The following is a 223,005-nucleotide window of genomic DNA, read 5'->3' on the forward strand; positions in this document are numbered from 1 at the left end:
AATCTTGGTTCCCTTGTGACCTGGAAGCTCGGGTAATATTTTCTTTCCAAAAGTTTCTCTCAAATATAACCCCGGGTCGCTTATGATATTGATCAGGGAACCAGATTAGGTTCCCTTTATTACCCTTATATTGCTATTTGCAGTTTACTGAAATTCTTAGAATCGATGCGAGGTTCGAACCCCTTCTCTTCTCTAATATCTATGGCAACACCGAGTGCACTAAGTCCAACGCTCTAGACCACTCGTCCAACTAGTCCATATAAAAATATAGCTTTCGTTAACCAAGTAATGCTTCCTCGTCAGTAAAGCGAGAGCGCGAACATAAGCACAGCCATGATTGACTGTTTAGGACAACTTCTGATGCTCTCGGATAAGACAATAGAGGATCTGCAACAGAATACAAATACAGCCACATCAAGTATAAGAATTTAAGTCTGATGAAATATAATTATGTTTTAACCGAAGATAGAATATTTGGGTTTTGTTTACGTTAACAAAGTATTTTAGCTATACAATTAATGAGTAATTGAATTTTCAAACTCTGATTTTTTTTTTTGTTTATTTTCTGCGAATTCGTTGGGTTTCTTTATTTAACTACAGTTAGAACATCTGCATCCACGCATTGTGGCTAAAGAATTGTGACAAATTGTATGATTTTATTAAATCGTTCTTTATTCAAAATGATATTGATTGAAAAATTTAGTTTCTCGATCGATCGATCGGTCGAATTCACTAGTTCACTAATAATCTACAAAAAGACTTGCATCTTTGGTAATAATGCACGAATCACGTTAACTTTCTTAAATGAAAAATTCAACCACACAGAGAAATAATAAGTAAAACTGAATTTTGAGATAGGTTTTTCTAGCTCGCGGACGGTTCTGGTGTTCATGTAAGTGATAACAGCTTCGAAGATGTCGGGGAAGCGTGCTCGCCTCGGGTCGGGAGGTCGTGGGATCCCGACTGAGTCGCACTAAAGAATTTAAAATTTGTTGTCATTGCTTTCTGCCGAACACGCGCTATTTAATGCAGTAGACCTAGGGTTAGGGACACAACTCTTACAAATCATTGGAACATTTGTATTCAGCAATTGATATCAATCTCGTGTAAGCATCAAAGAATAATCAAGGGGACCAAGGTTATAGCGGTAATCAAAAGAATGTAATACAGGGACAAAAACCAGACATGAAAAACAAAAAATACCCAAGAAAGATCATAAAGTAACTAAAATCATACATACAAAGTAACAAAAGTAAATGAGCAACTCGGACTCCACTAAAAACTGGGAGCATGGACCAGGTGCACCGGTAGGGTAAGCGTCCTCTACTTTTCTAGAAACACCCGCCGAGTAGTTTGCTCATAAAAAGTCAATTCCGGGGTAGACGAAAGTTTGATAGGCTTTGGTGAAATTGAAGATGATACAAAAATATCACTGTTTTCAAGAGTTACGTCCCTAGGTCTATTTCCTTAAAGGGATAGAAAGAGTAATCAAGGGAACCAAGATTCTAACTGAAATCAAAAGAACAAAGACCAGGCATGGAGAATAAACACACAACTAAGTACATAAAATAACCAAAATAATACATATAAAGTAACAAGAGTAAATGAACCAGACTGCACTAAAAACTGGGAGCATGGAACAGGTACAATGGTAGGGGAAGCGTCCTAAGCTTTTCTAGAGTGACGACTGGTTTACTCAGAGTCCGTACAATGTATTCTTTCTACAGAAGAAAGGGGAAACCGGTAGTTGTTAAATAGAAGACACAAACAAATGTTGCACCAGTCTAATCGTGCGCTTGTTGAAATACACATCGGCTCTAAAGATCCCAATACTAATTAAAAAAGACGCTCAATATAAAAATAACTGACTCTTAACGTGACACTTCCGACATGTAAAATATCAAATACCTGTCTTGAAATACTAAAAGAGTTCCAGACCTGACACGATTTGTAACATTATATAGCAAAAGAGAAAAATTTGACCTCAATGTCAATGTTTATCAACCCTGGAACACGATGCATTGCCTTGATGTTATCTTTCCACATGTCAAATAAAAAAAACTATCTTGAACAGCAATAAAGTTACAGCCCGGACACGACTTGTTACGGACGGACAGACTCATCAGTATGATGCCTGTGCCTTTTTTTGTAATTCAAAGGAGGTACGGCCTAATAATTTATTTCACTGATAACTTCAGTACAACAAACCATGTACAATTTCATCACTACTAGCAGCTGAGAATCCATAGGTGGGACATATTCTTGGCTATCGTAAGGGAGAAAGTAGAAAAAAATATGTGTACCAAAATAGAAAAACGCAGTAAACTTTCCATAGGACGAGGGAGAAAAACAGAAAAAAAAACGTACACATAAAACGACCACGTGGCGAGAACCAGACAAATACTTAGAATGCAGTATATCAGTACAAGGCCAAGGAAATCTTAGGATGATTTGAACCTCTCAGCGTTTGATTGATTGTTGGGGTTTAATGCTCGAGCAGAAATTATATTTCAGCCATATTCAGGCGACAACCTCTCAGTATTTTTACAATTTTGGCTTTGAGTACTTCTTGTATTGTATACAATGTTCTATTTGGATTGTGATCTTCCTGTATATTTGATTATAATGCTGCTGATGAGAGGTTACTCCTTGAAATATGTATACAGCATATCACAATATATATGATTTGTACTTTTTTGTATTCAGAGCTACATGAACTCAACACAGAAGAGTAGAGAGAAGATAACTGAGTTGTCTATCAACCTCAATGATGACAAAAAATGATAGAGAATAGGCCAGTATACTAGCAGAATATTTCTTAAGTGTATAAATTAGAAGCATAATGGAGGAACTGAGAATCGAACACGATACTGTCAGTAAACATCTTGACGACCCTCCCATCCTCACCCCCCCCCAAAAAAAAAGATATGAAAAGTCATCAGGTCTATGCGGTCTCCCATCAACAGATACATATGACAATCAATGCAAGGAAAAAACTAAATAACCAATACAACGTGAGAAAATAGAAAGTCTATGATAAAAAAATATTGAGGTCATCGTTGATTGAGTTACCATTTGCCAAATATTTGGGATAAAATAAACAATTTGACTATGCAAGTACTCTATAGGCTCCTGCTTGATAGAAAAAAAGTCTAACGTAGAGCTACAAAACAAATAATAACTTACGCAGAATCACTGCTGGAAGTTAGAATTGCCAACGCCAAACTTTATAATGAGATGAGGGGGACATAATTAAAATTGCCAATAATAGATATAATAAAGAAGCTTGTTCATACCTTCTTCTCGTCATGGGCAGCCAACGGGGTCGGTGAAAAAAAGAACACCGAGAAAAAAACACACCAATGAGCAAAAAGGGTGATCCGTAAAAACATTTTGAATCCATCCAGGTGAAAGAGTTCTTTTTCTTAATACAAGTGGCATTATAAGGAAACAAAGATAGTCCACTTTACTATTACAAGATAAGAGTTTCTAACCTTTTTTTTTTAAAAAAGAAGAAAAATTCAAAATTTTGCCACCCCTCCCCTTTATTTCCGTTAAAAAATATTTGTAACCTGAAAAAAGGCAATTTTCAGATTTTTAAATTTTGCAATGAAACAGTTATGTTTCTATGTTATGTCATCAAATGTGTTGATTTTTTTCTAACAATGATTATTAAATACAAAATACACTAAAAGCATAGATTTTTGCATATGTTATAACTGCATTGTTTTGTGAATGTTATCTGCTCCCAGCACGTATGACAATCCCTGCCCTCTCGATATACGATATAAGATATACTGGCGTAACTTCCGCACATCTATCTATCCTGTTTATCTACGATGTCACCGTCGATTTAACTTAACGTTGTCATTTCGGATCCTCCAGTTTTTATGATTTTTATCTTTTTAAAAGAAAAAAATGGTAAATAATTCATTACTGGTATAAAAAAATATATCTGATAAAACTGCTAAGGGGAGTTTTAACGTCCTCGACTACTCTTACGAGTCTCGCACATACGGATAAAAGGATTAATTTCACCTTATATGAGAATCCTAGATTCTGATTGGTTGATATAGCCAGTGTACTTTAACATACTTTATACCAGTGATTTCTGTCATATTTACAGCAACCGGGAATGTGCCTAAAATCGCAAATGTGCTCTTTTTCCCCGTAGACATTGTATACGCCTTTTTTACCCCCGCAAGCCCGATCCCGTCAGAGTTCCTTTGTTTCGTCGCTCAAAATAACGTAACGTAATTTATCAATTGTGAAAATATGGAAGTGTTCCGAGTATCAGTCAAATAGTAAAAAAATCACACGACAACGCGGCTGTGGTGCAAAACAAGAAAGATGTGTAAGGGAACGCTGATGAAAAAAGACGTTGAAAGCATGAAAAATGTGCACGGTGAAAAGCTCATGAGAATTTGGTATGGTCTAAAATGTGTAACCCGTACCCGTACCAACTTTTCCCCGTACCCAAATAATGTTTTGCTAAAATATTCATTCTTACGGTATGTTAAGAACTGAAAATTGCATGAGACGTGAAGAAATCCTTTTCAATTAATTTCTCATCAAGAAAATGATATATATTTTTCTGGAATTTCTTGTTTGATCCGTTTTCTGAAGTCAGAAGGTCTAAAATGTGTACCCGGAAGTTACCATATCCAACTATTTATTGAATATTTCTAACTATTCTGTCCGATTTTTACGTTTCTCTACGATCATTAAGAGGTTAAAACTTCACTTCAAGACTTTGGATAAAGTTTTGAAAGATATGATATCGCTTTAAAAAAGAAGTGATTGAGTTTGATTTCCGCACCGTACCTAGCGTCAATCCCCGTACCAGCAAAGCATGGATACGATCTTACCCAGAATGAAAAACAAAGTCTCATAAACAGAGTCTGATGCAATTTTGATTTATCGTAAACGAAAATTTTGATAATTTTGTAATGTTCTAATGTCAAATACGCATTGAATGAGCAAAAATAACAAAAATACCAGACTTTCATTTTTGGGTACGGGAATTTCGGGTTACACACTTTAGACCTTTTAAATACAGAAATTCGAATAAAATCAATTTGGTCGACCAACATTTTACAAATCATTATGCCTAACCTTACCATCATGTCATTTTGTAAATTTGTACCAACTTTCAGCTGGAAATATCAAGTAATATTGGAGAAATTGGCAAAATAGTATTTGGGTACGGGGAAAAGTTGGTACGGATACGGGTTACACATTTTAGACCATGCCTGAGAGTTTGTGTGTTAAATAATCATGCCGAATCAAAATAATGTTTTCTTTATGTGACGTCTATGTGCACTTCAGAACGCCATTCAATCCATCGTAACATTTAAAATATATTCAACTAAGTAAAAACTCTTAAAACGCATCATTATCGTTATTTAAATGATTTTAAATAACGATAAATGATGTATGATTTTAGTTACCGTTTGTTCTTTGTTGTGTATGTCTTTTTTCCATGTCTGGTCTTTGTCCCTGGATTACATTCTTTTGATTACTGCTATAACCTTGGTTCCCTTGATTACTCTTAAATTAAGCTATTTTTTATTTTCAAAATACTTTGATGAAAACAATAGATTGAACCACCAGGACCCAAGGCATGAAATACCAGGGCCAAATGCAAACTTTAACGGATTACCCTGTGGTCCTTTTGACAAAAAATCGTAAGTGTAAAATTAGTCGTAAGTTATGACGTCATAGTAAATAAAAGTATTGTGACGTCATAACTTACGACTAATTTTACTCTTACGATTTTTCGTGAAAAGGGCCACTGATTTTTAATTAAATTACCAAGGATGTAGTTGTGCGGGCTGCCAGCTTGACTCTAGAGAGACACCAACCTGGACAATTAAACATTTTAGCCCGTGATAATGCTTTGATGTGTAAAATCAAAATCGGTAATTGTCTATACCAAGGTTAAAGCCAGGAAGTAAATCAAATATCGAAAGTACAACTTGAGATAAAGGAAATCCTGAAAAGCCCAAGCTGAAAACACATCTTTGAGATAAAGCAGATCATCATTGTAAAAAGAAAGTGGCTATTTTTAGAATGACGAAGGTACTTCTTGTCTGAAAGATCAAAGGTGTACGTTTTGTTGCCTGTGGCTGTGGTGCAGTGGCTAAAATTTACATTCAGATTGCAGTGGGGGTATTTTAGAATATTTATACTCTTCAGCAATAAGTTGGCCAGTCTATCACCTATTATGAAGCAATAACAATACTTTTAAACAAAAGAAAAGCATTCGAGGCTAAGTAGTGGTGTGCCAGCCTCAAATGACTAAGGTTGTGGATATGAATTCCTTCTGAGCCATACAGTTCTGAAACAACAAAGTTAATGCCTCCTCTCCCAAGCAATAGACTTACAAAATGTACACTTGGGGACATCTCTAGCAATATCCATTTCAGTTTTGGCCTATCAGATCTTTGTGTACAGATACCAAAAATATTACAGTTCTCCACAGATGGTGGGAATATTTTACACATATCATGTGAGGTAAACAAAATGCAGACGACATCTGCAAATTCCAATCAAGAAAATGATTGCCTTTCTTATCTTAGAAAAGGTATGCTTCGATTTTGATAATACAATCGGTTATATTTTTTCCAAGGCGGGTTAGGTTCTTGACAACAGCAACAGTGGAACAGCAGATACACTGTAACACGTACGTAGTCTCATCCACGTGTTTCACGAAGTTTTTAAAAACATAACATTTTCTTCTTTAAATAAGTAAAAAAAATATAAAAAGTCTTGAAAACTATCAGAAAAGATGAATTTATTTTTCCTGAAACGTAACCTTAACCTATATTTTTTTATTTGTTTGATTGAAGGAAATGATGAATTTTCTCCATAAGGACAGTCACTTTTTGTTACTTCCGGGATATGACTTTTTTTTTTCGTTAGTATATTGGGGAAGCTTAAGGGAAATTTAGAAAGTACACGTGATAACCGTAGAGCTCACAGCGCTTCTTGGTGCTCGCTAATATATTTTCCTGTTTAAAATTACATTGTTCATTGTTTCATTGATGTTTTTTTAAAAGTTATTTGGAGACAAATCTGGGGTCATTCAAAGCAAAATGACAATTGGGAATTCATGCATAAGAGTTAAGAATGTCAATGGTTGACTCATAATCAGGACAATGTGTCCAATCAGGGGTGGTACATGTATGTCTACCTGCATGCTGTTGCTACTGTGATCTAGCACATAAAAAAATTGAGCTCACCATGTTCGACTTGTACAATGTTGAGTCTGTTCAACTAATCAAACATTCTTGTCTTGCATGAAATACATTGTATCTGCCCTTCAAAGTATAACCACAAATTACTCAATCTGACAATGTAATATCTGTACTTAACTACAGAATTAATTATATTTTTTCAGTAAGACATTTGTATGAATCTACTACAGAAGATGTGAGGACTATATTTCACAATGCTGGGAAAACTCCAAGGGGCTTTCGACAGAATATCAAAGATAACTCAACAAGACGAGGATTTGGAAGGCACTGTTGCTACTCCATCTAAACCACGAAAGTATACTTATGGCCGACCTGAGTTCTTACAACTGAATGAGGATGAAATTCAAGTATGCCAGGATATATACATCAGACCTATCATTATACCAAGAGATGAGATGCTTCTTCCCAGGCAATCTGGTTATGCTGAGTAGGTTTTCATTTGTAATACATGTGTTCTAATGTAGAGTGGACAGTATAAACACATCCTCATCAAGCACATACACGTACATGTATGTTTTTTTTTAAGGCCAGGGAAAAAATTGTTTAAGGTTACCATTCCTTAACCCTACCTTTTGTCATATTATTAAAATCCTTATAAAAAATTTGGCTTAATATTATTTTAATTCGGAGTTGTATAATTTCCTGATGTTGTTCTTTTTCCTTGTCATTCTTTGTTAAAATTGAATATAAAATGTTACATGTATGTGCAATGGAAAAAAGTTTTTTTTAAATGTGCATAGTTATTAACGAAGACAAAACAGAGATTACAGTTACTTAAACCACATATGAAAAAAAAGGAAATAAATACCAGTACTCATTACGTAAATGAATTTTTACTGATTTTTCTTTCATGATGGACCAATTCAGAAATTGTGTGACGTTCTTGCTCTTGTTCATGACATTTCTGTTTGGTCCAGTCTTGAAGATGTATTTTATATGTTAAAAGAGACAACAGCAGATAAATTTCTTAATTGGCCCATTGTCTATAAATATACATTTACATGTAAAGCAATGTGAATGTTCTGCAAATAATTTTCAGAGTTATAAATGGGGGTAAAAGCAAAACCAATGAAGATCAAGCAACGTCAAAGCAGTTCTTTATAAAGAAAAAGTCTGCCAAGAATGGTATGGTACTTAAAGACATTCCATTATCTGATTTAGGAGATGATGAACAGGTAAACAGACACTTAATTTCCACTGAGGTTCTATTAAGGAAGTAATAGGACATAACTCCTAAAATCTGTGATATGTTTGTATCATAATGAATTTCCCCAAAGCGTATCACACTTACGTTTGAAACAGAATGAAATCAGTCCAAATTACTTTGATGCTTACATGAGATTGTTGTAAAATGGTGAATATGAACGTACATGTACCTATGTTTTTAAGAGTTGTGTCCCTTAACCTAGGTATTGTGTACAGCTAAGGCCATAATAAAAAAAAAACAAGATCTCACCCCTGCCGGACCTGATTTTTCACACCTGCCTCAATTTTAGCTCACCTGGCCGTAGACCAAGTGAACTATTGCCATCACTTGGCGTCCGTCGTTGTCATCTTCGTCGTCATTGTCGTTATTAATTTCTTCAAACATCTTCTCTGAAACTACTAAATAGATTTGCATGAAACTTATAATGACTGTTCCTTGGAGTATCCTGCACAACATAGGTGTTTGGATTTTTGATCGGTTAAAATTTTTTAACCTGGCCACTGTTACTAAAAAATAGAACATAGGGGTCAGACATCAGTTTTTTGCATATATCTCCAAAACCGTTAGGTTAAGCCAAATTTTGACTGGTTGAAAGTATTGAGCATGATGAGATCTATCTATGGTCAAATTTTGGTGAAAATCTGTTGACCCATGTTAGAGTTATTGCCCTTTTTGGACATTTTTTGCTGTTTTTGATGTTATTACTTTCAAAAATCTTCTTCTCAAAAACTACTATACAGAATTCAATGAAAGTTGTTGTTTTTTTTAATTTTTAGGTTAACAAAATGACCGTTTGGATTTTTGATCGGTTAAAACTACTATGAGTTGTGGCCCCTGAAACAGTATTTTTTGCATGTACAACTTTGAAAATCTTCTTCTCAAAATCCATTGCACAGAATTGAAGGAAATTTGGCATATATGTTCCTTAGGGTATCCCACACAAAATGACTATTGGGATTTTTGATCTGTGAAAAAACATGGCTGCCATTACTAAAAATAGAACATAGGGGTCAGATGGCAGTTTTTTTCAAAGAACTCAAAAACTGTTGCCTTTAGCAAATTTCTGGCATAGGGTAATATTGTTCAGCATCATGAGACGGACCTCTTCAGGAATTTTCAAAATGATTCGTCCACTGATGTAGGAGTTACAGCCCCTGTAACAGTTTTTTTTCGCATTTTTCGCATGTGCAACTTTGAAAATCTTCTACTCAAAATCCATTGCACAGAATTCAATGAAAGTTGGCATATATTTTCCTTAGGGTATCCCACACAAAACGATTTTTGGAATTTTTGATTCATGAAAAAACATGGCCACCGTTACCAAAAATAGAACATAGGGGTCAGATGGCAGTTTTTTGCAAATTACTCAACAACTGTTGCCTTTAGCAAATTGGTTGGGTAATATTGTTCAGCATCATGAGGCGGACCTATGCCGAAATTTTCAAAACGATTCGTCAACTAATGTAGGAGTTACGGCTCTTGAAACAGGTTTTTTTTTGCATTTTTCACATGTGCAACTTTGAAAATCTTCTTCTCAAAATCCATTGTGCAGAATTCAATGAAAGTTGGCATATATGTTCCTAGGGTATCCAACACAAAATGTCCATTGGGATTTTTGATTCATGAAAAAACATGGCTGCCTTTATTAAAAATAGAACGTAGGGGTCTGGAGGTCGTTTTTTTTGCAAATAACTCAAAAAGTGTTGCCTTTAGCAAATTTCTGTTTGGGTAAAATTGTTAAGCATCATGAGAAGGACCTTTGCCAAAATTTTAAAAACCATTGATTGACTGATGTAGGAGTTATGGCCCCTGAAAGAGTTTTTTGTTGTTGTTTTTTTTTTTTTTCACATGTACAACTTGGAAAATCTTCCTCTTTAAAACAATTTAAGGTCATTGAATGAAAATTAGCATAATAGTTCTTTAGTGTATTGTGCTCAAAATGACTGTTGTGATTTTTAATCCGTGAATAGATATGGCTGCCTATACTAAAAATGGAACTTGGAAGACAGGTTTTTGAAAATTATTTAAGAATTGTTGCAAAATTCTGGTTCAGGTCATGAAAATGCTATTTAAAGCATTTCCTGCATTTCACAATTTAGTTGATTTTAACTTAACCCGTCTCATTCATCAAGTTTTTCAAATAAGCAAATGGTTAACCAGGTGAGCGATTCAGGCTCTCTGGAGCCTCTAGTTTTTGATATTTTGTTTAAAATATTTTACCAAACAGAAATTAACATGAGATTTTTCATAGGACCCCTGTTAATAAGAGATATATATTATATAGAATGTACTGTAGAAATTCAAAATAAAGGGAGATAACTCTGAAAATGACACTAAAATACCGTAGAAGCCGTTTGATTTTCATTGTGAATTATTTTAAGAGCAGGCAGATTGGAATGAATACATGTCATCATATAGATCTGTAAAGCAACTTAATAACAAAAATAAATGGACTTGCAGCCTCTTTTTGGGGTATATCACATATTACAGGATTTACATGATTCTCACACAGACTGCTACTTAATATGATATGTTCACTTTGTCTTATTTAAGGTATAAGTATGATGTCCTAGTTACCTACTTTGGACTGTTTGATGTGTTGAGCCTAATTTTAGAACTCCGTGCAGGTCCGGGTGTGAAAAGAATAGGCCTGCAGTAGTGCTAAGCTTGTCGTAAAAGGCGACTAAATAGTGCTCAGAAACCTAGCCGGGGGCTAGGCACTCTGCCCACAGAGCAACTGGGATGTGTGCCCCAGGTGGTGGAATGGGGTACCCCTGGCATGTTACATGCTGGGGTTGTCAGGCTATAATACAGAAAACCTGACCGCAAACCATAGTGGTGCACCGTGTTGGGAAAGATGCCACGTTTCTCGCACGTTAAAGAACCCTGCTGTGGTATTGGATAGGAGTAGGAACCTTTGCGCTCCGCCACAGGAGGCTAAATTGCTCGACCTTACCCATCCCCCCTTTTTCTAGTGGCAATCAAAATTTGTCGACCCTATTATCCTTGTGACCCATCCTTTTTTTTATCATTTCATGTTCATTTTATCATCCATTTCATGTTCATTGTCTGAATATAGCTGAAATATTGCTGCTCGGACGTTAAACCCCAACAAACAAACTAACTAATTTTAGATGTCAGAGGATTGACCTACTCTTGATTGTTGTTTTTATGTCAAGTATGTCTGTATCTAATTTTTTATGTCAGAAATCTCAGTGACCTACGGTACTTTGAAATGTTAGATATGTTTAGATATTTGTCTAATTTTGGATAACTTAGAACTAGGTGACCCACCTTTAATTTTTTTTTATGTTAAATATGTATACTAATTTTAGATTTCAGAAATCCCAGTGACCTACTTTGGACTGTTTGATGGACATGCAGGCCCTGATGCTGCTGTTATGACATCAAAGTTGTTACATAAACATATTGAGGTTATTATATAAACATGATGCGATTGTACATATTTGTTTAAAAACTTGATAACTTCGAATTACTGCAACCATACACATGCTATTTCACATCTAAATTATATGACATTAACACTGAAAATACATTTTGTATGACAACGTTTCAACTTATTGTTGATATAATTTCTTTCTTTTGATATATTTAAGAGAAAAGTTCATTTGCTTGAATACACAATACAAACTTTTGAAAAATTTTAATTGCCTTAATGCAGGTCAAAATTAGAGTATAAACATACCCAAAAAATCCATGAACTGAAAAGTAATATTAATGTAACTGTGACGGTCAAATTGAAGTACCTGTATACTAGTATTTAAAACAAGTAAAGGTTTGTTATGTTTTAGGAGAAGCTGAATGGTGTAAAGGATTTTATATTTGAGATAGCAGGTCAGAGTAAGGAACTTGGAGCATCTAATAGTGACTCTAAATCTATATCTATCCACAGTCTTGTTATTGGTGCTTTGGAGCAGGCTTTTATTTCAATGGTTTGTGTACTGAGAAATCTGCAAATATTGTATTGATAGTTAGAAGGCAGTTACATTAATACCTGTCAATACCAAACAGATTTTAAAATCATTTTTTATCATTATATGACCACTAAAAAATTTTTAGCTTGTATAACGGTATCACCTTATCGTCATAGTTGTTTGAGGTCCTTTAACTTTAGTTTCGTTACAATAACTTGTAAATCTTTTTTTTTGATGGAAGTGTAATGCATAAAATTTTTACTGCAAACTACACTCTACAGATTATGATTCTCTCCATGGTATCTATGTTCAAATAATCAGGATTTTACTGATCGTTTTCATGAAATATGACCAAAAAGTATGGATTGTCACAAAGTGTTTTCATCTGGTCTGATTATGGTTTACCTCTGATCATTGAAACGTTTCACAATAACTCAAAAAGTTGTTTGAGGGGTTTTAATAAAATATTGATACAATTTTTGTCTTGTTGAAGAAAATGCCCTTTGTGATATATTGTTTCTAATTTACCATATCACAGTTATCAACTGTAAACACAAAAATAGAAGGACAGGCCTATCATATGCTCAAGCCCCTGGTGTTTACCATATCATATGCTGCTCCTATGCACACTTTTCTGTGCACTCTAATTTGGGTGTCTGGAAAAATCAACATTAATGAAAAAATAACAAATTAAGAAGTTAAATGTTATTATTTGTTAGCATATGCCATTTCCAGTAATAATTAGCATTACATAATTTTTCAGGACAGTGAAATAGAAAAAGAAAAAAGAAGTTATACAATAAAGGGAGGTTGTGCAGTAATAGTTGCCTTGTTTTTACTTGGAAAGTTATACATTGCTAATGCTGGAGATTGTCGGTAAATACATGTGTATAATACTGCATACAAAATTCTAGAATTTCAATTGGAGAATCAGCATGTGTTCTGTTGGTTCATTCCATACTGGTTCTGTCCCCTACACATTGATTTGATGAACAATATATTGCTCAGCTGGGTCATTCTGATATATCTCCCTCCAGGCTGGAAAAGATTTTCCCAATTCACATGCCCAATGGTGTTCAGTATATTATAACCATATAGTGCTTGTAGTAATGAGTATTAATACTGGAAAGTATATCACCCTCGACTGCGTCTCAAGTTGTATATTTCTTTGTGAGATATTTTCTTGTTACACCCTTGCACAATAAGTATGATAATCAGGAATACAGAGTCGTATTTGACCACAACAATTTTATTTAAGGTTTAATTAACTTACAATTTTGCTTATTCCTGCCTTCCAGATGTTCCTCATACATCATCCCTGAATAATCTGTCTGATTCTATGAAAGTTAAGCCTCCCAGAATGAATGATGTTTTGATCTTTTAGTTATACATGTATACCGATTGTTTAACAGACATAATATGGGATTCTGCTGTCAGACCATCCACCTGTTGACAATAACTCAAATATGCTTTGATGGATTTTTTTGTACAATGTTTGTTTTAATGCACATGAACTTTCATTGTTTTTCAATTTGAAATGATTTCGGAATTTGATTACAATGAAAACTGTCTTAACTGAACCCTTTGTTTCATTTAGAATCAACTTTGTTTTTATAAATGTTAATCAAAATTAAAAATAGGTTTAAAATATATTTATGTTGACAAAAAGGGACTCTAAAAATTGTCTTGTTCAGTTGGTTTTTTTGATTATTCATAGTAGGAGTGCAATGATATACCGTACCAAAATATATCACTGTATTTTGCCCAACAATAAGATGCACAATATGAGTGAGGCCACTAAAAACACTGACGATATTGATATTTTAAAAATAAATATTGAATTTGGAAAAAAATAACCTCAGATTTTATGCTGTGTATGAAACTCATGTTTCGTCTGCATGAGTTTCATCTGCAAAACTTACAAAATAAATCAGGGAAACTCCATTTTATATTTGTTTTACCAAGAGCTGGCCATTTATGACGCATTGTTTTACCCTGAGTGATAGTGAGGAGTTAAATAACAACAGCTTGTGGTAAAACAATGATAAAATGAAGTTTCTGTGATTTATTTTGATTCTAATAGGACTAGTTTCTTCATATTTTTGAAAAGACACACCTTATGTATTGCACAAAATGTTGGTCATGTGCTTATCACTGTTTTACCATGGTGCTTTGAAGCATGTCATATTAAAATATCAGATTATACACCTATTTAACTTTTTTCATTGGAGTGATCTTTTATTTGTACTGGTATTGTTGTTTTGCAGAGCGATTTACTGTAACAAGAAAGTGACTGTACAACTGTCTAATGACATGACACCGCATCACGAGAGGCAAAGGATTATGATACAGGTACACATACAAAGAAAAATAAATCTGATTTTTTTGTTGTCTGTTTTAAGTTAATATATTGTACAGGACAGCAGAATTGATTTAACAAACTTAAGCTATTAAAGTTTAGCATTTTGGCTCATAAAAATTTTGACTAAGGTCAAATACATTTATATTGAATTGAAGACTGAGGGTAAAATCTATGTTTTCAAACCATGTGTATTGTATGACTGCTTAAACATCTGATGATTATTTTGATAAATTTTGTGAAGGCTCCAGTTTTGCAATTGTAATCTGAATTATCATTTGCCAGTTTTTAAAAGTCCTGGTTTACCAGCACAGTAGGCAATCACCATATTTTTAATAATGGACTGAAAAATTCTCAACACTTAAGTTCATTGTCTCCTGTCTGACAATAAAATTCATGAGCTTGTGCCCAGTATACACCCATTCCCTTTAAATAATTATGCAAATGCAATGTGTTCAATATGGTAAGAACATTATATAAATCTTTATACTTTAGTCTCTATTTACTGTACAATGTATTTCTAGGCTATGACACGTCCAGGGCTGATGGGTGAGGATTTTACCTGTAATGAATACACTAGACGTATAACAAAAAATGATATTGGCAAGAGGATATTATACAGAGGACCAATGATGACTGGATGGTAACTTGTTTTATCATGTATTTATCATATATAAAGGCAAAATTTTACCTCTTGATAAATCTTGGAATGAAAATGGTTTCCTAATGAAAATCCACAGCAGGGAGATAAAGGCCAACTTCCGGAATTTATTGCATGCCCCTTCATCATTGTCTGGAAGCTTTATCACATCCTTTTGCAGTCATGTCTGTGTATGTACAACTACATGTGTCACTTGTAAACAGGTGTACACAATATGATACACATAGTTGCACATACACATAATGTATATGTTTATGATTATTCATGAGATATTTTCAACAGAAAAGTAGTGAGCTTTAAAAAGACATCTTGATTGTTAGGTACAGTCAGGAATTGGATTTTTGGGGGTGGGGTTTGGAGGATGGAAACAGGAGTCTTTAGTTTTTATTAATTTTCTACTAAAGTACTGTAAACATACTTTTTTAGTGTTATACAAGTACTAGTTTTGCTATTTTCCTGGGGGTCAAATAAGCCTGTAAAAAGTACCCGTAGAATGAAATTTTTTTAACACTATACTGTGCTAAAAATTTTGAACCAATGGAAATTAAAGGTGTTGAAACGTTCATTTCACCAAAGCTGCCAAAATAAACATGTGCATTTACACATTTACCTTCATCGATATTGCATTATAATTCTGTAGTTGGTCCGATTTGTATTGATATTTGTCACAGTTGGATGTTTCCTACAATTATTATATCATAGTATGTTGAAACCTTAAGATTGAAGGTTGAAACCAATTGATATTGGACATTTTTTAATTTTTTCGGTTGTAGGTCATACAAAGTTGCAGAGGAGAATGATTTAAAAGTGCCATTAATATTTAAACTTGGTGGAAAGGTATTTATTTAATTTGTTTTCCAATTATATTTTTGTAAAATTTAAAAGAATTTTTTTGATAAGAACAAAACCATAAAATTATACATAGAAAAGTAAAACTTGGTGTGTATACATATGTCATAGATGAACAGTTCATTTTCAATTTATGAATTTTGTGTTCAGTTAAACTTCTGCAAAGCAGAGCCTCAGAAAACTGGTCTTCCCTTCAAACAGCCATTTTCAAAAGTCCCTGCCGATACATCCCCCCAGAACTGTACAATGGCCGTTTTTTTGTATATTTAGTTACATAATTCAAGTAAAAATGTTCTTTTAATCCGGCTGGCTGTTAAATAAATGTATCAACAAAACAGTACACGATTACATAATTAATAATTCATCCTTCAACCAGCTAGCATGTCATCAGTGGGGTAAACTATTTTACCTTTGTCCATCATTCTATCATTCTGCAAGACACTTTTTTCCAGCTTCTATAAATCACAGGTTGTTGATAATTATACAAAGCTTCACATGGTTATATTGAATCGTGAGTTGCCCTTTTGTACTCATATTACATCTTTTTCCTGTTTGCTGAGAAGCGGGGGTATCACTAGTGAGCCATGGCCCACAGATTTCTTGTTTATACTGGAGAACATATGAAACTCAAACTAAAAAGCACATTTTATTTTGATTGTAAGAATTAAATTTTTAATAACCCCAAGTTTAAGGATTAAAGTATTATTCTTGTCCAGAAACTAAGATTTGAAATTAAATTGGACCAATTAGAACCTGTCTAGTCCATTGAGTTTTAGTACCTTTGCCAAAGCAGTTGAATTGAGGATATTGTAATTTTACTATCAGTCTAAATGCAAAAACCTTGTGAACGAGTTTTTGGCATTTTTGCATGTTGATACATATCAGTTTTCGGCTTCCACGGTGAAAGATTAATATCACAGGTTCAAATTTTACATGGTGAGTGATATTGCTATTCACCTTTTGTACTGCCCTTGAGTTATAACTTGAAGACAATTCAGTTGTATTGAAAAACAATGTGTAAGTTTTAACTCACAAATTAAAAAAGACCACTCTGTAAATGTCATCATGGACCATAAAATTTCATCATTACACATAATTATAAATATTAAAAATGTTAAATAAATTTTCTCTTGCAGTCAAGACTTATGCAGACCATTGGTGTGTCAAGAGGTTTTGGGGACCATGATTTAAAAGTTTTTGATTCCAAGATATACCTTAAACCATTTTTATGCTCTGTTCCGGAGGTGAGTCATGCTGCTTTGTCATTTATTGCTCAAATACTTTCAGTATAAGGTTCAAGTGACATTCTTACAAAAATGGTTTTGCAGTTGAACAAAAAGATTATATTACCTTATATAATTGTTAATATCAGTATATTATTGGTTTGCTTCCTAATGATTTAAATTTTAAAAATTGCAGTTACATATGCTCTTACATGATAGTTTCTGAATTGGCAGTTCAAAATGAATACTTTTTTCTGTATTTGTAGTGTTTAGTATTAAATTTTATGCTTCATTTTTACCAGGTGAAAGTATTTGATCTTAAATCCAGTGTTGAAGATGCTGTGTTAGTGATGGGTACTGATGGATTATGGGATGTCATCTCTGGGGAGGAAGTCAAATCTACAGTGTTCAGCGTACTGAATCAGTGTCGGAAAGATGACCCGAAACGGTTTGCATTTATATACTTTGTCCCTATCAAAAACAATTTTCAGTCAATGCATTTCATTATACACTAAAGTTCGGGAGTTGTATAGCAATCACCCCGACTATTTTTCTCCCCATCCATAAGTGTAGCTCAAGGGATTTTGATGAAATTTTATTGGAAGGTTGGGCATCATATGTAGATGTACAACAGGGAATATCAATATTTTATTTGAACCCTAAAGAGAAACAATCCTACATCAGGTTTTTGAATGTTAAAACCTGGTATGTGTAACTCCTCCTAACTGTTTAAGGAATTTTGAAGAATCTTTATAAGGAGTTTGGCTCACGTGTAGATGTGCATGAAGGAATATCATTACTGTTGGATGACATCAAAGAGAGATAACTGAATTTAAGGATTTTACTTTTATTCCTTTTGAAGTGGGGATGTTCTTTATATGTGCTTACTCAAAGTACTTTTAGTTTATTTTGGTCTGAGTTGATGTGTTTTTCTTGGTATGACATCACCATGAAACCTAGTACACATGTTGCTCATGAGTTACAAACTTAAAAAAAAACTTGTTAAAAATATTTATGCTTTTGATGGGAAGCTGCCTATTGCAATGTGACAATCACGTCAACAATATTCATACATTGTAAATATTTGGTTAAATCATCATGAAAATTCATTTTCATGTACATAATTGTTTGACAATACATGTAGAACGATATGATGTATTTCTTCTGACTCAGATGTAAATTTTGAACTTATCTTTTCATAGGTTTAACACTGTTGCTTAAGAATATTCATGTACATAATTATTTAACAGTACATGTAAAACTACATGATGTATTTCTTCTCAGATGCAATTTTTGAACATATCTTTTCATAGGTTTAACACTGTTGCTCAAGAACTAGTCATGTTGGCTAGAGGGACCCCTGCTCAGGCATTAAATGGATGGACCAAAAGGGATGGGAAGCCAGGATCATTTGATGATATAACAGTGTTTGTAATACCCCTTGGGAACAGCATATAAATATGGGTACTTTTGTCATACCAGTGCAATTTAGAGCAATTTTTGCGGCCAATTTTATTTATTTATATGTGCAATCTTGTCTGCTGTAGATAGTCAGCCATCTTTGTTTTGTTTCTATATTTTTTTCTGTTTGATTCTGCTGCTGATTAATTCATCTGTATTTTATATAGTAATATGTCTCAGACCAAAATAAATATATTCCTGTTTACATGGTAAAAAAATTCCAGGTTGGTAGTTTGGGACTTAATTTAAAATATTTTTATTTTATTACGGTCTAATTTAACAAGTTTATTCACATGGATTAGTTCCCAGTGATGACTACATTCTTTTAGAGATACACCTGTAGATATCTAGTTCTCATACCTGTGCTGCCACCTAAGGAAGCAGCCATTCTGTTGATGAAGCTAACCAAGATTGGAAGTAGTTACAAGCTATTTCTGACATTTAGAACTAAGTCAGTAGTGCAAATAATTTTTTTTCTGAAATTTTGATAAGAATATTACCTGGTTGGTGGTTTTAGTTCCATGTCAGTTGGATAACAGGAAACCTTATATTTGTTGGTATCATTTTACCATTATTCCAATAGGGATATGCCCTTCAAGATGAACTGTTCACAGCATTTATCATTTTATGATTGTTCATTTATGGATTTTACAATAATTGTGTTTTTTTATTTATTTAGTGGTTATTAATTAAACATTGAATTTTGGGGATGAACAGATGTGTCGCTTTATTTTCATATCCGTTATACAAGTTAAGCAAAACAGTATTAACTTCATTTTTCCAATAAATAGGAATTTTTATTTTTTTTGTAATTGTCTTTAAAAAGTTATTCAGTTTGTGATTGTTTTCTAGCATTTAAAAATGTTTAATTTTTTGGGCATGTATTTATACTCATCTTTCATATTTTCTTGTAATCTATTCTAACTATAACAATTGTAAAATTACTTAAAGTACGAATGAATATCTGTGCACATAAAATTTTCACAATGTATCTTTATGTTACTGTGAAAGTATGAAAGTATTATTCTTCATGGGGTACCAATTTTTGTGGTTTTCATGGGTTAGGTAAGCAATGAAATATGGTTCCCAACAAAAAGGAAATTTCCCATTCGCTTGTGTGATAGAGTTATCAAATCCACAAATTCAAGAATCTTCGAATGAATAATTTTTCCCTTAACCACAAAAATTGGTACCCATGAATAAAAGTACTTTCACAGTAATAAAGAAAAAAACAATCACTACTACTTGGATTGTACATATTGCATATGATTGTTGTAAAACATTTGTTTACTAAAAATAGTCACCTAAAAGCAGATTAATCAAAATATGACTAATAACTTCGTTGGCAAAGGGCCTATATAAGTCCTACGCATGGTTATACTGTTAGGCGGAAAGTGCTTTTCGTCAATTTAGAAAGATTTTTGATTTTTACCACTGTGCCAATGATAAAAATATTCTTTACAAACAGGTTCTGGTGGTATGGGCACTTAGAAAGCTTGCACAAAACTATTCATTATTTTATATTGTCTTGGTCTAATTAATGCAGATATTCCATACATATGTTGATAAAACCCAGTCCTTTTTTGAACACAATATTTATAGCTGCTTGATTTGTTTTCTTTCTTTTTTGTTTGTTTGTTCAGCTATCAATAAGAGGATTACTATTTGTACTATACTAGTGAAACCTGTCTAAACTGAACCTCTTCTATGGTCGCCATCATGAACTCGTGGATCATTATAATGTATCCATCTGCACTCTGAAAACTGATTTATTGATCGTGTCATGGTTTTCCTTTCCTCTTTTGTCTACCCTTGACTTGACTTTTTATGAGCAAACTACTCGGCGGGTGTTTCTAGAAAAGTAGTTTTTAGTGAAGTCCGAGTTGCTCATTCACTTTTGTTACTTTGTATGTATTATTTTAGTTACTTAAATGTTCTTTGGTTGTGTATGTCTGTTTTCCATATTCGGTCTTTGTCCCTGGATTGCTTTCTTTTGATTCCACTAGAATATTGGTTTCATTGATTACTCTTGAACTTTAAAAGTGTCTGGTTCAGACATTGATTTTTCAGTGTTCAGTTTAGGCAGTTTTCACTCTACTTAACACTATTAAAATAGAAACCCAGCAATGAAGAAGAGAATATAAGAATTAATACTTTAAACCTATTCAATTTGGCAGAGTTTTTATTTCCATTACTTTAGCAGTGCACAAAAGAGTGCACAAATTAGATCCACAAAGTTGATTAAGGCTTATTACTTTTTTTTTTACTGTGAAAATTAAGTATCAGTCCCTGTAAGAATCAGGCAGTAGGTGAAACATGATATAAAAAACCATCATTTTGATAGTGTAATTTGATTATTTGCACCAATCAAAGAAAACAGACAAGATTTTCCATATATTGCTAGACCATTTAGTTACAATTTCATTAAAATGAATTGGAAATGAACATTTCAAGGACAGATAACTCTTTCAAAGACCTAATCTTTCTAAGATTCTATTGAAAAATTTCTGAGTAAATCCAATGATCCAGAGGTCAAATAATGGTCTTTTCAAATAGAGGAAGCATCATTGAGTGATATTTTATTGTCAGATTGATGGTATATGGACATGCATGTTTCTGATTTTTCCCATTTTGCCTGATTCTTAGAAATACTTATGCTTAATACATTTACAGTATTATTACCATTTGTGTATTTTTTTTCCTGCAAAAAAAACTGTTTGTCTGTATGTATATGGTTGTGAATGTGTGAATGTAGGTTTATGATATGTATTAATAACCTCTTGTCATGTCCATTATCTTCATGTTGCTATCCAATTAACAAATAATAATGCACGACTTATATTTTTAAGGGTACCGGTATATGTGTGTGACTTCAGTTTTTATTTCTGCAAGTTAATACTTTACTGTTTTTATCGGTAATCACATTGGTAGACAAAATTTTCATCTTATCATGAGTGTGTTCAAAACAGTTTATAGTTTGCAGTATCATGTGATTAATGTTTTATTATGTAATGGCAGTAAACTTTATTTTTTATTTTTTTGACTAAATTTTAGCAGAAGCATATAGAATATTTGCACAAAATTGAAATATGTATAGGATTTAACATGAAAGTGCCAATGAAGAATGTGTTCCTTTCAATTGCATTACCAGTAGTTAAATTTTGTTAAAATTTACACATGCATACATTATGTGTGGGTAATTTACATTTGTGCATGTAGGTAAAATCCATGCATGATCCAGTTCATTAGAAACACTTTTGGGGATAAACCTTATTACTAAAATTGTCAATTTTTTTAAATGCTGAATACAATCTGATGGTTAGGCGTTTCATTGATGACAATTTATTGCGCTATAGTCAACTGTTATTTCCGACTTTGCCAAAGACGATAATCATGCCATATGTGCCAAATACATGTATATTTATTGGTGGGGTCACTTCCTGCAGAATACTGTAAACCAACAATTGCGAAGCAATATTTTTGCCTATTTTGCAAGCAAGAAAAAATGTGAAAAATAATTGGTGCTAACATGTCTCTTTATAACACAATAGATCAATGAGAGAGTGTTAGTTGCAAAAATGAATGGCTGCACAGAAAGATTGATAACTTAAATCGCGAAAACTAGTATCTGCGAAAATAAATTGGTTTATGGTACATTATCTGTAAAAAATAATTATTGCGTTGTTTCACAGTCTGATTTTTTTTTGCTGCTACATTATTGAATGTTTTTGACCTTTTATTTTATTGATAAAGCCAACAAGTTTTGGATTTTGTTATATATAGAAGAATAATCTAGTCTTCCATGTGACTATCATCTTTTTACTATTCAATTTTTTGTTGCAATTATTCATCAGGGTTTGACACTAATCGGTTTGTGGTCCAAAGAAATAAATAGAAGAAAAAATAGACTAGTACTGTTGGTTATGTAATAGTCCCAAAGTGATATCTAGAATGGTTTAGCCCAACCTAAAGTAACTTGCAAAATTCTATAGTGAGAGAGTTCGTGACATGGATTGTTATGTCTTAGATGCCTCAGTTTCATTTATTTAGTAGAATTTCAACTATACCACAGGATTAAAGACATGTTTACCAGTGCATTGGATATTTTACTAGCCAACAGTTGCAGTATTTGTGATATTGTCAAACCCTGTTCACCAACATTCACTGTAAAAATCATGCATTGATTTTAAGACAGTATTTTTAGTTCTAAATGATTATTTCTTCAAACACTTGAAATATTTTACATCTTTCTTTTATATCAAATATGCCTTTTATTTTCTCTTGCTTTCAAGTCAAATATGTATATTAATGTGTTTATTCTAAAGTAGCTTTAAAAGAAGTATTAACATTAATATGTGTAGTGTAGCTAACTTCCGGGAGTAGAGTAGTTTTCCTTTGATTACTACAAAAGTACTTTAATTCTTGGATACCATTTTTTGCGGATTAGGGAAGAAACACAAATTTGTGGATTCTTGAATTAGATGTTTTTAAGTTTTGAGCATGCACATAAAAAAAAATCCCCTTTTCATTGGGAACCAAATTTTGTGGACTGGCCCACCCAAGAAATCTACAAAAATTGGCACCCCATGAATAATAGTACTTTCACAGTAAATGACAATCACCAGAAGAACTTCCGTAGGTAATTATCTGTACAGAGATTTAAACTTTCTATTTAAGGAATGAGAGTTATTTTTTTTCGGTCGATGAAGAAATAACCTCTTGTCATGTGGTGTACACTAAATAATCTGCGTAGCATGGTTATTTTAAAGTGTGCACCACTGGCATTGAGGTTATTCCAAATAGACCAAAAAAATATAACACTCATTCCTTATAATTTAATTTTAGTACCAAAATTCAAGGAGTAAATCATTAAAAAAATTTGACGAGGTCACAGTTACAAAATTTGGTCTATGAGATGATAAACGAAATTTTTGATCCAATCAGAAACCATGTTTCTTCTGAAATTAAATTATTAAAAAGTAGATTAAATTTGTTATGAAATGATGCTAAATGTAAATCTTCCATTTCAAGGGCAGATAACTCTGTCAAAATCCTTGTTATTCTAACATTCTGTTGAAAATCTATTCAGAATAGATCAAATAATGTTTTTTTCAAAATAGAGAAAGTATCTTTTAGTGATATTACATTGTCAGATCGGTGGGGTTTTGACATGCATGTTTCTGATATTTCCCATTTTGCTACATTCTTATACTTAATTATCTAAGACGTTTCATCAGGTAATGGTTAATCAAAGTGACGACCACTCTTTACCCTTATTTTTTATTGCTTCAAAGTTAATTATGGTTTCCTGCTCCAGAATATTAGATCTTTTTTATTCAATTAAATGAAGAGGGTTTATTGTAAATAGTTTCCAATGATAGTGATAATGTGTATTTCTAATGCTCAACGAAGAAAGAGATTATCTGCATTTACCATGTTGAATCAGAATCTTGTTAATAATTTTCTTGTTATTTCTATATTGTTAATTTATTTAAATTCAAAGATATTGATGAATAAATTTATTAAATCATTAAATCATTCTTTCTGAAATCCAATGTACTGCAGCCTCAGCCACAGTGATGATCTGTTTCTCAAGGTCTAAGGGTATGAATCAATGCTGCCATGGGTTATTTGCAGTTTGAAGGTGACAAAGAGATTGGCAGTCCATATTTAAGTTAGTAGGTTACAAAAAGTTCCATTTACAATATTAGTCTACATTTCATTGTAATTCCTCAGCAGCAAGGAACTTGAATTGGATCATAGGACTTAGATTTCATCTTTTTAATTAGACCCCTTCCATAGTCTTTGAGGTAGCATGCTCACCTCAAGTACAGAAGGCCTTTAATAGGTTAGTCTCCTTCAGATACCAAAGACTGTAAATTGTCAGTCACTGCTTCTCCACCAAGATCACAATGTGCAGAATGTATGAAGATGACTGATTGACTCAGTTGGAATGTGTCTTGAGATGTGATACACTTACATGTGAGCTGTTGCATCTGTTAGTATATTTTGAGATTTGAATTGGATTGCAAAAAGATTTATCAAGCCTATATAAACAACTAAATATATTATGGTCACTTGATTTCAACCAAGTTTTGATTATAAAATATTTGTGCGACCCTGTCCAAAATGAACCTGTTGAACTATTTTTGATAGATCAAATGTTCTTGTAAAAAAAAAATGCATGCAATATCTGTCATAGGATGCAACACTACAATCAATCAATTAAACAAGATTGTGATAACTAGCCATATAAGATATGCCACTATCACACTGATGAAATCCACATATTTTGAGATAAGTTCACTGCTCAAGGATAACATATTTGAACTCTGTACACACAGATGGTCCAATATTGCAATATTTTAAGATATGTAAGAGACTGATTTGAAGCTTCTGCAGATTCCATAAATATTTTTAAAACATCTTATGAAAATACCCAAGTGTGACAAATGACAAGGTTTCTGAAAACTTCTAAAATTAATTAAACAAAAATAAAATAGATCTTCCATTTTTATTCTGTAAAACTCTCTACTCTTTCATCATGTATAAAAAAAATAATGCACATATATATCAACAAAATTTGCTAAATATAACAAGCATACATTTTACAACGTAGGAAGTGTTTTATACCAGTGCTCTTCATTCATATGAACTAAAAATAAACTAATAAATAAGAATGATGTATTCTCTAAAAAAAACTATGAAAATAACTAGGACATTATTTAGTTTGATAAATGCTGCACCAAATTCAGAGTTATTCAAGATAATGATATTTTTTGTAAAATTATGAAAAATGAACAAAACTTTATTGTCACACTACCAAAGACACCAAAAACATTCATTATAATACACATGATGCATAATCATACATTCATGGAATTTGAGATTGCACATTTTTGTAAACAGAAAATGTATAAATGCACTTTAATTGTTCTGATCTATCACACACAATTTTACACAGATGAATTGCTGCCTCCATTGTTTGTGGTAAATAAAATGTTGTAGATCCACTTCAATCATCTATGTATGGTAACCAAAATCCCTGCAAAATAATAAATACATTTAGCATTTACTGAAATTGTGAATTATATGAAGTTCATCTCAATCAACATTTAAAGGAAAAATAGGTTTTCAATCAATTTTTTTTCTGCCAACTATCTCCCCGTAAAATGGATCTTTTTAAAAATAATTTTTGTAAGCAAATTATGTCTTTCTGTCAAAGTTCTTTTGAAAACATTTTAAAATAATGTTGGTGCAGCACTATTCACCTTTGAAAACTTATATATTTCTATTCAAACTTACAAAGATGCCATATAAAGATATTTAGTGCCTTAAAATAAGTGACCTTAAATCACTCCCATTCCAAAGGCCATAATAATACATGTCAAAAAAGTACAAAATCTATTTGTCTAGACTATGAAAAAATCATATGGTGCTAACATGTTGCTTTCTGTTTTGATTTTATTTTATTGCAGATGTGTTTGTCTCTAGGGATCAGATTTAGTATTAATTACCATGTTTTTCTGACTATAAGTCGATGTGGTGTATAAGTCAAATTGCCTAATTTTGACCAAAACTTTCTGTTAAAAGCTTGTCTTACATTGCAAGTGCTACTCTGACACGGATGGCCTCTTGTAATTTCATAAGAACTTAAATGAGTGATTGTCTCATTGTTACTTTACTCCTATCTAGACTAAACTCCATTTGATCCAGTAAATACATGTAATTTTCTAATCAAATGAAGATTGTCCTACCATATTTGTGCATGCTGTAGCTAACATCATGAGTTTGGGATTAAATTGAACACATTGTACAGGCCCAGGGTGATCACAGTTAAATACAGCTACTCTCACACCAGTGTCTGTGTTCCAACAATTAATCTTTCCATCTGTTGATCCTGAAGTATAACAAAAGTTATTAAAATAACTGTGATATAATAATAGTCAAATTATAATAACCAGATGCTATGGGGCTGTAAACACATCCTTTATTTCAGTTACTTATTAAAAGGTTTTTTTTTTCAAATAGAAAAAATTATTGCTATAAAATTATACGGTTTTCAAAATGGTACAAAAAATTATTATGGTTAAAATTTTACATCTTGAATTTCAACCATTAAGAAAGATACACAGAGGAACCTGTCTTAACCAACCAATAAGCAGTGTCCCAGCTACCTGAGTATAGCAGTTTGAAATAATTTTGGTCTTTTTTATCTGAAGATATCAACTTTTATCACATTGAAATGCATACTTTTACCAACCTATAGTCTAATTACAATAGCCATTAAATATACTTTACCAAATGTGTCAAGTGTAAGCATATGATATTGGTTTAGAGTGGTGAAGTGGCCTCTCCTTTATCACGATTATGTGCCATCCCAATTTTCTAGCCAGATCAATGCATAATGCATGCAAGAATCACAGATGAAACAGTTTTCCTGTTTTTTTTTAATCTGCTATTATTCCTTTATTCCAACACGACAGGTTCTATAGTACTATTGACTATAGAAACAGAAATGATTAGTGTTCTTAAAATTATGTATAAATTGTAAAGTGATATTTCATGGTGCTGTAAAATATTTTTTCAAGTATGAAATGATTATTTCTTACCAACAAATGCAAACTGTGAATCTGGACTGAATGATGCCTCCAAACTGATACCTTTATTGTTCTGGAAACCCTGTTGATAAAATAAATAATCCTAAAATTATCAATCTTTATCTTAGTTTTTTATCTCAGTTATTGAAATTAACAATTAAGTGTAAGTGGTCGGAAGAATCAGGAACATGCATGTCAAAAACCCAATGATCTGACAATGTAATTTCACTCAGGATAGTTTCTCTATTTGAAAAGACCATTATTTTACCTCTGCATCACTGGCTTTGCACATAAATTTTGCAAAAGAATCTCAGAAAAATGAGGTTTTTGACAGAGTTGTCTGCCCTTGAATGTTCATTTTCAGTACATTTCAATGAAATTGTAACTCAATGGTCCAGCATGATATGGGAAATCTTGTCTGTTTTCTTTGATTCAAATGGTGAAAATAGTCCAGTTACACTATCACAATGATGGGTTTTTTTTATACCATATTTCACCCTTTGCCTGATTCTTACAAGGACTGACACGTAAAAGTTTTACAATGGATGAAGTATAAATGAGTTTCTTTATTATTTTGTAAGTTAAGCAACTGATATAGTTTATACAAAAATATATAATGTATTAGTCATACCATGAATGTCTGTAGTGGAGTGCCCTGGAAGGCATCAATTAACCTCACTACTTGACCGTTAGTGGATATCAGTATCATTTTACCATCAGGACTGAACTTCATTCCTGTCCAGTCACAATCTTTATCCTGGGCAAGTTTAAATGTGGCAAATGGTCCCTATTAAATAAAGTTTCATTTGTAGAATTAACATTTTGATGTAAGATCAGATATATTTATGGAAAAAATAATAAAATGGCAATCAACACACATTGTCTTTTTAACAACATAGTTTTTGTTTTAATCAGATAATAGTTTTTAAAATCCCAAGTTCAGAATCATCATAGTAATAACTTTAAACAATTGTTTAATTCAGACAGTTAACAGTAATGTACACAGTGACTCAATGCAAACCAACAATATCTTACAGCGATACTCTATATTAGTACACAAAACAAAACTAAAGAACTGTATGAAAAATCATTTCTGAATATTTACATCTTTTTAACCTTGTATGTGGTTAGGAACATGATATTGATTTTGCCAGGATATCAATGTAGACACAGATACAGAGTAAGAAAATGGCTACTGTAAACATATAAATTGCAGAGTACTAATTTTCGCTATTTTTGCTTTGAACAGAAAAATGTGATAAATAGTTCCCATGAAACTGATATTCAAAACTATAAAAGGCTAATCATTTTTTCAAACCATGAAAATTTATGTCACCGAATATGTTCATATCACAACATACCTGAATTAATATGTTTACAGTATATAATTGTAACAAAATGTAGCAGTTAAAAATGAAAACTGACTTCAGTTTCTGCTAAGGAAATTATATGGTCAGAAACATTACACTTACTGGTGGTACAAATAGTTATATAAGATAATCCAGATAATCCAAAATACAAGAAAAGGTTGAAAGTTCATTCTACTGAGATAGGAAAAAGGCCTTTGTCATATTACATCCAAGTATTTTGTATTGTAATAATGTTGTAACACAATGGTTAAGTATGAATTAATAGTAAAAACTTACTCTATCAAAAGATCTCAAATCATACAACTTAACACACTCTGAGTTGATACCAGCAGCAAAAATCAAACCCTCAGGATCAAATGCTGCAACTGGTCTACCAGATAAATGCATTAATCCCTGAAAATAAAAATAAATTAATAGTATGATAACAATGACTGAGGGTGAAAAAATGATAATGTAATTTTTTTTACCTATGTGATATCAACAAAGCCAAGTAAACTTGAACATTTTATCTACAACCAATCATAGAGCGTCATGTTTACTTTTGTACAAAATTATATTAAGCAAGAAAAGATTTTTAGCATAGGATTGTTTATAAATTACACCTACCTGACAATTTTGTGACCTCAAATCCCATAGCCTCAGTGTTTTATCTAGTGATCCTGATAGAAATGAGTCATTAATTGGAGACATACTAAGGGCAACAACTCTGGAAAATACAAAGGTAAATTAAGCAAAAGTTCACAAAGAACAAATCAAAGACTGAAGTCTTCAAAATCACTAATTGTCAAATATTCTCTGCCACTGATTTTCATTTACTTTCAACATCAGAAATGGCACGAATGCAATATGCTCTAAAATCAGACGACTTCCGCTAGAATCTTGGTTCCCATGATATGATTGTGTACTCTTTTGTAACCATGATGACCCGAATGTTCTCAATCAAAACAACTTGTTACCCAGAACCAGATTAAACAACTTGCAATGGCTATACATAGATATTGGGGTCCTGATAATTTATATGACCTATATAGTCAATTGTAACAAGCCCCTGTGTTTGAATCGGAAACTAGGTAATATTACATAAATTCAATGCACCTGATCATTTCTTATTTTAATGTAAACTTCCCGTTCTCATACAACCAAATATAAAAAACACAAACAGACATGTGTATGATATTTTTTTTAAAAGAGGTACATCAATGCTGATCGATCATTTCATGTAAACTTCCCATTCTCATACAGCAAGAAACACACATGTAGTAAAAATATATAACTATGCAAATCATATGCGTAAATAAAGTACTGAAAACAATGTTAGCAACTTAAAAATATTCAGTATCACTAAAAATCATTTAACAAAAAAAAAAAAGAAAGAAGCAGACATTTTAAGAATTTACTTTTCTTGATAAAGTTCAAATAATTTTCGATTAAGTTAGTAGCAAATGTAGCAAAAAGCTTATTGACAAATTGTACAAAATACATGTAAGTGAAGGAATATAAAATAGATACTTCCTTTCAAGAAAGGTTCAACTTCAAAAGTACATGTATGTACTTCATCATTAATCTATAATAGATGTTGATGCTTCCTACATGTATGTCATAGCTGCTTTTGTCCTCTCAATGTACATTTCAGCCTTCTCTCTTATCATAACTTGAAAGTCATTTAAGAACATTCAATGTAAGTACATGCAGTTCCTCATATAGCAGTTAAATATTGTGTAATTTTTAAGTAACATTACAGAGAAGTTTCTTATTATAACTGAAACATCAAACTTACTTTTTTGTGTGACCTGGAAAATATCTGATGTATTTGTTGTCATGAAGAGATAAATATCTGATAGTATCTGAAAAGTTAAACAAATACTCAAGTTTATGCTGGATTGAACAATTATATGAAAACAAGTTTTATAAGGAAAATTAACTGACCAATTTTCCATGGTTTTCAATTTCCAAATTATTCATGTACTAAACCAGTTGAACATATACAGTATATATTGTATGACAGTGATTTTCCAACCCTTATTTTGGGTCCATATATTGGCCCCATTCCCAAATATGCTCCACACTTCCAAAATAACAACTGTGAAAATCCCAATCGTGACTTGAAACACTGTCTCAAGATTTGTTAGTTTTGTAATGTAGTAGGTATCTACTAATTTCTAGACATTTGGGGTATATCTGCAGTTATTCATACTCTTCCCATACATTTTTTGTACTAAGATCATTACATCACAATTTATCTTATTCTATGTGAATGATGCACTTAAAACAATTGTTGGGAAAGCTTAATGAACGACCAAGCAAGGTCACACTATTCAAAGTATTTCGCAAAAATAATGTGTGTCTTGTGTGGTAGCTACAAGTATTAAGAAAAAATGTCATTTCTCTTCATTTCAATTAATAGCGCTACTTTGCCAGCTACACCTTCATGTACATCTGGTTCACGATCAACATTAAGACTGAGAGTACTAAATGTAGGATTCATGACAGTGGAGTTAACCACGACAATCAAACAATTTCAACAAATTGTCAAGAAAACAAATAAGTGTAAATAATTAAAAAGGAAATTTGTAAGATGTACAAAATCTTTTCTGCACTCTGTTGTATAAAAAAAAATCAAAATTGTGGTCAAAGTGTCGCCCCATGGATTCCAATACACTGGGAATTTTTGTGGAACTCATTTGGTTTTTGATAGAAAGAATATGAAAAAACCTTGTCCTTATGTATGTATATTACATTTCCCGAAGTTTCAGTTACTGTGCTCTTTTACCCAAATACATGGAACCCAAGTCCCTTCACCAAAACAGTAGAAAATCACTGTATGATCTACGCCTCATGAAAATATATCTGAATTGCAAAACTGATCGTTTTAAAACATGACATTGTCTAAGTACAAACCATCTACTTTAGTTGAACTGTGTAATGCTGTGTTTACAGCATGAGTATAACATATCAAATCTACTCCATACTTTTTGCTGTTTAAAGTTTTCTTTGGTCTGAAAATAAAATTGTATTTTTATCAATTTTTTGGCTTATAATTAGGGTAAATAAGAAAGTGTCATATTGTTTTATCACTCTCCATGTTGGAGATATTATGAGTGGAGTTACAATGTCTCCACTCTCCTAAGTGGAGTCACCATTTCAAAAATTGTCTGTAGTTTACTACTCCTGTCTTTATACCAAGGTATACATGTATTTAATGGTTCTAGCAGTTTAACAACATTATCAGTTATGGACAGAAAAAATTCTGAAAAGTAATGAAATGGAGCAACTTTATCCTAGTTTTGACTTTGGAGTCACAGTAGAAGACATGAGTGACTCCACTGTGAAGAGTGGAGATACATGTACAATGTTTCAAAATTTTGGTTGACAGTAGTGTAGGTCTAATTTAAAGTTGCCATCTTTATAATTACAAATATAGTAAAACTGACCCTCAAAAATCAATAATCGATCTCTTAAAATAATATTTAAATATGTTTACTCTTGTACAATGTATGAATCTAAATAACTTGTGTGGCAAAATTACATAAAAAATCTGACCCAATATCTTTTTGAAAGCTATTAAGTCTGGAAAAAGGTTTAATTTACTGTTTTTTTTTGCATGTATTTGGATTGGCAACGGAGGCATGACCTAATTAAATAAATAAAACAAATACAAATTCCACCTCATTCAATTCTGAAGCACACCACCTGTAATTAAATTAAAGGGAAATTCTTGCTAGTTGAAATTGATATACCCCTGCCCTGGATTAGACCTGATTCCAGGACTTGATCAAAACCAACTTAAAAAATAGCTAACATAGCTAATCTAAGTAAGAACAATGTATGAATGTCCACCCCACAATCTATTGGATATATTTAGATCTTGAAATTAGAGAAAACCCTTTTGCCTTGCCCTTGGATTTTTTGGGGGGATCTGATGGCATACACTACTTTTGGACCTGCAGAGCCAGACGACTGAGGTAGAGAGATTATTATATCCATGTTTTATAATTCAGTGGACAGTTCTTCCTTTACAGGCGGGACATATGGGTTTTACTTATTATGGCCATCTTTGTTTATATTTGAAAATACAGAAATTATGATGCTAACGTTCCATTCTGGCAATCATAAATAACTATTGAATCATCATCACTGCTTGAAATGAGTGTTTCGCCATTGGCCGAAAAATCTAAATTGTTAATGCGTTCAGTATTTTCTCTAAAAACTTTTGCTACTCGAAAATTTCGCACAACATTGTCGGTAAGCTTCATTTTCGGCTTTCAATAGAGGGCGCTGCGAATTTTACTGCGGAATATATTTAAAGACCGAAGAAAAACTAAAAAATAACATACACAATAAAGAACCATTAAGATGCATTATTTATTTTATTGTCTGAGTATGTGTCATGAATTTCATGCAGGTCGAATATAATTTTGTAAAATGAAATAATAAGCTGTACAGAAACTATTATAAACAATAGATTGACATGATTGTAAATCGTTTTTGTGCTTTCCTTTGTTAATATTTTTATGGTGATTAGATTACTCTTATCGCATATACCGAATAAAACATTTATTTACCTATATGCGTATATAAATAATATATACTCTTTCACATTATCTGATATAAATAAAAATACATATTTCATCTTGTCACAAAATATATTTTTTATTCACTGTTATTTATTTTTATTCTACTTCCGGAGAAGCCAACACTTTCTTCTGCTAGCAGACGAAATAATCTGTTATCAGGGCTTTTGCCCCATTGCAAGAATGTCAGGGTGAATAATTAAGAAATACGATAACAATTTAAAATTCGACATGTAATCTCATTCAGATAAAACTTGTTTATGATAAATTACAGGTGAATTTGATGTTTGTGTATCCTATTCCTAGTATTATTTCTCTTAAATTCTGCAGTATAGTTTTATTTTTATAGTGCATGGCACCTCTTGGGAAAACGTTGCACACAGGTGTAAGACATAGTGTTGGGAATCGATTAAAATTTCCAGATCGATGATTATTGTACCAACATTGACCAATGATCGATAATCAGTGTCTGGGAATTTTTATTAGGATGACCCTTCAGCCTTCAATACTGTATTGCCAGAATGCCCCCATTACCTAGTTAGGATATTTGTGAAATCATCATGAAAAAGCGATGTATTGACTTGAGGCCTGTTCACTCCTGGACAACAGACAACAAATCAAATTGTCAAATATTATGGTTAATCTTCAATCTATCATTATTGACAGGATAACTCTCGTGTACTTAGAATTCTGGTCTCACTAACCACTACCGGGTCAAATGGCCTCCCCCTATGTAGTACCAAAAACACTCTGAACCTAGACATATGCATTGTAAGTGCATTATTTGTGTGTATTATGATTAAAAGTAGTCAAAATAAAGCTGAAAATGTGTACTTTAAAATCATATATATAATTAACTACAAAAGTGTATGAATATTGTTTACATGTGTGAGTAATTTGCCTCCAGAACAGGTAGAAATGAGGATTTTCAGTATTATTTATTCAAGTAAATATTGTGAAGAATTTCTACCATCATCGTACCATTAGCACAATGATTTTGGAAGCCTTATTTTCCAAGCTTTGCAACAGTATGCAACTTTAAGATGTCATTTGTCCTGGGAATTCACAGTGAAACTTTGAAAATTACTTTTTTTACATGTAACGGAAATGTTAGAAGTGGTTAGTGAGACCATAATTCTCTAATGTTTAGTATATTGTCTCCCTTGTAGATCCTCACTTGTATTTGTAGGTGGCGCTAAAAGATTAAAAGATAGAATACAACAAAAATTACAAAAAATAAAGTCCATATAAAATCAAGATAAAAAAATTAAAAACTTTCGATCTTAAAAACGAAGGGTGTGACCTCAGTGTAATTCAACACAGCCAATAAAATGACTTCTTGATGTGTTGATTCTACTTGAAGAAGCGTGTCTAAATCCATGAATAAGTTTCCAGTGATGAAGTAGATTTCTTGCAGTAATTTTTCCCTTCAATGTATTTCTGGCTATGAAGAAAGAAATGCTCTGTTTTATGGTTAAAATTAGAACAAATTGTCTGTCAACAGAAAGATAAATGGTCCTGTCAGATAAGGGAAAAGATGACTTCCAAAAGAAGGATAAAGACAAAATCTTTATATTTGAACAAATTAATCATATCTTGAAATCGATCATCGAATCGAAGCTCCCCAAACAACTGATTAATTGATCTTCCTGATGATTGGTGCACTGCAAGTAGGATATGTAGGTGATGATTGCTGTGCATTTATTTAAATGGAAGGTATGTACTTTTGGTATTGCTACCTCAGGCTCTGCTATGCAGAACACTTCTGCAGACAACAGTGTAGGGGTGACAAGCTTTCAAGATGCAAATGCTTGAAATTCTGTTAGTTTGAAAGATCAAAGGAGAAAAACAATAGATTAAAGGAAAATGCTGCCAAATTAGCTTCAAAGTGTATGAGAGTTGGCACTTTTACTCCAGGAGATTATTTTTAAGGATGGGGAGCTGCTTTAGTGACAATCTTGTTGAATCTTTGTCTGGTTTATATATTCACTCATTATGTCATGATATCATGATATTGTGCCAAATGGAAAAAAAACATATGCAGCAGAAACCCCAGACCCTTATCTGTCACCTTGCCGAAATATTTTTGGAGCTAAAGAATGCAAAATTCATTATTTTCATTTTACCAACTTGCACTAGTAATTAAGCCACTGTATTATATTTATTAGTTGTTTAAAGGGCTTTTATCTCTGGTTGATGTCTACTTGGTCATCTAAGGATGTTGACCTCATACAGGAGAAGAATATTTTGCATGATGTATCATTTGGATTCTATGTCTATAATTGTCAGGTTTGATGTTTTATGCCTCAGAAAGCTCAAGCTGGTAATTGGTATGGTAATTCCTGTCTTGACTGGTGCACCTGGTCCATGCTCCCAGTTTTTAGTGGAGTCGGAGTTGCTCATTTACTTTTGTTATTTTGTAAATATTATTTTGGTTATTTTATGTTCTGTGTTGTGTATATCTGTTTTCCTTGTCTGATCTTTGTTCCTGAATTGCGCTATTATGATTTCCACTAGATTCTTGGTTCCCTTGCTTACTCTTTGAGACCTTGATAATTCCCTTTCTTTATAAGTGATATGTTTTGGCCATGAATGTTGTAGATGGTACCATAATAATATGAGTTTCCATGTAACACTGACACTCTCATGCATGTCAATTTTGAAGGTTGAGTGCATACATTAGGAAGACTATATACAAATGTAAATTCTTGTTGTTTTTTAATATTGCAACTTCCACGCTGCTCTATTTAAATAATGAGTTGAATAAGTCTGTTATCTATATACTTACACTTAGTACTACATGTAATTACACCTTGTAATATAAAAAAGTGGCATGATACAGGTAAAACAAATAAATCCTGTTTTATGGCTTTGTGAAATATTTCTAGGCTATTGGATAGCATTGATTTAATGTGTTCTATATCTTCACTGGATCAAAGAGAGCCTTACTGGTACTTTTTTATAAGAAAAATAACCCATATCTTTAGAAAGAAACCATCCTCTCTTACATAACTTTGTGCCTTCAAATTGTGCCTTCAAATTTGTCCAATGGGTCAAAGTTGTATAACCCCCAACTTGTATTATACATGTACATCATTGTTACTCAAAAAAAAAGAAGGAAAACCTGGATCCAAATCATCTTCTTTATACTGAAGAAGATGTTGTGAAAATTCTTGAATTTAATACCAATATAACTCAAATAAGTATGGTGAACAACATATTTGTCCAGTATGGTGAACATGTTATATTTAACAGATGGTCAGGATTCCATTGGGAATAAATTTTGCTCCACTACTCACTGACCTATTCCTTCACTCATATCAGGCTGGCTTTATAGGTGATCTGATCCAAAAGAAGGAACATCATTTAGTCAGATCCTTTGATCTCACTTTTCGCTATATAGATGATGTATTGTAGTAAAACAACTATAGTTTTTGGGATTTTATACATTGCATCTACCTCAGAAAACCTGAGGTACTGCAGACACTATGAATCAGCCTCTTATCTTGCCTTACACTTTAAGATCAGTGGAAAGGGAAACTTATGACCAAACTGAAGAACAAATGTGTGACTTCTCATTCAGTTCTGTCAACTTTCCTTTCATATGTGGCAACATCTCTTCAGCACCTGCATATGGAGATTTCATATCACAGCTCATACATTATGCCAGAGCTTTCCCAATCTATGCAGACTTTTGTACCATATTAGACTTCTTACAATTAGGCTTCTGGAACAAGGTTATGTTGCTACAAGATTTAAATTATCACTACAAAAGTTTTATAGTTGTCATCATGAACTTGTGGATTGTTACGGTGTATATATCCTTCTGCACCATTGTTCACTGTGTCATAGTTTACCTTTTCTCTTTCATCTACCTGGTTGTGACATCTCATCAGGTGTATCTAGAAAAACAGAGGATGCTTACCCTACCAGTGCACCTGGTTGGTGCGTTGCTGGCCTGTTCTCCCAGTTTTTATCAGAGTCTGGGTTGCTCATTTACTTTTGTTTCTTTTGTTCATGTTATTTTAGTTATTTCATATTCATTGTTGTGTCTATTTTCCCTGTCTTGTCTCTGCCATTTGAATATAATCTTTTGATTTTTTTTCTGCTCAAATTTTGGTTCCCTTGATTACTCTTCACAAGTAACTTGCCTTTGAAAGGCCTGAAGTGAGGATTTTTGCTGTTATTGCTTCAAACTTGGAAAGTATAATGGATATGATAGGAAGAAACTTTTATTTAATGAAAAAATGGAAATGACAGAACCTTGTTTAAGTAATGATACACTTCAGTTCAAAGGCTTAAGATATTTTTTGCTTCAATCTTGAAACCAGTACAACAAATACTGTTAAAAATAAACAAGATTCAAATGTATACTAGGGCAATATGAATTTAATGTTAAAATTTCTTTCACAAACTTGATCTACAGAAAATCAACAAAAATGATACAATGCAGGAGAAATAGTCCTTTTTCATATTTACAGAATGCAAGCCATTTTAGCAAGTTTTTCAATGGGACATAACCGTCCTACACATGACAACCTGGTTGCCGGTCTCATTGGGGAAAGGGAAAACAGTAATCATTTTTCCTGGAATCTTAAACTATTTTCACTTCGGTAAATACCTGAATGTTTTGAAATAAATTATTTAAAAGTAACCAAGTACTTACTTTGGCTTAGATAAATTAAAAATATTTGAATTTGAAGTCTACTGCAGTACATTGCTCCAATTTGACAGTAAACCACTTAATTAGATTACTAAAATATAGAAAGTTACTCTCCTTTGCTTAATATTTTAAAAAAGAAGTCAAAGTTAGAAATATGAAAAAGGACTATTCAAGGATTTGAAGAAAAAAAAACATTTCCGTAAAAACTTGTTATACCCTATAGTGGGAAAGTTTAGGGATTTGTGAACATAAAAGCTTGTCCAAATATTTTACATATAATTTTCTTTCTATTAAACCTGAAGTCATGAAGAAAACAGACCTTGAAAATTTAATACATGTACCAATATTTATAGTGCTACTCATACAAAAATACCCTCTATACAGTATTAGGTACAACTTACATGACAGTAATATCATCTGAAGTTATGAAAAAACCTTTATTTATACATATGTATATATATATTTTTTTTTAGGAATTTGAAGCAGTTGGTGCCAGGTTACAGTATTATAACAAGAAAGTATCAAGCTAAATTCTCGACGAGGTTTCTAGGCAGTCATTGCTGCTATTCATCTGCACAAATTAGTTTTGTTGGAAGGAAAGACATGTCTAGCAATAGAAATCAAGAAATAGTTTCAATATTCACATCTGCAGTTAATTCTGTACTCCCTCATCAGATGATAAGGAGCTATGTCCAAATGGACAGTAATGGGAAAACATTGATTGTAAATGGAAGCCGATACAATCTTGAACGCAATGTATATGTTGTTGGTTTTGGAAAAGCTGTTTTGGGAATGGCACGTGCCATAGATGATACATTAACAGATCACATTGTTTCTGGTCTGTTAAGCATCCCAATTGGTTGCCAAGAAAGTTTTAGGCAGGCAGGAAAAATGTAAGGAGAAAATCGGCTATTTGATCAGTGATATAATCAATCTAACAAATTTAGAAGAAATAAACATTTCTATCAAATGCAATAAGAAATACCAGTTAAAAAACTATTAATAATAATATTAATTATTCTAAATGTAAAGATTGTTTTAAACTTGCAAACCTTGTTGACATTCTGTTATCAATATTTTTTTATTAATAAAGAGAGATTATTAATGATACCTTTTTCAGAACTGGTAATGGTGTAAAAAATTTTCTTCTCCTTTTAGGGATATGCTGCTAGGTCCTAACAGTAAGATTGTAGTAACAGAGGGAGCTAAGAACAACATGCCTGATAAATCTGCTTATCAAGCTGCATCAAAGATTCAACAGTTGGTTTCTAAACTGAAAGAAAAAGATCTTTTAATTGTGTTAATTTCAGGTATTCTAAGATAATTATTTACCAGTGTTCTAGGATTTTTTTCTTAGGTCAACTTTGCAAGGGAAAGTCATTATTTAAAATCTACTTTCCCAGTCAATATTGTAACGGTTTAGACGCCTTTCAATCCGAGTGGCTTATTTGTATTGATTAAAAAAAAAAGGCCTAACCGAAACATTCATTTGCATGAATCCCTTTGATTTGGTATTTGGTTGATTCAATACAAAGTCAGGAAAGGTTCATAACCTTTATATGAATAAATAATCTTCTTTTCAATACAACAATAACATGACAAAATCAGTAGCCTATTCCTCTAAAACCCAATTTGGTCCTAGTATCCTATCAGTACCTGATGTTGGTTTTGAAAATAATTTAAGCCTACAGAAGGTTTTATACAACTCATAGAAGGTTATCTGGTAAGTATACATCTACTAGAAGTTTATTTGAAACTTTGAATCAAATTCTCCCTACGGTATATAATTTCAACCAAGTTGACGGCTAACAGGGAAAACCCCAAGGGAGGATGACTCATCCAAGCATATGGCTAATTTGCATATGTGAGTAGGTATCATACCATGCCTATCTCAGATTTTCTCTGGTGGTTATCACTCATAGTGATACTAAGTCAAGATTGGTATGGTTCTGTTTTTGGCTTCGGAAATGACTGCTCAAGCAGCTATTGAGATTCAGAATCTGCTTGAAGCCGAAAGTAGGCCTTTTTTTATATGCTGATGACATCACCACTGACCAATCAGAATACTTCTTACAAACACGTGCAATGTCCCGGTAAAATGTAAACAGGAATGGCGATGGCAAGTTGTGTTTTCTCCAGAAAGGAAAATGCAATATTTGCTAATAAAAATAATACAAATCATACATATAATGATCTCAATATCTGGTAAGGATACTTTCCTAAGGAACCATAATCATAAATAGCGTCAACTAACCGTATCATTTCAACAGGACGTAAAATTAAGCGTTACGACTTGTAAATCTCAATGTAAACAGACCGAAATAGATCGATAAATATTACTAATCAAGTCAAAATTAAGGTAATATCACTTTCCATGACTAATATGACAATCGTAATCGAAATAAATGCATGAGGGGGTTACCAATTTGTAACAATATAGTAACTTTCCCTGAACACTCAAAGTTTATTTGTCTTCTGGTTCATTTCGAATCATTTGAATATTCCCACTAAATATACTTTTATCATAAAATAAGAGTCATTTCCAGTACCAAGACCTTCATATTCTGTCACTGATTCCAGAGTCAAAAAAACTTTCCAGAAAAACATACAAATCAAAGTACTTAAGGTAGAATTGTTCAAGTATTTCCAAAAAGACAGTTATTTGGTTATACTAACCATGTGTGAACTAAATGCATCCTTTTTTTATCGTAAAATATACATGAAAATACAAATCCGAGTTGTTGCATTCCATTTACTATTTCATATTATAGTGATAATGATCACTGTCGTTCAGACACTCTATTACAAGCACCAAAATAATGTTGATGAAAACAGTCATATTATCATATGGTAACATGCGGATTCATAAGTGAAACTTTCTTAAAAAGGAATACAGGATCCATTCGTGATAAATCGGAGCAATTTTAGTCCATAACAAAATAAAACTACAGGCGAATTTTACTTGACCACGAACAGCTAGCATCTCTTTTGAAATTTTCCCGCCCCTAAAAGTACTTTCCATGGGCAACGATAAAAAGTAATCCTAGAACACTGTTTACTGTTACCGGTATCCACATAATTTGGATCTAAGCTTTGTTATTCATGTATTTTCACTTTACACACTTGATATGATGAAACTTTTGTAGAGCCAATGTTTCAATTTTTCATGAAAAATATCTTTTTTTGGAATTTTTTTTACTGTCAAAGTTTTTTTTAAGTATTGTTGTGATTGACTAAAACTATTTAATCCATTGCATTTATAAAGCATTACATTTCTTAATTGCCTGTCAGCCTGATTAATATCTGTAGTATATATAAAAGAAAACTTATCCAGGATGCAACCTTTCACACTAAACCTGTAAGATATGTAAAACCTTCATCATTTTAAGGATAAATAAAACCAAAGTAATTAAGAACTCAATGTCATTAATTGATTATTGAGGTGCAGGACTTTCTAAATTTCTAAATTTGAAAAAAAAAGATTTTCATGAAGTCATTTTATGAATGTATTTTTATACCCCTTTAAAACTTTGTTATAAAGATTGATGTATATTCTAGGAATCAACATGTGTCTCTGTTTGCCCAACTGTTCGTCTGTATACATTTCTTCTAAATGCAACTTCTCTTAAACCACTCATGGAATTTTGATGAAATTTTATGGGATAGTTGGGCATCATATTTAGATATGTAATGTAGCATGAAGGAATATAATTTCTGTTGCAGGACTCCACAAGGGAGATAATCCAATTTAAGTGTTGAAACCTCATAATTGGTACTCCTCCTAAACTGCTCCCGTGCAGGTCCGGGTGTTAAAAGAATAGGCCTGCAGCAGCGCTAAGCTTGTCGTAAAAGGTGACTAAATAGTGCTCAGAACCCTAGTCAGGGGCTAGGGCGCCCTGCCCACAGAGCAACTGGGATGTGTGCCCCAGGTGGTGTAATGGGGTACCCCTGGCATGTTACATGCTGGGGTTGTCAGGCTATAATACGGAAAACCTGACCGCAAACCGTAGTGGTGCACCGTGTTGGGAAAGATGCCACGTTCCTCGCACGTTAAAAAACCCTACTGTGGTATTCTCCCGGAGTAGGAACTATAGGGCTCCGCCACAGGAGGCTAAATTGCCCGACCCTACCCACCTCTCCCTATTTCCAGTGGCAATCAAAATTTGTCGACCCCCCATTGTCCTTGTGTCCCATCCCTTTTTCATTTCATCATCATTTCATGTTCATTTTATCATCAATTTCATGTTCATCGTCTGAATATAGCTGAAATATTGCTGCTTGGACGTTAAACCCCAACAAACAAACCTAAACTGCTCAAGGGATTTTGATGAAATTTTATAGAATGGTTGGGCATCATATGTAGATATGCTTGAAAAAAAATATTATTATTGTAGGAGGGTTTCAAAGGTAGATGATCCAACTTAAGGGTTTTACGCAATTTACATTTAACTTGAATATATGTATGGGACATTCTCATTGAGAACTTGTTCACAGTAGTTTTAGTTTAATTTTAGGTGACTAAGATGAGAGTAGTTTTTCACTTACAATTTTTACTTTATGTATTGTAGGTGGTGGATCTGCTTTACTGCCTCTACCAATGCCTCCTGTAACATTGGATGAACAATTAGAAATGACACAGCTTATGTCAAGAAGGGGTGCTACAATTGATGAAATGAACATTATAAGAAAAAACATTGAAGTTTTAAAAGGAGGAGGCCTTGCAAAGCAGGCTATTCCTGCAAAGGTACATGTACACAAAAACTTGTATCAAAACCATCATGAGATTGCCTATTGGTATATTCTTGTAAATTTGCATTCCCAATAGGAAAAATGTGTTGGCATGGTTACAATACAAAAATTTCAAATTTTCTGCCTCACAGAAGCAAATCAAGTTCTGAATAATTATACCTTTTTTAAATAGTAGTTAAGGAAATATGGGAAATAGTCAGGAATTAAATTTTTTTGTCTTAAGATCCAATCATGGCCTTTTAAAATCCCCCACCCTAGCCCAACCAGTGATATGGCAAGTCCATTTTTTTCAGTTGTTGCTCATTAATGTGTCTTTGTGTCCTTATATTACTTTATAACTTGCTTTTGAAGGATTGTCATCATTCCATGGATTTTATTACTTCTCAAGTTTTTGGGCCTTTCAGAGCTTTCTTGAAGGTGTGTTTACAATTGTTTAAGACCTTTTGGTGATCTCAGATAGTATTTACTATTTCATATTTAGGTTATGGTATACACTGACATATTTGTTGTGTTTCACTTTTTTGTTTCTTTTTTCTGTTTTGAAGGACCTGCAGCTAATATATGATTTATTTCTCAAGCTAAACTAATGTTTTGCATATACATGTAAGAAATGGTCCTGATTTTTTTTAATGCACTTTTGATGCATCTATGTACTAATATTTACCTCCTCTAGTAAGGACATTATTTTTGACAATTTTTAAAATTTTCTTCAGTACTTTCAGGGCATTGGAATTAATTTGTCTCTTCAATAGATTTGCTTTTCCTTATCATATTTGTTATATTTAATCAAATGTTATAAGGATTATAAATTCCCTAATTGTTATATGCTTTCCATCTTTTGGCACCTACTTTTTATATAAAACTAGAATCAAACAATGACATGCTGACTCTTTCTCTTGCAAATGAACGTACAATTGATCAATGTTACTGCAGCACTTGGCATATAAAATTTGAAATCATGTGTAATTACGAAAGCACAAAAGTGACTCAGAAAAAATAATTTGCATATTGATCCCCCTTGGATGTGTATTGCTATTCTGTAAAAAAATATGTTTTTTACTGAGATAATTAAGACCCATAAGTTGAATGCATTAAACAATAGAGTAACGAAAGGAATTTAAAACTTTTTTTTTCAAGAGCAGGCTTTATGCAAGTCCTGTACATTAGACTTTAAAACAGAATTTTCAACTTCTGAATATTCAATAATGTAACAATTATATGTCATAAAAGCTTCTCTTCAGTAGACATTTGCCTTTAATACCTGAAAAATTTTAGCCTATTTTCTCTTTCTAAAGCCTTTATACATGTACATAAATCTATTACAATGTCTTTACATGTAGTTATTATCCATACTTTGTATTTCCAGGTTATTTCATTAATTATGTCAGATGTTATTGGTGATAAGCTAGAGGTAATCAGCAGTGGACCTACGGTAGCTGATAAGTCTACTCCACAACAAAGCTTACTGATTCTGAAGAAATTAGGAATAGAAGATCAAGTACCAGAATCAATTAAGACACTCCTCACGAAAAGGACGAAAGAACAAACAAAAAGTACCACATCAGAGGAATATACAGGTGGTTCACAATGGGCTCATGTCAATAATGCTATTGTTGGAAGCAACAAAACAGCTTTAGCAGTTGCTTCATCAAAAGCTGAAGAACTTGGTTATCTTCCCATAGTTCTGAGTTCAGTTTTAGATGGTGAAGCTAGCAAAGTTGGAAGCATGTTTGGAATGCTGGCCAGATACACTATACTTGCATTTAATAGAAAACCATCAGATTCTAGACACAGTATAAATGTTCAACTAGAACTTGATCTTGTTACTAATGGAGTACCTAAGAAGATTCTGAAAAAAGTTGTGGATTTAGCAGCTCAATCTTACAATGTTGGGAAACCAATATGTATTCTTACAGGAGGTGAAACCACTGTTCATGTTAAAGGAACAGGAATTGGAGGAAGAAACCAAGAAATGGTAGTAGCATGTGCTTTAGAACTGGACAAACAGTGTCATGAAGATACATCCATTCTTGCCAATTACAATATCATGTTTCTCAGTGCCGGGACAGACGGTATTGATGGACCTACCCCAGCAGCTGGTGCTGTAGTTGATCATAGGTTCATACAAAGATGTAAAGATAAAAATGTAGATGCTGAAGCATACTTACAGAATAACGACTCATATAACTTGTTTAAGATGATAGATGAGGATTGTTTGATAAATGTTGGTCATACAGGTACTAACGTCATGGATATTCAAGTTTTGTTAGTGCAGAGCAGATAATTCTTATTTCAGAATTTTCAAGAATTTTATCATAAAGGTCCATGCTTTAGTTCATTCACTCTCAATATGTCATAACGTCAGGTCTTTTAAAGACGGGCACTGATAATGAGGTCTCCCTTTTTACATACAGTAATTCAGGTAGGGAACAACTTCGACTTAGGGCTAATTTCTTATTAGGGGTACTTCCTCTCAAATGGTAAGTGTTTTGTTTATTATAAAATGAAAAATTTTCTAGATATGAAATATTGTTAAAAAGTGGGAATATTTGTGTAATTCTAGTTAACTTTGCAAAAGGAGTATATTTTTATTTCAATATTTCATAGTTACAGACCCAAGTAATACTCAATAATTTAAGGCTCACAACTTTTTAGATATTAAGATATAAAGCAAACTTCCTTCAGAAAATATACTTCAAATACATTAATTATTTCCACTTTAAATAAAAAATTATGATTTCCAAACTTTAATTTTTGGTAGTGTAATGAAAAAAAAAACCTATACAAGGGGTGATACTCCAAATTGAAGGGTAACCATAATTTCAGGTCTTGTTCCCAACCTGTTAATGGTGTAACCAGAAAGTGTAATCTTATAGTACACTAAAATTCATTGATGTATAGTAGGCTATGCCTTTAAAATCAAGCACACTGAATTTCTCCATACTTGAAATTTCATTTTACCCTCATAATAAGCTCTAGCAATAACCGTCTTTTTAGGAAGTTCGGAGCTCATGTTTAGTCATTTTTGTCAGATTTTAGGATGCCTCTGGTTTTATTCATTTCATAGCATAATTATTTTTTTGCCCGATTACCCCCACTTTTCTTTTCATAATTTCATTAAACACATCTTAAAATGTTATTCGAAAGTTTTTATGAAATTCTTGTTATTTCTTCAGGTTTTTAGTAGATGAAACATACACAACTGTATGGAAAATCCAGAGAAATCTTTTTTCGCACCAAAATTTAAATGCTTATATCTCATAATTTTTTCTATTCAAATTGTCCTAGGTCTTAAAAGATATCAACTTTTTGAAATCCTTGTAATTTTCAACAGAGCAGTGAACATACTTTAGTTTCTTAGTAGTAGAGACCTTTGGTTTTCTGCCTTTTTTTTCTTTTATTTAGTATTTTGTAGTGGGGTTTTACTAAGTAAATGAAGTTCTACACATTGACTTTGTCCATTGAATGTATATGTATCTGTTTTATAATTTTGTGATAGTTAGTTGAATTCTATACAAGTGGTTTTGTTACCCTGATTTCACCTCCCAATACAGGCCGATTTCCCTAGCAAAATTATCTTAAAATTATGCAAATTTCCCAAAATGCTAAGTTAGCCCTAGCTTTTTGTTTTCCAATGGATTTATTTTCTTCCCAAATCAAACAGGAAGCGCTTTTGAAAAAAAGGAACGAAATCACTGTAGACAAGAGAAAACTTCATAACCGTAATAATTTTGAAAGTTACTAATCATGAATTAATATGATAAGATTACAAGTGTACAATTATGATTTATCTGTCTTTAGCCTATTTTTTTGTCGCTTTTATATGATGTGAACTTTTTTGTGCAATCATGTTTTATAATCAGTAACTCAGTGGAATGAATTGTGATATTAATACAGTTTAACTGTTCCATATAATAAAAATTATATAGATATCTTGTCTCAGTATTTTGAAAGAAGAAAAGTAATAAGTATTCTTTTACTGCCCATTTAAGAAGTTGTAGATTTTCATGATGTTCACATCATCTGTCATACCTCAATTTTTAATACCTGTCTTATATTATGGTATATTCTTGTCCATCCCCATACCAAATAATTAAGAAACCACTTTGAAGTAAATGAAAGATTGATTGGTAGAATTTTTTTTTCCCTTTTAAGGAGGCTTTTGTAATTCAAAGTTTGTTACATGTTAATAAGAGTATTGGTATGAAAATGCTGTTACTTCAGAATTAAATAATTTTCTTTTTGAAATACTGAATACATTTAGGTTACAGACCACCAATTCAACCAATGAGCATTTGGAAGTACGCAAAAATAGTCCTACGCAGAAATTACCCTGTTCCTCATAGCGCTGTGAAAAAAGTTCTCATTTCTCATTTTATTTTAAAAAATTAAACAGTTTCTGAAAAGAAAAACAATTTTATAGGTGATTTTGCTTCTTGTGATGTGAAGCCTGATCTCCATAATGATTTCTAAATATACCCCTATCTTGTGAAAACACTGGGATTTCCCATTCTATTTATATACCCTCCACTTCCAGTAACCAGTACTGCACTGCAAGTCTGTTAACCCAACATGCCATTCTGAGGATTGTAAGCTGACATATGTAGAATCATGCTGATGTATAGTCCTCTGCAGGTTAAAGTTAAGGTAAAGTCCAGAGAAGCCATTGAATATTGTTAAATTAGCATAAAAGCCTATGGGAAGTGGAATTAGTGGTTTCTAGCCTTTATATGAAGGAGTAAACAAGGGAACCAAGATTCTAACGGAAATCAAAAGAATGTAATCCAGAGACAAAGACCAGACATAGAAAAAAGACAAACACAAGAAAGAACATAAAATAACCAAAATTTTACATACAAAGTAATGAGAAAATGAGAAACTCGAACTCCACTAAAAACTGGGTGCATGGACAAGGTGCATCAGTAGGGTAAGCGTCCTCTGCTTTTCTAGAAACACCCACTGACTTGCTCATAAAGAGTCCAGTCCGAGGCAGACAAAAGAGGAAAGGAAAACTATGACACATTGAATAAATCAAGTTTTCATGGTGCAGATAGATACACTGTAACGATCCACGAGTTCATGATGACAACCATACAACTTCTGTAGTGATGACTTCAATCTTTTAGTAATATAATCCTGTTCCAGAAGACTAATTGTAAGAAGTCTAGCGTGTTACAAATAGCCTGTGTAGTAAGGGCAGGCTCTGGTATAATGTATGAGTTGTGATATGAAAACTTCATACACAGGTGAGGGATGTTGCAACAGATGAAAGGAAAGTTGACAATATGGAATGAAAAGTCATCATATGTGTTGTATCGTTTGGTCAATAGTTTTCCTTTACCATCGATCCCTAAGTGTAAGTCAAGATATGAGACTGACTTAAGTGTCTGTAGTATCCTTTATCCTGTCAAGAAATACAAGTCTCTACAGTTGGTTATGACTGACTTCTTAGGAAAGCCTAATATGTCAGGAGAGAAATTCTTTTGGTCTGGCAGTAGATTTCAGATATTTTGACTATTTATAGTGGCAATGTGACACAGATGCCCCTTCCCTAAAATTATAGTAACAGTAAATGTGAAGTGGACACAGAAAAAAAATTATGAGTTACGAGCAAATGAGTTTTATGTAAATGAAATTTGGAAAACCCTTAAGAAGCAACAAAAATATTACAACTGAAAGGAAAAAATTGACTAAGCCAAACAATTACAGACAGTACAACTCATCAAACTGAATACCAAATTTCAAATATTCACGAAGATTGGTCATGATTAATGGGAGGGAAAAAACAGATATATGTATTTACTGGTAGCAGTAAAAGTTAATACAGAGGCATTAAAACACTCCATACATGTATCATTTACAAGTTACATGCACCCTTCACATAAAGCAAGATCTAAAACCACTTAAAAAGCTACAGAAGTTTAAAAAAGACTGATTAGAATAAAAACTTCAAACTGTTCAAATTAAGTACACTCTGTGCAACACAAAAGGCTGTCATTGTTCATTTTAAGCAGGCACTTGATAAACGTAGGCCAAATATAATTTCAAGATAACTGAGCATATATATAGGCATTTTTTTTACATTTTATATAGATTCTACAGGAAATTTTCAGAGTTTCGCTTATTTAAAATTAAAAAACTGGTAGATAAAATTTCCTAAAAATTTGTACAATGAACAATTATCTGGAAATTTTTTTTATATTTCAAAAAGAATATTGAGGGTCTTTTTCTCGTAATATTGATAAAACTAAAATTCCCATTACGTTTCTAAAAAACATTTCCCCACCAATTATCTCCCCCTTGAAAGAGGGTTTATAAAATTAATGTTTGTAATTTTACGTTGTATGAGTTTATGCCAAAAATCTTTGTAAATAATTTAATGACATTTAAACACTATTGCATACTTGATACTTCTGTATGATTTTGCGAGATGACAGAAAATAATGCTCTGTGTAATGGATTTGAACTACCTCAAATAACATAATGTATACCAGCAATAGACAAGTTCTTTTATAATAAAAGTACAGTGAACAGCTAAGTTTTAGTGAAATAATGCCATTTTTAATAGACAAGTTTAAGTTAATTATTACACTGTGAAATTGACAAGTTCCAGAAATGCTATGTTGAACAGACAAGTTTTAGTAATGTAAATTTGAATAGAAACTTAAATAACAGTAGAGGTGATTTGTGGTTTAGAAAAACAAAAATTATTAACTAGTAGATTTTTCTTTGTATCTACATGTGCTATACTTTTATGTTATGTCAGTCCTTTCTATATTGTATTCAGATCAGTAAATATACTTGTGTACATTTAAATCAACCAAACCAAGAAGGATAACTCTTGCAAAGTGCCAATTTCCTACACAATCTTTATATATTTTTATCTTGAAAGTGCATAAATCAATTGACAAATGAGGAGGGTTTTTGACAATTTTTTTCTGTGGAATGAAGAAGTGGAATATCATTAAACATTTTTATTGTCTTTGAATCCTCAAGTTGGTTAGTAGGTAACAGAAGCAAATAACTAGGTATTCAATTTCTAAAACTCTTGATTACTACATATTATGCACAAAGAAAAAAAGACCAAACTGTCTCTCTGATAGAACATATTTCAACAGAAATCAAAAACTAATAATTTCAGCTTACCGAGCCTTTTAAATTTCAATTAAAAAATAAGATGTTTAGCTAAAGATTCATTATGAATATTATAATGTCACAATTCATATTTTAATTAATATAAAAATTCACAAAAACAGAAAAACAGACAAGACATGAAAAAATTGAATGAAAATGTCCTTAACAAATACACATTTCATATTCTCAGGGAAAATACATTTATACATGCACAATGCAAAATGTTGCTGAAAACAAAGATACATGATCAAAAGGTATTTAGAGCATTTAGTACCTGTACATATAGCCTTAAATCGATCTGAAGAACAAGAGTACATTTGTATTTTATCAGAAACTAAATTTTTTTTTCATGTCATAAGAAATTATGACATGCACATTTAAAGTGACTGAATGTGAGCCATTAACTCTGGTTTAAGTATAGAACTCTGTGCAGCACCACCTTGGGCTCCTTGTACATCTTTCATAACTGACTCGTCCCATATGAAGTGTACGACAACAGCAGGACAGAGCCCTAATTCTACCAAGGATTTCTGCTCATCTTTTAATTTACCACCGCCACCAGTTTGCAGAACAAATGGCATCCAGTCATTGACTAGTGTTGAACGAATAAATTCATACAATGAAGATAACTTTTCATTTGCTTTAAAAGTTCCCTGTACTAGTATACCATCTGGAAGTCGGACTCGAATTAATGTGAAACGATATCTACGTAATTCTTTCATTTCATCTCTTTCTCTCATTGCTTTTGTTCTAAGCATGCCTAATTTTTCCACAGCTTCTTGTCTCCTTTGTTGTTCCTTTTTAAGTTCTTCTGGATTAATGGCATAAAACTCATTTGGAACATCAAACTTAGTAGATGATGCCGATGGATGATATATTCTTATATTTCTATCCAGCTGATACTGAATGGGTTCAGCAGCTAGTAAAATTTCTTTAATGCCATTTAATCTTTCAGTGTTACTAGCATTTTCTTCTGACATCACAAAAAAAGTTTCCTCATGATCTTCAAACGGTAACTGTTTAATTTCAAAACCACAAGCCTGAAGAAATTCCTCGGTGCCTTTTAACTCAGATACTCTTTCTTTGAATGCTTTATTAGAAAGCCTTATTTTTCTATATTTTTCTTCAGTGGGGTTATTAAGGACATTGTCTAAATATTTTACTAATGTCTCAATACAAACTTTAACTTTTTCTTTATCCTTATTCAAAGACTGAATCATGACAGCAGACGACATTTCAGGTTCTTCTGCAAGTTGATTGAGAAGAAACTCATTAATATACCCTTCAATTTCGTCCTTGGGAAGAACAGCAGGACCAATATCAGGGCATGTATATAATATGTGCTCTACAACAGGGGCATGATCATTTTCAATTTCTACTGGCCCTTGTAGTGCTTGGGCTTGAGCTAACATTTTGTCCTGGGCTTTCTTCTCTGCCTCCATTTCACGTCTCATTCTTGCCTTCATGGACATTATATTATCATCTGTAATGAAAGAATATAATTTGTAATATTTCATAATTGTGCATACTTGCTCAAACAGTCATTACAATCATTTCTCTTAAATTTTATAAATAAGATAAATAAAAAGGGCCTTCCGACTATTTAGTATTGGCGGGTGCCCTATATTAATCAGCTTTCCTGTCCTTCTGTCTGTCACAAAACTGTGTCCACTCTCAATGCTTTAATACCATATGAATTTCAGCACTTGGCATGATTATTAATTTTACTACAAGGTGTGTTGCTCATGAGAAAGAATAAAAATGGCCCATTGAAATTTAAATTGCATTAGAAAATGGCCTATTCTATTAATTTTATTCTAAAATCATAGCCCAAAAGTGAAAACTTACACCCAAGAAAATTATAACAATAAGAATGAAGCTAGATGTTTTTTTTTCAAAATCACTGAAGTTAAAATCACATTTCATACAGTACAATAATACCTATTCAGTGACCATGTGCCATTTATCATGAGAAAGGACTTCTGACTTTCTTAATACATTTAAGAAATTTTCTAAAATTTGTAAATGCTAATGGGACATTTTAGTGATTTGTATCACTAAAATGTCTCATTAGCATTCTCAAATTTTTAATCCATATCATTGCCTATTACACAGAGTATCTTTTTTGTCATTTAGGGTTGCAAATTTATTAAGAGCAAACAGCAGATATAATGTAAGAACGTTATCTTTAGGTTTTTGAATGAATGACAAAAAAACTCTTTTAAGTATAATTACAAATGTACAATCATTTATTCTAAAAAAAAAAAAACCTTTATCAAGGGGGAGATAATTGGCAGAAACTGTTCTATAGGAAACTAAAGGTAATTTTAGTTTTTGGAGAATACCAAGAAAAAAAGTTCTGTGACACATAATTTTCTTTTTTTAAAATACAAAAGAATGTCAAATAAGGATTCTCTTCACAAATTTTTAAGACATTCTTATAGAATAGTTTTTTCAAGTGTTCACATGTTTACAAAATTTTGTAAGTATGTCCAAAATAAAGGCTCACTTTTTTTGTAAATATGTCCAAAATAAAGGCTCACTTATCTTGAACTCAAATTCAGTGAGTGACCTATGTTTTAAATAAATTCTTAAGTATAACCATCCAACATAATCTCTGAGAAAAATAGAAAATTCTATAGACAACAAGTATGACAAATGTACATATGATAGATCTACTTATAAGTCAAATATGGCCAAAGCACAAAATAATTCCATAATTGACAGTATCCTTGGTTAAAAAGCCCCAACCTTGTTTACTTTGTCTGTCCTTCTGTTCCATTCTGGACAATGCTGCTTCAGCTGCTCTCCGTTTCTCTTGTGACATTACTGCATCACCCCTAGGAGAGATTGGCGGCTGACTACCACTGCCACTAGACCCTGGGTTTGATGTTGATCTCTGGACAAGATGGGGTTTTTGGGAAGGTTGATCTAACCTATGACCTTCACCAGCTTTCTTAAATTTAAAGTCCATCTTTTTCTTTTGAAAAAATTTCTTTATTGCAGACATTGTGTATGTTTTTTCTTTGCAGATGTAGGTGCTAATGTAAATTTTATTCTCTTTTCAACCTCTGATTTGTTCCTGTTGGGTCTCCTAACAACAGCTCTCCTGAAAAATATAAATAATTTGATACTAAAATGTTACACAATTAACAGGGTTATAAGTTAAAAAAAAAAACAAAGTTGTCCTTGTAAAAGGAAAAAAACCCAAACAAATGTAATTTAAGTACCCAGGTTGATCTGTCCCTAGATGACCTGCCTGACACTCAGTTGATCCAAATCCTATTTTGTTTTCTTAAAAATACAGGTTTTTTTCAACAGATAATTTAAATAAGTTCAAATAAAATTTTACATATAATGTCAATACTGTTTTCTTTGATATCCTTTATTTAGGAAGTTCAATGTTTTGATATGGCCTTACTAGAGGTCAGAATCCTTGGGAAAATGTTTGTTGTTTCAAAAATGTTATTTATCATATATATTTTTTATTAATTCTGCAGTCCAAAAGCCAATGCCATCTTATGACTTATTTCATAAATTTGTTAAACACCAATTTTTAATTCAGGAATAAAAACAATGCAACAAGATTCATAATCATGTATACCAGTATGCCAATCAATGGACATTAAATATTGTATACACTTCTACATTTCAAGTTTTTAGGTTCTAATTGAAAGTGAAATATTTATTAATCTTTCTTAATTAATTGTGAAATAAAACACTTTATCATGGATAACTATGGTTTCATTTACTCAGCATTGAGGTTATTGTTTCTATCAAATACATGTATCTTTTAGAAAAAAAAATAGTAAAACTGTAGGAATTTTTTTATGATCATGCTCCCAAGATAATACAAATTATGTCTGTTTCCTGCTACTGTACTTATGTTATTTTTTGTGCCTACATGTATATGTACCCTAAACATTTTAAAGCTTTTTGTTTCCAGCATTGTTTGAATTGTTTCTATATTACCTCAAAGTAAAATATTATTGAAAAAAAAAAATACATGTATATTATATAGATAGCAGTGGTTTACCAAATGTTCCCAATGTAATTTTTCTCAATAATTCACACTGTGAAATAAATTCAGTAATTTCACTCCTGTGCTTTCTCCCGCCAAAACGTCACAACTCGAATATCAATATGCTGTTCACAAAATCTTAAATTTATGTTGAAAATAACAATGAATAATGGAGGAAATCTATATAATAAATAGGATAATCAATTGGTTATCGTGAATAACCAAAATATGATCACTTGTGCCAAGAATGCATTAAGATTTAACTTGTGCGCTGAACAAGTTCCGCACAATCATTAAATCTAGGCATTGTTCAGCACTTGTGATCATATTTTGGTTATTCACTCTTTCCAGTTAATTATCCTATTATTACCTACATGTATCTACCCTATTTTTTTTTCTTGCTGGTAGCAGGAAACTAGAATATTAATTTTTTGTTTTGGTCCTAGTAAAAATAATTCATGGACATATCATGAATATTGACAAATAGTTAAGTACAAGTATTTGTAGGAATCAGGCAATGTTGGAAAAATCTGAAACATGCATGTCAATACCACACCCATCTTACAATAAAAATCTTCTCTTACGCTCATAAATTTTCATTGGAATGATAGAAAATATAGGTTTTTGAGTGAGTTTTCAAACTAAAAAGACAAGAACATTCCTATTTTAAACTACATTTCTTATCTCACCAATTGGGTTGTGAAAGGATATTTGTGCTTACTTGTAAAAAGACAATTGACACAATTAAGCTTGTTAGTGAATGTTCATATCTTATCAGTGATTGATTATATTTATATCATGCAGTTTGTTTTTCAAATGAATGTTTTGATGTGAGTGACTTATATATACACCTGGTTGTGACATATCACTGGCCACATTGATACATCATGATCAGAATGTTATATGTAGGTCATATCAATGCAAAATAGTTAATCAAAAAACAAAATCTAGGTGAGAAAAAGAATAAAACACCAGCTTTTCCAATGCAAGATTGGAAAATCTCACTCTTATAATATTCTGACCAGCTTTATTTTACCAGTACAGTCTATCATGGAACTATCTAACTGTTCATCCTAGATATTTTTTAACCATACATCATTGTCCTGTTTTTTATTTCAAATTTGAACATAGCTCCCCCTCCCCCCCCCAAAAAAAAAAATTAAATGGTTATAGTGAGCACTGTAAAACGAGGTGAGAGCTACAGTTATTACATGTACATGTACATGTACTACATGTATCTAATTTTCCTTAATATACTAACTAAAAAAAAAGAATCAAGTCCATGAAGTAATAAAAAGTGACAGTCCTTACAGAGAAAATTCCTCCTTTCCTTCGATCAAACAAATAAAATATATAGGTTAAGATTACGTTTCAGTAAAAATAACATCATCTTTTCTGATAGTTTTCACGTCTTTTCTATTTTTATTTACTTATTAAAAGAAGTGAATATGATGTGCTTTAAAAAGTTCGGATAAAAACGTGGATGTACGTATGTGTATCTTAGCTGATTGTATTATTCAAATCAAAGCATAGCTTTTCCAAGACAGGAAATGCAATCTTTTTCCTCTTGGAATTTTCAGCTGTTGATTGCATCTGAATTCTGTTTACATCACATGATAATATTTCCGATATCTGCACAATTTAATCTACATGTAGTTGACCCCCTTAAACTGAAAAGGATGTTGCTAGAGATGCCCTCAAGGGTTGAACATTGAAAAGTATGGTGGAGTGCTACAAAGTCTTTGACCATTTTGAAAGTGAGGGGAAAAGAGGGGGCAGGTGGCTGGTTTCTTTTGACAAAAAAAAACAATAAAGGTTCCTAAATTTAGAAAAATTTTCATTGAAAAAAAAAAACATTTCCCCAATCATATAACAATGCAGATTTTCAAATAAAGATATTGATTTAGCTTGCGGCCTTTACTACTCTTATCAGTCTTTCACAGACGGTACAAGTATGGTAAAGCTTATGGTGCTCACTGATATAGGCAGTGCCTTCTCCATATTACACTCTCAATATTCATTTACAGTACATTTTCAATGAAGCTACAAGTCATTTATTTACCTGAATGATATGGAAATATATCATGTCAATGTCGTGAGTTATTTCATACCATGTTACAACTACTGCATGATTCTTACAGGGACTGACACTTAGCTTTCATCCAGTATCACAAATTTAGGGCTAACATGCATATGGCAATTACATGTTTAAACACTATTGATAAGTATTATAATGTTAAGTTTGCATCAATGTAACATTGTATCCATCCAGAAAATGCCCCTATCTTGAATAAACATCCGTGTATTCTCTCAAATTTTATGGTTTTACACTAGCTTTTTGTTTGTGGTTTCTACATTTTCAAGTCCTGTTCTACCTAACATGCTGAAAGGATGTGCCCTACTCCAGCAATGCTAGAGGTTGTCTAGCAAGCTATTTTCTGACTTGGTGCCATCCTAATCATTGGGGTATGGAGGAACGGAATTCCAACCTCTTAGTCTTACGTTGTATGAGTAAATGTGCTCGAGTTGACATATCTACAGAACAATGTAGATGGTAAACAAATTTTAATGTTACAACTTACCCGATCTTAGAGATTTATGACAGATGTTTTGTCCATAAAATGTCCAGGCAATTCTTATCAATAAGACGTTGATCAATAACCAAATGAGTAAACAGAAGAGTATTGTCCCTTGGACATCCCCAGCATCAACAAGCTTCCAGAAAGCAATAAAAGCAGCCTTAATTTGAGCAAACGCGTAAAAAAGATTTTCTACTGTAAATAAATCAGTTAATTCTGAATAAATTGATATGATGTTCATTACATGACATAAACGAAGTTTCACGTTTTATAGTTTTTTTTAAATGTAAGTCAAGATCACAACTTGTTTACAAATCTATCCGGTCACATGTGAAAAATACACCGGTACATATCTTTCCCGTTAAAATAAGTCCGGACACATGGAAAGAAATGAGTGCCAGGGAACAATTAAGCCGCTATATAACAGGTGAAGAAAAGTGCCAATATTCTGTTTCTCAAAATAAAATAAAAGTAAACCGTAATTCAATTTTGTACATATATTGATTACAACTACTTGATTTGTTTCGAGAAATATGGTACCAGATTATATAATCACACCACTGGCGATAAGTTTCCCAGTCTTTCCAGGGACTGAATTTTCCACGTGAATGTTTATTAATTGTCATATTTATACGACCGTTCAACAATTCCGCAATCCTTAATATGCAATTTCTCTAGCGATGTCGTCGCATGTCGGACTACATGTATCGTATCAAGGGAACCAACATTCGAAATTCGAACGGTAATCAAAAGAAAATATTTCCAAGGATAACGACTAGACATGATGCCAGGAAAAAAGACCAACAATACAGAACATGCAATAATCAATATAACACGGGTACAAAGAAATAGCTTGCAATTAAATGAACAACCAAGACCCCACTATAAACACTGTGAACAAGGACCGGTGCACAGAGTAAGCATCCTCTGCTTTACTAGAAACCCAAGTACACCCTGAAATGTGTAACCCGTACCCGTACCAAATTCTCTCGTACCCAGATCACCATTTAGCTGAGTTTACTATTACTATTGGGAATTTTATGCTGAAACTTGGTCCTTGGTTTTTAAGTTCTGCATGTTTTAAATCAATTGAAGTTGAAACTAGTTGAAAACATTTATGATATTTTCAAACTCAGTCGATCTTATGGTCTAAAGTCCCAAAATGTGTAAGCGGAAGTTACCGTACCTAACTAATAATTGACTATTTCTCACTTTCCAGTCCGAATTTTACCTTTTCCTGAAAAAAAATTCAGGGTTAAAACTTCACTTTCAGACTTTGTTGTAAAAAAGAAATGTCGGGGTTGGAATTCCCATACCATACTGTAAAACGAATGCCCGTACCAGCAAGAATGGATACTATCTTATCAAGAATTTTAAAAAATGGAATCTGGTGCGATTTTAATTCATCATTGGCTATGGTTTTGGGTACGGGAATTTTGGGTTATACATTTCGGTACTTTTGAAAAACTAAAAATCGAATAAAAATCAAATTTAAAAAACATTTTAAAAATCATTTATTCTAGCCTAGCCATCATATCATTTTGTAATCGTGTACACATTATCAATTTGAAATATCACGTAGTAATGAAGAAGTCGGCAAAAGAGTATTTGGGTACGGGTTACACATTTTAGTATGTACCAGAAACCCGCTGAGTTGCTCATAAATGTCGCGTCTGAGGTAGACGAAAGAGGAAAGGAAATCTTTTACACCTTTACTTGAACAAATCAATCGATGTGTAATATTTTTCATAGAATGTTTTTAAAACTAATCTTGTATTTATTTTTTCTTTAATAAATAATTTGCTTTCTGGTGTGCCCATAAAATCTTGCATAACTTGAATACAATTAATCCATCATGATTTCTTATACTTTGGTACATGTAACTGTTCTGATGTAAGGGAAGTTTGCATGGGTGATGCGTTCATTATCACTTAAACATAATAATCTGGCATTATATCATAACATATTCAAAATAATCTCTATCGTTATCAATATATAATCAAAGTACTCATGTACTGAATCAATTTATATCGATCGTTTGAATTTGTACGCCTCAAGTAATCGTCAAATTGCATTCTGATTATGCAGGACATTACAAAAACACACATCAATTTCATAATTGCAATGAGCAGTGGGCCAATTTGCGTAAAATTCAGGTTCGATGTCGGTTTACACAAAACACCTAGATGAATGAACACAAAACTATCCGACAAACTGCGTAATTGAAACTACAAACTACTAGATGGCCTTTCCCGGTTTCTAAATATTTTCAAGTCAAATTTCAATTAATCGACCTCCAGGTCGAACAATTCAAACCTAGGCCGCCATAATCATTGAAATAAATCATATTCTTAGATGCATGTCCCTCTCAACTAGCTACTTTCCTCAGTTGATAAGCTTTATAGCTCGAGTGCTACAAGTTATCGCATAGACAGCTATGTGTCAAGTGCTAAATTCCTTAGGTATCTAGTTCCAGACACACGTACATTAACATAAACGCAAAAATCTTAGAATACAATTTCAACAATTATGTATGGTGCAGACAACTCTAGCCATGCACTTTTAACGTCCTGGAGTACATGCAGCTCTATTATCTTTACACATGGCCAAAATAGCCCAACAGAAGGGTTATTACAAGTATCAATATCGCCAGACCAGAATGATACCATTCCTGATAAATGCTTTATCGCATGGTCTAAGCAAATTTTTATTTTTATTTGTCATTTCCTGTTTTACATGTCACGAGGCGGTAACCGTTGTAAAAAAAAACAAAAAAACAAAAACAAACAAAAACAAAAAACCAAAAAACTACGATTCAGTGAGTGGTGGTTTCGGGTGTTATCCTGCTCTTTTGTAAAACACATGGCAAAAATGAGTGGCAAATGATAGCATGGAACCCCTTTCTTTATATAAGCTTCTTGATCGGATCCACTGCCCCTTTTTGTAAATATATTTGGATCCGCCACTGCCTGCATGAAATATCAGAAGACAGCTTCAGCTTTCCGACTATTTATAGTTTCGCAGAGTGTTCATTTCTATCTATATTATGCGTCTAAAAATAAATAGATGTCTACAACTTGCATATATCGACAGTGAAGTACTGGTTGCATAGGAATAAACAAGTAATGATAAGCGATAGGAGGTCAACTATTTTTAATTGGATCGTTGTTGATACAACTGTACAATCCTAATTAATCAGCATATTAAGTTTGAAGTAAAAGTTGTTTATTGAATTTGTTTATTGGCGTTAATAACATAGAATTAAATTTGATATATTAGAAATACCTATAAAATACACCTAACTGTCTGCATTTGAATCTAAATGGGATGTGTCGATGGGACTATTTTACTGCGGTAGTGTAAGATAATTGCAAATGCTAACAGGCTTTACAAATCTAAAGGCTTTGGCGACTGCTATTTCAATTCTGATCTTCGATCTAAATTGATAAAAAGGATATTATTGTCTGCACTTTAATCAATTAAATGAAAAGGAAGGCCCCAATTACTGAATTTAAATGGTAGTCATATTTTGTATTAACTAATTTAAATGAAATGGAATGTCCAACCACTGAGTTTAAATAGTCATATTTTATATCAATTATTTAAATGAGATGGAATGTCCAATCACTGATATATTTTAACCGGGTGATATTTCATACAGTACCAACTTTTTAGAGTGATTTAGGTGAACTGAGAAACGAATGAATTATTACGCAACGAAACACATTAACGGTGCTTTTTCTGACATTTAGGAACAAAAGGTGCTTTTTAATTAGCTTTTCTCCAAATCTTTTGGTTTTTCATATAAAAAAAGACTAGAAACAGAAAGGAAGCTATAAACTGCTCTTGTTGCTTTTTGTATAAATTGGCATGATTTCGTTTCACACATTGCTGAAACCTCACTTCCGGTGTAAATAAAAATGACGTTTTCAAAACTGGGAAAGTATCTGTCAACTAAAATGCTTATGATTCGGGATACAAACATTCCCCAAAGTTACCAGTTTGTAATTTAAAAAAAAAAACAAAAAATGCATTTCATCTCAGTTGCATTGTCTTTGACACTTTTATCTTTATGTGCGAATGGAAGGGATCCACGTTTTGTACAACCCAGGCCAGCTGGGCATTCCGATTACGAGCCACAACAAATACACATTGGCTTTGGTCAACGCATCACTGATATCGTTATCATATGGGCAACAAAAAAGAATGACACATCTAGAGTAGAATATATCTCTGAAACTGACAATGTGAAGGTACTATAATATAAACAGTGAACCTTCTGTTTTAACGGTATTTCTTGAACTTGTAAATAACTTGCACCCAGGATGATGTAATGCAGTACATGCATCTGCCTTATGGTATTTACAGCTGCATTTCAACAGTATAGATGCAGATGTAAATGCAAAATAACTGAATTTAAAGGAAATATTTATTTCCTTGGTTCGCCTCACATTCACTTATTTCTAGCATGTACATGTATTTGATTCATATTCATATCTGCTTGATGCCTTATTATATGTTAAATAATGCTTATTTATGTTGGCATGCCATCAGTTTTTTGTATGTGCTATGGGGTTGACATTAATAGTAGTCCTGTGTCACCCTAATTTCTGAGAGGATTACTTGAAAATTTTTCATGGTATTCTTATGGGCTATCTAAATTTTGCCTTATTTTTCATATGATAAAAAAGAAACAGAACCGTCATAACCACCTGTGAAAGTTAGTGTCAAACCCTGTGTGCTTAGTATCATAATTATTGGATGGGAGTGAACCTGGCACCCAGAGATGCAACAAATTGTCTGACCTAACACTGTAAAAAACAGAATTCAGACACTCACAGGTCCATTAAAAACAATTGTTGTGCATGACTTATTGTCGGGCATTATTTTGTCTGCATGATTCCTCAAAAACTCTAATCTCTGTCAGTCCTCATATTTTTTTTTGGTTGAGAAAAAATTGTAATTAACTTTATTGAAGTAAACTTTCCTGTTCCCCTAGTTGTATTCTAACATCGGGAACCAGTATTTTCATAATCTAATCATTCCATACCATTTTCCATTTCAACCCCAAACAATTTTGTATCTGGTATTTTAATGTTTTTAAGCATTTCCTTGTTGAACTAGGACAGTTGGACAGTTCTCACTATGTTATGATAAAATAATACAGAGTGTCTGAAGTCTGGATAGCATTTATTCCTCAGTATTCATTTTAATTTTTTTGGTTTTAAGGATAGGTCTGGCAGAACTTGCTACTCTGTCAGACACAGTGTCTGACAGAAAAGTAAAATAAAACTGTTTGCAACTCTGGGCACTCCCACCCAATATTGTTGTATTTTGCACAAAATCAATCTATTTCCAAAAATGATTTTTCTAGCTGCACTCTGCATTTTATTTTATTACCCCCCCTCCCCTCCTCCTTGAAATCACTGGATTTGCCCCTGATTATGTCTTGTTAAGTTGTGGTGATTTTAAAAGCTCTACAGAGCTTATGTTAACTGAGAATAACTAAAAGTTACAAAAAGAACTTTCAGGTACATCTAGGTACATTTACATGTATTAGGAGATGTTGCGAAAAAAGTCCTTGTAAATCCTATCATTTGACTTTCATAGAACCCATAAATTTATTTAAAATCTATGGCAACCATCTTCTCCATGTTTTAAAATCATCGTTTCTAGACTTACAAATGTAGTGAGAAAAGTTACTGCGAGCTTTTAAACTTTTTGTACACTTATCCTTTATTTCAATTAATTCAAAAGAAACATATATTAAGAACAAGTACATGTAAAAAAACATTGTTTCTCTTTAGATTACCAAGTTAAAGTTTTGTTTTTATGAATACATGTACATTTGTAATTATTTAAGTTATCATATGAAAATAGAAAATTATATTTTCTTTTACAGACTACAAAAGGTGAAACTATTTTCTTCAAAGAGAATGCACTGGGTTGCAAATATTGGCACAGAGTGTATATCTCTAACCTTTCTCCTGGGAAAAGGTATAAGTACACCTTATCTGGACATCTTACTAATTCTAAAAGCAGTCAATACAGTTTTTCCATACCAGATGTCAGCAAACCATTGACTTACATGATCTATGGAGATTTAGGTTTGTTGACAGCAAATCTCAATTTTCTCAAGCATGAAGTAATCCTTGATCCCCAAAAGTATAGTGCCATTTTCCATATTGGAGATATTGCATATGATCTAGGCAGTGATGGTGGAAGGACAGGGGATAAGTTCTTAAATGCAATCCAGCCAATGGCTGCTAGAATTCCTTACATGACTATTCCAGGAGATCATGAACTCTTCCAAAGAAGCAGGGACCATTATCGCTTCAGGTTTTCCACACCAAATTCTGGTTGGCCCATGCCTTTGAACCAGGTTTGGTATAGTCTTGATGCTGGTCTTATCCACTTTGTATGTTTATCTACTGAGGTATTCTTTTTAGATAAAGCTAATTTAGACAATCATTTAAGATGGTTGAATGAAGATTTAGAAAAAGTCAATGAAAATAGGGACATGCAACCTTGGATTGTTGTCCTTGGACATCGTCCTATGTACTGTAGTGTCAATGATGACAGTGAAGATTGTCGCAAAGAAAACTCACTGGTAAGAGCCAATCTTGAAGAAATATTTTACAAGAATGGTGTTGATCTCTTTATAAGTGGACATCAACATTTGTATGAAAGGACTTATCCTGTGTATAAAAACAAAGTCCTTGCATACAATAACAACAATCCTAAAGCTACAATCCAGTTGATTGTTGGATCATTCGGTAATCAATATTTAACAGAATTTAGTTCCAGAGCTGGTGGTCCATGGTCAGCTAATGTTGTTTCTGCCATGGAGATGGAGATCTATGGAAAGCTGACTGCTTATAATAAAACTCATTTATTCTGGTCTGCAAACAAAGCTATGGATAATGGTGTTGTTGACAAGGCATGGATTATTCAAAACCATCATGGACCTTTTGAACAAGTTTCTATTCCCAACCCATTAGGTCAAGCTGGAGAAGAATGGAAAAATAAACATGGGAAAACTGATGATGATACATTTATCAATCTGAATTTCTTCTATGTTGATAATAATGATTACAATACCAGAGTCACTGTGCTCATTTTTACATTCATTTTTTTAATCATTGGAATTTGCCTAAGGAGGAAAATTATCAACAGTTTTAGGTATTGCTGTATCAATCATGAAAAATGCAAAAATGGGCAATTAATTCCTATGTGACTTAATTTGCATGTATGTTGTGAGTGTAGATTACATTACTAAATATAACATATGTGACAGGAGTGAATGGGATTAGTTTTATTTATGTATGTTTGATTTTATATACCCACATGCATTTTTTTGTTGTTTCCATTGACTCAAGTAAAAAGAGGTGGGGGTCATCCAAAAATGTCCTTTTGAAAGGGGGTCCAAACTGCTATATGCTCATTTTTGCTCAAAATTAATAGTTTTTTTAATAGAAGGGGAGATTTCCAGGGGTTAGAATCTGTCCCCGATGCATGTGCGAAGAATTACACCATTGACTTTTATGTGGGATCTAGGTTCAAACTTAAAATATAAAGGCAAGAATCCATGGAAAAATTTAGGACATACAATTACTACGTACAATATTCTACAAATAACTGAAAGTGAAAGGAATTACACTAAAAAAATTACATTACAGAATAACTTAACTACATACATGTATATACATGTACTACCAGATACATGTACCCATAAACTGTATACAATATATATACTACCAGATACATGTACCCATAAACTGTATACTATGTATGTACTACCAGATACATGTACCCATAAAAAAACAAGTCTTATGTATACAATATACATACTACCAGATACCCATAAAAAACCCAGTCTTATGTATACAATGTATGTACTACCAGATACATGTGCTCATAAAAAAACCAAGTCTTATGTATACAATGTATGTACTTGAAAAATGCTTGTGTTCTATGTGAGTTGCAAATGAGTTAAATTTTGATAATGTACAGTTAGTGTATTGGATGTTTTTAATTGTAATGTATGATACAGTGCATATGATAACCATTTAAAATATTTTGTGCTATTCATGGAAGTGCTTCTTTGTCACAAATTTAATTTCATAAAATATCCTAGAAATTATTACTACTGATTAACATATGTAGAACTATATAACGTGTACCTATGAAAATAGTAAGACTAAGATTATAAGAAATGATAAATAAAAAAGGCAGCCAAAAGCAACTGTGTAAAACTCACAAGAGTTGAAATCAAGTTATTGTTAATTTGTTGTTTTTTTTTTGTTTTTTTTAAGGAATACATGCATATCTATCACCTTTGTGGCTTCTCATAAATTTACAAATAGTTCATATATTATCAGTAAAAATTACAATTGTAGCCACATGAGGTTTGTTATGAAATTCAATTAGAGGTCCCATATATTTGTATCTACTATTTTCTGGGTTTGTGGCACATCCACTTACCATTAAACAACTACTAGTAAGGGTATATTTCAAATTTTATGGCAAGGCCCAACACTTTGGTCAATTTTTTTTTCAGGAAGTACATGTACAAGCTATAGTCTTTTGATATTTGGTACACGTACAACTTTTATTAAGGTCTTCATACAACACTTCTTGTTTTTAGATAGAGCTGTTGCCCATCAGTTTTTTCCATAATTTCTTTGTAAGCTGAAAGTTAGTCAACAGGTCTATATTAGAAAGAGCTGAAGTACTAGTACACTCTCAGTGTCTATTAGCTTACATATATCTTGCTCATTAAAAGTACATACAGTGATGATGTTCAGGGGTTCTGTTGGTCTTTCCTTTATTAAACGACAAAGGCCTGATGAAATGCCAGATGGAGCAAAAAGGACAGACCAACACTATCTCCTGAACATTGTCATTGTTTGAGCTGTAATTTGTAGACATATCTCTTTGTGTAGTTAATGATTCAACTATATGTACACACTGTTGGTAGAGAATGATTTTGCATTAGAATTTTTTATGACTATACATATATATATTGTTTATAATCATGTAATTATATGACTGATGGACTTGGTTTTATTGAAAAGTTTTGACATGTTAGTGCTCAATTACATGTACACTGTTTGTAATAATCTTTTCTGTTTAAATGACATTTTTTGATACATGTAGTTGGTATCATTGAAAACAGGTTAGAATGATACATGTTTTATTTTGAGGGAAATACATGTACAAATGAACCTTTTCACCACATTTTTAATATAAGTACATTTTGGACCAGTGGTCTTTGGCACAAAATAATTATTATAAAGGGACATTAAGAAGTGCTTGTTCAAAAATGTATTGAGTCTAATGTTACTTTTATTTCTTGTTCTTGAAATTTTTTAACTACATGTACTTACTCTTTGTTTAAGTAAATAATGATTGATTGTGGTAAGTTAAAATTATTTTTTCTTATACTGAGTAGAATTGAACATTTATAGAAAGTTGACTTATTACAAAAACTGAAGTAAAATTTTGGGGTTACTGGTAGTCTAAGAAAAATAGTGAGCACTTAAGTAACAGTCCATATAAAATTCAGACACTGTCCATAATAAAGTGATTCATTGTGAAGATAAAACCATTGAACAAACAATGCTTTCTCAATCTACATATGCTATATGTTAACAGTTGTCCTTTCCATATTCAGATCTGTACTTTTCAGAAAATCATACATTTATCTCCCACTAAAATCGACCAAATGGAACAAAATCAAGAATGGTAAATTTTGCAGAGTGCGAATTTCATGTCCAATCTATAAATTTTATTTCAAAAGCACAACACCCAAATGAAAAACTGTGACTTGTTATGTGGTCTGTAACTGAGTATGAATAAGAAATAAAAGTGAATCTGTGGGTTTTTGACATGCACGAATCACCTCCTGTCTGAGTTTTAAAAAGACTGCTGATTAAACATTAAGAAAAATTGTTTTTTTAATTTAGTTAGGTGAGAGATCAAGAAATAAAGATTTTGATTCATAAAATTTAAAAGAATTGATAACATTTATTTAAATTGGTGAAAATGTGCCGTTTAACATGTAAATTAAATTAAAAAATAAGAAGTATGGATACCTTTTAAAAAATTATAGTCAAAATTGTAATTTTTTTGGTGTTCATTCTAATCTTTTAAAAAATTGTAGTCAAAATTTTAATTTGTTTTGTGTTCATTCTAAACAAATTGTCTTGCTTTAAAAAAGAATCATATAAAAAGATTTTTGGCATATTTACACTTATTTTATAAAATATTAGTGAATAATTTGTGAGAATAAACCAGATGTATTTACATAATGTCATATAGTTTGAATGTTAGTATTTGCTTCATTTTTCCAATATGCTCATTGAAAATTATGACATTTTTGCACTAGATTTTCATGTTACTTCTTCACAATATATGTTCAATTAATTGTTGTTCATTGTAGATTTTTCAGTTCTGAAATATCAGTAGTTCATTTGTATTTCATACTTCACTCAAATACATATATGATAGTATGTCAAATTTCTATCATAACTCTTTGGAAACTTCATGATTATATAGTTTATGGGATGTATTAAAAGTCTTCATTTGTGTTTAGCCCACATATAATTTTTGTTGTTTCCTTTGACTCAAGTCAATGTACATGTTTATGGGATTCTGTTTTGTATGCCTTGTTTTGATCACTCATTTTTCTAATTTTGAGATTTTGGTTGTGGGCTTGTATTACTTTGTTAATTGTGTATTTTGGTTTCATTATTGTTACTAAATTTGTACATTTTTAAGGCCTACTTTAATTGTTGATGAATTTTTAAGACTGGTAAATGAATAAAATATCCACATATAAAGCTATTTTTTCTTTTAACTTTAAATGCAATGATTCCTTATTAGTGTGAGAAAATAAAAAATGCAAGATGATCTAAAATAAAATCAAAACACTAGATAATAGTGGGGCTTTCTCTTACAAGTATTAAAATACTGGAATGGTGGACTCAATTGGTTCATAAAAGAGGGTCAGCTTACAGTAGCAGTGGTTTTGGGTTGGATTCCCAGCTGGTACTATTGTGAATTTAGTTGAGCACAACATGCCTCACTGTTATATGTGAATGCTTAATTCAATTGTGAGAAAGTCCAGGTTAGATATTACACAAATAAAGAACTCCACAGAATGCAGCATAATACAGCTGCAGAATGTTGAACTCTGTTAACATATGGCAAGTGTTTACACAATATCACTGCTATCAAAATCAGATAAAAAATAAACTTTATTTTTATCAATTCTAATGATAAACCCATTTTCCACTTGTGGCCCCTTATTTTCAAAAAAGGGTATGGCAAAAACATCAGGGCCCTCTGCTATGCGACCAAGGAACATTGTGTTAAATTAAAAAAAAAATTGGACAAGTTTTACTCAAGTTATTGTGAATAAACGAAAGTAAAAGGACACTGATGACGCAGACAACAAAGTGATACCATTATATGACTGAAAAATTTTGTTTGCGTTCTATAAAAATAAACTGCAGCCTGAACTTTATGGTGAAGAATATTGTGTAACATTAAAGACATCTGTATGCTTTTACTGGAATTAGTGTTAAAATTTTGTTAAATTCTATGAAAATAATGTTGAACTGCTTGTTTTTGACCCTTCCAAAACAGTTGGAATCATAACCTTCAACTTCCTTTTGTAAATGCAAAATTTCATAACGATAAACCAATTTTGAAGTCATCTATGAACAACACAAATGATGACAGTAACCTACCAATATATTACCACAAATCACATTGAACATAGATGTATTCATTTTAAGTGCAAAATTTGTGTGTATGTAGATAAAAAGTATTCAATGTGAATGTTTACTTTCATATTTGTAATTTATTACAAATGTGTATGAATATTGTTTACACCTGTGAGTAATTAGCCTCTATGATGTCCGTTGCCAGGAAAGATAAAAAAATTGTCAAATTTTAGTATCATTCATTCACATCTTTTTTTTAGAAAAATTAAACATCATTGCACAATCAATATGATACTTTTGAAATTCTTGTTGCCCCAAGCTTTGGAATGGTATGCACCTTTAAAAAATCATCTGTCCAGGGACTTCAGAGTAAAATTTTGAAAATGTAAAGTTTTAACATGTAAAGTAATGGAAAGTGGTTAGCGAGAACTATATGGAAAGGATACCCTTCCTTAAATTTACAATACTAGACTACTGGTAATCAGAACTTTTTTGTGCTATACATTAGGTTTGAGAAAATGTTCGAACAATATGTACAACCCTCGTCAAGTCCAAGTCAAAGGAATGAGGCAAAAATCTTTTAAGCTATCCCAGGTTCAACTCATCCGAGGTCAAGTAAAACATGGAAATATATTGGTCGGTGATTATCATCAACATATACTAGTACATGTATGTACATATAGCTGTTAATATACATTAAGTAAACATTACAACACATAAAGGCATAACATGTTTTAATACACTTACAAATAAAGGTACATTATTTGGCACAAAGTCAGTTCAAGTAAATATTTGTTTACAAGTCTGTAAAATATAGGAAAAGCTTTACAAGAATAGAAATTACGACAGCTTGCACATAATTAACAATTGAATGAAAATGTTATAATCAGGAAAAGATTTCGTGTTGACGAGTTTAAAGGAGACATGACAAAAAATATCATTTTATAAATGTTGATATTTAGTGAACAAAAGTCTTCTCATCAGATGAGTGCTAAATAAAGTTAGAATGATTTATTGTGTTTTCAAAACAACCTAATTAATATGCATAAATGAAAACTGGAAGTAACGCTAAACTATCATATATGGAAATGCTACCTCATTGGTTCTCAATCTCCATTTGGACACATTGAAAATGTATACACTAGCCACCCTCCCAAAAAAAAACAACATTTTCGTAAATAGCTTGTATATATGATGCAGAGTGGTCAACTTATCTGTGCATGGTTGCAATAATCATATTAGGAAGTAAGAAGACTTAAGTTCTTCTCGTTTTCTGTCAGCTTTTCATTTTCAGATCTCATGGGCAGCTTCTTTTATATTTACATGGTTCGGTGACCCGTGACACAGATGTTGATGCAGGTGTATGACTTCAATAATAATTGAAATATAATTGAATTTCTTTTGCTTTACAGATTTTGAAATGAACAATTTACACAGAGAATTTGACACAATACACAGTTTATAAAAGGTGACCCTGGGTGAGCTGGATTATCAAATAAAATGATCAAAAAGCAATAAAAAATGAACATGTTTGTATTATCCTCTGTACTGGCAGGGACTTTATATTACACTCCCTGGTACAGTTGTCAGGAGTAACGTTCCACAAAAAAGGGGTGAAATTAGTATTTTCATTGAAGATCTGGATTGGAACATTTTAGATCTTAGAATATGAATTAAATTTACTTTATGTAAAAAGTTCAATCTTACACAACAGAACGTAATGAAATATTTCTTTGTAATCTTCGAACAGAAGTGGTGTCCTCTCACTGTGGATAGTCTAGTCTTCATATATGTAACAGTTTAATATTTCTGACATTGTTTATCATTTTCTTCTAGAAGTGGTTTAAATTGATAAAACTGTTAGTATATATTCCCTGGTAAACCAAAACTTTCAATATTTTCACTCTCAGTTGTGGAAACCGTGCAACAAATGCAGAAGCCCCACATATTTCAACCAGTGGATCAATGAATTGAGAACCAATGACATAACACAGTCATGTGACTTCATGGCTGATTAAAATTTGTGTGGCTTGGGTCATCGTCCATTTTGATTCCATTTGTCTGCAATTAAACGATGTAAGTGACTACAAGGGGTGTTTTGATTATAAATATTAGGAGTAATAAATCAAACAAACCAAAAAGTAAAAAAAAAAAATTTTTGTGTCACGCCTCCTTTAATTTTCCAAGTTGATTATGATTTTCAACTACTGTTACATTGTATACGTCATAGCACCAACCTTTGTTATCATCTGAATGTTTCATTACAGGATTACAGTCCTGTGTAAGTCAGTTTCACTTGCTTGAATGTTTTGCTACAAGACTGAATGTCAGTTTCACATGTTTGACCTAACATTAGAATGTTTCACTACAAGATTGAATGTCAGTTTCATCTTCTGGATTACATACAGTTTGGTCTCCCATTTCACTTTGATTATCCATTTCCTGTAATATAGACGGATGTACAGTCAAACCTGTGTTAACGACCACCTGTATTCAGCGACCACCTGTTTTATGCGACCTAATTTAGGTCCCCCCAATTCATTTTTCTATTATTTTTAACTGTATTAAGCGACTCCCTGCGTAACGCGACTAGCGACCGTATTATTCATGTCTAAATGGTTAAAAAACCTGACTTACGCGACCTTTTGATTTTAGCGGAAGTGTTCGAAAACCGGAAGTAAAGTAATTTTAAAACAAAAAATTCCGTCAAATTTACGAAAATATCTGGAAACTCGCGGAAATAAATACTGACGTATGAATAATAATCAGTTGAAAACAGTTTACATTAGATACGAAAACACTTCTTTAATATTGTTAAATGCATGTTTAATTTTTATTAATGTATCATTTTGTGTTTTATTTTACAGGTGCAATACATGTACATGTATATATTAAAGTTATCATGAAAACGTTTGTCTTTAAAGTGTTTTTAAAAAATCCTAGATGTCAAACCTGTATTAAGTGACCACCTGTCTTATGTGACTTTTTTTACCTACTCCCTTGAAGGGTCACATAAGACAGGTTTGACTGTATATAAAAAGTAATTTATTGGGGAATTTTTTAAGGAAGGAAAATGGGGGTGTTTCTTTGTCAGCCAAACTCAAACAGCTGTTCTCTATATACAAAAACTTTATTACATGTACTTTGAAAATCTTTCAAAATTAGTATCTATTTTGATGTTTGCAAAATTTAGTTCTTCATTAAAAGAGGATTTTAATTTTTTGACTTCATATGATTTTTAGTTTTGAGTACTTCTTGTATACAATTCATTTTGATTCTGAACATTTCTTCATGTTTTGATTCTAATGCACCTGATAAGAGGTTACTACTTGAAACACATGTACAACATATTGAAATTAGAAATTAATATGATTGGTGATTTTCTACTTTTAACTGCACAATCACATTCTATTGAAAATTTGAGTTAATGGGTTCAGGCAAAGATTTAGCCCAACACAAAAATACCCGTCAAGAAATATAGAAACCCATGAAACTATTCTTTGTTAGAAGCCTCTTCACATTAATACATTCTATTGAAAATTTGAGTCAATGAGTTCAGGCAAAGATTTAGCCCAACACAAAAATACCTGTCAAGAAATATAGAAACCCATGAAACTATTCTTTGTTAGAAGCCTCTTCACATTAATACTCTACAACAGGCAAAAATAATTTCAATACATAAACTTACCACATCACTTTCCTCTTGGTTATCCTCAGGAGCCTCATCATCACTTCCCTGGTCTGTCGAGGCTTGAGATAATATTTCTTCACCCTAGAATGAAAGTAATAATTATTTTTCAGTCTGTCACAATAAAACAAAACCATGAGAAGGAAGCTTCCTTTTCTAAATAAAAAATTGTTGAAGTGTTTTTGAATTATCATACTTCTTATTGTTCAACAGTGGTGTACCATTATTTGTGTGTTAAAAAGATTGACTTATAAAAATATGAATTGCTGTGACTAGGAAATATTAAAAATATACAACATGAAGTTGCATGTGTTAGGGTGGATGACAAGGTTATTCCAATATATCACCAATTAAAGGAGTGTGGGTGTGTGGATATAATAACCAATTACAACAGATTAAAAACACTGTCTAGGTACACTCACATTAATATATCAGCACAATATTTACAAGCATTTTAGGAATAATTAAATCTGTTATTTTATTGAAATGTGTAACCAAATAGAAACCTCCTCAGAAATCCATTAACATAACATAATAAAAATAATATACCAATAAGTGATTAGCAAAAAGGTTAAGATAACATATGTGAAAGAATGATGTACAGACAGATTGACTGAATGAGGCACTATAAGTAAACTTCGGTGAAGCTAGTAGAAGTCTAAGTAGATAAATAAAGAGCTCTGTACATGTCCCTATTCTTTTTTCTTCAGTATTTTAGTCCCATCATTCCGACAAGAAATATAAAATAAAATGAAAAGCAGGGAAAATTCTTTTTATGACCACAAACATTGTACCAAAATTTTATTAAAATCTATCAAAGGTTTTATTATGTCATAAAGAGACATTTTTAATTCTGTCAAAATACAGGCAAAAAAAAAACAAACTTTACACCAACATTTAAAATCAAGTATGAACTACATTTGCAGATATCCCAAGTTTAGTAGACCAAGTGTCTGAATGGTAATAAAAACCCCAAAACAAATAAACCAGATACTTAAATACCTCACCTGTAAATCTCTGTTTTTGAGATTACCAAGCCAGAAAGCCTCTAAACATTTATTCAAGGTCAACATAGCCTTGACTCTGTATACAAATGCTTCAAGACACTTCTTCAACAAAGGTACAAGATTGGTTAGAGAAACATCTTTCATAATCTGAAATAAAAAGAAATTATAAGAAAATTATTAAAAGCAGTTAATATAATCACAATTTCAATATATTACCATTTTTGGCCAATGAGAATGAGCTCCCATTAAAAGTCTTCTTATTTTACAAAATCGACTGAAAAAATGGGTCAAATACAGAAGTGGCCGGGTTGCTGTAAACAGGAAGAAGAGCTATATACCTATATAGTAGCAAGGATAAATGTTATGAAAATATTTAAACCACCCACCCACCTGCTTGACATTAACCATGTGATGTAGATATCTAGTAATGATCAGTCAGTTTTTCAGTATACAAACCTTGGTGTGACCACACATGTGATGTAGATATCTAGTACTGATCTGTAAGTTCTTCAGTATAGAAACCTTGGTGTGACCACACATGTGATGTAGATATCTAGTACTGATCTGTCAGTTTTTCAGTATACAAACCTTGGTGTGACCACACATGTGATGTAGATATCTAGTAATGATCAGTCAGTTTTTCAGTATACAAACCTTGGTGTGACCACACGTGATGTAGATATCTAGTACTGATCTGTAAGTTCTTCAGTATACAAACCTTGGTGTGACCACACATGTGATGTAGATATCTAGTACTGATCTGTCAGTTTTTCAGTATACAAACCTTGGTGTGACCACACATGTGATGTAGATATCTAGTAATGATCAGTCAGTTTTTCAGTATACAAACCTTGGTGTGACCACACATGTGATGTAGATATCTAGTACTGATCTGTAAGTTCTTCAGTAGTCCCTGAACATCCTCTCTGTTGGTCCTGAACATAATGTCCAGTAATGGCATACCTGTTCTGAGGAAGATCTCTATAAACTGTCTACCACACTGAAAAGAAATGACACATACACACATGATGAAAATGATATTTTAGTATGATACTGTGAAAGTACTTATATTTGTGGGCACCAATTGACTGCGATCCACAAAAATTGATATCCACAAATTAAAATATTTTCACAGTATCCTTTCCCTTTTCAGAACAAAAATATAATTCCTGAATAATTAAAATATTGTTAGAAATTTAACTACCAGATGCGAAGCGAAATCTACTATGAATTCTCTAGAAAAAGCAATTAAATTAAAACAAACTTTACCTTTAGATATTAATTAAGTCCCAAATACAAATTTTTAAAAGGAGAAAACACCATTGAAATTATACAAATGTGCTTTCTTTATCCTTTAGTATTAAAATCTTACCTTAAGAGCAGAAGAGAGATTGGTACGACCATCAAAAGCCTGCAATATGAAATAATAATAACAGTGATTAGCTCACATTTACTACAAACTGTAAAACATCAAATTGAATCCAATGTGAAAAAATAATAACAGGAGTCCATCTCTCACTACATCTATAAAAGGATATTTTCAAAACAGCTGCATTAAAGCAAACACGATAAAGCAATATCCCAATTCTGTGTAAAAGTGCCATTGAAGCAAACATGATAAAGCAACCCCTCTATTCTGTGTAAAAGTGCCATTAATTTGATATAAAAATTGGAAATAATAAAAAACAGAAGGAAACTTTTTTCAGTCAAAGCAAATATTGTACAAATACAAAAAATTATTATAACAATCACTCAAAGCGATTTTTATTAACCTAGAACACTTTGGAGGACAACAGTTTACCATAATACCTTTGGTAAAAGTAAATGTGAGGTAAAATAGTAAATTGATACAGAAAGTTTATTATTTACAAAGTTCAAATTTGAACATTCCGCTCTAGAATTTGATGCTTTTAAGTTTCTCTGCATCTTGAACAGAAATTATCAAAACAACAGTGCACCTACCTTTTTCAAACTGATCAGGACAAGGGATATTTTAACAGTGCACCTACCTTTTTCAAATTGATCGTGACATGAGGTGTTTTAACAGTGCACATACCTTTATCAAATTGATAAGGACATGAAGTATTCTAACAGCCTGGTTCCACTGTAGCAGCCTGTCTATCTTTATCTGAAAATACAAGTTCCCATTCTTTCTTGAGAAAATATGTCACAGCAAGTCGTCTAATAATGTCGCCATGAGCTGTTCCATATACAACAAAAACTTTCCTTAAGGGACTAATACCCTAACTGTAGCATGAAGAAACATGCTCTGGCAACATTACAGAGAAAAATAAGAAATTAAAGGTAAAAATGTTGAAAAATATGAGCCCAAATTTCAGCCTTACAGCCTTCATCAGGGGCAAAAAAGTACTGAGGAGAAAAAAATTTTTTGCTCATATTTTTCAAAATTTTTACGTTTTACTCATATTTTATTTGTATTTAGTTCCTTTTTACCTTTTAAACATATCTACTGTTCACTTATTTATTATTCTTACTTACGTTTCATTTGAGACATTTCACAACATATATTATTTTAATATTATATAAAGCCACGCCTTAATGTCTAATCACAAATTGATAAATGTCACAAGGCCAATGGCCAGCGAAAAATGCCTCATAATGACTATCATAAATTTGATTAAGACACATAGAAATAAAACATACTAAGTTAACACACCTCTCTTGAATCTGATTGTTTGATTGGAGCAATGTTTTTGATGTTATCAATCAGCTGACTGAACATTACTCTGTAGAATGTAGAAAATGATGATTTATTTAGAGAGGGAAATGAAGCAGAACAGCCATTTTTGTCTGTTTCTAATAATTCTGGTATTCCCTTTGTAGCAATGTTTTCAGCAGCAGATAAAGGATCTTCTGAATACACCAAGTAACCCCTGAAAAATATAACAGATACTGATGGTATACTGCTTAAAATTATTCTACTTGCAGTTTTCAGTAATAAGTTTTTATGTTGGATATCAATTTGCAGTGTTTTGATGAAAGTCATAAAATCAAGTTAAAACAAAATATAAAGAAATACAAAATTTTCATTGAAAACACACATGGTCAAAATTAATCAATCTGATTAATAACCTTTTAAAACATCTTTTATAATACAGTGGATTCCACTTAATTGCACACCTGTTACTTGCATAGAAACTCAAAGAACAGAAACATTTCCAATCTAAAAATTCCTCTCATTTGCATAGCATAAAAATAACAATTAGAAAATTCCTCTTAATTAGCATGAATAATTTTCAAAATTTACTAAAAAATGTACCTAAATGGGTAAAACAACAATAAATCGTTCATGAAATACCTCAGTTTTCTAAAGAACTTTGCTTTTACAACAATATTTTCTCTTTCTTTTGAATAGACACTACTGCAAGAATCTAATTAGACATGATAGAAGAATATGTGTCACTTAAACATTGAAAACATTAGGTATTTTCCCTTGAAATGATGATTTACGTTAATTGCATATTCCTGTTAAATGCACATTTTTCCTGACAAATAGATTATGCAATTAACAGGAATCCAATGTATATACAGACAAAAGTGTCTTATGTGCAATAAATAAAAGTTCAGAAGACTATGAAATAATGGAACACTTCTTACTTTAATGATGACAAATATTGAGGTAAAAAATGGTTAAAATAAAAGTACTTTTTAGTTCTTGTACTTTGAAGTGATGCACATTTAACACAATATGTCCTTCAAAGCATCACTCTGTTCAATATCTCATTTATCAGTAACATGAATGCACCTGTAACTGAAAGTAGTGTTACTATAAATAAAACTTCCATAAATATGTTAACGTAATAAATTACTTGATAACTGTCTGTAGATTTTCATTGTATTTAACACCCTTCTCTCTCTGACCGTTGGAAGTCATCCATTCTCTCTTCAAAAACTCTTCACACACCACAGCTGAAAAGTTACAATGGATCAATGATTAAATCCTAAATTACCATACAATGTATAAAGATTCTTCTTGTTATATCAAATTTAACTCTAGAAAAAACTAATAAGCAGCAGTATCAGGCCAAGAAAAAAATATGTCTGTTTAAGGTTACCATACCTACTCTAACACATTTTTCTGGTGTTTTTTTACTGAATGCACTATTAAAGTCAAGAAATCTTTCCATAAGTGTCTCAATGTTATTTTGTTAGTATGAATAAAACCATGAATTTAAAGCTATCTTCACACTACAGTAATAAAATATGGGAATTTCAACATTCTTACGTAAGCTTAATATCTTCCAGTAAATAAAATAGAGTTCCACGGAAAATGTCATATGTAGTTAACGTTAATGTATCATACATGTAAATACGGTCCAAATTTCATTTTGACAAAACTTTGATGGGAAAGCAGCTAACTTACTGACAAACAAAAGGAAACTATATGTGCCCTAGCTTTGTTATTACAGGTCATAGCAACATTTTAAACTTCGTCCTACATTTTCTTCCTTTAAACAATACCTACGTATCTGAACATGAAGAGATCGTCCATCAGATTTGTCAGCCATAACTGTCAGCAGCTTTATCACATTAACAGCAGTAGTTATGCTAGGAACCATGTCAGCAAAGTTTTTGATGTATTGGAAAGATGTCCTGAGAAAAAGAAGTTTGAATGTACTAGGTAAAGCATCAATATATCTAAGACATACCTGTTAATCCTCCCACATTAGGAAGGGGAGACTCCCACAAAATCAATGTAAAAATTAGAATCTCCCACATTAAAATGTAAGATTAGTGGAAGGTTTTAGGTTAAAATTATTATATTTTCCATAAAAAAAACTTCATAACTGAATTTTTCGCATCAACAATCTTCTTTTACATAAAAATTTCCTATTTAAGACCGTGTCAACGAGGGAGAACCTCCCACATGAACCATCCAAAAGGTTGACCTTCACAATTTTCTTTCATTTCAGAGTCAGGGACAATAAATTTGCAATGCCACAGCAAATTTACATGTCTGTAGGCCTCAGAACCGATGCATTATCTTAATAGTCCAACATTCTGATGAGTTAACATCCTGGGGTGAAAACCTATAACAATATTACTTGCAGGGTGAATAATAATGCAACCATAACATAGAACTTGTTTATTATGTTAACACTAAAACATTACCTTTCAAATTTTCAGAAAGATTTGAGATTGAAATTAATTGCAGAAAATGAACTGCATGTATATAATGAACTATGTTCATATCAAAATTTTTTCACAGATGAAAAATTTGGTTGATGAAGGAAACAAGTTTTGAACAATTTTTTGAACAATTTCGAAAAACAAATAATGTTGCTACAGCTTGAACCACTGCACGAGTTAGCTGATAAACATAGTAGTTACCTTAAAAGAACTTACTTGATTAAATCTTGCATAGATATCTGTGATGCCCCTGAAGAGGTTTTGATACGGGACACCAGAGTCCCCAGGCCCTCCTTCAATAACGATTTGTTGTCTGACATTAGAAATCCATTCCTGTAAGTACATTAATACCATGCATATACATGTATGTAGTAGTATGATTTGAAACCTCAGACTACATTATCAGTTGTCAAATCTAGAAAGTTCAAAAACAAAGTCTCTCCCCTCTAAGAACACTGCTAAGCAGAGTGAGCTATACAGTTATTATATGTGTCTTCCTTAATTCACATGAAAAACCCTGATATACAAATAACAAAAATATGTCATGTGCTAGAAGTAAGTTTTACTGGTAATACTAAGAAATCCAACAATACCTTTAACCAAACAAATAAAAACATTGAGCTATGGATTACATTTAAATCAACTTCTCTTTTCATGATAATCATTATTTTATTGCCTTTTCTATTTGTATTATTATCTTGAATACATTAAACAGGTCAATTTCGGTACAAATCATCAGAGCACAATGAAGTTAAACTTGATCTGTAACTTATGGTGAACATATATACCAAAAATCATGTCAGTATCTGCAAGCGTTTAGAAAAAAGTTCAGAAAACTGAAGATAGACTGACGGACGGATGGGTTAAAAACATAATACCCTTCGCAACTTTGTTGCGTGGGGTATAATAATGGTACACTAACCATGAAAATAAAGAACAAAAACATTGCAAGATGAGTTGAAAACAGGATGCCATCACTACAGCTTCTGGACTGTTACTCCCTGGACCATCTAATAAGCCATCATTCTCTGCTATCATTGTCTAAAGAGAACAATACATGTAGTAATATCTGACTTTTTATCATTATTTCAAAAACTAGATCTTAACAATATAAGATTTCATATTGGAATAGTTTTTTGTTATTGATTCCTTCATTATGAATATTAAAAATGTCTCTAAAACCAGTCAGGCATAAAATTAGGAATCACCACAAGTGCTGGTAATTTTAAACATTCGCATTGCCTTTTCTACCTGTCTTAATTAATAGTACAATAAAAAACTAGGACTGTTTTTCATGAATATGAGTTATCATGGTGTGTTGAAATTCCATTCATTTGTGGAATTCATGGATAGAAGTTGGAAGTTTTTACAGGAAACTGAGTGTTTTGTTTGGAACTTGACTGTGGAGTTTACCCAACAACAAAAACAAAAACATTGTACCACAAAAGCAATAGTTCTTCGACACTATTCAAGAATCCAATCTGTGTTTATTAATCCTACAATTAAAACCTGCCTACATATCTGACCTTTCTGGTTTCTCAGATTAGACAGTTTCCTGGTAATCATTTACAAAACCTTCCTACCTGAAAGAATCCACTGGCTGCCTCTAGGTGATTACATAAAGCTGGCAATAGTTTCACAGCCTTTGTCGCTATCTCTTTTGGTGTTAGCTGATCAAGATGAGAAAATCCTATATTTTTATCAGACTTTTGCTGAAAATGATAAACATACATGAACAATCATAAATCTTACTGTTCTTTAAATAAGTTTAGATGTATGCTAAATATGAGTAGTTAATTTTTATAATATAGTTTCACAACATTGATTTTTAATAGCCTAGTAGTCTATGAAAGTAATGGCAATAATTTTTAAACATTATTGCAGATATACACCATTTTACAATTGGTCAATTCATACAGGCAATCTAAAAAATATCAAGTATGCTATTAAAAATACCAAAAATGTCAGTGATGATCTTATTGTTCACTGGGTAAAAATTTTGGTGGTTTTTCATTTGTTTGGTAAATCACAAAATTTGATTCCCAACATAAGAAATTTCCCATTCATTTGTATGAAAGAGTCAAATCCACAAACTGATCATTTTCCCCTAAACCATGAAAATTGGTACCCACGAATAAAAGTACTTTCACAGTAGCTGCTTTTCCATTGAAGTTAGGTCAAATTGAAATTTGGACCATATCTACATGCATGATATATTAACGCTAACAACATATGACAAATGCAAGAATCTCCAACTTGAAAATTGGTACCCACCAATAAAAGTACTTAAACAGTATTAGGTGTTCAATTAGCTCATTCAAAAATGGAGAAATTTTAAAGTTTACATACAAGTCACATGGTCTCACCTTTAGAAATGTTTTCTTGACTGAAGCTGATGCAATTAGACTGTGACTTAACTTGCTCTGTAGATCCTCTAATAAAAATTCCAACTGCGGAGGTTTGATACTCAACTCGGTAGTAGCCTTTGAAAATAAAGGTTTTAAAAATTAGTCTTTTCAATTGCATGTAACTTTAAAACAACTAATTTCCAAAATAAAATGTTCGTTTTTACAAAATTTTCACCACTTAATTTGGGAAACTTTAAGTTGTAATTCATGCATATTTTTATTGCTATTAATTTTATTCAGCCTTCAAGCTTATTCTTTTCTTTGTGAAACTAAGATGTAACAAATGTCTAAAGCTAAAATGATTACTGGTCAAAAGTACCATATGACAAAAATGGAAATGGTGAATTTGTTTGAGACAACAACTCCACCAGGATGACGAATTTCAGCTTAAGGCCATCCATGGGTCTTCAATGAACGACAAGGAAATCGTAACACCACATTGCAGGCTACAGGTGACCCCAAAACAACATTTAATATAGGTACAGTGAAATACTTCCACTTTTAGACTCCAACAACATAAAAGAAAACTGAAAGTGAAAACGAAACAACACATACAGAGGCCAGAAATTCCTGACTTTGGACAGACACAAAAAATGCAGAGGGGTTAAAGTACTTTGACATGATCACAATGCTTCCCTTTATTTATCTGGCCACTCTGGAAAATATAATACACAATTAAAAACACCTAAAAATTATAAGCCTCTTACCCCACATACCTTTGTATTCTGCTCAGAGTCGAGATCTGCCACTGTTATCATTCCTGTGTTTAGGATGGTAAACACTTCTATGTTGATTTCCCTATATAAACAGTTGTAAGAAATTAATGAATAATACAATAATTAATTGGGAAGAGTGAATATCGAAAAAATTATCATGAGTGCCGAAGAACGCCTAGATTGAATGAGTGTGCGGAACTTGTTCCGCGCATAAGTTAAATCCTCAAGTGTTCTTGGCACAAGTGATCATATTTTGGTTATTCATGATAACCAATTGATTATCCTATTTATTTTATAGATTTTCTTCATAATTTATCAATATTTTCAACATGAATTTCAAATTCTGTGACAGGCAGATTGATATCAAAGTTGTGACGTTTTAGCGGAGAAAGTCCAAGAGTGAAATTACCAAATTTATTTCACAGTGTGAATTATCGAAATTTATTAAACTGGGAACTTTCGATAAAACACTGCTATCTATATAATAAATGTATATCATCTCCATTGCTGTGTGTAAAAATGTTATTCTTACAAAGTATGAAATTGATTGATCATACAACCACATCTTACTGATAATTATTATTAAACTTTCTCAGAATGTAACTCAAAAACACAAATAATGAATTAACATCAAAACAAATATATATGTATCCACAAAATGAAAAGGACTCCCCCTCACTATTTTTTTTTTCTAATTCGTCTTTGATAAAATTGTCCTACCTGAAGAATGGTTTGTAAGTCTGTAAACTAATACTTGATTTGGCCAAGGTTCCTTCCTTTGATGGCTCTGTTTGTGTATTTTGTGTATCCTAAACAATGTTATGAAAATAATAATATACCATGGAACATTCATCTACACAGGGAAAATTCCAACAAACATTTTTGGTATGGTTTAAGAAAAAAAAAATGTTAAAAATTAACACATGGGGTAATGAAAATTTTGTATTAAATTGAAAATAATTATGGTCATTATGTTTTTAATCTGAATAGAATATGGATTTACAAGAGTTTGGAAACCATGTGTTCTTTTTTCTAAATTGTGTTCTATATGTACAAAAACTAGATATATATATTAGTCCTAAGCATATGAAAAAAATAACATTTTTTAAGACATGTGAATACATATTGCATTTTTTCCTGTGTGAAGAAACATATACTCTAAACTACACTAGTGTAAAAACTACATTCAGTTAAACATGGCTTTCAAATACTTAACTTGATGAAAAAATTATATTGTATGGAATATGAAACCCCTACTACATAAGTGTGTACATTACAATAAAATTTCAGATTTTAAGGAGGTAGACCAAGGGTAAGGGACATAACTCTTGAAATCTGTGATATGTTTGTATCATATTCAATTTCACCAAAGCCTTTCAAGCTTTCCTCAAAACCTGAATGAAATCAGTCCAAGTTACTTTGATGCTAACATGAGATTGATGTAAATGGTAATTACAAACGTTCCAATGATTTGTAAGAGGTGTGTCCCTTACCCTAGGACTACCTCCTTAAGCAGTCTGACCAAATCTAGGTAATGTTTTTACTACATGTACCTTCTCTATATGTGTAGAATCTTTACTAGTGTCATCACTGTCTTCAACTCTAGTTGTCTCATTACTATCAGTCTTCCTGAAAAAGTTTAATGAGCAAGTCTTCAATGGGTTGTCATACTGATTTCATCTATACTTCTGAACTAGAGAGAAACAAATGATAAACCTGACCAGAATATTATAGTAAATTATGAACAGCCCAGGTTGCCTTTTTATGTTGTACTTTTAGCTTACAACCAGGAAAAAAACACTGTTTGTACACATATGCAGTGAATGTGGACAATTACATTTAAGAACCCACAAAAAACCAATTTATACAAGCCTATGAAGTACTTGAATACCCAATGGAAAAACATTCTTCATACAACACTTTTAAGTTACAATTTTTTCAGACCTGTGAAATTAAAGTTTGTAAAAGGTCATAACATAACATACTATTTGTCCAAAAGTGACAATACAAAATACATGTATGGCATTTTGTAATAAAAAATACTGTACCTTTCCCGATTTTAACACTAATTAACTTACTTTTTAGAAGTTTTCTTTGCTTTCTTTTTCTTCCCTTCACCACTGGTACTCTGTACTACAGGTTTTGGAGCTTCGTACCAGTCAAACTGGGCAGGTGGTGGGGTATAGGATGGTAATGCTAAAGGGAGAATTTATTGAACAAATGTATGTCAAATTACTTAAAATCAAAATCATACTTAAGTAGTACCTGTTTCAGATACTTTTCTCACAACTTGTTAAAACATGATTTTCTATACATATTTATCATTTTTAAACTTGTAATACAGACGTTGACAATTTTTAGTACTTGTATGAATGAACAAATAATTAACCTATAAACACATCTTTATAATTAATCATACCAGCCAATGTTTTCTCCAAAATAACCTGGAGATCAGTAATGTTGTGGAGTCTAGTGATGACCTTGGCCTTCATTTCTGGGTCTACTTGATTGGCAAATGCATTCACAACCTCTCTAAACCAGTTCAATGATAAGAATAGGTTGTCACAGAGAAATTCCTTCTCCTTCAGTGATAAAGGTTCAAGCTTGTCATAGACTTCTGTTTTTGGTAAGAATAAAGGGCAACCTGTCAAATACAAATAAAATAAAATGGTAGATTTCTTTGAAGAACTTAACTTGATTTTTCTAGAAACAATTGTCTATGGTACAGATACTAACCCTCATTTAAGATATTCAGTAAGTCTTCTAGAATCGATAATGTAACAAAATAAACATTCCACTTTAGCTGGTATGTTAAACATGTAAGTATATAAATCAGCCTCCAGTGGGCTTCAGGGATTTCAATTATAGAAGAGCTTTTCAGTTGTGGGCTCTTGTCAAGGATAGGAGGATTCTTCATTATTAGTTCTGAGTGTTTTATGGTCAGTCAGGGACATTCCAGTCTCTGCTTTAGTGCTGGAAGACAGTGCTATTTTTATGTCTATAGATATACATGTATGTATTAACAAATAACCAACACAAAGTTTTATCTATATATTTTATTATTAATGTACTTTATACTTTTTATTGTTACTTGATGCTGAAAAAGAAATAAAATATATGTAATAAATATGATTGACTTTGTTTTTATTATTCTTGAAATTTGAAAAATACCCGACCGCAAAAGTGACTAAAGCCTTTCAAATCCTGGGAAAAACCCTGATTCAGGTATTGTGTAACGAATAGTACAAGGGCAAACTATTGTTGTAAAACTTATACCAGGATCTTAAAAAGATATACAAAATAAGTCCAATAGCTCAGTGAGAACGTACCTAATAAGGCATTTATATCACTCAGATCCTCTCGCTGTCGAGACTCACAAACATACAGCAGTCTGAAGTGTGGAGACAAACACAATGGATCACTCAGTCCACTGTAAAATAGTTGATACCAAATAGAATTAAACAGAATAACATAAAAAATTCATCAAAATTATCAATATTGATTACTTGGCATGACAAAACTAGACAAGATATCCTTGAGTTTCTGCTAACTGAAATGTACCCCCTCACTCAAGTTGCATACCAAATAAAAGTGGTTATGATATTGTCTGTAACTTTTGTTGGATTTCAACAAAAATGATTTCTAATGGTCCTTTGGTGTGTTGCATCTAACTGTGAATTCAGATTTTTTTACCTATGTTCAAATTGATCCATAAAAAAATGTCTTAAGGATTCAATAGTTCTGAATCAAATTTTATTGATTTCAACAAAATTTGACACATATTATTTCATTTCATCAATATGCTGAAACATACTATTTAGAATTTTTTTTATTTGGCTCTTTTTTCAAGTTAGTCCAAATGAGGTTTCTCAAGGTAACTGTTTGATTCATAAAAAAACCCTGGGGTTCTGCAATATGCTTAATCTAAATGTATTTGATTTTTTTTGCCATTCAAAATATTTCTGGATTTTAGAGGTTCGATGATATGCTGAATAAAACTGCACCAAATGGAGACCTATCTTGTCTGATCATTGGTACATATAAGTAAGCATTACAATACCTCTCTGCAGAATCTTTTGCCAGTGTTTTCTTCCTATTTACAGCAGCCTTCTCAAGAAGATTTATAAGGTATATGGCAATGGGTTCCTCACTTTCTAGGTCTAAATTGTACTGTAGTTCACTTGAGACTGAAGATCTAAATTAAGACATAGCATCATGTATTTATTACATAAAGTGAAACCTGTTTGTAAAAAGATTGTCCTGAGTAAAATAGAATACCATCTAACCAAGACTCAGAGTGAAGTACCTCTATGTCAATTACAATACATTTTTTACCCTGTGTAAATGATAACACTTGCTTTACCAAACAAATCCTTCCTTTCTAAAAGGGTTCAATTTAGAATGTTTTCAATGTACAAAATCAACCATAATATTCTTGTTCAGGAAATAAATTAGATGCATTAACTAAATGAAAACTAATTGCCTTTTCTGATAAAAATCTTCATTAATCTAAGAAGGAATATTTCATGAAAATATTCAAACTAAAAAGTCTAATAAAATAACTTTTACTTACTCTTCTGGGGGAGATTCTTCAACATACAATACAAAGTTTCCTTGGAAATCTGATATCACTGACTCATCAATCCAAGCCTACCGAGAAAATGCATGCAATTAAATATCATATGCCAGATAAGCTAGTGAATACATTCATATAAAAATTCTCCACTTTTCAAAAGTTCAAAAGTTCAAAATTCCCACAATATTCAATAGATAAAAAAAATACTGGAAATATGCACATGTCATGTCCTAATTACCTACAAAGTTTCATGAAATTCTGTGTAATAGTTTCTGACAGATGAAGAGAGCAAAAACAATATATGGAGAGGGGGAGACATAATTTGGTATACCTAATGAAAAACTGTTTTGCCTATCATATGACCTAACATACAAACATGAATCTTGGGAATTCAAAAAGGTCACAGGACCAAAAAAAAAAGGTTAAAACTCTAAATTTAATCTCAGCATACACATCCTATAACTTGATTTCATCATGAAAGGAAAAAAAGCTTTGGTATTGATAAATAACATACATGTACATCCTTAATACACTATGCCATGCTTTAAAGCAATGAATGCTATAATAAAAGTAAAATTCTTCAGGTGGTGCATAAATGGAAGTTTGTATTTTTTGTTGGTATGGTTGATACTGTAATTGATATAGCACTCATCAGTGATTCAATTGGAGGTGTTTTTCAGGCCATCATGAAACTCTTTTTTTAAAAAGTAGCCTTTAAATTTTAGTTTTTCATACAAGCAGTAGGATAAACTCTTCAACAACTCATAAAATAGGTCAAAGACAGAAAAAGCTGTAAATAGGATCACGAAGAGCAGCAGATTTGAAAAACCATCCCACAGTATGAAACCCGATACTGAAGTTGCATTTACAATATTTAATAGCTGTGCTTTATAGTTGCTGAGAAAAATGTTACGAAAATATTTTCCCTGCCAACCAAACATTCACCATCCTGTATTAAGCTTAATTGCACAAGAACAACCTGGCCAAAAATATATTTTATATACAACATTTTGTCGTGAAGAATTCAGAATCAATGAACTAACCTCTACTTTAGGATCAAGACAACCCTTCTGTATAACATTAGCCAACTCATCCATGAACAATGCTGCAGCTTCTGGTACCTTCTTTATACTGGTTCTCACCATGTTTAACAATGCCACAACTTGTTTGTAAGATTCCTCAGTTAGTCCTGACTTACCATCATTACTACATATGCCAGCAATACAATTATACAATAAATGTTTCTGTTAAAGTATCAAAAACCAATCTAGTTAAAATTTAGATATTAGATTTTAAAATAATGTAATTTTGCATGTGTTTTACTTAGTTTACAAGTATTTTAAACTAAAGGATTACACCAACACAATTGGATATTCAAAATTTAACTTTATAGTTAGGCTTTACAACTCACAGTATCAATAACTAAAAAAATTCACTATTTAATAAGACCGGATATATAAAAGATCTTCATACAAGCAAGAACCTCATTGAAATCTTATTTTAATCCCACCATATATATACCTGTTGTAAGCAATACTTTTCACAATCATTATTGCTCCTATTATTCCCATTCTTTTATACCTGAAAAAAAAAAAAAAAAAAATGTCAACAACGACTACTATGAAAGTACTATTGTTCGTTGTTGAAAGCTCAAACCATGAAATTTGGTTCCCCATTGAAAAGGAGATTTCCATTGATGTGTGTACTGAAAACCTCAAAACCACAAATTCAAGAATCCATGAACCTGTGTTTCATCCCTTATCCACAAAAATGGGTATCCATGAATTAAAGAACTTTCACGGTATATCACATCAATTTTCTTATTTAAAAGTTATTACTTACCTAGTACATACATAAAAAGAAGTATTTTTTTCGAAGAATTCTATTTCTTATAATATAGTTAATACAATACAAAAACTTAATTACACATCTAGTACAGATAAATTGTTTCCAATGTAGTTATATAGACCAGCTGCATTATCCAAACCATATCAATCTTTCAACTGACATTAGTGCAAAAGAAGTACTTACTTGGGATTGTTGTTGGACAACTGTTTCCTTATAATAATATGAAGATCATCCTGAAAATAATACAAACATTTTACATAGTAAAGAAGCTGTTCAAACAACTTTTGCAGTATACGAGGATTAGGTGTAAGGCATTCATTAAGTTGAAAATATCAGCTTTGAAATAACTTTTTACTGGTTATACTTCATAAAAAAAATTAGGGATGCACAAAACTAAACAGACATGATTTTACAAGGTCAACAAACAAAGCAGAAATTGGCAAAAATCAGAGGTAAATATAACGTAAAAAAAAAAGAATCCTAATGGTAAAATCTGGACTTAAAAAAAAACAGAATTCAACTTTCAAGTAGAAAAAAATCAGGCTGGAAATATCAAGCTACCTTTATCTTGGTTTTGCTTTAGATTAAAATTTGGTCTGGTCACTAGAGACCTTTTTAAAATCAAAGGGTATCAGCTATTCCTAAGTAAAAAGTAAGCAACACATTCATTTAATATTCATTTACAGATTTTGAATCTTGCAGTATTCACAATTGAAATGAAGAAGGACAGATGTATGGACTGAAAAAAAAAGTGAACAACTTCATTGGAAACGGAATGATAAATACTTGTATGGAAACCATAAACACTTAGCTGATAATCAATTACTTTCATACCTGAATCATGCCTCCATCGTTAGGGTTTCTGAATGCCAAGATGCTCAGCATAGAGTAAAGTTTTCTAATCTGCATCACTGATAAGTTGTCTAAGTAATCTAACACACCCTAAAGCAAATATTTAAGAGAAAACTTACAACTCGTGACCCTATAGCATTATGTGTTACTTATATGAAACTGTTATCAATGTAATAAAAATCTGCCTACAATGCCATTGTCTAAGTTGTCTCCAGAACTGGTCTGTCTAGTCTTAGATTTAGCTTGCCACCAACTTGTATAATATCAATTATCCATGCCAGGTTGAACCATGGCATACCATGATTAAACATCAAACTTGAAGCTTCTAAGGTTATAAGAGCTATTCTATATTGTTTTAATTTCTTCACTTTTTCAATGTCACAGAAAATGCCTCATTACACTGATTATTCTTTAAATTGATAAGTACCTCTCTAATTTTATCAATTTTAAAATATTAAGAAATTGTAAATGTGTTATCATGAAATTACCTTCACAAAAATTGCAAAGGGGGCCATCTTAGAAAGGTGATGTTCAACAAGATCCGACAAGATATCAAGAGAGTGGTCAATCTCACCCTCAAAACCACTTCCTATATGTGTGACTAGGTTACCAACTATTTCCTGAAAATATATGGTGTGACAAAGATATAGAGAGAACAAACTTTTTTAAACAGTGATTAAACAAGTGTGTGGAATTTTACAATCACTGGAATAAGAATTCCATCTGATTGTAATTTTTATGACGTCTCCACTGAATCAGACAGTAAGAAATATATGAATTTGAAGTGAATTGTGTGTCCTGTGAAAAAAGTCGAGCTTTCAAAAATTGATGTGAGTAATTGTTCTTACCCCTAAACTTTAAATAACAATATACACCGATAATTTAATATCACCATTTTTACTCTTAGAAAAGATGCCATTGTTTTTATTTTATCCTCAATGGATACGAAATTTTTCTATCATGTGATTAAAAGACAAGGTCATGAACTTTAAACCATGCCCCTCTTAACCAATTACTTTTACCAATGAAATACTCTTGTATGAAAAAAGGTGTGTGTATTGGAATAAATTTATATGATTTTATCATAGTTTTTGCCAAAATATTAAATTATAAGGAATGCAACTAGTATCTAAATAGATTGTCTTGTATAAAGAACTTTAGTTCAATTTAGGCGAATGCGTGTAACTTGAGCCGAAATTCTTCATATGAGATAATATATATACAATCTACAACAATAACGAGTTGATTATGGAATTTCTCACATCGAGTGAAATTTTATAGTTTTGATCACAAGGCTTGCCAAGCTATTCAAACTATAAATTTATTTCATGAGATGTGAGAAATTCATAATCAACAAGCTTTGAGTGTAGTTTCTGTTTCTCTAAAGCCCTAAAAACGTCCAAAATACCCAAAAATGAAAAGCACACAAAACGTTATGATTTCAATTCGTAGGAAACATGTTGATGTCACACAAACGTAAACATTCAAAACAAAAGAAACCAGACGATTTCAAAGGTTTTTTCACTTCAAATCTTCCAGAGTCCCTTCATAAACCTTATTTAAGGTAAGAAAACACCAAAATTATCTCATTTAACTGAAATATAACTACAATGGCAATCGAGGCGATACAAGACGGAGTCCAAGACAATTGATTTCTAAGCCAATCAAACTTTGAGAACAAAAAAGTCACTAGTGATGAGAACATTTTTTTCCACACTGGTCAAGCGGTGTGAAAATTGAAGCAAAATTAGAGAAATTCAGATATCAAACATTGTGTCTAAGCGTGAAAAGAGTTGTAAACCATAAATTCAAAGAACAGACATGAAGATTCATTTATAACACTTTTATGTGGAGCAGACATAAAGTTATAAAAATATGGCTTCTGATGGGACTTTAAATGATACCTCGCCAATATAATGTTAAAAAATAGGGCATTTGATAGGTCATTAAATGATACCCTGCCATGTTGCAAAACAATTTGGGTGTTAAAACCAGTTAAAACTTTTGTGAAATACAGTCAAACCACAGTAGCTCTAACTCCAAGGAACCAGTGAAATGTGTTTGAGTTATCAGGAGTTCAAGAAATTGAAGTTTGTAGATTTCCGTATTTTTTTCTGTTGCCAGTTTGACTTGATGATTGTTGGGCTTATTTCCTACAGAGTTTTGCTAGTTCTTGTAAATTTTTCATTTGCTTTCAGATGGTTATGTTCATTTGTGGGTAGCTGTGTTCGCCTTTAAAATACTCTCAAAGTTCCAGATTCTTGGTCAATTATTTGTTTTCATCTGAATATTTTTGAAGCTTTCTTCATGTCAACTTCAGAACATTCTCAAACTCCAATCAGTACTTTGTCAGATTTAAACTATGTAATTAGTGACGATTTAAAAATTACCTGTAATTAACTTAAATGACACTGATTAATGATAGAGTTTCAGTTTCTCACACCTTTAATTACTCTAGCTGACAAAATGGCTGACGAGTTCAGGTAAGTGATGATTATTCTATAAGATTTATCACTGAATGGACCAACTAGTCAGTTCGAGTGTTGGAGAATTCCAATGTTATTTATTTTAAGTACATAAGAGAAAGATTGGCATTTGTGTTTGAGAAATCTTGGCTGCTTTCGAGCCATCCAGGTTCAAATGAGTGAAGTTTGATCTGATCAAATAGAAATTCAAACCTGATCTGCATTTTATAATACTGTCAGGGACTGACAGACAGACGGACGGAAAGACATACAACTTTACAGAGCAAAGCTAATATAAAATACAAACTAATATTAACTACATATATTTAAATGTTTTCGTGATGAGTATTACTTAAAACTAAAGACACCTACCTGCTGACAGAAAGAATCAAAGGAAACAAAAGCCTTTGTATACATAGTACATGCTATAAATGTAATGGCTGGCTCAGGGGACCTCAGTAGCACCTCCGATAGAGAAAGAACAGAGGGAAAATATTCCCTCAACACCTTAAATTATAAAAAACAAAGATATTACTGGTATTAGATAACATAAATATTGATTAAATAAACAGTATTCTAATGTATCCTTGTCTTGTTGAATATTTCCAATAAAAGGATACTCATAATTTCTTTAACTGAAGCAAAATTTCAAAAATCAAAGGGAAGGACAAAAGGCAATAATTTGCCTAAATATGAGTGTCCAACACTCAAATTTGAATTAGGGCTAAGAACTAGTTATTAAATCATCTAATGTGACAGGACCAAATCTTGATATATAAATGAAGGCATGAAAAGTACTTGATATGTCTCACAGGCTATTCGTAATTCTAGTATACTCTGGTATATAGTTCACTGAGATGCAGCTAAACACCTTAGCAATCTTCAAAGAGTTTTACCTCACTATGGTTAGAGAAGACTTCCTCCAGTAAGGCCTCGGTTATTCCACCCGACCTAATTTTATTTCTAACAAGGCTCTCCACAGGTTTCTTTCTGTTTGTTGTATGTAGTATCATTAGTATAAATATATCTATCACTTTGTGCTCCCCTGGCTGTTTTGTACTATCAATTACCTACAAAAATAATTCTTTCTATTTCACATACATGTACTTATTATCAGCAAACTTAAGTGGTATTCTTCGATTGTATTCTTTCACTGAGAAAGAAATAATTTTGAACTGTTATATATATAAAACTTGTACTTAATCTGTATTTTATAATACTCAATATCTTTACAAAGTTTGAAAAAATTCCTTCAATATCTTCTAAAGTTTCCATCTGGAAACTGTTGGGGGATGGACAGATGGACACGTAACTTATAGGAGAGTATCACTTAATACTTCGTGTGGCGGGCATAAAAATCAACAATAATTGTAATCATACGATTATGTATTTAACTTAGTAGTGGATTCAAAGTATTACAAAAAATATCATTGTGAGTAGGCAACAATAGCAGCTTAAGTCATAATCACATCTCTTCTTTAACATTAAATATGTTTTACTCTATTTAAGCAAGTAAAGGCACAGAATAACTCACCTGGCTTTTTGAAAGGGAGGTAACTCAACTATACTGTGGGACAAGAAAATGCATATCAGATGGAAGATTCTGAACTATAAAATTGAATAGAAATATATTCTATAAATCAATAATGCCAATCATACTTAATTCTTTTGTTTTGACATTACTGAGGTGAGATAATTCTGAAACTCATAGTTTTGAACTAGGTTCATAATACCTATTAGTATATCTATCAATAGACCTAAATTTGGTTTTTTTTTTTTCAATTTTTTGTTCCTGTTAAAAGTACTCTATATTGCACTGAACATGTTACACTTAGAAACAGCAGCCTACTTTTATACAAGCATCAGCCACACATTTCTGGAATCTAATACTGGACTTGATGGCATCTACTGTAAGGGCTTCAGCTCCTCTGTTTATATCACCACTCATTCGCTGCAGTCTGCAAAATAAGTAAAAAAAAAGGTCAAGTTTTGATCTAATGTACCTCATTGTTGTATCCCTTGCGTCCAGTCAGTCCCAGGCTGTCGACCAGTCTCCAGCTTTCATCTATTTACTCATATTTCTCATCCGTCATTAAAATTCATATATTCTATGATTGTTATGGGCTTACTTCCCCGAATTATAAGCTATAGTAGGTCCTGTCTTCCTTCTTTTCCATCACGTTATAATATTTTTCCCCTCGGTGTTAACTATGTTTGTATTTGGCAGTAATTAGTTAGGAGAATATAGACTTCTGTGGGAATGCAAAGATTTCTTAACCAATCATATTGTTTGGAGGCCCACAAGGATGTACCAATGATATTAGCCAAATCCCCACATTCCTTAAAGTGGGCCTAAAATTCCAACAAGTGGGGCAGTTACATATAACTGTGGGCCGGCGTCCTAAAATCAATCCTGGCAGAATTATTTTCGAGAGCAGTTGAAACCGTTGGGCTGGATTTTTACCAACGAGCGCTACCACCTCGAAAGGAGAACGACACCTGTGGTATGCCCCTGTATTTTTAGTAATAAATATTTTGACCTTGACATAACCTATAGAACCTAGCAGCCCGTATCATATTTTGTTGGGACCTCCGTTTATACTTTAGCATTCAGTAGTAGGGTTTCAACAATATATATTGTATGTATTAAATTGCTGACTCCTGAGAGGTTAATAAATGTTATTTTTAAGTTGAAATTCTGTTGAGTTGTGTGTTAAGAACAAGAATATGGAAATACCTTCAAATGCCATGCTACCAGTGAAATACCACTTTCTATACACTTGCATTTGAAACATACCTTCACACCCATCAGGGTGTAACAATATTATACTTTATAAGGGCTTTAGGAAGCAGATCAAACAACAGTAAATTCAGAAATTACTTTGATTTTTTTTTTATCATAGCAAAAAATAAGACAGACTTTGTATGGCAATAATTTAAATTCACATTGTAGAATTTCTAACATGTACTAATGGAGGATATTTTTTCAAAATTGAAAAAAAAAATATTCAAAATCTGATTTTTAAAACGACAAATTTGCAATATTATGCACACTTAGCTATTACAATGAATGCATTTCCTGGAAAGTTTGAGAAGTGAAACTACAGGACTAAAATTTAAGGTCTACATTGAGATAAGAAAGCTATAAACTGTCTACTTTCTGGTGTTCGATGTAAAACAAAATAATTCAAAAAATAAGAGAACAATGGAAAAGAGAAAAGGCTTCTTTCACTGAAGACAATTATGGGATAAATTAAAATATTATAATATATCAGTCATATGTAACCACCAAAGCTTGAAGCTAGGCCTAAATCTGTACCTTTTATCTCTGTTCCTCTGAGTAGACTGGTGAGGAGTAGATGATACAGGTGGTTTAAATGTAGAGCTAAAATCTAAGTTGGACATCATTTCTGACACAACCTGAAAATATTAAAATCAAGAATCAAATCAAAACAATAACATTTAAGAAAATTTAGGCTTTTTACGAAAAAGGTGGTCACAAAATTGAACTTTTCACAACAGAAATCAACATACATAACTTACAAATGTAACTTTTTTTGGGGAAAAAATATTGCAAAGAGGTGGTTCTAAATCACTCCATTTATATATAGTGCCATGATCCATTATCTTCAGTCATCAGTGGTCAGAAAAGTAGAATTCAGGAGTGACACAGATTTCAAAAACAAAAACAGAGCAAACTTAAACATGTATTTAAAAATAGATGAACTATAACCCCATACATTGAGATTGGGGAATTTACTTCCCTTTGATTAAAGTCTTACCTCAACAGCATCCTGACTATTTACAGATTGCAATAAAAATTTAATAATAACAGGTAGCTCCTCGACCTCAGCAGAATGTAAGGTCTGTAGAACTGTACCTCTAACCTATCAACAGAGAAAATCACGTTAAGCATACTGGATGAAAAAAAAAACAATGAAGATTTACAGTCATACAGGTAATAAAATACAAGTCACACCCCACACAACAACATTAATCTGGTGATAACAGACATTCTTCCATTCCAAGTCTAATGGAAGAGTGATAACTCCTGAAAGGGTAAGTGCAAAATACACCAACTTTGCCTGTATTTTCTATTGTGAAATTATAGAAAAAAATAATAAATTTGTTGAACAGTTCCTTAATTGCAATCACCATCAAGAACCAAAAATACAATGGATTAATAAACAAAGGGACAAAACAATCATGCCAAAAAAAATAGGACTTTGGATATGTCTCTATCCATCAAGTTTGAGTATAAGAACTAAATAAAACAGACAATTTTTTCCAAAGCTTCTTGAATCCAATTGGGCAAGGAAACATCCAGCCAATTTTCTTTTCAAATCAACTTCAACTGCATGTGCTATTCAAACAGAGATGTTCATATGATACTCAGTTGAACATTTGTTTAATTCCACAATACAGTGTATTTGCCAAAAAAAAAGTTTATGTATAAAGTTGATTAATGGAAAACAACAGACAATAATAAGAAAACTGGGAATAGGATGCAGGAAATAAAGGCAAGTCACTGACCTCTGTAAGTAAATCAGATGTAAGATTGAGATTAGCGAGTGCATCAAGAATAGGAACCGTGAGTTGTGTGTTATGTGACAGCAGGTCTCGTAGTGCAGTGGCTACTGTACCATGTTCTGAGTCCTCAACAACTTCAGGCAAGCAGGCAATTATCTCCCTTTGTACATCTATAGTTACAATACTGATCATTTCAATCATCTTCTCTGTAATTTCCTATAAAAAAATCTTACTGAAATATTATACACTGAAATAAAAATCCTTAAAGTTCTGCTAAAGTCAAAAATCATGGACATTAAATGTCAAGATAATTTTAGTGAAGATTTTAAGAATGCAATTACTGTGCTCCTGAAAACTTTGTTTCATGCTTCTATATACAGCATTCCACATATGTGCATGTTTCCTTCCTTCACAGAACAAGTTACTACAGCCATATTTTGCTAACAACAGAAGGGTTAACATCAAATTTTAAAATAAATGCAAATATGTGGTAGCCTAAATATCTAGTACATTGGAAACTAGCAATAATTTGTGACAAATTGCCAGATCTGAATGAAAATTTGAATATTTTATGTTTATTGGTGTTGAAATTTAGCTGGATCATGGCATAAAATATCTTAATTCATCTTAAAGATATGGAAATTTTTTTCAATGCTAGCTTGTACTGCAAAATGCATTTAGGAACAGAACCATATAAATTTAAAACTTCAAATCTTGTTTTTGACAGCTGTAGATTTATTGTAATATGTTGTTTTCACTTATTAATGTCATATAGAAGTTACAAAACATTCCCCCCCTTCCCAAGTCTGACTTGTGCTTCTGTGTTAAATACATATAAAGGTGCATTTATCAATGTTTAGCATTTCATTCAGAAATGTCCTATATATTGACTTTAGCTGAACCTTAAAACTGATGTAACTTCATGTAAAGCTGATGCCTTGTCCGATTATTCTATCACTAATAATCTCATATATATTTTTTATCATTAGTTTTCATTTCTGTTATGGTAGATATAGAAATAACTTGTAGTGAGGTTTTAATATAATGTATGTTGGATTATTTTGGCTGGTGTAAAATTTGGCAGTTTAGAAGCAAAAAGGTACATGAAAAAAACATAAGCCGTTGATAAGTGGTGCACTAATTACCGAAGCCCAAAGTAAATATATTGTGGCATTTATTTTTTGTGTTTAGTTGAGTGCTGAAATACATTACAATTAGCACCCTACAAAAATTATCCGCTATACAGTATTCCTATTGTGGGGTGTAATTAAGGTCATTATTTAAATTAAAACCACTTGATGATATTTTTTTGTTATTAAAAGAAAGATCAAACTATGTAAATCAATCATTATCATATAATACATCCATGGAAATGATATGACATAAACCACTGTGTTTATTGTACCTTGCCTTCTAGAATTCTGTCCAGCCATCTAAACTGACTCATTAACAGTCTTGGAATATTCACTTTTTCTCCCTGTTCAAATACCGACCTGTAAAACAGTCAGTAAAAAATAAACAACTGTCCCAAAGCATATGATACACCTAAATTGAAGAAAAATAAAAAAAAACAAAAAAAAGCAAGGAAATATGAAAGTAAGCATCGCTTGAAAGAATTGTCTATGTAAGTGCCAATCCATGTAAAATTTAGACACTGCCAATAATAAAGTAATTCATTTTGCATTCAGGTCTGCACTTTTTAGAAAATCATACATTTATCTACCACTAAAATCAACCAAATCAAGTCAAGTCAAGAATGACAACTCATGCAAAGTGCTAATATCATGTACAATCTAATTAATTATTATCTCAAAAGTGCAACCACCAAATGATAAACTAAGACTGGTTATGTGATCTGTAACTGTTCCTGCACAAGGAATAAAAATGAATTTGGTGAGTTTTTGACATGTATGAATCACCTCCTGTCTGATTTTTATAAAAATTGTTAGTAAATAACTTATTGTATGAGGTATGGAAATCTGGATTCAAGTAGGTTACAACAATCAAGAGAGGCATATACAATTTTCAATGCATTTTCATGATACAAATTAATGAAAAAATCTAAACAAGGCAAGAGAATACCTTTGCTCAACCCAAATAGCAAGAATTGCAAAATTGTCAATTTTATTTACATAATACCATAGCTACATGTATGTATGATTACTTACTGATCATCCTCAGTGAACTCAGCCAATTTTTCTAATAAACAGTGCATCATTTTTGTCTATAAAACAAACAGACAATTGTGTGTACAACCTAATAATTCACTATTTATTTCTAAAAAATTAAGTTATTGCTTTTCTGCTTCTTGTTCATTTTTAGAAAAAGTAAAAGCAATGAACTACATACATATTCTTAAATGTGTACACAAATACCGAGTTGTTATTTTCTACTAGTATACTTAAATGTGTACACATATACCGAGTTGTTATTTTCTACTAGTATACTTAAATGTGTACACAAATACCGAGTTGTTATTTTCTACTAGTATACTTTTCCTGAATTCTTTAAATGACTTGCTATCTATAAGAAAAATGAAAATTATAAGCTTTTCGGCTATATTTCGACTTCTCTATATTTTCACAATTTGATTAAAAGGATTTTTTTTCTATGAACACTGTACCTGGATTATATCTACACCAAGTAACATCCTCACTAAACAGTCTTGATGGGTACTTCTGGCACTATAGCAAGAGAGAAAGATATCCACCAATTAAATTTCTGGATACCAACTTCATAGAAAAATATAATTTTGTTTTTTATTTTTGTTTCTGAAGACTGAACACTAAATATATTCTACCTGATTTTAGAGCCACTTATTTTTAACTATTTGTTTTCCTTTTTCTGACTGATTATCCAAACACATGGGTAGACAGTGAGTTTGTACATCTAAATCGTTCAGGGGTATTTGAAAGGTTAAAATCAGATGACCATAGTGACAAAAGCAAGTTATTAGTTATATCGTTGTGGCAGCAAGTCAAAAATATATAATGGTAACAGGCCAGACATCACAAGATATTGTATCTTCTGACATTAACATAGGCAAACATGTTCAGTCTAAACTTGAGAATATTTCATAATCATACTTTCAACTGTTGCTCGATACTTTCTACTTCATATCAAATAATATCACAATCTGATGGAACTGTTATTCACTGGTCTTATAAAATAATGATTGAAAGCTGAATATAAAAACACATCAACTCAAATTCTTTTTAATTTGACCATCATATAAAGCAACCTTCAGGAAGTTTATAATGTTGATTATTAAACAAGAGGCTCCCAGGAGCCTCAATCCCTCACCTGGTTGAATTTTGCCTTTCAAGGGCAATAAATTAAACAAGAAGTTGTCCAACAATTTCGACTCAAGAAAACTTTGATAGGACTTATCATGAGGATCATTTCATTAAATGAAAGTCTAAATATATCATAGTTTTCAAGACATTGGCTGAAAACTGTAAAAAAAAAAAAAACCTGTCATTTTCCCCTGTTATCAAGGGCAATAACTCTTATAAGAAAGCGTCTGACAAATTTTATGCCTAAAGACTTTTGTAGTCCTAAAAATACGGATCATTTCAGCTATTGGAAGAATTTGGCTAAACCTAACAGTTTTGGAGATATATATGCACAAAACTACTGTCTGACCCCTATGTTCTATTTTTAGTAACAGTGGCCATGTTTTTCAACGGATCACAAAAACCACTTCAATTCAATGCAGGATACCCCAAGGAACACTTATACAAAGTTCTGTTTCAATTGGTAAAATAGTGTCAGAGGAAAAGATTTTTGAAAGAAATAACATTAAAAATAGCAAAAAACGTTGAAAAAGGGCAATAACTCCAACATGGCTTAAAAGATTAAAATGAAAATTTGACCGAAGATAGATCTCATCATGCTGAACATTTTTACAAGGTCAGAATTGGGCTTAACCTAACTGTTTTGGAGATTTATGCGAAAAACTATTGTCTGACCCTATGTTCTATTGTTAGTAACAGCGGCCATGTTTTTCGACAGATCAAAAATCCCCACACCAGTTCTATGCAGGATACCCCAAGGAGCATTCATACTAAGTTTAGTTCCAATTGATCAAGAAGTTTCAGGGGAGAAGAGTTTAGAAAAATTGTTAACGGTGACGACGGATGCCAAGTGATGGCAATAGCTCACATGGCCTTTGGCCAGGTGAGCTAATAAAGTGAGATGATATTTTGTGATATTCAAATATCTGGAGTGGTAAAAACTGTTTTCTCTTAGAATGATTCCTTTAGAATACCTGACCAGTTGACATTAAGCATCAAGCTCAGAAACAGCATCTGACATTCAAAATTCACTCTAAACACTGCAGCCAGCCCCCTTGGAAAACGCAAGAATCTTACAAGTTGGCAAAATGTGAATGACTTTATGCAATGTTATCGGAATGCCAAACGACGTTTGACTTGAATAATGTCAGAGACCTTTGAAAGGACTGTTTGCAGCGATTATTAAAAGAGGAAACGAACTACTTCCGTGCCATAGCTTGATTCAGCATATGCCTTTGCAAAAATTCTGGTAATGTCCATCAACATCATCAATAATTGTTATAGAAGGACAAAGTAAGAAATGTCACAATGTTTCTAACAACCAATCATAGACAAAGTGACACAAATACAAATTAACCAATCACAAAAGCAAATTTATGATATCACTAGTAATTATCAAATAGTCTAGGGTATAAAATCACATTTATATCACTGTCCAATCAGTGGACACCTCTAAATACATTTTGTAATAGAGAGTCAATAAAATTGGAATCTTGGTTCCCTTGATTACTCATTATCACATGCTACCATGTGAAACATTTCATTTTGTCTGTTCTAAATAAATAAAAGAAAGAAAAAAAGGGGGAAAAAAAGAGAGATTAATTGATTGTTGGGGTTTAACGCCAACAATCAATCGTTTTCTTTTTTTTTTATATTTATTTTCTTGGGTGAAAAGAATAAATTAGGACAGACAAAATGAAATATTTCACATGGTAGCATGTGATAATGAGTAATCAAGGGAACCAATATTCAAACACTCTTGCATACACATTAAAAGAAAGTATGCAAGATGCTTAATATTTCAAACACAGAACCTTTACATTGAAAAGGATAAAATTGTCTTTTAGACCTAAACTTCACTAACTCAGGGTTCTCCCCAGGATTTTCAGATAGCGCTGTATTCAGCGTGCGTGACATGATGTTAATATGTCTCGTGTCAAAATGTGCCACTTAGTATTTATGGTATTATATAAAAATTGATCAGTGTATTAAAAATGTACATTTGTACATTGCTCTTTATGTTTACATGAATTACTTGTAGGTAAATATTTTACGTTTTTTCATCTTTTGCAGTAATTATAACATTAATACCATTTTTTTATTTTTCCTTGATATTCTATCAAATTATGATAAGTAATTCTTCATATATACTTCCTCTTATTCATACACATCCAGTGTTCTTCAAATTTATGCTGAAAGCAGACCCTTGGAAATTACAATTTTTCATTTGTTTTGAGGTATCAATGGCTCATTAGAATGTGATGTTCATTTGATTAAGAGCAATATCTATTAAACTCTTTTTCTAGTATCGGTAACTTTCAATATATCTATATCTTTAGAACATTATCTAATCAGGTACATGTAAAAGACTACTCTGGTCTTAATATTCATGTTTGCAAAATTTTTCAGGAAGTCAATAGTGTGGAGTTGACCTAATTATACCAGGAAAAAACATAAATCTTATTCCTTGTTATTTAAAGCTGCATTAGCGGTCATTTTCGTAAATTTCTGTTTCTGTTGAAATATACCTTAACTTTGAATTATTTCTACTAAATTGTACTTTACCTGTACAATTTCATTCAATATCCACAAATAAAATATGTTTAATACATGAAATATGTGTCTATATATTTATTGTCTTGCAAGACAAAAAATCGACCTAGATAAATCAGTATGCATGTGACTTCTGGTGACCTCAATCCATGCATGTGCAGTAAGGGTCTCTTTTTCAAAAACAAATGTTTGTAAAGCAAAAGTGGTAATCAGTGGTAAGGAAGACCATCGGATTCAAGCCGTAAAAGACAAAAGTTTGAATATAATGCAAGGATCCTTTTAAAATTTACATATTGTGATATAATGTGGCATAAATGTGGTCAGTAACTGACATTATTTATTTGAAAACTAATCAAGAAAGAGATGAAATGAAATGTAAATAAGACACGTGCTTACCTGTGTAACCGTTAATGTTATTTTTTTTTCCCCAAGGTTAAAGTATTTCTAACCCAGGTTAATGTCCTGTCGGCAATCATCGGAAATAATGGCAAAAAATAATTAGATCTGAACTATCAATCTTTGATTTAAAAAACGTTGTTTTCATAACATTCTGAAGGTTTTATCGACATTTATTGCTTCAATTGCATTACTACAAACTTATTTCATTTTATAAGCAAAATTCAGTAGAATCAAAACTGAACAAAACTGACAGCTAATGCAGCTTTCAAGTTGGCACACTAGTTGTTTTGGTTTGTTTTTAAATATTATGTTTATATGCAGTTTATTCATGACAAAATCCCCATATGATTTACAAAATTTTGTTCCCCCCACACCTGTTGTACTATTTTTAGACTTGGGGGATTTTACCATCTATTTCTTAACTAATTTTCCTGCCAAAAAACATGTTCTCTTGATACACAACAACATGGCAATGTAAACAAAAGACGGTCATTTCTTTTTCTTTTCTAAGTGTTTTGGAAGTATTTGATGAAATAAATATTGTTCGGTAATTTAATATGTCCTTTTATAAGGTAAATCAGCTTCTTAATGTTGAAAACATCATGTGATTGTGCAATTATTCAACTTGTATTTACAAACAGCCACATGCTTTTGTCCAGGGTTGAGTAAATTTTTACCATAGTCAGTTTTGATTGGTTCAGTGTCAGATATTAATATCTGATTGACACCTTCATTAAAATTAATTTGTGGCCATGTGGGGTGACCGATAAAGAATCTTGTCAGCAATGTCATAGGCATCAGACACCTGTGTGGTTATGCGGTGATCAACTGACCATAGCGTGTTTACTGCTAATACCTTGTAGGATGCTGTAAATGACCTCGGGGCACACGTTTCCTGTCGTAATTGAATTTTAATCCTCAAATTTAAGTTTATAGCACAGCGCTGGTAGCAAGATAGCACATACTGATCTTAATAGCGCAGTGCTCAATCTCAATAGCGCAGTGCTTTAAGGGCCTGAGGAGAACACTGTAACTAATATCAGAATCTAAATACTGAAGTAAGCAGTCAAATTTTTTTCAATCTAATTTTTTAATTATCATGTACCTGTCACAATCAGATGCTGTAACTGTAGGAACAAGTGCATTGTAAAACCTGTAATAGATAAAATTGAGTCTGATTTTTCTTAGCCTTAATACCAAGATAATTTCCCTGAGATCCTACCTTTTTTGTAGTATATATTTCAGGAGATTCCCAACGATTTTTTCAGGATCTACCACTATTTTCAAGTGTCAACAAAAGAGAAGCTTAAGTCACGCAGAAATTTGTTTAGAAAGAGGAAACATGAATTGGGTCTGTATTTCTATGAAAATGAAAGGACAGCAATTAGAAACAACCTACTTTTCCCTAAAAATTAAAGATCATCAAATTTAATTTCAACTGATATTAATGTTTAAACCTAAAGGAATAGCATAACATTTCTCTATTATTTACCTTTTTTGTTCCTCAATATATTCCTGAAACCCTTCAACAAATTCATCAACAACCTACAAATAAATTAATGTAAATTTCAACAATTAAATTCAATTCTTATAAAATTCAGACACAGCTAATTGTAGAGATGATTCATAGTGCTGAAAACCCCACCAAAACAAATGATGTTTTTACGATTTAAGTTTGCTATATTTTTATGCAATGGAAACCCTTTCTGTATTCAGATTTGTATTTATGAGAAAACCGTACATTTACCTCCCACTCAAATCAACCAAACCGAACCTTTTCAAGAACAATAACTCTTGCTAAATGCCAATTTCATACACAAGTTATGAAACACCAATGTAATATGTTGTTCTTTTAACAGCTCTTTTCCGCATTACTTATTTTTATTGAATACATTGTATTTTTACAACCCTCAGGTTTTAATTTCATAATGGTTGCATTAGTCTACCTGTGGGAAGCTTTCATGCCTCTTCACTGACAACTGTAGATTTCTTTGAAAGACAGCTTGATCTACAGCTGGAAAAAAAATTCAGTAATCAAAATACAAATACAGTAAAACCTGTCATAACAAAACCTCAAAAAAGCAGAAATATCAAGTTGGATATGCCAGGTGTTTAATTTTCACTGGTTCAACATTTTTTGAAATTTATATATGGGATTCACGCAGATGTCTGGTTTATACCGGGTTCAAATTTATTCAGGTTAACTCAATGTTTGGTTTGTAATACAAGTACTTGACAAACAATCCCTTCCAGTCATTTAGCTACATGTAGCATTAAATTATGAATATATCATTCTCCAATATATATGTAGTAGATTGCACAGGTACAAAATGTACATCAGTATATATGATAGTCAAGACTTATTAATTGTTCCATCCAGTCACTGTCTGTAGGATCTAACAACACTCCGTTCTACTCTCTGTTCCAGTGATCTTTTTAGAATCCTCACGTTTTTTCTTTTTGAATAATGCTGTCAAAATCATGGAAAGTTGGAATCTGATTGGCTGATCAGAAAGGTCATCAGAACAGAAAGTACTGTAGAATGAAGTGTTGTTAGATCCTACATGCATTGACTAAATGGAACAATTAATTTGATAGGTCTAATTTTAATTAGATTGATATGATACTGTATGACCAAAACAACTCTTAAGTGCTACAACAGCAATATAAAATGTACAGCCTCATTATGTCAAATATTAACTTGTAAGGCAAATTAATGGAGTCTTTAAAAAGAAATAAGGAGATATAAGAAAAAATCCTGATCATTTATGTGGCTTGATCACTGAAACTGATGCTCACAATCAGAGATTTTTAAATCTGTGGTGTGATACTCAAGCTAACTATTTGCTTGCCTCTCAAACCACTATCATAACATGTTAATATACACCACAAAACCCATAGATTCCAATGAAGTTAAATTCTCCTTTCTAACGATAAATGTAAATTAATATATTCAAATTATTTAATCTTTAAGTTCCCATTACCTATAACATTTGGTTTGTTTCCTTTCATCAATTTAATGCCTGCTTTAAGAACCAATTCACAAAAAACTGAGCCTGTTTTGTATCCATCATCATCGTGGCTCCTTCTTTTCTTCTGACCACCTATAATGAAAAGGAAAGATAAGCATTAGCATTGGTTTTCAACTACATGTTATATTTTATAATTCATCTATAAGAAATATAATCCGTTTTTTCTAGCAATTATCTGCTTTTACCTGTACCTGCATGACCTAATGTGTATCTTGAGCATTAACATATTTGTTGAGAGATAACATATTGTAAATCAAGAACTGGTAAAATAAAATATTCTTTTTAGTGTATCTACTACTCTAAAGACTGAACCATTAATCAATATATGGACTTGTTTCAATTTTATTGAACAAGGACAAAGTCCAAAGTCAATATAATCTAACAGGTTCATATATAACATATCGACTGAGTGAAAGTCCTTAATATATATATATATCACGTATGTAGATATTGTATTTTCTTTTTGTCTGCTTGGTCTGTGGCACTTCTGAAATGATTGACTGAGAGTAATTATGGATAATGGATTCATTTCCAGATCTAAATTTAGAAGTATAGTGTCAATATACATATAAATAGAAACATAGCAGCAATATATTTAAAAATAGAAACAGAGCTTCATGTGTGTGGAATATCCTTTGCGTCACATGATCATAATAACCAATGAATAAAGACGACCGTTACATATGTAATATTACAAAATATCCCTCTATTGAATACTAAATGTATTTGTATAAGGCCTGTCCAAAGATAATAAAATATCAATATTTATCATAATAATCCATACCTATAACAGAGTCTTCCTGTAAGTCACCACTTGCCTTCCTTTTATTTTTGGAGTGCACTGATCCTAATTCCAGCACCATGACTTCTTATACTGGAAAAAAAGGAATTGTCAAAAGGTGTGTAAATCTACTCAATAAGAGGTGATAATGATTAAATTAAGTTTAAATTAGTTAGATACAAAATGTCCCAGTTACATGTAGGTCAGAAAATTCTGACTCGTCATATGGCCTGATACTATTACAATACCTTTCTTTTGCTAAAAAAAAAAAACATATCAAGTAGATACATTCATGCATATCTATAAAACTTTTCACTGACTGGACTTCGAGAATTCTAGCATTTGACTAAATCTCTTTTTGAAAGGTCACCTCTCTTGAGAGGTTACTTTTACCTTTTCCCCAGTGGTCACCACTTATTACAGGCTGCACTGCACGTCAGGCAGAAAATTCTTAAGTTTGTAATGAGGTTTAGAATGCTATAAAACCTGGTTTAACTCACCATTCCTATCAGAAATGCCTGTACTGTACCAATTTAAGGAGGTAGACCTGGGGTAAGGGACATAACTCATAAAATCAGTGATATGTTTGTATCACATTCAATTTCACTAGTCTTTCAAGCTTTCATTTGAAACAGAATGAAATCAGTCCAAGTTACTTTGGTGCTTACATAAGATTGATGTAAAGTGCTGAATACAAACGTTCCAATGATTTGTAAGAGTTGTGTCCCTTACCCTAGGTCTACATCCTTAAGTCATGTCTATTGCAATGGTTTCCAACTTTCTTGCTTCTACCATAAATTGCCATTTATTATAGAGACTTTTCTTTTTGACTATTCCTTCTGACTATTGCCTTATCCCTTTAAGGATTCAATTTCAAAAGTGATTTTCTTATTTGTCTGCCCACTGAATCCCTTATCAACATCACTAATTTCTTTCATGAAAATTGGAAAATATTACCTCACCTGGGAATGGAACATTACATATCAAATGCTTCATTTGACACACACACAAACTAGGTACATGTAGGAGTTCAATTCTTTATAATTTTTTCACTTTGAATAATGCTGGTTTGTTTTCTCCCCGACATATTTATGTAGATACAACCAAAAGTTGTAGAGATATCACTTTTTTCAAAAGATGCCAACATACATTGTACCGGTATATAGAATTGAAAGCCTATCTTGTTTAAGTGCAGACTTGGTTTTACAAAGCCAACCTATAAAGCAGAAAATGTCAAAATCAGAACTAAACATACAGTAAAACAAGAACTGTAACGGTAAATTCTGGGTTCGAAAAGACGAAGAAAATCTGGTTCTGTGAATGTATCCATTAAACCAGTTGAACATTCCAATACCATTTTCCAATTTTCCCAAACGAACTATGTGGCATTGGTAAGGGATTCAAAGGGTGACCAAATAAGAAATTTGCTCTGAACACTGAATCCCAAAAGGAATTAATGATAGCATAGAGTTGATCAATTCAGTAATTTTGTTTACATGTATTTTACCCTTCATTGAGAATCTTTGTACCTTACTTAAGGCAAACATCAAGGAGTTAAATATAGAAGGATTCGCATCTCTTAAATTATTGCAGTATCTCGCGTGGCAAGATTTCAGTATACTAGCCACAGCTACTTGCCGCCTATACAGTCAAACTTAGATCATATAAAACATTGATATCACAAAAGCTGGGGAAGCTACAGCTATAAACATCCTTATATACAGAGTCAGACCATTTTTTATCAATTTAAAACTAATTTTATGATGATCGTTTGGGTTTTGAAGAAGGAGTTAGAACTTTAATGTAGGAGGGAATGCCTTTCTCGAGGCCGTGACTCCCGCCAACATTTTTTATATCAACAGTTGGTCAAATAAAAACGTTGATATCATGCAAGAACGGGAGGCTACATTACAAAATTTCTTATATACACATTCAGACTATTTCTGTTCAATTAGAAATAAATTTTGTGATGATAGATCGGGTTTTGAAGAAGTTTAAATTTTAAATGAATAGGGTAACCGCCATAGGTGTTAACCCTCCGTTTTTTTTGCGGGAGTCTCCCGTAATTTTACCTTTACAAATAAAAGAGTCTCCCGTGTGGGAGGCATCGATCTCCAAGTTTCAAGAATTCCTCCCGTAAAAACCTCCCGTAATTGAATTTATCAAATTTTTGGTCAATTTTTGTCCGCCATTTTTGTTTATGTCAACAACTATGTGGGTCGCGTAAGTGCTTTATCATCAAAATGCCTGGAACAGCTGATCGATATAGTCTCTCTAGAATGAACTTCATTCATATCAACAAATAGCATAATTTACAATTTGAATGGGTAGTTACATTAAGATTTAATGAACTTAGTGGCCAAACACAATATGCCGTTCCGTACGGCAGATCATTTTACTGACTTTGTAAAAAAAAAAAAAAATTTCCTGACAGACAATAAAATTGCAAAGAAATTTTAAGGCATAAGAACGAAATGCACCCAAATCATAAAGCAGGTTATCGTACCAAGTCTTGAGGCTACAAACATAGTGATTGAAAACTGTAAACAAACCATTCAGTATTTTATGTGATGGTAGGAGTGGTAGGGGTGCCTAAAAGTTCTTTGCTAGTCATGTTCGTATTTTTAAAGATGGAAGCAGGTCCATTAAAATGATTCATTGACATGCCAGTGATGAACATTGGAACACGGCAAAATTTATTTTATGCCATACCAAGCATCACTTCTGTGAATACACGTATAATTCATTTGTATATACATGTATCATATATTTATAGTTTTGAAAAAAATATTTAAAATCCTCTATATAATTAATTTATAACATAACAAAATACGTCAATAATGTTGTCACGTAAACTCGCAGAAGACACAAAATGATTGCTTGATTGTTGGGGTTTAACGCCCAAGCAGCAATAGTTCAGCTATATCCAGGCGATGAACATGAAATTGGTGAAAATGAAATGATGATGAAATATAAAATGGGATGGGGCACAATGATAATGGGGTCGACAAATTTTTATTGCCACTGGAAAAAGGGAGAGGTGGGTGAGCCCTATGGTTTCTACTCCTGCAGAATACCACAGAAGGGTTCTTTAACATGCGAGGAATGTGGCATCTTTCCCAACACATTGCACCACTATGGTTTGCAGTCAAGTTTTCCGTATTATGGCCTGACGACCCCAACATGTAACATGCCAGGGTTACCCCTTTAATGCATTATACCACCTGGGGCACACAACCCAGTTGCTCTGTGCACAGAGCACCCTAGCCACCGGCCAGGGTTCTCAGCACTATTTAGTGTTTAACATAAAGTAACTAAAATCATACATACAAAGTAACGTAAGTAAATGAGCAACTCGAACTCCACTAAAAACTGGGAGCATGGACCAGGTGCACCGGTAGGGTAAGCGTCCTCTGCTTTTCTAGAAACACCCGCCGAGTTGCTCATAAAAAGTCAAGCCCGAGGTAGACAAACGAGGGAAGGAAAACTATGACCCGTTGAATAAATCAATTTTCATGGTGCTGATGGATACATCACAACGATCCACGAGTTCATGATAACGGCCATAAAACTTCTGTAGTGATGACTTCAACCTTGTAGCAACATAACTCTGTTCCAGAAGCCTATTTGTTAGAGTTCTAGCGCGATACAAAAAGTCTGCGTAGTTTTGGCAAGCTCTGGCATGACGTATGAGTTGTGATATGAACACTCCATATGCAGAAGCCAAAGTGATGTTGCCACAGATGAAAGGAAAGTTGAAAATTCTGAATGAAAAGTCATCACGTTTGTCGTAAAGTTTGGTCAATAGTTTTTCTTTACCATCGATTACTAAGTGTAGGTCAAGATATGAGGCTGACTTCACAGTGTCTGTAGTATCCTTTATCTCAAGTTCTTTTGGGTAGATGTGATGTATTAAATCCCCGAAATTAGGATTGTTTAAAGATAATATGTCATCTATATAGCGGAAACTGAGATTGAAGGATCTAGCCAAACGATATTCTTTCTTTCTGATCAGATCAGCTAGTCAGCCTCATAAGAGTGAAGGAATAGGTCAGCAAGTAAAGGAGCACAGTTTGTTCCCATTGGAATGCCGGCCGTTTGTTGAAAAACACGTCCACCACACTGGACAAATATGTTGTCAATTAAAAATTCCAGCATTTTGTAAACATCTTCTTCCGTATATTTGGAAGATGATTTGGAATTATTTCTTACAAAGTATGAGGAATCTCTACCAAGAACTATATATTTGTATCTAGATGTACCGTCTTTTTTGGAAAAACAATGATGTATAATAATGTTTTTAAGTCGGGATTTTTAACTGAGTATGTGGAATAGAAGTATAAAGTGTTGAAAAATCACCGGTTTTAATGCTATTATATTCAGATAATAGTCTTGAAAAACATTTTGTTTTACGCTATTTAATTTCTTTTATATTTGTCTTCATAAAATAAAATTACCTTCACACGAAGCCAGTGGATTTAAAGGTTCGAATAAAAAAATTGCATAATATTTATTTTTCTATTTTCCCGCCGTTAGTAACCTTCCGGTTTCAAAGCGAAAGTAATGTAAAATCTGGATCGATGCCGGATGGGCGCTGATTGAATAAAAGTGGTAAAGGCTAAAAACCACTAATTTCACAATATTCAATGGCTTCTCTGGACATTACCGTAACTTTAACCTGCAGCGGACTATATATCAGCATGATTCTACATATGTCAGCTCACAATCCTCAGAATGGCATGTGGGGTTAGCAGACTTGCAGTGCAGTACTGGTCACCGGAAGTGAAGTGTCTATAAATAGCATGGGAAATCCCAGTGTTTTCACAAGATAGGGGTATATTTAGAAATCATTATGGAGATTAGGCTTCACGCCACAAGAAGCAAAATGCACCTATAAAATGTACAGAAATGTTTTTCCTTTCAGAAACTGTTTAAATTTTTTAAATGAGATGAGAACTTTTTTCACAGCACTATGAGGAACAGGGGTAATTTCTGCGTAGGACTATTTTTGCCTACGTTCCAAATGCTCATTGGTTGAATTGGTGGTCTGTAACCTAAATTCAAATAGCGAAAAATAATTCATGTGTATAATTTTAAGTTATTTCAGGTATAACATGTAGCCCTTTGCTTATTCAGAGGGTCATCAGTAATTCTGTATTAAGCTTTTAAATATAGTTTCATTTCCAACACATTTCAACATCAATGATCAAGCAGTCATCATACATGTGAAGTCTGAAGATCTGTGACTCTGATAAAAGTGTTTTTGAAAAGGGGTTGTCCTGAAATATGCAACCCATTTCCAGATTCAGTGCTGTCCAGTTATTTTTTTTATTGTTTTGCCTACCAGTGACCAGTGATTGCCAAACAAAAATATCTCCAGTGCCAAACCCCTAAAGTGGCTAAAGGATAAGTTTGTTACTTAAGAATGTTACCAAAGGATAAAAATAACCCTTTGTACCAAAAATTTGGCAATGATATAAGCTCAGCTTGTGGTTTTGAGTCAAAAGCGATTATCTTTTAAAAGATGTCTAATGAAATTACCTCGAAAAAAAAAAATTGAATCATTGGTGGTTCCAGAGGGTTCTTGGAATGGGACAGCACCTTTTGTTGGAAATTGTTAATTTCTTGAAAAAATTTTGCAAAAATTAGCAAGTAATGGTATGGAATCTCTCTGGAGCCCCCTTTTCAAAATTTCTGGATTCACATCTGTTGTATCACTGATCACTTTATGATATGTTTTTACAAATGTACATGTAAATATCCTACCAACTCTATTTGATTCAATATACCTGTGTCTAAACTTGCCATGACTGAATGATTCAATTTTAAATATTGAACTGGAACAAACCCATAAAAGTAATGCAAATTGGATAATATAATCTTACTTAGAAATTAAAAGCTGTGTTCTATACCTTTTTAACTCACGTCTGTAAACTTTTTCAAATAACTTCTCCTCTACTCAACAGATTGTTACCAAACTTTGCATGAATGTTCCTTAGTATTTTTAACAATCCTTGTATGGGGATTTTTGATCTGGCAAAATGCATGGCTACTGTTACTAAAAATAGACAATAGGGGTCAAATTGCAGAATTTTGCAAAGCAGTTATTAAGCTAAAATCTGGCAGTGTAAAATTGTTTAGCATGACTGGATGGACCTATGTCAAAATTTCCAGAATGATCTGTTGATGAATGAATGAGTTATGGGTCCTGAAATTGTTTTTTCCAGAATTTTACATTTCCAACTTTGAAAATTTTCTCCTCTGAAACTACTGGATGGCTTTAACCAAAATTTAGCATTAATGATATGTAGAATATTTTTAACAATCTGATGGTGGGAGTTTTTGATCAACTGGAGAAAAACATGGCCACCAATACTAAAAATAGACCATAGGGGTCAAATAGCAGAATTATGCAAATAACTCAAAAAATAGTTGGGTATAGCAAAAATCTGGCAGGAAGTAAAATTGTTTGGCATGATGGGTTGGACATATGCCGAAATTTTCAGAAAGATCTGTAGACAGATGAATTAGTTATGGGTCCTGAAATGGATACTTTAAAAAAAAAAATCTTTACATCTAAGACAACTTGTAGGATGGATTGTAACCAAACATAGCATGAATGTTTGTTATGATATCCTTAACAATTTTTTATCGTCTAAAACATGCCCACCACCACTAAAAATTGAGGATTTGTTGAAATCACTTGAAAGCCAATGGGTTTTTTTATATGAAAACTGGGGGGGATAACTAAGATGCTTTCTATTGATTAAATGATTCTTGTAATATAGTATGGTAAGGTCAAGAGTCCAGCTTTAAAATGCTAAAAAAAACTATTTTTGACCAGGTAAGCAATTCAGGCTCTTTAGGGTTTTAGTTAGTCTTTCATAGAAATGCTCCACGAAAGAAAAAGAAGGGCATATGTAGATCTTGGGTGATGATAGAAGATTATAAATCAATAAAAGAAAGTCACTGAATAACCTCTTGTATTCCTAAATAATTTGGTTTATGTGTCTGGGTATGACAATTTCTATTTATCCTAATCCAATCAAACGGTGTTTTTTCTATCATTATTTGTCCATGGCACGACATTAAAGCAATAATGTACAAATACTTTTACAAGCATTACATATTTATGAAGGACCTACATTTATAAAGTTTTCTTGACTTCTTTCATAAACTACTAGGTAATAGGACACATACTGAACTTTTAACCTTTAACCTCTTCCCAAATATTAAAAGCCCATGCTTTGTGTATTGTTGTCTATGTACTATTGTTATTTCACAGGTGCTAAAACTATCTTCTTTAATTTGTGCACGATAATTAGTGCTTTATGTAGTTTTCCAGACAAAGGGAGATAATCACTAATTTCTTAGCCCTCTCATTGTACATATATCATCTTCATTTGTTACTTTAGAAAGGAACTATTAATGTAGGAATTTTTGTTATTTATTAAATTTCATAGTTAGAATTTTGTGACAGAGTGAGTATATTGAATTACTGTCAGTTTAATTAAATTTTCATTCATTAAATTATGGAAAAAAGAATGGTAAATTGTTCTTGTACTTGATTTTTTTTTTGTACTTTAAGATAACTTATGTAGTTTGGTTATAAATGATAATTTTAGTGTGATAAAACAGCATTTCTACTACAAAGATGTGAATAAGTTCATGAAAAAAAAATAGAAATTTGTATCAGGCAAATTAGACTGGTTTCCTTGTGTTAATTTAGGACCAAAGATGGTTTAAAATAAACTAAGTTCAGGCTGTGAACACACTTGCAAGTATGTACATTGCCTTTCCTTTTCTAATCTTCTGCACTGAATTTTGGACATTTTGGTAACAGAAAATGGCATTACTTTTAATACAAATCTACACAAAATTTCCCTTCTTTCGTAAGTAAGATAACTCTCATCATGAAATCAACAAATGGAATCTACAATTTGTAATATCCTGATTATAGTGGGGAAGAGGTCCCCTGTGGTCAATTGCCTGATAAACATGGTATAAAAATCTTATCTTTGTTATTGATCAATTTCATTTAAATACTGTTCATAAATAATTCACCATATTACTCATAATTTTTACAACTATATCAGAATCATGTAATTAGATAAGCAGTTGATTGTAAACTATAATCTTCTCCAATAATTTCTAAGATTTTATGTAAATGTTTGTTTTATATATCAATGGGGTAGAAAGATTTATCAGTATAATTAGATAGGAGAGGCAAAGTGCCTGTGTTTTGATTAGTTTAATGACTTTTACATTAGGATGGCAGAACTTGATGGTCAGTAAGTGTGAAGATACCAGTATAGTGAAGGATAAACCAGTCAGAGATCTGTCTTCACCAGGTCAGTCTCAATTTAATTGTTAGTTATTTTTATTTCTTGTTATGATGCCTTATTATAACCATAGCTTTCATCCTTTAGTTTGTTTTTGCTTTTGTTTGTAGTGTACTTATGTGTAATTATTCAAACATACATTGTTTGTTTTTTATCAAATTATTCTAAACATACCTTTGATTATTAATAAGATTTGTCAAATTATTATTCAAAGCACAAAGACACTATGCAGATATATTTTTTGAAAATACATGTAAATTTTGATATAACTATTTGATAAGTACATTTAATCAGGTATATTGTACATGTAGGTCTAATTTTGCATATTTTGTCATCATTTTTAAAGTATTTTTAATGAACAATTTTTTTATTAGCCTTGCGAATGCAATTTCAAAGATAATATTGGGTTTATAGAGACTCTAATTACAGAAAGAAAAAAAACTTCACATACAAAAAATATTTTGTAAATTTGGGTGGAGTAATGCTAAGTCCTTAAACATTATTATTAGTATGCAGCATCAAAGAAAGTTCCACCTTGGATTTTCAGGTAAATTACATCAGTAAACAATAACTTATCTTATTACTGTCACATCAAACAGTTCCAGTATGTGTATTGTGATTAACACCTGTGTAGCAGTATGGAAGGCATCCTTCTCAAGCCCTGGTTGTTGTAATACTCATGCAATTAACTGGTATTAAAGATTTTCCAGTTCAGCGGATGGTGTTCAGTACAATAAAAGGCAATAGAAGAAATTCTGGTACTTATTACTATAATACTGTAAAACATGTCTATACAAAACCCTAAATAAACTAAAAACTTGTCTATACCAAACCCTAAATAAACTAAAAACTTGTCTATACCAAACCCTGAATAAACTAAAAACTTGTCCACACCAAACCCTGTATAAACTAAAAACTTGTCCACATCAAACCCTGAATATTTGAAATGTATATTGAACCTAGATAAAGTGAACATAAATTTTGTCTAATTTAGAAAAATCATGCAGTCCAAAAGTTCATTTTAGGCAGGTTTTACTGTATACATGTATATAATAAGTAATGGTAATTTTTTTTTATGTTTGCAATTGAATGGAATTAAATCTTTTATGAGGTACATGTACATATTTTCATATATTTATATCCTATAATAAAGTGTAAAATAAGATTGATTAATACTGGTTTTGATTTAAAACATGCTGACAAAGTAAACTAAATTGATTTGATGTAGATTTCTTGTAGCTTAGTTAAAATAATTTTATTTCTCTTTTAAAAAACAGATGTTTTACTCTACTCTGATTGAACCAATAAAGGATGCCAGAAGAGGCTATTCATTGACAGATCATTGCATTACCCTTTTTACCCCTATAATTGATACTGGTTCTGATTCCATATAAATCTACCCACAATAATATATCTTAGCTGCAAAAGTAAGCTCATTCAGTAAATGTCAGGATGGTGATTTTCTAATGGTTATATTAGTTTTCCCTTGTATGCTGGACAAGATTTCTCATGTTCTCTAATCCCCATTGACAAACTTTTACGTTATCTTATGGTCAGTTAATGGACCAAGTTGTGAATCGGGAAGTCTGATAATGTCTCTAATCCCAGAAAATGAAGCTGAAATAGACCAAACAATTTAATTATCTGGTTTATTTATGGATTAGATTGTGTATGGATTTGTGGATGTTAGCCAGATCTTTGTCTCTGACTTGATTTAATCCTAATGTTGCTCCCAGCATCATACTAAAAAGGGATACAGAAGACTTGGAGCATTGTGGGAATATCCTATTCTCATTATACAATGTATTCCTTGAAAAGTAATTGTCATTATACATTTTGTCAGAGCATTACTTTATGGAATTGAGAATGGTATTGTTTAACTTTTATCAAATTGTATACTAAAGTCTATTGCTAGATCTGGTATACTGCCGTCCATCTGGCCGCCTGTTGTAAAATAATTAAATAATGCTGCGAGAGATTTTGATAGTTTTTGATACACTGGTGTCTCAGAGAAAGGAGGTTCCTTTTTGGTTTTCTTTGTTTTTGGAGTTTTTTCTACATAACTATGGGATTTTTAACATTAGAAAGAGAGATACAGGTACGTGTATCAATGTTATTTCAATTTCTATTACTTATCCTCATGCAATGATCATGTGGCAATTGTACTAAAGTTGACATGAGTTGTTTGTTATATGATTTCTAAATTTCTGAATTTCTGTCCATTTAATCGAAAAGTTTTTTTTCTCTTGATACATAGTCTGTAAATGATAAAAGACCAAAATGTGCTGCAATTCAGATTACTTTATTGGATGATTTCAAAAATTTGAAACTAAAACCAGTTATTACACCTTCAGTATACTCAGTGTTTCAAATGTTTGAATGAAAGCAGTTACCATTACTCCACCCTTGCTATTGAATTCCTACATACAGCTCTGATGTTCCTCTATCTTAAAAGATCAATGCTGATGAGCCTAATCTAATTGCTTTGTTTCATCATGCTTTTCTACTTCAAACTGGTTAAAGTAATTGTTTGATATTCTAGGATTAATTAGTAACTGATAAATACTCTAATATTGGAAATGGATCAAAAGTTACAAAGCTTTAGTTACGTAATGAGGTATTGATTTGAAGATATTTGTTTTTGTAGGTATTTAAGTACCAGTCCACATGAAATTCAGACACTACCAGTGGTAAAGTGATTCATGGTCAAGAAAAACCCTCCAAACAAATGATGCTTTTTTAGTCTACGTATGCTATACTTTCACACAACAACAACCTTTTCTGTATTCAGATCTGCACTTTTGAGAAAATCGTACATTTATCTCCCACTATAAGAAACCAAATGAAGCCAAATCAAGAACGATAATTCTTGCAAAGTGCAAATTTCATGTTCAATCTATATAATTTTTATCTCAAAAGCACAACAACCAAATGAAAAACTAAGACTGGTTATGTGATCAGTTACTGTTTATGAACAAGAAATAAAACTGAATGTGATGGGTTTTTGACATGCATGAATCACCTATAGTACCAAAAACAAACTGAACCTAGATCTTTGCAGTGTAATTATATATATAAGTGCATTATTTGTGTGTATTCTGATCAAAAGTAGTCAAAATTAAGTTGGGAATGTGTACTTTAAAATCATATTTGTAATTTACAACAAAAGTGTATGAATATTGTTTACATGTGTGAGTAATTTGCCTCCATGTTGTCAGTGTGCAGAAAAGGTAAAAATTTGGATTTTTATCATTATTTATTCAAGTAAATTTTGTGGAGAATTTCTACAATGATTGTAGCATAAGCATAATGAAAACCTTATTTTCCAAGCTTCCCAATGGTATGCAACTTTAAGATACCATTTGTCCTGGGAATTCACAGTGAAACTTTGAAAATTACTTTTTTTACATGTAAAGTAATGAGAATGTTAGAAGTGGTTAGTGAGACTTTAATGAATTTCAGGCCATCAGAGATTGACATTCTTCCTCTGTGTATCGGACTGAAGTGATTGTGATTTTTTTTTCAAATATTTCAAATAAACCCTTGTAATGCCATAATGGTTACATGATCAGATCAGCAGATAAATTGCAGAAATATAGAACCTGATGATAAGCCTGGTTGGTTTAAATCATTCTTCATTTTAGAAAGTGAAAATTTGATTTCCAACATGTAAGGTTTTTAAAAATGTCATTTCACTTTTAAAAGTGGAGCTATAGACTTTGTTGAAGGATAATCCTTTTAAAAATTGTTGATATAGAAAATAAGAAATGTTAAGAAACAGATCACTGGATGGTGTATGGCAATTCAATATTTGACTGATAAAAGTGAAATGCCTTTCCCCTCATTTCCACAGAACTGTGTTAAATCTTATGCAATCTAAGAATTCTTTTGGCTGTATCAAGTATGTCTATGAAGAAATACAATTATTGATTAACAGGTGAGCCATTGCAACTGTCAGGAGCCTCTTGTTTTCTATTTGTGTTCCACTTTTCATTAGCACCGAAAGATTGTTTAATGTTACTGTATTTTTACACGTAATGATAAAGATTATTTGTTTATCTTATTGAAAACAAGGAAAAGTTTATTGTTACTAATTTTGCATTTTATTTTATTGAGAGAAAGGTTGAACAATGTTTAAATATACTTCTTTTGATGTTTCCTTTTTTTATAGCTCTTACAAAATTAGATTAAACTCCCCAGGGATCAAATAAAAAAGAAATATTCTATGTATAAAGATTTTATTACCTAAAATTAGTGATTCTGGTATTTGCATTATTTCTCTTTGTAAGACAGTACATTGATTACACACAGGAGTTGTTGTGTTCTCTGGGTCACCGCTACCGTTCCTCTTCATTCTTTCATTAATAATGCCAAGGGATGTAAGTTTCTGTTTGGTACTTTCTACCTGTAAGTAATTATTGTAATGTATTTGTTTATTGCCATGTTTATTGGATAATTACAAGGATTACCGTCCCTGTCTGTTTTTGAAAGGGGCATCAGTGTTTATGTCTGTATGTCTGTAAGTTGATTAAAAGTGCATAAATATGACTTTCACTTTGGGATTAAAACCTGTTGCTATGTAATGTCAATTAATTTTGAACTTATTCTTATATTTGATGAACAGTTATTTTTCCATTTTAAATGTTGATGCTTCTAATCTGATAGAGTGTATTTTATTTCATGTGATATCATATTTTTTTACCAATTGCTATTTCTTGTGCTGTAAAGAATCATATTTTTGTATGTTGGTGATTCTTTAATGGAAAAAAATCTGTCTTTAATCTCATTCACCAAATCTGTTATGATAAATCCAATTCTAATCCAACTTCAGTGCTTATTTTGTCATTTAATACAATAATAAAACCTATCTAGCAACACTTAATTTCATTAGGTATTCATTTATTCATATTTTGACAACAGGATCTTTTCATTGTTAAGCTGTGGATAATAAGCAGTGTCAGTTCCATTATTGTGGAATCTTTCAGGCTGAATAACTCCTTTAGTAATGTATCATACTACCCTCTTGACCAGGTCACAACCTTTTCCAATTAACTGAACCAATAAATTGTTTTCCTAATGAATCCTTCGGGCACTTTTCTGGTTAAAGCGATTGAGTGAACTAATTTATATCTTTGACACCATGATAGCTGATATAAATAATCTTTCTTTTCTTGGGATAATTCTCTTTCAGTATTGTTTTCTAAAATGTTTGTATGCCCAACCGAGGTGGGGTCAGGGATATGAAGGTATCAATCTGTTTGATTTGTTAGCCCATCACCCCTTTTTAGATTACCTGGACCAAATGTCCATTTGAGCTGTCATCATCAATTTGCAATTTAAAAATATTCTCTCTGATATTACTCAATGGATTGTTACCAAATTTGATCACTAACATCCTTAGACTATCTACTTTCAAAACTGTCTATACTGTACTCTCTTCTACTGCTTGAAGAGCTCGAAGGTAGTGTCAAAAGTAGCCTCATATGATCGGAGTTGTATGAAGACTCCTCTTTGGCAGAATGTTTGTTCTTGAAAGGCATAAAATGTCTCTTTTGCTATTCTTTGCATGTATCTAGATACCAGGTAATTAATATAGATAATAAAAACTTTCAAGGATCATTATGATAAGGCCAAAGGAAGTTTCTATAGGTCCAAAGTTGTACAAGTAGTGGTTATGGGAGTTGCCAAAAATGACAATGAAACTTTATGCATATGTTATTTATAAGCAATATGCTTTGCTGTGCATAATCAAAGGTTTGGTCAATATACATGTATACATAATGTCTAAGAGTGTTATTTTCCCATTTATCAAGGGAGATAAAATAAGTTCAAGTGTATTATATGTTAAAAGTACCACTTCTGTAAGTCCATTCAGAGTCCTCTTTTTGAGTTTCGACATATATGTGCATATTGACCCATTTTGCATTTGGTTTTAAAGATCTGATTACAGTTAGCATAGTTTTGGAATTCCCCTCTTAACATGAAGATCTTCATAAAAAATGGTGACAGAGGTCAAGCTTACAGTTCTAGTTACCCTCCTTGCCATGAATGAAGTACTTTGTAATATTATAGCTGTTTTAGACTTAGACTAGACAGTTAAGTAGTTGGTGTTGATTTACTTCTTATAAAAAACCTCTGACCTATGGTATAAACAGGAAATCTCAAATCTACATGCATGTGATGCCATCACGGCTAAGAAGCACTAAAGTAAGCTTTTAATATTTAAGCTATTTATATTTTGTTGTTTTTTTTTTATTTGAAGTGTAAGAGTCTTAATTTTTTTATTACTCCCACAATCTAAACTAGCTTTGATATCACTTGTCTGTCTTTGTGTGCATGTAAGATTTTAAGAGTAGTTGCTTCTTATCCGTTTTTTGATACTTTAAACTGGTTAATACAACGAGAATAGGTATTGTATATATGTCAAAGAAACAACAACAACTCCGGGATGAAAATATCACCCCAAGGCCACCCATTAGTCTTCAATGAGCAAAGGAGGAAACCCTCATACCACAGGGCATGCTGCAGCTGGCATGTTCTAGTCCTATTTTCCAAACATTTTTTTCAAAGCATTTGTTTGTATGTAGGTAGTTAACGGGACAATTGACAGGCAGATTTCAAATAAACATGTATATTAGACCTCCTTTACAATTGATCAATTAACTACCTAAGAAAGTTGGTTCATTAGGTAATAATCATTTAATCAAGGGAAGACCACTCTGTTCCCTGAAGTTAACTATTTTTCTCATTGTAAGTTATTGGTAATATCTAATTTTTAATCATTTACCATTTTCTTACATTTACTAATAGGCATGTTGAAATATCTGCTTGTGTAAGCAACATAATCGAACCAGCTCTAGATTGACAAATGTCTCCCTTTAGTTTATTTTAATGGTGCTATTCCATCTGTACAATTTCAAGTATTTGGTAAGATCACGATTTCAACAAGCTAATGAAATCTGTTAAGATAAAAAATGCTGAATTTATTTATTTACCTTCTGTTTGGTTATCAAAAGTTATGCAACATATCCTCGAATGATCATGTTAAGCTGACATGAAATTATTTTATTTATGTTTTAATAACAGGAAGAAACAGTAATATCACTGTTAAGTTCTATGTTCTCCAGCAGTTTGATGCCAGAAATCCTCTAGTTCACTCCTTGAACTAGTGACATTTGATGCTAGAAGATGTTTTTAGATTAGAATTTATAGTTGGTATAGTTAATGAAGGGTGAGGTACAGTGATCTGTATGTGTTGCTCCATTGATAAAGTTTTACATCATACTTGTGCCAAATGTTCTCTCCTTTCATAGATCTGGGTTGCTAGATGAAGACATTTAACTGATGAAAAATTGTACAAAAATCTGGTATTTCTGCACAATTAATGAAACCATTCTTTCTAATGACAGCTTCTGTCTGCAAGGGAGTTTTTTCTTACTTACCTGAACAAAAAGCATTTAGTTAGCATTTGGATTAATGACACTAAATTATTCAAGAATACATCCTTAATTCATTTTGCTAACAAACTCAGCAGAATTAGTGCAAATTATATTAATAGTATGTAAAACAGTTGACTAGACAATTGGCCTGAAGATTTAATCTTTATTTTACAGGTATTTGAAACTGTACTTGATAGAAAGTTTAAATCTTCTGGTCAATTGTCCTGTTAAGGTAAGTAACCTATTAAGACAGCTCATCAAATAATGGGCATTAATTCAAAAAAAGATCAAATCAGTCCTTTTTTAACTCCCTGTAAAACTAGGGTTATATGTCCCTATTTCTTCTTATTGTTTATAGTAAAAGCCAGAAAAATGGTTGTGAGAAAACCTATTTTAGTTGATATCTGTGATATTTTATTTTCTAATTTTTCACTTATGTTCAGGTGGAATCTGTTCTATAGACTGCATTGTGTCTGTTTCAGTCTATTTGAACTGCTGGTATCTAAGTAAAGTTTATTTGACCCAAGGAAGATTTGTACTGTGAAACATGTCTAAAACACTAAATTAACCTGGAAACCTGGTTAAAAACACTAGATTTACCGGGAAACCTGTCTAAAACACTAAATTAACCTGGAAACCTGTCTAAAACACTTAATTTACCTGGAAACCTGTCTAAAAGGCTTGATATACCTGGAAACCTGTCTAAACTAGACATCATTTGATATCTTTTTAATAAGTTTCGTTGCCCTTACACATATTACTTGCCTTGACAGCATCAATATTTTGTTCCAAAAGAGGTTTCACTACACATGTACATGTATTTATTTGAGACAAACAAGACTCATTGAGAAAAAAATGTAGTTCATGATTAATGACATACAGTTAATATGGAAGTTTAATAAGACAGTATTATGATCTTATCTCAAATTCTCAATGGTCCTCAACATTGTGTGTGGTATTTTTGTAAAAAAATTAATGTATATTTTCTCATTTCAGAGTTAGATCAGTGATGTTAAAATCAGCATTAAATGTATAAGATTATATCAAAGATATCTGTGTTTCCTGTAAATATTTACCAGTAAGTTTGTTATTCAGTATAAATCAAAAATCTTTAAGCACAGTTTTTACTGCAATTTTTTGTATTTGTCCTTCAAAGGCAGGTTTTATTTTTTTTTAACTTATTTAAAAAAAAAATTGCGTATATTAAAGATTTATTTTGCTTTTCGCAGTAACACTCTGCTTGGAGACCAAATTATAACTGTAAATCAAACATACTGTATAATAGTGAGTCATTTTCGTGGGGTGCTAATTTTGATTTTGGCGTATTTTTTGGGGTCTGTCTAAAAATGTCAAAATAAATTCCGCATAATGTTTACTCTGGACTGAATTACTTTGTGCACCAGTAAGCATCTGCCAAAATAAAAAATGCCAAAATTTTTGGCTAAAAGTTGCCAAATTACACACCTGCCAAAATAACCTGCCATACGGTATACATATTTTCATGGTAGTTTAATTAAACAAACTACGTTTGGGGGTATATTGGAATCTGTCTGTCTGTGTCTCTATTCATTCACCTTTTTACATACCTTGTAAACACAACTCATAAACTGCTCAATGGATTTTGAGGAAATTTGATAGGAATGTTTTTATCATATGTAGATGTGCATAAGGGAAAAGATATTGTCCAATGTCTGCAAAGTGAAATAAGTTGATTTAAGTGCTTAACATGATTAAAGGCCACCTAAAGGAAGGGGTTTTATTTTTGTGAGCTGATTTACAGTATTTCTAGTTTTCAGTAGCTTTGTGATTAAACTGTTGCAAATATTTTCATCAAAGAAGATAATAAAATTATTTAAATCAGAATAAGAAATTTAAAATTGATTTTGAAAATTCATGAAAATTGGATGGTGCAAAAATGTCCCCTTTAAGTTGTGCTAAGGTGCATTACAGACTTAAAATGAACAAGATATTGACTAAGAACAAGATATATATAGTCCTCTAAAGGAAAGTCTGTAATCTTTAAATTTCACTTTCTTTGCACTGAACTCAGTCCACTTAGAAATTTTTAAAAACTCATAAAAGTTTCCAAAGTTTTCATTTGAAATCTTGTGAAAATTTATAAGGTTTATTAAGTCTGTAGCTGTTAGGGAAGTGGAGAAATATTGAATTGTTTCAAGTTCATTACTTCTGGTACAAGGTGGCACTGTCAATGCCAAAGTTTATGAATTGATTAAACTGCACCTTAACTAGGAATTTGAAGTATGATGTATGTGAATTAAGGTTACAGACCACCAATTCAACCAATGAGCATTTGGAACGTACGCAAAAATAGTCCTACGCAGAAATTACCCCTGTTCCTCATAGTGCTGTGAAAAAAGTTCTCATCTTATTTTAAACATTTAAACAGTTTCTGAAAGGAAAAACATTTCTGTACATTTTATAGGTGCATTTTGCTTCTTGTGATGTGAAGCCTAATCTCCATAATGATTTTTAAATATACCCCTATCTTGTGAAAACACTGGGATTTCCCATGCTATTTATAGACCCTTCACTTCCGGTGACCAGTACTGCACTGCAAGTCTGCTAACCCCACATGCCACTCTGAGGATTGTGAGCTGACATATGTAGAATCATGCTGATATATAGTCATCTGCAGGTTAAAGTTAAGGTAAAGTCCAGAGAAGCCATTGAATATTGTGAAATTAGCATAGAAGCCTATGGGAAGTGGAATTAGTGGTTTTTAGCCTTAAGTTGAAGCCATGGCAAAATGAAAAGTTTCTTGAAATAGCTTTAAACTACTTGAAGATCTTGTTAACTTTGCCATGAGAGGAATACACTACAAAAATCCTTCAAAATATGCATTTTTTTAAGTTATAGGTCCAAATTATGGAAAATTGGTCTTTTTGGCTGATTTTTATGTCCTATCTTGTAAAAAGTGTAGAAAATTTAGTAAAAATATCAAATATTAAACTTTGAGGGCTATATTTACCTAAATATGGTAGTAATAAGCACTTGAAATCAAGTTTTGTGTAGATTTGAGCAAAAATTAGGTTGGAAATGAGGAAAAACTCACTTTCATTACTGCGGTTAAGGCCATATAAGCATTCCCCTATGGCAACATGGAAAATCCATTATTGAGCACTTTTTTTGCTTTAGGTGCCCTTTACTGGTCATGTTTTAATGTGAAAACACTGTATTTACAAATTTAAAGCCAACTATATCACCTTTTGTGAAAATTTAAAGATTTAGGATTTTTGACATGTGATCAAGAAAAAGGGGGAGGCATGTCAGAAATAAATTTTTAAAAATAGACCAATTTCTCAGAAAATGATTACTTTTAAAACTATTTCTTCATTAATATTGTTAAAAAACAAGTTGTGATTGATATTTTTTATTTGAAAAGTCAGAAAAAGTTCTTTGCAAATATTTAATGCATTTCAGTATGGTAGAATATTTTCACTTTTTTGCTCGCACAACTTGGTTACCCTATATTTAAAAATCAAATATTTAAAAAAGTGCTTGTCACATTTCACTGAAACTTTGCAAATGCATTCAGTATGTGTGTAGGAAGATACCTGTATAGTTATTTATTTTTTCTAAGACAAAAAGTGACCCTTTAGGTTACAGACCACCAATTCAACCAATGAGCATTTGGAACGTACGCAAAAATAGTCCTACGCAGAAATTACCCCTGTTCCTCATAGTGCTGTGAAAAAAGTTCTCATCTTATTTTAAACATTTAAACAGTTTCTGAAAGGAAAAACATTTCTGTACATTTTATAGGTGCATTTTGCTTCTTGTGATGTGAAGCCTAATCTCCATAATGATTTTTAAATATACCCCTATCTTGTGAAAACACTGGGATTTCCCATGCTATTTATAGACCCTTCACTTCCGGTGACCAGTACTGCACTGCAAGTCTGCTAACCCCACATGCCACTCTGAGGATTGTGAGCTGACATATGTAGAATCATGCTGATATATAGTCATCTGCAGGTTAAAGTTAAGGTAAAGTCCAGAGAAGCCATTGAATATTGTGAAATTAGCATAGAAGCCTATGGGAAGTGGAATTAGTGGTTTTTAGCCTTAAGGGTAATTAGGTACACTTAAGGCAAAATCCACAGATCATTACGCCAAGAGCCTAAGTTCTAGCTAAATAAAACCATGACAGAAATGATAAATAAAATTTAGAAACAATTCATAAGCTGTATAACACAGAATTTTTTAGGCAATATAGTTTTCACAAAATTTCACAGTTACTTTTGGGACAACAAAGAATTGAAATTGTAAAAAAAAAAATTTTTCCAATTTATCTTTTCTTTAAGTAGCTTGAGTTTCCTCTTAGTAGTGCTAATGGCCACTTAAATTAGATTCAGTGAAAATAAACAAAATTATCCCACACCAAAATAATTCCTTCTGCAAAAATGATCAGTTTTACTGTAAGTAATTGAGCAGTAAATTCACAGCATAGACTAAGCATACAGTGCGGGTAAGGATGCTGATGCTTGCCCTGTCTTCACTGCATTTCAGCAAAGTAGAGAAGTGTAATCTTAAAGTACCATTGATTATGAATGTCATTGATAATAATTTGAACTCTACAACATAATATTCATAATAATGTGATCAAAAGCAAAGTTAAAGAGAAATAGGAATAGGGTTGGAAGGTCAAGTAGGCAAAAGATCCACTGTTGTTACTGAAGATCATATCACTTAATGGGTGTCAAGTTTTGGTGACATGTTCACACGACATCCTTCATAAAAAATGTCAAAGGAGTTTTTTCTTAATTTCGGACAAACAAAGGGTTAGATACTTATAACAGTGTGAGATTGTTTGAGAATAAAAAAGTTGCAAGATTATTAATGCAAAAAAAGCAGAGTTTCATGAAAAATTGATGGACTTAAGGTTGTTTTTGACTGAAAGGTGACAAAAGAGCTGCAAGATTCTTAATGCAAAAAAAAAAAAAACTGTTTCATGAAAAATTGATGGACTTAAGGTTGTTTTTGGCTAAAAGGTGACAAGATTTACTTGACTTACAGATTTAATCAAATATTTTGAATTAAACCATACTGAGAGCTTTCAGACTAAAATATGTTATGGTCTTAATCCAAAGCCACCGAAACCCTCTATTGACCATTGGATATTTGTTGACTTAGTTTTCCCTGCAGGCCTGTGCACACCATTTAGATGGGCATGTCTTATAAAATCACAATTATTTCGGTTGGATTGTAAGGCTTTGTCTGTAAATACTTTTTTATTTAAGATCTGAATTATACAGCTCTTTTCCATATTATAGCAATAATATATAGAATAGAGCTATATGGACACAGATGTTCAAAACTTTGTTTTGGGATAGATATTTATCCACTGGTTAACTTTATAGATTGCAATAGATTAACCCATTAATAACTGTTTATACCATTACTGGACAAGGTTGTGGGTGTATAGTATCCTAATGTCTGTCTGATATACTTTGCATATCCAGCAGATAATTAAAGAACCACTCAACCATATGACTTTTAACTTAATGCTTTGGGCAATAAAATACAGGGCAAGTTTGATGATGGTGTATAGTGAATGTACTGTTCAAGTGTTATGACCTCTTTACACTTAAAAAAAAATGGAATGCAGAAGTGCTTGAGCTTTTGATAATTATACCGGAATCACCCTGTTGGTCTGTCTGTATGTCTGTCCATCTGTCCACATTTCTTGTAATCCCAACTCCCTCTAAACCACTCAGGGAATTTGATGAAATTTTAAAGGAAGGTTTGGTACCATATGTAGATGTGCATAAAGGAATAGTATTACTGTCATGGGACTCCAAAGGGAAATAATCCGAAGTATAGGTTTATACCTATTAAAATCTCTTAAAATTGGCTCAAGGGATTTTGATGAAGTTGGGTAGAGTGCATGCAGGAATATAATGACAGTTGAATGACTCAAAAGGATGATAATCCAAGAAGCGTTTTATAATTTAAGTTCATATGAAGCATGTATTTTAAGTTAGTTTTAGTTCTTATACCAGTATACATTTCTAAACCTATATATGTATTGATGATATCCTAAAGATTAGAAAAAGTTGTCAAACTAACCATCCCCTGAATCCCTTGCATCTCTGGCTATGGACCTGAAGAGATAGGGATATTGTGTCCATAAACTTGCCCTCACTGTTCCTTGTTTAGAGTTCACACTGATATGAATGCTTAATTTCTCCGGATATTATATAATATTTTTACACTTAAAGATGTGAAAGTAGTTAATAATTAAGATTTTCTAACTCTCAAATATCATTGTGACTATAGAGGATGACAATCTTAAATTTTATCAACATAGCCTTTAAATGCTTGTAAAATATAATATTGAAATAACAATTTTATTTAACATTTAGATAAAATATAGTAATAACCAGTTTTTATGATCTAATGTATATAAATATTACATCAAGATTTGTAGAGCAAATTACATTTACTGGTACATGATGTTACACTTTGGTAAGAGGTCATAATCTATGTCGAAATGTCCTCATGGGCAAATAAGTGACAAAAGATTAATAAACAGGAAATAGACTATTGGTAAATATTTAGGTTTGAAGTCTGTCTGCTTCAGGCCAAATGACAATATTTTCTTGAATGTTTGTGTATTTGGTTCACTTCAATAACTGATATTTAAAAAGATGCTCAATGAAATGTTTAAAAGAATCATTTTGTGTGTATTACAAGGGACTTATCATTTTTTATCAGCAAGGGGATGGGGGCTATTCAAATTGTGTGGGGATCAAATTTATTTCTACGTAGAAAGGCGGAATCTACTTTTTTTTTAATTCATACTTGGGGAACCAGTTTTTTATACAATAAACAAGTGGGGATAAAAAATGCAAATTATATTTTTTAAATGACCAACTCCTCCTTGTTAAAATGATAAGTCCCTTAATATAGAAACTTTTTATAGAAAAACATTAATTATTTTTTTAAAATGTTCAGTTAAGTGTTTTTTAAGCCAATAGATAGTACCAAATTAATGGAAATGTTTTAAGATATGAAGAAGACATAGGCATCATCCTCTGAATATTTTATCCTTGTATAAAATGTTGTTATAGATAAATAAATATGGTGGAGAGAAGTACTGTATACATTTTTTTCTAAATTTAAATATATGGGTATAACAGGCTGCAAAACAAAATCAAACTTATCATATCTTAGGCCAAAAAAAAAAAATAGTCATGTTTCCTGCTACCAGCAAGAAAAAATAGGGTAGTAAAGCATTTTACATGATAAGAAATTTAACTTTGCTTCATGAAAATAAGGTGGTTAACATGGTAAGGCCCCACAATTTAATAGTCTTGTTTTCTGTTATCAGCAGGAAAAAAATAGGTAGGTAGATAGGAAAACTATTGTATTATTTAAAAAAAATATACATGCACTTAATGATTGAACAATTGAGACTATTACAGTGTTTTAGCCTAAATGGCTGTAAAATGTTAAGGGTGGGCACAAATAAATTATACGATGGGTAGGGTAGCAGGAAACCAGCATTTTTTTGGGGGACTTACTGTTAAAAAAATCAATAAAATGGTACACTAAGATCTTTTGCACAGTTCATTGCATTTCCTTGACCTTTATATGTTATCAAATATTCTAAATAAACGTGAAATGTTATAAAAATTTTATATAAAGGCCTGAAGCAATTGACACACTGGGCCTAAAGAATAATGTCCATGTTTCCATTTCGATGTACCTGGTTCTAATTAATTCAGGTAATTGTGTGAATACCTGTGGGTGGAGATCAGTTTGATAAAGGGTACATTCTTCAATGTTTAATTTATTGTCAAACATTTCTGTGTCACGATAAGTATTAAATATGGTTTGTGGAAATTTAGCCTTTTCTGGTATTTATGAGGGATTTTAGTGAGAATGTTTTGTGCATTTTGGGTAGATTCAAGGAGCTAGCAGTATGATGTTTAATTGGACTAGAATTTATCGGCATTTACATTTGTTTTTTTTTTTATAATGGTAAGAGATTTCTAGCGAAAATATATAGTTATAGTTTATCTAATGATTTTATTTGTTCTTGGATTTTTCTGCTAGTCCCTATAAGGATGTAGTATGATTTTATGGACAGCCTTGCCTACAAATAAAAAAAAAACATAAAATTATGTTTTGGAAGTGTTCAGTGATTTTCTCTTTTATGAAATTACATTTAAAAAGTAAGCTGCAGAACCATAGCTCTTAAGGTGTGCAAAAAGGACCTTTGGAGCTACAGTTTTGCTGCTATTGAAATGTATAATACATGTATAGCAAATAGCTCATCATACCTGTATAGCAAGTAGTCTTTTGAATGTGCTAATTTTGATTTTAGTGGTCTGTCTAAAGACGCCAAAATGAATTCCACAAAATATGTACTCTGGGCTTAAGTACTTGGTGCACCACTTAGCATCCGCCATAAGTTACGTCTAATTTTTGGTATACCTTTTTGCTTTAAAATCACTGAATTTTGCACCCACCAAAATAACCTTCCTTATGGTACTTTGGGACAAATTAAAATATATCATTTTACATGTAGTATGGACCAATGGTGGAAAATATTTAGTAACACTAATTTTCTTTTGTAGAAGTTAATGTTATTTTTATACTGTTTTTTTTTTTTTAATTTCTTCTGTAAAATTTAAGTATCAATCTCAAGGTTTAAAAAAGCAAAGCTGTTTTGACATTTTTAATCATGGTTGTCAGTCTATACATGCCAGGAAAAAAAGAAGCCACTTATAAATTACACAGAGAGGAAATAAATCATCTGAATTTTATCATAAAGATCTAATATGAAAACAGTTAACCACAATGTCACATGTTTGTCTTTTTAACACCCAGATTAAGGGGGAGGGTGCTTAATCAACCATGTAATCCTATAAAACTGGAGTTTTATCAAGTGTTATGATTAGATAACACAAGATTATTTTGTGACTTTTTGCTCCTGTTGTGATTTTAACATGTGGTTTTCCATATGAGATAAATTTGAAGATTTAATGCTGGATTTATCACTTTGAACGGTATATAGAGCTTTTTTTCCTCATGCTTTAACCGCATTTTTCTGAAAAATGCATATAACAGGTTTTCTTTTTTGTTTAAGTTGAACCATCAAATTTAAAATACACTAAATAAAAGGGGTCTGTTGAAACAGAATTTTGTTTCTGCATGTCTCGTATATATAAATGATATGAAAAATTCATGTATGAAAAAAATAAAGCTATGAGGACTTTATAATGAGAACACTTGTCACGAATTATTTCTTTTTACTTGCTTAACATGTTTGCATGTAAATCAAATATATTCAAACTTTAACATAATGCTTATCTCTAAGAAGTATAGGTCAAAAGTTCTAGTATAGTGCTTATACAGATCAGGAGTTATTGCCCTTGTGGTGGTTTCTTTGCCCATAATTCTGTGATCACTCATTCATCCTTCCCCAATTCATCTGTTGTATATAATTTTGGTTACTTTGCAGTTTATGCAAGTTAATCGTTACAAAGATCAATTGTCTGCACCTAAAACCTACCAAAGGATATGTAATCTGTAAACTTTGAATTTCCAATAGTGTTAGTTTCCTTACACTAACAAATTGACTATCTATAAATTATTCAATGCAATGTTATTCAAGAGTAAATATATTGCAAGTTTTATCCTTTCTACCTCCAGGTTTCAGAGTACTTTGTGATTTTTTTTTCTGGTCTATTTCTTTGGGAAATATGAAACTTTGTAAAAGGTAATTATATTTAGTGAAAGTAGGTGGCTCATCTTGCTATTGTGAGCATGATTTTTTTTTTAATCGAATACAACTTCACATTTTATTCGACCTGTCAAATTTATGAAAATGATTAATTTTATTTTAATTATAGAAACATACATGTACCCTTTGGTAGAAAATGTTTGAATAATTACTGACCCTCCACCTTAAAATATGCAAATATACATTCTCTATACATTGAGTATTATCTTCTGTGTCAGTGTCATAGTTAATATTTGACACACTGTATGTTAAAAACACATGTAATTGCATGTATGTATTTTTGCAATTTTTCACAGAAAAAAATACTCTTAATTCTGTAATGTGAGTTCCGTTTATGCGATTACAGTTTGTTACATTTAAAAAAAGAATAATGTCTGAATTTATTATTCTCCAAAACCACTGCTACTCTTTCAGGATATACTGTGAGGTTGATCATACCTGATATTTTTGGTCAATAGTTTTTCCTATTTTATATGTTGTGAATGAAACAGGAGTATATAGAATTTTAAAGACAGTTTGTGGAAAGAAAACTTATCGGAAAATGCTTTGGAAGTTCAAAAGAAATTTATTTTTGTTTTCCAAACATTTTTTTTGGTTATTTTCAAAAACCTTAAAATTATCATATATATAGAAATATACCAATTGATCATCTCTCTCTTGAATAAGGCTTTTTAGAATAAATGTTTATAATTATACCAATAGATATGTTACAATGTCAAAAAATTTAAAAAATGATTTAACAATAAAATTTTTGCATCATATTAAACATTACTTGCTTATTGGTAAAACTTATTTCCGTACAATTTTGCAAGATGCTCAAAAACGATGCTTCATATATTGGTACACCCAACACATTTTTGTATGCCTTCAAATTAACTTGTTCTAATATCAGAATTATTAGAGTAATTTTGATACAAATATTAATAATTTTCACCTACTAAACACCTCACCTGTTGATCATAAACAAAGGATGTTGTTTTTCAAACATGAGATTGTGTCAGGAATGATTGATTTATACACAACATCATTAGCTTATGTAAAAAATTAGGCTTGACTTAAGATCTTTAATCTCTTGCTGAAGTGGAGATGTATTTCCTGCTTTCAGAACCTAGTTTGTAATTTGCTTTGTGTCATAACATAGAAGTGTGACTTGATTGACATACTTTGGTCTTTAAAATTGAGGGAGTTCCTTTAATTTTCTTCTTTTTATTGTGTTTGGTTTTTGTTTGTTTCTTTCTTTTCACTCTTTTCTTTTTTGATAAAAGTTTTTTTATAAGAAAGCAGATATAAAATTAAGTTGAACTCACATGTCATCATCATAGGTGTTTGAGAGCATAGGCGCTTGAGTTCGTGAGTAAGATACAAAAAATCACTGAAATTGTACTAAAACGTTGTTTTAAACCATGCCCATGGATGGTAAAATATAATAAAATATCCATGTGTTGGAGAGGGGAAAAGAATCCAGAGGGGGACCAAGAACCAATAAAAAGAGGCTGGTACCTTAGAATAAGCTTAGAAAGCAGCTTTGAATAAAGTTAGAAGTTCAATGTCTCTTCAGACATTTACAATGTATTAAATTAGTTAGTACCACAATTGATAAATTTTTGTTAGTACATTTTGTATTTTGAAATTGATTTTTTAAAAAAGCGATATACAACACAGAGTGCATTTATGTCATGTCAACATTCTACCCAATAAACTTGTAATTATGTGTGACACATTACATCCATCCCACCATGGATTACACAACATCATCCAACCGTAAATCTGAGGTCACTTAGTAATGTTTGTTAACTGTCATTCACCAGACTACTCTCTGACATATCATAACATTATGATTACAGGAAAATACACAGAAAAATGAATGGAATTAAATGATGAAAGTGTTATGGGATAGATTATCTACCTGTGAGTATAGTAGTATGAATTTTATTAATCTGAGTAATTAATTGATATTTAATTTTGGCGCTTTTTTTTTTGTTGAAAATGAATAATTGGGCATTATAAGATGGAAGAGTATTTCTGTTAAAGATAAGATTATTGACATAAATTTATTCTGGAAAAGAGTCATTTTGTTAAGAAAAAAAAGAGAAAAAAATTGTTCTTCAAATGTAAGCAATAAATTGATTGGTTATATTTTCTGTATCAAATTTTGTTATAAAAAAAATTGATACTAGAGTTATCTTGAATAATAATAAAAAAATGTAAAACAAGAAATAAATAACAGCTGATGTATTATCAATAAAGAACATAAAACATACCCAAAAAAATACCATGTGTTAAATAGTTAATGAAAATGTAATTGTCCATTACTTATTTTACTCATACACCATTTAAAATGCTATAAAATGAAATTGAAAGGAAGTAACCAATTTCTTAACAAGTACCTTGGTATATATATAATATAATGAAACAGGAGCTCGTACTCTAGATCAGGACACTTTAATCTTCAAATAAATTTTAGGTCCTGAAAACCTTCCAGTTAAGTATTATGAAAGACTGTCATTAAAATACTATCAGTACTGGATTGAAAAGAAGAAATGGTCCTATTAATATTCCATTTTCCATCCATAAAGTTTTAAGATATAGTGATTGAAATTTTGAATTTAAACTTGTTTATTTTGGTATTTTGGGTTTCACTGAAGGATGACTTTTGAGGTCACGAGCAGGTATTATTTGATATGATAAACAAAGTAAGTTTACCACCAGTATTTTGAAAAGCCATTAAAAAATTCCCCCTCCAGCAATATGTACCTGACTATATTGTAATCATATTTATTTTCATCAATGATCCCTTCTTACCATGTAGGAAATCAGTTCTATCTCTGTTTATTATTAGACCTTTCCTTATACAATAAATGAATTTTAACAGGGTTTTATATAAAAGTTCAAGTCAAGACAAAGCGATGTTATACAGTACTCCCCATTAAACAAAGTATTGGTATATACATGAATCAATGTGTAGGAAGTACAAGTCCTGGTCAACATTTTTTATTAGAAATGTATGTATTAGTATGAATGCAGTGGCTGCAAAGGCAGGAGGCCATGGGCCATTTACCCCTTCAGACAGAAAATGGCCCCTCCATATAAAGGAAATTTACCCAGTGTATGGTTTGTTAACAAATGGCCCCTTAAAATTTCCAAAATGCTGAAAAAGAAAAATGAAATTAAACTAATCCAATGCAGAAAACAAGCATGCTTTCTCACCAAGTTTATGAGCATATTAGCTTCTAATAGCATATCTCAATCTACATTTATTTGCACTTTTTTTAACATGAACACAATTTTTTTCTCATCCACTGTTAATGATGGAAGATTACCATTGTTTGATGCTTTTAGGGGAGATAATCCGATACACTCATGTGGGTTTCTTTTGTGAGCTTGCTCACAGTAATTTTAGCTTTACTGTAAGTAAAAAAAGTGGCAGGATACTTAAGTAGTCTTGCTCCACTCAGATGCAAGCTTTAATTGATACGGCCAGAATAAATATATTCATAAAATACTATCACAGGATCTTAAGTGTATTTTCTCATGAGGTATCAAAATGATGTGTCTCTGATTGCATCTAGTTTATTTGAATTACGGAGAAAAAAATCTTGACATTTTCTTGATAAATGGTAGTAGACAAGCATACCCCTTCAGCTGTTGCTAAGTATTTTGTCATATTTAATCATATCTCTATATACTATGCTCATGTTCAAAGGCATTTTCTTTCAACACTTTGACTGAATATTAATTAGTTTGATGGATCTCAATGAAATTTTGATACCAGTTAATATTTCAGAAGGGATAGAAATAAATCTTGTTGTTTAAGTATTTCCTTTCTCTATCCTGAACTGTTAGATGGTCATTTTTTTATTTCTTCAGTAGTTATGTTTGATCGAAGCATTTTGATTTTAAGGCTACTGTTGAATGATAACGTGTTTTAAACACACTTAAAATTTCAGACTTTTAAGAAAAAGCCATTCCTTTACATTATCTTTTCCATTTGATGCTACTTTTTACAATTGCAAATACAAAAAAATGTCAAACTGTTCCTTAAATTATAAGAAAATCTAACAGTAAAGAACTAGAATTACAAGAATATGTTTGAAATTTTTGTTTTCTTTGTTATACAATGGCAAACTTTAGTTTCACACAGAAGTTTGCTTTTTGAGCTTATTAATACCAAATTAAATTTGTTGGTAATAAAGCTCAGTCATTTCTCACCAAGAAATAACAATTGTAAGTGGCCTTAGTCTGATATAGTTTTGAGATTAGCATATCAAACACAGCAATATCTATATATGTACATGTATTTAGGGACAGGATTACATGGGGTAAATTTTATGATCTGACATTTTTACTTCAGTTTTATGATTATTATGTTCTCCAGGACAGGGTAGTCACTGTTCATTAATACTTAATTACATACATGTACTTGTAGTGACATGTTTATGTTTGGATGTGGTATTTCAACAATGTTACTACCATGCTTAATGTCATATTATATAAGAATAAAGTTGTAAACAATAAAGGTAGAAATTTAGTACCAATATTAGGAAAAAATAAAAAATATGTTTTAGGAAAATATTACTCCATATGTATGTCATGAGATTCTGATTTCATTACTAACTGGTAAATAATACATGTATTTTTTGCTACTGGTTTTTTTTCTCATTCTGCTTAAAAATTGTTTTTGTGAAAGTCACATGTGTACATAATATTTTGTATTCTGCGAGGTTAAAAAGTATTCTATGATCAATTTTTGTTTTGTTTTGGATTTTTTAGTTGGACATTTTTTTATGTAACCTTTTTTCATGCAATCTGTTGCTCAAGAGTTCTTAAATGTTTGCCTGTCAGTGTTGATTGATATATTTGTATGTTTGGCCCAAATAAAGCTTGTCAACTTGTATTGGAGTCTAGAGGTAACCTTCACAATGTGTTTTTGAATGAACATTTACCTTTACAAAGTAAAGCAATTGTCTTGTAGATGTTTCCCAAGATCATGCTGATTACTATTACATATCTGTAATGTTCTTTAGAGGCAGTGAAAAATCCAGGGGAGGGGGTCTGATTTGGACCCATCTTTTAGTAAGCACCATTTTTTATATATAAATTTCAGGGTCAAAACCCTCACAAAGGTTCACAAATACATTGTAACTCCATCCATCCAGTTCTCAAATTTATTTGATCATATGATCTCTAACTCCAGTACCAGCTGAGTAACACTTTGTTTTCCCATAATCCCTCTTTGTACTGTTTTATGAAAAGCGAAATAAATGTTGTAAATTGATAATGCTTTTTTGACTGTTAAAGGGACCTGGTAATATAAAATCAAACAATTATTGTTTTTTGAGTGGCAAGTGATAGAGTGTTGCCATTAAATACTATTATTAGAGCCATGCTTGAGAAAGTAGTAGATGCTCTGTAGTCTGGCCATCCATGCATTTGTCTGTTTGTCTGTCTACCTGTAACTCATGTCTGGACTTAAATTTTTTTTGTCTTTGTTAATAGGATTTTTAAATTTAGCATTTGGATAAACATTATAGTAGCTTAACAAGTAGGGTCAGAAGGCTTATGATATATAGTTGTACCTGTCTTGGCTCTTACGTTTATCCATCTGAATAGAGAAAATGTATCTTTATTGAAATCTGATTAAAAATTTCTTTTTGGTATCCTATTAAAAAATAATGGTAATTTATTTTCTACATAAAACTTTGAAATATTTTTGATTTTTTAATACCTTCTTGTGATTTTATTGATATATTTGGGTGTGTTAGTCTTTGCAATGATAGTGAAGAAGCCTGGGAAAAAGTGTCATAATACAATGACTCCTTTTATATTGAAATAACCTGTGACGAGCACTTGAGATTAGTAAGTGCATTTCTGACACTACAACTATTTAGCTTTTATAGAAAATATTGGCTCCAACTTCTGGTTAGTTAGTACTGGTTTACTTTTTTACCCTGTTTTAGTGTAATTATATCCCTGCAAACAAAGTTTGGTTGAGATATATTGAGCCTGATTTTACAGGTTTGTTGACTCTTTTCAAGTTTATTATATAAATTTATACTTTATAGTAGCAGTATCTGTATTTTAGTAAATGGGTGTTAAGTTCTATATTTCCATTGATTACCTGTGACTTGCTATAAATTGATAAAGTTTCTAGTTCGATGTTTCACAGCAATACAGTATAGTATGTTGTGAACATTCATATGTAAGAAACTTAAAAATTGGTCCTTGGTTTCTACTCTTGATTATATTAACTTGAGCTAGAGCCATGTTGACAACATTATGTTATACTGATTAATATTGAGAAAAAAAAGTAACATCAGTTTTGAAAGGATAGAAAATATTTCATCATTCCCTCTGGGGCTAGCAATAATACTGGTAAAACTTTTTATAACAAAATGATATGTAATGATACTACCTGATAGAACTATAACAGCAAGCCACTCTCTTACAAAACTTAATTACATTGCTATCAGAGAGGTGCATCAAATAAACAAATGCAGTTTATATCATGCAAGAGACTTGTATATATTGAACTTGATACAAGCCATTTGAATTCACACGATGGGTGGTTGCCTTGTGTGCAGTTCTTCAACTCTTATCTCTTATCACTTATTCAATCATAACCACTCAAAAAATTATGTCAAAACAATAGAAAACAACAGGAAACAACTAAGCTTAATCTTTTATATAAGTTTTTACATCATAAGGTATGTTATGAAGGATTCATGTGATTCTTTATCAAAGTCACATTTATTTTAATGGATTTTCACGATTTATAGATAATATTATATATACTCCACAATCAATAATCCTTTTAAGTGTTCTGGATTCAGGCATTTACACAACAACAAAAAAAATGAAACTATATAAAAAAAGCTTTCAAATTAAATGGTTGATTGATTATGGTTTAACATCTTATGGCTTTCAATATTATCATACTTTTTTTAACATACCTCTGAGTCTTCTGGCTGGCCTTTTTCTTAAGATTTATTGATGTTACTTTGAAACTTATGTTTAAGTCGTTAGCAGAAACAATAAATTTTCGGTTCTAATACTACAAGAGGTTTCATAGTATCATAATGTTTGAAAAATGGGGATGCCACAGTATGCTATGCTACACAGGCAAAATTATTTCACATGATTATCACATGAATTTCATATGATTTTCACCTAAATTGAGCAAGTAAACTAAGGGACAGAGTTCATGTGAAATTCACACGAAATGTTCACATGAAATTCGTGTTTAATGAATTTCACATGAAAATCATGTTAATTTCATGTGAATTTCACATGAATTTCATGTGAAGCTCGTTTAACATGAATTTCACATGAAAAATATTTGCCTTGTGTATGATGACTACATAATTCATACATGAGATAACAAAAATTGAAAGGTCAGTCTATATACATGCTCCATGTCTATATAAAAGTTCGTTAAGTCTTTATATTAAACCATGACATGTATCTGTTTGTATCAAACTATTTATAAATAACTATATTTGATCTAGTTTTCTTCATTTAGGCTTTATTTAAGCCTTTGTTCATGGCTTCCTTTTTTCAGTCTCCATTCAACTTTAACTCCTTTCATGTTGTCCTATTTTTGTTCAACGAAAAATATTTCAGTCATGAAAAATATTTTGATGTGTTAACGCCTACTCTTTGGCCAGGATATTACATGGAGCAGTATTTGGGTACTTAGTCTTAGTCACTCTTCGCTAGATTATCACTTCAGGACCTGTTTAATTCAGGAGGAAATGCATGTTAAATAAGATACACTTATCTTCATTTAAATCTCATTTACGTGTTGTAATTTAGTTAAAAACTGGGTGGATTATAGCCAGGGCTTATTAAAGTTTGAATCTTGCAGTCATACCAACATTCAGTTAGGATTTGAATATTCTCAAGTGAAAAGTAAGACCTACAACTCTTTGTTCAGGTTGTATGTTTTCTTTTAATTATCAAATCATCAATTGAGACTTCATACATGAAATTCAACAAGAACTCAAAATCCTTACATTAGAGCAACTGTGATTACACAACAATACAACATGTTACGTCTCAAATGATTATTGCATATGAAAAGTTATTTTGTATTTTTGCTTGTTATTGCTAGTAATGACTGAAACTGACAACTCTTTTTATCACAACTGGTTGTTGATATCATGTTTTTATGTTTTTGCATCCAAGATATTAGTTTTAGCTGCGTGCATCTTTTTCCCAGTATTTTACATAGTATTTGTTTTTTTTTCTGGTATGTTGCATAATCTACTAATTCTGCATTTCTAGTGCAGTCTGATTGTTCAACACACTTATTAGTTTTCTTTGCTTGTGATTCATTGTAGATATTTTTGAAAAACAAATTATTCTCTTTTGAGTTATCTCCCCTTCATCAGGATTTGTATACAACTTGATACATATAGACCTCTGTTCACACAATTCAACTCTTGATTATTGTATTTCCATAAGTTAGAATTTTAAATCTAAAAAAAAATTGAGCCTTTGGCAAGAGGTTTTAAATTTTAAATAATAAGATTGAAGAAATATGAGAAATTACTGCTTGCAATGAAACATTTTTTTTTCTCTAATTCTTAAATACTTAAAAAAAATCCAATTCCCAAAGATGATGTTGGCTTATTAAAAGTTTTAAATTATTAGTATTTAAAAAACAAAATGTTTACGCTTTAATGAAACAAGGTTTTCTCCAAATGGTTGAAAATGCAATAGCAACATAAATTGACTTCATTGCTGGATTACCTTCCCTTTATTTGGTTCTCATCATGCAATATGTTACCAAGAATTTCTGCCATTTTTCAATAAAGATGAAGTTACAGCCTTAAATTTCACTCCATACATGAACTTTTTTTATACAATGAAATAACAACAGATTGTAAATAATATTGAAACAATGAAATTGATTAATATTTTAAGCTTCTATTTTCATTGGTTCTAATTAGGATTTTAATACTAGTACGTGTATACCAATAATTGAAACATATTGAATGATACAATATGTGCCTCAAAGAAGTGGACTAATTTGGAATGTAATTGTGTATAGATATTTTCTGCATTTTTGGCAATTATTTTACTATGATCTGAAAAGAAATATTTTAGTAACATGAGTAGGTCTGTATAATATTAGACAATAAAATAATTTAAACATTACCACTTGATGACCTTTGCATGGACCTGTTTTATTTGTTGTTGTTGTTAATATTGAACATGTATGTTAAATGACTGAATTGTTCACCGAGGACAGAAAACTTGACAAAATGACAGAAAACAGCTAAATACTACATTTTTCAATTTACAATGAACACTTTTTTGGCTTGATCTGCATTTTTTATGTGTAAATGAATTCCTCTATAACTGATTTATTTCTTTTCTTTCAGGTTAAAAGATGGACAAATTATGACTCATTATGATAAAAGAAAGCAATGAACAACACTGTGATATAGTTAGATGAAGATGATTTTGTAGTGCTCTTTAAAAAATCAAAATGGGTGATAGGAATAATACTGTGAATACATGTATTGGGATATTAGGATTATTGCTACTAGTTTGCGGTGTAGTGCTGAACATTCAGACTTCAGATGTGAAAAATATGATACACAAACATGTAAGGTTTAAAAGAGCTGCATCATTAGGAACCAGTAGAAATATGGCTGGTGGGAAGATGGTAGAAACAAGTAAAGGAAGTTTTACTGTTAATGCTGAGACTGTTAATACACAAACAAATACTTCTGCTCAAATCTTTCAAAACACAGCATCACCTGCCCCATCGGAAAGTGTAAACAATTCTAGCACAGAAACTTTTTCAGAACACATCAAAGCAAATGATTTGCTGTTAGAAATAAATGAAAATCAGACAACCTCAGAGCCATTACCTAACAACGAAACCAGTACAGAACCAAAATCATGGCCAGTTTCAACTTCTGAACCAATATCAGAACCAAGATCAGAACCTGAGACATCTTCTGAGCCTAGTTCAGAGCATGAAACCACTTCAGAACCGAAGTCAGAGCCTGAAACTACTTCTGAACCAAGGTCACAACCTGAGACCACATCAGAACCACGGTCACAACCTGAGACCACATCAGAACCAAGGTCAGAGCCTATGACCACTTCAGAACCAAGGTCAGAGCCTGAAACTTCTTCTGAGCCCAGATCAGAACCTGAGACCACTTCTGAACCAAGATCAGAGCCTATGACCACTTCAGAACCAAGATCGGAGCCTGAGACCTCATCAGAACCAAAATCAGAACCTGAGACCACTTCAGAACCAGGTCCAGAGCCTGAGACTTCTTCAGAACCAAGGTCAGACCCAGAGACCACATCAGAACCTAAATCAGAACCTGAGACTACTTCGGAACCAGGTCCAGAGCCTGAGACAACTTCAATACCAAGGTCAGAGCCTGAGACTTCTTCTGAGCCTAGACCAGAGCCCAATACCACTTCAGAACCAAGATCAGAACCTGAGACCACTTCTGAACCAAGATCAGACCCTATGACCACTTCAGAACCAAGGTCAGAGCCTGAAACTTCTTCTGAGCCCAGATCAGAACCTGAGACCACTTCTGAACCAAGATCAGAGCCTATGACCACTTCAGAACCAAGAACGGAGCCTGAGACCTCATCAGAACCAAAATCAGAACCTGAGACCACTTCAGAACCAGGTCCAGAGCCTGAGACTACTTCAGAACCAAGGTCAGAGCCAGAGACCACATCAGAACCAAGATCAGAGCCTGAGACCACATCAGAACCAAGGTCAGAGCCTGAGATGACTTCAGAACCAAGGTCAGAGCCAGAGACTTCTTCTGAACCTAGACCAGAACCTGAGACTACTTCAGAACCTGGTCCAGAGCCTGAGACTACTTCTGAACCTGAAACAACTGTTGAACCAGAGTCTGAACCAGAAACAACAGTTGAGCCTGAGTCTGAACCTGAAAGTACATCTGAACCAGAGTCTACATCTGAGCCTGAATCTGAGCCAAATGGTGAACCAGAATTTGGACAAAGTTTCCCAGAACCAGTTCCAAATTGGAGTATTGCGATGACACAATATAAAGAGGGATGGGATTTATTGGTTTATATTTTTGGAATTCTATTTTTACTGCTCGGATTCTACAGTATTTTCAACATTTACCGATTATGGCGAATTGAACATTTGATAAGCAGAAACTATTTTGTGACATTGACTGTATTAGTTTCCATAATGTGTTTCATGCGAGGATTATACCTAGTTATAGATGCTCATAACCGTAAACAAACATTTCATGTCATTCTAAACTACTTCTTGTACAGCACTGCATTCCCTTGCTTGACTTCAGCATTCAGTATCCTATTCTATGCCCTGTTACTGGCAACAAGGGTAAAAGTTCTTTCTACTAGGATACAAAAGCTTCCACTGTTAATAGGAATCATATCATTTCATTTTACATTGTCCATAGCGACCGATATCATCGTAGGACTTTTCTTTGATGCTCGGGTCATGATGCTTGTGTGTCAGTTTTTCTATGTTGTTTGGGGAACAGTGCTATTTGTTGGATATTTTTATATCTTTAATAAACTAAGGACGGCAGCTTTATCCAGGTCTAAAAATTATTCATTTAGAGCTGGAACTATGTCAAAAGATGGCAGGTCTAGATCTGTCAAAAAAAGCAGAAATCAGTATACATTGAGTACTTCTGTGAAAATAACATTCGCAGCAGCTATTTTTGGATTACTATGTGTAATGTTAGAGGTATATGGAATATTTGGAGTTTATAGGTTATATGTCATTGGTCACATTCCTCAACCATGGCCTTATTTTACATACCAATTTACATTACGATTTGTTGAGTTTTTAATGTGTTGTCTTATGGTTTATGTTTCATCACAGCCAATCATGATACGCAGGAAGAATTCCAGTGGAATTTTTTCTAAAATATGTAAAGCAGTTACACAATTATGCTGTGTTCCTCATGATGAACCTATACTTGACACAGAGCCTAGTTCTTCAGTGGTTAATTCTAATGCTTTAGTGCTCTTAAATGCAAGTGATGACTTCGACAAGAAAGTGACAATTGTCAATTTTGATATTAAAGATGAAGTGAACCATCAAAGATGTAAAAAGGAACAATCTCATTTAGTAATCAAAGATGGTCTTGTTCGTTTTAAGGCTGAGGAGGATAGTGTGACTGGTTCTGATACTGGAGCAGGAACCAGTTTACCAGACCTTGTTCATGGTGCTATTAGATATGATAATGTGGATTGTAGCTCAGTTTCTAGTGATACAGGTGTATATAATCATGGCTACAAAGAGAATGAACCTAGTCAGTTTAATTCTAGAAAATTGCAACGTTCTGATACTGAACCATCAGATAACTTAAAACGCAGCATGGACTTTGAAAAAATGAGCATTGGTACATTTGGTACTGACTTGGCTAGACCACTATCATCCATTAATTTAGCAAATAGTCTAGAATGGGAATTTGAACAAGCATATGAAAGAAGTTTTTCTTATCCTAACGGATCAACCAAAAGCTTGCCAAGTGATCTTTCGGTATGTAGTAATGGGAATTGCAATAATCAACTTTTGAGTGAAGAATCTCCAAATCAGCACAGGAATGGTTCTTCGGTGCTTTCGGATGATTCTGACACAGGGGCCTACAGTGAGGCTCCTGCATTGAAACCTTTGATAAAAAAATCTGGTGATAATTCTGAGAGAATAAACATAGATGATGATGTAACAAAATTATGATAGATAGTATTGTATTATTTAAGTTGATTTGTTACTATTATTGTGTGTTGACTGTCAAAATAATGTAAACGTATAATTGTTCACGCGTGTACTAATTTTCACAGTGGACAGAATAAGCTTGAAAAATAGTACCTGCAAAGTTGATTTTTTTAACACTATACAAACTCTTAACATTTTTTGAAATCATGAATATGTTTCAGAATTTGCAAAAATTTGTAACCAGGAAAATTGAAAAGTTTACAGTACTGGTATTTATATTTGATAGGAATAAGTCTCTAGTATATGAAAATTTCAGGGAAGCCCCATTATTAAAATAAGAAATTTCCTAGGAACTTTTTCCTCTGAATTTTTTGTTTTAAATGATATCCTTCTTTTCTGTTTATTTTTTGGTACTATTTAAAGAACAACATTATTGATCACCTTAAAGTCCTCAGAGAAGAAAGTTTTCAAGTATAATTTATATTAGATATAAATGCCATGACTGTTTTTATTTTTGAAAGTAGTTGCTTTATATGACTCCTATTTATTAAGGTAATCCTTTTACATGAGACTTAATTTTATTTACTGTAGTGTAGACATCTAAATACAAATGAAATAAAGACCTGCAAATACCAAGTCTTACGATATAGTTTAAAATCAATTTTCCTGGATCTAAATGTTTTGTTTTTACTGTCAATTTGCAATGTATTCAAGGAGGCCGTATATTTATGTTGCTGTACTTGTAATGAGTCATTTTATATTTTTGGTTCATGTATAATTTTTATTTTATGCATTTCTTTAAAATACTCAGGTTAATTTGGGTTTGGCCTCAGTGTTCTAAAACTTGGGTGATTTGAGTCTGAGATTATTCTAATTGTTGAATCATCATTTCCAAAGTTTCAGTAGGGGCTATCATAAAATTATAGAAGTATAGAATTTTTAAAGAATTTCTAAAGGATTGGGACACTGATGCTGAACTGCTGAATTTATTTATGAAAATACTCATGTTTTATTTGTTACTAGACAAAACATGTATGGATTAGTATATTTTGACTTGAATGTCAAACCAAAATAATCATTTGAAGGAACTTTTGATGTATGTGAAGACATATACTTTAGATTAAGAAATTTTTGCATGCATCACATACTGCAATTTGTCATTTTAGCTTAAAATGTTTAGATTTTGTCTGATTTTGAGAAATATCATATCTAAGTAATGTAGAAAATTTAATAATAAGTTTTACTGATTGAGATTTTAATTAATCCACACGTTATGCAATAAAAAAACATTGCAATAGTTTTTAAATTTAAAGTACCCATATAACTTTTGATTAATGTATCAAATTAATGCATTGAATAAGAGACTTATTTTGTAATAACTATCATGATACTTTTGTTCATGCAGAGCAGTTTTTATGGTTTGTCAAAATTTAACTTGTTTTTCATTTTTTTCTTCAAATTTTTGGAAATTATATTCAATCGAGAGTGTACATTTTGTTGAAAATATGTTTTAATGGTTTGACTGAACCGTGAATACCATGAAAGCTGGTACCCCATGATTATACTGCTCTCTCAAAGTACCTCACCAGCCAAGTGATAAAGTCCGCGTAGGAGTGTTTTTGACTCCAAAAAATCTGTGTTTTAAAACATGGTAAAAGAATGATACCTATCTGCATTTTTTAAAACTTTTAGAAAATCTGCTGTTATGACCCATTTGAATAGAACCAAATTTCATTTATTTGAAATTCAACTTAAGGTATTATACTTTGACTTAACAATTAAAAGTTTGATTGACCTTAAATATAAAATATTATAAGTTAGTTTAACCCCAAAATGTACCTCAACATTTGTAACTGGTGGTACTTTGAAGGTCTCAATCTGTAGTTCTGGTAGTATTTAAAGCATCTTTTTTTTCACCTGTGGATGCCTTTAAGAAAAATTGAATTAGCTAAGTATTCCCGTCATTGAATTGAAAAAAAAAAGACTTTCACCAGACTGGAAGATCAATGCTGGGGAAATCTGGGGAAAATTGTAAATTTAAAGAGCATTTGAGGGATAGGAGGAAATTTTTTTAATTGTAATGGACATTTTAGAGAAAAATATACTTGCTGATAATTGCTGAAATATCACAAGTTCTAATATTGAAAAAAAATTTGCAAAATGGTAAGCAAATTGTTTGTACCGGTAATTGTTAAGGCAGAAAAAGTCTGTTTTTAATTTTAGAAGATATAATAATAAACATGAAAAGTATTTCTTATTTGAAAAATACAGTTATCTCCTATTTGCAGGAGTTATCTTTCTTTAGTTCTAGAATATGGCAAAAGTACTTGAATATTTTCTTCTTTAAAAAATATATCACCCTGAACACTCCTGTATACTGTTACTTTCCAAAACTTGTGTTATCACCCTATAGAGTGGTGGTTTATATTGAAATTGTCTCTCTGCTAATATTAGATGAATCCTGTATACTGCATATTGGGAATAGAAAAGAAGTCCACATATTTTACTTAATTATTTTAGACAAGTAAACTACTTCCGAGATTAGGATATTGATGACTTGAAAACTGTACAGTGCTTTATAAAAATATAGTAAACCTTTGTATGGAAGTATAATCAAAACGTATCCTTATCCGTGTACATTTAGTTGATGTTTCAACAAAGCTTAATTTTTTACTTGCTTTTATTTCTATTGTCACCAACCTGTGGCAAATCTTAGGTCTGTGTGTGGAGAGGTGATTGGAAGAATGATGGGCAACAGCAATCCAACCAGTGATTTTTCTAGTGGGTTTACCATTGCCCATGCAGTGATCTTCCAGTTATCTCTCACCACAAGCGCCTGTTGGCAAACAGTAACTTATTCTTAAAGTCTATTTGAAATAAGTAATTGAAAATGCCTTTGTTTCAGAATTAGCTCAAATGTTCATATACCTCCTTCTCTTATGTCCTTCAAATGCTTGCAAGTATCTTGCTGCCTTTATTATCACCTTGAATAAAAACTGCAATAAGAATTGAGTATTTACAAGTTATTAAAATTTTGTGCTTTTTGGGGTTGTAGGGAAACCTAAATTGAAACTCTACTTGCAGTTACTAATTGACGCAGGTGAAAGTTTTTATGTTTCATTCCTGTAGTTAAACTGACACCTAAATCAAACTTCATTATATATTGTATGCATTGGCGTATTTGTAATTTTGCAATTTCGATACAAGGCAGCTTATTGCCTTATGTTAATTTATTTTGGTGCTGAAATTTTAGTTTCATGTTTGAATTTTTATTGTTTATATAAAAAATGAAAATAAAGCATATAAAAGTGGTAGACTTTTGATACACCAGTCTGTAATAAAACAGTTGAATAAATATTTTGGAAAAACACAATATTTCATAAGTGTATGGACAACAGTAAAATAAAAAGCACACAATGCCTAAAGGCAGAGGCATGAAAATAAGAATTTTACAAAACAAAATCTTTATTATTAACAATACAATAAAAATAAACTTCAAAGCGATGTTAATGGTACATGACTTTCTTAGGATTAGTAGAGATCTAAATAACTACAGCTTTCTGCTATAAATAGACAGTATATAATGATGAAAAATACAGAGAAACTACAGTAAAATCAGTATTTACTATCGTTCTAATAGAAACCATTTAAAAATTTGCATTTAGCCATAACTAAAAAAATTGTCATCTCCAAAACCTTTTCACTTCAGAAATCATCTAGCTTTTTCACACTTTTCTTTTAGTACTTAAGGAGTTGTGGGTGAAGTATAAAGAAAAAAAGAAATAGTTCACTTAAAGAGGTAGACCTAGGGTAAGGGACACAACACTTACAATTAATTGGAATGTTTGTTTTCACCGTTTTACATCAATCTCATGTAAGCATCAAAGTAACTTGGACTGATTTTATTCTGTTGCAAAGGTAAGCTTGAAAGGCTTTGGTGAAATTGAATATGATACAAACATATAACTGATTTCAAGAGTTATGTCCCTTACCAGAGGTCTATCTCCTTAATTTATAACAATGAATGATTATCAGGAATATTTATTATTGATTTGTTTTAAATTAATATTTTCTTCTTACTGTAAAAGTACTATTTTGTGCATGGTAAACCAGTTTTTATGGGTGATCCAGACTACGAAATTTGGTTCCCAATGAAAAGGAAATTCCCATTGATGTGTTAACAGATAACCTTAAAACCATGAATTCAAAATTCCACAAATTTGTGTATCTTCCCTTATCCACGAAAATTCGTATCCACAAATTTAAGTACTTTCAGAGTATATAATTTGGACGTAGAAACAATCTTTGTTTCACTCAATGCATATTGAATTCAAAAGCTATTTAAAATTTGCAAATCAATTATGTCATCAACCAATCTCTGCATGATTTTTAAATAGAATAATATTTTTAAGTGCATGAACTCAAGATTAAAAGCAACCAAAATTAACGAAGGAACTATTAATTTTTACAACATGTAGTATACTACAAATGTACATAAAAATCATGGTTGATATAAAATGATATAACAAAAACAACAATCAGCTTACAATGAAGTACAATAATCATAGAAAAAACACTGGTACCAACATACCGGTAATTTAAATTATCTGGCAAGAAGAAGTTACATCATTTATTTGCATAGGATTATGGAAATGGTTTAAATACACTGGTTTTTAATGCAAATTTGGTTGAAAAAAAGTACATGCAGTCACCTGACTCACAATTTGAAGTCTTTGCTGCACAAAAACACAAAACAGACAAATCTGGGCTAAGAAACGATGTTAAAGACAAAAATACCAATAGCTGCTAATGAACAAAATCAAACATACTACATGAAGCCTTAGTTTCAGTAAAGAAACTCAAAATGCTACTACAAATATTTAGCTTAGTTAAGCACATAACAAATATTGCAACGCCTTAAGAAATGACGATTTGTTATGAGTGGGAGGGGCTTGGAAAATTTCTTCAGATTAAAATAACTTTTCACCATGTTAACAGTAAAAATATTTATTTTTCACATACAATGAATAAAGTTATTTATTTACATTAAAAAAAAGCTTTATGATAGATCAGAGATTTGAAAGAAATGAAATATTTTTTTCTCATATCTTCAACATCAAAATTCTACCAAGCCCCATCCCATCTCAAATCAAATGGTTGTTCCCTTATTACAACTGAATGGTCCTACCCATAATTCACGATAAAGAAAATGATGTTTAACTATGGCAAGTAGTTTTAAGTAATAAAATTACAAGAAATCATAGTGATAACCATTGCAAATATATATAAGCAAAATAGCTTATTTACACGAAACTTAAATTCTGAAAGAATTATAATGAAGACATATTTATGACATTAAAAAAAATCATAAGCACAGTGATTTTTAAACAGTACATGAAGTCAGAGCTAATCTAATTAAAATCCGACTCATCAATTGTTCCATTCAGTCACTGCATGTAGGATTTAACAACACTACATTCTACTTTCTGTTCTGATGACCAATCAAATTTCATCTTTTGTGATTTTGAAAGCATTATTCAAAGCATTATTTCGAGGTTTCTGAAAAGGTCATCAGAACAGAAAGTAGAATGGAGTGAATGGAATTATTGATTGGTCTGATTAAAATTAGACTGAACAAGAACAAACTCTTGAAGTCTTAATAACATGTGAGGGGTTATAATGAACAGGGTGACTACAGTTCCTCTACAAAATCTAATATATAAAAATGAATATAGAAAATGATAGATCAGTAAAAAATAATATACATTTACTATGTTTGAACTTTGAACCAGCAACTGGTTTTACCTGTTCTAGATTTTCTATAGAACTACTGACAGGTATTGCACATATACATATAAATAACATAACTAGAGGCTCAAGAGAGCCTGAATTGCTCACCTGGTTAACCATTTGCTAATTTGAAAAACTTGAGGAAAAAAAACAACAACAAAACTTTCAGGAACCTAACTCCTACATCCTCCATCTCATGATGCTGAACAATATTACCTGGATAGAAATTTGCTACAGGCAACGGTTTTTGAATTTTTTGCAAAAAACTGCAATCTGACCCTTATGTTCTATTTTTAGTAACAGCAGCCATGTTTTTTCATGGATCAAAAATCCCAATGGTCATTTTGTGCAGAATACTCTAATGAACAATCATGCCAAGTTTACACCTGTCAGTCCAGTTGTTTCAGAGGAGAAGATTTTTTTAAAGTTGTCCACAATGACAGCGTCCACGACGACTATGGCAACAGACGCCAAGTGATGGCATAAGCTCACTTGGCCTTCGGCCAGGTGAGCTAAAAACAAATGTTATGTAAGATGATAATTCTATCATGAGAAATTAAACATGGGAAAAATGGCAGGAAGTCACTTTCTATCAAGATAGAACATGTTATCAAAAAATAAGTATTTTAAAACCACTCTAAGCTTTCTTAAAAACTGACTTTCAAGAAAAAACTTCAATTACTGAAAATGTATGTAAACAATAGATTTATAATGGGTGATGTAAATTTAATTACAAGTAACCCGTTTATCAACAGTCAATAACTGATAAAATTCCAGTCTAGCTTGCGAAAAATTTGTTTCAAAAGAATGAAGAACATGACAACACAATTTTCAAATGTAAGCATAAAGATAAAACATGTACCAGGTACATGTATAATATTTCCAAATTTGACATTATAAAATACATATAATACACATACAAATATGTTTACTAAACACAACCAGAAATAGTCTTAAGCAGAAATCATAACCTCCGAATTTTGCTGATGCCTTTCAGTGATAAACTTACATATGTCATACACAAAATATGCTACATGTACTTGTAGTTTAATTTTTAGGTAAACATGTACCATAACTGTAAATTTGACAAAAAATGACTAAATGACTTTTCTGTGGTTATCATTGTATGATAAAAAACTTATCTAAAAGTCAAAAGCATATAAAGAAAAATGAATAAATTAAGCTTATCATTTCTATCCCATGATTCCTTATTAATAAAACACTAAGAGGATAATCAAAATACGATCACCAGCGCTGAAGAACATCTAAATTTAACAATTGCACAGAATTTGTTCAGTGCACAATTTAAGTAGCAATATTTTTAAGAATCATGCAAATTCTGTAACTAGAGGCTCAAGAAAGCCTGAATCGCTCACCTGGTTAACCACTTGCTCATTTGAAAAACTTGAGGAATGAGACAGGCTAAGTTAAAATCAACTAAAATTATTCATAGCATTTTCATGACCTAAACCAAAATTTTGCTAAAGGCAACAATTTTTGAATTTTTTTCAAAAACCTGTCTTATGACCCCTAAGTTCCAATTTTAGTATAGGCTGCCATATCTATTCACGGATTAAAAATCACAACAGTCATTTTGAGCACAATACACTAAAGAACTATTATGCTTATTTTCATTCAATGATCTTAAATGGTTTTAGAGAAGACGATTTTCAAAGTTGTACATGTGAAAAAAAAAAACAACAAACAAACGGTTTCAAGGGTTGTAACTCCTACATTAGTCTATGAATGGTTTTGAAAATATCGGCATAGGTCCTTCTCATGATGCTTAACAATTTTACCCTGCCAGAAATTTGCTAAAGGCAACGGTTATTGAGTAATTTGCAAAAAACTGCCATCTGACCGCTGTTATATTTTTAGTAATGGGTGCCATGTTTTTTCATAAATCAACAATCTCATCTGTCAATTTGTGTGGGATACCCTAAGGAAAATATATGTCAACTTTCATTGACTTCTGTGCAATGGATTTTGAGAAGATTTTCAAAGTTGCACATGCAAAAAATGCAAAAAAAAAACTGAATCAGGGGCCGTAACTCCTACATCAGTTGACCAATCGTTATGAAAATTTCGGCATAGGTCCATCTCATGATGCTGAACAATATTACCCAGACAGAAATTTCCTAAAGGCAATGGTTTTTGAATTATTTGCAAAAAACTGCAATCTGACCCTTATGTTCTATTTTTTGTAACAGCGGCCATGTTTTATCATGGATCAAAAATCCCAACAATCATTTTGTGCAGAACACCCTAAGGGACAATCATGTCAAGTTTAAAACCTGTCAGTCCAGTAGTTTCAGAGGAGAAGATTTTTTAACATTTGTCGACAACGACGACGGACGCCAAGTGATGGCATAAGCTTCACCTTCGGCCAGGTGAGCTAAAAATGTAATACACCTAAAAAAAAGGCTACATAATTTAATTTTGTTATTAAGTTGCTTTATAGGTCTATATGATGAAATATATAATTATTTATTCCAACCAGTCTGCTCATAGGAGATAATCCACGTGGAAAATCCAATAGTTACTATTGTTTTTGTGTCATTTACAGAATTTTGAATTTTACAGTACATTCTATAAATATTTTATCTTCTAAGAACAAGGGTTATAAGAAAAACCACATATTACTTTCTGTTTACTATGACAATTTACACAAAATATCAAAAATAAAAAAAATGATTCTCATGTGGAGTGCTACTTAAATCTTCAAGCGTTCTTGGCACAAGTAATTATACTTTGGTTTTTTACACTAGCCAGCCTATATGTTATACAGATTTTTTTCCATAATTTATAACTAAGTTTAGTAATAGGTGGATTGATTGTGAAGTTTTGGTGGAAGAATGTTCAAGAGTGAAATTACAGAATTTATTTCACATGTGAAGTTTTTTTATATTTAATGCCTTATCCTCAAGGTTAAGAATTTTAACTGGTTCAATATAAATAGACAGACACATTAAGTGCACTCTTACTGATTTAAGTACAGGCAGTAGTTTTATAAGCAATATTTAAGTACATACTAAAGTAACCACAACTATTTTTCCTTTTTTCATACATTAAGACAAAGTTTAAAGAGCATTGAGGACAAGATTGTAGTCAAATATATCAGCATTATATGGTAATATAAATATTCAGGCCATCACTTTGATTTGACTACTAACTAGGAAAAGAATCAAGATTAAAAATGAACTTCTGCTTCATGTCAAAATGTGTTATCTGGTATTCTTTAAACAGATACATGTACCAAGGATTTAAGTGGTGTATAGCTTGAAAGTGAGTTTACTTAGAGAGAATAACTACAGATTTAATTTTAAAAATTGCAAAAGAAAAAAAAAAATTCCCTCTTTTAATACATGCGTAACTATTTCATATTTATGTTTAAAAACATGTTCTGTCATAAAAAAAAATTTGTTTAGACAAATCAATCATTAATTTAAGAAATATATCGACCAAAACATGTGTTGAAAAAACTATTCCATCATAATCATTCTTTACTATACACCAAAAGGATTTATAAATTTAAACACTTATTTTTGGAAATGAAATCAGGACAGCAATGTCACATATTAGGTCATTCTAAAGTCACGATTAGTTTTTCATACCAGTATGTAAATAGGAAATAGGATATGTTAATCTGCTTGTTTGTAAGAACATTGACACTTACGTGGGTGAACAGATGATCTTATTGTGTAACAACAAACTAATTAATCCAGTTTTATCTAATATCAACAATGGATACAACATATCAGAAAGAGCTTCTCTTATTGGTTATAAAACAAGGTCATGTGGTATTCCTTGACGTGCATTAAAATTTAAAGGGCATTATCATATGGTCTGCCCTTGGTTTGATGTAATGCCTTTAACATTGATTATGCCCTTGCCTATCACTTGAGACTTTATCAACCTTTAAATTAATATCACAGTCCCACAGGCAGTCAATTTATTACGATGATGCCCTCTATATAAGCAATTATTGTATACTTAGCAATTATTCACACAACTCGTGGAATTTTGTTCGTCTGCCAAGGAAATTGTCTTCAGAAAAGTGTGCAAATAAAACTTAAAGGTAACCACTCATGAGATCCATAAAAATGAAGACTAGATTTGGCTTCAATCAGTAATATTACAAAATGAAGGACAGCTCTTGACACAGTTTTCCATATTTTGTTTTAAAGTGGACAAATTATCAAAACAGTTTAAATTTACACCATATACACTGAAACCAGTCCTAACCATATTCTGCATAAACAGTTAACCTGTCTTAAGGAGGTAGACCTAGGGTAAGGGGCATAACTCTTGAAATCAGTGCTATTTTTTTAATCATATTCAATTTTGCCAAAACCTATTAAGCTGTCATTTGAAGCAGAATGATATCAATCCAACTTACTTTGATGCTTACACAAGACTGATGTCCAATGCTGAATGCAAACATTCCACTGCTTTGTAAGAGTTGTGTCCCTTATTCTAGGTCTACCTCCATAAGTCCCTTTACATCAGTTTTACAGTGCATATAACAATGGTGTTTGGGGAGGAAAGTTGGTCTCCTATCTATAAAATAGGAAATGTTTACACAAATGTACCAATGATTTGTCAGAGTTATGCCCCTTAACCTAGGGTAGGTCTACCTCTTTATATATTCATTACAAAACAATCTTTGACAAAGTATAAATTACAAATGACTAACATCTACTGTGAAATAATTCTATGTACAATTAAGAAATTTCAAAGTCAGCACCAGGTTATTTAAGTAAATTGTTTATGCAATGTCACATTGGAATAAAGAGTAGAAAAACAGAAATATCATTACATTTTCAAAAACTCTAATTTATCCATAACATATAAAAAATATTGTTTAAGAAACGACTGTTATATTTTTTCGGTCTTTGAAGAAATAACTTCAATCACGTGGTGCACTAAATAACCAGCTAATAGCAGCTTATTTTAAAGTGTGCAAAATGGGCATTAACATTATTTCAAATAGACCGAAAAATATAAGGGTCATTCCTTATAATTCAATTTTTAAAATAGTATCAAAATTCTATGAGTATGATGGACAATATTTTTATCCAATCAAAAAGCCTATTACTTCTGAAATTAAACTATTGCAGCATGAAAAATAGGGATAGAGTAGTTTTCCCTTTATTGAACAATTATTACCTAATGAACTGCCTATTGCAGTTAACAGGACAATTGAGAAGGAAAATTAAACTTTCATTCAGACAAAGACTAAATTATCTATGGAATAAAAGAAAGTTAATATCATCTTGTTGATTGTCCAGTTAATTATCTAAGAAACATCATCAGGTAATGATCATTCAATCAAGGGATGGCTACCTCTATTCCCTGAAGTTTACCACTTTATTTGCTGTAAAAGGCTATTTCATACTGTATATGTATTTATTTTCAATACAATGTAACTAATTCTTGTAAATGTAGTAAATAATTTGAAATGTGAACCTTAATTCATTGCGCATTATATATATTTTAAACTAGCAAATAATAACAAAAAATTTGCACAAAAAAAACCCCCACATTTTTCTGAAAGTAAACAACCTTATTATAATTACTAAAGGCACATTTATAGGTTTAATAAATGGTTTCAATTAATTTATATAAGTCAAAAAAGCAGTAAAATGCAGTCTTGGTAACACATGCTTAAATAGGAATTTACCTTTGCTTCAAGAAAATATAAGGTGGTTTACATGGTAAGGCCCACAAATATGTAGTTTTATTTCCTGCTACAAACAAGAAAAAATAGGGTAGGTACTAGGTAGATAGGGAAACTATTGTATTTCTTTAAAAAAAAATTACATTGAAGTAGAGGGGAAACCATCTAAACTTGAACCGTGCTTGTGCCATAATGGTCATAAAACATTTAGGGTCAGCACAAAAACTGGAGGGCAATCAAGAGAATCAGTGTTCAAACATAACTCAGGTAACTGTATGCTTCTACTCACTGAAGATATTTGTTACAAAAGTACAGAACTCGGGTAACTGTATGCTTCTACTCATTAAAGATATTTGTTACAAAAGTACAGAAATCAGGTAACTGTATGCTTCTACTCACTGAAGTTTCTTGTTACAAAAGTACAGAACTCAGGTAACTGTATGCTTCTACCCACTTTAGATATTTGTTACAAAGTACATAACTCATGTAACTGTATGCTTCTACTCACTGAAGATATTTCTGCTCTGTGTTCAACAAGAGAGCAAGTAAATTAAACAGGATGTAAATTAGAAAAGAAAACTAGTATTAGTAAAACATGTCACATTAGAAATATAAAATGTTTTTGTAGAACATAACAAAATATATTGAAAAAAAACATCAGTTTTGAAGACTGAAACAGAAGTTTTGCATAAAGTATGACATGGACATAATTCAAGATATTCAAAACTAGCACTGTTCTTTCTACAGTAAAACCTAACTAAACCAAACCCTACTGGACTTGAATATTGGATCAATTTAGACAGGTGTTCAGTTTACTAAGTTTTAAAATAAATTTAAATGGATATGAAAAAAAACTTGTAAAAACTGTCTGGTTTAGATGTGTTTCACTGTTATAACAGAAAAATGAAAAAGACATCAAGCAGAAATCAGATATCAATTCTGACAAAAAGTACATCTCAAAACAATAAATATTTATACTTTACTTAGAATCAAATGAGAAATCTGTGAAAAACTTACACGAAGAAAGTCCAGTAAAACCTTTTCGGAATTACAATTGGTTCAGTTTAGACTGGTGTTTGGTTAACTAGGTTCATAATACATTTAAATTGATGGGGACTTTAAAAAGTGTCTGGTGTACACAGGACATCAGATTATTCAAGGTTCGATTTAGACAGATTTAAGGAGGTAGACCTAGGGTAAGGGACATCTCTTGAAAACAGTGAGGATATCAGATTATTCAAGGTTCAGTTGAGACAGGTTTAAGGAGGTAGACCTAGGGTAAGGGACATAACTCTTGAAAACAGTGATATGTTTGTATCATATTCAATTTCACCAAAACCTATCAAGTTTTCTTTTGAAACAAAATGAAATCAACTAAGTTACTTTGTTGCTTACATGAGATTGATGTCAAATGCTGAATACAAATGTTCCAAACTTCCAATTATTTGTAAGAGTTGTTTCCCTTACCCTAGGACTACCTCCTTAACTGTACAATGAAAAAGTCACAGGTGTTTCCTAAATTTATAGATATACTGATATGTAAATGTATATATAGCAATCAGTGATTGAGAAAAATAGGCAAATGCTTGAAGCTGAAATCTAGTACAGAACAAGCCTAAAGCAGGAACGACAAACAACATCTATTACAACCATTGTATGCAATAATATAATAATAAATTGTCAAAGGTTTCACAGAACAGAGCATCATATATTTTGTAATAGTTTGATGGATGAGGACTGACTGATAGACACAACCAAACGAATAAATGAAAATGCATTTAGAAAAAAAAAACATGGTAATGTCACTCCATACACAACTAATAACATATATCAAAAAAATAAAGTAAAGTGAAATGAAAAATATTATAATATCTTAATATCAATCAAAAAAACTCAAAATATTAGATCTTTTGGTGAAACTACCACAAATATTTTATTCAATGTTATCTTACACAGATGTACTCTGAGTTTCAAAAAAGAAATATTTTCAGGGGTTCAGAATATTCGAGTAATGACATTTCCTGACAGTATGGAGGAATGGAATTTTAACCAATTAAGTTGTAGGAATAGGATTCAAATTTACTTTCAAGAATGAAAGGTCCTGGATTTTTTTTTTTTTTTTTTTGCATCCTTAATGACAAGTCCTCTATAAGAATTTGAAGAGTTCTCAATACGAGTAAATGTAAAACATGGTTGGTCTAGGAACTACTGGTAGGTTAATAAAATTTTGATGGTCCTGAACCTTGGACCAGTGCTAATTTGAACCCCTAATTTTACGCAGTTACTGACAAAAGTTTAAAAACTAATGATTCTTTGAAAATGAACAAGATATAATATTATAAAGATATAAAATTAACTTGTCTTTTTAACAAACTAGAAATAGCTCACAAATAGAATACCCCTGCTTCAAATGGACTCTAATGTAAAATTTTCAATTTGGATTTATCTCCCATTTATATTATATTCTTTCAGGCACGTCTACATATCATACCAGGGGTTGAAAATTTTTTTGGGAAGACCAGAGCCCTGGACTTTTTCATCTTTTGTACACTAAGCCTGAACAATGTTGTGTCAAGTCCCAATCGATATAAATGCAATTTTGTTATCTGATATTCTTATGTATAAGAAGACACGGTGTCAATTGATTCCATCTACAGGTGTGATGCCTTGTCATCAGCTTTCTGTTTCTGCATTTTTTTAACCACGAAATTGTAATTGAGCAACGATATTTTCCTCAAAAGTTTATCAACGAAATTTGATATTTATTATTCCAGCGCTTGATTAATAAATTTGTAGTATGTCAAAAAATGTGTCTGATCAAGCGCAAGTGTGATTCAGACTTGAGAATGACTAATCAATAGATCGATCTAGTGAATACCCATTCTAAAAATAAAGTTATAACTATTTATAGATCAGGGAATAGATCGAGAAACATGGTCCAAATAATGACAACAAAATCTTTCAAAAAATAGTGTTTATTTTTTTTAGATTTGCCATGCCCGTCGGACTTATTTCATTGAAAAAACGGCAAGTCCGAGGTGCAATTTTTTAGTCCCGGGTGTTGGGCTTTAGGAATTTTCAACCCCTGCATACCCAAACATCCTACAAAATTTCATCAAATCTCTTGTGCTGTTTAGGAGGAGTTGTGTTTACAAGGAATATGGATAGACCAATGGACAAAAAGATGGGGTGATTCCTATATACCCCCTAACATTGTTTGTGGGGGTATAATAAAATGTCCAAATCATGAACACTAATATCTCAACCGGTATATTAATACTTCAGATTGACAAAAGTACATGAAAACATTATGCATCCAAACGCTCCTTCCTGTAAACTATCACTATGTATTCACAGCATTAATATTTGCATATTCTGTGATTTGATGATCACTATCAACTAGCTCCATCTCTAGGGCTTCTTCATAAGGTGGTGGAGATGGAGGTAATGGTTTGGGATTGACAGAACCATTCTCAGCAATGTGTGAATCTGATGTGTCTATAATATGAGATTGAATAGCTGATGGATTGTACTCAAAATATATTTCTGGATCTGAAAAATCAAAAATAAGAAGTGTTTCAATACATGTCACTGACACAACTAGATATCAACATAAATAAAAAGAATTTATAAATTGGTAGTGTGTGATTATAACAGGCATGATTTTACAAACCAACAAAAAAGTGGAAATTGGTGAAATTGAAAGTAAACATACAGTTAAGTAAACATACAGTTAAAAAATAGAACGGTAAATCAGAAAAGGAAGAAAATCATGTCTGTTATAATCTTATATAAACGAAGGTGGTTGTTAAAAAGTTTTATTGTATAGAAAGCTGTGATTTACCAAAATGTTCTCAATCCAAAAAAAAATTGATATTAATTCACACTGTGAAATAAAATCGTTAATTTCACTCTCACACTTTCTCCTGCCAAAACGTCACAACATGAATACCAATCTGCCTTTAAAATTTTAAATTTAAAGTTTAAAATTTAGGTTTAAAATAGCAATGAATAATTGAGGAAATCTATATAATAAATAGGATAATAAATTGGTTATTGTGAATAACCAAAATATGATAACTCGTGCCAAGGACGCCTTATGATTTAACTTGAGAGTGAAACAAGTTCCACACACTCATGAAATCAAGGCATTCTTCAGCACTAATGATTATATTTTGGTTATTCACTCTTTCTAATTAATTATCCTCTAATTCTTTGGTTTTATTTTTCTTTAAATTTGACTTTAAGAGACAGTTCATGCACAAATCAGGCAGATCCTATGATATTGTCTTCATTTCTTTTGTTACATTGAAGTCGCATGTGCTTTATTGGTTATGTGAGTGAATTTAATAAAGAATTATAAACTGTATATTCAGAATTTAATCATGTTTTCAATAAAAAAAACAAATGAAAGTCAGATGGATAAAAAAACATACCTGGTTGTCTTACTCCAATGTGTCTATTTGGTTCTTTTGCAGGCAAGGGAACATATGCATTAGAATGAGAAAGGTGGCTACCCTGTAAGTTTTCAAGATTTGTTCCTGATTCGGAAGTCTCTAAATCTTCCTTTAACGACATCCGTAATCGGATAGTCTTAATGATTAAGTACATGATCAACATGAAAGCCACCACACTTATTACAGCTATTCCTATCTTGACACCTATTGATAATCCACCACTCTCTGACTTTTTTCCCTTGTATGGTACTGCAATAGTCATATACATGTTACAGTAAATTAGATACACAGTTTATAATTTATAGTAGTTTTAGGAAGGATTTAAAGCAGCTAACTTAGAGATTTATCTAAATCTACAGGTAAAAAAAAGTTACTGCTATGGTATTATTAGACAACTGTAATTATTAAATGGAAGTTAGCCACGCTAATTCATTTTTTTACAGAGGCAAGGCTAAGCCAAGTAGTTTGTAAAGAAAGAGTCAAATTCATAGTTGAATTTAAGGCAGAAAATGCATAATAGATGTGGAAAACCCCATCAACTTTTGATTAATGTAAATCATTGCGACATTACAATATAAAGTCATATACAGTCTGTGATAATGTACATCTGTAGCACTTGTAATTATACAGTACATGCAAATCTGACTGCTGAAAAAGAACTGTTGCAGTAATGTGAATTTCAAAACACATGCCCTTTGTTCAGAACTTACATGTATCTAATGATTATCTTCTCCTCTAACTAGTATTCATTTGTGTTTTGTTTACCGGTATTATTTTATTGCCAAGTAACTCATAGTTTGGTACAATTATGATAAACTACCACATTTCACTGGGTTCTATTTAAGCTTACCAACTAGTGCAAATAATTAGCCCACTTTTCTAGGTTGTGTGATAGTTGGTGTTTTCTTGTATAATATCTGAGATTTGTCATTGTCTAATGAACATTTCTATACCTCTACAAAAGCATTCTTTCAAAATTAACCATTTAAGCAATTATTTTATTATTATGGCCTAGTTTGAAACACCATAATTTGAACTCTATAATACAGCATAACTTCTGAGGGTCATTTTCAGAGTCAATGTGCCAATGGCCAATTCAATTTACCAATAACTGCGTTTTTGTATTAGTACCATACATATTTAAACAACATACCAGTTGTGATATTAAGTCTGAAGTTATATCTACTATCACCAGGGTTTTCAGTCATTAATATCAGTCTCATATACATGTTTTTGTCTTGCAACATAAATGACTGATCCTTTGCCTTCCCTGCAGTATTACAGTCAAGGGTTTTCTAAAAATAATAACCTTAAATGTATATACATGAAATAAGATATAACAGTAAAACCTGCCTTAATCAAACCCTGAATAAACCGAACCTTTCTTCACCAACACTATTTGAAGTCCATACATATCATTTGAAACCTGTTTAAATTGAGTACCTGTCTAAACCAAACAAATTCTACAGAGGATCAGTTTAGACAGGTTCACTGTACATAGTTGTTTATTATTGTTACTCTTTATGGGATTGATTTTCTTGATTGAGCCTATAAGGCAAGCTTGATAAACCAATCATGTGAAGATGGTCAATGTTGTGTTTATAATACAAATGATGCTATCATAGACATGGCATTTAAGAGAGTTTCCATTAAAAAAAAAAAAAAACAGGCAGTGGATGGCACAGGATAATTTTTTTTCACAAAATTTTTATTCATTTCATATCACGAGTGCATCTTTTTTAAAAGTTGAATGTTGGTTTTTGATGAACTATAATGGCTGAACAAGAAGTCAATCATTTTTTAAGACTCCTTACATTATTCATGACAAGTTTGTTAAACCTTGGTTAAGTATTAGCCAACATACATGCCAAAATGTGTTTGCCAATAAAGATTTAATGGCAAATTTGAGGGTCCAGTCACCCACTAAGTACTAGTAATTTAAGCCACACAAAAAAGTACTGTGAAAGTACTATTGTTTGTGGGTACCAATATCCACGATTTTTGTAGGTAGGCCAAACCATGAAATTTGGTTCACAACGAAAAGGAGATTTCCACAATAAAAACATGGTGCAAGGCTCAAAAGTTGGGGAAAAATGTATGAAAGACAAGGTAAAGTCTGCCTTAGGGATAAATGAAAATAAATCACAAATTCAAGAATCCACGAAGTTGTGTTTCTTCCCTAATCAACGAAAATTGGTATGTTTCTTTTTTTCAATTTGAATATTAAAACATATAAAAGTAAATAAAATAACGTCATATTACCTAAGCCAATCAAAAAACAGAAATGTCACTGGCAAACTATGGTTATATTTGAAGGAAACGAATATATAACCTGGGTTTCCAGGTTATCTTTTATCTTGTTTCATCAAGTGAATTAATTGTAACAATTCTTCCGGACATCATTTCTTCCAACTCAGGTGTAACTCAGTCAAGTGGTTTTCATACAGTTCAGAAAAAACATTGATATTAAGAAACTTAATTGGCCAAAAAAAGACAACCTACGATATTCAACTTTGAAAATATCATAATTGTAAGTACTTTGTATGTGTATCTTAACCAATTTATGTGTATTTGCCTGCCATTTTAGTATACTTACTAAAGGCTTTTCATCCATCATAGTTGAAGATCTACCCTCTGTAATTTTAACCCTAACAGCACATGTTTTTATATAAAAAGTGTCAAATTGTACAATAAGAGATCTATTTTCATCAAAGGGACCAACAACTATTTCACATTTTCTAATATTTGGTGTCCTGTCCTCCAGTGTGCCTTTAGCTTGGACCATTAAAGACTTCCCATCATGGACAAAGAGAGTTGTTCTTTGACTGCATGTATATTCATCATCCATCCATGCTAAAAAAAAATGAAATGCATGAGTAAAGATTAGTTAATGGAGATTAAGTACATGAAGGATAGAATTTAGTTCTATTGTAAGCATATTAAGTAGCTATCTTTGTAAGAATCAAGCAAAATCTGAAGAATGTGATACACCCGAAAAAAAAACGCTACATATTTTTTTTTGTAATTAAGTTGTTTTATAGGTCTATACTATGAAATGTGTAATTATTCATTCAAATCTGTCTGCTCTTAGAAGATAATCAACATTTAAAATGTAATAGATTCTATTGTATTTGAGTGTTATTTACAAAGTTATCTCCCTTAATTTTGAAATCTACAGTGCATTCTACATAACACTTATCTCCTAAGAGCATGGGTTATATGAAGAACTGAATGTTAATTTCTGTTTATTATAGGAATTCAAACAAAATATCAAATACTAAAATATGTAGACTTTTTACCCATGAATCACATTTTTCATGATTCTTAGCTGGAGTGCTACTTAATTTTTGTGGTTGCTTATTTTCATGAAGCCTGTCTATTGAATATACAAGGTCTCTTTCAAAGGGAGAAAATTGGGAAGAAAATGTCAATTTCAACAATTTTTGCACTAATTTATATGTTAACAGTACATTAAGAATAAAAAATTATGTAGTGTTTACATTTAAATGTATCTTATTTAAATATGTATCAAAAAGGACCCCAAAAAAGTTTTATAATACATTTCAAATTGAAACTTTAAATCTGACAATTTTTTTTCAAATTTCAGAAAATTTACATTTTTCGTATTTAACTTGATAGAATATAATTTGAATTAGGGCCTCAAGCTATTCAAACTTATTGAGCAAAAAAATGAGAGGGTTTGCTTGTGGATGCAAAATATTCCTTTTTCATACATAAATGATTGAACTAATCAAGGATCATCAATGAGATCCTGCAATAATATATGAGGTAAATAGTCCATCTAAGAAATATAGTACAAGAAGTAGTACATGTACCTTATGAATTATTCATAGTATTTTGATATAGGTAGTTGACTGTACTGTGTGGTGACACAGATTCCACTCATTCCACCACTACTAAAATATGTGTTAATGTTTGTGTATACATGCACTATACCAGTCCATGTCTTCCTTTTGAAAACATATGTTACACATAAGCACATACCTCTCTCAACGCCTTGTGATAATGCACTCTGTAAAATGAGCCAAATAAACATCCATTCCTGAAACCTGAATTTCACATTATCCGACCTGCAAAGGACAAGGTTTTGTTAAAGATTAATGGGGTTTAGTAGCTGGTACATGTATAATTTCACAAGAAATATTTTTTTGATATACCGGTACAAACAAAAAAGCAATTAAAATTCAGACTTTAAATTGAGATTTAAAATTAATGTTATTGGTTTTAGAGAAAGCATGTTAGCATGAACAAAAAATCCATCAAACTTTAAGCAATTCAAGTAAAACTTTTCCTGCTCTAATTTTCACTTTCAAAGGTCAAAGGATTTCCCATTTGCTCTATATTGTTTATCACACAATGTAGGTAATACTAAACAGAGGTAATTAAGGTACACTGTTTTTGAACACAAAGTTGACCTCATCTAATTTAGTAAAAATTTGATTGAAAAACCCAGGCAGGAATTTTTATGTGGAAACCAGTAAAAATAGTTTGAAATTGAAAAAAAAATAAAAGTCAATAATTTGGGGTGTGGCCCCTTTGACCCCTTATAGTTCGAAAACCATAAGAGATAACTGAAATCTGACCCACTATACATGTAACTTGAAACAGTCCAAAACACATTAAAACTGCTGATACATTTGTTTACCAGAATTATTTAAGGAACACAATAACTGTACAAACTGAAAATTTATATTAAAAAGTAACAAACATTCTACATTGGTTTTCATTTAACACCTATTTTCACAATTTTTTACTCCTTATTCTAAAATTGTAGTGGTCATACAGAGTTCACAAAAGCTTTTTTTTCTGCTGTTGGTCATAGGACTGACAAAGGCAAATGTTTTGTCGGTCCCACTGAAAATTTGCTGGTCCCAAGTAATCAGACTTCACAAAATCTTTTTAACCGCTGTCAGTCATGGGATCTGCACAATAGGTTGAAATGCTGGTTCTACTCAAATTTTACCTGTCAGGATCGGCAGGACCAGCAATTTTCACGATCTCTGAGCCCTCATAGTCTAAATTATACAGGAACCTTCTTTCAATGTAAGTAAATTTAAATCAGAATTTCAGAATAAATGGTCAACAAAAACTAAAGTAATCATATGGAAACGAAAAAGACAGACAACAACAGCTGCACCATAACAGTATATGACCACAAATTTTTTGCAGTTGGAACAAGTTTATGACCAAGCCTCGACTGTTATCAATCTATAGTGATTAATGCTGTCGCATCTGTCACAGAATGCGACAAATGTAAAATCTGAGAGGTGATGTCTGTGAAAATTTACAAGTAACATGAAACATGCATCCCAAATGCTTCCTTATCCCTGCAGCTTCAAATGATTATAGGAAATACTCATATCAGGGACTGGAATAATCTTCCTTCAAGTGTGGTGTCAGCACCATCAGTTGAGGCATTTAAGGCCTCTATGGCTTATTACAAAATGTAAGCAATCAAAGTTCAGTTTTAAATGTATAGAAATACATGTACATGTACATCTAAAATTTCATCATGCGACATTTACAATCAAGTAAAGCTTTAGTAAAAATTGCCATAGACAAAACTTTCAAAGATGTCTATGTTATTTTATCAGAACTACCCGGACATTTTCAAAAAAGTTACTTCAGGTTGAAAAAATCATGACAAAAGCCTACATTCTATGGCTAACACAGAACTGTTTGCCTAAGACAATTTTTTAAATATTTGAAGTCTTTTACCAGCATCAACTGATCAAAATATCTTAATCAAACTTGGCAGAAATGGTGAATGACATGAAGACTACTTTGTTCAAAAGGGAACCTAATACAGCATGCTAAGCTCACACTTAAATCCTCACATAATTAACGTGGATGGCGTGAGTAGGCATGCATACAAAATCATGGCAGAATAATCAATACATTGATTGTAGCCATTACAAGTATCTGGCAAAAGATGTTACTGTTATGTACATGTATATCTGGGTTAGATTTACATTTTGAGTGTGTAACTCACTGTAAGCCTATCCCATAATTGAAGATACGCCTTGTGATGGAAATAAATGACCAAAACATGATATACCAATATGTCCTTACATGCAAAATTTAAGTATACTTTTTATCATATATAAATTACAGAATGCTACCCATGTATTATAAAAAATTATGTTTACAATCTTGTTTACAATGAAATTCATCAACCTTGACCCAAACTTCATTATTTATATGATCGTAGTCCATCAGTGGCAACTAAGATGAATAAAAAAATTTCCTTACATCACATCTTATACTTTCCTATAATAACACAATATCATTTCCTTATTGAATGGAATTAAGTCTTACAATTTCATTGTTTCATATTTCACATATCTCGAATTCAGAAAAAATAAACAGCTTAAGTGATACGAAAGCTTAGTTTCAACAATACGATTCCGTTTTGTCAAAACGCACAACAGATATATTTTAGTAACGTACAATAAATTTCGAAATATTTCGGCAATTCAAATAATCCGTTTCATAAAAGACATTGTTTTGTTTGCAGAAACTTAAATTATCAGTGATTACTTAACACAAAAATAAAATGCTTCGTTATTTATGTTTTTAAACATTATATAAACTTGAAATTTACACTCATAAGGATGTGTTTAATGAACAACCATTTCATACCGGATATAATTCCGAAATTGGATGAAATTTAGACAACGCCATATTCCACTCCCCCAACAATGATGTAAACAAATTGGTTTTAAATCCTGGATTTAGTGTTATTCCTCTCTGAATATTACTGAAATAAGCTAGCATGGCTGTGTTTGAACAGAAGAAACTCACTAAGCTCTCTGTAGATGACACAGTTTCATTATCTTGTGTCATTGAAGCTGCACAAAAATTATCAGATCATATGGTAAATTAAATGTAACATGTCATGAGACAAGAACTTTCTGAAGTGATCCTTTACTGCTGAATTGTCTATTTGATTTTCCAGTTTAAGTTCCAATTTGAAAATCAAATAAATGACATTAGCATGTATGAGTGAATCCTGAAATGCTACTGAAAAAACAAAACCCAATAACTCTTGTTGGTGAATCCGCATTATCCAATTGAATCTTCATTTAACTGTTTCCTCGTGACCTTATGATATAATGAGAGTTTGTTATTGACAGAAAGTTTCACAGCAGCCTAAAACCTTCATCTTGTTTATTTATGATGCTTATATTTTTGTACTTGTCAAGGTGGGGGTAACAATGTGCCATACAAAAAGTTGGAATATTAACAGTTCCTTGTGGTATTACTCTTAAAAAACTTATACCATTTTTATTTAAAATTGTGTGCCTACTTTGCTTCCCAATGGAGTTTCTGAAAGCTGATACATTTTTCCCCTGCTGCAACCAGGCACAAGGAATTATTTATTCAAGGTGTCTTGTCTGTCACACCATGTAAGCACTTTTACACATTTCTTAACTGATTTGATTAAAATTTATTCCAAAGGTTGGCAATGACTACCCAATATTATTAAAGTTGTCATCCTATTCACCTTTTAAAATTGAAATTTCTTCAAAAGCTCTTATATAACTTCATTTCTCAACATACATTGTACAAATGTATTTGGATAAAATTTAAATGATGGTTGCTCAGTAACATTTGGTAATTTTAATGTCTTGGTTAAGTTTTTTAATCAACAGTGCTCAAGTCTCACTAACCACTTCTAACTTTTCCATTATTTTACATGTTAAAAATGTAATTTTCAAAGTTTCACTGTGATTTCTAATGACAAATGACACCTTAAAGTTGCATGATAAAAAAAATTTGAATAAATAATATTGAAATTCCACATTTTCACCTTTTATGCTAACTGATAGCATGGAGGCAAATTAATTGCACATGTAATCAATATGCCTAATTATTTGTAGTAAATTACAAATATGATTTTGTTTTACATCTTTATTATGGCTACTTTTGATCCGAATACATACAAATAATGCACTTACAAAATGTACAATGCCTATATCTAGGTTCAGTTTGTTTTTAAGGTACTACATGGGGAGGTGTTGGCTGTTTGACCAGGTTTATGTGTGTGAGTTTTCTCCTTTCAAAATTGAAATTCAATAAAAACTTGTAGTGTAAGAACTCTCATACCTACATTTCTCAATGGATTTGATAAAATATGTATCAACGGTTCCGTTCACGAAACCTTTCAGTAATATTTTTATGCCTTTTTACTATTGATAACTTGAGAATAAAGGATGCCTGGAAATCTGTTCTTATGTTATTGACTAGATTTCATTTTTTAAAATTTCTTGTCATTTTTATTGCAGAATCCCTCTTCCTTGATATTGTAATATAAATATGAATAGTGCATTGTAGACAAGGTTTTGGCTCGTACTCAATTTATGTTACTTCTTAAAGGTCAGACACATACTTTAATTTCCTTTGATTTGTTTGAATTAAATTTGCACAGACTTACTAACACACATATTGATTTTGAAGTCAGTTGGTCAAAGTTCAAGGTCACAGTACTTAAAGCAGATAATTAAAGGTGAGGAAGTTGGAACATTTCTCAAATTATTACAGTTTGAAATAAAATGTTATTCATTTTAGGTATATACTTTAAAAATCCAGTATGGACCTAAACCAGAAAATAGCTGGACAATTCAGAAACGCTACAGTGATTTTGTGACATTGGATGGTGAATTAAAATTATCAAATATTGACATGCCCTTACCACCAAAGAAAGTTTTTGGAAACTTTGATAGGGAGTTTGTAGCAGAGAGACAACAAGGACTTCAGGTTTGTTCATGGTCATTTACATGTAATTTAAGTATATATTAAGCATATACTTTCTGTACATGCACATTAGAGTAGAACATTTTGATCATACCTTTGAAATGCCCCTTTGAAGTTTTCAATGGAAATAACTGTAGGTTCTCCTGTACTGACATGTATCATTTGTTTACATGTACATGTATATTTTATGTTTTCAGAAAGGTGCAACATACATGTATTACACCAAACTACATAACAATTTAAAAAAATCCTAACTTCATTGAACGTTAGGATAGTACTCAATTCAACTTTCAAATCTTGTGATAAACAATACCTCCAAAAGGATGACATTACCAGTATGCATAATTGTGGAAAGACAAACACCTAGAGTTAAGACTAATCTATCTTGATAAGAAAGTTTGCATTAACTACAATAAAAGTATATAATTTATTTCAGAATTACATTAATGCCATCTTGAATCATCATCTTCTAACCAATAGCCTTGCTGTGAAGAGGTTTCTGAATCCAGACAACTATACCCTCAACCAGACAGGTAAGTACTTGGTATGTTTTAGACCATGCAAAGACATTCATAATATTACACATTCAATATGTCTGCACAAACATTCTATCATTGTAATTCATTTAATTCTTCTACATTATGTGACTGAAAAGTTAAAAGAGCATCAGATCTGTTTGTCCTCTGCATTAGTTAAACTTCAGTGTTAGCTCTAATCAACAGTTCTTTAAATTGATACAAAGTTTGATATACATGTACTACATGTACTTTTGATGGAAAAAAAACTCTTTGTAAAACGGAAATTGACGTCAGACGTGACTTACGGACCCCATATGTACTAAGATAAGTATAGTATGTTTCTAACATAAATTAATGCCTTTATATTCTGTTAATGCATTAAGGCATTTAGAAGATTATTATGAACTTTGAATGTATAAATTTCTTTTTCTACAGAAACAGCACTACAACATGTATCAATGATTTTTCGATCAGAAAATAAATGGGATGTTATTGAGCCACTACCTGACTTAGGTAAACTGTTTTATTATTATGTAGTCCAATGTGCAATTTTCCATCACTTTTTTTAAGGAAATTGTTATCCAATCTTCCAAAAAAAAAATTGTCTAACTTTCATAAAATTAAAGTTGAAGATTTAACATATATTGTACAATTGTTGCCACTTGCAGTTAGGAATCAATTTCCGGATATTTTTTTTTTTTATTTCAGTTTTGCCTAATACTTTTGTTATTTAAAACTTGAAACTTAAAATTCCCTATTGAGAATGATTTGAACTTTGTATAGCATAATTGGCTGTACAATGTCTTAAAAGACTTTTGTCTCTGTCACTCATCTTAGAATTTGTAAGGACATCCATGCCCTGTTGATACATTCCTTCTTTTGTTCTTCAATCAAAGGGTAAATATATGTGTTAAATAATTTTCATATTCTAAATGAATACTTTTGGTAAGAAAACCTGCTTTATTATTCCAGGCATGAGAATAGGGTTATATTGCAATCACCTTGACCATACGTCTATCCATCAGTCTGTCCGTTTCACATTTCTGTATCAGATCTCTCAGCTTTTATTTGAGGAAACACTTAGGTGTTTGATAAACTATTTTGCCATTATGACTTGTGCCAAATCACTCCTTTCCAGGATCTAATTCCTGTTTACCGTAAACTTAGTAATTTTTGAGGTTATGCATCATGGAAATTTTCACTACAGATTTCTCAGCTTGTATTTGAAAGAACGCTTAGATATTTGGTATATTGCTTCTAAATGAGTAGTTGTATAATGCCCCCTGCTCCAAGATTTGTGGCATTTCTGCTTTCAGTTTAAAATAGATGGTTTAGTATTTGTAGGATGACATAACATGCAACATCTTATTATACACTTGTGTACACATTTTTTACACACTCTAGATAGGGAAGCTATTGATTTCGTTGAGATCAATTTGATCAAGCCAATGAAGGGGCAAACACAAATGAAAAAGAGCACAGGTGAAACAAATCATCAACTTCTGTTTGATCAGACATATCAATCAGTTGATCCTATTCTGAAATGTCTTTATTTCTTAAAATTTTCTCAAATCATGTCTGTAACACACAATTTACCATAATACTTGTCAGGCTAATCAATGTAGTATTTATACTAAATGATTGTTTAGGGTGTAAGAAAATACATTGGCTAGGCGACAATGTCCAAATAATAATACAAAATTATAATTATGGGCAATTAAAGTTTTGTGTTTTTTCCATCAAATTAAAAAAGAATGGATGTTTTAATGGCCTTTGTAATTCATAAGTGGTCATCCAGTGCATTGGTGTGATCTCCCTGAAGTTGTTCAAAATGAATTCACCTCAGCCAATATCATGATTGGTTGACATTGCCTTTGACTTTTATTTGTTGAACTTTTCTGTATCAGAATATATCTGGTCATTTATACTTAATTTTTTTAGGATGGAGACTTAGAAAAGAGTTTATTTTAGTTAAACCATTAGATCAACCAAAAATAAAAGAAATTTTATCTTGGGTAAGTATTTTTTTAATACATAAATTTATATATTCATACAGTCTTTCATATTTTTGGGCTGTAAATTCTTGCTTGTTATTGACAAGGAAAAAAAACAACAAGTGTTGAATGCTCCAAAAAGTAATCAATCATTTGGATATCTGGTACTGTGACATTTAAATTGTATTTTTTAATTTGTGTTTTTTTATCATTTACTGCTTTGTTAGCCATGTGAAAAGTTTATGATTTATTTAATGGGCTATAAATACTTCTCCAGATTCTATAAATAAGAATTAAAATGTTTTTAAAGAATGTAATGAATCAGTCAGTACATGTATTATTGCCCCCCCCTTATTACTTGTAGTATAAGGTTATAAGTTCAAAGATTGATATGAACTACTTGTATTGTAAGAGTTATCTCCCATGGAAATCAAAATTTTTTTTTATACAATATTTTTGTTAGAACCCTCATTCATATTTCTGAATGGATTTTGAACATATTTATGCATTCCTTTTAACTTTGGTAAATTTCATTTGGGAGATTCTGCCCCATTGTGGGACATTTTTGTGTAAAAGCAAATTTTTTATGTAAAAATTAAGTGATTAGTATTTTTCACAGGAAATATAATATAGGTAATAAACAAAATTCTCCCACAAATCTTACATTTTTATGTGAAAGATTCATAATTTTCCATTGATTTTGTGGGAGTTTACCCCTAATGTTTGAGGGTTAACAGGTATGATTTATGACAAACATTGCAATAATGAATCTCTCTGACAAATTCAGTTGTTGACATGGAACTCAGTTCTTTAATATGTATTTCAGTAGTACTCCAGATAACAATCATGCAAATGTGATTCATGGTTGGAAAGCCTACGTATTTTTATTTTCGATATTTTGTTTAAAATGTCATAGTAAACAGAAAGTAACGTGGCTTTTCATAAAGCCCTTGTTCATAGGAGATAAAATTATATAGAATGCACAGTAGAATTCAAAATTAATGGAGATAACTGTGTAAATGACACTAAAATACAATAGAAATTATCTCCTAAGAGCAGACAGATTGGAATAAATAATTACTGGTATACATTTCATCATACACACCTATAAATCAACTTAATAACAAAAATAAAAATAGCCGTTTTTTAGGTGTATCACATTTTACAGAATTTGCATGATTCTTACAATGACTACAACTTATTATTGGTCTTTAATGACTTACTTGACTTAATTCCTTTTCTCCTGAGGGCGATAAGGGCTGTAAACGAGTCTTCTCCATCCTTTACAATTCTGAGCTGATCTTGCTGCCTCTGTCCACATTCCTAATCCCATATTGTGTCTTTCTCTCTCTATGGCTCTCTGCCAGATTTCTTTTGGCTTTCCTCTTTTTCGTTGTCCTTCCGGTGTCCATGTCAGCACAGTTCTTGGGTGTGAGTTGTTGTCCATTCATAATACATAAGTTTATTATGTTATTTATTTCAGTGTAATTATGGGCCTGACAAGTTTATGCCAGAAAAGGAATTGGCTGCTGTTTTAAGAATTTTCCCATCTATTCAGGTATATGTTAATAGCAAATACAGTGAAACTTCTCCAAACTGGACCCTCAGAAAACCGGTGTTCCCTTCAAACCGGCCATTTTCAAAAGTCCCAGCCGATATACCTTAAAACCTGTGTGTTTTGTCTTCAATAGACCAGCCACCCCCTAAAACCATACATCAGCTGGTTTTTCACAGTTTTAGTTACATAATTCAAATAAAAACTACCTCTCAATTCCGGCCGCCCAGTTATTCATATGTAATAAATGTGTCAACAAAACTGTAAATGATTACATAATATTACGAAATTAATAATTCATTCACTGACCAGTTTGCATTTCATCAGTGGACAGATGATAATTGAAGGGGACAGTAGTTAATACAACAAATTTATTTCAGATATTACATTTTGTCATTGGTTGGCTGTTAATTCGTGTGTACACACGTCAGGCAACTGGGGTCATTTAATAGTACGATCTTTACGATCTTTTGACTGTCAAATAATGTGACCTGTACCCAAGCCAAAACAACATAGGGGTGAAATTATTAGACTTTGTTGATAGGTAATTTATGAAAACAATACAAATAATTAATTACCATCAATAGCCCTTTGACCTTTAATAAAACCGTGAAATTTTGTTGGCAGTACCGTTTGCAAAATCAAATCATGTACAAATGATGCAAGCTTTGAAATGTAATAAAAAGTCAAAAGTTTTGAATTGGCATTAAACTTGTCTCGACCAACAAACTGACAGGGTGTAGGGTTATAGAACACATCTTAGAATGCATTGCTATTTTTCACAAAGCCGGCCACCCCTATAAAAACCAGCCTTTTTTTCTTGTTCTAGTGGTGGCCGGTTTAGAGAAGTTTCACTGTACTATGTAGCATTAATAAAATACCAATACAAAGGTACCAAAATATCTGGAATAAGTCTTTTCATGTGTCAAAAAAGGATAGTTCCCAGTTTCATAACAAGAAGGAGATAATTTGCAGTGAATGTTCAGCCAATGTATATTTAAAAAAATATTTTTAAAAAAGTGTAATGTTTCACCAATTCCGGGCCTGGTTTCATAAAGAATCTCAAATTGAGCTTTATCTCAAATCCTTTTCCTACTGAAATATTGACCAATTAAATCTCTCGGATTGAGGAAAATATCAATTTATCACTTTGAGATGGTTTATGAAACCCAGGCTAGTAACCTAGTAACATTAGATTATTACAATTACAATTTTTACAACTAATGCCCTACAACAGTACACACAAAGCGCATATTTAAACAAGAGGAAGAGTAAAAAAAGTAAAATTTAGATGATGCTGACTATGTATTCTTTTCATCTTATTTCAGCATCCAAATATTTACCCAGTTACCTTTGCCACTGCCAATGAAAGTGGAGGACTTTCAATTCAAAGTTTTAATGAAAAAGGAACATTACGAGACCTAATCTGTAAATGTAAACCAAAGGGTCATTATCTTAAAAAATATGGAAATCCAAAATCATACTCAGCTGTAGAACCAGTAGCCATCAAAATTTTTGGGAAACAGATACTCCTTACATTAAAATTTCTGCATGAAAAGTGTATTCCATATGGTAAGTACCATCTTATTAAGTTGAAGATTAAATTTCATATTTTTGAAATTTGGAGTTTGCTATAGATGTATAATAGGATCAAACGAAAACAATTTCTTGGTTCAAAGGCCTTCTTTCCCTTCTCTTGAGGGTGTATCATACCCAATAATAAAGCCAAAAAAAAACAAGGCCTCTCTCCCTCATTGGTTTTCATAAAAACCATTGCCTAATTTTATGCATATTGCTCTTGCATAAGGTGCTTCATCTACAGAGAAAAAAATTCACATTTCATTAACTTTATGGTAAAAAATCAGAATGTATGTAAGGAGGTTGACCTGGGGTAAGGGACACAACTCTTACAAATCTGTGATTGCATTCTGATTAAGATGAAAGCATGATAGGCTTTGGTGAAATTGGATGTGATACAAGCATATCACTGATTTCAAGAGTTGTGTCCCTTACCCTAGGTCTCCCTCCTTAAGATAATAAGATTTTAGACCTATAAGATACAGAACTATTTGTTCTAAAAAAAAAACCATTTGATTCAATTGATAATGCACCGCTATCTTGTTATAATGCTGATGAAAATGCATTCATCATATCCCAATTACGTTACTTCTGACAGAACGATTTTGAGCATTCATGTTTCAGAGCATCTACATACATAGAACATCACTGATGCTCAGTCCTTATAAATATGAATAATAAGTATGTAAATAGCAGCCACATTTAAAAGGTATTACCAAAAATGAAAAAAAAAACACATAAAATACAGAAAAAACATGTTGATAAATAATGGGAGGCAAAAAAAAGAAATATATAGTTGTGTGCATTTATTATTTATCATTAAATTTGAAATTAATAGATAAATGCAGGTTTGTTTATTTTTACCTTCAGGACATTTGCATGCTGGGAACATCATTGTAGAAGGCCAAGTTTGTAAATTTCTTGAGTTACAGAACTGGTTTTTAGGACTACCATCATACTATAGACCATTCTTTGTACAGTTTAAAAAAATCAAGGTAATTATACCCCTTCTCAATAAGTGGGTGGTATATTGTCACCATATGTATGTCTGTCTAGCCTTCTGTATGTCTGTCTGTACATCTGTCTGTCGATCCATCCATAATTACGTCCCTCCATCTAAATTTCATTGCAATTATCTTGACTCCTAATGGGTCGATTGATTTTAAATTTAGTGCATGTATGTGGCTTTGTATAGTTAGGGTATACATTATAAGCTATTTTGATCATTTTCAGTATCAACTTCTTGCACAAGTGGTATATACCTATCACAACACCACGTGCAAGATTAAATTTTCAGATACTAATTTAGTGATAAAATACTTAATTAATACAATGTATAACTCTGCTCTTAGTTTGTAGCATCAGGGATAAATAATTTCAGTCATTTTCTTTTTCCAACGCAGTCAGTATTGTGTTCTCTTTAACACCATGTGACATCCAGGATGCTTAGCCATGGCAACCTAACTGATTTAGCTTACAATCTCACATTTCATTGGCCAAATGTGATAGCAACTGTGAAATTTAAAGCTCCATTGGGGGCTTTGGTGTCTGGAATATTTTAGATCACTTTTATATATATGGAATAATTGGAAATACGTGTAGTTTACTTGTTAGACCATAAAATAATAGATATATGAAACAAAGAACGATGACCACACAGTTCACTAAATAAAATCTAAAATCAGATTTGGGTATTAACACAGCGAGCATATGCATTGGCTATCTGTTTTTCAAAGATAGTACTTGTTTTTCTATTACAGACCCCCCGTGCAGGTCTGGGTGTTAAAAGAATAGGCCTGCAGCAGCACTGAGCTTGTTGTAAAAGGCGACTAAATAGTTCTCAGAAACCTAGATGGGGGCTAGGCGCTCTGCCCACAGAGCAACTGGGATGTGTGCCCCAGGTGGTGGAATGGGGTAACCCTAGCGTGCTGGGGTTGTCAGGCTATAATACGGAAAACCTGACCACAAACCATAGTGGTGCACTGTGTTGGGAAAGATGCCACATTCTTCGCACATTAAAGAACCCTGCTGTGGTATTCAATAGGAGAAGGAACCTTTGCGCTCCGCCACAGTAGGCTAAATTGCCCGATCCTACCCATCCTTCCTTTTTATCTTGTGGCAATTGAAATTTGTCAACCCCATTATCCTTGTGCCCCATCCCTTCTTTTCATTTCATGTTCATTTTATCATCCCTTTCATGTTCATCGCCTGTATATAGCTGAAATATTGCTGCTCGGGGCGTTAAACTCCAACAATCAATCAATCAATCTATTACAGACAATGGAATCAATAGATGTGTACTGTTTTGGTCAGTTGTTGTATGAAATGACCTTTGGTGCCCAGATGTATGCTGCAACGTGTGATAGTTTTCCTCCGTCCTGCCCGCCACAGATAAGTAAGTCTTTTTTGTGAGTTAATTTGATACTTGCACTATTGCTCTGAGGTAAATCAAGTTGAAATTGTGCAGATGAAGGGATAATTAAGCTACTATACTGTATACAGATTAATTTTTATGATTGCTAAATTTTATGGATTCTGTAAAGTGACCATATTCATGGGTATCAATTTTCATGGCTTCATAGAAATGATTATTGTTTTATAGTGTTAAAAGTCATTTGACAGGTACTATATTTTGTGGTTTTCTGTCCTCTGTAAAAATAGCAAAAATTAGTACACTGCGAAAATTAGTCTAACCAATTTTATATTGGTTTAATAAATGCAGAGAAATACAGCAAATAAAAGTCGTACTGTTTTAACAGTTCATTGTGATTGTTTTCCAATCAATTTCAGGATCTGTGTTGGAGTCTATTTTAACTACTGAAGCATGTAAAAATGGCCTTCCCACAGTAGCTGATATATTGTCCCATCCGTAAGTACATACCTTATTTTAGTGGCATTTCAAGAAATTTGGGGTTTCTTAATTTTTATTTTTATATTCCCTTGACTTTTTAAAGAGAAATTAAGATTCTAGCAGAAATCAAAATAATGTAACCCAGGAACAAAGACCTGACATGGAAAACAGACACACACAACAAAGAAACTTGCTTATTTATTTCTAATTATTTTGCCTATGGCAATTTAGATAGATGAGGATAATTGTTTTTAAAGAATCAGGAAAATTAAGACATTTGATTAAGAAATGAGAAAATAAAAAATTAAAGGATGTGTTAATTTGAGGCTGAAGTTAAGTGAACTAGGAAAAAGGTTATTTGTTATAGTACAATTGAGAAATATACTCCTGTTAAACTTTAATCGTTTTGATGGCATTGTTTAATGAAAATAAAATGCTCTTAATTTTTGAACATTTGTAGATTGTTTTCTGATGTAACACTGCCTTTGATGGACAAACCATCACTAAAAATTCCCAGTAAACTGAAGGAGTTCATTAAAACAGCAAAAGATGAGATGGAAAAGAGGCTGCAAGACGAACAAAAAGTGGTGAGTATACAAAGATGGCTGAAAAATGTGAGATCATACCAGATACATATTTGAAGTGTCATAAATAGCATTATGACAACTAATTAGTCATAATGTTTTAGTACGTCCACCATCAATAAAGGAGTAGGAGTCATATACTATGAAAGTAATGTATTTCATGGGTACCAATTTTTATGGATTAGGGAAGAAATACAGGTTCATGAATTGTTGAATTCGTGGTTTTGAGGTTTTCACTATACACTTTATTTGAAATTTGGGAATCAAGTTTCATGGTTTGACCTACCCACGAAAACCACAAAAATTGGTACACCACGAACAATACAACTTTCACATTTCTTTTTCGGTGTATATGTAATCTGAGTGTATTAAAAGATCTATCTGTCAAAGCTTTTAATCCGTCTAGAAGGTTACAGAGATATATTCACATCATCCTGGAAATATCTTAAACATTTGTTCGAACTTTTTAATATATAATCCATATTATGGTTCTCATAGTAGATGATGAGCTATGCATCAGAGTAAAAATGGGGAACATATTGCAATATGACAATCACTTGTAAGTAAAGCTGGCAGATTACATACGGAAATATCTTTATTTATTCATTTATTTATAGATTCCCCTTCAGGAATGAGTGGTTTAAATTATTTCTCAATTGAAGATGGTTAAATTAAAGTTTTCAACATGCTACCTTTAGTGAGCATGATGAAATCTTAATTTCACCATAAAGAGTAGAGATGCTACCTTTTAGCGAGCATGATGAAATCTGAATTTCACCACAAAGAGTAGAGAAATATTTTAAATCAAGAATACACTGAAGCAGTATTGGTTTCTCCCATGAAATTTGTAGAAAACTCTGAAAAACTCGTCTGATAAAAAAGTTGTATGCATTTTTAATCACTTGCTAAGAATGGGAGAATTTTTTTTTTTATCATTTTAAGAATCTGCCTAATATTTAAGTCTAGTGCATTTATTTTAAAGCTACACAAAATTAAAAGAATATCTAAAGCCAAAGAATTCCATATGTCAGAAGATGAAAAGAAAAAGAGGAGGAAATCAAAAAAGGTTTGTTTTAGTCTATGTTTAGTTAAACTGGTATTGTGTTTCTTGACATTCCTTTATATATTTATTATCTTGAGATTTAAAAAAAAAAGGCATTAGATGTTTATAAGTAATCATAGCTCGGCTTGCATTAATCTTCTTTTCATCTTTCTTTTTGCAGTGTGTATATTTTGAATAGATGACAATAGAAATTTGGATTGAACTGATATCATTGTCGATAATATAGCTATATTTTTTAGGAATTTATGCCTGTACCAAGTCAGGACCATTGTGGTTGTTCCCAACTTTCTGGTTTTTGCCTTGATATTGCCATTTGTTATGCAGACTTGTCTTTTTGACTGTTGCCTTGAGTTTTTCTCACTTTTTTTACATTTTTTTTTTACCTAAACTTGTGAGAAATGGAAATAGAAGCTTTTGTTAACATGAGAATACTTTTGTTACTTTATAGGTACCATTTAACAAATGACTATGAATTTATTCTTTCACAGAAAGCATTAGAAAATGGCCCAGAATCCTCTTCAGCAACTACAGCAGTGACACCTAGTGACAATCCAGCACCACCATCAACACCTTCAACTCCAGCTTCACCAGGTTAATTTTTTTATTTGCTGTAAATGATAAATTGTTGTGTTAAGTTTTAGATGAGTGCGGTGAATTTTACTGGTTTGGAAGTCTTGTTTGAAGTTGATGATATACATTTGCACTTTAATTCCTGCTTGGCATTTTTAATTATTTCATTGTCCTTGATTTTTATAGTTACTTCGTGTGTAAGTTTTTATATTTTAACTGGTGAAAAATTCTTGTGATATTGACTAAATTTTTTAGAAATCCACATACAAAATTGATCACACTGAGTACTAAGTAGCATAAAAGGGCCTCATTGTAAAATGAGAACCTCAAAATGAAATATTTTGCTTATTAAAAAATTATAATTTTATTTTGAACCCAGAATAATCATATTTCGAAAGTATGAATATGAGAAAAATGCTAGAGGCTTAAATTTCAAAACTTTATCATGATTGGTCAGCTGACAATATAATATCTAATTGCTTCTAAGGAAAGATTCAATTTTTACCTAATTCAACATGTTAAAGATGAGCAACTATTTTTCATTCATAATCTGATGTGTAAAAATAAAAACCCTTTTTCCTTACTATTGATTTGGTGTATTTTTCCATCTTTTTATTTTTCACCTGTCAGAAAAGGTAGTGTAAATCCTAGTTTTATAAGCTTTAGAGCATGTCATACATCACAAAGTTTTATTTCAAATCTAAATAGAAAGGGAATAATTTGTTTATAAAAGACTGATAGATACACGTTTTCATTGACATGATATGGCAAAGTTATACATGTACATTAAAATTTTGTATATGCAGATGGAATTTTGTCTTAAGACAAATTCTCATGATGAAAATTTATGACATTTACAAATGAATAAAAGGTACTTTGGGACACTTTATTTAGACATGTATTAAAAATAGAAAAAATATAATTGCAGAGTTAGAAATAGTAGCCTGCCCGCCAGCTGAAGACTGGCCAATTATTGCAAAAATTTATAAAGCCATATAGTAAATATATTGAAAATTGTATTCAGGACTGGCTAGAATTTGAGTGAGTTTCCTACCCTGCCAATTGCACATGAGCGGAACATTTTTGGTATCTTTTGAATTATAGCACTAAATTATATAAAGCTCTCTTCATATAGATACCCAGAAATCATCCAAATGTCTAATTAAAAAAATGTGCATTGTTCTTCAATTGCCCACAGATTGGCACTTTTCAGTAAGGTAGCCCTCACACAGCTCAGGGAAGTTCCCAGATCTTGTAACTGGCATGCTGTGGTAGCCTGGTAAATGACCATTCTTCAAAGAATACATGGCATGACAATGAACATCTGAAGATAATTGAAAAAAATTGTTTCTAGATTTTCAAAAAAATAATATCAGTAACCTTGAGCACCTTGAAAATAATGGTTGTATCATAAATCCTTGAAATGTAAAAGATTGACCCTATCTTTCAGTTATTCAACACATCATATTTTTTGCCCAGATTTCCTTTCCGGTGGCACTTTAAATACTGGTGACTATTATGTACAGTTTCAAGTTTAGACCATTACTAAGGACAAATGGTATCCTTTGTTTGTCTGTGCAGAATTCTCACCTTAATTGTTCTAAAACAGGGGTATGTAAAATTTGCTATCCATTCATGTGTAAAACAATTTAGAAAATTACTCACCCAAATAAAATTGCACATGTGCAAAATTAAATTTACATGGACAAATTTGCATTTTTGTGTAAATTTACATATATGCTAATAAATTTGCACATGAGCAAATTTGGTGATGAGAATGGGGCTTTAAAGACATAATTTGAGGAAGGGAGAAAGTTTGAAAAAGTCAATGAGTTAAGTTTTACTAATTTACCCAGTTAGGTGAGTACTGTCTTTAATGTACTGAACTATGGCATTGGAAATGCTTGTAAACATTACCATTCTTAAAGACCTAACTTTTATTCATGGAATGATTTGTTAACAGTTTCAGAAACTGCCAAAAGTTCCTGATGTAGGTACAATGCATGTTATCTCTACTAATATAATAACAATCTGTAGGTTTGTGTGTGTGTGTGGCAGGAGGGTTTTGGTATAGGGGTTGTACAAACCAGTAGTTAGCTTTGTGTTGTATGGTTTTATGTATGTAGTTTTGTTGTGTTATATTATTTTTAATATAGCTTGTTTAATTTCTAATATCTGCACTTTTTAGCTTACATTCATCATCTATTTCATATGATCATATAAGTAGTGGTCATTTTTTATGATACCAGCACAGAGCTTCCCATACAAAGTTTGATATTTTTGTATCTTCTTCACTGAAAAGCATTTATTCAATTGTCTTCAATATTAATTTAATTTAATTTCTTTTTTTTTTGTTTCCGACATGCAATAAGAATATGCTATTCTCTTTTTGGCCAGAAAGGCTGATATATGAACACTAAGTAATACCAGTCTCACTAATTAGTGACAAGACAGACCTAGCAGGATCAGGATATCAAGAAAAAGCGACGAGAGGAGAAAGATTTTTAAATATATCAATATATTCAACTCGTCCTCTTATGGGTTACACTTACCTCATACTACTGTAATCTTGTTTCATGAACATAAAATTTGGCAACTTTAACTTCATCACTAACTTGACTATAAAAAAGCTGTTGAAAAAACTTAATTTTTATACAGATGCAAATAATTTGTAGTCATTTATAGTAATGGCACTGTCAGTTGCATCATACATCAATGTTGCCTGCATCACCAACTGTGGAAGCAAGTCTAGTAGCTGCTCGACTCCGTCTGTCACACTAAGGCTAACCTACTTTGTGTAATATGCAACTCAAAAAGTACTAAAATGTAATTTATTTCTTCCTACATTTTAAGCTTGTTGAAGTTTTGTGTCACTTTATGTGGTGAAGTGTAATATTTAACTCAAAAAGTATTAAAGCAATATTGTTTAAACTTTGCACAGTGATTATATACATATTGTAGATGTGTACCTCCTATTATGGAGAAATTGAATAATTTTTTTTCCAACATTTTGAGCTTGTTGAACTTAGCCATCTTTCAGCAATATATACTATCATCAGGATATTACATATCGAAATTCGTAACCCATACATGCATAATGTTTATAGACATGTACGTATGGAAGACACTAATGTGCTGACAATTGTATGATGGTGAACATGGGTCTAGAAATGTATTGGTCTTCATTTTCAAATACAATCGATGCAAGAAAATGAACTTGTTTCTTTTAATAGATCTCTGTATAAATGTACCACATTGAGTTGGATAGGGTTCATAAAAAGGAGATCTTGGATTTTGAGTTGGATAGGGTTCATAAAAAGGAGATTTTGGATTAGAGGCCAAAAACCAAAATTTCATGAAACTTTGTATTAATTTCTTATTTCAATTTTTTTTAAAAGTCTTATCTTTTGGGGCTTTGATGTACTGAATCTAATTATGTAATAAGAATTTTTGGTTCCAGTTATTATTATTTATTCCTAATTTGGGTCCAAAATTATACTTAGTCAGATTTAAGCAAATTCAGCATTTTTGGGTTTTTTCATTATGCTGAATCTAACTGTGTATTAAGAATTTTTGTTTTAATAGTTGATCCAAAATTAAACTTCAATTGATTTCAACAAAATTAAAACTTCCTTGATTTGTGAATTCTCACTGTGTGTTTAGATTTGGATTTTTAACCAAATAGTTTGAAGTCCAATTTCAAAATTTAAACATTCTACAACTGCATTCATTAGGAGGTTATATGGGCATGTAAAACTGTGCACAAGAGGGTATTTGATTAAGAAATGTCCGAACAACAAATTCAGTATTTCTACTAAACTTTTCATTCTTAAAATCATATGATAGATCTATTATAATCAATACATTTATTCTACATTCGTTGGTAGTCACAAGAAGATCATGCTTTGCTTGATTTCTTTCTAGAGCATTTAGCAAATTATTTATTGTATATATTTTATTTAAAATAAGTAGTCATGCTTCATAGAAAGTGTTTTTGTATGGTGTTTTTTTTTAAGCTTTTAAAGTTTATTATGGATTCACAGACTTCAGGTTAATTTTGTCTCACATGATTATCAGTGTAAAATGTCGATGTTGTGGACCATGCACTCCACTGGTTAAAGACATAAAATAGCAACTATTTGTTGGAGAATTTCTGGTCTTGTACAGCATGTGTAATCATTTCTAATTACTGAATAAGAAATTAATCTTATGCTAATGTTATGTTTGATTGTACATTGATCATTGCTCATTTACTAGACATTTAGATAATCAATAACAATTTTGTAGAGAACTTTCTAATAAGTGAAACTACAGATATTCATCTGTTTTAATTGTATCTTTTTTCTTTTGCAGGTGTGCCTGCCCCTCCTCCCCCACCCCCTCCAGCTGCTTCTCCAGCCCCTGTCCCTCCTCCACCCCCTCCAGCACCTGGTGCTCCAGGAGCCCCTCCACCCCCACCACCCCCTCCTCCCTCTGGACCTGTGACAGCTCCACCACCTGTTACCAATGAAAGAAGTGCCCTTCTAGGATCCATACAAGGATTCAGTAAAGCTGGCCTGAAGAAAACAGTCACAGTAGATAAAAGTGCTCCAAAACTATAGAGAGAAAAATAGACGAACATTTTTTGGCTGATTTTGTATGGTGTGATTATGGCATTTGTTATATTTTAACCAGAATCATTTTGTACAAGAACTTTGTAGTGTTATTGTTATTGTCTGTTTTTATATTTTCAACTTGTTCTCATGGTGTATGTTTATTCATCTATGTGTCTGTCATTGTCAGTGATGACCTAGTTGTAAGACAAGGCTAATCATTAGAACCTGTCTGATCTAACCTATATCAGATTCAGAAAATATGTCCAGCAAGACTTTGTGTTATTCAAGATATACAAAATTTGGAACACTGATGGGTCAGCCTCAACAGGTATATCTGTAATAATATTTATCAGTATTAAAATACATACATTTTAGCTGGTGAATATTGTCTTGTTGGAAAAACTTTACTTCATTATGATTCTTTAAACCTTGAATTTACTTTTTGCTGGATGAAATGGAAAATTCTTTAAATTACATATAGTTTATGTTTTGGTAGACTCATTTATTTGTAATCATTGTAAAATAAATTATTTAGATTCTTCACATGGTATAAAGTGCTATCATGGACTTCTATTACCTAATAGTCAAATTTTTATCTTTTAAAATTCATAAAAAAAATACCTAGCTGTCAATATTAATTTTGTAGCCTGTAAGAATTTCTTTGCTTCATAGTTTTAGAGAAAAAAAGTGATTTTATGCATAAATTGGAATTTGAGGTCCATGCTTGGTGTGCAGGTCTCAAATGAAGATGAAATCAACACCCCTTAGAGTTGATATGAATACTTTTACATTTCAATTAATTAATAGGGTATTGTATGCTTATTTTACGTCATTCATTCATTGGAATAAGAGATCCAGATGTGGTTTGCAGGGTAAAGTATCCTAAAAAATCGAAAATTGAGATTCATCTGCAGCTCAAATTTCGAGGAATCAGTTGGCTTGCAGTTCTCAATTTGAGAAAAAAATGCATGTATTTAAGAAAATACTTTTTTTTGTTTTCACTGCAGTGTATTTGTAATGGATTTCCAATACATACTTCTGTGACAAAATACCTATTATTTTTCCCCAAACCCTACCTCACAGAAATTTATTCATGCATGGTCATCAATTACCAGCTGTTAAGAAGAAAGGGTCTTTTTATTAAATTTTTATGAAAGCCAGGCCTGGTCATGCCACCTGTACCTTTGACCATTGCTTACAAAAATTGACACTCAACAAACAATCTCAGTTTCATGACTAATGATCCTATATGTAAAGCATTTAGAGGTGATGTGAGTTGCTTATGTCCAAGGTAGTGTATGCTTTATTTTTTTGTTATTTGCCATATTTTAGTAGCATTTGGTTGTCTTATATTCAAGTTTACTTTTTGTATTAATACTCTTTTTAAAACATGTTTACATAATACTCAAGCTGTTCCATAAATCATGAATATTGACAAATTTTTAATTGTGTCAACATTTTGCAAAAATGTACCATTGATATGAGATTGTGTAGTTCGCACTACATATTAATGTTACTTTTTCATAAACTCAAAATAAGTCAATTTTGTAATATCCTATTCTTAAAAATAAATAAATGAATATATATCTTATGAGATATGATATATGGTTTTCTGAGTTTCAGTTGTAGAAGGTATAATGGAGTGATTACCCTTGATTTTTATTTTATCTTTATAGACTTTTTTTAAATGAATTCATAGTAACATAAATTTTAGCACTAATAAAATTCGAAAATTAAAGGTTTAAAAAGATCTTTTTTGTCATCAATGTTACTAGAATCATACAATGATATATTTGGGCCTTAAACAGTTGAAATCTGGATTCTTATTGTTCCAAAAAATGTGTAGCATAACATACCCTGTATATATCACAAAGAAAGAGGTTAATTTTTATTGGTCAACATATTTTGAGAGAACGTAATTTTGATGAATAGGATGATGAATTTTCTTTGAATTTTACATATTGTTGATGTCTTTTTGTTGTTAAATGCTGATGTTTTAATCATGGGACCACAAGTATATTGTAATGTATTACAAGAATTTCATGCCATAAGTGTTCATCGTGATTCTCACAATTTTTGAAGATGTGTATAAAGAACAGCTATTTCTAATAACCCGGCAGGCCCCATAATTACACTGATGTTGGGAAATATATTTTTTTGTTCCCAATTTTTTAGGCAAAAAAAAAACAATATGTGTGTTTCTTATTGAAAAATAGGATATGTAGGTGGTGACTTTTTTCCTTTCTTTTTTTTTAATATTGATTCTGTGGGAGAAACATTCCAGCTTTTACCATGCTTATTGAAAAATGACAAAAAAAGACTTAAAGGTACACTATTTTTAGCTGAAAAAAAATAGGATTGGTAGGGTAATAGGAAACACATATTTTTTTTCATTTGGCCTTGCATTAACCACAGTGATTGATAAAGTTGTTCATTCATTCATTAGCTTAAAATTACTATACATTTTCATTTGTTGTGTTACTGTTTTTATCATTGTCATTGATCCTGTTTGATAAATGATCACCAAAATCTAGTACATACATACTTGATGCTTCTATTTTAGAATGAACCTGACTTCAAAGGGATATATGAAACTTTAGTTTGCAAAATAAGAGATAACTGAAAATGTTTAAACATATTTTAATATTTCATTGAAAATTGATATTTGACAAAACAAAAGTAGAGGTAATGGTAATTGCAATTGTGTACATTTTTTTAAAATTTCTTTACCTCTTTTCAATAGACCTTAATTATTATGTTTGTATCTAAGACACCCAACAGCTTAAGCACCAATCGTTATAAAATTCAGGCAAGTTGCCAATGGTAGAGGTGATTCTTTGTGCAGAAAACCCACCAAACAAACAATGTTTAACAATCTACATGCATCATATTTTTATGTAAATATTGTCTCTCTGTATAGAGATCTATATTTAGAGAAAACCATGCATTTATCTCCCTCTGAAATTAATCAAATCTCTTGTCTTGTACAATCTATACAATTGTTATCTCATAAGTTCAACAACCAAATTAAGGAGGTAGACCTAGGGTAAGGGACACAACTCTTAAAAATCATTGGAACGTTTGTATTCAGCGTTTTACATCAATCTTATGTAAGCATCTAATTAACTTGGATTCATTTTATTCTGCTTCAAACAAAAGCTTGAGAGGCTTTGGTGAAATTCAATATGATGCAAACATATTACTTATTTCATGGGTTATGTCCCTTACCCAAGGTCTACCTCCTTAAAAACTAAGACTGGTTATATGGTCTGTTGTTTCTATATAAGAAATAAAAATGAATTTGGTGGGCTTTTGACATGGATGAATCACCTCCTGTCGGATTTTTAAAAAGACTGCTACTTTAATCAAACTTCTTTGGGTTAAATTTTTGTAACTGTTTTAATTGATTTTGCCTAATCATCGTGTGTAATTGTATAGTACATAGTCCAGTTGGATGATATCATAGATGGTATGTTTATAATGTTGTCCATTCTTTTAGGTGCCATAATATTTTTGAAATTATACAATGGTTTTGTGATTAGTCTTTTAAACCAACATGCATTCAATCTTGTATTCAATGATTTTTTTCAAATTATCACATTTATAAAATGTTTTTGAGGGGAAATAAAAAAGGTACCAATATAATCGGTAATACTCTTTTTTGCACCTCTTCTTGGTTTCTGTTTTAAACTGTTAAATGAGCATATGAGAAATTGTATGGCTCTTTTGGAGTTTCTACTGCAAAGTGTGCTGCAAGTGGAGAAATGTAGTAGAAGCAGTCATGGAATATGCCCCACTTAAAATTAAAATTATTCGTGTATTGTGCACGAAACCTTGAAAATATAGCCCAAAATATTTCATGATTTTGTTTATCATACCCTTTTCCTAACATGAAATTCTAGAGTATGCTAGTGATGTTTTTCTGGGCATAAATTATGCCTGCTATTGCTCAAGTAACAAATATGTGTCAGTGATAGTTGTTAAGCTGAGAGACTAGGCAAATTTTGACATTTTTTTTTTAAAGAAAATGGAAAATTAAAGATGATGTAAATGATATACTGTGTTGTGAACTTCACAAATGCTTACCTTTTAACATGTGCTATTTATAGACAAGTGAATCTATGCTGCAGGAGAATGAATAGTAAGGGAGGATCCAGGATTTCAGTTTGGGGGGCATAGCCGAGTTAAGCAAGGCAAGAAAATTTGCCAGTTAAAGTTTCAACTATCTTATAATTTTCCACGGTACTCTATTTTTATTTCTGCTTATTTTTAAAAGTAAGTCGTTATGAGTCGGACTTTGTACATTAGAGCTGGTCATGGTTTTATTCTTGTTCAAATATTTTTGTTTTGTTTGAAGTTGTGAAGATAAACCAAATCTGATTTTACATAAAACATGATTCATTTCTGTTTTGGTTGTTCTGCTTGAGATATAAATGTCTATGATTCACTATACAAGCAACTAAAATTAGACACAATTTGGATTTGTGTTTTATTAATGAAAGCATGAATAAAAATTAAGTATTAGCGAATATGCAGTAATATTATTTCAAAATACATCAAAAACAACGCAAAACACAAATAATCTGAAAATCTATGGTGAACACTTTTTTCAGTTTTGCCTGGTTTTCTCTGACAGAGCCTCTTAATATTTCAAAAGATTTAAATCATAAATCTAGGTATCTATCCTTGTATCTTGAGATAATTTGGGTTGTAGAATACTTGCATTGTAACTTACATATATGGTTAAGGGGTTATGTAGTTGGCCATTGATGAAAACATTTGTTATGGCATCCTTCATTAAATCATGTAGCTTATACGCAGTGATGGATCTTGTGGTTCATGGGATTAGAGTCCTATATTTTATCAACAGATTTTGGTAATTCCATGCAAAATCTGGGAAAAAAATTAGCAACAGCCTTGACCTCCCCCTTTTTTAAACAAAGTTGGACCCACCCCTTTTTAAATTCTCTGGATCCAGCACTGTTAATACTTAGATTTCTTTCATCAAAATGTTATTGAATGGCAGTATAATTGAATCAAAATCTTTTACTGTTATAAATTTCTGGCTTTATGTTATACCATGTGCAATACGTGTGTTAATAATCATGCTTGTTTGTTATTCTGCAAAATATTGTTAAATTTTAGGTTGAAAATAGAAATTAAAGGTGATGTAAATGATTTTCTGTGTTGTGAACTCCATAATGCTACCTTTTAACATGTGATATTTATAGATGAGTGAATCTATGCTGCAGGAGAACGAATAGTACAGGAGTGAACCCAGGATTTCAGATTAAGTAGGTGTAAAAAGAAGTACGAGACAAGAAGGATTTTGGGATGGAAATTGTGAATAATTTAAAAAGATTTCATGGATAAAAGTGTTTTCCCAATTTTACACCAATCCTTTGATCTGCACATGTACTTAACATGTAAACAAATGCTTCAGGTTTGATCATTAACCTCTATATTTATAGGGTTGGTATTTGCAGTCTTTTGCATGTTTGTATTTCCTAGGAAAATAATCAGTGTTATACTTTTATAAAGCAAGGCATCGGATCAATGTGCATGCACTGGACAGATGAGTTGTTTTTCTTATAAGCAGAGAGCGTTATAAGTTACCCATAGGAAACAACCTAAAATTTGTTTTATCATTGATGGGGGTTTGGAATCCTGATGTGCAACATACTTAATCTCCTGTCATTATGAAAGAGCAGTGGAGGAATAGAGCGGTCACATTTTGAGATATATATGTAGGACATAATACTATCCGGATAAAATTTTATCCTGTTGATATTACGGTGGATTCCTGTTAATCGCATAGCCTATTCGTCAGAAAAAAAATATGAAATTAACAGAAATCACCATTTCAAGGGAAAATACCAAATATTTTCAATGTTTAATTGGGACATATGTCTAATTCGATTCCTGGAACAGTGTTTAGTCAAAAGAACGAGAAAAAAACTGTTGTAAAAACAACGTTCTTTAGAAAACTGAGATATTTCACTAATGATGTATTATTGTTTTACTCATTCAGGTACATTTTTGAGTATTCATGCAATGAAGAGGACTTTTCTATCTTTTTTGTCTTATCTTATACAAATAAGATTAATTTTTTTTAAATGGATAAGATCGGAAATGTTTTTGTTCTTTGAGTTTCTATGCAATGAACAGGTTGCGATTAAATTGAATCCACTGTATTTCACATTACTTTTTTCCAGAGGATATTATTTGACTATGAAAAATTTTCCACGCCTAATAAATTGTTACCACTGCTTGATTTATAACATTACTATTAGTTATTATAAAACAGCTACAGGTTTTTCTAATCGTGATCAGGATATTATTTCATACTATTAAATTACATCCTGTACATAGTGATTATGTACTATATGTCCTTCAATTTTAATTATAGTAGTTGAATATTTGATGTTGATCGAAGTGCTATGTTTTTTTTTATGCTAAACAGGGTTTGTAAGGCATAATAGCATCATTGTTGTGGCATGGTGCTGTTATGTTTTTTGATGCTCAACAGGATTTGTAAGGCATAATAGCATCATTGTTGTGCTGTATAGTTATCAGGAAACCGTTGCTGTTCTCATTTTCATGGTGCTAACCTGTGGCCCTTTTCACAAAAAATCGTTAGAGTAAAATTAGTCGTAAGTTATGACGTCACAATACTTTTATTTACTATGACGTCATAACTTACGACTAATTTTACGTAACTAAAGTTATGTTGATTGAAACATGCAAACCAACCCGAAATGAAGAAATTGGGCATTTTACAATACCTGCTGATAAAGTTCATAATAGGGCATCATCGCAAGTTGTGTGGCTTTTAGTTTATTGGGTGGTGGCGAAATGTCGAATTTCTATATGATAAATAACTTCGTGAATGAAAAGAATCTTTGTTTCAAAGACGCATTCGAGGTACAATATGTATTCAATATTTAAATAATTCCTCGGGCATTGTACAAGTTTCTCCTGACTTGCAATTCAGAATAACACACCAATTAATTTCCATAAATGTAAAGGTACAGTTCAACATAACTCAAAAGAGTTGGAAGGAAAGAACAAGGTTTTTCTCTCAAAACGATTTGTATAATACGTGTTACTTTGAAAGAATGTTTAAAAAACATTAAATGCATTATGGATTATTTCTGAATTACACATAAAGAAATAAAAACTGTTATCTGACAGGATCGTGTAAGCTAACAAGAGATTTGTATATGTAACAAACATTTAAATAAAACCTCAAGATTATCTACACATTATAGGTGACATTAATCCGGACATACACAATGGACAATAGATAATAAAAACAATGAAAATATTTCGTAACCTACGCCAAAGAACATTATGCCCTGTTGCTCCCCTTATCTGATCTTAATATTTAAAGCCTATAATTTATGGGGATTTATCATTTCATGCAACCGAATGAAAAACACAAAAGAAAAACGTCGAAGTTAGGCGAAGTCCAGCCTAATTACAGATTATGCTCTATTAAAAACTGATTGAAAACAAAGGGACCACTAAACCCAACCATTGTTCTGAAATAAATCTCCTTAAGCGGTTCTTTTTAACTGTTAATAGCGAAAAAACGAACAAAATACGTGGATATTTATGTACATTGGGAACACTTGTTAACCAACAGTAATTTTTGCGCTCAACAAAAAAATAACAGACCATATATACAAGCCCATGCTGTAATACTGATTTGAACTGATTGAAAGCAGGTTTATCACCAAACATAAATTGGGATACGTTATCAAGTTTTACACCGTTGCTTTCTGCAGAATTTGTATCAAATAAATAGTATAGTAGCAGTTAAATGTTCATATTGAATTTTATTCATGGAATTTGCGTTTTGAGTGACCTTTATAATATTTACTAAAGTTAGTAACTATGACAGGAACTGGAAAAGCTAGGGCTAGTATTCCACACAGTACAGCAATAGTTCCAACTATTTTCCCCGTCACAGTCAAAGGGTACATGTCCCCATACCCAACTGTCGTTAGAGTCACGACTGCCCACCAAAATGCCGCTGGAATGCTTTCAAAATGCGAATCTTGCCCTGAAAGTTCTGCATAATAAATCGCACCAGAAAATATCACAATACATATTCCTAGAAAAACAGTCAGCATAACTAGTTCCCTCCAACTTGTCGCCAATGTTTTCCCGAGTAACTGAAGTCCAATAGAGTGTTTACTCAGTTTAAAGATTCGTGTCACTCTTAAAATTCTTATTACCGAGATTGCTCCTGTGTTTTCAGCGGTTCCACAGTCTTTCGTCACCAAATATAGAAGTATAGCTATCACAAAAGGCATTATTGCAGCAAAGTCAATCCAGTTCAATGTACTCTTAATAAATTTGAGTTTTGAGGGACTGACGACAAAACGAACTAATAATTCCATAATAAACCACGTCATACAAACAGCTTCAATACAAAAAAGTGGATGACTAAAATCTGCTACATTTACAGAAATAGTTTCGTTGTTAACAATAATTGATGTATTCTGACACGTACTGTTCTCAAATCTTGGTAGTGTTTCTAAACAAAACGTAATGATTGATGTTACTACAAATAGGACCGACAAAACAACCATTACCTTTGCGGCAATAGAACTGTCGGGATATTCTAAAAGTTTCCATAAGAACCTACGTAATTCTCCTTTTGGCATCAAACGCTCCTTACTCTCTGAAGGATACCCTTCCTGATCTTTATAAACCTGGATAACGTCAATGCCTAGTTCATAGAACTGAATTTCTTGTAGGAAGACATCGGATGGCACTTCCGGTGGTCTCTTCAATCTCCCGCCACTCTGGTAGAAGTAAAGTATCGACTGAAATGTAAGTCTATGGCGATCAAAGAAAAATTCATTTCGCTTTCTGTCCCAATATTTGCCTCGTTTTAATCTGTTCCCAAGAAGCGTCTCTGGGAATCTATTCAGTGTTTTTATCTGAGTTTCAAATTTTAAACCACTAACATTTATTGTAATTCGTCTGCACTCTTCTTCCGTGCAGATGTGAATTTCACTGTCAATATTTTCACTAAAATCCCTGCTGGTGCTGGCCTTTTCTGTCAGTTCCAAGAAACAAGTTTCTTCGGCCATGTCTTTGACACAACCGCTATCGTGGTCCATAGCGAGCAACCATTCCAGGGGTAAATAATGCGATCAACCGTCTATACCCAAATACCTGTTCAGTAGGTAAATCCATCAACTTGAATAAGAGTGCGACCGCTCACCCGTGAAAGATAAGATACGGAACAATACGACTTAAAATCAACACGACTTATTATTTTTTTACTAGTACATTTGAGTTACGACTTTCAAGTTGTGCATTCAATATTACTCAAAGGTTAATTGAAATGACCATGTTTAAAATTTTAAAGATTAAAATATAGCACATACTTATCAAAATCTCTAAACACAATCTGATAGGGGGTATAGTTAAATAAATTACCAAATACGTCTTTTAAAACAGACAATTCACTGTTTAAATCGTCAAATAAACTGTGTACATGAAAAATATGAATTAAAATACGGCTTTAGAAATTAAAAGTTATTTGAACAAGTCTACTTTAAAGAATGGACAAATAAATGCTAAATAAATGAACAACATTCGTGTGAATATCATCTCCCGTAAACTAGCTCATGTCAATTGCACTGAAATACACGGCCACGATTTATTTTCTCAATTTTAATTTCTACAGCTACACGTATGTCATTGTTTGGTTACACCATGTCTAAAATCATGTGCACTCACCGCGGCATCAGAAAATAACATTGATGCAACTGTTCCTTTTAGCCAAAGAAAAATATGTAGAACGGCAAATTAGTAACCTTCAGTTGACAGTGATAAAGGATGTTAAAAGATGTTTGTTGATGGTTATTATTTTAATTCGATAATACTTCAGTTTAAAATAAATTATCTGCATTATGTGAAATTTAAAGTTCAATCTCAATTGATTAAGTCAAATTTTGAATAACATATTTATCTGTTGTATTAAATGTATATGACTTCGCTTTACTTTCTCTAAAAATGATTTTATCATGGGTGGATATTTTGTGAGGCACAATCGCGGGAAGTGTGGTGGAACATCAAGGTTACTTTCGAGTTCAATTGAAAGTTAACTCGACGTTTCGCCACACTCAGTCGCGGCAAAGTTTATAAGTTGCTTAGTGTGGAGATTTAAGGAATCGCAAGGATGATGACTTTCTGTCAATGTGGCAGAAATATAATTCAATGCCATTATTACATATAAAGTATATTTGGAAGTATTTCAAAAGATGAATAGCATTCCTGATCAAGTAGTACGAGAAAAACTGCCCACTGTAAACGGCTATCCAAGGCACGGCAAAAAAGAAAAAAATCGAAGCTGTGTCATTAAAATGCATTGAATTGCAGGAACAAGTGCCAACTTCGTTGAAAATATTTAGCATGTCTTTAGATGGACTAATAAATTCCTGAATCGAACTACTTCATATAGACTAACATGAACAATTCGAGTATATACCACCACGAACAAGCCCTGTACATATGCTAACACGAACAAGCCCTGTATATATGCTAACACGAACAAGCCCTGTATATATGCTAACACTAACAAGCCCGTATAAATATGGCAACGCGAACAAACCCTGTATATATATATATATATATATATATGCTAACACGAACAAGCCCTGTATATATATGACAACACGAACAAACCCTGTATATATATGCTAACACGAACAACTCCCAAATAGAATACCAACAAAAGTATCTAACAACAAATGAAAGATCCTTTTTTTTTAATGAATCAAGGCTTTCCGGAGATATTTTGGAGTTAAGTCAATGTAAACATAATAAAGGCTCTAATGTCAGAAACGCTTGTTAAATTATTGCGGTGCACTCCAATCTGCTTATGAAATATAATTAAAATCCGATTTAACCTTCACAAAAACTCAATAGCCCTGAATGATACCTTATATTTAGTAAAACCAGTGCAAAACCAGCAATAATCTATACATAACAATAATTCAGGGAAAGATTGTTTGTCATTCGTCGCAACTTTGGCCGAGTCCGTACCCTCCTCATACCTCGTCTGTATTACGTCAGCTGCCATTGAAACTGCTTTCGGAAATCTTCTATGTAGAGGTATTTAATGTTGATTTAAAGATGGATGCGCCCATAATATGGATTTGAAATTGGAAAAATGTGTGCTTACAAATATAAACATGTCGTTTTCTAAGATAATTAACTTAACTTTTTTAATTCTATTTTTACGGATATGTACGTCTTATTGATAGAGCGTATCGTACACCCAATGGCTAGGTCAAGCGAGCCATATTTCTAATGGTCATAGGTGACACGGTCAACTTCCGGCGAATAAATGTAGCGCGTAGACACATATCAAATCCCGTATCACATCCGAGGGATTGAGGTAGAGTAGCGGAGTCACCAGAGGTTTGCCGATTGGATTGTTTGTATAACTCTTATGCTTTTTTTCATGAACCCAATACATATATTTATACATTTTTTTCTTAACCATAGTATCTTTACCTTTTTGTACTTGAAAGAAAAAACAAATGGAGTAATTAAAAACCTAAACCTCCCAAGAAATGTTGTCCGATAATATAACCCGTAATAATAAATCCGGAAAGGAAGATAATTAGAATCGAACACAGGCGTAAGTGCTAGACCGAGAAATCTCAGACACTGAAGGATAATAATATTCTCTAGTATCTAGTAACGGATAACCAGTTTTATCCGTAAGTTAGATACGGAAATTCCATAGGACTAAAATATGAATATGAATGTTTTCTGTGAGAAATAAGATAAGTTCATAAAACTGGAAAAAGCAAGGATAAACAAGCCAAGTAGCGTTAAATCCCAGGTTTGGTACAGGCTATTCAAGATGAAATAATGGGTTAAAGCAGGCAAAACATCCCACTTTTATGGTGGCCATAAGAGTTCCCTGCGTACGTTTTAAAGGTAATGTATAACTCGACAGAAATGATGTCATTGTCCAATATGCGACTAAAGTGCAAGGGCATATGTTTTATATCTTTTTATTTCATTTATAATACACTGTATACAATCATTAATTTCTATTGCTTCATGTAAAAAAATCCTACATGATTGTATGCATTAATAATAAACTTCTTGTTCTGCTTATTCCCCTTTAAGCGGTGTTTGAATGGAATATAATTATTCCAACTTCAGTAATTTATTTTAGAATATATATTGCTGAAATTCTTGTTTAATGAGAATCTTTTGCATGAAATTAGTTTAATAACATACATTTTTACAAAGTTTTGCGGATATGTACAAGGTAACAAAGCAAATAAAGTTTACGATGATATCGAGCATATTTTAAAAATCCTAACATCAGCTATTGACAACACATGATGAGTCCAAACTCTATTTACCATAAACATAGTGTTAATCATTATTAGGTCTTTGAAATAGATACTAAGCCTGGTTTTCACAAAATATCTTAAATTTAGATTTTCTCAAATTCTCTCTCAACTCAAACTTCGACCAATCAGACCACTTTAATGTCACGAGAATGATATGGTGAATATGCCAAAGAGACAACAACTCCACCGGGATGAAAAATATCAGCCTAAGGTCATCCATGAGTCTTTAATCATTATAAGAAGTTGACGGTCAGGATTTTGAGGAAATTCTCATCTTGATATTGTTTATGAAACCCAGGCCAGGTAGCCATAACATGATTGAATGTGTTATAAAATAAACATAAAGTTCTTTATTTACCTTTTGTGTTTCTGTGCTAGAGTTGCTTCTACAAAATAATTCATAATTTTTTACACTTATATAGATAGAAATGATCCATGGCATTCGGGAAAAATGCATTGTCTATTGAATTGATCAAATAATTTTGATTTTTCAATGTGAATGATACCCTTAAGATTTTAATCACCATTATTAAAAATCAAGAACTTGCAATAAGTAATAGTGACATTGTTCTACTCAAGGCTACTATCCTTATTGTTGTTAATGAAAACTACTTTTGACTTTTAATTAACTTTTTTAAAAAAAATAGCGAATATAAAACAAAAAAATGAGTTATTTTATCATTCCCACCCCTCTTAATTCAAACATTTGTGAGGCGAATTATCTGACGATGTCTTTAGATGATAATTTGATGTTTTTATGATAAGATGGTTCTCCCTCTCAGACCTCCAAACAGGGCAATGATATCCGGTAGCACAACACCTCCCCCTTTTCCGCTCCCGTACCCTCCTATGTGTTTAGCTTTTTAAGCTAACATTTCTCATTACTCAGAAGACACGTTCTTAGTTTCGTTCGTACCAAACATGAACTACATCCGGTTTTAAATTCGCTGTTGCTTTTGAACTTAAGATTTGCTATCAAAATATAACAAGTTGATAGTGAGTAGGTTTGCAATCCACAATAATCTGTTCCGAAAAAGTTTCGGATCGCTAAAAAATTCATCTAATGCTTACTAAGCATAATTCCTATGCAATATCAAACGTATTGGAATAATCTATTGGCAATAATTCAGTTCAAAACTTTTCATAGTCTGATATACCATTATCGGAAAATGCATTATTAATAAATCCTATTTTGATTAAGACCGTAGAAAGCTTTGAAATAAAATTATATAAGGTGTTTTCGCTAAACAATTATATTACTTGTATAGATTTTGGATCATTTGACGTCATCGTCTGACATTATGCAATAGTTAGAAGTACATTTCAAGTATATCAAAATTGCTAAGGAACAAAGACAAAGTCATTAAACCAGAAAAAAAAAAACAATAACGTAGAAAATGGAAACGCGTTCACAGAAATCTTAATCTATATGCGCAGCTCGAAAACTGCATGTCGAATCCTTTTATGTAGTTATATAAAGAGATCAACTTCTACAAAGACAATGTTTCAGAATTGGATACTTCTTGCCATAGAGCTTTAATTTTTAATTCCAGTTACCATTAGTCCTTACATAACAAACACGTGTAACACATGGTAGTTATAAGTTGCTTGATTCATATGACAATAAACATGAGTCTCATATGTGAATATTGTTTAATTATCTCATATGAAATCTCACGTGTGAATACTCTTGATCTCATATGAATCTCGTGTGAATATTCTTGATCTCATATGAATCTCATGGGTGAATATTCTTGATCTCATATGAAATCTCACATGTGAATACTCTTGATCTCATATGAATCTCGTGTGAATATTCTTGATCTCATGTGAATCTCATGGGTGAATATTCATGATCTCATATGAATCTTACCTGTGAATGTTCTTGATCTCATATGAATCTCATGTGTGAATATTTTTGATCTCATATGAATCTCATGTGTGAATGTTCTTTAATTATCTCAAATGAAACTTCACCTGTGAGTATTCTTGATCTCACATGAATCTCATTCGTGAATAGTCTTGATCTCAAATGAATCTCACGTGTGAATAGTCTTGATCTCATATGCTACTCATACATTGGTTAAAGCATGATAATCATGCGATGATAATACATAAACTTGAAACATGATTCTATAAACTCGTGGTGCACACTAAATAATTTTTGAGCAGGTTATTTTCAAGTGTACAACACGAGCATTGAGGTTATTTCAAATAGACTGAAAAATATGTCATTCCTTATAATTTAATTCTTATATCAAAATTCAGGGAGTAATGAAATCATTAAAGAGTAATCAAGGGAACCAAGATTCTAGCGGAAATCCAAAAGAATGTAATCTTTGTTTATGTGTCTATTTTCTGTGTCTGGTCTTTGTCCCCACAAAGACCAGACATGGAAAACAGACAAATAAACAAAGAACATAAAATAACCAAAATAATACATACAAAGTAACATAAGTAAATGAGCAACTCGAACTCAAATACTCGGAGCATGGACAAGGTGCACCGGTAGGATAAGCATCCTCTGCTTTGGTAGAAACGCCCGCCGAGTTGCTCATAAAAAGTCAAGTCCTGGGTAGACGAAAAAGGAAGGGAAGGATATAACGTTGAAAGATGCAGATGGATACACCGTATAACGATCCACGGGTTAATCCTTGATGACGACCATAAAACTTCTGTAGTGATGACTTCAATCTTGTAGCAACATAACCCTGTTTCAGAAGTCTAATTGTAAGAAGTCTAGCGCGATACAAAAAGTTTGCGCAGTTACGACAAGCTCTGGCATAACGTATCAGTTGTGATTTGAAAACCCCACATGCAGGTGCTGAAGGGATGCTGCCACAGATGAAAGCAATGTTGACAATACGAAATGAAAAGTATAGTTTGGTTGATGACGTCAGTCATATTACTAAATTTGGTTTATGAAATGATGGGCAAAATTTTATATCCAATCAGAAAGCATGTCACTTTTTACATTAAATTATTGATAACTATAATGAATGCTCGGTTCATATCATAATATGACGTTTTTCATTTGAGATATTATTGACTGTGTAAATTTAGATAAAATTAACACCCGTAAGTGCGCCGGGCTTTTTTCTTTATTCTGCTAAACTTGTGTAGAAACATTGGTATACAGATAAACATGCATATTTTACAATATTAATATACAGTTATTGAGGAACAAAAATTGAAATTACATATAACAAACAAACAAAGTAAGAAAGATAAATAAAATGAGAAACAAAATTTGAAGTACAAATAACAAACTAACAAAAAATACTCAGATTAGGAGCTTATAAAAAGATGTGAGTTAAGGTGCGGTATCAGGTTGATGAGTAAATGATTAAATGAGAGAATCCATTTTCTTATTGATAATTCTAATCAATTGACACAACTTGAGGAGTTCAGACATTTTTGTGGTATCCTTTAGTTGATTGAACTTTACAACGTGGCATCTATATAATACTTCTCCTTTTATCGTGAAGGACTTGTATTTTTTTACATAATGATATTCATCACCTATATCGCAATCTCCATAGAAAAGGCAGATTCTGTTATATCTCTAGATATGTTTTTCCGTCTTCTACATTCAAAAGGAAGTTTATAATTTAAGAATAGAAGTTCACAAAGCGCGGCAATTTCCTTTTTTAATAAGTACATCAAAATATGTTTCAATACCATGATTCTTTTCGGATAGTCGGTATAATTCAATGTTTAAGCACCGTTTTCAATATTCTAATACCAACTTTTAGTAAAGTGGTGATGAAGAGTTTGCCAACAGTGCTTTTTAGCCACTTTGATAGAGCCACATGTATTGCAGACATAAAGAAATTACGTAAGTACAATGACGTTCTAAAACTTTGTCATTTGTTTGTTTGTTTGTTTGTTTTAAGTCGAATTGAAAAATGAATTCGTTTTTGTAATCTAGTCTAATAAAGAGTATAAAAACCGATAAATTTCAATTAAGTTTTAGAAACGTTAACGTCTTTATTGCTAGTGGACTTTACTTAACCCTATTTTTTACAAGATACCAGGAAACGTTTTAAGTGTAAGTGTTTGTAAGAATCAGGCAAAATGGAAAAAAAATCAGAAACATGCATGTCAAAACCCCATCGATCTGACAATGTAGTATCACTCAGGGATACCTTCTCTATTTGGAAAGACCATTATTTGATCTCTGCATCACTGACTTTGCGCAGAAATTTTTCAATAGTATCTTAGAAAAATGAGATTTTTGTCAGAATTATCTGCCCTTGAAATGTTCATTTTCAGTGCATTTCAATGAAATTGTAAATCAATGTTTCAGCATGATATCTTGTCTGTTTTCCTCGATTCTGATGGTGCAAATAGTCAAATTACACTATCAAAATGATGTTTTTTCTTTTCATACCATGTTTCTACCACTGCCCGATTCTTACAGGGACTGACACTTAAAGCTTTTTTTGTCCGTTTTAGAATAATTCATTCCATAAAATTACCTTTAATGGTTGTGAAGTCTCATTTTGCAATTTAATATATTGTACACAATAAACCACAATTATATCGAAGGTTTTATCATAGTTTAAATAGGTCAGTACTGAAATAAAAGATGCTAGCCTAATCAACATGATTTGTGTATTTATTTTTTTCAGGCGTTATAATGTTAAAATCAGTATAATTATACATACTAAGTCCATTTTTGAGATGAAAGAGATGAAACATTTCCAACACCGTATTTTTGTGTTAAATAAACAGTTAATTTGAATAATTCTTTTTCTAATGATGAAATAATTAATTCATTTATTCGAAAGAATAACTGGAATAAGTTTTTTTTTTATATTTTTATTGACTAAAACCACAAAGGTCATGTTTCATCCCCGTTCAATTAACTGTAAGTTTTTGTAAGAATCGGGCAGAATAGGAAACACAGAAACATGCATGTCAAAAACCCACCGATCTGACTATAATTTCACACACAAGTATGCATTTCCTATTTGGGAAGACCACTATTTGATCTCTGCATTACCGGATCTGTTCAGAATTTTTTAAAATAGAATGTTAGAAAAATAGCTTTTGGCAGAGTCATATGCCGTTCAAATGATCAAGTGCATTTCAATGAAATTATAATCCAATTTACCAAAATGACATGGAAAAACCATGTCATTTTTCTTTGATTCTGGTGCAATATGTCAAATGAAACTTTCAAAATGGTGTTTTTTTTTCATACCATGTTTCACCCACTGGGACAGACACTTATAATAACTGTATGCCTTTATCAAGCAAAGCAAAGCAGCTTACAATTGTCAGCATATATACTTTGTACTAACAAAAAATCATCTATTTTCTATATTATCTACATTCTGCTGTCCGGCTAGGCGAAAGAGTAAGCAAAGGAACCAAGATTCTAGCGGAAATTAAAAGAATGTAATCCATGAACAAAGACCAGATATGGAAAACAGACAAACACAACAAAAAACATAAAATAACTAAAATAATACATACGAAGTAACAAAAGTGAATTTGGACTCCACAAAAAACTGGGAGCATGGGCCAGGTGCACCGATAGCGTATGTGTCCTCTCCTTTTCTAGAAACACATGCCGAGCTGCTCATAAAAAGTTGAGTCCGAAAAAAAAAACTTTCACAGGAATTTTCTTTTCCTGAAACGAGAGCTGGCTTCTGATTTAGCAATATATAATATATGAAGTACCATTCTATGTAAGAATCAGGCAATTGGTGGCACATCATAATTCTCAAGTTAGTCTTTTTTACCTCAAATATATTTAATACATCTAAAAAATCAACTGAAAAGTTTTTAAAATTTATCCTGAAGCATTTGTGACGTAGATATTTTTGACTCCTTCAGGAAAAAAAATCAGGAAAATTATCTCACCATTTTTCAGTAGTGCATTTCAACTATATTAGACCTATCAATATCTTGAAAAAGGCAAACTTTACAAACCATTTGATGCTTATTACTGGAATATTTGAGGTATAAATACTTGGATAATGCAATAAAATCTTTGCTGTTTTTTCCTTCCTGTGCCAAACCTTATACACATTTTCCTCGATTCTTAGACGGACAAGTACTAAAGCATAAATGTCGTCAGCTATACACGTTACGAAAATATATTTGATCTTATCAATAATTAAATAAGATCTTCTTCGTAAGTACAGACAAAAAAGTTGACACATTTAAAACAGAAGGAAACCTGCTAATATAAGAAAGTGATTTAAGACATATAAGAACAAGATGAAACGAACATTTTTTTGGGTGTTAAACAGACCAACATATCCAGAAACAGTTGAAATACAGAAAGCATTAGTCATTGGCTATAGTTAGAAATAAGTCCTCCTACAGTACGTAAAATTGAAATTGGCGACGGATAATGCTCATTTCAACAACAGCCAAAACTATGGGTAAAATATTGAAAAAAAGAATAAGTCTTGGTGTTGACAAAAGGTTACGAGTGGAACAAGTTGGATTTCAGGACAGAGAGGGACTATGGAACAAAGCTTTGTTATGTGGAACATCATCGAGCAGATAATTGTACTAAGTTCAAACCTGTATCTTGTTTTGTCGACTTTGAAACACAAGTGCGCAAGTGACATATTATGGAAAATTATGACAAAATACACCTAAAATTAAACCGAATGATGCAACACATGTACGCGAACAGTAAATGTGCAGTAGTGGATGGAGTAGGTACAGCAGGAGGTGCACAATATGAAAATCTTGTGTTAAGCAATGATACAGAATTTTTAAAATTCTTCTTAGAAATGCAATTGATTATGAAAAAAACCACAATGGCTAACAACAACAATACTGGGCGTCAGATTGAAATGACATCCATGTTGGTAGACATATACTTTACTGACGGGAATGCCTTACTTTCAAACAGTAAAGACCAAATTCAGAAAAAAAGATGTAGACTTACTGGAGAAATTAGCACGAATAGCCTTCATAAAACTGTGAAAGATCTGGAAAAAGAACAACCTTAACAGAAAGGCAAAAACATAGGATATTAATTCCAACGTAATATCAGTACTTCTCTACTAGAAGCGAAACATGGACAACGAGGAAAGCAGACGAAAAGCTTCTATCAACATTTTAACACAAGTGTCTCGGAAGAATTTCCAAGATCTTCTGGTCAGGAAAAGTTTCAGACTGAAAAGCGAGAGAAACAGCCAAGATAAACTAAATCAGTACAATAATAAAGGATATTTAGTCGCTGCTAGATGATTAATGGTTTTCTGAGACTGCATTCCGATGCAAACCCACGCATTGCACTCATCAACTACAGAAGGAAAAGAAAGAGCCGACGACTAAATTTTTAAGAATCACGAAAGCGTACCATTGGTGAAAAGAAATACCAAAATTTTGGAACCTAAGAACACAATAGCCCAGGACCAAAATAAATGGTGATGACTTCATCGTGGCCCCATTCTCCACTCGGAATAAAAGTCAAGAAAGTCACAGTTGTGTACTTTTTTCTAGCCAAATTAACCAAGGTAAAATGATCAACAAATAAGCCAAGTAGCAGAAAGAGTCTGATAACGTTTGATCGCGTTGGAATTACGACAAACCCGCGATGCCATGTTGAGCGTATCAGCAATGGTGGTGTTTACCTCTAGAATATTACTATGCATGTATATTAACAGGGGAAATCAACTAAGACACACTTGCTTCATATGTATTCATAGAATTCATTACATTTGACTTTTTTTATTTAGTACACAGACCTTGTGAGAGTTTCAAGGCGTAGGTTTTAATTTCATATTAAATTAAATGGTACGCATTGGATTCGCAAGCAGATAGAGAATTTCAATTAGTACAAAAAGTGAAGTTTACGTTGAAAAGATATTTACTTATTCTCAGATGATAAATAAAAGGTAATAAACAAATGACTCTGAGGGATTTAGAACAGTTGAATTTGATAAATACAACTTTCGAACTCGATTCATGTGAAATGTTTTTTTTTTCTTGTATATTTCTAAATTTCAATTCCGAAGTCGATGACTGATAAATTATGTAAGTGCTTGTAGACGTAATTTATTGGACCGTGCCGAACTTCATACAAGAATGTTTTAAAGTAGAATTTCTGGTGTTCCAAGCTGAACAACAAATCTACGACCGATATAAATGACCTTGTCGATGGCATGGGAAGTTCGACACGTTTAATAATTTTCTCCTTCTTAATCAGGGTTTGGTTGATTCTGGTTTGCGTTTCAGTTTTCTGTTGTAGTCTTGTTTTCGTTTCTCTCTTTACGTTTGTCTCTTGACTTTCTTAAGATTTTATTATCACGGTTTCTCTCTCTTGATTTTATCATAGTGAATAATACCAAGAGATGTAACATGTACAAGAAAACCCACGACGAAACATTTACATAAATTGAATGTATCAAGTAAAATGCAGAAAAACGCTACGACATATTATAGATGCCTCTATCATTAACTTATTTTGGTGTCATGAAAACTGCATAAAAGATACTTTTTATATATACTGTATGTAAAGATCTTAGTCTCGAGAATGGTTAAATATGTTTTGAAAATTCATGTTAAGTTGAATGCATTGTGAAATTATTCTACACAGCTCAATGTTTTCTGTACCGTAAATTTAAAAATCTTATTACATTAGAAATACAAACACTCGATATAATTTACACAAACTTAAAACAGCCACGAAAGAGGGGTTTACTTTTGTATTCATAGATTTAGAAAAATTAAAATTTAAATGACCTGAATACTTAACATATATCTTTGACAATGGTTACCATGAGGCTGACGTCAACTATTAACACTCGTTGAATTGACGATGTTAAAATCAGACTAATAATTGTGCTGTATAGTTTTCATTAAATATACACATATGATTTTTAAAGCAAATGAATTGAAACTAAACCCAAACTAATAACCTTTATAAGACATTTATAGGCGTCGGTTGACTGTTTGTTGATTTTTGAAATCCATTTTCTTTGTCACCAATAAGTGCGATGCTTTAACCACAGAAGTTTACTGCATATTATTGTTTTTCTTTTTCATCTAAAAAAAAAAAAAAATAAAAAAAAAAATAAAAATAAAAAAAAAATGATGGACGAGTGTATTTCTTAACAAATTCTTAACAAATTTGACAACACATCCGAGAAATATGAGTATTTAAAGATATTAATTTAATAGAAAACATCAACTAATTATGCATATCGGAATCCACAAAAGAACGGATTAGGTCACGTGTAGGGTTTATTGTCCTCTGATTACCTTTTGTCCTCGGACCACACAAAGAAAGAATTGGACCAGCATATAACAACAGCAAACGTACAAAAAACACTGATATGCATGCTTACAAATTTTAAGATAATTATACATTACTTATGACACTGTTATAGAAAATTTCGTCTGTGCGAGGATTCGACATTGATACCATTCTACAGAACTAATAATTACATGATATAATTAAGAACATTTTTATTTCTATTACCACCAATTACAAGCAACACTCATACGACTTTGGAGACACTTTATAGTCTATGGTCCCCACGAACCTCTTCCAGTGGAAGCCCGATAATAATTACTAAAGTTGGTGACGATAACAGGAACCGGAAATGCGATTGATAAAAGCCCGCAAATAACACACAGAGTGCCGACGACTTTCCCAAAAATACCAAGAGGATACATATCACCATAACCCACTGTGGTCATCGTAACAACAGCCCACCAGAAGGATCCCGGGATGCTGTGAAAATGTGTATTCGCGATATCCTGTTCCGCATAGAAAATTGCTCCGGAGAAGATTACTACGCCAATGGCAAGGAACAGAACAAACATCATCAGTTCCTTTACACTTGTTTTCAAGGTCATTCCAAGTAACTGAAGACCTTCAGAATGCTTGCTGAGTTTAAGTATTCTAGCCACTCGAAGGACTCTCAGAACAGATATTGCGCCAGTTTTGGATGACTTTTCGCATTCTCCTGTAACAATATACATGGAAATGGAAATCAAGAATGGAGCTATAGAAACAATATCAATCCAGTTAATAAATTGTTTAAAAAATGATACTTTAGACGGACAAGATATTGTTCTACAAACTATCTCCACAATGAACCATGTCATACAGGTTGCTTCAATAAGAAATAACGGCTGGTAAAACTCGGGAACTTCTCTTAGAATGGTCACGTTTCCATTGTACCCATGCGTTATATTTTTGCATGCAATATTTTTGAACCTTGGCAAAGTTTCAACGCAGAAAGTCACAACGGACGTTACAATGAAAATGACCGATAGAACAGCAACAATCCTTGCAAAAATTGAGCTGTTAGGATACTCAAACAGCTCCCAAATTTTTCTTTGTAAATGTCGTTTTGGCATGAGATCAACTTCAACACCTGTGTCTGCCGTAAACCCTTCTGATTCTTTGTACGCCATTATGACACTGTTTCCAAGTTCAAAGAACAATAATTCGTTAAGGAAGACGTCGTTTGGCACTTCCAAAGGTCGGCGAAGTCTACCACCGCTTTGATAAAAGTAAAGAATGGCTGCAAAGCTCGGACGGTGGCGATCGAAAAAATATTCTTTCCTTTGAGCATCCCAATATTTATCTCGCTTTGATTTATCTCCTAGTAGTGTATTTGGAAGTCTATGAAGAGTTCTCAATTGAGTTTCAAATTTCATGCCACTTACATTTAGTATAACTCTTTGACATTCCTCTTCCTTGCAGCTGTGTCCTTCTTCTGGATCTGGTTTTTCGACAAAGTCTTTCGTGTAGTCTGTTCTATCTAATAAGCTATCAGTTTCCTTGTTCATCTCAGTGTCAGGTTGACCATGTTCACGGTCGCTAACTTCGGGAGTTCCAGAATGGTACGATCGCTTAGAGTCCGCGGAAGGATAACGCACATGCTTTCTTATGAAATGAGGAGACATTCTTGGAGAACTACTGAGACAGTCTGGAGAGTTGAAATGATGATGATGGATCAAGTGCTGATGTCGTCCTGCTTCAGATCCCCGGTGAGGGCCACCAGTATGACTTATCATATGCATGATGATTTGTTATAATATAAACATAAACACGTTTGTGAAAAAAGTCTATTAATTCACTGACATTTGCCCCTATAAGGATATCCAACTTATTTACAATATTCACTCCAAGCTATCAAGGCAAAGTAAAAATAATGTTTGAATGAGATCCATAAGAAGCGGAAAACGACAATTTCATGTGTCAGTTATTGCCAAATGAAGGATTCCTTTTAAATTTTGAACTTGGTATTTGCATTCGTTTGAGATTTGTTATAACACTAGGTTTAAAAGGTCGAAATTACATACATGTATTTAAAATCTTAATAAGCATTCGAAAGAGAAAATGCGTCAAAATGTGTATTTAAATTTGAATGTTTCACTGAATTAAGGATTACAAATAGTGTATTTTACATATAACGGTCATGTCAAATACTTTATTCCGTTATCCAAGTTGACGATATTATGATATATACAATTTGAACATTTACAATAGACATAGTCAAATTGACAGTCATCAAATGAACATATAGTTCTTGTTCTTTTTATTTTTTTCGATTAATCACATTATCTTATTATTTTTTCGGTTATTTCACATTTTCACCTTTATTATATCTACCATGACAAAAAAGAACCCCAGAAACATAACACTGAAAAGATATCCCCACGATTGTAATGGCTACTGCTTTAATAAATCAAATAGCTCGAAAATCAAGAAAGATTCAAAACATTTTATTTCTATTATTATCAATAAATAGGTGATAAAAACAGCCATTTCTAATTCAAATATTTTTACCCATCAATAGTGTATATTTCTGGCATTTTTCTTCAATTAGTTTGAATAGCTACATTATTATTATATACACTATATACTAGTGTTTATTAAATATAAATTAACAAGAGCCAGCTGTGCAGATCTGAAGTGGTTGATTCCATATTGTTCCAGACGAACACTGCATAAAAACTGGTTTGTACCAATTACATCTTATAAAACTGGCACAATCGTTCGGATCAGGATAATATCCGAATTCTGCTGGACATATAAAATCTGAATATAGAAATGTTTACCATATCAAATTCATTATTTAAAAAAAAATATATGGTTCTTTATAGGATAATATGCTAGTTATCTTATGCTTATCATTTTTCTTTGAATGATAATTTCTTAACCTTAGAAAACTGGATTTGATGAATTGATTTCGACACATGAACTAACTTCTTAGCGTTTTGAATTCAATGTAATAATTTTTCTTGTTTTCACAATTTTAAAAATTTTATTGTGTACGTGAGATTGTGTTGCCTGTATTGAAAATTAAATTTTACATACTGTTCGATCCCCCCGGGTTTTCTGCAGTCAAAGTTGCCACCGGAAAATTGTTGTCAGTGGTTGTTCGGTCATGGCTGTCGATTATTGTTTTGGCATATGGAGTTGTCATCATTTTCTCAGTTGTTGCTCCTGTAAAATTAGGTGACTCATCAATTAATTAAAACAAATGGTAAACAATTTTAATACATGTCGAGGAATGACGAATAAGTGATGTTATGTCAATTAGAAATGTATCCATCTTTACTGGCAGTTTTTAGGTTCCATACTATTTATTATTTTTTATTTTTGGAGTTTCTCCGAAGGCAAAACTAATGTTCTTTTTTACTTTACGTAACAAAATATGTAAGACCTTGATTTCATTACGTTATACCACAAGGTAACCTTCAGTAATTCTACTCTTGCTGACGTTTTTTTTAAATCGCATTACAAAAGCTCTGTATAGAATGTATAGTGCAATAAAGTCTAATTGTGTACCCATTTATGGTTATATAAACATAGACTTTCATGGATACTACTGTTAATGGTACAACACAGAATAGATCTATAAAAATGAAAGAGGTCATGATGTACTTATGCCAAAAGAATATGAAGAAATATTGATAGAATTTAAAAAAAAAGTTTTATGGCTGTCTGTGCCAGAACTTTTGCATCTATAAAATAATAAGGTCACAAAAGATTTAAATTAAAAACTAGAAAAAATCTATATTATTTGCCTCAATAAGTGCTCAGCAAAATTGTGCTGCAATAATTTCAATTTATCCTTTTTCAAAAATATCATGATTTCGGTGCACAGAAGACTAGGTAAACAAATGGAAGAAATCTACTTGAATTTAATAAAAGGTGCCTATGATGATCTCGCTGCACTATATACTGTGGTTTCCTGTTTCATTTTACTCTTATAACTTGAAACATGCTAACAGTGTTAATAATACGTTTGAGTTAATGTTGCAATTATTTTATGTCAACGAACTTTTAAAAGAATAAAATCAATAATATTATTATGAAAGCTTGTATCTAAAAAAAGAAACGTACAGGTCTCCAACTAATTCCAGCAAAAATCGTCAGTAAATAAGCCACGTATATACATCTTTTGGATTCAAAATAGTCATTATTCAGACATTGAATTTATTTTATTTTGTGTGCAGATGAAGCTTTATTTCCATAGACTATGAATAATTGCGGTATGGGTGCAATGACAATATAGAAAGTATACATATCCTGTCAAGCCCCAGATGCAGTGACGTCAGTGTGATGAACACAACTAGATACAACAGAATATAAAATAGGAGATGTGGTATGATTGCCAATGAGACAGTCATCAACTTAATGCCAAGTAAGCCACGGACCTATCGCAGTACATGGTATAAGTATACAAAGGTTCTAACCTTACATCCAGAACAGAAGGGCGTCATCATTTTCGTCAAACAATTATTACTAGTTTTAGTGTTGCATAGTGTTGCATACTGTTTGCCTGAAAACTTTACAGACTGACCAATCTTCACATTTATTCAAACGTTTTCCTTGATTCTAGAGATTAGCCATTGCAGGCTAGTCGGTGTACAAGCCGACAAACAGGAGTAACATCCCTTACTGTCGTTTTTAAACGGCCGGCATTAATGCAATTAAGCTTGGCAATTTACTAACCATTTGTATGAAATAATAAAATCCAACATACATGAAAATGTCTAATCAACATTTAATTTCTCATAAAGTGTAAATCAGACAGTAATGCGTATTAATTGATGAATACATGTACAAATAAATATTGCTCATAATGGTGACGTTATAACGAGGTTTGAATATGATAGAAAATATTGGTTTTCGTGATCTAAATATCGTGAAATCTGTCAACTGGAATTTTAACTTTGTAATTCAAATGTATGTAATTATAGAGGACTATGTAAGAAAATGGACCAATCAATAAATGGAGTAAACTTACCGAGGGGATAAAAGAGTAATATCTATGGTTTTCAAGAACCCTGACGTTGTAGATGCACTTTATGAAAAATATGATGCAGAAAGAGCACCAACATATGACATCATCTTAATTAGTAAAAGTCAATTCATTTCTACTTTCATCAAGGAACTGAGAATAGAAACTATACATGGCAATCTAACAAATAGAGCTACAGCACTTTTGAAAGACGAAATCAAGATATTCATAAATCGATGTTATCTTTATTTGGTGTTCTCACAAGACGAAGATTGTCTGCCTTCTTTGCTTTTGATGCTATAACTTCATGCTGGAATCTTGGTTCCCTTGATTAGTCTTTCATAAATGTCCATACCAGGAGCGTTTCATTTCTGGCTGATCCTAGTTCATTGCTAAGTTCTTTTCTCAGATGCTTACTGATATCTTACAAACTGTGCAAAATATTTGCTATACAAGAAGTTGTATTTATTAAATGTGAATTTTGAAGATAAAACCTCTAAGACTGCAGAGAATTTTTGATCGAAATTTCTTTCTCTATAAAATAGAATATCGATGTTTATGTAGGTGAAAAGCTTTCTAGAAAAGCAGAGGTCGCTTACCCTATGGGTACACCTGGTCCATGCTCCCAGTTTTTAGTGGAGTCCGAGTTGCTTATTTACTTTTGTTACTTTGTATATATTATTCTAGTTATTTTATGTTCTTTGTTGTGTCTGTCTGTTTTCCATGTCTAGTCTTTGTCCTGGATCACACTCTTTGGATTTCTGCTAGAATCTTGGTCCACTGGGTTACACCTTCTACTCGCAACTCACTACGCTTTTCTAAAAATTGCGACTATAGATCAGAACGCTATGATGAGTAAGTAGCAAATACTTTCTTTTGAAGAGGTGCGTTAGCTTTTACACATCTTCAACACTCAGTATTAAACCACAACTCTATATGTGAATTAGAACAGTACATAGGAAACAGCTTCGTTGATTTGTTATGAGTAGGGTCCATGCATTGAGAAAATATTACATCCGATATTTAAGAACTAGTATGCAAGCGGAATAATGCAGAGTAAATTTGGAAGCTGTCATTAGGTCTTTGGAGGAGATTAAAAAGTTTATATTTATACTTTATATTTTTAATAATTTGTGTTTGTTTACATCAGTACAAAAGATATAGATGATGATATAGATATAATCCTTTATAAAGAACAACAAGGACAAAAAAACAAAACAACATTAAAGCAAATCAAACATTTTCTAACATACATGGACAAATGTTAAAAAAAATGTATATGTCCACATTTGTAGTTAAAAATACTATCAACTGCTGAAAGAAACAATTTATTACCTATTGAAAAAATATTCATTTAATATATTCTTGATCCATGAGCACCAAAAGCAGTAAAAGGTGAAGATACTGTTCACAAAGAATGTACTGACTTGATCAGTGCAGCCAAGTTCAGAAGATTGATATTCTTTAGTTGATTTCACTTAGTACTAATATGTAATATAAATAAGTTTACTTGTTATTTATACTTCAGTAATAGAAAATTCGAAGTTTGTCCGGTTTTGAGGAATATTCTTTTCAATCTATCTGTAGCTTCTGTAATAAATTTTGTATGAATTCATACTACTTTATTTGCAGTTAATAGGTGAATCACGAAATCTAAAAGAAGGAGAAGGAGACAGTAACAACATATCAAAACAAAACAAAAAGTAACCAATAGAAAAAAAGTAACAATTAGAAATAAACAATATACAATATACAGAAAAGAACAGACAAGCAACAACCAAAATTTCCAACAAAAAAGAAGAAACAAGAAGTGTACCTCAATGGCTTTATTCATTGAATTTGGATGATCCCATTTCGGCCATTTTGTTTTATGCAAAATAACTTCTAAACAAGTTGACATTCATAATTAACGTAAAAAGTTAGTTAAAACATTTATGCTTATGAAAGTAAGATTAAATGCAAGATTTGGTGGAAAAGTTAAAAAAAAATGAACAGAGACTGTGAAAGAAAACAGAGACAATTAAATCACGTACAAGTTAAAGGGACATGCATAATAACTAAATATGAAGGTTTCATTAAAAGCTTCGACATGCTCAGTCGTACCTCAGGGTAAGTGTCTAGAATCACTAACCAAGTCATGTCGTGTTTGTTGAATGGGGTGCCGAAAGACATCGTACAAGACAGTCTTACTTCTCACACGACAATTGGATTTACAAAGATTCATGTTCTTTTTGGTCATTGTTACCATCGCAAAAGGTTTTACTCGTTCCTTCTACCCCGGACTTGACTTTTTATGAGCAACTCTGCGGGTGTTTCTAGAAAAGCAGAAGACGCTTACCCTACCGGTGCACATGGTCCATGTTCCCAGTTTTTAGTAGAGTCCGAGTTGCTCATTTGCTTTTGTTGCTTTGTATGTATGAATTTGGTTGCTTTATGTTCTTTGTTGTGTGTGTCTGTTTTCCATGTCTGGTCTTTGTCCCTGGATTGCATTCTTTTGATTGCCGCTATAACCTTGGTTCCCTTGATTACTCTTTTAGATACTGTATATGTGTTGAAAATTAAATATGTATCACTATATGAGCTAATCTTTATAAAATTACAAAATAATGCTTCTGATGCATAAAACCATTTCTGAAGTGAACAGAATCTCGGGGAAAATTTAGAAACAATGCTTATATTTATTTTCTTTAAAACGATACTATTTGAAAAAAAAGTATCTGAACACCAAGTACATGATTAGAAAAACACATGCTTGATTGACATATTTATACCTTAATACATCGCTTCATTATCAAAACTATGCAGTCTTCAACAGATCAAAGGCAAAAATGGAAAGTCTATAAACAACATGTGTGGAATTCTACATGGAACATGGAATAAGTTAAAGGAATAATAATAAAAAAATTAAATAAAAGCAATGCTAATTATCATTAGTAATTATATTTACTTTCAATAAATTATTTTACCTTTGAAGTTCTCTTTTATCATTACGATTCCCTCAGTCATATCTACAAGTTCCATGAAACAACTGCTGTATAGGGTGCAGATTGTGGTGTGCTTGATGAAATTCACAAGACAACACCTTTCATCCCTCCCACAGACTGATGCACATCCAGTGGAAGATTCACATATGGTTTCAATAATTGTATTGGTTGACAAATATACAGTTTTACCTTTATGACCACTAAATTTTGTATTGATATACCAATGTTCACTTAAACTCAGTGATGGTAAAATCAACAATAAGAATATTGTTATTACTCCAAATGACAGCATTGTTATTAGAATGAATGCTTGAAATGAATTATAATCGCGTTTCCGCTAAATAAGAATTTCTTTAATTTTGATCTGGAACTTTCTGTAATAAGTCTACGTGTGTTAAAACACCCGAGAGCAACATTATTGTCACTTAACAGATGTAAACAATGAGAAATAATTTGTCTAATCCATAACATTTTCAGCCCCGCAAAGCAAAAAAAAGTAAGGTTTACGCATGCACCAGCTCTTCTTACGTATTAACTTATCCCCTTTAATTACTTTATCAGCAGAAGCAGTTAAGATGTCATTTTAACTTTATCAATAATGTAAAGCATGAATTTTTAAATTTACATTTCTAATCGTTAACAAGTGTGATCTCCAAAGCGACTTAACTTTCTAAGCATATACAGTGCAGGAATTTTTAAGATGTAGTTGCATTTTAATAATCTACATTTTTAATCTTTACTATAACTCCATTATCTTTTAATCTCAACTTTAACTCTATTATCTTTTAATCTTCACTATAACTCCTATTTCTTAACCGTGACATAGTCTTTTATTCCACCGACGTCTTCCCTGGACTTGACATTTTATGAGAAAGTTGGCGGGTGCTTCTAGAAGAATAGACGCTTACCCTACCGGTGCACCAGGTCTATGCTTCCAGTTTTTGATGGAGTTCGTGATGCTAATTGATTTTTGTTTCTTTGTACGTGTTAGTTGTTTTGGTTATTTGTTTTCTGTATCTATTTTCCATGTCTTATCTTATCCTTTTAATATATTCTTTTGAGAAACTTGGTTCTCATGATTTCCCTTTGCATTTATTGTAGGACCTACAACGAGCAGCATAACAAGCAGCAGGAACTACTCTCCATTCTGGAATATATGAGTTTACCCGTGTACACGGGAAAAAATGCAACATATATTTTACTATACTGGTCCTAAACATATGTTTTCATATGATTTAAAACATACAAAACATATGTTTTCAACGACAAAATTACCGAATAGTTCGATTAATAATCAAGTCCAAATAAATATGCCAAAATGACAATACACTACCGGAACAGCTTTTAGCACAATGGTCCTGACAATGGTGAATTGAATTTCGGTTTAACAGAGTGCTAAACCTTCCTCTTCCAATGCGGCGTGAATATACCAGTGCTGATAAAATAGATTTTGTATGCTATTTTGTCGTAATCGTTAAACAAGCAGGCACTTCAGCACAAAGAACAATTTCAAAAAAAAAAAAAAAAATCGTAACTCATTATTTTAGAAGAAACAGTATTTTCATACCAAGGATTGCTATTTAAAAAGAATTTGGTAAGAGACCTTTTAAGACCCTGTCCTCATACCCGTGATTTATGAATCTGTTATGTTTATGACGTTTGTATAAATCAGGCCCGTGCAGGTCCGGGTGTCACAAAAAATAGGCCTGCAGCAGCGCTAAGCTTGTCGTAGAAGTCGACTATTTAGTGCTCAGAAACCTAGCCGGGGGCTAGGCGCTCTGCCAAATAGAGCAACTGGGTTGTGTGCCCGAGGTGGTGGAATGAGGTACCCCTGGCATGTTACATGCTGGAGTTGTCAGGCTATAATACGGAAAACCTGACCGCAAACCATAGTGATGCACCGTGTTGGGAAAGGTGCCACGTCCCTCTCACGTTAAAAAAAGACCCTGCTTTGGTATTCCATAGGAGTAGGAACTTTTGCGCTCCGCCACAGAAGACTAAATTGCCCGACCCCACCACCCCTCCTTTTTTCTCGTGGCAATCAAAATTTGACGACCCTATTGTCCTTGTGTCCCATCCCATTTTTCATCATAATCATTTCATGTTCATGTTCATTTTATCATCCCATTTCACACCCATTTCATGTTCATCACCTGAATATAGCTGAAATGTTGCTGCTCGGGCGTTAAACCCCAACAATCAATCAATCGTATAAATCAGAGTAGTTAGTAGTTGCGCTAGGGTATCGAATCAATTGTGAAATATAGACACAAAAAATGCAGGAGAGTAAGGTATATTGATGCACAATCGAGACTAGGAAAAGTTGTGATATCAAAATTAAAAAGTACTGCAACAGTTTGTAATATTTACTATCAGAGAGATGCAATCTTCAATCTAAGGTCATATGTCATATATTGGTACAAGTCTGGTAACGGATTGTTTTCAATTGTTGCTTATAATATTAGATATAAACGACTGAAGTACTTTCGTAGGGGTGTGTCTAATTTATCAAGTTGCCATCAATTCAAGATTATTATCAAAATATAATAGAATTAAAACATATTGGATTTTAATGCTGCTGATGAAAGGTTATTCCATGAAGCACGTGTACAGCATATCGAAATTTACAATATATAACACTATATACATGGACCTGAGGTCCCCGAGGGTATTCTCCAACCCAGTAGTCAGACTTGTCTGACCCCGAATCATATTTAATCTACCCTATATATGAAATCTTGCAGTATTCCAAATTTAAAATTACGTAAAACACTGAGGTTCCATTCCTTGCATTGCATTCGATAGAACCACTCGGTGATGGATTTGGCTTCCTGTTTCGATAGTTTTGGTTTTGAGTACTTCTAGTATACAACTAATACTTGGGTTATGATCTTCCTTCTTGTGATGTGAAGCCTAATCTCCATAATGATTTTTAAATATACCCCTATCTTGTGAAAACACTGGGATTTCCCATGCTATTTATAGACCCTTCACTTCCGGTGACCAGTACTGCACTGCAAGTCTGCTAACCCCACATGCCACTCTGAGGATTGTGAGCTGACATATGTAGAATCATGCTGATATATAGTCATCTGCAGGTTAAAGTTAAGGTAAAGTCCAGAGAAGCCATTGAATATTGTGAAATTAGCATAGAAGCCTATGGGAAGTGGAATTAGTGGTTTTTAGCCTTAAGATGAAGCCATGGCAAAATGAAAAGTTTCTTGAAATAGCTTTAAACTACTTGAAGATCTTGTTAACTTTGCCATGAGAGGAATACACTACAAAAATCCTTCAAAATATGCATTTTTTTAAGTTATAGGTCCAAATTATGGAAAATTGGTCTTTTTGGCTGATTTTTATGTCCTATCTTGTAAAAAGTGTAGAAAATTTAGTAAAAATATCAAATATTAAACTTTCAGGGCTATATTTACCTAAATATGGTAGTAATAAGCACTTGAAATCAAGTTTTGTGTAGATTTGAGCAAAAATTAGGTTAGAAATGAGGAAAAACTCACTTTCATTACTGCGGTTAAGGCCATATAAGCATTCCCCTATGGCAACATGGAAAATCCATTATTGAGCACTTTTTTTGCTTTAGGTGCCCTTTACTGGTCATGTTTTAATGTGAAAACACTGTATTTACAAATTTAAAGCCAAATATATCACCTTTTGTGAAAATTTAAAGATTTAGGATTTTTGACATGTGATCAAGAAAAAGGGGGAGGCATGTCAGAAATAAATTTTTAAAAATAGACCAATTTCTCAGAAAATGATTACTTTTAAAACTATTTCTTCATTAATATTGTTAAAAAACAAGTTGTGATTGATATTTTTTATTTGAAAAGTCAGAAAAAGTACTTTGCAAATATTTAATGCATTTCAGTATGGTAGAATATTTTCACTTTTTTGCTCGCACAACTTGGTTACCCTATATTTAAAAATCAAATATTTAAAAAAGTGCTTGTCACATTTCACTGAAACTTTGCAAATGCATTCAGTATGTGTGTAGGAAGATACCTGTATAGTTATTTATTTTTTCTAAGACAAAAAGTGACTCTTTAGGTTACAGACCACCAATTCAACCAATGAGCATTTGGAACGTACGCAAAAATAGTCCTACGCAGAAATTACCCCTGTTCCTCATAGTGCTGTGAAAAAAGTTCTCATCTTATTTAAAAAATTTAAACAGTTTCTGAAAGGAAAAACATTTCTGTACATTTTATAGGTGCATTTTGCTTCTTGTGATGTGAAGCCTAATCTCCATAATGATTTTTAAATATACCCCTATCTTGTGAAAACACTGGGATTTCCCATGTTATTTATAGACCCTTCACTTCCGGTGACCAGTACTGCACTGCAAGTCTGCTAACCCCACATGCCACTCTGAGGATTGTGAGCTGACACATGTAGAATCATGCTGATATATAGTCATCTGCAGGTTAAAGTTAAAGTAAAGTCCAGAGAAGCCATTGAATATTGTGAAATTAGCATAGAAGCCTATGGGAAGTGGAATTAGTGGTTTTTAGCCTATATATTTGATTTTAATGCTGCTGATGAGAGGTTACTCCTTGAAACACTTGTACACATAGATACAAATATGTAATTCTTGGTAGAGATTCCTCATAATTTGTAAAAATATATCTCCAAATCATCTTCCAAATGTACAGAAGAAAATGTTTTCAAAATGCTGGAACATATTTGTCCAGTGTGGTGGACGCGTTTTTTCAACAAACGGTCGGCATTCCAATTGGAACAAATTGTGCTCTTCTACTTGCTGACCTATACTTTCACTCTTATGAGGCTGACTTTATGGCTGATATGATCCGAAAAAAAAGAACATCGTTTAGCTAGATCCTTTAATCTCAGTTTCCGTTATATAGATGACATATTATCGTTAAACAATCCTAGTTTTGGGAATTTGATACATCGCATCTACACTCAAAGAACTTGAGATGAAGTATACTACATACACTTTGAAGTCAGCCTCACATCTTGACCTACACTTAGAGATCAATGATAAAGGAAAACTATTGAACAAATATTACGATAGAAGTGATGACTTTTCATTCAGAAATGTCATCTTTCCTTTTTTTTGTGGCAACATTCCTTCACCACCTGCGTATGGAGTTTTCATATCACACCTCATACGTTATGGCAGAGCTTGCCGTAACTACGCAAACTTTTTGTATCACGCTAGACATCTTACAATTAGGCTCCTGAAACAGGGTTACAAGATTGAAGTCATTACTACAGAAGTTTTGTGGTCGTCATCATGAACTCGTCGATCGCTACAGTATATCCATCTGTACTATGAAAACTGATTTGTTCAAACTGTCATAGTTTTCCTTTCCTCTATCGTCTACCCCGGACTTGACTTTTTATAAGCAACTCGGCAGGTGTTTCTAGAAAAGCAGCGGACGCATACCCTACCGGTGCACCTGGACAAAGCTCCAAGTTTTTAGTGGAGTCCGAGTTGCTTATTTACTCTTTTTACTTTGTATGTATTATTTTAGTTACTTTATGTTATTTGTTGTGTATGTCAGTTTCCCATGTCTGGTCTTTGTCCCTGGATTAAATTCTTCCGATTTCTGCTAAAATTCTGATTCCCTTGATTACTCTTGTACGAAATGGACAATCAATGTTGCTCGATGACCTTTAATTATTCAAAATTTCAAAGAAATTAATTTGCATTCTTTATAAAAATCAGACAGAATGTGATTCATGCATGTCAAAATCCCACCGAATTCAGCTTTATTGCATGTTCAGAAACATTTACTAATCACATAACCAGTCTTAATCTATTGATTTGGGTGTTGCGTTTTTGAGATTAAATTTATATAGATTGTACATGAAATTAGAACTTTGCAAGAGTTATCGTTCTTGATTTGCTTTGATTTGGTTGATTTAGTGTGAGATTTATTGTTTTTTTTCCTGAAAAGTGCTGATCTAAATGCAGAAAGAATTATCATTATGTAGACTGAAAAGGCATCATTTATTTCGTGAGTTTTTACCATGAATTACTTCACCATTGGTAGTGTCTGCATTTTATATGGACTGGTTTCTTTAATATGACAAAATGTACTAGTGTATCAATATTCAAAGAAAAATGTATTTAAGAATTGGCAATAATATAAATTTTGTCTATTGAAAAATAACATAAATTTTCCATATGCATATTGTTTATTGCGCGAAGTGCAATAAACAAAATATGCACATGGAAAATTTATGTTATTTTTCAATAGACAAAATATTTATCATAGTAAATTCTTATAAATTAAATTTAAAACTTCTTTTTATCTTTAAACATGAGAAAGTAGCTCTGAATTTAACTAATTAAGGGCGTGTCAGTATTTTTTTATTTATTGAGATATAACAAAATTGTTTCAACCAATCAGATTACAGTATTTATCTCAAATTAATTTATAAAACAATAATCGTTTGATGGATGATCCGATAAGTTATTTGTTATGCTTGTTTCATGATTGTTATGTCCTTTTGTAGTTTTCATAAGGAAAAAAAAAGACTAACTATAATATTTCAGTTTATTACTATGATATGTAAGTTTATTAAAAAAAATCCTTTTACACTCATTTGTAAGTCATGCATTTTATCATGTAAGAATAACTAATAACATGTCTGCTGAAAAACAAATTAGAAATAAATAATTAGTCTATTTCAATTTAAAGGATGGAAATTTCACCGATATAAAAGTTACATGAAAATTTATGATTAATGATTAGACACCTTAATGATTATGACGTATATAATGATAATTATGTCTCTCATTAGGAATTGATATTGATAGATGTCTCACCGAATCAATTAAAACCGGCTAAAACATTTGAAAAAAATGCACAGATAAGACGAAATATTTTCATTTAGCTTTGATAACCCGAGGAACTTGATGGGTAACGGATTTTACTCACATAAAAGGTGACGGGAGTCGCTGATGAAACTTTCGTATTTTGCACAAGCGTTTTGATTTTTGTGTGGTAGTATATATTCCTATAGTGAACGATATTACCAAATATGATTAAACCCATTGCAGGTGTTTTTTTTAAAAGAAGTATATATCATATATCCATTTTGGGTAAGAGAAAAAAACAAAAGATAAAAGGATTGAAATGAGCAATATATATTTAAGCAGGTCCACACATTTGGCTTTTTCTTAATAAGTTTTTTTTATTTGACATGATTTATATGTCATTAAATCTACATGTATTCAAAGAATGATCTCATCATCATATATTTTCTATAAAATGTAGGAAGTTTCAACATATATACCGTTAAAAGTACCAAGAAATCATTCTTATTCTATCATTAAAGTACACCAAGGTAAGAAATTTTAATATTTATCTTTCAATTTATTCCCAGAAACTCTTAAAATAATAAAAACCTATTTATAAAAAAATTGTGACTTAAAATCAAGAAATTAGGAAATGTGTCAGTAAAACCTATACAAAATCTTAATATAGGCGTTCAAGTGCCGAAAACGAAGTCCACATTTTATAACGAATAAAAAATATGAGGAAAATACTTAGAATCTAAAATGTTGAAATATTTGGTCGACAATATCTTTTTTGTGTTTGGAGCTCGGATGTTCCAAATCGATCATTGAAATATCTATGGGAACTCTTCTGATCTGTTCCTTTTTTTCGTAAGAAACTAGGTTTGTACAATGACTACTACAGGAAAAGGAGCGGCCAGTCCATACTTAGATGATACAGGACGTTTGAAATTAAAACCTTTTTGACAAACGTGATGATTGTGTCTTTCTGATGGTTAACTTCCCTTTTCTTGTTTGGAATTTGCCAAACAATCATGTTCAGCTTATACATTTCACAGTTGCTCTGGTATTGTGGTTCATGTGATTTTGACACTGACTTTCTTAGCGGGGCGAGAATACGTCAAATAAGCTTCTAAGACAGGAGTATGTTCATTCCGCTACAAGTAAAAAACTTTTGGTCGTTATCACAATTCAACTTGTATGATTTTGCGTTGTGTTGACTACACGTGATTGGATAAAACCGTTCATCCAAAAACCGAGCAGCAATATGCAAATTAAGAAAAACCCATCCCCCAAACTATTTGAATGAAATAGGCAAATGACCATAAAAGGAAAATCAATGATAATAGTTGCAGAATGACGCTGAGACTGATATAGCTTTATCAATGAAACGACGCACGTTTTAAACAGTTTGACCTGAATAGTTCAATCACGCCACCGGCCAGTGTGTATATTTTACCTATTAGCCACTGAATGATTTTCAAAATAACTTTGAAGTAATATAGTTCGATACAAAGATTAATTTATTTCATTATATTGTAGATAAGCAAAACTGTACAAAAATGCTATAAGCTCCGGTAACCGTCTATGATAATTTAGACAGTCAGTAGATCTGTTTAGGGGATTCGGCTAACGCCTCACCAAACAAATATACTGACTGCCTAAATATTCATAGACGGTCACCTAGGAGCTTATAAATTATAACATACAGAGTTTCTATATCACAGATGACACAAAATATTTTCATTTGATTTTTATGATTACCGATTCATTACCTGAGAAAATTGATGCGTCACTTGCAATTTGATAGGCGCCGATTGTGCATCTAATTAAACTTTTGTATTTCGTAGAACTTCTTATTACAAGCGTTTTAATTTTTTTTGTGCTAGCATATGTCCCCTTTCATGAAATCAATCAAGTGGCCTTGTCTTGATGCTTAGATATTGTGTCAATTTCCATAATGAACGACATTACTGAATAACAGTAAACACATTGAAGGTGCTTTTTAGGAGTGGTTTAGAGAAAAACAAAAAGATAACCGGATTGAAATACGCAATATATTCTTAATCATCCCCAAACCTTTGGCATTTTCTTTATTAGTTTTTATTCAATATGATTTACATTTCATTAAATCTACACGTATTAAAAGAATGTTCTTAGTATCATTTATTTTCCTTAAAATGGTAGACACTTCATAAACATACACAGCAGAAAGAACCAAGAAATCATTCTCATTTTATCATTAAGGTACACCAAGGCAAGACATATTAGTACTAAGTGTCAGTCCCTGTAAGAATCAGGCAGTAGGTGAAACATGATTTGAAAAACCCATCGTTTTGAGTGTGTAATTTGACTATTTGCACCATCAGAATTAAGAAAAACAGAGATTTTCCATACAATGCTGGATCAGAGAGTTACAATTTCATTGAAATGCACTGAAAATGGACATTTCAAGGGCAGATACCTCTGTCAAAAACCTCAAAAACCTCATTTTACTAAGATTCTATTGAAAAGTTTCTGCGCAAAGCCAGTGAGACAGAAATCAAGTCAAATCTTTACAATATCGAAAGTATCCTTGAGTGATATTACATTGTCGGTGGGAAGTGATATTACATCGTCGGT

General features: G+C 32.0%; 12 protein-coding genes across 29 annotated transcripts; 5 read left to right on the forward strand and 7 right to left on the reverse strand.

Moving 5' to 3' along the window:
- Positions 1 to 5,944: 5,944 nt before the first annotated feature.
- On the forward strand, positions 5,945 to 19,668 carry LOC148627851 (protein phosphatase 1H-like). 2 transcript variants are annotated; one of them, XM_088580406.1, is made up of 12 exons: positions 5,945 to 6,081; positions 7,403 to 7,686; positions 8,299 to 8,434; positions 11,802 to 11,900; positions 12,279 to 12,419; positions 13,165 to 13,277; positions 14,669 to 14,753; positions 15,285 to 15,403; positions 16,195 to 16,258; positions 17,407 to 17,514; positions 17,796 to 17,941; positions 18,807 to 19,668. In XM_088580406.1, exons 2-12 carry the CDS (start codon positions 7,454 to 7,456, stop codon positions 18,949 to 18,951), a joined length of 1,389 nt encoding a protein of 462 aa, XP_088436532.1. In that variant the 5' UTR covers positions 5,945 to 6,081; positions 7,403 to 7,453; the 3' UTR covers positions 18,952 to 19,668. The 2 variants fall into 2 exon arrangements, with proteins under 2 accessions (XP_088436532.1, XP_088436539.1); XM_088580413.1 differs by having other exon boundaries at positions 5,978 to 6,108; positions 18,807 to 19,102.
- A 5,786-nt stretch (positions 19,669 to 25,454) lies between these two features.
- On the reverse strand, positions 25,455 to 33,206 carry LOC148627852 (WD repeat-containing protein 82-like). The gene is made up of 9 exons (XM_088580426.1): positions 33,017 to 33,206; positions 31,823 to 31,920; positions 30,702 to 30,768; positions 29,531 to 29,630; positions 29,201 to 29,317; positions 28,186 to 28,341; positions 27,567 to 27,636; positions 26,712 to 26,854; positions 25,455 to 25,999 (listed from the first exon to the last, which is right to left on the reverse strand). The coding sequence occupies exons 1-9, from the start codon at positions 33,175 to 33,177 to the stop codon at positions 25,970 to 25,972; spliced, it is 942 nt and encodes a 313-aa protein (XP_088436552.1). The 5' UTR covers positions 33,178 to 33,206; the 3' UTR covers positions 25,455 to 25,969.
- A 384-nt stretch (positions 33,207 to 33,590) lies between these two features.
- Positions 33,591 to 46,843, forward strand: LOC148627853 (glycerate kinase-like). 3 transcript variants are annotated; one of them, XM_088580449.1, is made up of 5 exons: positions 33,591 to 33,686; positions 38,632 to 39,051; positions 39,317 to 39,468; positions 42,727 to 42,902; positions 44,274 to 46,842. In XM_088580449.1, exons 1-5 carry the CDS (start codon positions 33,679 to 33,681, stop codon positions 45,189 to 45,191), a joined length of 1,674 nt encoding a protein of 557 aa, XP_088436575.1. In that variant the 5' UTR covers positions 33,591 to 33,678; the 3' UTR covers positions 45,192 to 46,842. The 3 variants fall into 3 exon arrangements, with proteins under 3 accessions (XP_088436575.1, XP_088436567.1, XP_088436585.1); XM_088580441.1 differs by having other exon boundaries at positions 33,630 to 33,769; positions 44,274 to 46,843; XM_088580459.1 differs by lacking the exon at positions 33,591 to 33,686 and adding an exon at positions 35,052 to 35,211.
- Positions 46,844 to 49,866: 3,023 nt separating this feature from the next.
- On the reverse strand, positions 49,867 to 56,974 carry LOC148627854 (UBX domain-containing protein 6-like). The gene is made up of 3 exons (XM_088580471.1): positions 56,645 to 56,974; positions 52,793 to 53,150; positions 49,867 to 51,524 (listed from the first exon to the last, which is right to left on the reverse strand). The coding sequence occupies exons 2-3, from the start codon at positions 53,049 to 53,051 to the stop codon at positions 50,419 to 50,421; spliced, it is 1,365 nt and encodes a 454-aa protein (XP_088436597.1). The 5' UTR covers positions 53,052 to 53,150; positions 56,645 to 56,974; the 3' UTR covers positions 49,867 to 50,418.
- Positions 56,975 to 60,537: 3,563 nt separating this feature from the next.
- Positions 60,538 to 67,485, forward strand: LOC148627855 (acid phosphatase type 7-like). Its single transcript, XM_088580611.1, has 2 exons — positions 60,538 to 60,894; positions 62,544 to 67,485. The coding sequence occupies exons 1-2, from the start codon at positions 60,670 to 60,672 to the stop codon at positions 63,876 to 63,878; spliced, it is 1,560 nt and encodes a 519-aa protein (XP_088436737.1). The 5' UTR covers positions 60,538 to 60,669; the 3' UTR covers positions 63,879 to 67,485.
- On the reverse strand, positions 65,779 to 110,315 carry LOC148627856 (Fanconi anemia group D2 protein-like). The gene is made up of 41 exons (XM_088580485.1): positions 110,133 to 110,315; positions 105,679 to 105,768; positions 104,847 to 104,966; positions 103,809 to 103,876; positions 103,355 to 103,407; positions 102,968 to 103,015; positions 98,238 to 98,298; positions 97,783 to 97,838; positions 97,020 to 97,107; positions 95,618 to 95,830; positions 94,867 to 94,971; positions 94,404 to 94,504; positions 92,934 to 93,042; positions 91,981 to 92,154; positions 91,457 to 91,591; positions 89,108 to 89,239; positions 88,602 to 88,709; positions 87,951 to 88,000; positions 87,441 to 87,500; positions 86,963 to 87,125; positions 85,917 to 85,993; positions 85,404 to 85,538; positions 84,673 to 84,773; positions 83,763 to 83,987; positions 83,422 to 83,539; positions 82,897 to 82,972; positions 82,064 to 82,152; positions 81,344 to 81,425; positions 80,586 to 80,702; positions 79,803 to 79,931; positions 79,142 to 79,260; positions 78,436 to 78,552; positions 77,555 to 77,682; positions 76,899 to 76,998; positions 75,746 to 75,962; positions 75,125 to 75,196; positions 74,441 to 74,479; positions 73,919 to 74,068; positions 73,069 to 73,215; positions 72,062 to 72,145; positions 65,779 to 70,815 (listed from the first exon to the last, which is right to left on the reverse strand). Exons 2-41 carry the CDS (start codon positions 105,755 to 105,757, stop codon positions 70,726 to 70,728), a joined length of 4,335 nt encoding a protein of 1,444 aa, XP_088436611.1. The 5' UTR covers positions 105,758 to 105,768; positions 110,133 to 110,315; the 3' UTR covers positions 65,779 to 70,725.
- Positions 110,316 to 110,367: 52 nt separating this feature from the next.
- On the forward strand, positions 110,368 to 147,260 carry LOC148627857 (uncharacterized). 11 transcript variants are annotated; one of them, XM_088580507.1, is made up of 6 exons: positions 110,368 to 110,509; positions 113,946 to 114,026; positions 114,565 to 114,775; positions 122,453 to 122,534; positions 133,076 to 133,139; positions 140,618 to 147,260. In XM_088580507.1, the coding sequence occupies exon 6, from the start codon at positions 140,725 to 140,727 to the stop codon at positions 143,965 to 143,967; it is 3,243 nt and encodes a 1,080-aa protein (XP_088436633.1). In that variant the 5' UTR covers positions 110,368 to 110,509; positions 113,946 to 114,026; positions 114,565 to 114,775; positions 122,453 to 122,534; positions 133,076 to 133,139; positions 140,618 to 140,724; the 3' UTR covers positions 143,968 to 147,260. The 11 variants fall into 11 exon arrangements, with proteins under 11 accessions (XP_088436633.1, XP_088436659.1, XP_088436679.1 ...); XM_088580533.1 differs by having other exon boundaries at positions 114,617 to 114,775; XM_088580515.1 differs by lacking the exon at positions 110,368 to 110,509 and adding an exon at positions 113,061 to 113,156 and having other exon boundaries at positions 114,617 to 114,775.
- Positions 147,261 to 147,393: 133 nt separating this feature from the next.
- Positions 147,394 to 166,326, reverse strand: LOC148627858 (uncharacterized). Of its 3 annotated transcripts, none has more exons than XM_088580630.1 (6): positions 166,213 to 166,326; positions 163,879 to 163,964; positions 162,470 to 162,726; positions 161,027 to 161,168; positions 159,853 to 160,122; positions 147,394 to 158,968 (listed from the first exon to the last, which is right to left on the reverse strand). In XM_088580630.1, exons 1-6 carry the CDS (start codon positions 166,218 to 166,220, stop codon positions 158,760 to 158,762), a joined length of 972 nt encoding a protein of 323 aa, XP_088436756.1. In that variant the 5' UTR covers positions 166,221 to 166,326; the 3' UTR covers positions 147,394 to 158,759. The 3 variants fall into 3 exon arrangements, with proteins under 3 accessions (XP_088436756.1, XP_088436763.1, XP_088436749.1); XM_088580637.1 differs by having other exon boundaries at positions 166,147 to 166,318; XM_088580623.1 differs by lacking the exon at positions 166,213 to 166,326 and adding an exon at positions 165,967 to 166,010.
- A 237-nt stretch (positions 166,327 to 166,563) lies between these two features.
- Positions 166,564 to 186,072, forward strand: LOC148627859 (PX domain-containing protein kinase-like protein). Of its 3 annotated transcripts, none has more exons than XM_088580651.1 (15): positions 166,564 to 166,771; positions 168,466 to 168,654; positions 169,088 to 169,184; positions 169,605 to 169,682; positions 171,111 to 171,184; positions 172,647 to 172,721; positions 174,047 to 174,290; positions 175,167 to 175,291; positions 176,574 to 176,691; positions 177,087 to 177,165; positions 177,608 to 177,734; positions 178,714 to 178,797; positions 179,283 to 179,385; positions 181,328 to 181,354; positions 183,718 to 186,072. In XM_088580651.1, the coding sequence occupies exons 1-14, from the start codon at positions 166,670 to 166,672 to the stop codon at positions 181,351 to 181,353; spliced, it is 1,521 nt and encodes a 506-aa protein (XP_088436777.1). In that variant the 5' UTR covers positions 166,564 to 166,669; the 3' UTR covers position 181,354; positions 183,718 to 186,072. The 3 variants fall into 3 exon arrangements, with proteins under 3 accessions (XP_088436777.1, XP_088436786.1, XP_088436770.1); XM_088580660.1 differs by having other exon boundaries at positions 181,328 to 181,358; positions 183,718 to 183,819; XM_088580644.1 differs by lacking the exon at positions 181,328 to 181,354 and having other exon boundaries at positions 183,718 to 185,550.
- A 5,708-nt stretch (positions 186,073 to 191,780) lies between these two features.
- Positions 191,781 to 194,494, reverse strand: LOC148627860 (potassium voltage-gated channel subfamily A member 10-like). Its single transcript, XM_088580668.1, has one exon. It carries the CDS (start codon positions 193,094 to 193,096, stop codon positions 191,801 to 191,803), a length of 1,296 nt encoding a protein of 431 aa, XP_088436794.1. The 5' UTR covers positions 193,097 to 194,494; the 3' UTR covers positions 191,781 to 191,800.
- An 11,301-nt stretch (positions 194,495 to 205,795) lies between these two features.
- On the reverse strand, positions 205,796 to 207,587 carry LOC148627861 (potassium voltage-gated channel subfamily A member 7-like). Its single transcript, XM_088580675.1, has one exon. The coding sequence runs from the start codon at positions 207,377 to 207,379 to the stop codon at positions 205,871 to 205,873; it is 1,509 nt and encodes a 502-aa protein (XP_088436801.1). The 5' UTR covers positions 207,380 to 207,587; the 3' UTR covers positions 205,796 to 205,870.
- A 535-nt stretch (positions 207,588 to 208,122) lies between these two features.
- On the reverse strand, positions 208,123 to 214,032 carry LOC148627862 (uncharacterized). Its single transcript, XM_088564693.1, has 3 exons — positions 213,579 to 214,032; positions 208,680 to 208,808; positions 208,123 to 208,400 (listed from the first exon to the last, which is right to left on the reverse strand). The coding sequence occupies exons 1-3, from the start codon at positions 213,886 to 213,888 to the stop codon at positions 208,246 to 208,248; spliced, it is 594 nt and encodes a 197-aa protein (XP_088420819.1). The 5' UTR covers positions 213,889 to 214,032; the 3' UTR covers positions 208,123 to 208,245.
- Between the last annotated feature and the right edge of the window lie 8,973 nt (positions 214,033 to 223,005).

This window comes from Perna viridis, chromosome 1 (assembly GCF_037379345.1).
Source record: "Perna viridis isolate PV_CMFRI_1.1 ecotype Kerala chromosome 1, ASM3737934v1, whole genome shotgun sequence".
NCBI classification, from domain to species: Eukaryota; Metazoa; Mollusca; class Bivalvia; order Mytilida; family Mytilidae; genus Perna; species Perna viridis.

Bases quoted from the DNA above. Each gene is read 5' to 3' on its own strand.
- LOC148627851 (XM_088580406.1), top strand. From the start codon at position 7,454: ATGCTGGGAAAACTCCAAGGGGCTTTCGACAGAATATCAAAGATAACT. The intron at 16,259-17,406 runs GTATTTATTTAA...TTTCTCTTGCAG, and splicing joins TATTTAAACTTGGTGGAAAG to TCAAGACTTATGCAGACCAT. The intron at 17,942-18,806 runs GTTTGCATTTAT...ATCTTTTCATAG, and splicing joins CGGAAAGATGACCCGAAACG to GTTTAACACTGTTGCTCAAG.
- LOC148627852 (XM_088580426.1), bottom strand. From the start codon at position 33,177: ATGAAGCTTACCGACAATGTTGTGCGAAATTTTCGAGTAGCAAAAGTT. The intron at 29,631-30,701 runs GTAAGTTTGATG...TGTATTTTCCAG, and splicing joins TTTCCAGGTCACACAAAAAA to AGTTGTTGCCCTTAGTATGT. The intron at 29,318-29,530 runs GTAGGTGTAATT...TTTTATTTTCAG, and splicing joins TGAGGTCACAAAATTGTCAG to GGATTAATGCATTTATCTGG.
- LOC148627853 (XM_088580441.1), top strand. The intron at 39,469-42,726 runs GTATTCTAAGAT...TATGTATTGTAG, and splicing joins TTTAATTGTGTTAATTTCAG to GTGGTGGATCTGCTTTACTG. The intron at 42,903-44,273 runs GTACATGTACAC...TTGTATTTCCAG, and splicing joins AGCAGGCTATTCCTGCAAAG to GTTATTTCATTAATTATGTC.
- LOC148627854 (XM_088580471.1), bottom strand. From the start codon at position 53,051: ATGTCTGCAATAAAGAAATTTTTTCAAAAGAAAAAGATGGACTTTAAA. The intron at 51,525-52,792 runs GTTGGGGCTTTT...CTTTCATTACAG, and splicing joins GGACAGACAAAGTAAACAAG to ATGATAATATAATGTCCATG.
- LOC148627855 (XM_088580611.1), top strand. From the start codon at position 60,670: ATGCATTTCATCTCAGTTGCATTGTCTTTGACACTTTTATCTTTATGT. The intron at 60,895-62,543 runs GTACTATAATAT...TTTCTTTTACAG, and splicing joins CTGAAACTGACAATGTGAAG to ACTACAAAAGGTGAAACTAT.
- LOC148627856 (XM_088580485.1), bottom strand. From the start codon at position 105,757: ATGGTGCTGGAATTAGGATCAGTGCACTCCAAAAATAAAAGGAAGGCA. The intron at 82,973-83,421 runs GTAAGTTAATTA...AAACTTTTTCAG, and splicing joins GCAAAGAAAACTTCTAAAAA to GAAGACTGATAGTAATGAGA. The intron at 80,703-81,343 runs GTATGTGGGGTA...TTATTTTCAAAG, and splicing joins ACTCTGAGCAGAATACAAAG to GCTACTACCGAGTTGAGTAT.
- LOC148627857 (XM_088580507.1), top strand. From the start codon at position 140,725: ATGGGTGATAGGAATAATACTGTGAATACATGTATTGGGATATTAGGA.
- LOC148627858 (XM_088580623.1), bottom strand. From the start codon at position 165,995: ATGATAAAAAGTATACTTAAATTTTGCAT. The intron at 163,965-165,966 runs GTAAGGACATAT...TGTCCTTTGCAG, and splicing joins AGTATACTTAAATTTTGCAT to GTCGGATAATGTGAAATTCA. The intron at 158,969-159,852 runs GTATGTTTTTTT...TTGATTTTTCAG, and splicing joins CATTGGAGTAAGACAACCAG to ATCCAGAAATATATTTTGAG.
- LOC148627859 (XM_088580644.1), top strand. From the start codon at position 166,670: ATGGCTGTGTTTGAACAGAAGAAACTCACTAAGCTCTCTGTAGATGAC. The intron at 168,655-169,087 runs GTTTGTTCATGG...AATTTATTTCAG, and splicing joins AGAGACAACAAGGACTTCAG to AATTACATTAATGCCATCTT. The intron at 175,292-176,573 runs GTAATTATACCC...AATCTATTACAG, and splicing joins TACAGTTTAAAAAAATCAAG to ACAATGGAATCAATAGATGT.
- LOC148627860 (XM_088580668.1), bottom strand. From the start codon at position 193,096: ATGGACCACGATAGCGGTTGTGTCAAAGACATGGCCGAAGAAACTTGT.
- LOC148627861 (XM_088580675.1), bottom strand. From the start codon at position 207,379: ATGCATATGATAAGTCATACTGGTGGCCCTCACCGGGGATCTGAAGCA.
- LOC148627862 (XM_088564693.1), bottom strand. From the start codon at position 213,888: ATGCTGTCATTTGGAGTAATAACAATATTCTTATTGTTGATTTTACCA. The intron at 208,809-213,578 runs GTAAAATAATTT...CTAATTTTACAG, and splicing joins GATAAAAGAGAACTTCAAAG to GAGCAACAACTGAGAAAATG. The intron at 208,401-208,679 runs GTATGTAAAATT...TTCTATATTCAG, and splicing joins AAACCCGGGGGGATCGAACA to ATTTTATATGTCCAGCAGAA.